The following is a 288,358-nucleotide window of genomic DNA, read 5'->3' as shown; positions in this document are numbered from 1 at the left end:
GTCATTTTTGGATTTAGTTCTAGAATATTTCCATTTAGCCGGAAAACTACTTGATATACTGCCAGACGCACTCTATACATACTAACCTCTGGCGATTCAATATCATTTGTACACTCGACGAAAAGGATCTAACAGAGATAGATCGTTGTCAGGAAGCCTTGGTTTGCACGCGATGAACTGGAGACATTAATGCGTACGATTTATCTGCGATCAAATATGCAAGGAGATAGAATTTGTAGCTATAGGTATACCATTCTTTACTAAGATATATAGCACTGAATAGGTTCGCAAGCATTCATTTTTCATGCAAAAAATGTCGCACTCTGTATTTGGACCCAGTGTCTAATTATGGAGGAATGCATTAATCGGCTACGTTTTCAACTCCCATTGTTTATTTTCGATTCTGTATCCATCAATGACACCTTCAAATATTTGGGTAGTGTAGACAGCCTGTATTTAGCGCGATAAACAGGGTAACGCTATATACATTTAACCTTTCGTAATAAACTCGTGGATAGGTCAAACACTCGAATATCAAATCTGATAATAGGCACATATTGCCGGATCAATAATATCGATTTTAGAAACACTATTATTTTTAACGTTGTTTATTAGAGTTATATCACAGAGGTTCACACTTCTGCGGTCGAAGCGGCCTTGGTGGGTTTTCATGTTTTCACTTCTGGGAGCGCCTTTGGCTGGTACGATATGTTACAATTCGTAGCGGCAATAATCCTTCAGAGACTAAAAGAAAAAGTTTGATTCACTCTAAACATTATGATCTCCGCCGCAGGGGCCCAGTGGTTATAGCGCTCGTCTGCTGATCCCAAGGACGCGGGTTCGAACGCGGCCGTGGCAGCCACATTTCGATGGAGGCGAAACACCCGTGCTGTCTACGATGTCAGCCCTAGGCGGTCGAAGTTTCCGGAGGCTACCGCTATAGCCTGAGTAGTTTTCGGACGTTAAGCAAAGCAAATAAATGCAAACATGACCAGTCAGAATGCGACCAGGGTGAGGAGGGTAATGCATAAATGCACGAGAGAAGTCATGTTTACTAGGTGTGCTCATTAAACAGGGTTGGGATTTCGAGCGAAAAGTGAGAAAGAACAGCTTAGTAGTTAACCCCCCCCCCCCTTTCCCCATTTTAATGATGATATTTGTTTCCTCAGTATAGAGGGGACCAATTGCATAGCTTAGGATGAAGAGCGGAACCGAAGGGGCGCTTTAAGAAAACTAATATTGCCCAGTCTAGCAGATGCAATAGTTGCTTATGATAGGCAGAGAAATATTTGAGGTGGTATAAGAATACATCTACCGGGGGCAGGTAGTGACTGCAGATGCGGACCACTAAATAAAAGGTCTAAATTCGTAAGCATAGACTCGAGGGCATGCAGTACTCTCAGGTTAAGAATCTTTCAAGCAGAAAGTATACACTAGATGATATGCATAGTAGTGTGCTGTGCGAGTAGTGTATGCCAGGGTGACGTAAAGAATTTTAATTCAATTGTGGACAGCGCAGTAAGCTACGGAAACCTTGAAATGAAAACAGTGAGTTAGGCTTGATTAATACGATAGCGTGCCTAGATGGCTAATGTACAAATTTTACATGTTAGTTATTTAGAAATGCTATCCTATTAGTCAGGCATAAATTTTGTAAGAACAGAACAGTGCTTTGATGAATGAGTAACTGAGCATATGTGTAGTAGGTGGGGCGACCCTTCTCGCAGTTCCCGGCAGCTGCGATTTGTCATTGCACGCAATCGCCACGGCAATGCGGAATCACGCTAAATTTTCAAAGAAGCGCACCGGCTGTGGTCGAGAATGTGGAAAGGGTTAGTCGAGCACCTCTACGGCTCAGAGAGGCAATGGCGAGTCTGCAGCAGTTGTAGACAACACACCCACGCAGAGTTACAAATTACCAGGGGTATACCAAGGCACTATGGCTTGTGTGGCCAGCCGGTGCCAAGGTTTCAATCTGGAAGGAGTCGCTCAATGCGGCGTTTTGCAGGAGAATCCAAGCATGTAACCTTTTCTGTTGACTGATTGGCAAACGCTCATTTCTGCTGCAACCCGCATCGTGAAACGTTTTTCGCTCAACGCTTGACAGAAGCAGGCCACAAACGGTAACGGCATGAGGCCGATGGTGAAGTGCCTGTGGTGACATAACGCGCGCAAAAATAATTTTGCGGAATGTAACCACTTCGTAAAGTCGGCACTACGATATATAGGCACCTCTGATATCTGTCTCTTGCGGTGTGTATTCGTAAGAGCACGAGACATGAACGAAACGAAGAGACCACAGGATGTAAAATGATGGAGCACAACAGCATTTACAGTCGCCACTTGCAGTCGCGCTCTAACAATATGAGTGACGAAGAGACGCCGACCGAATTACAGCAGTATTCGTGGAAGGGAGAAACTGTCGACAACATCGCGGTTGCAAAAACCGGCAAGTGACGACAGGTTCTTGCCAAAATCACGATAGCAATATTCTCACTATGCGCAAGCTAAAAATGAACAGAGGCCTCAAGACACCCTGTTCTCGCTCGATGGGCGTTCGATTTCTTTATCGCAGCTAGAGCGAGGAAGGTGTGAGCCTCGCAAGAAAAATAAAGAGCCCCGCGCGAAAGGAGAAAGACGCAGCGCCGGGAGAGGTGCCGTTGAACCCTCACAGGTGGCGCTTCCCGTCTCCCACGGGCCGTCTGCGTACTAATGATCACAAGCCGTCACCCGAGCTGCGCGGCAGACCAGTGATAATTTAATTTACCTGCACCCTTACGCAACAGCTCCTCCGCTTCTTGTTGTTCTCTTGGCTGGGATCATGGCTCTGCCCGATTGAAAAGGTCGTGACCAATTAAGGGACGTCGTGCGCGGCGCGAATCCGTTGCATGAACACCGGGAGCCAGCAGATGTTCCTTGCTGGGACGCTCCCCGTTCTCTCTTCCGTTCTTTTTTCTTTGCGCGCACAGGTGAGCAGCGCCGTCCCTCGCAGAGAGGCCCAGTGGCGCGTCCAAGACTGTCGTAAAGGCAGGCATGACTCATTCGGGTAGCGGCCCGCTGCTATACTTGCGCATGCGCCCTCTCCGCCTTTGGTTAGGTTGAGTGAGGGAAGGATCAGAGACGGGTTCATTAGCCTTTACCCGGCCGCCAGATACGACACACCATACAACTTATGCTATAGCTGCAGGGACTTGTAAAGGGCTACCGAAAAATGTTCGTTGTTTTTTCTGCCCGTAGCTTGACCAAGCACGAACGCTTCCGTACAATCCTTAGATACTTTTTTTGTTGTAGTACAGATTTACTCGTTGCTTTCGTTTTGGTGATTTTGGTACATCTGTTCCAGCTCACTTATTCTTCTAAGGGATAGTCCTTGATAATACATACACTCTTTTGTTTACTCCCTATGGTTTATTATATCTGTCGCAAACAAGGAACCAATGTGGACGTATGAAAATTCAGTGCAGAAGTATGCCACACTGAATTTACGCGTGAGCTATGGGCGTCGGTAAATAAATTTTGCCCGCAGAAATAGCGCAGTGGTTTCACGATGAGGAGGTGAGCGCGATGACCTGGGTTCGCTGTGAGTGCGGCGGCTGCGTTTTGATACGGGCGACATGCAAGGGACTCTGTGTGTTGTTCTCTCCCCCGACAGATTTCATGACTCCACCGTCAGTGAGATATATCGCGCCTCGCCTTTCCCGATAACCAATTTATAGCTGCTTGTTTATAGGACATGCAGTTGTGTGAAGCTATAAGGACATAACCATCACGTGAAATGTCTCTTTTCCGTCATCCTACTAGCATGAAAATAGAAAAAAAAAAAAAAAAAAAAAAACGTGACACACGGTTTGACTCCGGCAGCCAACGCAGTATCTTGCGGAAGCGATCGTATCTCGACAGTCCATGCACATTTAAGGACTTTCCGATCATGCTATAGGGCTGGGCCACATTTCGAGGCTAAATCTGTTTCGAAGACGGGGAAAGTTGGTATGGAACGCAGGTCAACTCAATATCGAAATCAATTTTTGAAGTCACCGAAGTCAATAAGGGTGTGGGCCACCCTAATTCCGGGGGTGGACGAAGTCCATTAGCTTAACCGTCTCCCACCTTTAACGCACCTTCATGGGAAAAAGCGATAGCGCTACGCGTAACATGCAAGCGCAGTGCAATATGCTTATTAAACGAATAGTCCACACGCGCCTCAGAGGCCATCACATGTCTCTATATGTATTCAGTGGTTTACAGGTTGGGTTTCGTCGAGTACAGCTCGACTTGGAGAGCAGAATTGAGGTTGCAATGGAGAAGAAAGGGGTCTCGGCACTGCTGGATATCGCCAAATAATATATGATAGTGTATGAACGATACTCTTGAACAAGCCATATCAATCAGTCCACCCTTTTACATTCATTCCTTCCACGAACTATTTCCGATTGGAATAACCTCACTAACAATGAAGTGCTGCAGCCATCACTGACGTTGTTCTCGCAACATATAACCTAGTTTCTTTTTATTGCTTTTGTTATTTCACTGCTGTGTTGTATATGTTTGGTTTTATTATTAATTGTTCAGAAGAGCTTCAACTTGCACTGTAATTATTGTTTATTTTTTTGCCTGTTTTGTTAAACTACATAGTTTGTATTCCCACCCTGCTAAAATCCCAACACTGGGATTGCAGTATCAATAAATAAATAAATAAATAAATTTATGCATGGTTACAGGAATTCTTAAGGAATAGAATTTTTTTATACTAGAGGTTCTTTTATTTCCCAACCGAATATCACCAAACTATAGAGGGGTGCCTCAGATGTCGGTTTCGTTTCCATTACTTTTTATCATATTAATGCTTGATATCCCTGTCCATATAAATGTGCATGTTTTATGAGGACGATAGTGCCTTTTTCGCTTCTCCGGGAATACTTTTGTTCGTCATAATAGTGCAAGCGTATCCAAATTCCTTTGATGTTTCGCCGAGTAAGGGAACCTTGAATTATCAATGTGAAGAAATCCTCCATACTCGTTTCCTCACCGCCATACCCTCTTTACCTTTCTTGCGAATTGCAGTTCACAGATCCCACAAATTGAGTATTTAAATATATTACGTGGGTGTATTATATCACTCAAAATTGGAGTGGCGATCTCCTATCAAAACCAAATTACCTGAAAGGTGGTCGTGCCCTTGGTCACCTGAATGGAATTACCAATAGCAAATTCTGTATGCACGGACGCACTCTTTTGTTCCTCTATAAAACTTATGCAATACCGATTCCGTAATTCTATTGCTTTCTTTTCTTTGTTAGTCCTAGAATACGAAAAGTACGGCCTTTGTTGCTTTATGAGAAGAGTGATTTACGGCTATGTTTGGTTTGCCAAAATAATTTGCAAATGCAGTCCACTATCTAGATGCCCGTGTAAGATTCAGTTTCTCACTGTACGAACGTTTGTACGAGCACTTGAGTCTTTGCCTGTAGTGGTTTCTCCCATTTTCATTACACACCAAGTTCTGTTTTTTGATAACATGCATTGGGCCGAGTACGAGCAACCACAATTTGTATTTACTCAGTCTTTCTTCTCTAAAACTTCAGTTTCGCTTAGGACAGAAAAAGGTTTCAGTAATACTCAGGCAGCTTCTGCACTGTTATTTGACCGTTCGTTGCAATCGAACGTAAAGCACCTGACTACTAATGTGATTGACGGCCTCCTTGTGTATTACCCTCTGACAGTACCCACGACATGTAGCTATTTTCACTGATGCCTCCCAAAGTAAGGGGGAAAAAAAGCAATATGTTTTATTCCCAGGTACTCGATTATAGTTTTTCTGTCAGGACCCACGCCAATATATACTGCTAAATTGCACGCAATTGGTTTGGCCCTTCAAAACGTCCCTTGTAATATTGCTCACGTAATCATATACTCTCTTACTACCTCTTAGTCTTTGCAGCGCTGGAGAGCTCGAGGACACATCTTTTTTGTGGCAATCCCTTATGTTTTGCCTTCCCTTGCATGTACAAGGAGTGCGTTTTCAGCGGGTTTCTGACCATTACGGTATTCCATTATAATGACACATTTCTTGGCAAACTCAACTCTCAATGGCCGTGTTGCCGATGCTGTACCTAACATTATTTTGCTGACTATGTCCTGTTTAGAAAGGTTCGTAATACCGCACCCTCTCAGCCATGAACCACTTCTTGCGACTGCGGACGTAGACCTTTCAAATTTCATTGGAAAATCCGGTATTGTAACTCAAGGAAATGTGAGGTTTCTGTGACTCTCTTGCCTTGCAGAAATGTTTGCCTAAATTTTTATCTATGTCGCTCTGGATTCACACCTTCGATTCTTTATGCGTATGCGATGACACGCAATTAAAAGAGCATTATATCTTCTCCTGTTGGAGGTATGCTCCTCAGAGAAGAAATTTCTCTTGCTCGCTTAGGACTGCCCTTTATAATGCCTGTCCTCTTCTTCTTTAGTGCTGCCATCAAAGCGTTTTCCTGGCTTTTTTTTTATTAATATTATCTCTACCACCGCAAAATTGTTTTCAAATTTGCCAGCACTAATTCCTAATTCATCAGTTATATATTATAGATCCCAAGTATGATATGTATTGAACTCTTCTACCTAAACTGAACACTGGTCTATCCCCCACTCTGGTTATGTGCCATATGCACAGAGGCGAGGAGAAGAAATAGCGGCACGAAAAGAGGAAGAAGAAAACACGCGGCATGATCGGATGCGGCTCTTTACTCCGTACTCCCTTCTCCAAAGAAATTCTTGGATTCGAATCTGCTCCGACGGCTTTTTCCTTCGTAAGCATGCAGAGTCTTCACACAAGGTTCGTGGTTAGGTATGACCGTGTTAAATCTTTCGTTACCGCGAGAAAAATGGCCGTTTTTCTGAAGTCTCGGAAGATATTAACGCGGTAGCGTTAAGGAGCTTGTGTCGCAGAAAAGCCGGTGTCGTCGGCGTCCAGTGAGCGATAAATCACGGCATGCACTTCATAAATAAACATGCACTTCATAAATAAAAAGCAAGTTCCAAGATGCGCTGGGTGGGAATCGAACCAGGGTCCCCGGAGTGTGAGACGGAGACGCTACCACTCAGCCACGAGCTTTTTTTTTTTTTTTTTTTTCAGTAACAAAAAACCTTTATTTACACATATATGTACAAGGCAGCAACTCAGCCAATAGCCGAGTGCATTGATTGCTTCTAGTGTCAACGTCGGCCATAGGAAACGTGAGGGGACATTAAGGACAATAAAAAATTATGTCGAGAGGTCTGGCAAGAAAGGGTCAGAAAAAGTGTAACATATAAGCCTACAATGAGCCACTAAAGGACAAAGGGGGAAACCAGAAAAGTAGAGAGAAATTTTCCCACAAAAAAAAAAAAAACGCCACTTGTGCAACGCTGCGTGAAGCATCAGCGGCACCCAAACCGTTCGTACTGGCGCGTCTTGAAGACCATCACAGCGCGGCAGCCTCGCTGTAGTTCCTCCTGCAGGTTTTCGTCGGTGCCAGAGGACTCCAGTGCACTCACTGTCCACTCTGTTTTGTCCAATAGGTGCCGCCACGCTGGTTTCGGCCAACGCACGCACTCCACCACATCCACGCGCGCACGCCAGAGGGCATGCAACGCAAGCACTATCACAATGTCTCGAAGTTCTGGTCGATCACAAGACGCGTCGAGACACAAGAGCCCTGGCCATGTGACTTCCAAATCAGTGGCGAAAAATCCCCTTACTTCGTCCCAGAAGATGTGCGCCGTGTTGCATTCCATAAATACATGTTGAGCGGTCTCCCGTCGGCCACACAGGAGACAGTTTGCGCCCCATGGTAGGAAGAAACCCCGCTCTTCCTGACGAGCTTTCACGGGCAAAACTCCTGTGTGGAAACGAAAGAAGAAATCCTTGGAGCCTGTTGGAACGGGCAGCTTCCTGACTCGCTTGAGGACATCATTCTTGCCCACCCCTATGGGTGGTTGTCGATATAATGGAGGTTGCAGAAATTGTGCCAGCAAGTCCCAGTAAAGCTTTCTCGGTTTTACTGCGAGCAGGTACTCCCACGAAAAAAGCCCTTGCAGCAGCGCCAGGGACTGCGCTATCTCCTTGTAGAAGGCTGTGGCTCTCATGCCGTTACCTATTGGCTTAGTTGTGGCCAACCGAGGGGCCAAGTGCGCCGAGCCTAGATACTCAGTGGCCGCGCGAAGAAAATTATCCTTTTGGCTTCGAAAGAAAATGAGCCTTGGGACTACAAGTTTAAGTTCTGCGTTCACTAAGCCCAGTCCGCCTCGCTCCATGGCCCAGAAGAGATTGCTTCGGCGCATGGGCTCTGCCGTAGAGCGCCAAACGAAGGCTGCCCATGATCTGTGTAGCCTACCCACGGAGCCCCTGTCGAGTGTGGTCACTCTGGCTGAGTATAGTACCGCCGGGTAGACCACCGCGTTGCATACATAGGCTCTCGTGAACATGGCTATGTGTCTCGGCCGCCATGGGTCTAGCTTCTTTTCAGCGGCAACTAGTTTGGGTTGCCATCTGTTCATGATCGCTTTGCTAATATCTAGATTAACACCTAGATATTCGTCAATTTTTTCGGTCCATTCTACTCCAAAGAGTTGGCGGGGCTTCCCTCTCCAGTCTCCCAACCAGGCGCCTTGCGATTTGTTTAAATTTAGTTCGGCTCCAGAAAATTGACAGAAGGAGTTTGCCAATCGAATCACCTCCCCCACTTGTTGTTGGGAGGTGCAAATGAAGGCTGCATCGTCCGCGTATGCGAGGACGCGCAGTTCTTGGCCGCCGAGATCTAGACCCTTGATGGTTTTAGATGCAAGAACCATGCGACATAGAGGTTCCAGATACAAGTTGAAGAGAACAGGCGACATCGAACACCCTTGTCGTACTGATCTATTCACCTGTATCGGCGCGCCTGGTATACCGTTAAGGACGATTGCAGTACTAATTTCAGCGTAACAAATTTTGAGCCAATCTATTATGTCGTCACCTACTTCGCACTGCTGAAGGAGAGAAAAGAGGAAAGCCCGGTCAACCTGATCAAACGCCTTCCTCAAATCGATCTGGAGAATTGCCAAGGGAAGGAGCCCTACATCCGCCGCCTCGCGGACCGTCCTCATGCGATGTAAGTTGGTATTTATGGAACGCCCTTTAAAGCCGCATGTTTGATGCTCTCCCACCACAGTGCTGAAGGCGGTCTCGAGTCGACGAGCGAGAGCTCTAGCCAGAATCTTATAGTCCGTGGAAAGAAGACTGATTGGCCTGAAATCGGCTACGTCGGGGGCTGATTCGGGGGAAGGTTTCTTAGGAATCAGGACTAAATTGCTGCGCCGCATAGAAGGCGGGAGAAGTTTTCGTTTCCTTATATCCTCGAACACCTCAGCTACACTCTAAAAAAAAAAGGTGTGATCTTAGTCTTTTTGGGGGGTAAACTGCTTGTCGCTGAGCTAACACCTTTTTGGGGTAAGGTTACGCTGTGTCTTGGAAGACTAAGTATTTATACCATTGAATGTAGTGTAACATTACGCTTCTGGTAGCATAAACTTGCACCTTCACAAGCAGTGTAACTGTATTCTACCTAGGCATAACGTTGCACCTTTCATAAAGGCCTATGTTTTAGTCTGTCGATGGCATAAGCATACCCTTGCATCAAAGGTGCAAGTTTGCACCTTGACAACATAAGCTTATCCTGTATGTACAGGTGCAAAGTTACCATTTTAGAGTATAAATTTATATTACTACAAAGAGCGCAAAGTTTTGCACCCTTATGGTGCAAGCTTATACCACCAGGAGAAGGATAACGTTGCCCTCCAAGCAGTTTAAAGTAATGCCATATTACATAGGGTATCTAAGCATCATCTTGTGGTATATATATGCTATCCACACAAGAGTACTATTACCAATCTTCATCGTAAACTTGGTCACTGGAAGCAGGAATAAAGCTAACCAATACATTTCAAGATTTTCTGGAAGGAAAGATTATGTTGAAACATTGCAATATCTTTGTGTCGTCTGGAGTGTGACAGTGAGCAATGTTTCAGGTGAGGTAGGCTGTGTCATGTTGTATTCAAGCCGTAAGTTATGTTGCAGAGTGAACAAAAAGAATTTACAGAACAATCGGTTAAGATAACATACCATGGTGTTTATTTTACCTCATTATACACCAAAGTTGCAGCAAGGGACTGGATAATCTTCTCCGCACAGTCAGAGCAGGGATGTACCACGTATTTGACCTGCATAGAAAAGAGAACTTGTAATCAGTTACTCACGAAGAAAGTCTCACAAAACATGCTTATGGAGTAATTAATTCACATATAAAAATAACACTGCACAAAGGGCAAGTAAAAAGGAAGACAGATGGAAATAGTGCACCAGTACAGGCTTCCAAGTGTTTATATAATGAGAATTGTGAAATCACACAATATATAGATCAATGAAAATTCTCCAAATCTGAGCTTTACCTGTGCCACTAACACACACATAGACAACTAGCACATTGCAATCTCAGAAAAAATTGACAATATGCTCAATAAGACACAATATACAATGAGACATATTCTTGTTAGGAGCAGGGTCAAGCCATAGGCATCACTGATGTTGGACTACCCAGAGGATTATTTAAAGAAATATGAATGAAAACATATTGATAAAATAGAAGCTAGCCTAATAAAGGCAAAAGATGTGATTTAAAAAACCCCTCCCTCTACTCGTTCATATGTGCAGTTCTCCTTTTTTTTATCATTAGCTTTTTATGTTAAACTTTGTTTTATCACCTTCACTTTCACCTTTGTTGTTTGCTGGTTTCCACTCCAACACCCAAACATTATAGTTTGCTTTCACACCTGACCATACCAGTGGTCTTGTTTCTAGTCACTATGGTCTCACCCTCCTAGAAAACACTGTCTCTGGTCCTTCATGACATTATCTTATGTTACCTATAGTGTTAATGTTTTCCTGAGACTACACTGTCTTTAGTCATCTGATCATCCATCACAAGTGACAACTGCAAATCTCTTCTTCTTCTTTTTTTTTTTTTTAGGGGGGGGGGGGGGTGGAGGAGGGATCGGGGGAGGTTCTTTTGTTCTTGCATTCGTTGTCATTTCTCATGAATATAACGAATGAAGCTTGTTCCTGCAGAGCTTGCTCCTGCAGGGGTATGTCTAAGGCCATTCTATTGTTTCTGCCTTTAGTGCAGTTTACATTCCTGGAAAAAGGCATGAATATACCACAGAGGCTATGCCTTATAAAATGCGGGATACCACTTCTGAAAGATGGAACATTTCATGCTAAAAGAGCAATGATAGCAAGGCACATCCAAAGCACCTTCTGCACATGTGCATTACTGCAGTGATGTCACAGATGCAGAATTATGTAAAGCATGACAATAAAATGCAACTTTTACATAAGTTCATTGCTAGTTTCACACCACACATCAGCTTATGCCGATGCCAAAAACTTCTCGAGACTGCCGTTTCACTTCAAAACTACATTATCTTGCTCAGGAGGCAAAAAACAATACACTTCAATACCCCTATAATTCCTTGAACAAACCACAAAGCTTGAGATTCTATGTATTGCTGTTTCATGTAATGCTCGCAGCACATGCAGCAGGAATAAAACTTCTCATAAACTGCAATTTGCCAGAACTGCCAACTGCTTATCTCTTTAGATGCCTAACTAATGAAATTGTAAATGCTGACCAATATTATACAAGAATGATTATTAAAAAGTGTTTACAACAAATTTCTCGAAGATTATGTTCTTTACCTTTACAGATTGCAAATCATAAACTATGAAGAGACACCCGTGCAGTCTCTGCCGGTGGGTTGTGCAGCAATGTGGACTTTGGGTACCTGGTACAGCTTCAGGATTAGACTTAATTATCTATTCTTTTTGTTTATAAGAGGCAATATGAAAACTGCAAAATTGAAGGCTATTAATGAGTGAGCCTAGGCCTAAAACCCTCCTAATCATCTATGTGGTCTAACATAATGAGCATCAAAAATATTCCTTTAAAAGCTTTGTAAGTTGGTTTTTTCACATTGCATAACTAAAAAAGGGTGTTGCTGACATTTCTTATTCAGATAATATAGACATATTTTGTGTTTTTGATGATGCAGAAGAAGCTAACATGATTCTGGCAACAATACCAAGTGCAGCAACATTTTTTACATGCAATGTGGGAAAGCAAGACAATAGTTTTCAAATACGCCTTTCCTTGTTCAGTATTTTGAACTACATTGCTCTTTCAGAAAATTTAAGAACTGGGCTCACCTATAATATTGGGGACCCTCATTTCTGGTATATAATACTGTCCCCTAAAATTAAAATGCAAAAGTTAAGTCAATTTTGGTTGATTAGCCATTCAACCATTATCCTCTACCACAGACATGTCCACTGTGCTGCACAATCCAGTTCTAATTGTACTGCAAATTTCATTTCATTCATTCTCCCTTTATAGGCCCATAGACATGACATAAGGGGTGGGGGCATATATATATATATATTTGTTAAATGGTAGTGGTGGAACACAAGGAAAATACGCTGAGTGCGAATGGCACAAAACAATATAAAGAACACAAAAGAAACAATAAAGCTGAAAGTGCTAAAATACCGTCCATTACATATCACCTGCAGTACTTCATTTTTAGTTTCATTCTATTGTGGACATACCTAGCAACATAAGAGCATGCGAGTTGTTGAAAATTACACCCATCAGAGAACATAACCTTACTGCTGAGAACCAAGTGCAAACAATTTAAATATTAGGTTTTGAAGAAAAAAAGAAAAGAGGCATACATTAACAGCTCACTCAATAAAAAGAAGTCAACATGTTCAGATCGATTACATACTGAAAAAATTCCTCCCTTGCTAACTTGCTCAATAGCACTGAATGGTTCCAAAATCAATGTAATGCCAGGGCTATTGCTCCTCAGCATCGAAAAATATGCTCTTTGATAGACATAAAGCAACAATGAACAGACCACAATGCCACAGCTATGTCGAAAAATACATACCACACAAATCTTGCCGTAAGTAGTCGTCCAGCGCTGAAGAAAGCAGGTTGATCTTTAGAAGCAGGAGTAACAGCACTTCTACACCGTATTCCTCCTACTGGCAGGTACGCTGCAGCAAAGGTATCATTCATAACATTAGCATGATACTTGTAACTAGTACATACATAACTATAGTACAAAAAATAATGGCACCACACATGCCACAACAATGACTCAAATATTTTGACAATGAGCTTAAAAGCTACAACTCCTGTTCCTAGATATATCTGTAACAATATCTGCCACCTCTTTACAGTCGAAATAACTGCTTAAATAAACTAGAATAGCAGATTTATGACAAACTGCTAGCACAATGACAATACACATTAACTTCAATGAGGGAATGTCTCAGTACCAGTGAATTGTAGTAATGAGTATAACACAATGTCTGACAACAGAAACTACAGAAGGAAAAGAATGTGTTGTTATTGGTCAGGCATAGCCTCCTTTCTATGGGTCAGGAGGCTGAAAAGTTCAGAATGGAAATAGCTGAGTAGAAACTATAGCAAATCCCCAAATGAAAAATATTAGTGATATAAAAATTTTCCTTAGCTCGCTAACGAAAATTAGCACATTTCATCAAAATAGCTGTTTGGGCCAGTTGGTTCATACTTACACCCTAAAAGACCAGCGAAAAAAAAGAAAACAGGTACAAAGGAACACAAAACGTATTTCAGTGCCCGTCCTGTCATTTTTTGTTCCTTTGTCCCCGTAATTATTATTTTTTTTTTGCGCTGGTCTTTTTATGTACCGATTACAAAAAGAAAGTCAGTCTTAAAGCAGAGAAGGGGTGACACATGGTTTGCTTCAATGCTGAAGACATCTGATCACCAGCTAACCCAGATTTTTCACTTGTTAAGTGATTTGATCGAGTCCAATATTTATTATCAGTTTTTAACATAAGTGATCAGCAAGTTAAATAACACCATTTACTCGCACACGCCCTCAAACACAATGAAACTCAATTGATAAGTCACTGTCTGGGCGTGCACCATATTGCACGGCATGAGCGAAAATGGCAACACGCAAGGAGACACACACATGGGACGCGACATAAATATTCTCCGACGAGAATCCCAAGCAGTATACATTGAGGCAGATGTCAGTGATAAGCAATATGTGCCACAAAAGTGCGCGTGTCAATTTAAACGACCCTTTCTGGACGGAAACAATGCTTTGGACTTACCAGCACGGATAGCAGAGACCAGTTTCAAATTCTTTGAAGAAACGACAGTCTACGTTCTTGCGCAGACGAGACGAAGGACTTGAGCCTGCAGCGAAAAAAAAAAAAGCGTGAGAAATGTCTTTCCTGCACATTGCGTCACTGCGACAGTATACATGTACACGAATCGGCTTGGTCCCACCTCTGGTCTCGACGCCGTCAGCTCAAAACTGCGGGGTTAAATCGGCGTTCTGAAAGCGTGACTTTAGGATATCAAGCGCGCTGCCTTCGAACGTACAAGTTGCTGGCAAAAGAACCGTAAACTTAACCCATCACCCTGCATGCTCTCCCGCATTTATGGCAACGTTCCCGTAAAGCAGCAACAACAGACGATCAAAATCGATTGTAGGCAGCGAGCAAAAATAATGCGGCATGCAAACACGTCAATGCGTATCACCGGGACTGCATTAGCGCTCGTCGACGCATACTTTCGACCGCGGGATATGCTTGTGAGCGTCGTAGACGACTAAAAATGCACCATTAACATCCCGCAAAAAGGTCGTGACCATCTAAAAATTTTGGGATGCGCCGCTCCTCCAGTCTGAACTGAGGGAGTGGTATGCTCAGGTTGGGATCCAAGACGTCGTGCTCAGAGGCCGTTTCACAGACAAACAAGCAGCGTCGTGGACGTAAGCAATAACAAAACATGTTCAGGCCAAGTTAAATAGCAGAGAAAAACACGTAAAACGAAATGTAAAACGTCACTTACATGCGCGGCTGAAATTTGGCGCCAAGGATCCGTTGGAACGCCACCACCGCGACGACCAGCCATCCGCCGTTTCATTCCGAAGTTCACACTTTCACGAAGTCGTTTCATAGTGAGGCATCGATGAGCGCACTCGATGAAATAATCGCTGAGAGCAACCGAACTTTTCTAAAAACACAGATGAGTACCAACGACAAAGAGCACGAACGCTGACTCGTGCGGCAATCGCCGTCGTCGTCTTCTCGGACTAGCAGAGTCGCAGGGAACGCAGGCAGGCTCAAGCAACTACGAACACGTGACGCTGCGTTGAGAATAAAAGCAACAAAACTAAAAAGCAACTGCTTCGCTTCTCGTCTCACCACCACTCCCCCCTCACCTCCCCTTTCTCCCTGTTTTGCAGCGTACACATTTGTCTGTCCGCCCTTGTTCTGAGTTCGGCCTTGCTCCCTCCACGGTCAAGCTCGCGTAGGAGTCAAAAGACGGGACGGGTGTCGGGGGGGGGGGGGGGGGTAGGGGGGTGAAGGGGGGAGGCACCGCTTTTTGTAAGAAGATAAGATGCTCCCAACTTTCGACGATTCCCCACCTCCTCCGGGGAAAAACGAGGGGTCCTTTTGTGGTAGCTCTTGAAAGGACATCGGACGGGAAGTAGGAACACAGCCGCACCCAGCTTGAAACCGGTTACCATCATAAAAAAAAAAAAGAAGAAACAAGCGGCAAACTTTTTTTTGCTTGAGCTGCAGGGACGAAATGGTGTAAAGTCATGCCAGAGAGACTAACGTCTTCCGTGCGGGTGATTGCGCAGGATATATTTAAGCCATGCGGTTTCAGATAGCATAAATCCCGAAGTTACCCTCCTTTTACACTCTTTTTTTTTAGAGTGTAGTATTGGGCTGAGTTCACTGCTAAAGCATTGGTAAAATTCGGCTGTTATGCCGTCCGGTCCGGGTGATTTATTCTTAGGGAGTTTTGCAATTACGCGCTCTATCTCGTCAGCAGTCAATGAGGAGTTTGTTGCCTCCCTAACCTCCTGAGGAACTTTGGGTAGTTCGCTCAGGACTTCGGATGGCACGGGATCCAGCGGTTTTCCGGCCTGGAAAAGCTTGCGATAGTATTCATCGAAGGCCTGCGCCACTTCGCCATGCCCTCGCGCAGCGGTGCCGCTGTTAATAACCTCCCTTATAGTAACCCGTGCAGCCTGCTCCCGTTCGAAGGCACAAAAGAGTTTTGATGGCTGCGCCTCGTACTGCACTCTTTCCTCCCGACTACGGACGAGTGCGCCCCAATAACGCCGTTCCAGTTCTGATCGAAGTTCCTCTTTAACCTTCCGAATGTCGAGTTCGATGCTTGAAAGCGGTACAAAAGCGCTTCTAGTGAATGCGGTGTTGCCTTAGAAACATGCCGTAGAACGTTATACTGCAGTGTATATCGGTAATTATGAGCATGTCACTTACAGAAGTCGCAGTTACACGAGTAGCGAAGTACGTTTCCGCTACATTTCTTCTGCGCTCTGCGCACATGCAGAGCCATCTTGCGGCAAACACAGAAGAACCCCTCCTCGCAATGTGCGGCGCTGCCCCGACACGTGGCGCGCCACTCTCCCCTGACGTTTCGCCGTGCACCCTCACAGGTTGTAGAATCAAGCGTCTTTCCTTTCTTTAGATCACTATCTTCGCTCACCCGCTTCTCCCCTTCGGGCCGCGCGGGTACCGGTGCGAGGATGCCCCAATACCCTTGCGTTTAGTAAGTTTTCTCGACGAGGTGCAATAACGCTATCGCGTTCCACTCTTGAAGGCGAAGCTTAAGCGTCCTCCAAATTTTTCTTTTTTCTTGCCAGTACAAATAATTTTCTCATTGCAGCATACAAAATTACACATAATGGATGCTCTTTCCAAAAACATAAATTGAAAAGCAAAAAATAATTAGGGAACCCACAAAAATCGTAGAATTGGCATTTTTTGCGGCTAGTTGATAAAAAGTTATATGTGGTTTAGCTCTGGTTAAACTTGGATGGAAGCGGAAGCTTCTTTGGCCTGCTACATTAGGGCCCTATATTATTAGGGACACTTCTGCTCAGCCTTTAAGGGTATAAAGCCTGTGTAAGCTACCAGCCCACATATAAAGCCCCGCTTTAACCAAGCTGTATGAACATGCATGCGTGTCGTAGGAGTAACGAGAATGCAAAGGGTTCTTTCAGACTGATTCTGATATCACCCTCCCATATGAAAGAAACGACTCGAGTTGGCAGCTCCTGCCCGAAGCATAGACGTAACGTGAGTTCAAAAGTCATGGCAGGCTGGTTCTAATGTCACCCTCCCACACGAAAAGAGAGATCCGAGTGTGCGCTCTTTCTGGCACTCACCGACACTGACGCTGAAGGCTCGAGTTGGCTACAGTAGTGAAGTTTCCGTTTCAGTAAGACAGAAAAGGCATACTATCTACAGATAAATTAACAAAGAAAATTTAGAATATACATATTGAAGATCAATGACCCAAGAACGCTATGTAAAAAAATAAAATATCTGTACAGCACCGTTCTTGAGCCACACAAACAGAAACAACAGGTGGAAAAACCCTCATTTCTCGTACCTTGCGGTGGAGAGTTCCTGGTTTTCGTGAGGGATCAAACCGAAACTGCTGCAAACTGGCTGTAAAGGCCGGCTATGCATGTTGGACACGCGGCGCACCTTCAAGAATGCGTTTCCGTGGAATAAACCCACCCGGACGTCAAAGCACACTAGAGAATATATCTGGCACCATTTTCGGGCAATTATCACCACTCAACACCGTCAAATAGCAAAGCCGGCAATCTGATTCGATATTTGACTTGCCGGATGTCTTTGGGTCACAAAGTTTGATGTTAATGCGGCATTATAATAATTGGCATTTTTTTTTTTCAAGAACGGCCGTAACTTCATGTTTTGCAACAACAAATGCACATTCGTTTTCAAAAAAGGTCTATTAAAAATCAAAGCTTCACCAGAGCGGGGAAATTGTAAGTGGTTTTATAGTGCCTGGACTAATCACTGGGTGCATCATGGAGCACGACAAACGATTCCAACAGGCCGAGATTTGGCTACTTAAAGCATCGATCACCGGTGATTGATTTCAATAGGCGTGGTAACGAAAGAGTTAAATAGTACGTTCACATTAGAAAAAGCAAAATACTGCTGCTATATATAGGCGCTACTAGTTAGCGGCATAATGCATAGACGCGCAGAAGCCTAAAAGGGAAAATTACAGCACGGCAGAATAATATTTTCCCTGAGCACAAGGACATTTCGTGACGAATCAGTCCCAGCGAGGCTTTCATTTTTCTTCTACGAAAGCTTATTCTGTTATCAGTGTTCCAGACGTTGCAATCGATGGACATATGGTGACAGCCAGCCGCCGTGATCACCAAAGAGGTTACCAATGACGTCGTACTTGGCTCAAGTGTATGAATTGCAAGCAAGCCCGCGCTCACAGCTGATGCGCACTTACCGATTTCTCGTGGAAGGGGCGTCGACCACCGCGCGCGTCATCCTGAAAATTCTTGCACGCAAGTTATAGAAGGAGAATAAAAACCAGCCAAGGGACGAGGACGAAAAAAGACGATGTACACACGGAAGCTGGAAGCTTTCTTCATCCTCGTCCCTTGGCTGGTTTTTATTCTCTGACTATGTACCAACTGACCCAGATTTCAACCCTCCTTCAAGTTATAGAACGCGCATGCGCTTCTCCAAGATTTCGAGTCGACGAAACCGCGTCCTTCATGGCCGCTTCTGTCCACATAGTAGTACTTTGTGAGCGCGCGCTCCTCGGAACACGCCACGATGATATATGTCCAAGATGTTAACCTTGGGAACCAACCTCTGCCGGTAGACGCTGTGGGCCGCACTGGTTGCCTTTGTCACAGTGCATATACCGACTGCAACCCTCCGCGAAAGAGAGGTTCTCCTTGCTGCACTGGCGCCGTAGGGGAAGCAGCGTCGTGCGCAGCATGCTCGTCGTATTCACATCAAGATCGAACCAAATCGCGGACACACAGATGGCCGTACTTATCCGCACCGAAATTGCGCGGCCATGCAAACGCCCACAAAAAAAACAAAGCAGTTGTACTACTTTAATAACGATGATTATGACAGTGTTTTAAACCCACCTGAACAAGACCACGGTCATTTTTCTGCAAGACATAGTGACGGCCACATGAATGCTAATGAACTGTTCCAGGTTTTTCAAAAGGCGCTGCAAAAGGTCATTCACAGGTATACCCCGCTGAGTGAAAGAGAAAATTCATTGCAAAAGCTCCTGGATGACACGCGAAATAATTCAGCTAAAACATCGTGTAAGAAGATTCTCACACAACGAGTCGAAGGTCGGACTCAGTAACTGGCGTCATTTCGTAGAGACCTAAAAAATAAAATTAATAGGCTATGAAACATTAAATTTTTGTAGCAAAAGATATACATTAGCCACATTCTCGCCATTTCGCCGTAGCTGTCCGGTGCCTGTCCGAAGAGCGAAGAAAGAAGACGTCATGGGAGGCGATAACTGAAAGCTGACATGGCCGAGCACTAACTGGACTTGGGGTTTCCTGATATTATGTTTAGTAGGAGGTGTCAACTTGGGCCTCTCCTTTGAAATGGGAAGATGATATCACAATCAGCCTGTCAAAACTGTTGCATTCATGTTATCCGTAGGCCACGCAGACACGTTCATACGGCTCGTATAAAGCCGGGCTTTACATTCTGGCTGATTGCTTACGCTATCGCGTCATCGCGAAGGTGGAAGTGAAAACAGAGTGAAAGAGGTGCCGCGGTGGAGGGCTTTTAACCACCGCGCGATACCGGCTTTCGCCTCATCGCACTTTAGAGGTCAAAAGTGCCCCCTATGACATAAATAAAGCTGAAACCAAGGACATATGTGCAAAAGTCAGATGTCTTTACTTTCAAGCCTAACCTAAGCGTAGCTCCAGGTTTTCACCACAATCTAAACCGCAGCTATTTATATAAGGCTGCAGAAAGTTCTGCTTAGTGATCAACGGAACTTCTGGACTCATTTAGAGCAAAAAAAGAACGTTGTAAACAAACTCACAACAAATAATCTCAAAATCAATCACACCTAACCAATAGTGGCGAAGTTTATTGAATATTTTATGCGGCACCATAAGGTAAAAAAAATACTTGGGCGCACTTCAGTGAGCTTAGGTGTAGAAATGCGAAATCATTGCGAGTTGCGTGTATAGTTTCGTTATGAGTTCTGCATTTCGTTGCTTAGGTATCGATTCTTAATTTCTATATTTTATGGCTAAATTCCAACGAAGCCAGACATTGGGGGTCAAAGAAACAAATTTTTCGATTTTGGGAGTAGCCCATCCAAATTTGAACGTCACTGTTGAGTTGGACATGCTCAAACTAGGTTAGACGTCGGTTTTGGTCAACATCGGAAAAAGTCAAATTTCGAAGGTCCAGGGTGGCTAAATTTTGAAGTTGGCCAACCTACATTTGCAATTCAGCCCTGAGTTGATCATTCTCAAATTAGGTTAGACACTAATATTTGGTCAAATTCGTACGAAGGGCAATTTCGGGGGTTCAGGGAGGCCAAATTTCGAAGGTACGGGGTCGCCTATGTTTCGAGGTGATCACTGGATTGGCTATGAACTCGGATTAGGTTAGAAAGTCATTGAGATCAAATTGTAATAATAATAATAATTGGTTCGCAGGATAGGAAAGGCACATGTATCTGTCACACTTGCTTTAGGTTATAAATCTTGGTCGATTCTGAGGAGGTCGAATTTTTCTGGCCAAAGGGTCAAATTTTGGGAGTAGCCCATCAAAATTTGGAGGCTACCATCATATTCCCCATGCTCTAATTAGATTGGATGTCAGATTTGGTAGTATTGTATTAATTGCCCATGCAATCGATTATTGACACTTCGTGCGGACAAGCTCTGATGACAGGCTTTGTCCACACACTGCCGACGCGTTCCGAAGATACGTCAGGGCGAGGAGGCTACTACACAAATAATTACGGACTCGCAAGAAGCATGCAGAAGGTATAGCAGCGGACGCATATCCACTGTGGCCGTCCGCACACACAAGGCAAGAAAAATCACCTTTTCGAGATGCTTCATAACGTGGACACCAGACCACGAGACTGACAAAGGTAACCAACGTGCCGAAGCCAATAGTCGAGCATACTCCAATCGGGAGGCGCACAATGACTGGGAACTCGACGCAGTCACTAGGAGCTATGGAGCCATCCTTGAACATCAACGAGCCTTAAGGAGGATCTATCCACCTCCCCACGAAGACCTCAATAGAGAGCAGTCGGTTGCCTGGAGACAGCTACAGACTAACACATACCCCAATCTGAGTCTACTCAGTAAAATCCACCCCACTGCATATGAAAATAAATGCCCACTATGCGGGGAACCCCGTACACTCTACCATGTTACATAGGCGTGCCAAAAAACACAGGTAGCGCCGATAAGCACCACACCAATACCGGAGCAGTGGGAGGCTGCGATGTCCTGCTCTACGCCTGATGACCAGCTCAAACGGATCGACAGAGGGCGCAAGACGGCAAAGGCCCCTGGGACCCTGGACTGAGGGCCCCACCCACGCCGGGAGAATTCCCTTTGTTAAAGTTTTTTATTCACGAGCCAAGAAATGATTTCGATTTAAAATGTAGATGTATATGAAAAGAAAAGCGCGGTATCTGTTGTACTTTGCCGTACACATCTCAGCCGTTCTTTAAGGGAAGGGAGGAAAATGAGAGAGAAAGAAAAAAGAGAGAGAGACGGAATAATTTTGGCCACATGTGGATGTTTAACGTGCACCGATTTCGTGCAGCACATGGATGCTTTTGCGTTTCGCTTTCATCGAATGAGGCCGCCGGCTTCGAATAGCGTAAGGGCCCTCAATTCAATTCAATTCAGACTCAATTCATACAGACTTCAATTCAGGCTTCAGCCGAGCAGTGTGGCAGATGCTGCGCCCTCCTTTCGCCAAAAATCACCTTAAGATATAAAAACTCGTGGAGCAAAAAATGGCTGCGCCTTTTCTCAACTGACCCTTGTTGTGCAAGCGAAACTTTGGTATGACCTGGCTGGTTAAGCTTCGGTTAAGCTGTGGTTAGGCCTGGCTAGAGATGGATTGTTGATTACATCTTTCGCTAGCCGTTAATCCAGGCGAAGCTCTCGCTCTTCATCGGTTTCGGCTGCTCGTTCAGCGCGTTTGCGCTCCCTGTCTATTGCTAACTCCTTCGCACGGTTTGCAACGTCGATGATCAGACTCGGACCTGCAAGTGGCTCTCGAGGACGTCGGCTTCGGCTGACTTGCTTCGTACATAACGAAACACTGGATAGGCAGCGCACAGAAACCGCATTTTATTAAGCGAGGGAAGACGCGGGGTCAAAACGATGGCTACGCCGCGCGGTTGCGTCAGCGTCTAGTAGGCCGAGCGCGCGGCTGCAACTCGATTTAATGGTACATACATCACGTGGCTACGAGGCTCCGCTCCTCCTGTTCAAGGTCATTTGCGCAGAGCTAGCAAAGCTATCGCTTTAAAAGGCGGTGTCAAAGCCACTACCGCGTCTATACTCCAATGCTTTTCTGCTGTTTCTCCTTTCCGCGGTGACAGTCCATTGATTTCGAATCAGTCTTTCTTTAGGGGCTTGATTTCACTATAAGCGTAGAAGGCATCCTCTCTTCCCGTCTAAGCCCGGATATAAAGACACCATCTGCTCCAGAAGATTTGTCCAATGCAGAAGGGTGCACAAAATTCTTTTTCTCCGTAAACGTGACGTCCAAGTCCATGAATCTGGACATGAGATCATTAAATTATTATCTATGATCAGCTGAGTCTAGAAATTCTTAGAAGCCTGGGTCATCAGGGTTTTTGGAGAGCAATGTGTACATGCGCCGTGTATATCGCTATATAAGAAGGAAGCGGACGTTCTGCGCAGAGCCGAGGGGCAGATCAAGTGAAGAAGGAAGGTGCGTGAACCTAACGTAATAATGCAGTTCTTAGTGCTACATTTTCCTTGTCTGTTGTTCCTTTCGTGTCGCTGTTTTCTTCCCTGCAGCTTTCACTCTTCTACTATTTTAACGATCCCCCTTGCTAAAGAAGGCAATAACATTTTTTTTTTTTTTTTGAAGCTCAACAATATGAACATGATTTGTGCCATGGGTTAATTATTTTTACCAGGTGAAATATAGGCTGTGGAACTGATGCTCGCGGTACGGTACCGACCCACTTTTGCTGGCAACGTACCTTCATTAATGTTTCGTTTTTCGCTGCTTGTAAAGCGCTCTTCTCGCTTATTTCCAAAGCGCCACTCCACTCCGCAAACATCACAACCATATTGAAAAATCACCCCTCGCAAAAAGATGACAAGAGCAAAGGAAAATATATTGTCACATGCATAGCACCAATCTTTGACCACAACACACGGGTGCCTTTCCTTTCACCTCCATAGAAACGCGGAGGCAAATGTGTCCGCGTGCTGTATACTATGGTATTTACATCGTTAGTCGGGGTGTGTGTTGAAGCGTGCACACTTCATTAATTCAAAACGCACTTGGCAGCACTGCATTACGGTAGCGCAAGACCGCAGTCACGTGGTATTTTTTATGTTTTGTGGGCTTTCTTTAAATGCTGAAAAAAAAAAAAAAACGATCGCTAAGGGGAGGGTAATAGAAAAAATTGGGTCGGTTGTATCTTATCGCCCTCTACATCTTACGGAAGTGTACTTGGCCCTAAATTGAAGAATAAGGATTTTGCATATTTCATCGTAGTTAGTTAGCTAAATGATCAGAATATAAATATAATCTGAGGAGCAATACATCACGACAGACAATATAGCTCATACGTCGTTGGTCTCAGCCAGCTACAAGCTTTGCTTATTTTTTTCTAATCTTTGGCTCCAGTTAAGTGAAACACCGTGTGTGTCTATATATAAACGTAAAGGAGATGACGCACGTTAGTAAAACAGTAAACTTTAATCCGACGTTTTGGCCGGGGTCCGGCCTTTGTCAAGGAATGTAGAAATTGTACATTCCTTGACAAAGGCCGGACCCCGGCCATAACTTCGGATTAAATGTTTACTGTTTTTCTACCTTGCGTCATCTCCTTTACGTTTATGCCCTACCGGACCCATTCGAACTTCAACCGCATATATATATATATATATATATATATATATATATATATATATATATATATATATATATATATATATATATATATATCTGTGTGTGTGTGTTGTTTTCATGATGAAAATCACACCGAAATAAATGAAAGTGAGGACCTGGTTTGTGTCTCTGCACTCGGAATGTGCCTAGGTCCAGCTTTAGTGCAACCTGAGAGTGAACACCTTGAGTGGACACCTCAGAGTGGAGCAACAAGTGAGCATCCATTGAAGCGTGAAATGCGCAAAACTCGTAAGAACTGATTCCTTGTGCAGGTTTTGTGCCTCCCCTAGGGTCCACGCAAAATATCAGCCACTGCAAAATCGATGTCATCGGTCTTACCGCGCCAGTGATGCCTCCATATCCCTACCATGTCACCCCCACCTCACTCCCCACTTTAACAAAGCCCGAAATAGAATATTTTGACTCAAGGAATACGTGCGTAAACTCCTGTCTTGCACGTGCCACTAGAATCGGCTAACAAAAGCACGCTGTGTACAGCAGCGAGTGGCGCGAGGACAATACACATGAATTCAAATAAAGCCGCGCTTTCTCCCCATCGCAGCAGTTTTTTTAGGGCTCACACTTTCCATTTCGCCCATCCCTGCGCATGCTCTGCTTTTTTCTTTATTGCGTTGCGGGCAGAAAGTTCGAGCGCTGAAACATAGATGGCGCTAGCCGTTGCGTTGTGTCGCCGATGGAGCAACGAGCTCCCGTCGAGGGAGAGCAGGAAGAGCGCGCTTTCCCACGAGACCGGCCGTGGCTCAGGTTAGAACTCTTTAATCTTTCTGCCGAGAAGCGGCACTGCACGCCCTTCGCTCGTATTCCCTCGTTTCGCCCATGGTCGTAATCGTAACAAGACGCCGTCACTACAGATCGCACATAGCGCGGCACGAGGTACCCACAACGGATGAATTGCACTAGTGTTCTAGAATTGAGAAGTGTTCCGTCTTCAGCGCACTGCAATGGGAGCGAAGCGGTCGCCGCAGTGATGAAGTGTAGGCGGCGCTGTCAGTCGCAGGAGCGCTAGGGAACCTGCATTTTGTGCCGCGGCGCTAGGCTTAGGGTGGTGACATCTCATGCCAGGGTTGCCTATCAAGCTTGGTGGTGGGCCGCCATGTTGGTCCCCAGCTTACGAATGGCCCGATTTGTTTATGTAGAATGAGACTGAGGTCAAAGAAGAATTTGGTCGCAATAGGTGATTAGGAACGTTACGTGCCTATTTTGGGAAAATAACAGCTTTGTAATTTAACCAAAATTACATTTCTTAGTTGGAAATATAAGTTCGCCGACGCACTTTTTTTTAATGCGCGGCGTTACTCAGCTGATGAGTATCGCGTACAGAATGTGTAGAGGGCGTCCGCAGTAGCTGTGTTTTATTTCAGCTGCAATGCCACAATTCCTGTATCAATGTAAATCTTATGTCGAGTGCACTAACGTTATTGTAGGTACTAACATTGAATAGTTGTTGAAGGAAACGCACGGGGCTTGTGTGGCTCGTGTCCCGCGTTGATTCCGTTGCATCGCCTTGCGTCTCCGTCGTACTATGATACGTTGTTCATGATTGATCAAGAAAGAAAATACGTGTCTGCAGAAGGCGCAACCACAGTACCAGTCCGTCTCGTCGGGCTTTCAATGCCCCCCCCCCCCCCCCCCCCCGGCCCCCCTCTTCCTGAAAGCTCTCTTTTTCTTTTTTTTCCTCATTCATTGCGCACTCTTTCTGCTGCCTGCCCCATTTGAGCCCTTCCTTTCTCGAGATACACTCCCTCCACACGGTGAGGGAATTACGCTATAGCCGTACAAGCAAGAAACCCACTCATCTTCTTTCAAGTCCGGTTGACGAGCTTGATCGCTTGGTTGACGAGGGAAGGCTCCAGGACGTCGAAGCTACTTTGAATGCCCTTCCTACAGATGATCATAAGTAGACGTCATTGGGCACAGTAATAGCAGTCTCATAGGTCATGTAGCAGCTGTGGCTCGAAAGTTCATGCACCAACCAAAATGCAGGACTTGTTCTGCGTATCTCATTTCGAGCAAGTCATGCGTGGAACAATAAGAAAAAAAAAGAACAAACTTCGACCATGGATGGTCTTCTTTATCCGTTTGCTGAGCTTAGCTCGTAAACTTGTTGGAAGAGTCTTTCAGATTTCCTTTTCTTTTTTTTTTTTTTTCAGTTCGAGGAAGATTAATGCAAATAGCATACATGCGTGAATTTGGGATGTTTTTATAAAGTGCAGCTTGGACGTCCTACCGATGACTGAGAAATGACGCTTCGCATAGTGGAGCTCTACGTCCTCATGCGATTCCATATTTATGTGAAAATCGTGTTTGAGGGCTCTATTTAATGACTACGCCTGTTCCTAGTGCGTTTCATAATTATCAGCTTAATTCATTGATGTTCTCGTAGTTCATGACATTTTCATATAGTTCTGTAGCGTTTTATGTATTGGTGTCCTATATGCTTCAACTATACAATTATATTCACTTAAGTAGCGAATTGTTTATTCTGCTGGTTTTTGGGATCGTCCGCTGTGTGGTTTCGTGCATTTATATTAGCTCTTGCTGACCTATATTTCGTTTTTTATACAGCTGTTTGTTCATATGTATCCGCCCACATTCAAATAAAGCATTCACCTGCCTCCCGCAAAATTTGTCTCCAAGCAGTCTTCGTATACTCTACATGTGAGGCAAACAAAGCACGCTAGCCTAGCCTAAAGCATCCTCCATTGTGTTTCTGCCCGCGCGAGCGTCGATGCAGGACTTCAGTCTAGCTCGCATAATCGGCGCATCCGATAAAAAAAAATAGAATTGATCACAAAATTACGCTTGCCATTCGTCCTTGGACCGCCCGTTAACGTTCGAGAAATAAAGTACCCAATATGTTCAGGAAATTTCTTACTGTTGCTTATCAGTTGATCAGCAACCTGTATCTTACAGTGGCTGTATGCGTCATGCCACATTTTCCCCGACGACGGCCGCTTTTATAGGGAACTAGTTCGTTTATTCATGCACATAATCGGTTTAATGCATTTAGTCAAGCGTGTGGGAGCTCAAATGACACAATTTATTGTGTCGCGCCTTCAGGGTCCGAAGAACTAGCGGTGACGGAGGCGGTTCACCCAGCTGTCTGCGCTAGAGGTGTGCATGGGCCGAAATTTTTGAGCCCGAGCCCGGCCCGTGCCCGATGCTCTGTCCGATCTTCTTGCAGATGAAGCATCGAATTTGAGTCTTTGGGTTTGGGGCGGCGTCCTTAGGTTTCGCTAAATTCTGCTCAACTCTATCTTTGAAAACCGTGAGGTTATTCTGTCGTTGAGCTTCAAGAAAGTGATCGGCGGCCTCAGCAATCTCGTCCACCATTTTGCAATGCTCTCGCAAGAAGAGTACTAAAACGAATGTGGCAGCTGTTTAAAAACTGCTCAGCCACTATCATGTTCGAAACCAATTCAAATGTGCGACCTTGTCCTCGCATCTCAACCCAGCGGTCAAAAAATCTCAACAGCCTTGTGGCGTACTGGGAAACTGTCTCCCCATTTTGCGGTTTGCTTCCACGAACACAGGCACATATGGAGCCCTGGACTGAGGGCTCCACTCAGGAAGGTAACGAAGTATAGAATAAATGTTTTCCCTCCTCCTCCTCCACGAAACTTCTTTCGGTAGCGCTCAGCCGTGAAACAGAATCTCCGAAGTAAGACAAGTTTCGCTACCTCGTAATTCACTGAGTCCTCAGAAGAGCGTCGTCCAATGACTCTGAGAGCTTCTCTGCCGAGGCCCAGGCTCAAAGCCGCGGCCCATTTAGCTTTCGGTCAGCCCTGGCTAATGGCGACGTGTTCAAAACGCTTCAAGTACGCGTCCAAATCGTCCCTTGTTTCATTAAACTGTGGAATCAATCCATGAGGACTAATTGGAAAAGCCGGAGCCGGTACAGTACCGTACTCAGCACCTCCAACACTAGAAACATTTTCTCCCAATTCCGCAAGTTGTACTCGTAGCTGCAAATTCTGGCTTTCTTGCTCCAAGCGCTGCTTCGCTCTTTCATGTTCTGCAGCTTTCGCTTCACGTTCTGCAGCTCTCTCTTCGCGTTCTGCAGCTCTGTCTTCCCTTGCGTTTTGCAATTTTTTCTCAACCCACTCGCGCAACTCGACTCCCTGCAAACCTAAACGTTCCCCTACCGCGAGCAACTCTGGTGCACTCATTTTTCTCCGATCGCTAGCCGCTGGAAACTGCTGCTTGGCCGGCCTGGTCCTGCCTTAGACGCCAAAATTGTGAGGTTCTTTCCTTCAGATCCGACTTGCCACCTTCTTCCGTGGCTTACTCATAGACAGCAATAAAAATACATAACCAGACCAACCAAGTTAACAGCGAATACTTTTATCTACACACATGGATGGGACGAGAGTATGACGAGCAAGTAAGACGAAGACTAAACACAAATTGTCAAGAGTCAACAGTCGTTGGGTTGGGGAAGTCGGTGTAGATGCTCCGGGTAGTCAAAGCTTTGCGGGGTCACTGAATTAGGGCCTCGGTAAGCCCAGCGGAAGGCTAGGCCACCGGACGGGGCCCAGTGGAGGCACGAGGCCTAGGGTTGCCGTTTCACGGCCGATGCGTCAGGTCTCCCCGACGTGCCTGAGGCCAGCACGGCGCCGAACGACCGTGCCAGTGATGAACTGCCGTTACAGCAGCGGCGATGAGCTGAAGCTGCAGTACTCCAAGGTCCAATTACCCGGGTCCGGAGGAGGACCAAGACAGGATACTGCAGACAGGCCCCAGGTCTGGATACCCAGGTCAGGCCTGGCAGAACATGCACTGCCCGAGCTCCGTGGACAACCGACCAGCTTCGCTGCTCGCCTGTTCTCCTCTTCTTTCCTCTTTCTCCAAACGTGGTTTTCCTTCTTCGTCTTTCCTCAGTTTCCCTCCACTCACATACAGGTTCTTCACATAGTCATAATCTGCACGAACAGTAAAATGGGCTCTATCCCAATCTTATTTTCACAGATATTTTCTTTCATGGGCTGTATTCCATATTCTGCTACCATTTCGATTGCTTCGTTACCTATTCTAAACTTCTGTTCCTTCCAAAGGCTGTTGAACCTTACTGTAATCTTCTGGATACTGATTCTAATGTCTACCTGTTCGGACTTCTCCTGTCTAATTCGCCAATAATTTTTTTTTTTTGTGCAAATCATTCCCTGAGTTACTTAGCAAGGCAATGCCATTAGCGAATCGCAGAAAGCTGAGGTATTCTCCATCTACCCTTATCCCTAACTGCTCCCATTCCAACTCTCTGAATACTTCATCTAAGCAAGCTGTGAATAATAATGACGAGGTCGTGCCTATTTCCTATATAACACGTTTCGGCATTGACATTTTATTACTTTATGCAGAACTATGGCTTCTCTGCAGCCACTATAGATATCATCCAGTACTTTCACATATGGCTCATCGACACCCTGCTTGCGCGAAGCCTGCATTACTGCTGAGGTTTCAACTAAGTGAAATGCTTGTAATCGATTAATGCTATGCATAGGGGCTCTCTATTTCTCGAGCATTTTTAGATCACCTGAGTTGATAGTGCGGATATGGTCGACTATGGAGAACCCTTTCGGAAATCCTGCTTGATGCTTTGGTTGTTTGATTTCCATGGTCGCCTGATTCTATTAGCGATTGCTTTAGTAAATACTGTGTACGTAACTGATAGCATAAGTTGACTAGTCTAATTTTTCCTCAGCACCCCCTTTCTTATCGATTAAGGTAATGTTAGCGTTCTTCCAAGCCTCCAGTACCATCGATGTCCAAGCATTGCGCATTCACAGTGGCCAGGTTTTAAGTCGAAAGCCTTAATAGGCTCATGACTGTCCGTCCGCGAGAAGTGCCACACTTCTTCGCGAGATTCCGCAGGATACTGCGAGAGTGTGACGACATCACCAGGTGACGTCATTGGCCATAAGCGGACCTGTCTTCATGACCGATGACATCACCAGGCGATTCGCGCATATACGAAGCTGACCCCACCGGGCGCCCGATCGAGGCGTCCATGCTGGCACTTTCATTAGGTGCTTCCTCGGATGCCACACCACACAGAATACAGAGGCAGATACAGTAAAGCAGGAATCAGCGTTGTTTCAAACAAAGGCTTTCGCATCATTGCACTTTAGTGGTCCAAGTGCCGCACACATTTTGAGCATAAATCTGTGGTTACCTCATTCTCCTCAGCTGCTGCCCCCTTTTCATAGCTTTCTTAAACTCGTCCTTAGAAGCGCTCTCTTTCACTTTTAAGGCGGAGTTTCAGCGCCTTCTTAATTTTTTTGAAGGTATGGATGACGCAAAGTGCACGATGTACAACCACGTGCGGGAAAAAAGTCCTAGTGGCGACGCCTAGAGGAGGCTACCACAAAAACTGGTCGCTTCTTCCTTGAGACTACAAGTACGATGACGCTAGCTGTCGCGCCTACACAACAAAATGGGGGACACTTAAGCTCCGCCGATAGGAATATGACCAAGACCCTTGCACGCACACACTCGCCCACGCACGCACGCACGCACAGAGACGACATTGTTTCACTTTATATTATTTATTTTTTTTTACATTTTTCTCTTACTGCCTTCCAGGCGATGACATCACCGCTAAGTTCTGACGCCGCTTTTGAAACTTGATGCGGCCAAGTGAGCTAGGATGCGGGGGCCCGGTTAGGCCCGTGGGAGCAGCCCATACGGGCCTCATGCGGTATTTGAAACTCGTGCCCGGAAGGCCTGGGCTACCGCTTTTGCCACGGTCGGTACGAATGTACCCATGTGGTCAGCCAAGGTTCAGCCTTCATAACCGAGTGTGGGCAGCATATCAAAATCACTAATGGGCCTTACATTTGTAGAGACGGGTGCCATCTCAGTGATCAACATTGATCAAAGTTATTTACGCGCTCTGTGTCAAATAATAATGTTGTTGGGACTGTAGGAACAAGGAAAAGTAAATGCACGAGTTTGCTACTGGCTCTGTAGTTGAGCCACATCCGCTGCCTCGGGCGGAGAGAGAAGAAATTAAAGAGAGAAAGAAATAGAAGAGGCAGAGAGAAAGATGCGCGTCGCAACAGCCGTCTTCCGCCACTGAAACAGCGGCGCGTGCAATGCCGGCTTGCAACAGGTACAACCAGGAGGTCACCGCCCTACCCAACAGGTAGGGCCAGGAGCAGCCACCGCCCACCCCCCATAATATAATGATAATGATGGTTATAATTGTTGTTTTGTTGCGACTATAAGGAGAAGGAAAAGAAAATGCTCTGGCCTGCGCTACTGGTTCTGTAGCTGAGCCACATCCGCTGCCTCGTGCGGACAGAGGAGAAAATAGAGAAAACAAAATGAAGACGAGGGAGAGAGATAGAGAGAAACACGCGCGTTGCAACAGCCGTCGTCCACCATTGAAGCGGTGGCGGTTGCAATGACGGCCTACAACAGGTAAAACGACCGGTGGCAGGAAGAGAAGGAAGCAAAACACAACCGTATGCTTAAAATTAGAATTGCCCATATAACCAAGCAGGCAGAAACATACGCGTGGTCTCCAGCAAAATCCAACTGGATATTCAGTGCGATTCCCTCCGAGGCACCCTCAGCACAAAGAGTATATGGAGCCTTATCAGGTGCCTCATTGAACCTAATAAAACCAAAGGCGAACAGAGCAGGAACTTGAAGAGGGCACTCAATGACTTCAAAGGCACGAACGAACAGCTCGCCGACAAATTAAAAGAGAGATGCTTATGTACGACGGTAGACGAAGATGAGGACTTTATATCATACACTGGAGAGAAAAACCTCAAATTAGATGCAGAATTCAACTCCGGGGACATTAAAACCGCGTTAATTGGTATGAGGCGAGGAACGACGCGGGGAGAAGACAGATAACGGTCGGCCTTCTGGCTAACCTAAATGATCAAACTTTACCAGATTTTACGACCTACATTAATGATTGCGGGACTCGGGAATGCTACCTAATGACTGGAAAACGTCCATACTGACGTTCATGCACCATCCCGGCAAAACGATTAGCACCGACAATTTAAGACCAATCTCTCTCACGTCCTGCGCCGGTTAGCTCATGGAGACGGTAGTGAGGCAAAGGCTGTCCGATTATTTGGAACAGCATGAGCTGCTGCCGCCCTCTATGTTCGGCTTCCGACCACATTTATCAGCGCAGGATGTACTGCTCCAAATCAATAGAGAAATCATTGATCCTCCTATCGGGAGTTCAGGAGACAGGGCTATTTGGCCCTGGATCTGAAGGGGGCCTTTGACAAAGTTAAACACAGTATAATTCTGAACAATTTAGACGCCACCAGTTGCGACGAGAAAACATTTAGCTACATAAAAACTTCTTAGAAAATCGGAAATCTTATATCAGATTGGGCAATGAAAAATTCGGACCCATCGATATGGGATCGCGAGGAACTCCTCAAGGAGCTGCTATCTCTCCAACACTTTTTAACGTTGCCCTCATAAGCCTCCCAGAGAGACTGAACGCTGTGGATGGCGTAAGCCACGCCATCTATGCGAACGACATTACCGTCTGGTCGTCCCGGGGCAACCTACGCAGATGGAGGAGGCCCTCCAAGAGACCGCCTCGGTAGTAAAAAAACTGCGCTCGGGAGTGTGACCTAGAGTGCGCTCCGAATAAATCAGAACTTTTGCATAGTGCAAAGCATGAAGGCCCAGGACAATACATACACGTTTACGTAAACGGGAATCTGATACCAGAGGTGAACACACTTGCGAAAAAATTTGAAGGATGATTGGCAGGATATCCGGCAAGCATGGTGGACTTTTTGAAAAAGAAACCGTTCTCCTGGTTCAGGCGTTCGTCGTTAGTTGCGTGGTGTGCGTGGCGCCCTACCTCAAGCTGAGGAAGAGCGGCCGTGGAACGCTCGACGTGAGGATTTGGGCGACAGTTAAAAAGGCTCTAAGATTCCCGGCCAGAGCATCTACGGTGCGCCTGCTCCAACTTGGGATCCATAATACAATAGGGGAGCTCATTGAGGCCCACAGAACAAGCCAAAATGCTAGGCTGTCGGTGACCAGCACCGGCAGGCAAGTCCTCCAAGACCTCAATCTCGGGCTTCTCCCCATCAAAGAAAACAGAGTGGACATCCCGGAAGGGTAGAAAAATACTTCCACGGTTAAGCCGCTCCCTAAAAATATGAATTGGGAGTATAATCACGGGAGGCGTGAAGCCAGTGCAAAATTTATACAAAATAACTATGGTAATAAGACAGGCACATATTACGTGGATGCAGCATGTCCCACTGAGGGTGGCATTGCACCATCAGGTGAACGGGCTCTCAGCAAAAACTAATGACGCGCTAATGTTGGAGGAAGTGGCGATTGCACTGGCCGCCACCCACTGCGACGCATCCTACATAATATCCGACTCGCAACAGGCCTGCGGAAATTACGTGTGGGGTAGGATAGCGCCACTCGCCAGCAGAACATTAGAGGCACATACGAAAAATTCAAATTCGGCTATTCGTAAAAAACAGGTTATATGGTTGCCCGGTCACCAGGGAGTAGAGGGGAACGAGACCGTTCACGCGGCTGCCCGAGCGTTCCTCCTCCGGGGTTCCGCTCAACCATACGAATCCCGCACATAACGTATGCAGGCATTGCAAACTATTTACGCCTCTGCAGGAGGGCACTTCCGCGACCCGCCAAAGGTCTCGACAGATCTGAGGAGTGTCACTTTAGACGACTCCAAACCGGGTGTTTCTAAATCCCGCCATACTAAAACACGTGGACCCGGCATTCACGGGTAAGTGCAAATTCTGCAGTCAGTATGCTGACCTATACCACATAGTGTGGGCCTGCCAGCAAAATACAAAAATAAAAGTTATAATACAGCCATCTAGGGATGGCTGGGAGGCGGCCCTGTCGAGCTGGGACCTGGAGGCCCAGCGTGCCCTGGTCCAGAGAGCTCGGGCAGCGGCGGCGGCCAATGGCGTCCGGGAATAGGGTCTGCCACTCAGCTCCACAACCATACTCACCTCCCTTGCCAAATCATTTCATTGTCAATAAATGTTTTCTCCTCCTCGTCGTCGGAAACGGCAGGGCCTAGAATTCCCAGCACCGTAGGGCCAGGATCAGCCACCCTACTCCTGTTGTTGCACGGCATAACTATACTTATACCTGTTATGTGAAACCTCCAGAAGAGACAATTACCGGTCCGTATAACATGAATTACATAAATGAAATGGCACCCTTAAATAAAGGATGGAGAAACTTCGGAGCCTTGAGTCCGGCTACTACTACCAATCTGAGTCCCACTGCGGCCTTCCATGGGCAGCACCATTTGGACTCGTATTCTACCGCACATAATCTGACTAGAGGGGAGAGGGTGAAGAGTGCCTGTTCCTGGCCCTGCGGGGTTGGGGCGGTGGGTCGGCGCCGGTTGCTGCAGGGGCTGGCCAACCACCAATTTTTCTGTTGTAGGCCGTCATTGCACTCGCCACCGCTTAGGTGGTGGACGACGGCTGTTGCGGCGCGCGTCTTTCTCTCCCTCTCTTTTTTTCTCTACTTTTCTATTCTGTCTACACGAGGCAGCGGAGGTGGCTCAGCTACAGAGCCAGTGGCAGGCCCGTGCATTTTCTTTTCCTTCTTCCTACAGCCACAACAACATAATCTGACTATATGTTATTTCCCCGCACCGCAAGTATCCCAAAAAAGCCCGTGTGGGCAGCGTAGGGCATGGGTCCCCGCATGGGTCACGGTTGGGCTTTTCAGTCAAGCCACGACCCATGCGGGACCTATTCGGATTTTGAGTGGGCAACCCCATTTGGGCTAGCCCATCTTCTGCTTTAGGCCCACATGTTAGGCTAACGTGCCCTGTAAGAGAAATATGTAGGTAGAAGCTAGTATGGGGGGACCCCTTTCCAGCCCTGCCACAGCCTGTGTGGAAACTATCGTTTTTATTGCGAAAGCAATATTACGCCCATGAATGGCCTTTCGTATAGAACAACACCGTGTTTACAAACAAAGGGGGCGCTCGCGGCGTCGCAGCCGACTGGGGGTGAAAAATAGGGTTAGCGCCCATAGGACTACATGTAACCGAAATATTTCTAAGCAGTTTTCTCATTTCACAGGGCACCTGTGATGTTGTTATTCGGTACGAAGCAACTATGAACATCCTAGAACAGATCACGAAAGTATGAAATCTCATTAATGAGGCGAAGTATTTTTAAAATACCGCGAAACGTATGGGGGTGCAAGTTGGGAGGGCGACCCGTAGAAATACATGTAAACATAACTTACCAGAACATTTTTCTCATTTCGAAGAGCATCAGAAGTGGTGGCCGGTCGTTAAACGTTGACCAGCGCTTTGAAGAAGAGTGTGATAAAGAATGGTGCGTCATTGCGGAGGCAGTCTACTTTTAAAACTCCCCAAATAACCTGTGTTATGAATCCAGACACCGCCAAAAGGCAAGCTGGGTATAGCGAATCGGGCAGTTTTGCTTAGTCTGATATGCTGCCGCATAGGGTAAATAAGCTTGATAACTCTGTCGCTCCAGTGATACGTGCTAGACAGAATTACATTTAAAAAGCAGTTGTCAAACGCCATACGACATTATGAACCGAACAAGATTCGCGCATTGCAGCAGACGACAGCGTATCTGGCGATACCCACCGCGGCCGCCTCCAGCTCCGGAGCGTCTGCTAACGGCAGCGCCGGTGGCGCATTGCCGTCTGCAACTGTGCGCGGTCAGTTTGTCGTGTTGCGAACTGTCCCGCAAGTCGTCAGACTTGCAGTACTTGCAAGGGAATGTAGTGTGTCATGCAACATGATGTCGGGGCGTGATACAAGACGTTCACCAAAAAATGAGAAGGGTTCAACGCTGCTGAACCGAGCAAATTGTTGCGGTAAGTTGTGTTTACATGTGTTTCTATGGGTCGTCCTCCCAACTCGCACCCGCATACGTTTCGCGGTGTTTTAGAAATACTTCGCCTCGTTAATTAGATTTCATACTTTCGTGATCTGTTCTAGGATGTTCATGGTTTCTCTGTACCAAATAACGACATCACAGATGACCCGTGAAATTAGAAAACTGCTTTGGAATATTTCGCTTCCATGTATTCCTATGGGCGCTAAGCCTATTTTTCACCCCCAGTCGGACCACGCTGGCGATAGAAGCACCACCGCATCGTGCTTACGTCACAGATCGGTGTTGGTCTATAATCTCGGACCGTGCCACGTTTGACCTTTAAGCGTCAACCGTGGTTGACCTATGACGTCATACCAGCTGCAAAAGATGGGCTACCAGGTCTAGTTTTCGGGCGATCTCGGATCGTGCCACGCCGGCCGGCGGTTCTCCCGCTAGAGGCGCTGCGCTTTCACTTTGAGTTGTGGCTGTAGGAAGAAGGATAAGAAAATGCACGGGCCTGCTACTGGCTCTGTAGCTGAGCCACCTCCGCTGCCTGATTGATTTATAGGAAGGCAAATGCGGGGTAACTGTCCCACTTGTTTGCTGTAGACAGCTCAACCGCACCGTAAGGAAAGGGAGGAAGGTGGGAGTGAAAGTGGAAGGAGAGAAAGAGGAGCCGTAGTGGAGGTCCACGGCTTATCGTGCGGACAGAAGAGAAAATAGAGAAGAAAGGAAAAAGAAGGGGGAGAGAAAAACGCGCGCCGCAACAGCTGTCATCCACCACAAAAGCAGTGGCGGATGCAATGACGGCCTACAACAGATAAAACTCGGTGGCTGGCTAGCCCCCGCCGCAAGCGGCTTTGACCTACCGTCCCAGCCCCGTAGGGTCAGGAACTGCCACCCTTCACCACCTTCCCCTTCTCTTCCTTCCACTTTGAGTGAAGGTATAAAAGAGGCGCGCTGCTCTTCGTTCGTTAGGCAGGACGGGTGGAGGGTGAAGGGTGGCTGTTCTTGGCCCTACGGGGCTGGGACGGTAGGTCAACGCCGCTTGCGGTGGTGGTGGTGGTAAGAACATTTATTTACACAAGGGCCAGGAGGTATGTTTTGATCGGGCCATAAGGAACCAGTCCTTACAAGCACTAGGTGGAGGTCCCTAGTTGGGGACCCCAGTGGCGGTTGCCGCCGCTCGGGCGCGTCCGACTAAGGCTTGTTGGGCCTGTAAGTCGTGGCAGCCGAGCAGGACCACCTCCCAGTTCTCCCGGGTTGGGTTGGGGATGGGGGAATAGTCGGGTTGGAGGGGCAGGCCCATACCATGTGATAGATGTCAGAAGACACCGCTCCACAGTGTGGGCAGCTGCCACTAAAGGAGGGGTCAAAATGTTTTAGGGCTGCCGGGCACAGCAATGTATTGGTGAAAAGGCGGAGAAGGAGCCGCTCATCCGCCTTTTTGAGACCTTTAGATGGGCTGGGGTAAAGGCGATGACAATTTTGATAGTACGTCGTGATATCTTTGAAGGTGCAGGCCGGATTAAAATTGGGTTCCTGATCGAGTAGGGAGGAGAAAACAGCCCGGTGAGAGAGCGCGCGGGCGGCTGCGTCTGTTGCCTCGTTTCCTGCCAAACCCTGATGAGCAGGGGCCCACATAAGGTAGCGGTGTGCGGGGTCCGTATCCCGTATGCAATTTAAGTAAATTTTATAGGCTAGTAAGGGAGTCCAGCCTTGTCTGACGTTCCGACATGCTCCTTGCGAGTCGGTAATTATGTATTTTGAGTCGGAATGAGAGGCCGCGAGAGCAATCGCCACCTCTTCTGCGTGTGTTGTACTGTAGGCGCTGAAGGTGAGACCGTTAACCGTTTTGCTGTTGTGAACTACAGCGGCCGTGTACCATCCCCCGTGGTGAGGGCCGGAGGCGTTCACGTAGTATACACCTGTTTTGTTGCCATAATGTCGGGCTAGGGTTTCCGCTCGTGCCAGGCGCCGACCATTATGATCTTCGTGTGACATATTCACTGGCAGAGGTCGCACGCAGAGGGCGCGTCTCCACAATTCTGGGATGCGAAACCTGTCTTCCATGAGTGTGGTGTGTTGGATATGGAGTCGAGCAATAAGGCGGCGACCCGACTCCGTTTGCAACAAACGCGTGTACTGATTTTTAAGGAGCGCCTCCCGGAGCTCCCGGAAAGTATTCACCACCCCAAGGGCCATAGAAAGGCTGTTTGAAGTAGTGATGGGGAGGTCCAGGGCACGCTTGACAATTTTGCGAAGGATAACCTCAAGGGCATCCTCCTCTTGTTTCCGTAGGTGGAGATAAGGTGTCGAATATAGAATCCGACTGGTCACGAAGGCGTTTGCCAGCCGCAAGGCATCCTTACTTCGCAACCCCCCGCGTTTGTTTGAAACCCGGCGGACCATGCGGCCCACCTGGTCCCCCACCTTACGGAGTTTGGCCAATGTAGTGTCTGACCGTCTGTGTTTGTGTATGTAGAGTCCGAGTACCCGTATCTCGTCAGCTTCGTGTATGCGACCACTGTCTAAAGAAAGAATGATTTGAGTTGTGCACTTTCGCGAGGGGTGGAGGTGCACAAATTTTGATTTTTGTGGGGAACACTGAAGACCACAGCGGCGGGCGTAGCGGTCTACTATCGTCGCCGCTGCTTGCAGGCTGGTTTCAATGTCCCCGATGCTGCCATGCGTGGCCCACAGTGTGATGTCATCGGCATACAGGGCGTGCTGCACACCAGTGACACCATCGAGCTGGGCAGGCAGGTGCATCATAGCCAAATTGAAGAGCAGCGGGGAAAGTACTGCGCCTTGGGGGGTTCCCCGCATGCCGAGTAGATAAGGACCATGCTCATTATCTTGGATGCGAATGTAGCATTGACGATCCGTGAGAAATTGCTTGATGTATTGGAATGTGTTGAGACCACAGTCGGTCTGGCTTAGGTGGGTGAGTATAATCTCGTGTGTTACATTATCAAATGCCGCTTTGAGATCTAAGGCGAGTACTACCCGGTCATTATGGGGGCATTCGAGTGGGTCAAGGACTTCCCGATTGAGTTGCAGGAGGACATGTTGAGCGGATCTGTGTTGGCTTCAAGAGAAAGCTTGCATGGCTCTCTGCAAATGTTTCTGTGTTTCGTTCGTGTTTGGGTTCGGTCGATGAGGGCTCGAAAGAGGCGCCATTAGTTGCGGCTAGACATTTGTCGCGCAGCCGTGTTGCATCTATCCACCCAGTTGGAGTCGGCGAGATGGGCCGCGTACTCAGCCGCTTTCTGGGTGAGCTCGGCAATTTGAGCTTTAAGCTTTCTGTTGTGTTTCTGGCGTCGCCAACGGCGGAGGAGGCTGCGACGGGCTTCCCAGAGGTGTAGGAGGTGGTTATCCACGTCCGTAACCGCCTCTGAGAGCTGGATCTGTGTTTCATGCGAGCGAAGGTGTGTCGGCAGCTGTTGAGACTATGCTGAGTAGCCCTGCTCGGAAATGGGTGTGTTATCAAGTGAGCCAAAATTTTGCCTGAATTTCGTCCAATCTGGGATACGGGCTTGTGTTGTGGGGCGTTTGAGCGAGCGTGTGTGTATTGTAATGTTAAGGATGCAGTGGTCACTACCGAGGGTTTCTTCGGTGTTGAGCCAGTCTGCGTGTCTTATGTTACGAGTGAAGGTTAAGTCCGGACACGTATCCCGTGTCACGGCGTTTCCTAACCATGTTGGGCAGACCGGGTCAATGTGGAGGGTGAGGCCCAACGTGGACGCAAGTTCCGCCAACTTACGTCCGCGGCACTCCTCCTTGCGATACCCCCACACCTGACTGGGAGCGTTAAAGTCGCCCACGATCAGGAGGGGATCGCGACTCGCTACTCTTAGCGCGCGGCTGAAGAGGTCCGCGAATGTTACTCGCTTGAGTTTGGGAGGGCAGTGCACGTTGAGTACATGCAATGGCGGGTCCCTGCGGCGGAGTGGTAGGATTGCCACCATTACATAGGAATAATCTAGTTGGAGATCGAAATCCACTAAGTTGGCTGTGCATGCTTTGTGTACGAGAAGACAAGACGCGGGATCCTGTTGGAACGTCGTGTAATTTGAAAGTGTGGCGCCCAGGCCTGGCTCCTGGAGGGCAACCACGGCTGGTACAGACTCGAATGTTTCAAGGTAGAGGCGGAAATTGGCCCGCTTGATGCGGTCCTTAAAGCCTCTACAGTTCCATTGTGTTATTAATGTTGAGATGGCCGAATTGGAGGTAGAAGAGCGCCTTTGACTAAAGTGTCTCGCCATGATTGAACATTTTTGGAGGGGAGGAGGAGGGAGTGGCTGCCCCAGACCCAGCTACCTGCGGCACCAAGGGGGTTGCGGCAGGAGCGGGGCAGCTGTCCTCATTGTCCGAATCAATGATCCGACGGTTGAATTTTGCAGGACGGGATACGTCCCTAATGGGCCCCGACCGACGGAGGAGGCGGGGCTTGTCCGAGATGTGTTTTAGACGACCGCGGGTATGGCAGTTATGACCTTGGTGGAGATCTGGTCCATAGCGGCCTCGATCATAGATTGCATTTTTGAGGATAAGCGCTCCTCCATCGCGGAGATCGCTGTCACGAGGACTGGCGACAGCTCCGCATCGCTCTCCATCGCGTCCGAGCTCTGCGGGCTCGGAGCGACGGACGCCAATTTTGATTGCGGTGGAGGCTAGCTTGCCACCGAACTATTAACTGTTGTAGGCCGTCATTGCACCCGCCACCGCTTAGGTGGTAGACGACGGCTGTTGCGGCGCTTGTCTTTCTCTCCCTCTTGTTTTTCTTTTCTTCTCTACTTTCTCTCTTCTGTCCGCACGAGGCAGCGGAGGTGGCTCAGCTACAGAGCCAGTGACAAGCCCGTGCATTTCTTTTTCCTTGTTCCTACAGCCACGACAACAACAACAACAACTCGTTAGACAGACGTCACGAAAGATTGCGCCAGGTCGGTGCAATGCTTTCGCAACCTACCAGGCTTAACCAAAGCTAAGCTCCAGCTAATTTTATGTGGTGGGCAGCCCATTTGGTGTAGCCCAGGGGCTTTCTGTAGCCCACATTTCCGTCGGACCATCCCTCGAGTACCCCTCAAGGTACCCACGTAGGCAATGCGCAGGAATACTCATTTTTAGCCGCGCCGCGGCGCGTGTGGGACCTATTAGGCTTCTGAGTGGGCAGCCCCATTTGCTTAACCCAGGCGTTTCATACATAAAGCCCAACTTTGCTTTGCATCTGCACTAAAATTCCATTACGGATAGCTTAGCGCAGCCAATGCGTGGACAGTGCTTCGCAATGTAACTCCAAGCTTCTTGTTGCGTGCAGTGCAGCAAAAACAAAAGCGAAAATTTCGGGGGCACTTCCTTACGTGCGGCAAGGCGAAAGCATTTGTCTCCTATTGGCGGTCTGGTTGTGCGGCTGTGTCCACATTTCTAATGCGTTGCGCTGTACACGAAATTCCACCAACGCCTGCCGTGTTCAGACATGTCCGGGCATGCAGTGGCGCCATCTACATTGAGTTGTTGTCACGTCCGACACTGCAATCATGACAACGATTAATTATGACTAACCATGAGGAACTATGAATATTAGTAACCATGACTATGACTGACTAAATATGAATAGGACAAATATAACCATATTTTCATGCCTAATTATCAGTTATTGATTTGATTACCATCGGTATCTGGATGGCTGAGAGATGCCAGGGACGTTTCTGATCTCATTTTCTAGTCGCACGTAGTATGAGCCAAGAACGGCTTTCGCCTTAAAACAGCGCGGCTTGGACAGTGTTCCACGGTGAAACACTGAGGCAGCCGGTGCATGAGAAGAGCACACTGAGAGAACGTAACCACGCACAAGCCGTTGTCCCTGTCTTCATGTTGTCGACGAGAAAGACTTCTTGTCAACCGAATCGTTGAACTCAAGACACGTTTGTATGGATTTTTTGCATCACCGACCGACTTCGCGTAGCTCGGCAGTAGCGCGTCCGTGATATGGCGGCTAGGTTGCGAAGGCTGCGGTGCCAGTGTACGTTGTGTCGCGCGAGGGCAACGACGTGTTGAAACCAGCGAGCTGATTTGCGAGCCCTTTATTTTTTCCTCTCTCTTCGTAATCCGCTGCTCTGAAGGGCATAAAAGCCCAGACACAATAAAATTCCGCATGTAGAGGCTGCGCATTATTTCGTTCTCGGAGGAGGTATTGCGTGCGGTGTTTGCTTCTTGCAGGATTTCGTCAGGGCTTCTGTTTTGTTCTTGTGTCCCTTTTCAAGGCGCCGTCGGAGTCGCCCACTCACCTCAATCCACTCCATCATCGAGAGGGAAGAAAAATACCCAGCAGCAAAGGGGTAGTACAGCGGCTCGGTAAAAACTCCGCGCACCAGCAGCAGCAAGAAGGGCAGCAGCCTCGTCTCTCCCGAGACGACTTATTTATAAAACAATCGCCTCTCGATTCTTCTGCCTCCTCAGCTCTGCTGCCTCGTGTGTTTGCTTTATTTCTCCCTTTCGGTTCTTTGCACTTGCTTGCGTGCGCTGTAGTTTCTTTGCTGCTTCTGCGACCCGCGAGCCCCTGCTTCGTTGTCAATATCTTTTTTTCCTTTTTGTTCCGTCGGAGCCGCTTTCTCTGCTTCTTTTTCGTCGGTCCTCCGAAGAGCAGCAAAAAAGCGGCGCGCGGAAGAGGGTGAGGGGCTAGTATTCCTTCTCCCACTCTTCATCTCCGCTCGTCTGCCTCTTTGCTTTTTGGGCCGGCGCAGCGCGCGTTGGCGCTCTTCGGCCGGCGCCCAGTCTCCCCGGAGAAGTCCGCTCCGCCGCAACGCTCGTCGCTGCTACCGTCGTCGCGCTCGGGCCGTGCTCACGTGTGCCGCTTCGGGGCTGCGAAGTTTGTGCGTGCGTCGTTCTTTTCGGCGGCTTCGATGGTGGATTCGTAACCCAACTGGGCCCGTGTGGGGGCTGCGGCAGCAGCTGCCCCCCTTCAACAAACACGCTGGGTGCTTTCCTGCTTGACGCTCGTCGCGGACGGCTGGTGAGCCTGCTTGTGCGCGCACATTTTTTCGGGAGACGAGAACACAGGACAGCCGCGTGCATGACGCCTGTTTCGCTTTCGTTGTCATAGAGAGTGCGGTTTTTGAACCGTCGATGGCTCGTGGCACTTCAATGTGACGACCCTGCGCTCTGAGCGTCGTGCGAAATTTCGTTGGATAACTTTGAACGGCGTCATAAGAGGTCGCTAAACGCTTCGAAACTTCTCAGAGAGGTTCTGTGCTCATGTATCTGTGCGTGTCGGTTGTCATTAAACCTGCTAGTGGACCAACAGCAGATCGACACCTGAACCGTATCGACAAGGAAGGCGCTAAGTTGGAAGGAGCAGAGGTTAGAGAAGCTGACAGAGTCTACGCCACGTTCCGCGGCTCGTGGGATACCTTTGTGTCCCATTTTAGAAGGCAGTACGTCAGTTCTACGCACCCGCATGCAGTGTATGGCTCTGGTTTTGGTTCATTTTAACTTTCTGTAATCCTTCAATAGTAGCAGTCACGGAATGGATATATATGTACCTTTTCCTGGTATGTATTTCTTTTCTGTTACAATGCCACCGTGTTGACCTCTTCGTTACCTGATCTTTTTCATTTGTCGAATCAATCTGAGGCATATATGTTGCTTTGTATTCATTCCTTCGATCCCTGCTTCGTCTGTTCTCCCTGTGGTCACATCTCGATGTGGGCGAAACGCAAAGGCGTCCGTGTGGTGTACGTCTCAGTTCACATTCAATATCCCCAGGTGGTGCAATTAATACAGAGCCCTCCACACGCCACCTCTTCCTTCTTCCTCTCCACCTTGCTCTCTTCGACTGCTGCAGCCAAGGACACGTATTGACGCCCAGCCTAAGCGGCCGCATTTCCCTCGAGGTGAACAGAGAGGCACCTGTGTGCAATGCAAAGTTTAACGTTTAAAGAACCGCAGGTGATCCAAATGCCCGGTGACTTCAGCAACAGCGTCTTTCACAGCTTCACTTGCTTTGAGGCCGAAACCACCTTCCTCCTTTTGCTCACGGCGCAGTTCATGTGTTCACCTACAACAGCCAAGTTGACAGGCTGGCACTCCGGTCCAGCAGCCGAGCATCCGTAACCACGAGCCACCGCGTGTTTGTCTGCCCGCCGTATAATCCTTTCGTTTAATTAGTTTAGCTCCAAATGTGATTTACAAATCACATAGACAATATATGTTCCTCCGCCCGTAGGAAGCTTTGTTTTCTCAAGTATCGTATGGCCAGCTGTACGGCCAGCATTGAGGTTGAAAGCATACAAATCTATAGTAAGGCCGAGCCTCGAATATGCTTGCATCGCATGGCACCCCTATACAACAGACGACGTCCAAAAACTCGAAAAAATACAACGCCTTGCGGCTCGCTTAATCTTCAATCGGTATAGGCGCCTCGACTCTCCGTCCGCTATGTTGCAGCTTGCAGAATTGGAACCACTGGTAGATAGAAGAAAGAAAGCGCGTCTCAGATTCTTGCAGTCACTATATTTCTCTCGACTAGGTATCCGACCCGAAAACTATATCGCCAAAGATTCCACCCAACCCTCACGCCATAAGCACAGCTTCTGTCTAGCTTCCATTTTTGCGCGCACCGACACATATAAATACTCTTTTTTCCACGAACAGTGTTTGAATGGAATGCGCTACCCCCAAGTTCTGAATTCTTTCACCCTCCTTGATTGATGTACTGTAGCTGTTTGGTGCTGTGCATTTTGTTATTTTGTCTCATTTCATCATGTACTTGCTGTGTTATTCGAAATTAATGCATAGATTGTATAAATGCTTGCTCTTGCTGGCCTTTTTGAGCTTGCTGATGTCTGATATACTGTCACTTATGTATCCTCCCTCTCCTGCTTGGACATGCGACATGTCCGCAGTATTTCATAAATAAATAAATAAAATAAAATTTGATAGCTAATTACGGTCGATTATCCGCATTATCATAAAGCTCTATTATGTTCATGTCCGAACTACTGTGGAACTCGTCTGTAGAGGCGTATCTGTCACAGTTTTTTAAATAAAAATCTGTACACGCTAGAAATCACATTATACACAAGAAGCGATATAGTATAATGTGGGAAGAATGACGGAATCGGTCATGTTTGGAGTAGCCATTCATTAACATCAACATTGAGCCCTTTTTTAATCGGTTATCAATGTTACATTTTCTACTTTCACACCGTGACATCCACCGACAGCGCGTGACGACGTCGGCGGGCACTGGCTTTCCGCTCCAACGAGGCTTAAAAAATGGCGGTAGGAGAATTTTCTCGCTCTGACTGCACCGCCTCAGACGAGTTGACACTTGGACAATGAAATTTGGAAAGCGATGAAGGAGAGAGAGAGAAGGTTTCAGGCTTAACGTCTCCAAACGGGTCAGGATTTGAGGGAAACGGTAGCGGAGAGTAGAAGCTTACCGGTATTGCTCAAGGGAAAAATATACGGTAGTTGCATCTTACCGGCACTCACCTATGGGGCTGAAACGTGCGGGCTAACAAAAAGGGTTCTACTTAAGTTGATGACAACACTGAGAGCTATAAAACGAGAAATGGTTGTAGTAACGTTAAGAGGTAGGAAGCGCGCAGTGTGGGTCAGATAAATAACTCGAGTTAGTGACATTCTAGTGGAAACCGAGAAGGACATGAAGTGCGAAGACAGGATAACCGGTGGTCGCTTAGGGTGGATTCCAAGGGAAGGAAAACGTAGCAGGGGGCGGCGAAGGTTAGGTGGCCTGATGAGGTTAAGAAGTTCGCAGAGGTCAAGTGGAGGCAGCTAGCACAGGACCGGATTTTAATTGGAGGAATATGGGAGAAGCCTTCGCCCTGCAGTGGGTATAGTCCGGCTGATGATGATGATCTAGTGGAGGGTTCCGGTTAATTACGACCACCTTGGGTTCTTAATGTGCACTATTGTCACGCAGTACACGGGCGCCTTGCAGTTCGCCTCTATCGAAGTGCGGTCACCATGCTACCGGGATCGACCACGGGTTCTCCAGCCAGCTCGGTAGTTTAGCGCCCTATCTACTGAACCCCTGTGGTGGGGAGCTAGCAGGCAGACATAAAGAGGGCGCCAGAGAGGATTTCTGCAGGGGTGTCATAACAGTTGTACAACATGATCGTTATGGGATCTCTGAATTACTCGCGTGAGGTCGCGCGGTTGTAACGTTACAATTCTTTTTACCATCAATATTTTTGTTCCGGAAAATCGGGTTTGCTTCGAGCTATAGCCGTAACACTATAGCGAGAATATGAACGACCCTGATTATTGGCTTCGACTGAGCCACGTACGGACAGAGGAGAGTTGAAAGTTCGCTGATGCCTAGACAATGCGGTGTATAGATAATAGTTTGCGATAGTACAATAAGCACGCTGGCATCGCCAGTCATGAACAGACTGCAGCACACACCCTTTAAACATTCATGTGCCTGTTGCAAAGAGTCCAACGCGCTTGACGTCACACCCGCTGGATAATGTAGATATGGTCACTTCATGATATACCGTCAGACAAGAACGTCAGCCCGCATTCAGTGTTAACCGGCTTATTATATTTACAATAAAACTTTCTGCTGAGTCGTGACCATGACTTACATGACTCTGAGTCATGAATGGTCATTTTACTGATCACACTACTCTGCTAAATGGGCTCTATACACAGCAATCACCTCAAATTATTCTGCCATGAAGAATGATAGAACGACATTATTGTCATGACCACGCGTCATGTGCCATGATTAGGCACTTACCTAATCATACCACGCGACCTTTAATCGCCACGCATCGGACCGTGGCTTCCATACACTGCAGTGACAACAAATTAACCTTACTTAGTCATGACCTGACAAGATAATCAAGTATCATGTACCCCGTGCCACGTGCCACGTGCCATGCGAGATGATATACTTTAATGCAACATCATGATTGCTACGACAATCGCAAAAACATGAATGCGACAGTGACACGCCTGAAGTTCGTCACGTTCCCTTTGTTTTTGCAAAAAGAGAATTATGAAAGAAAACGCTTACACGAGACATACGAATAGTCGCGAGCGTCAAAGGTGCGAGGAAAGCAATGCCTTCAGCAAGAGGTAGTCCTACATTGGCTAGGAGCCTTCGCCGAAATCGGCGAAAACCCTTAGACTCCGGGCCCCAGCCGATAGCGGCCAGGAACAACCTTCGAAACGCCCCGGTACTGTTGCTTGCTGCAGTGGCATTCGCCCCAATGTGGCATCAAACTTTTCCTGCGCTACTTTAACCGTACGACTCAGCAATAAATAGATTGTTAAATAGATACTGGGCACAGTGCAAGCCCCTACTCTGGAAAGTACAAGCATACAGGTAGAGTCAGAAGGGGAGGGTTATGAGCAGGAGACTTCAATTGGGACTGCGTTTCGTGCATGCCCTGATGCTAAAGCCGAGGATATGCAAAAGAACACACACACACACACACACACACACACACACACACACACACACACACACACACACACACACACACACACACACACACACACACACACACACACACACACACACACACACACACACACACACACACACACACACACACACACACACACACACAGATATATATATATATATATATATATATATATATATATATATATATATATATATATATATATATATATACATACCTACATATATACAGTCGCGTAGACAACACCTGGCAGTAGATTACTGGTTTTTACGCCTGAAATGGAAACTGTTTCTGCGATATGGAGCTTCGAAGACATCTTAGTGGCCAGGAAAACAATACTATCGGCTAGACCCATTTTGTTCGAATTAACAGTTTAATAGTGCGTTTGTTTCCTATCGGTGGGAAATTCATTAAACCTGGTAGGAACAATTCCGTGAATCAATCAGTTGCATTCATCCCCATTTTTCGCTGTAAAGCACTCGCGAACTGACAGTAAGAGCTCTTCGTGGGCTGCCTATTTTTCACACCTCCCGGCTACCATGCCCCCGCCACCCAGTGTAAGCAGCCCCGTATGATGCGTGGTCGCAGTCCAAATCCAAGCACGCACTGTGGGCCTCTGCGTCGGTGATAGAAATGGTAATGAAGACAAAAAAAAAATCAAAATTTCGGTGGCTTAATGCTCCGAGTTGGAATATGCACTGCTACAGAGACTCCGTACCGATGTTATCTGGATCAGTTTATGCCACCTGGCTTCTCTAACGTAAGCTGACACTGCGCGTCGTGCGCGCTCCTTTTGCGTTTTGCTTTCAAAGCGAGGCAACCGAAACGGTGCTACAAGTTTCGCGCCGGCTCTCTCTGACTCACGAAGCGTAGCTTAAAAGGAAAACATTTTTTTTTTTCACCACCAAGTAAGCTTTTGCTTCAATACCACTACCTGAATATGCTGTTCACGTATGGCTAGTGTACGCTACCGTGGGACATCGAAGAGGGTGGCTAGGGAGGGTACGCGAAGTGCCACGTACCACTGAACGCCTCACCAGATTCAAAGTGTGCCGCAGTGGAGGCGATAATGCTGAAAGAAGTGCGTCACACTGTGCGACGTACTCGTTTCACCTACAACCATAGACTCAGCGTCGAAAGGAAGCTCATTTCTGCCAATGATTGTTTCGTACGCACTGCAGCTGCTGACCTAGTGCGGCTGCAAAACAGTCGAGGAAAAAATACAGGGTTTACGTCACAAAATTATTGGTGCGGGGAGGGAAAGGAAGAAATATGATTTCTTCAATTTGTTACTTCACGTTCAATATTTCACAATAAATTTTGCCAAAGGCGACTCCAATTAGGGAGCACTAAACGCGCCTTGTATAACGGTACGAAGTGGCAAGGAATGCAGGTTGTTTCGCAGTTTAGGCATAACAAAATTACAAAGACGATAGTGTAACGTACTATACATTGACGTAGAAAGAGGTGCCCTCTTACGAACACCTGTGGGAAATGACATTTATTATACGCAGCCATCCTCGTGTGATTATGCGTGTGTTGGCGGATGCACTCCTCATGGGGATACAAATGTATGGGGTATTCTGAACGAATCGAAAGGCGTGAACATTATATGATAATATAATTTCAACGAAGAGTTTTTCTAATGTCTTATTCTCAATTCCCGTATAGGCAGAAGAAAGCACAAGCACTACCTAATCCTTACATGATAAAGGCTTTGAAGTGAACATGCTGGCAACATGAAAAACAAGATTTAAAAAAAAAAGTTGAGTAAACTCTCGGTGCACGCAGTAGATATCAGATGGTTAACAGAAGCTTGCAGTGTACGTCACTCGGACTGGGACGCAGTCACTACACGACCATGAATGCATTTCTTCTGTTCGCTTTTATTTTTCACCCATTTTTATGCCCAATTATCCGAATGAGTGGCCTTCTGTTTCTGTCACATTTCGGATATTCAGATGGTATGACTGGTCACTTATTATTCAACTGAGACGTGCCCTCTCTGTTTAGTTGGTTGACTGGAGAAATGGGAAAGCGTGTGAAATGACCCTTCGTTCCTGCTACACAAAGAATGGAGGCCCTCAGTTTAACAGCGCTCCTAGCGGTCATGGAGCGCGTTTCGAAGCTGAGCGCATTACCAGTAGACGTACAATAGTACTAGCCTTAGCGGAACAAAACGCAGGAAATTATGTGTTCACTCTCTGTTTATGGCGGTTCCACGAGCAAAAAAAAAAAAAAAAAGAAAGAAATTAGCGGTGACAAATGCTGATAAACCAAGATTGCCGGGCGATATAGCTCTGTTTGCTTGGTTTTGCTAATACCACGATCTCAGCTGACGTCATCACTTGCCTATCACGCGATCTCTTACGTTATTTAAAACAATTCAAGGTCAAAGGTCAAGTATTCAGTAATTCATGTTCTCATGCACCAGCTTATCATAGCATAACACCGTGGGCGCGACTTGTCGCTATAAGCAGGCTTACTCCCATTTCAACCTTGGTTTAGTTTCAAGGTCACCCAGGCGGAACTAAGAGGTCGCCGGGTTTGCACCTAGAGGACGCTTACTCTGAGGCTATGAGAAGTGGTGAGCGCTTTATGATAGTCGACTTGATGAACACCACGGATGGCTGCCACAGAATGGCCGTCGTTTATGAGACAGAGCGCGTCAACTACTGGGTGCAACCGTGCCCCAAGCCTTGGTTTAACTATGTTAGGCAAGCTTGCCTACAGCAAAGGGCATATTCACGTCATGTCGCGGGCTTTATTTTGTTGGGCAGCGCGTGGCTTCAGTGCAGTGCAGGCCGAGGCGTGCTTGTTAATTTTTTAGATAACCCGGCTGGTTGGTTAATAATCCAGCATGGCAGCTTTGGTTTGGGGTTCGCCATAGTGGAGAGCTGCGAAAATTTCGGATACCTGAGGTACTTCAAGGTGCACTAAAACTACAGAGACAGGACACGGGCGTCTTGCATTTCGCCTCCATGAAACGCGGCCGCCGTGACCGGGATTAAGGCCTCCTGGCTCAGTAGCCGAGTGGCCTATCCACTGAATCGCTGCAGCCGGGTATGGCTTATAAATGGCTACAGTGTCTTTATGCCACGGAATTGAACGTGCGGGCGGAATGACGAGGAGGCAGCGAAACTGGTCTAGGCTAGATTTGGCCACTAAAGCTGTCACTACCGAAACAATTAGCAGTAGTTGAACGCCGTTAAACCAGGTTTGGCAAGCGGCGTCTTTTTTGCTTGGCTTTGCGAATACCACGCGTTCAGCTGACGTCATCGCGCACCTATCACGCGATTTCCGACGTCATTGAGGATCAATCACCTTTCAAGATCAAAGGTCATTAAGCATGGTCAAGTGGTAAGTTAGCCATGTGGTCATGCATCTTCTTCCCATAGCTAAGACAATGTACAAGACATGTCTCTAGACTGGCTACGTCGCTGGGGGGCTTTGCCTCAGCTTGAATGTCAGCCGGCCGGAACTATAGGGGGTCCCCGTGTTTGTAACTGGAGAAGTAGAGCCGTCGCTCCAAACATTGTGAAAATGCTTACGCGAGTGTGTGTCGCAGGTGCGCGCCCTGTGCGACATGTCGATGGCCGAGCAGCAGGTGCGCGAGTACCTGAACCACTGCCCGCCGCCGCCGTCGACGGGCGCCGCCGCCGAGGCCAGCCAGCAGGGGCCGCCGGGAGCCGCGCCGCCTCCGTCGCAAGGTCCGTCGGCCGCCGTGCCGCCGCCGGGCTGCCCGGGACGAATCCTGTCCAGGAACGCCAACGGAACGAGTGAGTGCCGTCCGTCCGCCTCCTTTATACGCTATGGTTAGGCTATCTTCCCCCGCCGCCACTGCGAGCTGGGGAAAATCCAGGTTCGAATTTTGTGCATAATTTTGTGCGCGAAGATGACCACATTGCTGGGACCGCTGAGAGCGTAATGCGGAAAAAGATAAGAATCTACACTGGTCAAAGCAACAGTTACTAACCGTCGGTTGTTAACGCAACATATCAAAACGGAGCTATGAAAACGAATTTTCCAAGGGTGCAGAGCCTCCTACTCGCAAAGAATGCGTAAGCGTGCCAAATTTTGGAGCTGGTCCACCTAAATTTCTAAGTCGTAGCTGAGTTTTGCCATAGCCCGATTATGATGGACGCCTGTTTTGGTATAATTCGTACTAAGTCCTATTTCGGTGTTTCAGAGGGGCAAAATACTGCGGGTGGCCAATCTAAATTTGGAAGTCACCACTGAGTTTCTTTTGAGATCAGTCATGGTCAAATTCTGATGACACCAAATTTACGACGTCCAGGAGAGCCACATTTTGCGGATAGTCCACCCAAACTATTAAGATATAAATCCCAAGTCACAAGTCGAATGCAGTTTCCAATGATTCACGGCAGACTTCTGTTTCGAAATAAGTGAAAGATGATCCGAAGCTGTCTGCCGAAGCAGCTTGTATGGCAGGACAGAGATTATTTGCGTGTAGAGTGCAATAAAAGAAGAATATTTAAGTACAACAACGTAACATGTTTGCCTTGTAATTTAGCACACATATCATCATATTGCCAAATTGAAGGCAATTACTGATTCCAACTGATTCAAGTTGGTGACGTTTCTGAATCAAAATTGCGGTATGAAATACCGAACTAGAAAAACACTGTTTGGTAGCAGTCTTAGTTAACTTTGTCTCAATGCAAATTGCAAAAAAAAAAAAATGGTATATGTACGCGTGCTGCCGTCACGGTAATCAAGCAAATGTCATCCATGTCATGAGGAACGCAAACTCTATTTTTATTTACTTTAAGCGGCCCTATTTTATCTGTGGTTTGGATGGTAAAGCAACCCTGAAGAGTTTCCAAAGCTACGTTTTTTAACGTTCGATGCCACGAACAACAGTAATGCACCTGAAATAAAAAAAAAAAAAGTACTCAGCTCATCTTTGATTTGAGCAGCCTTCAACTTTGTATTTTGTACATGTTTCCTGATGCCATAGACAAACTTGGTTGAACAATTGTATTTATTGAGTCATCCTTCTGGTGCAGTCTGCAAAAATAAAAAAAAAAAACATACTGTCCGCTTTGCCGCGTAATCAAGTAGCACAAACTGCCTTAGAAAGGTTTGCCACTGAAGTACGTTGCACGGTTTTGGAAAGACATAACTGTACTCAATAATTTGAAACACATGGTGTACTTGCATAAGCACCAAAGCTGGCATAACAAGGCAGAGGGTTTTAAAGCGCAGTAAGACGATGTTACACGGTGTTCTGCAGCGACACAAACTGACATTGTTCTAGAAATAGAGAACACAGCAGAGGTAAACTTCTATGCTCCGAAACATCCCAGTTTGTCGGGCTGTAGGTAACCTGTGGTAAGCGGTCCAACTGCCAATTCTGGTGTTGACACTGTGACAAAAGACGCGTCCTACACTTGTGAGAATGGCTAATCGATAACGACCAAGTACTTTTTAATGCCACGTGCAGCCCAGCGCAGAGGTAGAATAGCTGAGTGAAATATAGTGCCTACAGGACCTCCAGCTAATAAACGAATAAAGTGTGGCATGTGCATATGTGACAACACGTGAGGCAAGAGGTACTCATATAATCTGTAACGGCTCGCAGGCATATTTCACTTGCGGCCTTACAGCCAAACAGGGAGCAAAAAATCACGGTCATTTTAAATGTCGCTCAACCCTTGATGGCCGGACCTGAACGAATATTTCAGTAAAAAAGATGCTACCTGGAACATAATTATTTAATGGTGCAATAGGTGTGCCTAGCCTGACAAACCCACACAAGAGAAGAATTCACTTTTGCTGTGTAGAAGCGCTCAAGAGTTCCTTCCCGTTCACCAGCACAAATGTCACGCTACTCGTTTCTGGGATATACAGTTCAGCACGTACAATGACTCCGCTTATCCTCACTGAAAGAACGTTCCTTCGTGACGTTGACATAAAGTGCTCGGCCATGGCTCGGCTGACGACCCAGGTTCGATTGCACTGCTTGACAATCCATTATTAATGGCTCTGACGTCATGGCTACGTCAGGGCCCTCTCAACCAGTCAGGCTGTTTCGTGACGTGACCCTAAGTAACCGACGGGGCAAATTTCCCTAGAGGGAGACCTCTAGCCGTATCGCATTAAAAAATAGTCTTTGTGTCCAATATATATATACATATATGGTGATTTTTTTTATTTATTATTATTATTATTATTATTATTTGCACGCTCCTTACCGGGCCTAAGCATCTCGACGCTTTCGGCGCACGTCCCTTGCAACGGTTTGCTTCGCTTTGGCACGAGTGCATCGTTTGCCGTTATTACACTTCACCATGCCGGCAAATTTGCGTTGAGATACTTGTTTTACAACGAAGGAGGGGCATTTATTTTCGTGCTCCCTGGGATTAAATCTCTCTTTTTTTTTTTTTTCCCTCGTCAACACTGCTCGAATCTCACAGCGACTTCTCGTGCATACCGAACAAAGGCAACAAATTGGCTCAACCTCTCGCGAAGGGCTCAATGGCATCTTGACAGTTGTTTACTTTCGCCTTTTTTTCTTTTTTTTTTTTTTTATACGTGGCACGGGCGGATGGAGGGGAGGGTAGGGGGGTCTGAGTGGCTGTTTTTGGGTTTACGCTCAGCTCTGGTGGTGGGGTAGCGAACGGCGTCGCCCGTCGCGCGAGCGCGCGTTTTATCGATGCCCGCCGAATTTCAGCGAGGCTATCAGAGCGTTAGCCGCTCGCGGCGTCCACGGAATAACAATGATGCGGAATAATTGACGCCCGCCGATTAGGCGCTTTTCGGCAGCGCATCGCCGGCTCCGTGCACGGGGCGCGCACGGCAGTGCCCGATGGCTTCCTTGCGTCTGGAGATGCATTTCCTCCATTGCGGGGATGATCCATCTGAGGCATCCCGCGGGAGCCGACTCGCGCGCCGACTGGCTACAGTTGCACTGTCAACGGGGTGCGTTGGCGCACCTGGAAGAACGCTGGAAAACTGAACAAGAAATTTTCTGGAGCGTCCTTCGTGGTGTCATACCATTTCGGTTCCTATTTAGTATCCATCTGCTAGTTAAGTTGGAAGCTAGTTTGCGATAGGGATTTGAGCCTATGATTCATGTACCTCCATTTGTATGCATTGAGACAGACACCGCACCTTCTTTTTCCCCGATAATGAAACCAATGTTAGACGTTTAGCCTCGCAGTGGTGGTTGAGTGGTTAAGACGCTCGACTACCTTATTGGAGTGCCCGCATTCGAACCCGGTTGCCGACCGCTGAGCTTCGGTGAAAGCAAAACGCGAGCCGTTCGCTTGCTGTGTAGTTGCACGTTAACGATCTAGACTCCAGGTGGTCTAAATTACTTCGGAGCCCTCCACTACGGCTCCTATTTCTCTCTTACCACTTTCTATCCCACCTTCCCCTCCTTCCTTACAGCTCGGTTCATGTGCCCGCAGAAAAAACAAAAACAAAAAACAACCGCTTATAGCTAGCTTGAAAGCAAAACCATGCCAAACGGTGCTTTCGCCCGGGATTATTTTTTTCTTATTTTTTTTCTGCTGCTCACTATACGTAAAGATTTGCTGCACCACCGAACCTATTAATGGGGCGATAACACGTTATTCCTGAAATCCGGGTGAGCTTGAGAAAATGAGTACACAGAAGGAGAAGATGCCTGAACGGTGATGCCCGTCATTATTGAGCTTATGCAAAGCAGCTGTTATATGGTTTTGCGACATATGATTTCTCATGTATGCTTTTGCGATTTGCAACCTTTTGATTGCTTCTGGTCATGATCTTTGGGACGTGATGGCGAGGTGACCTGAGCGGCTTTGGTGGCGAGGTGACCTGAGCCGTTCACGCTGGCGTCATGGCGTAGGGGGGTGATTTGCAGAAAACTGGCACCTTGAGCTTAGAAGTCGTCAGTGCAAAGTTTTCAAATTATTCTTCATCGGCAATGATGAAGTAGTGGAACCGATCATTGCTTAACCCGGGCTTCAACCAGGCTTCAAGGTAAGATCCGCAGTTCGCGTAAGACTGTGCAAGAAGATGCAGTGGGGGCTGTTTGCACACAGGACGTTTCGAGAATGCATCATAAATTAAAAAACAAAAAAAATTTGAACGGTGGTGTACTTCCTAGCAATATCACTAATGAACTATTAGTGAGCGTCGTTTGCTTGTCATCTCGCTCAGAAGCATATGCAAAAGTGCACATGCGCCTTTATTATAAATTAACGCGCCTTTGAGTCGGGCTAAACAAAATAGCTCTCTTGTTTTTAACTAGTCGACAGCCATTACTAAGACCCTTAACGATAATGACCCGTGGCCACGAGCCTCAGCTGGCGCGTGGTCCTCTTACTAAGCATGTCTTTTCATGGGAGCAGCATCGATCAGCACAGCAGTCCGTATGCTCGAACGCAGGCAATGCCACCCATCACCGGGTCCGTCTCTCTCAGCTTTCCTCTCTCCCTTGTATTTTTTTTTTTTTTTGGCGAATATGTGGCGCACATTACGTAGTGCAGGTTTACATCAGGCACCGACGACACAGGCACCGAGCTCGGAGTTTCGACGAAGGGAGGCGACAGAAGCACCTATGAGGCCGCTTTTGTACGGCGAAGATTCTGGTTTTCGAAGGGGAGGATAGCTATGCACAAGAATATTTTTCTTCTGGTCTGTACTGACAATAGTACCAACGGCAACAAAACAATTGCCATGAAAACGTGAAAGGACTGCATATATTACATACCTTGACTCACCAATTAAGCGCTCGTGTTCGCCCCGGCGAGAACATGTAGAGTGGGATGTCAGCTGCTTACCGCAGCCTCAAATACTGTCTCCGGGAGGAAGGTCCCGTAATCTGGCGGCCAAGTTCCGCCTGATGCAGAGGTCTGGAAGCCTAGAGTTGCTGCATCAGGCTTTCTGGAGTTGCCTGTTTGGGGAAGAAAGAGAGCCGACAACAACAGAAGCAAGAGAAAAAATAAATAGTTCAAGTTCCAATTAGTGCTCTCATTATCACGATTAGCATAATTACCTTTACCTGAAAGGTACCCTTATGGACGTTACAAAAGAGGGCAGTTGGCAGGCAGGTGTGTCTAGCGGCCACATATAAGCACAGCAAATGGAATGTATATTACAGAACAAAAACGAAAAATAACAAGATGGAAAAAGCTTTGGCAGCGCCAAGTAAGCAAAGGAAGTCAAATCAAATTATGAAACTGAATTAGGTTCATTTTGTCGTTCAGTAGGTCGTTCGATCAGTGTAATTATTTATCTGCCAGTCTATCTCTCTACCACTCAGTCTCAACCAACGAGCAGTTTTTTTTTTTTTTTTTTGTGCAAATTTGTGGTAGGGAGATATAAATTACAAGAGGTGCCAAAGCCAACGGCGAGTAGGAGATTTGCTATAGATAGCGACAACGTGTAATACTCGTATAAGTGTAATTTCAGAAGTAAAGCTTCATTTTTTATTTGCGTGTGCTCTGCTTTACTAACCAAGTCAGATAACGGTAGGCTGTAGTAAATTTCTTTGCCTGCTAATAGCCTCTAAATTCCTTTGTCGTCCGACAAGAGCAGAGGAGCAGCAGCCTACCAAATCAAACATAGGTGCGTGCAAAATAGGGCCTGGTTCTGAAATTCCTCCTATATCGAACCAAATTACAACGAGGGCTGGCATCCGTCAGAGGCCTGGTCATCGCCTACAGGGATGGCACACTGGATGCAAACGCAATGAGGGAACGGCTAGAGTGTCATAAAAATATCTCCACGCCAGGCAAAGACGAGCCCGAACTCTTCACCGGTGGAAGAGAGAGGTGTAAATTCTATTTCCGGCTTTTGTGCGGTTTTTTTCAGTGGCCAGATGTGCATTTCAGGAGTGGTCAAAAGGTGTGCAAGACTGGATCTGTCTTAGCACAAATCTAATCTCTGTGCTTACACTGTGATGTGCACCATCCTCTGTCATTGCTACAGAGTGTGATTCGTTCGCATGTCTCGATCTTCAATGCACTGCCAATTCAGAATGCGACAGTAAGACACTGACAAAGCCAAACACTCCAGCTTTCGAAAGAACGGCAAAGAAGACAAATGACACTAAACATGGTTTCGAGGCCATAGAGCATACTGCAAAATATGACTGGATTGTCCTGCCAAATCCAGCGTGAGCTTCAATTTAGAGACTTCGAGTATCGATTTCTTCAGGTCCGTTAAAAATCGAATGCGAGGGCAGCATTTTCCAAACTTCGGTGCCGATTCCCAACTGAGAGGAAGTGCCCGGGTTACCTCTGCTGGTCCACGTTTTTACCAGTGCGACGTACCGGTTTTGTCAATAGCTATCAAACTGCGTAACGAATGGTAATGACGTAGTGCACCCTTCACGTGCTTATGTGCGGTATATCAAGGTTTGTAGGAAAGCGGCAACCATCCGCCGGCATTCGCACGAAACACCACGTGCTACTTCCACATAGAGCCAACAAGGTTGCGGAGTAAAAATCACGGGAAACGTGTCTCCTCCTCGCAGTTTCTTGTCTAGAGCGATATCGTTCCTGCTGGTATTGAGAGCACGTTGACCACGGCTCTATTCTAAACTTTTTTTCACAATAAAATCAGTGTTGGACCTCTTTCAAATAAGTGCTCATGGTTCCCTGGCAGAAAAGCGAACATTTCTCATCACTGAATAACCGGAAATTCGCTTTTAAATATTTTACTTTTATTTTTCTTCGCACCACTCGATTCTCAGAACGTAGACTCCGTGATCATCGCCTGGACGTGAATGGCTGTATAATCCAGCCACCTAGTCTCCGAGATCCGAAGAAAAGAGAAGCCAAGTCGTGTCGATAAAAGCTGGAAGTTGCGAAATATTTAATCTTATTTTTTTTTTTTTCGAGTTGATGAAATCTCGGAGCAAAGCAGCCTCTTCGTCGCAATGGTGTAGCCTATCGTCACAGGCAAACTTAAATTTGTTATCAGTATCACTATGAGAGCAATATGTCGCCACGGTTACTGCACAAAGCAACCGCACTCTGTTGATAGGCCAAGTCACGGCGGGGCACACTGCGCGGTTGCCTAGCGCTTTGCTATAGCTTTGCACTGGCAGCTGCAGTCCAGCGACACTCCCTGCGGGCGGAAATCTTGTCCTGCTCCTGAAAGCTGCTTTAAGCCGTCAGCTGCTTCAGTGTAGACAAAGATGCGCAAACGCCCTGTCACATTCAAGTCGCAAAGGAGGCGACTAGCTGTCCTCCGCTTTGTTTCGCGCATCCATAGACCAAAAGCTGGAAAGCGATCCACGTATGCTGCGCAAAAAGGGAAGAAATTTGAGGTATACACTGGGCCGTCGTACGCATAAATTACATTTCTCCTCCAATACAAAATGCGCCTATCGAGCAGTAAGCGAAGAAAACGCATCGTACGTGAAGCCTGTCATTTCTCATTGCACATTTTTTGGTAGTGATTTTTTTTCTGTCTCCTGGCTCTAAGAAGGGAACAAAAAAACACGTGGGACTAAGCTGGGATGGTGCACTCACTTCGTTGGCCCCCTTCTTTTTCCTTTTAAGCATATTTACTTCATGCTATGCGGTATTTATCTCTGCGCGTATTTTATCTCTATTATTCTTTGTAACTTTCCTATCATCGTGCGCGCTAGAGCTCGTATATATCCTTTGCGACGGAAGCCTATAAGAAACTAGGAGAGCATAAAAATGGAAAAGAAAAAAAAACCTAATCTAAATTTATATGGCGGCCCAGCAGCCGCCATTTTTTGTTGCTTCATCCTCCGCGGCTACGTCTCTTGTGTTTTGCCAGTTCTCGTCTATCGCGTTCTTTCCTGGCCGTCTTCTCTTGCTTGTGTTTCGAGCGGGCCCAAACCGCCTTTATTTTTGTTCCCTCGCCGCCGACGGCCGACTGCTGTCTGGATAATCTTTCTTTCTTTTTTTTTTTTTTTGTTCTCTTCTCGCTTACTTTTTGGTTCCTCTATCTATCTGTCTGTCTTTTCTTTTCTGTGTGATATCGAACGGCACAAAATTGGTCTCTCGCCCCCACGGCGCGTTCGGGCGCATTTGTATTTACATTTCTCGTGCTCTTTTTGTTCCCGCGATTTACATTTGTTGATGCGTGTACCAGCAGCGCTGCTTCGGTTTGCTTTTGCTGGCGCACGACGACGCCGGGGCCCCTTTGCTTTCTTGCGCTTCTCGTCGACGATCAATGTCGTTTGCGGGCCTATCTGTATTTTTTCTCGCTCATTTTGATTCCCTTGCCGAGAGCGCCGCAGCCCTATTTTTTGCGCGGCCCTCGCATTTAGTTGCATTAACATTATTCCGTTTGTACTTGCGCGCTTTATCTTTTGCCTCCTTCCCCGCCTTCGCAGAAACCACTCTGTCTTCTGGTGTGTCTGCCTTCGGGTCGATGCTTTGCTTGTTCTTCGGACTCTTTTTTTTTTTGCCCCGCGTCTCTCCCACCGTTCCTTTTTTTGTTCTCTTCTTGCTTCGCTTGCTCTACTTTTCGGCCACGTTGTTTTATGAGTCGGGGCCGCTTTGCGTGTCCGCTTCGGAGCGGGTCAAACTGCGAGTGCCACATAAAGCGGACACGTTTTATTCATTTATTTACTTTACGATCACATTATTGCCGTCATCCTTTTATTTCCCCTCTTATTTTCTTTTAGCCCAATGTCGACATCCGGGGCGCCGCCGTGCCAAACAGGTTTCCACACAGCCACTCCGTCTCGGCTCTTCCCTTCCACACGTGTTCTCCCTTTATTTTATTCCTGCTCTGAACTGAGGCTGCTTTTACTCGTTCAGTTCTTGTCTTCCCACTTTCTATTCTTGTTCCGCGAGTCTTGTTCAGCTTGTTCTGAGCTTGCGTCGTTGTGGCGAGAGAGAAAGGTATAGGGTGATCGTTACTTTTTTTATCTTTTACTGTCTTTGGCAGAGCTGGTCGAGAACTATAATTTTTAGCTTTTTATAACGTAGCCTCGTTTTATGAGCGAGTCTCTTCAGCCGGACTTGATATTTCCCTTTTCTTTTTCCTGATTTACCGTTCCCACTTTATTGCTGTATCGTAAAATAATTCCTCGCGAGCTCTTGGATCCCTCTTGCGTTTTCCCTTTCCCATGCGTTAATCCGCGAGTTTTTGTCGAATTTCACCAAAATGGAGCCTTTGTTTTCGCCACCTTCACTAGATCGTCGCTCCCTTCGATGAACGTTCGTGTTGAGCTCTCTATGGCGGTATCCCTTCTGCCTCTTCCGTTCGACTTCTAATCACGGAAGAATGTCATCACTACGTTGTTTTCCTTTATACGTGTGCTGATTGCGGTGGGTCTATTCAACACAGTACTTTACTCTCCTGTGGGGGAATAAACACCATCGAAGAGTAGGCGAACACCATTCAGTCCTCCTTGGCAGGTCGGCGACATTTTCGTATTTAGTGATCTGTCAGAGGCGTTATATATATGAGTTGCTGTATTGCGCGGCGTGTTTCGGGCGACTGGCAAACCTATCGGCGGCATCGTCTGCACATGTTGCCGATTTGGCGTGTGTTCGGTCAATTTCTCCACATAACAGCTATCGTGGATCCCCGAGTGAGTGCATGTATGGTCGTGTCTTTTTTTCTCAGCTTGCACTAGCGCGGCACTGCATTCTGTCCCACTCGCCAGCAAAGCATCTAATGTTCGTTCTTCTTTCTTGTTAGTAGTACTTGCGTGCGGACTAGTTGGTTAGACTAATCGATGAATCTGAACACTTCTGGACCGCTCTCTCTCTCGTGTGTGCGTGTGTGTGTGTGTGTGTGTGTGTGTGTGTGTGTGTGTGTGTGTGTGTGTGTGTGTGTGTGTGTGTGTGTGTGTGTGTGTGTGTGTGTGTGTGTGTGTGTGTGTGTGTGTGTGTGTGTGTGTGTGTGTGTGTGTGTGTGTGTGTGTGTGTGTGTGTGTGTGTGTGTGTGTGTGTGTGTGTGTGTGTGTGTGTGTGTGTGCGTGAGACTATGGAGCGCCAGAAGTCTTCAGATTCTTTCTTCTTGTCGCCTTTTGGTCCTGCCGGCATGATTTCAACCTCGCTAGCTAATTTACCTGTCCAGTGCCCACTTTGTGGAGCGTCCACTACCTCCGTCCCATTATTATTGTGCTGTTGCTGGTATTGCTACTTCGTCCCTGCTTGGGGCTGCTCGCATCAGGTCTCAGGGTCAGAATCCGGCAGCCCCGGCCGCGTGCCGTTGACGGCGAAATGCCCGAAATATGGTATGCTGTTTGACGTCTGTGTTCGTCAAAGAACCGCGGGTGCATGATGGCAGCGCTTTTCCACACGGCTGCTCTGCTCATGCGAGCATATCTCCACGAGTGGAAAAAGAAACTTCCAGCTCCTCCTCCTCCTCCTCCTCCTCCTCCTTCCTTCCTTCCTTCCTTCCTTCCTTCCTTCCTTCCTTCCTTCCTTCCTTCCTTCCTTCCTTCCTTCCTTCCTTCCTTCCTTCCTTCCTTCCTTCCTTCCTTCCTTCCTTCCTTCCTTCCTTCCTTCCTTCCTTCCTTCCTTCCTTCCTTCCTTCCTTCCTTCCTTCCTTCCTTCCTTCCTTCCTTCCTTCCTTCCTTCCTTCCTTCCTTCCTTCCTTCCTTCCTTCCTTCCTTCCTTCCTTCCTTCCTTCCTTCCTTCCTTCCTTCCTTCCTTCCTTCCTTCCTTCCTTCCTTCCTTCCTTCCTTCCTTCCTTCCTTCCTTCCTTCCTTCCTTCCTTCCTTCCTTCCTTCCTTCCTTCCTTCCTTCCTTCCTTCCTTCCTTCCTTCCTTCCTTCCTTCCTTCCTTCCTTCCTCCTTCCTCTTCCTTCCTTCCTTCCTTCCTTCCTTCCTTCCTTCCTTCCTTCCTTCCTTCCTTCCTTCCTTCCTTCCTTCCTTCCTTCCTTCCTTCCTTCCTCTTCCTTCCTTCCTTCCTTCCTTCCTTCCTTCCTTCCTTCCTTCCTTCCTTCCTTCCTTCCTTCCTTCCTTCCTTCCTTCCTTCCTTCCTTCCTTCCTTCCTTCCTTCCTTCCTTCCTTCCTTCCTTCCTTCCTTTATTCATTCATAAATATTTATTTACAAAGATGAACTGATGCTTAAGGAGGAAATGAATACAACTGCCCTGCTGAATCCTACTGCATATGCACCCTTCATGTCAGCCAATAGGGCGCAGTGACAGATGGCAGCAGCTGTCAAGCATACGCTTGTTACTTTGCGGGCGTGTAGTTAGCGCCTCCTGAAACCGCATGCCGCCTGCATCTCCCACGTCTGCTTGTTTTCAACCATTTTCATCCACTCTCACATCCATTTTCGTCCACATCTCGTGAAATCATGGTCACTACCCGGTTTCAAACAGTGCTAAATTCTGTCCGTTCATCCGCGGCTGCATTTTCAGTCTTTCTCCTTTCACTCCCTCCATTCTCCCCGGTGACCACCTAGGGTGAGGCCTTTTGAAACCCGTTTTCTGGCATTGCTAGTAATCCCTCCCTTCGCCCCCACCTCCGTGTCACGCCGCTGGACATAACTTTCAAACGACTTCTTTTTCGAGCGTGCTCGATGCAGCTTCTCGCACTGGGTGCGCTGCGCGGCTGGGTGCTTTCTTCGGGCTTGATTCGGTGCGAAATTTAGCAAAGTGAGCACGGCAGTTAGCTGTTCACGACTAACATTTTTTCTTGCTTCTAATTGTCCCTTTAACCGCAAAGGCACTAATCCGTGGCTTACTACTAGTAGGACCGGAATCTTGCCTCTACGTATAGCTTGTCAGGCTGCTGCGTAGCAAAATTGCGGCGCAGCGACGAAGGCGAGGACGTAGATGCGAGGTTGGCAATCCTGTGGCGGGGCGTGAGACGTAGCGTGTCGTGAAACGTGATTTGTTCTCTTTGCTTATTGTACGGTTTAACGTCTCAAAGTGACTCAGGCTATGAGAGACGCCGTAGTGGAGGGCTCCGGAAATTTCGACCACCTGGAGTTCTTTAACGTGCACTGACACCACATTGGTGAGAAGTGCATGTCTCATTTTAAGCAACAGCACAAAGCTAGGCGACAAAAAAAAAAAGGAAAAACCTGTGTAGCATAGCTTTCATACTATAAAAGATTATTAACCAAAATTATCTGCACTTTGTCTATATACAAAAGAACTGCAGATTTGCTTTTTGTAGTCACCGGTAGATGTCGTAAAAGTATTGTTAGATCGATGATTGCAACAAGCCACCCGTTGCTCGCTCTCCTGAAATTATTCTATGTTTGCTCCTCCATTCGGACAATGTGTCGAACACAAACTGTTAGCCTAACCTGCTTCTGTTCCCGAGGAGCCACACTAATCTCGTCAAGAGTGCCCACTCTCCATCAGCTGGCTGACGTGTTTTGAACTTTGATCTGCTGACGACAGGGAATTCCCCCGACTATTTTGAAATCATCTGCGATAGGGCTACGTCCATCCCAAACATTCGTCGTTGGTGGATGGTGCTAGCCACAAGAAAACACCTCATCGTTACCTTCAAACCCCCCCTCCCTCCCTTTTCCAAGAAATATTTGTACCCTCGTGGAAGCTCTGCCCACATGGAGGAGGCATCATTACGAAGGCTACGCTTACTTTTTGCCCTCTCCTGCAGCATGCCAGCGATTCCAGCCCTGATTGCTGCGCATGCGGGGGGCAGTAAACTACGTGGGAGGTGTCCATTACTCAGTCAGAAGTGTAGAGGGGTCGCTTGCGTGGCATTCTATGTGGTTCTCTCTGCGTTGCCAGTGTGCCAATTCTTTTTAATTTGTTGAACAAACATTATCCTACGATGTAGAGACGAATTGCTTAAGAAAATCCAGCGGAATATGAACTATATCTGAAAGCTGACAGGTAGCCCCGGTATACCCACATCCGAAACGTTGACCGTGGTGCAAAACTTAGTCCCCTTGGTGAATTCAGGTGCTCCGCACAAATCGACGGACGTCTTAGTTCATGAGCAATGCAGTCAAAGAAACCCAGTGGGAGGTGCAGACGGAAATACAGATCGCCGTGTACCATCATTCTATGCAAAGCGTCATGGATTCTGTAAGCGACCACCTCAATTCAGATATATATAAACAAGCAGGCCCGCTGACAGTTGTAAAAAAAAAGGCCTTTCGCCGAAGTATTTTTCTTGAGTAATTTTTTTTGTTAGCATAAAAGCTGTCTGAAGTATCCGTGAAGAATGAAAAGCTGGTCTGAGTAAAAAAGAGAATTCGGTCATGCGTGTAACTAGATGCAGGGCGATGCATTATTTTAGAAAATTACACTCACGTTCTTCTTTCCTGTCTTCCTGAATGAAGCAACGTAAGAACTTTTCGTGTCTTGTGGATCTACTACAGCCAAGTGTGAAAATGTACAGAAAATATGTTTTAGCTGGAATGTTATTGAGTATAATGTAAAAAATTTTCTAAAACCACATAATTTTAGGATTTCTAGTGTCGCAAGAAAATGTGAAAAATTCTTAGATTGTTTCATTGATGGAGACACACACAAAAACAAACAAACAACCGAAATCAAATTTTCTGAAATTATATCTATCGCTGCTTCCCTGCTTTCACGCATGTTTTGTGAATTTGTTTCTCACACCAACTTTTGTTTCTTGGCGGGTACTTCAAATTGCGCTTACTTCAGGATTTTTTTTTTTTTTCGTGGAGCGACGAAAGACATTTGGTATAACTGCCAACACGACGATGCATTATTATTTTTTAATTCGTTTTTTTTTTTTTCAGAAGAGCTGGCTCCGCCAGTTTATGCTGTCCGGGACTTCATTGTGTCGAACTACTCTGTAGTAAAAAAAAAAAAAAAAACAACAAAAAAAAAAAACAAGGGAAACATGCTCATACATTATTACCATATTTTTTTGCTTTAAAACAAGTCCTGTTAGGCGGATGTTAGCACTATAAAGAGGTCGAAGCATCGCTAAATAATTTCTTGGTGAGGCTTCACCTGTAAGAAATGCAGGTCAAAAAAATTTCTGCACATTTAGTAACACGCTTACAGGACTGTGGCCGTGCATTTGACATCATGAGCCAAGCCCTATAAACTTTGGCGAAAAGGTTATCTGAATAAACTGTGCGGTACGTCCCACCACTTAAGGCTAGTCAGAAATAACCTTAACCTCAACTTCCTAAACAATCAGGTTGTATTGACGCAGAAACTGCGATTATATGTTGTCACGTGGTATTGATGACGAGGTCAGAGGCGCAAATATGTGTGTGTGAAATAACCTCAACCTCAACTTCCTAAACAATCAGGTTGTATTGACGCAGAAACTGCGATTATATGTTGTCACGTGGTATTGATGACGAGGTCAGAAGCGCAAATATATGTGTGTGTGTGTGTGTGTGCGTGTGTGTGTGTGCGTGTGTGTGTGTGTGTGTGTGTGTGTGTGTGTGTGTGTGTGTGTGTGTGTGTGTGTGTGTGTGTGTGTGTGTGTGTGTGTGTGTGTGTGTGTGTGTGTGTGTGTGTGTGTGTGTGTGTGTGTGTGTGTGTGTGTGTGTGTGTGTGTGTGTGTGTGTGTGTGTGTGTGTGTGTGTGTGTGTGTGTGTGTGGAAAAAGCTTGCAATGCAAGGATTTTCTCTAACCCAGCACTGTCCCTACAGTTTTTTTTTTTATATGTCATGAGGAAACCTTGCGGACGACGTCCTATTATGCTTAGGACAAATTTTAGTGGTTATCCGGAGTAACCAGGATCGAACCGGACCACGCCGGTGGCATTCAATGAAGGCGGAACGGAGAGGCGTCCGTGTGCTGTGCGATATTAGTGCACGTTACAAGATCCTCACGTGGTCGAAATTACTCCGTAGCCCTCAACTACTGCACCTATTTCTGGCTTTCAGAGCGCAGCTCTTTGGCGCCCGTTCCTGGGTTTCGCGGCGGCGTCGTCGGCCTCGTAACCAGTTCCGCCCCCCTTTCAGCCCTCCAGTTCGAGCCGGCGCTTCGGCAACCGGAGCCGCCTCGCAGAAATATCGGGGGGGGGGGGGGCGGGGGGGGGGGGGTTCACTCAGCGGCGAACGATGGGGGCAAGAGCGCGCGCAGCAACCGAAGAACACGAGGAAAGGAGAGGGGGGAGGGGGGGGGGGGTCACCGAAGGCAGCACTAGCAGCGACTGACTGATGCCGCTGACGCCGCTGGCGACTCAAGACAACGTGCTGCGTAGAACGCCGTCGCCGCCATGCAGAAAGAGAAGGAGTGCACTTTTTTTTTTAGTGCACTTTGGCCGCAGCCTACAGCGACAGAGCACGTGAAGCACCATCAAAGAAGTGCAGCTATGAGCTGCTGTGCGAGTTATATCACAGTCGGTTCCGGATCTATCGCACCCGGATATATTGAATTATTTTTTACATCGAACTCTCTGAGTAGCCTCTTGAAAATCCCCTGCAAAAGGAGTCGCGTCCGCATTAATCGAACTCCCGCTTAGCCGAATATTTGATATATCAAAATGCGAGACGCGCCTCAGCAAGCTGCGCTTCTCGTAATGGCACCCCAGCGATTATTTTTTGCGTGCGGAGCTGGGTCAGCTGCGCAACCTTGGGCCCTCCCTGGCAGCTCTAAAGCTGTGAAGTCACTTTATGAGTTAAACGCCGAGTCCGCTTAAAAGTGATCTTGTGTCTGGCACGCTTGTTTTCAACGAGACACTGTTGCCACGCGGGAAAGCAGAGCTCAATGCAATGGTTACCGTGTGGTGAAGCCAGTCCAGCTGACCGAAGGCTTGCGACGACGTCTGTTTTGCTGCTGGAGACGGAATAATCAACTGCAACCTGTTTGAACTACGGAAGTACACCTCGCATGGTGAGCGGTGGCATTTCCCAAAGCACCGTCAGCAGCAGATTTAATGAACCCCAACCACAACTGCGCATGCGCCACGTGGGGCTAGAGGTGCGAGCAGCTCCACTTTTGGGCGTTTGGCGCTCGGCGACGCTCGGATCGCTCAGTCGTGCGCGTATGTGCGCTGCACGGGCGGCCATGCCCGAGGTGAGCGATGGGCTGCCAGTGCACCGGCGTGCAGCACATCACAGCTGAAAGCGTGCCGCAAGCTTGGTTACATCGTATTGACGATTCTGTGTTACAGAGGAGCTCATGTGCTGGCATGTTCTATACATAGAATTATCAATATATCGAACCCTTTCGCTATCCATTTCGAGTTCAATATTTCCGGGATCGACTTTATACTGCCCTTCTCTCTCCCGCTATTCATTTAAACACGGTTCCGTGTAAGTTGCTACGTCTCCACGAGGGGACGTAAAGGACGTAGAGGTTCGCGACAACTTCAAAATATAACTCCTTGCAAAAATTAAGAATGTCAAACAAAATATCAAATTAGAATAGTTTACTGCAGTCCTAGTAAATCGGTATTGCGGCTATAAAAGTTGAGTTGAATTACCCTTCAGTGGAAGTAATTGTAATCAGTTATTTATTTTCTGTTACGTGTACAAAACTGATGCAAAATCATTCTTCAAGAATCATTTCCATTGCGTTAATCATTTCAATAAACGTGAGATGCATGCCCCACAGCTAAAACGAAGTTTATATGTCAAGTGAAACCGTGCTTAGCGTTAAAGTTAGTTAGTTAAATCGCATACAATTTAGACCTATATTTTATAAAAATAAAATTCTAGGAAGCTTGTTTCGTTCTTGTTGCTGAATGAACCCTAAACATTTCTTGAAACCTGTTAATGCACACCTCTCTCTCTCTCTCTCTCTCTTTTTAACATAAGAGACCTAAATATTGCACACGTTTGTAAAATAGTCACCACCATAGTTTTCAAGCTGTTATTTTTTGTGTCGAGAAAAAAGGATTGTGCGCACGCAAGTCGTACATCGCATCTTGTTCACATAAAAGCGGAAATTTCTAACAGCAAAAAGAAAAACGAAATTTGAATTCAAAAATTGAGCCTGTACTCTGTGCTCCAAGAGACTGGCATAGACAGTGGCGTCAGCTTTCCCTTCTGATCAGCGGTCTCAAACATGGTGCCCGCGGACGCTCGCTATGCGAGGGACGAAATTTTTCCAATAAGGCCTTAGCAATACCAGCTAAGCAATACCACGAGACCTCTACTTTCGATAATATTAAGAAACCGCACGACAGGCCCATATAAGCAGTGGCTGATTGCTATCCTGTGAATATAAAGAAACTATGACGTGTTGGCCAGTTCAAGGGTTCAAGTTCAAGCATATGTGGATGATATATCACTGTTAAAAATTTGCGAGGGGGCACTAGAGAAAAAATATGAATAGTGTGTTGTGTGTGTGTGTGTGGGTGGGGGGAGGGGGAACAAAGGCTAAAATCCCTCGCACCTTCTCCGCAGCTTCTGGGTAGTTCCTGTGTGCTGCAGCCGGACTGACTCGTCTCCTTATGTATCTACCGGACCTCTCCCGGCCGAACTGTGTTATCCGGCGACGCTTTTTGCTCTTTGTGTGCTCTCCAGATGGCGACACTGGCGTTCTCTTCCATCTCTCTACTTTTTTTCTTCGCTCGCCCTTCTTTTTCTTCTCCAGCGAGAGCCATTCTGGCGACTTTTCTCTTGGCTTGGCTGTGTGTCGCTCGTCTACTTGTGCCAGCCCTCCCCCTCCTCTCTTCGGGTAACGCTCCCCGCTGCAAGCGTAGAATGGAAATCGTAATTTTTTTCGGCGCGGTATTTCTTTTTGCCATAGATGATTTTTATTGCTCCGGGAGCTCCTACTTGTACATTCGTATCTCTTTCGGCCGGTCGATATTAGACGAAAAAAAAAAAAGACACCAAGAACAAAAATCTGTCGCATCGATTCGCAGCTATAGAGTGCACATTCAGCTCTCCACGAACGAAGCGAACAATAATAAAAGAGCAGCGGGCAAATATAAGCTCGTCGTGCGGGAGCGCCCCAAACACAGACAGAAAAGAAAGCAAACCTCTGAGCACAGAAAGAAAATGCAGCGACTTGCACCACCAGTTTCCGAGCAAGCAGAAATAAAATAGGCTCGACTGGCGGGGAATCTATCGCTTTTTTTCGCCCTTGCCTCACTTGGTTTACTTTCTCTTATTTTGGCGTGGAGCGCTCTCCGAATGTGCCCAACTTGCTGTTGTTACTGAAATTCTGATTTATCGTCTAAATTCTTTCATCCTATAGCTGGCTGTGTGTCTTTCTGTTTTATCTTACTCCCATGAAAGAATAACGGGGAGGCCCGGCTGTGAAAAAAATAAATAAATACAGAAGTGAAAAAGAATATGAGCGCTGGCAATAGGATAGACGGCTACACTTTTGGCGATGAAAAAAGACAAATGGTACGAAAACCTTCGGCTAGCTGGAAGCTAGAGGAGAACGACGGATTTTTTCGTCCTTTCTTTTGTAGTGAGTTATATTTATCGCGGAATGAAAACTACTAGAAGTGTCTGAAATACAAGAACGTCAAAACGAGCCTTTTTCCTCATGTCGATGGCTGGAATAATGAAGGAGGGCGAAGATAACGCCAAGGTTTCCGCACTGATAATGAGAGCATGGTTTAGTTACTGTTAGAGACGAGGATAGGAAAGAGGGAGAGGGGTGTACACGCAGATAGGTGCGTACAGGGCGTTGCAGGCAGCCTGACGTCGGCGCAACGCAACCTTGCGACGATCCTCGTTCTCAATGCACGCTCAAATTGCGTGAAAAGGTGAAGCAAGCTCAACAAAAAGCAGAAGCTATATGCGCTGGCGCGTGCGGCTGGCACCTCTTGTTCCTCATGACACGCCATATAACAGTTTGCATATTAAATGCATGCGTGGAAACGTAAGATTGTTCTTCAAGCCAAGCGCGTTCTTGACACCAGGGCTTTTTTATCCGACTTTTTTCAATACTTTCCATCGCAATAATTTCCGCCAACCCAACTGGAGCAAGCACTCCCGTATTGTTGCGACGCCTATGTGCTCTGAGAGAAACTATTTTAAAGCTGTATCATCCCAGGCATTCGATATTTAGGTCGAAGCCGTTTTTTTCGGTCGGTCGGTCGGTCGGTCGGTCGGTCGGTCGGTCGGTCGGTCGGTCGGTCGGTCGGTCGGTCGGTCGGTCGGTCGGTCGGTCGGTCGGTCGGTCGGTCGGTCGGTCGGTCGGTCGGTCGGTCGGTCGGTCGGTCGGTCGGTCGGTCGGTCGGTCGGTCGGTCGGTCGGTCGGTCGGTCGGTCGGTCGGTCGGTCGGTCGGTCGGTCGGTCGGTCGGTCGGTCGGTCGGTCGGTCGGTCGGTCGGTCGGTCGGTCGGTCGGTCGGTCGGTCGGTCGGTCGGTCGGTCGGTCGGTCGGTCGGTCGGTCGGTCGGTCGGTCGGTCGGTCGGTCGGTCGGTCGGTCGGTCGGTCGGTCGGTCGGTCGGTCGGTCGGTCGGTCGGTCGGTCGGTCGGTCGGTCGGTCGGTCGGTCGGTCGGTCGGTCGGTCGGTCGGTCGGTCGGTCGGTCGGTCGGTCGGTCGGTCGGTCGGTCGGTCGGTCGGTCGGTCGGTCGGTCGGTCGGTCGGTCGGTCGGTCGGTCGGTCGGTCGGTCGGTCGGTCGGTCGGTCGGTCGGTCGGTCGGTCGGTCGGTCGGTCGGTCGGTCGGTCGGTCGGTCGGTCGGTCGGTCGGTTCCTGCTTCTTTTTTTTTCCTCTGCAGTGCTATTGGCGGCTTGCTTTCTGAATTACTCAGAGATCGTCAGGGCTAAGAGTTGACGGAGAAGCCCTCAGTGATCAGCGATTCGCTGATGACATTGCTTTGCTAGGCTACTCAGTAGAGGAACTGCAAAGCATTATCGATGATCTCTGTAGGCAAAACGGTAGGTTTAAAAATTAACCTCACGTAAGCTAAAGAAATGTTCAACAGTCTCGGTGAGCCACAGCAGTTTACGATAGGTAACAAAACGCTGTGAGCGGTTTAAAACATAAAGGGTTTAACGTATTCTCCGGGCGACGCAGAGGACTATGTGGAGAAAAAGTATAATTGTAACGTTCAGAGAGGCGAAGCCTGCATATGGCTGAGTTCAGAGCGGTAATTGAGGTCCCATGACCTCTTTTTTGTTTTTGTTTTCACTGAAATCTTTATATCTGGTGGGAACTGTCTCGACACAAAGGAATGAGTCTTAGTTTTCCAAGATCCACTGTATTTTTTTCTAAAAAAAATTGCATATCACTAGAGGTGGAAAACGCCGTTTTGGCCTTTCAAAACGTTGCAGGATTGGAGCCCTCGTGCTTGTGTCCTAAATGTTTGTCGTCTAATATTTTAACTCAATCAACCTAGCCAACTTTTACTTTTATAAGAGCGTCTTGAAACCTTTTTGTTGTTGAAATTGTTCAGCAAAACAACAACAACAAGAGCAATAAAAACGAACGCATTGCTCGAAGAGCAACACAGTGAAAAAAAACTCAATTTCAAAGACTACATTCTCGCATGAGTATTTACGTTGTTTTCAGTAAAACTTATGTGTAATATGTAGGCTATGTTTTTAATTTCAGGAAAAAGTCGAAGTTCCGGACCGCTAGGTGTTTCCACAACACATCAAAATTGTTCGAAATTCAAAAAAAAAAAAGCAAAAATTAAAGAAGAAACATTATCTTCGATATTAATTAAAATCTCCCTCAACAATTCTCAGTACTTCAGAAGTATTGCAGTCTAAATAAGTGTTGCATTATATTGTTAATATTCAGCCATACGTTCTAGCACGATGCAATAATGTGTTGTCACTGAAGCAGTTTCTCTATTATTCAGGTCTTGTTCTTTATTGCAAAAAGATTTGCGGCTGTAGCAACGTCCGTTATTTCGCCATATTATTTCGAGATCTGTCAAAATAAAAGTATAAAAATTGGACTAAATTTATTCTAATTATTAAAAAGCTCTGCATTTTCAGTTTTAATGGAAATCCCCTAAGAATAACTTCAAGTTTATAAATATCAGGCTCTTGGCATTATGTAAAACGAAAATATAAAAATAAACATAAAACTGAACACATTTTTATTCTATAGAATATCTTAGGGCTTCCCCATAGGAGTAGGCTCAAAATTTCGATGTAATATTTGCTCAGTTTAGTTACATTTTATCTAATGCAATATATAAACCCTTCCCATTGTTTAGAAAGCCGTTTGAAAATTGAAGATATGGTAGGTTTATGGTGCGCGGACTGCGGACTGTTTCTGACGTGCTTCTAGATCGCGTCTCAGTACCTCAATAAACTCCCATCCTACGCAGACAGAAAGAGGCACACAGCACAACGCTGGACTGACAACTGAGTTTATTCCTAGGAGATTCACGCTCAGTTGTCAGTCCAGCGTCGTGCTGTGTGCCTCTTCCTGTCTGCGTCTTTCCGCTGGTTTCAATCTTTACCAATATGTCCAGCTCTCCACTCTACTATAATAATAATCGAAGTTCTTGTTTTTAAATTGGAATCGAAGTTGTTCCTTTTTTGAGGTTTTCAGCTTTTGGGCAGATTTGATGCATTATGGAGAGACCTCCTAGCGATCTAGAGCTGTATCCTTTTACCTGCAATTAAGAACATCTGCATAATAAAGGAAAAAAAGAAGGTTTAACGACAACGACGCAACGCGTCGTGCCAGAATGTAATGTTGAGAATGCACTTCTTTGCATCGCGTCGGTCTTGAAGCAATCTCTGGTAATATTTACTAAAACTATGGTAACAACAAAATGTTTCAAATAGATGTTAGATAGATTTAGTGACTAAAACTACTAGACGATTACATTTGATAGCAACTGGACCCTAAACATGCAAATGTTTCAAAACCGGAGGTTCCATCTTTACTGATAGACTTTTTTTTTTTCCTTGATAAAACGACGGTGCATCTTCCAAAACTAAGGTTCATTTCTTTGTGTCGAGACATTTGCCTGCCACATATAAAAATTACATTGAAAAAGAAAAATGTTCATGGGGCCTTGATTACCATTCTTTTCTAAAGCACGCACTCATGCATATATACTGAGTGAGGAGAACAGACGCGAGTTAGACATTCAAGTCCGTATACATTTAGAAAAAATGGGCAGGATCAAGACATGGAGTGCGAAGAGAAGATAACCGATGAACGCTTAACGAAACAAGCTGGATTCCAAGGGAAGGAAAGTGTAGAAGGTTGAGTCAAAGAGGTGGTCACATGAGATAGGACGACTGCGGGGTTGAAACGGATGCAGCTGGCACAGTATTGGTGTTAAGTGGAGACGTATAGAAGAAGCCTTTGCCCTGTAGTAGTTACAGTGTAATAATGATGACGACGATGTTGTCGATGATGATTAACATCCCTCAATTTTGAAGAGTTAAACTCATTCTTCCTTGCATATAGTTTTTTTTTTTTTTTTTCCTCGCGTTGATGTATTCATGAACGAACAAGACAAAGCAGCAGGTCTCCTATCTGTTGCCCCCAGGACATGTTTCAATGTAAAGGCTCAGAGCTAGCGAGGTACATACCGTAATCATTAGACAGCCGTAGCCCCGCCAAACAGTCGGCCTATTCGCAAAATTACTAGTTGTATAGGATAGTGCCGCGGATTCTGACGTAGAGTGTGGTTTGGACTTACTTGGTTCATGGTTTACAAGGAGGCAAGAACCGCAAACGAATGGCGATGACAAGAAGGACTACAGCACACACGCTTCCTTGTTTTGGTAAGACAGCGCGGAAGACGTGATTGTTCTAATTCCGGAACACTTCAGTAACCACTTTCGTCAAACCGATCGATTCACATTTTTCCAAGCATGCGTCTCAACGCCTGTGATGACCAGGTCGCTGCTGACCAATATCAAGGGCCAAAGAAGCAGTGACGAGAAAGAATGGCCCCAAAATACGACTTCACTCGTCCAAGCGGTACTATGCCGCAGACGCGCGCGCCGCGTTGGAAAACGTCGTTGTTTCCGGTGCAGCGCTGCTTCTGCGCCTGAGCTAGCGACCCCTGTGGGGAGCCTCGTTGACGAGGTAATAACCAAGTGCTCTCTCCAGCGGAGAGATGGCGCCACCACATCTAATCCGTCCATCCCCACGCATAGGCGTTTTCAGGGTTTCGCAAGCTTCCCTTTTTCGTTTAAAGAGAGGGATTTCTAAGTGAGGAGGGTAGGGTTTTGGAAGTAGGGGTCCCATTACCACAATGAATTTCTGAGACTTACTACGTAGAAAAATTGTGGTTTTGCATGGTTCCGCCTCTGAAGTTCCGCTGTGGGCGCAGGTAAATACGTCACGTTCTTGCCATTACAACCACATATACGACACATTTTACTGAAAGGATCTTCTCATGAGGCTGCGATCAATGACACCTCGGAACACATATGGAAATTTTCTTTTTTTCTGTTATTTGTGGCTATTGTGGGAAAATATTACTGTAATCCTTACGTGGCTGAAGTGTGCATAGCCGAATATTTATATTTCACTGTGGCCCCGACCCCTGACTTACATACCCATGCATGTGTTGGTTAACGGATCGACTCTCGACCGGCAGCTAGTGTATGTTGGGACTAGCAGATTTGTGCAACATCTCGAGCAGATTCGAATGCAACGGGTCCCGCAGTGATATCCACGAAGTCGAGCTGGAAATATCACTTACTTGGCTGTCCTCCGTGTGTAAAATTATCTCGCTGTGTGGGCAGACATATCTTCGACCGGACGGCGGAGAGCACGACTACTAGCGATTGGTGAACTAGTATAGCATATGATAACCAGAGCGCTCCAAGGACAGAATGCATAGAAGTACGGGCTAAAACCGGCCGGTTTGTCCCATAATGCAGTAGTACATTGCAGTTTTTTTTAATGCGAACGCTTTACTTCGCTATGTTCACAGATTTCTGTCCGCAGACCGCGTCTGCACATCGCGTCCGCAGATCGCTTCCGCAGACCGCGTCCGCAAAGTCGTGTCCGCAGCAGTTGTGAGTAATTGAGAAGTGGTAGAGGTTTATGAGTGGTGTCAATCGATAGAGGGTGACGTAATGTTGTGTCCGAAAAAATAATAGGGCAAATAAGTTAATTAGGTAATTAATTAGAATAACTGGTTCACAGGGAAGGAAAGGCGCATTATATGTCACACTTGTTCTGTGGACACCTGAACCGCCCCGTAAGAAAACGGAGGAAGGTTGGAGTGAAAGCGGAAAGAGAGAAAGGGGTGCCGTAGCGGATGTGACTTTAAGGATTTGACGTTACGCAACCGGAAGCAGAGCCGAAAAAGGGCATAGGAAGGGATTTGCGCGCAATTTGAAAGCACCAATGACTAAAATGGGTAGGTGGTAGTGGTAACAACTTCTATTGCCACAAAATGAAAGGAATTATTTCGGGCTGGGGCCAGTCCAGGGTGGCCTCCAGTCGGAGGCGACCTCTTGAGTTCGCGTGAGGAGGGCCAGTTGCGTAGTTTTTTCTTGGGCTGGCCAACAGCTTGTCCCATTCCTCCGCTGAGGGAGCTGGCAAGAGTGCCTTTGGAGGGGGATTGCTGGCGCATTCCCATAGCATATGGTCTTGAGTGGCCTGCGCCCCGTCACCGCAGTGCAGGATTGAATTCTCCATTCGTAATTAAAGATAATCGGTAGGGGCTAAGAATGGCCTTTGTTTGTAGGCGTGTGAGTGTCGTGGCTTGTGCCCGGTCCAGATCAGGTTGAGGGGAGGGTTACGTGCATCTTAGCTCGCGATAAAAGTTTGTTACCTCCGCGTATGTGCGCGGCGCCTCACCGGGCGCGTCCGTTCCCGATAGATCTCCCGTCTCCCGGTTGGTTAAGCTTCGGGCTAGACGGTCGACCTCTTCGTTTCCGGAGTTACCGGCGTGAGCCGGCACCCATACGAGATTGATGTTGTGATCGAGAGATCGGTTGCGCAGAATTCGCGTCGCGAGCGCGCTTACAGAATTTTTTGGCGAAATTTTGAACGGCGCTCTTTGCGTCGCTTAGGGGCAGAGGAAGTAGCTATGGCACTAATATGGGTAAAGAAGAAGTGAATTGATGTGACTTAGAGGATGTGACGTCACGCAACCGGAAGTAGAGCCGAAAAAGGACATAGGAAGGGATTGGCGCGCGATTTGAAAGTACCACAGATTAAAATGGGCAAACAAGAAGTGTATTAAGCAACTAGAAGCATACATGGTAGTAATTGAATTACAGTAATGGAATTACTGTAATTTAATTACTTTTCTCGGTAATATGTAATGTAATGAATTCTTTTTTCGTGTTGGTAATTTAGTAATGTAATGAATTACTTTTTGGGAGTAATTTCGCAGCAAAAGTAATTAATTCCTTTCGAAATTACTTTTACTAAAATGCGCCACTACTCCTTCAATAGACGACGAAGTAGAGTGCCGCGAAAGCAGGAACGGCGTGCGGCAAGCGAAGCCAGCGTAACGGATCGGCAAAGGGGGACAGAGTTTGTGCAGAACAGTGCGTCTGAGACCTTAACCATTCTCCAAGCAGCAGGATACAAGGCGTCAAGGGAATGCTGAGAGATGGTGCAAGAGGGCTGCAGCTGAGAACTAGTTTGGAGCGCGGCGTACCGGCACTCCCTGTTGCGTCGACTAGGGCACAGTGTATGGTGCCTGGTTACACTCAACACCAAGGGTCGAAGGAGGATTCGGGTTGGGGGAGATAGGTAGAAGGGTTCATGACGTGAGGCACCGTGGCTTGAGCATTACTGAGCAGTGAGCAGAGCACAAATGTACCGACATCGATTCTTGGGACTGCGGAAGCAATAAATAACCTAGCTTTTCGGGCGCTTCAAATGGCGGAGACAGCTCAGGGCCAGCAAGACGCTGTGTTCGTCGGTCATTTCAGGACCGTTTGACCATTTTTTATTTTTTTTTTTTTGCGGTAGTCTTGTTTTTATAATCGCACGTACTGTAGGAGAGAGAGAAGGAATAGCTCTCTGGGAGGGAATTTGGCGGGAAGACGAACGAATGTGGGTGCTTCGCGTCTGGAGAACAAGTTGTTTTGCTTATTAGCTTTGCTTAGTTTTTGCATGCATGGAAACTAGAAAGTAATTTAAAAGTAATTTAATTACTCAGTGGAAGTAATTGTAATGTAATTTCATTACTTTTTGGGAGCAGTAATGAGTAATGTAATTTAATTACTTTTCTGCGATTTTCAACAAAGTAATTAGTAATGTAATTTAATTCCTTTTCAAAAGTAATTTTGCCATGTATGACTAGAAGCAACCAGAAGCAACCAACAGCAGCATCCGGGCTTTCGCATTACTACAATGCAGACTCTGCAGTGCTCTTTGTTTTCGTGCCTTATGCCACCTAAACCTGTATTTCACGTTAATAGCCATCGTTCGGTAGGTGAAATGAAAACAGCGACAAGATAAGAGGAGGAATTTTAACGGTAAATTATTTACCTGTCGCAGGCGATATCACGCGGTGATCAATGTGTCTTGTGCATCATTCCAATGTAGAAGATCAGCGATTTAAATTAGTTGATGGGCTGTTTTAACAAATGCACTTAACCTTCTGCGAAGCTGGGGAAACGAATCGGAGATATAACAAAACTCAAAGTGAAAATATTCACTTAGGTGGGCGGATGAGGTTAAGAAGTTCGCAAGGGTCAAGTGAATGCAGTTAGCACAGGACCGGGTTAATTGGAGGAATATGGGAGAGGCCTTCGCCCTGCAGAGAGTATATAGTGAGGCTGATGATGATGATGACTATGTCGGCGAGACGTGGCGCACACTAACGCCGTCAAGTTGCACACCTGCCTGCTGTTTTCTAAATGTTGTCACCCGTTATAATTAGGGGGATTACTAACGATGCGCCATTAACGATGCGCACCCTCCCAGTCACCCTTAGAGTGAGTGGGGGTAGCTGTTCCGGTCGCAAAGGAGATGCCCTCGACCTGCGTGGCAAGCTCAGTAGGAATTCAACTACCTTGTAGTGACAGAAGGGGTTGGCCGTTTGGTGCCCAGCTATCGCCGGTTCAAGCCAGAGTAAGGTTCGGAGTCAGAGGTAACAAACAAAACAAACTTTATACACAGCAAGAGGCGATACAGAGGAATACACAAACACTAAAATTGCACAGACGAGAGGTTCACAGAAAAAACAAACGCTAAGCATGCAATTACAGAGGTATTCAATAACACAGAGGATTTACAACAGATCAAACACGAGAGAGTCACAAAAACAAACACCAAATTGTTCACCGGGCACTGTTGCAGTCCGACGCCTCGAGAGTCACGATGTGGCCGCCATGCAAGACGAGCGCCGCTCCCTCGCAGGTCCGTGGGCTTGCCAGCAGCAGGTGATCCCCGGGAGTCTAGCCGAGGCACTTGCGAACACGCCGCAATCGCTGACTGACTGACTGACACAAGCGGCGCGGCCTCAATAAATAGGGCGCGCCGCTTCTGTCTGTTAAGGCGCGCTAAAGCTAGCGCGCACACACACTTGGCTTCGCTGGTTGAAGCGCTCCCTTTTCCTCCCGTCGAGCCGCGCGTCGTCATTGGCTAGGACCCGTAGAAATTTCTGGAAGGTTCTGACGTATTCCAGATTGGTGAGTAACCTTCATCGCCGGGTGGTGAGAAAGAGGGCGACGGCGACGCGTACAAAGCTACGCGCTCTCTCGCGCGGGGAAGGAGGTTTTTCTCGAATCTTGTGGAAGTTATCATGCGACGACGCGCGGGCCTCGCGCCGCGCCAGCTTAATAAAAATGTGCGCCGATTTCGTGACAAATGTGAACCGGTCGTCCATAACAAATGTCTATGAATCACCTGAAGAGGAGCGATTCCAGAACTTTCACGCACAAACCAATCTGAAAATTCATCGGCAAGCACTCGGGCAGCTTCTCCTTGCGCGATGTAAGAGAGTGAAGGGGCTTCGAAGGCCGCGGTTTACCAGCATTACAAGGCTTCCGTTGACTCGCCAGCAGTCTCGCCATCAGTGAGAATACGCCATAGGCGTTTTGTTTCTCACTTTTGACCTTAACATTCACACTTTTAAGAATATATATGCTCCGTTTCTCAAGTAGCTCGCAGCACTATGTCAAACGTAAGGACGACCAATCCTCCTGTGCCGTATTCGCCGACAGGTACTCGGGAGCACGAACATGTATTGCCCGCCACCCTGATTGGCTTAGATCGCTTTTACCTTTTGCAGCGCTGCGAACAACTTGTGAAACGGAGCATTGCGTTTTCGCAATCACTACTACTTGCCCATACGAACTCGAGGCATTCATCGTTAGTCAGCTGTATATATGCGTACAGCGCAAATGGTTGTCCAAAGAGAGCAACGATGCTATGAAGGTATAGGAGTCGAACTCCTGTCTTTGCGTGCCCGGCGCAGGCGCTCTATACACCTATGCACTAGAGTCTAGACCAACGGTATACAACTACTTCTACTATCCGAATCGATGGCTCATATAAGAAGGAAGTGTATGCGAAGCACGCTTAATCGAATGTTTAGCGTTATTCAAGCAGTGTTTGGATTGTTTTACCACCCGTCAGCAGCCGTCTCTCATAAGCCTTTGATAATGTCAAAAACGATGTGTGTGCTCAAATAAATGTTATCGGGCCGTGTGCGCACGCCGCATGCATTGACCAATCGGCTTTCGCTGGTGGCACAGCCGTTGTTGTAGGTGTTCTGAACCTCGATCGCTCCCGGCTGTGTGTCAGGCAGCATACATACTTTTGAAAATAAATTAAACCATATTACTAATTACTTCCACAACTTCGCACAAATGTAATACAATTTCATTACTAATTACAGCTCGCAAAAAAGTAGTAAGTATATAACGACCATATAATTCAATTACCTCACAAGGTCATGCAATTATTTTTAAATTACCTCTTTGTTTTCAGTTTTCACACGCAACAATTTCAGGCGCATTAATTTATTTGCACAGGGCTTCTAAGTGGCCATGGAAAACTTTACCACGCATTGAGGAAGGGGCTGCCTTGACCATGCTGATTAGCTGCCCTTCTAGTGCAGATTCTGCATCAACGGGCTTTCATCTTTAGGAGCCACTCAATAATAGTCAAGTCGCGGACGTCTCTTTCATCTGGTGGTGAATTTGCACGCTCGATGCGTCATGCAGAGGCACACCTTGTGGGTTTTGAAAGATTCACACGCGTCAGCTCTAAGTGCAGCAGCAATTTCTTGATCACTGGGGTGACTCTCGAGTTAGCGCAACCCGCTACATTGGCCTTCCACTATCATACAAAAAGAAAACCCAGCAGTAATTCGTACGCTGAGTTTTGTGTGACGCCATTTAAGTTACACATCCTCAGCAGCTCTCTCCCTATGGAAACAGTAAAATAAACACCGCATTCCCCTTCAAAACGCATTGCGCGCATTCTTTGGCCTCCCCGCCAAGCTCCGGCGGCCCGCCTGCGGCGTTCTTATCATGCGGTTAAGTAAAAAGGCTCTTCTATCTTCTCAGATATTTCCTCACCCGTACCGAGAAGTCTAACCAGTCACTAATTTTTGAATATTTAACTTATTTACATATATATACAATTGCGGTACACATATTCCTCCCGGGCTGCTGCCTGTGAATACGGCACCTGTTCCATTTCTCCCCCGTTGTTTCTCAATCTTCCCACCGTAGTCTTTTCTCACAGTTCCTATAAAAACAACTAGCAGTTCACTTTCGCCGCTTCCAAACACGTTCCTTCTTCACTCAAGACACGGGAGAAATAAGGCTTCCTTCAGCTCGATAAAAGGCTGGTTCCGCTGGGGGCCGCTAACGGAGGATCAGGGGTCTCTTCCAAGAGGAGCGGACTTTCCTGCCGCTAGCGTGTCTTCTTTGCTGCCAGCCGCCCGTGCAGCGCCCGCTTGGCGACTCCCTTTCGCCAGTTCAAGCGGCTCGAACATATAACGAACATTAGCGAGCCTGACACCATGGAATGCACACTTCGCCATGAATGGAAGCTTCACTACTGCCGTTTTCGACTCGTCTAGAATAGTATTGAGGTCATAAATGCGCCATCTGCTCTTAACGTGACCAAGCACAGTGTTGCATCTTGTTACTTGAAGGTGCTTGGGACCGCGGCCGGTTTCGGAGCACATGCATGTGCTCATATCAGTACTTCTGCTGTTGCATTCGCCTAAGCTTAACTACAGCTTGCCGTGCCATCTTACTAGAACCTCTATCTAGCATAAAATAGACTAAGGCTTTACCGTGAAAGCAGCAGGGGCCAGGTAAGAGAAATGTTATTTCAGGACTAACTAATGACTTCCAGGATTTTATAGGCAATAAACGTATCATCAAAGATGGCAACACAGCGATGCACAATGATCTTTCCGCTCACTTGCATGCTGCTGTGGGATAAATGTTTATTTCTTTATATCTGCACATGAGGCTATCTCGACCCGCAGTTCTTTTCGCTGGTAAAATTGCGTCGTCGGGAACTAAGTGTTGTCGTTGATCCCAAAACGACCAAAAAGCGCATACAATGAAGAAGCATGGGTGGAAGCCAATTACGACCCGCAGAGCTCCACCTCCGCTGCCTGATTGATTTGTAACTGATTGATTTATTTATAGGAAGGGAAAGGCGCGGTAACTGTCTCACTTGTTTTTCTGCGGACACCGCACCCCGCCGTAAGGGAAGGGAAGAAGATGGGAGTGAAAGTGGAAAGAGAGAAGAAGGAGCCGTAGTGGAGGGCTACGGAGTAATTTCGACCACCTGGGGATCTTTAACGTGCGCTGACATCGCACAGCACACGGACGGCCCCTCCGCTGCCTCGTGCTGACAGAAGGGAAAATAGAGAAGAAAGAAAAGGAAGAGGGAGAAAAAGACGCGCGCCGCAAGAACAGCCGTCATCCACCACCGAAACGGCGGCGGGTGCAATGACGGCCTACAACAGATAAAAATTCTGTTTCAGGCTACTTGTTCTTGTGCCGTAAAATTTCGTAATTCGTAATTTTATAGTTCACGGTATTGATTCATGGTTCTGTCATCTTTCTTCATTGTGCACGAGCTCCGGCCGCTTCGCAATACTGTTCGCTGCGTGAAAATTGGTGAGTTATAAATCAGGGACCAGAGAATGGTCAGCCAACTTGGCCGCCGACATTTATATAGTCTTAATGGAAAACATTTCGTCAATGACATCACTGGAGACATATGCTATGCTCACCTTGTATTTGTCCCAGTTTACAATGCGAATCATTTTGCAATCACAGCGACTGAAGTCGGAAGCAAGCAGGAAAATTGGTTTCTGGTCCCCACATATGTGGTCAGGTGCTATTGACCATTTCACTCTGATACCAAGTGAATCAAAATCACGTCCATAGCTGTGGCTAAGGCTGGAGGGCGGAAGAAAGTGGGGCTTCCGTCGCTGGCAACACAGACGGCCAAATTGTCAATGATGGTCTAGAAGCTAGCGTCGCAAATATATTTTCCTGCAACGTCAGTCAGGGTGATGAACGTTGAATTCACCGTGCGTAGTTCGTGGGGCTGGGCAGCAGTTGCAAAGCTGCGGTAGAAACCAATGCAATGCTACCCTCTTCCACGAAGCCATATATACATGGGTTCGACTGAAAAACCTCGAGAACCGCGGCCTCTGTCACAGCAGTCGCTACTTCAATAACGTACGCGCAAAAATTGGTAGCGTTAAGGTTAACATATATATATATATAGAAGAAGAAATGGGCATGGGCAGGACATGTAGCGCGAAGAAAGGATAACCGATCGTCGCTTATTGTAACAAACTGGATTCCAAGGGAATTGGAAAGCGCAGCAGGGGGCGGCGGAAAGTTAGCGGATGAGTTTAAGAAGTTCGCAGGGATCAAGTGGATGCAGCTGGCACAGACCAGGTTAATTAGAGGAATATGGGAGAGACCGTCGCCCTGCAGTGGGCATAGTCAGGCTGATGATGATGATCATTAGTTAAATTCAAACCGTGTGGAAACTAAAATCATTAGCTGAAGGCTGACAAAACGCGTGCAAAGCTAAAGGACGTGTATCTAAGCATCGGAAAGCAACAAATAAAAGGCTTCGAGTGCGCAATGCAACAACATAATGCCTTACAGGAGGCGTCATTTGAAAAGCTGTTCAAACCACACATCTCAAGAAAGTCGAAAAGAAATTCAGTGGCGTGCGTACCAGTAAGTGAGCGTGTTTCAAATTCAAGGAAAAGATCACCGACCAAGCTGCAGCTGAATCATCTACGTTTAAACTACAATCTTTTTGGTCGGTGATCGTTTCTTTTTGACGGTGACCGTGTTCGACTGCGGTACTTCTTCAAACCAGTCGCCTGAAAATAGCAAACACATGTGCTCCAGTTCTAATTAACCCTACCTTAGAGGCTGCTTTGGAATGCTGCGTAGTTGAAACAAATGCACCAGGCCGATATAGGAAATGTCGGGAAGCGTGTTGTCCAGCGTCGGTATTGTAGGCAGGAGACTTCTCACATTGAAGACCTTATCCATCTCGCTTGCCTCTGCGTTCGTACTAAAATCAATCGTCGCAGCTGTATCTCTGATTTTTCAGCAACTGCCATGTCCATGTCAGCGAGGTTTACCGATAGTATGGAGTTCCACGCGTCATTACATAACCTTTGATTTTCATTTTCGAAAACCTAGGAGAAAGACTCATAGGACGATCGCTTCTGTATGTACGGTTTATTTAGAGATGCATGTTTGTAGGGGTGAATAGAGTGTTATTTATTCCTTGTCTTCTGTGACGCAGGGCATGACGTAATTTTTTTTCGGCACTTTGGCATTGCGCGTTATAGTGATGTCACACGTGATGTCACAGCATGTTGTCCTGCCAGGGTGACGTTGATTTACGCCATCGCCTGCATGGCGGAACCAGAAAACGTGCCGTTAACAGCTGTGACGCAAAACTCCGGCCTTTAAACCATACTTCCCTCATGAGGCAGGAAGCGATTCCAAAAACATAACGTGGCTTGGTATCAAATTGTGGCGCAACGATTCTTTGTGCAGGATTCAGGCGGTGTCATACCATTTCCCTTCCTATTTTTAGCATGAATCTATTAGTCAAGTTATAGGCTAGTTTTCGACAAGATTCTAACCGACGACTGTGTACATCCTTATTTGTATGTCCTTAGTTGCAAGCGTAGGTGCCCGGTGCCTAGCGAGAAGTGAGACATATGGTGCAGCTGCCCTTCCCCAAAAAACCACACCAACTCAATACGTTTGAAAATTTTCCAAACTCTCTGCCAGTCTGTCAATAAAAACCAATAAGAGAAAAATATTCGAGACGACGATTTCTCAAGTCTTCATTCATTTAAGCGGAGCTAAACCCTCGCTAATTTTTAGTAGTGATGTTATATGAGTTTAATAGGCTCCTTAATATCGCAGCATAAAGGTGAATATCAACAAGACTGTCTACTCGCATAATAAATATTTTGGTTCCATCAGTAGCAGACGAGTGGCAGTGGAAGTTACGCGTAGCGCCATCATTGTGTCACCCTTTAGTGAACACTCTAATGCACGCCGAGGAAAAACGGCTCATTTTATTTTCCTCTCAAGCTAGCGCGAGTCGGTACGAGACGTTGGGGGCATACTCTAGAGGAACTCAGAGCGGAGCTCGCAAAACGTGCTCCACCGGGCCGCTACTCGCGCGCCCCCAGGTGTGTGCGGTGGCGCCCGCGTCGCGTTCGCGGAGCTCCGCCGGCGTCGCCAGTCCGCGCCCGACCGCCGGGGGTGGCGCCAGCGTCGCGGAGGAGCGGCCGTTACGACGCGGGCGCCTTCAATGGGGCCCAGTGCCGCCGCTGTCGCCGTCGCCGTTCACGAGTGTTGTGCTGTTGTCCTCGCCCACCGCGCAGCAGCGCTGTTGTAGTCCGCCCGAGGAGCTGAATGCGCTTGCGTAGTTATGGTCACGCTCAGCTTCCGTGCCGCCCTGTCCGCCCGCAAGAGGCCCCAGGTGAGACACAACCGGCGGCGCCTTGGCAGCACGTGCTTTCCGGCCTCTCACTCGGGACAGGCGCACGACAGTCGGATAGCGTGCTTTGTTCCGTTATGTCACTTTACGTTGCGACATGTTGAGTTATGTTATTTCTTTTTGGTGCTGTACATGTCATAGCTGCATTTCGGCTATAATGGACAAAGAGGGGAAGCTCCGGAATAAATCCGTCTGGGGTGCCCAGAAATGAAATTCTGCAGCCACATGGCGGTCATCCTATGAATGACTGAAGTAGATTTGTGTTTTTTTTTTGTTGCTCTTATAATGTTTTCACGATATCAACACCTTTCACAATATTAAGGTGTTTTAATAGGCTGCTGCATCAGTACAGCCCAACTGACTATACGCCTTTTCTGGCCTATTACTGTCGATGCCAAACAGATCATTTAAGAATCCACATTACATTTGTTACAGCGGGCATTCGTTCTGACACCGTTTACCTAAAACCATTAGCCATTCGCGACAGTGACGATTTCTTCTGAATTGATGCCCGTGTGAGCGGAAAAGTTATTCGATCGAAGAGGAATAATCATTGTTCTCTTCTTCGCGTTCGCGCTCTCTGTGAAACGGCAAAGAGCAGTTGTTTCGTATCCATTGCTTGGAATGCTGTCACTCGTGAATGCAAAAACTGAAAATGAGATTGGTGGGGAAGGGGTGGTCGGGAGAGTTCCCGTGTCGTTTTGAAAGGCGTGCCGGTTTCTACACGCATAGCAGCAACGCTGTAGAGCTCTTCCCTAATTCGATCGAGACCATGTGCGGACTTGAGCGACACCTGTACCATAACTCCCTTGTAAAGCTATCCATAGTGAGAGAGGTCAGGTATGAAATTCATTTCACTCTTGCGAATACTGAGGACCATGTAAAACAGAAGTCAGCGGCCCCTTACGGTGCGTACAGCGTAACAAGTACATTTGATTATGACAGTTCGCAGACGATGAGCCTGCGTAGCACATCAATGTTTCTGTAGATGACGAATGACCAGCGAATGTACATCCAACGCTGATCGTTCAAGCAAAAGTTGGGCCATTTAGGAGCTGTTATGCAGTATCTAATTCAGGACAATTCAATAGAGTTGGAAGTTTATAGGACAATATAGATAGCTGACGATAAGTAGTGCCTATAGGGGTAGCACAGGTCCTTCGACCATGCCATTGGGAGCGCATTCCGAAGGAACGGATATGTTCTTTCGCGCACAGACCTCAAATGCACTGTACCGTTCCGTTTAGGTGATACCTCGTAAACCTTTTAACAACGTATAATGTGTTGTGTAAAGCTGCCAAGGTTGCAATATTTAATTCCTTGAAAAGAGGTTCAGTGTAGCTGCTGTATGATTTGTGGATCGCAAGGCGCACCGCTTTGTTTTGCAGTTCATGCAAGTTTTCTTTTTTTTTTTTTTCGTGCTACGCCACACCGCATGTCAGAAGCTTAGCTGTGAAAGAAACAAATAATTGTCACATAACAGCTTGGTGTTTTCGCAGGCAGAGCGATGCGGACGCACCTTACACAAAACCGCAACTGTTTTAGAAAGTGCACTAAAACGGTTTCATTATGCTCGTTCTATATATCACTTGTTGAAAAACTACACAAAAGCCTTTAACTGAGACATCAAACTATATCTGCAGGGTGAAGGTTTAAATGCAGGTCGCTGTCAATGATACGCTGTTCTCGCAGAAAGAGCACAGGGTCTGTTTTTGCAGTATTTATAGTTAAACACTTTGTATTTGTCCGTGTATGCAGCTTTTCTAATAACTAATTTTCTCCCCTAATTAGCAGCAATAAGTTAGTTTTAAAAATAGGCTACTACAATTGGCATATATCATAAATTCACCGGAATGTTCTTAACTTTCTTATAAATAACATACAAGTTAACTCACAGAGAGCCTTACATGTTACCCTACGCTGCGATTGCATGTAAACTATTTATTTATTCACAATACGTTAAAAGGCTCAGTAGGGCATTGAGTAAGAGGGACAAAGAGCGACCTATGTAGAATAAAAACTAGTTAATACAGATTGAATACGAAGCAAAAATGAACGAGAAACTGTCGTGCATGACAAAATTTAAGGCCCTTGCACATAGGTGCAAGGTGGCATGTATGCAAGATATGTGGATAATACGTAACAAAAAAGAAAGCTGTAATTATATTAGAAGCATCAGTAGTGGAAAACCTTGAGCAGTGCCTAAGGAACCAAAGCAGAATGCCATAACAACGAAGAAAGAAAAATGCACTGCAGATCAAAGGCAAAAGAGGTTACTCTACCGTAGCTGACCGTGGAATGTTTGGCGGTTTCAGATGTACACGATATTGTCAGGTAGATCATTCCAAAGTGTATGCGTTTTGTGTTGTAATTTTTATGTATGCGGCACGAAAGGAGCCAAGGGGCTTTCAAATTTAATGAAGATGGCCTGGTGACGTAAAGATATTAATTAAATAAGTATTAATGAGCGATGGAGCGACGAAAATCTAATGGCTCGAGGCGAATAGCAAGTTTGATCTTTGTTATGCTGTATAGTGGAAACTGTATACAGTTGCGCGTAATGAAAAGAGCAGCTATACCTTTGTATGTTTTGTATGCTGGTTAGGTATTTTCGATATGAGGACCATGCATAAGTGAGGCAAATTCTGGTTGCTGCCGTGCAAGTGTTAGATACGCCCGGTTTTTTGCGCTGTCAATTAGGAGATTAACGCAAGTTTCGACGAGGTTCCCTATCATCTGGAAGCTTTGGCACAAATAGCGTGGATGTGCACGACCGATTAAAGATTATACGCCATATGAATACCTATAAGTACTTCAGATAGGACCTATTTGTTATTACCATTTGTCAGCGATATTCAACATACAAAGACCGATGGTCCCGCGAATACTCACTATCGAAATATTTACAGTGGAAAAAAAAAATCCACAGCACCACTGAGAGGAAGAGATCATGCATGGTGCCGCGCGTACTTGGCGACGATTTCTCTCGTGTCTTGATCATCGAGCGCTAGAGAGGCACCTTCCTTGGCATATCTAGATAAAGTGTTCAGAGTAGTTCAAAGGTCCACTAGTTGAGCTGGCAACAGCGGCCGCCGCCGTCCGTATAAATAAGGCTTCCAAACATCCAGAGACACAACACAGGGCTTGCCTGCTTAAGCCGAAGTCGGATAGAGTTTTACTTTAAAGATCACGTCTGCCGACATCCGTGCCCTTGAAAGTTTAGCTAATTTACAACCCAAGCAACATAAACCGCTGGCCCAAAATCTGGACTGCGTTGCTGTTGACAATTTTTGGCCCTATACACAGGACGAACACACTCCATATTGAGCCGATCGTTTGTGCTGTGTGGAAAAATGACAGAAGCTACCGGTTCCGCTGTAAACTTGCATACTCAGTGTGAGTTCCGAAAGCCAACACTTCGGTGACAGGAAATCATTGGAATGATTCAATTGACGGCATCAAGAAAAATATGCTCACGTAGTAATTCACTCTTAGTCCAACTGGTTTCGCGTGTAAAGCAAGGCGGGAGCTTTTTTGGAGGTTGTGTCAAACTATAACTTTCGTTGACTTTTCGAGGCTGTGATCGCTTTTCTCCTCTTCTGTCACGCGTGAGCTAGCTATGGACAGTAAATTATACGACATGGTCGCACGGTGAGGTCCACTTTGTTGTTGGAGAGAGTGGTCTAGAGCGCCACTTTCTGAACTTGACTGCGCAGTATACTTGAGAACTTTTTAAAGCTGCACTAATTGGATAGATGTACCGGGTGGATAATAAGAGCATCCCTTTTGAAATCTGGTGGTGGCGTTTTTTACAATGCTGGGCTTTTTTTTCTCATGTCTTGAATGCTGTTATAACCCCCTCAGCTATTTCGTCATTTTATTTATTATATTTTTTTCAGCTTTCCGGCTGACGATATTCTGATCACATTTTGCTAACTTGCACCGCAGATTCATTCACCCGACCACTGGGGTCTCTAAACTCCGAGGCCTCAGGGTTAATGACTGCGCCTGCGACGATATCGGGATGTATACCATTGCATTCGAGTCTAAGATGCTCATTTGTTTCTACGGATTTATCACACATTGCGCATGTGTCATCTTCTAGGTTACATTTATTTTTATAGCTGCGTGTTCTTAGGCACCGAAAACTAGCTTCAAAAAGTGGGCATTGCCTGTGGGGATCAAATAAAGATTTCTTTCTGATCTGCCTTTTCCACTTTTAATATATTTCTACACTCTGTTTCTTTTCCATGAAATTTATCCAATTTCTTACCTTCGGTGTCTTTCAAATGCTGTTTAACGCTCTTAATTTCTCCCCCATTGTGTCATGCCTACTTACTAGTTAATTTCCTATCGTTCTTTTCCTCCATATTGAGTCAACGCTTTTTAGATATAGACATTTAATACTATTATCTCCATTTTCTTCAGGCGTATAATATTTTACTCTGAGCTTTAAACGCTTCGAAAGATGACCAGCCCATATCACTTCCTAGTTTGTGCTTTTGCCGTGGGCACCGAGTGCTAACCATCCAACAGCTTTCTGATTTATTTCTAATCTCGATTGTACCTCTGCATTTAGACACAAAACTACATTTCCGAAAGTAAGCCCGGGTACCATAATTTCTTTCAAAATACCCCTCAGAATCTGATACCTGTTGTTTCCACACAATGCATTATGCTTCATTATCCGGCATCTCTTCGCCCTTTTTTGATAACACACTGTTCTTGCTTTTGCTTGTATCCCAGTCCTTCGTTTATCTATACTCCAGATATTTATATTCTGCCACTCTTCATGGCCTTGTATTTTAACACCTGATCGGTTGAACCATTGAAAACTACGAGACCCGACTTAACTGCGCCAAAACGGAAGCCTAGAGTATCCCCTTCGTCCCCACAAGCATTAACTAGACTTTGCAGGTCTTCCTGGCTATCTGCTAACAGTACAATATCGGTAGCATTGAGTAAGCACGAAATGCTTCTACCATTTCTAAACCCGTTCTGATGATCTCCGAGTATCATATTACCATCTACCCATGACTGCATTTCTTTAAATTTCACTTCCTGCATTGCCAACCGGTATATAACAAATATTATCGTAATCGGCCCCGACAGGGTGGCGTAGTGGTATACGGCGCTCGACTACTATGCATGGCCAAAGATGCGGGATTGAATCCCTGCCTCGGTAGCCGCATTTTCGAAGCAGACGAAAAACAAGGCGCCTGTGTTCTGTGTGATATTAGGGCATGTTAAAGAGCATAAGATGGTCGAAATTTCTGGAGTCCTCCACTACGGCGTTTCTCATATTCTGAGTCGCTTTGGGACGTTAAACTCCACAAACCAAACCAAACCGCAATCGGTCTATAGGATTTAATTTGTAACTTATCTCCTTTCCCTTTATAAATCCAATTCATTCTACTTTAATTGCCGCCAGCTGTCAAGATTTTGCTTATTCGCTATGACGGTTTCCAAACCTTTTAACAGCACTCACTTGATTTTGAACCATGTGCATTATTCAGATTGACTAGAATTTAGTGGATCCTTGCATTAATGACTATTTTCATCCGCATTTTTCCAGTTCAGATTGGTAAATTATAAACTGCTTTCTATCTCGTTTTCCTATGCTGCATGTGTGGAGATTACCCTATCATCACTCCTAATTGACGCAATATAGTTTAAAGTGTCGTCTCTCTCTAAACATTTTCCCTCGGTGCCTAGAATTAGTTCCTGATTTCTCTTCTTTTTACCTAGCCAGATTATATGATTCCAGAATATCTTGATCCGCCTTTATTTGTATACTGGATATCAGCCAGCTAGAGATCAATAGAATGCTTTATTTTACTTCGGAGATGGGCCTGTACATTATTTTACTTCGGAGATGGGCCTGTACATTCAGTTTTTTTTTTTTTTTTTTTTTTTTTTTTTTTTACCATACGATTCTCATTTTTGTTCTATTTTCTCGTGAAATAGCTGCGCCTTCCTTGCTTGTCGTTTTTTTTTTTTTTTTTTGAAGCCACCTGTCATTTTTCGATGCCTTCCAAGAAATAATTCCCTTATTCCACCAGTTTCGTGGCTTCATCTTTCCTTATACCAGCGGTTTGTTACTTTTAATTCTCTTGCTTTCGTACTTATAAGGTATACCTAATCATAATCTCACCTTGCCCTGGAGCGTTTCTGTGCTGCTTTCTCTATATACAAGCTGCTATTAACGCTCGTTGTTTAATTATGTCTTTTAATCTTGCATTTCCGGCATTCCTCTCATGAATAGGGCCTACATCTTTAGACGTTTATAATCACTTCCCACACTTCAGTGCCCTTCTTCGCCCATTTCAATCGTTCTGAGCTTGCCATAAATTTAAAGTAAAATTATGAAATCGCGGCCGCTCTCGGTGCTAGGCTCAACTAATTGTGTCCACCGTCTACCATTTTCGAAAAACCTGCACTGCATGCGGAGCGCCTTCAATCTCTGCTCCAGAAAGCACAGGAGAGATGCACGTCGAATGTGCGCCACGCACACACGTGTAATGATTCACGTCGCTTAGCGGCCCGCAGAAGAGGAGCGCTTGTCGAACAGAGCGCGCTGTGAACGAAATTCATTGAACTGCGCAACCGAGAGAAGTCGCGTTTTCAAAATTTTAATAAGTGATACAGACGGCCGGCTGCAAATCTCCGACTTCATTCCATAGCCCTAATTATATAGTAATCATTTAAAAACAAATGGTTAGAATTCGGTTAATCACCTAATTAGTAGTGTGGTTCGCCATTTTTTCATGTCAGTCAATAACATGCGATTGCAACATTGATGAAGCGATCTCGATAACAAAAAAAAGCTGGACTTTTAAAATGTTCGTTAAACCTCGCTGAAACAGCCGTTTAAGCGTCACAACGCTTATTAATGTTGCGAGTAATCAGCCATACTGCATTTTATTTTGTGCCGGTGTTAAGCACGTTTGCGTACTCGTCATAGCATGATCCAGGTTTCGAAGTGATCTTATACTTAACCCTGGTGTCACGTCGTCGTAGGCGTAGTAGTCCGTGCGCACGACTCATTCAGCTTCTATATAGCATATATGCATATATGTACATGGCTTCCTATCGTAAACTGTTGCTCTCTTCCCAGGCTTTTGAAGGCTATACGTTAGGTTTCTAGATATTATATATTTAAATCGAACGTTCTGAATTGCATGTGTAAGCTATTGACAATGCCAGTGTGATCCTTCTTCCGAGTTACTTTTCTAGGCATTGTCACTCCCCTTATCTACCACTACCCTTTTCCACCACCATCACCAATCGAGGTCTTTAAACAGCAAACAGAAGGTAAATATTATTGGAGGGATCTTGTCTCCTTGTTTGACACCCTTGTTTATTGGGATTTTACCGTTGTGTTTATGAACTATTATCGATATCTTCCAGTGTATAATTGCTGATGTTTCGACTGTATCAAATGTATTCTCGTAATTTCAGGAGGCTATATGATGGAGTTGCTTATAATCTGCTCATGTCTCTATCAACTGTTGACAGTTGGGATATTGCGTATTGTCTAGAGCTGTTAGAAGCCTCCCTGTTTCCTTTTTTAGTTGCTTGAATTAATAAGGCTTTGAAGCTTTTATTAGTGATTACTTTAGTAAATACCTTGCAAGCAACAACTATAGCATCAACGGTCTGTAACTTTTATGGTCTTTTCCGTCCGGTTTCTTATGAACAAGGATCTCTCCCAAGATTCTGTTAATCTCGGGATCATCAAGCATTTCTTATAAGGAGTCATTTTGCGCGCAAACTATCCACAGTTCTTCGACATATAAGTCATTTAATCCTTACTAGGTGTTTTTCCCGTTTGCATTGCATGCTCCTAAGGAGTTATTTACGTACAGATTGTTAATATAACATCCTTATTGGTTCTTTACTCCGGTCTTTCGCTATAATTGCATGCCCGATTGGTCTGCATCACTGCCTCTCACATTGCCGTCCTGACTAATGGGTCATTGCGCAGATTTGTATGAAATTCCTTGGGTTTTTTGACTACCATATCTATAATGCAGATATCATAGTTAAAAAAAGCCAAGGAATTGCTCAGCAACTCAGGAAGGAACTGCTCATTACCTCTAAGGGTTAATGAGCACAGAGAGGTTCTCACTCGAGAGGTTCTCACTCAAGAGGTTCTCACTCACGGGTTCCCAGGAATCCAACTCGAGACTTTTACTACTTAATCGCTCCATTGTATCAATGATCTTTACAAAGTTGGTGCTCACCTTCGCATGTCTCGGTATGCTATCAACTTCAAGATATTGTGCTCAATCCGCTCCCCTTATGAGTGCAGCTTAATCTAGGAGGATGCGAACTTTGTGCACGTATACAGTTAGTTAAAAAAGTTCAACTTGAACGCAAATGTACAAAGGTATGATTCGTTTACGCACAAGTTCTTCTATCCCATTAAGTGTTCTTACTCTCCCAACAATCAGATCATTGCGGGGGTGTCTGGTTTTCGCTATTTGAGTATTCATTTAGACGCTGGTTTGCGTTTTATGCCGCAGATGGAGCAAAAAGCTGCGCGTGCTTGGCAAATGATAGTGACCCGCATATGCAGGATCATGCTACCGTATATGCTATGTTGGCTTGTCCCAGAGCCTGGTCCTATACCAAAACATCAGAATGATGCTTCCATTATATGGATTTAGACCTGTCGCATATAGAGATGGAAAAAATTCGAGGACAGTTTGGCGACTTAAGTGATGAAAGGCGAAAGCCTGAGTGCTGCATTCTGCGGCATGAATGACTAAATAATTATTTACACAAATGTTACGAATTCGTAATTATAATGAATGACTCATTAGTTAGTAATTATTTAGGATAGAGTAAATAATGATAATTAGCAATTAATAAAAAATAATTAATCATTAATTGATCATTGATTGGCATATGGCCGCATAAGGCACGCATTCGCACATACTGTGGTGGGGCTCTGTGATTGGCCCAGACCTCCATGACGTCATCCCCTCTCGACCAATCAGAGCCGCAGCACTTTTGCTGACGACAATGATGAGGTAATAAAGGCTTTCGCCTTAAAAGGTGTGTGGAATGGATCTCGCTTGGCTGAGGCCCAACACGTTATGGGAGAAAGAGAGAGGCATTCAGAGGAAATGCAAAGCAGTTAACCAAGAAACGTTCCGGTCGGCTATCTTGTACAGGGAAAAAGGAAATAAGGCGCAAAAAAGTTGTCGAAGTTTGACGTGACTAAAATTAGGATGGTAGATAACATTGACGTGGTTGCTATCTTCTCCCTGACAAAGGCGTACGCGTCCATGAGGAGGACCGTGACTTGCGTCGGACTGGTTTCCAGGAGAGACATAGATTATAAAATGCTCCTTTAGCCATGCACGCCGTATACGAACGTGTGCTTGCGTTGTACAGGTGCAGCTCTTTCTAATCGGAATCCATGGAGCTTGGAAGGCTGGATTCAGATATAGGGATTAGATATACTCCTATCTCAATGGCGGGCTTGGCAGAGCATCGCTGTTAAATTGGCAGACGCTCAAAGATCAGAGGTTCAGGTATACATTCAACTCCGAAGAGCCGGTTACACCTCCTAAAGCACACCATTGGACTCAAGTGAAATACTGCAGCATGGTGCTGCCAAATGTAATACATTCATGCAATGCAGACGTCCCACCATGATGCAATTACGGCTTCATCCCTCGAATGGGGATAAGGGTGTAAAAATTATTAGTGCGTGCACCTCTTCGCATACCTATCCAACAAATCATCTGTGAAGAATTCCATGTGTCGCGCGGTCTGTTTGCGTGCTTCCCGAGACGATTACAGAGCTTTGTTGCGCGCTTTGGGAGTCGACTACCCGCTTTTTGGACACTATAGAAGGCAAGTCGCGGGACCTTGGCTTTTTCTTCAAGTGTTCACATAGTGTGCACATAGGTACACATTGACTGCAATACATGCGCCCATACCATCTCTGACCAAGCTTCGGGTGCCTGGATGCGACAAAGCCGTGTGTTTCACGCGTCCTCGTATACAAACTAAGCTCCATTGGTCTAATGGTGTTTATTATGCCATGACACTATCAGATCCTACATTTCATCACAATGTTAACTCTCCTAGGCGAAACATATATTTGCCTCCATCGTTTTCATTGCTGTTTGATCATTATTTTCTTCTTGGTATTATTAATTTCGCTTTCACTGCTCGGTGAGCCCCATTTTAAAAGGTCTATGGCTTTGAGTCAGCCCCTCGCAATGCATACAAAACAAATAAAGCGATCATAGTCTGTTGACGCGACCAGTCGTCAAAAGTTGTCGCCAGTTGGAAGCTCTTCGTGGCGTCACTGTTCCTTTATTAATGCGAAAGAATTACTTCGCTATGTTCACAGATTTCTGTCCGTTCCTAAGCCTTTTTCTGAAGTATAGCCGAAAAAAGGCATAGGAAGGGATTGGCGCGCAATTTTAAAGTACCAAAGACTAAAATGGGTAAACAAGAAGTGAATTAAGCAACCAGAAGCAAACAACAGCAGCATCCGTGCTTTCGCATTACTCGAATGCAGAATCTGCGGTGCTCTTAATTTTTATTTATTTATTTATTTGCGATGGCGTCACGCTGTTCTAACGCATATGACCCGCGCATGCGTCCACATTCTGCTTCCAGCTGGTCACGCGCAGTTTCACCGCACTGCACCATGTGACTCTGCGGAGAAGCATTCTCAAAACGCGAAGGGGCCGTTTTGTGCAGAGGTATCAATACAACCGAGGAGGGGGGCTTTTAGGATTTTGAAGCTATCCTTCGACCTTCGCGGCAGTCTACGAACGCAAAGCAAAGAGCTTGACAAAACTAAAAATTATTGTCGGTTTTTTTTCATCTCAAATTCAGACAGCTGTCATGCGGGTAAAATTACGGCAACACAGACAGTTTTCGGCCTTTATTTCGATTCCACTCAATAATTCGAATTTGAGGCTAATTTGAACATGTTTTCTGCTTTATTGGAGGTCAAATTAAATAGAGCTTTCTTTGGGTGTGAGGCGAAAATGCGCTTAGTAGCATTTAACGCCATCAGCCTGGTCCAAAATGCTCCAAAAAGGTCTATAAATTGCCCCAACATGATCCTAAAATGGACTTTTGCTGCTCTTCAAGGCTTTTGCTGCTCCCGTGTCTGCTCTAAAAGGCTAGAGCCTGCTTCCACCCCTGAATGTTTTGGGAAATCATAGGCAGTGATTTTGGAAGTCATAGCTAAGGCAGCGTCTTTAACTCCGATGTTTTCGAACGAATTTGAAAAAGCAATGTACACGATGTTATCTCATTTCAATGGTAAAGGTAAACTTTGGTAACCTGAACAGTTTTTATCCTGATAAATCTGTAATTTTAGCGTTATTTTATATACTAACATGGTCTGAAAAATATAATTCAATATTTGCTTTCATGGAAATTTATATGGCATTAAAGTTAGTAAAGCATGGTGCACTTATGAAAAGGTTATTGGTATGGCATTCGCGAACGAGATCGACCGCTTCTGAAACTGCTCGCTGGTGCACAAAACATTATTGCTGGTCTCTCATTGGTGACGCTCCATATAATGAAGTACCGCATTAATTGTGATTTATTTAATCGAGGACGTCATTTTCTGCTTATATGAAATTGTTTGTGTGCTACAAATCACGTTTGCATGCACACGAACGTATGCAGGAAACATTGCATTGTTCGGTGGTGCTCATTCCTTTGTATTCTTGTTCTTTTCTTCGCAGTCGCGATGACGTCGCAACCCACCAATGAATCAGAGCTACAGTTGTACAGGGTCCTCCAGCGAGCCAACCTCCTCTCTTACTACGATACCTTCATTTGTCAAGGTGGGTCACAAACAAATTTCGTTCGGAGTTGGTCGTGTGCGGGCTGTCATGCTTTGTTTCGCTTTGGGTGAAATGGCCGACAACTGTGCGACGACAGTGCACTATGCCACTTCCCCAACATATTGCTGTGAATGAGTGAAAATTTGAGCTTTTTACGATGCTTTTTGTTCCAGGAATCTACCAAACGACGCTGTCGGGGGTTAAGAATAAGTTCTTTTGGTGTGCACAGTTTCTTACTCGCGAAATATTTCGTCTCTTTAAGTATACCAATTCGTTTCTCGATTTAAACGCTATGCCCTTAGAGACGCAAGCAATTATTTGGTTTTGTTAAATATTCATTAAATACCCCGCTTTGCCCCACTGCATGTCAGGAGCAATGATTATGAATCATTGAAGGACAAGGCTTCACTCTTGCAGTAGATTTGCCTTCTGGGCAGAAGAGTTTGTGGCTAGCGAAATATATATATATATATATATATATATATATAGACGAACAAGAATCATGTACCCTCAGTCTTGAGAAAGGCAGGGCTCCTGCCGAAACGTCGACTACAAATAAACTTGGAAACGGTATGAAGCAATTTTTCACTTGTATATATATATATATATATATATATATATATATATATATATATATATATATATATATATATATATATATATATATATATATATATATATATATATATATATATATATATATATACGCTGAAATCTCTGTCCAGCCCGTATGCAGCTCAAATTTATGTGAGTTGATGCGTTTTAATCGTGCGTAAACGACGCATCAAGGACGGCTCGCAACGGAGACAAAGTTTAAGCGCTGCACCGCCTCCCTGAGGTCTTAAATATTAAGCCAGGACAATGAGGAAAAAGAACGAAATGACAAAGCGAACCTTGTCACTCTCTCCTTCTAATGCAGTTGTGGCGGTTGTCTTGTCCAGAGACTGATGGAGAATTTAGCATGCATGCTGCATGAACTGTGTGCAAAACCGCTCATGCGTATATTTGCTCGAGAACGTATATCTCCACTTTACCCCTCAAAGTGCATCTTTGCTTTTATGTGTATGGTGTAAGTATTTTACCGTTTTCTTCTTCTAGCCTTTTTTGTTAACATTTTTCATAACGCTGTCTTTTAATGAACCCCTTGTTTTGCATTTCTCTCTCGCTACCTACCACTCGCGTCCCTTTAACCGACGTAACTAGCGTCGTGGACAAAGCTTTGTCAGTGTGAGCCGATTTGCCCTTACTCTCTTCCCCGTATATATAGCTTTATTTCGCGATAAATGTTTCAAAGTAAACCCTTACATTTAAGGGCAAATACATGTCAATATATACTTTTTAAAACCAAATGTATAATGCAACTTTAATTCAACATTTATCTTACATGTTAGTTACTGCGTCTTAGGAAAAATCATCGAACGAAAGCATGAGTGGGGTGATCCGGACAGCAGGAACCGTTACTAGTATTGTTCAGTGCACACTGACAACGAGATCCGATTTCTTTGAAGCCAGGTTATAATGCTTGAGATTGAATAGTCGCACACGCCACTTGATCAGCACAGCCTGTAGTTCGACAGACAGCCGAGAGGGCCTTGCATTGCAGTGAAGCTGCGTAACTGGTCTCCACACATGTGTTCGCGCTGTGTTCCGGAAGTCGAAAAATTGCGCTGTTCTGGGCAGCTGGATATATGAACGAAAAGAGTGTGCTCATTTCGGCGCAAAATTTGAAATATGTCATATTGACATTACCAGATCAGAGGTTATAACTACTTGTTTGTCCTAATTGTGTGTACAATCATTGAATTTAGGCAGAGGGTTCATTCTGGATATTTGCATGTACAGCCGCCCAACTATTTAGCAATATCAAGCGTTGAACTGCTTAATATAGTGTATAAGATGCTTTCCTCGTCTGCAGTGCTTGCTAATTCGTGGTACTTGTCAGGTTCAGTCCAAGTAATTTAAGATCCGTATCGTCTGGTGTGAAATAAAGCCAAATAAGGATCATACATCGCAATTCTTCCTGTGCAGCATCTTTTCTAAAATAAGTTGGCCAAAAATAAATTTGCCGCCACTTCTAGTTTAGAACGGTCGTTTACCCCAAATAAACAAAATTGGTGTGAACCACGTACTGCTGCGTATGTTGCGTGACCTGACTCCTAGTTGTGACAACGGATTGCGATATTCAATTAATTATGATTATTGAACCAAGTCTTCTATTTTAACAAGCTATTATCGAAAAGGGGCCATTAATTACCACGCCACGTGTTGAATTGCTGCACGAACGAGCAACCTGCAAAGCTGACAGAAGCGTTTAACGTGTTGCAGTTAGCGATGCAACACTTGATATTGATAAAAAAAAAAAAGTTAAAAGGGGGGCACGTCTTCCACGCATATGCTTCTCCTTCGCATGCACTGAGCTGTGAAATTGGTGCAGGAGGCGATGATGTGCAGCAGTTGTGCGAGGCGGGCGAAGAAGAGTTCCTCGAGATCATGGCCCTAGTGGGCATGGCCAGCAAACCTCTTCACGTTAGAAGGCTGCAGAAGGCGCTCCAGGAGTGGGTCAACAATCCAGGTAACACTCTTCGCTGCAGGTGCCTCTAGAAGAGCCTGATAAACGGCTGGTCGTGTCATGTTTGCCTGTGCACGAATGGGCAGACCATGCACAGGCGCTCTCCGTGCTTTTACTGACGGATCACGACCACGCGGAGAAAAAAAAAGGGTAGCCACGTCTGCAAGTAGAATCACAATACAAAAATATTTTAATCGCTGGCTACCCGAACATGCTGTTCCGCTCAAGTGTCAGTTACCGTACTTGGGGCCACCCAGCCGCCGTCTCCGTCGTCTGTAGCGCAAACGTTCAATAACAGAACGTGGCGTAGGGGGTTTTAACGTATACAATGAATGGATACCAAGACTCTAGGGCATTGCAGAGGGGAGTCGTTGTGTATCAAAGGTTCGTTTTCAAAAGCAGCAGCAACAAAAGAAAGGAAAACAAAAGTACACATGCATATACAAACAAGCGCAAACACACAAGGAGACAATTACTTCTAGGGGTGGAGCGGTGACGTAATCAAAATTCCAAAGAGAAAAAAGCAATATATGTCAGGAACAAGCATACAATCAGAAATAAACGTTAGTGTTTTTCAAAATGCAACATTACCTGGAATACCATCGATGACATGATGACGGTGATTGAACCATCTATATATATATACTATAATTTTACTTACATGGGATAAATTTGATGGAAAGATACTGGCCTGCAATGATAAAAAGGCGCTACAGGAACAAACTTGATTTCATGGCATTATGGGTGGTATTTAGAAAAGATGAAGCGGGGAGTGTGGTTCTGCGTGATCATCTGGATAAATAACGAGTGAATGCCGAAGCACATATGCGCTATATATTATACAGTCAACGTCAGTTCTACATGACAGGTCGAAAAAACCCAAACTGTCAAGCACTCATATATCAGTAGGCTTTCAAGACAAGCATTACTGTGATGAGCAAAAGTTGTATTTGATAGACGACAAGTGCCCACTATAGCTTTCTTGCACTCTTTCATATTTAGTTCCTTGTCGGCAGTGTAAAGCCAAACCAAAACGCAAGCGGCATCGTTATCCATAAATGCGTGTTAAATTACGGAGTCATCAGCAGAAAGATTAACTGAAGAAGATATGTTAAGCGGTCAGTCATATGCATGGTGACATTTTAATCGTTTACGAAGTAGTATTCTAAAAACTATGCGATACACTTAATTCTTTGTGGTTGCTGTAGTTTAGTGTTGCAGCAAGACTGGCATCATCTTCATTATAAAGCTTCATGATTAAACAAATATATAAATAGAATTAACTAATCAAAACTATAAATTTGGTACTAAAGGCCAATGTATTGCGAGATTGAAGCCATAAGCAACAAAAGTGAGCTCCGTATTTAATTCGTTTTTTATCGACAGTGGGTTTCACAATACTGAATATAAATATGCATATTTTAAAGTCGTTTAGTTCGCTCGCCTGTATCACAAAATAAAACAATGACGTCTCTCATGGTTATTTTGCACCAAACACGTACTTAGTTTGTGCATTTGATTATGTAGAGGAAGCACATTGCTTTGAAGATATATCAGCACGCTTAACGACGCAATATTTATATATATTTGCGCAATGCGTAAAATTCAATCCAGCGAGCTTACAAATGCTCATGTTTGACATTCCTTATTTAGAACTACCACTGCATATTAAAAAAAAAAAAAAAAAAAAAACTATATAAGCCGGGCTCACATTTAATGTTTACTGCCTTCGATTTCGCAATATGATATTCACTATTAAAACCGGTAATTAAAATGTTCCTCAAATAATTTTATTCGTGTAGTCATTATGCTGTATCAGCCTCAGATACATGGTGTATACTTCATAAAAATGCAAGCTTATGAAAGAAATCTCTCGGCAGATCACAAAGTGGTGAGGCCCAAGACCGCCGCTAGCTTGAAGCTCGCGAGCGAGGACAGACGGAGAAGGCCAGTTAATGTTGCTCGCTCATACGAACAGTGAAAGGTTTCCAGGAAAGCAGTTTAGCCGTGCAAGTACCTTTCAGTTAATGGCGCATCACATGCACTTAAATCTTTTTTGGCCCATAGCTGAAACTGGTTAGGGCCAATTACACATACATGAGAACAAACTCTGAGACAAGCTTGAAGGACACATTATGAAAGTTTTCGGGGCTATTGCGGACCCGCTAATCGACGTAGCTGAACGTAAGAACAATAGGTGACACAAAAAGAAACACATTAAGGAAGCAATTAACATGGTACTTGCCAGTGGCATCCCAATAATGTCGAAAAAAATTGCATATAGAATCTACGTAACTGAAGAAAAAGAATCACGTGAGATAGCTCGTGAACCGCTTGGACTTTTCGTCCAAGTAGACAGTGTCCGGCCTTGAAACTTATGATCACGGATGCAGTAATTTTAACGAAAATTTCTTACGAAAATAGGGCTGGGGTTCAACAGTGAAAAGTAAAAGATTGTATAGAAACGAAGAGAATAAACGACATGTTTCAGGACGGAGTAATAGCGACCCATATAGGTCGAAAGTTATCACGGCAATGTTTATTTCCAGATTCATACGCCGAAGAATTAACTTTCCAATCTTCCAATCATTGAAAATTGACCCTATCTGAAGAGGCTTGATAAGACGGCATATATATATCGTATAGCTTGTCACTCTTCCGTGCACCGGTTGCCCCAAGTATTCGTGCCATGCTGTTTGTATAACCATATAGTGCTTGACGTATAGCACACGCTTTGGTTGTGGTCGCCGCTCATTTGTTACTATGACTTTACTTTGCTGTGTAATTGTGAAAGGGCAAGATTATTTCAAGCATTTAGCCGCTTTTTGAAAAGTCGGGCATCTTGAAGTCTGTTCAACGTGTCGCCGAGACGTTTTGGTGTCTCTTCAGCAAAACATGAAACAAGTGTATACGGTATGATCAGCAGCTTCTACTTTTATTGACTCGCTTGACAACATTGGGGAGGTGCTCATACTTTCTGGTTGCCTTCTTGTAAAATTTGGTTCAGATGCTTGTTCCGCAAGGAAATAATTGGCTTCTGATCCGGCTAGACAGTGTCTTTTCGTGCGAAGGTAGCAGTGAATTTTTTAGCATGCAAGAACGATGGCTACTAATTCTTAGCTTCTGCAAGCTGGTAAATAGTAGCTATGAGGTGCTTCTTGTTGTTAGGCTTGTGTCATTCATAGAAGCTGGCTTCCACTGAAACCATCAAAGGCTGAGTTGAACTAAAATAACGAGGCACGGTTGCCGTAATCAACTTCCACTTGGTTATCATGGCGGTGTATGTGCGTTGCTGCGTCCACTGCCAGTGGCTATCTGTCTTTAGAAATATGCGAGATAAATTCTGCGGCTGCTACTTCTGCCCAATATGGAGCAGTCCTATATATGCGAAAGTTTGATTTCAAAGTATACGGCACATATATGGAAACCAAACATATTGTTACGGGGCGGCAAGCCGATGGACAGAGAGAACAGAGAAAAGATCACGAATTACCGTGAGATGATTTTTAAGTAATCGCGCCGGGCCTAGCGTGAGCGCTCCTGCCTGCACCACTGCCCGCTTCTTCCTCATCCGTAACGTTACCCGAGGCCACCGAGTGATCGTAAACAATGAAGTTTGTCGATGTCGATGAGATCCATGGCATGACGATGGGCGTGACTGGATGGTGAAGATTGAAGTCAGGGGTGGAAGCAGGCTTGAGCATTTTGGAGCAGCTCAGGGAGCAGGAATATGGGCTGTTTTGAAGAATCTTTGGAGCAATAAAACAAGAGTTTTGGAGCATATTATGTTTTAGAGCAGTGTTTACGATCGAATGCTTTCAATAAGTGCAATTTTCTGTTCCTGACATACACAAAATCATTTTGGTTTATTTTAGCTCAATGCTCTGCTAACTACGCATGCATCACTAACAAGACTGGATAAACAACCAATATATATATATATATATATATATATATATATATATATATATATATATATATATATATATATATATATATATATATATATATATATATATATATATATTGTTTCATAAAAGTCTTCCAGGATCCAGAAATATGTATAAGATGAGGTAGGGGCGCACAAACGAAAACAAAGGTTTATTTCCGACGTTTCGGCCGGGGCCCGGCCTCGGCCGAAACGTCGGAAATAAACCTTTGTTTTCGTTTGTGCGTGCGCCCCTACCTCATCTTATACATATATGTATATATATATATATATATATATATATATATATATATATATATATATATATATATATATATATATATATATATATATATATATATATATATATATATATATATATATTTATATATATATATATATATATATATATATATATATATATATATATATATATATATATATATATATATATATATATATATATATTATATATATATATATATATATATATATATATATATATATATATATATATATATATATATATATATATATATATATATATATATAACCCCAGCTGACATGAGAACTTGGAACAGCAGAAAACTGAATGCTTGCTTTCACATTTCATAACTGGAAATCTTACTGAGTCAAAGGGGGAACCTACCACTTTGAGTCGCTCAACCGGTTTAAAGTTAAGATCGATCAGCAGCATATTTTGCTTGTTTATATCCTTTTTTTTTTTGTCTATGCCTGTGCTGATAAATTTGAAGGCCCTGGTCAGTATAGTTCCTCCAAGGAGGGTAGGCAGCATTGGAAGGATAGCCTTTTTTTCCTCCTTCACATTCTTTACTTCACTGCCTCCCGGTTCCTCACATTATCTTTTGAGCTACTGGGGCTTCCTTAATTTCAACAAGTTCGCGATATAGACCCTTATGGGTGACCAACACTATTGCGAACATTTCTAGTGAGAGGCACCTTTGTGATGTTCCCTCATAACGCGTCAAGTATGCCTGTGTTGGCTTGACGACCTTGTTATTGACAAAGAGGCTGTACGATTAATTACCTACCTGGCTGCTTATTTTCACAGCAGAACCATTAGAAATATCTTATGTAGTTCTTGGCAGCAAGACAAATTCCCAATAGTTCGTAGTTCTTTACGGTACATGCTCACCACTTCTCTAATTTCGCTCACCACAAGTGATTTGAAAGACTGGGAGAAAATGATACGTCATGTGCACAGATCTTTTTTTTTTTTTCATAATTCCCTCCATTGTGTCCCGTTTTAACTTTACTTGCGAACAGATTGGGTCCTATTTTTTGTAGGCAGTACCATTAATGGACCACTATGCGATAAAAACTCGGCAAAATTTGATGGCAAAGCGCCGAGGTAAACAGCGTTTGGAGCAGTTTTGGAGCAATATCGCCTATAGGAGCAGGATGGGGCAAGGAAACCAGTTTGGAGCAGAATGGAGCAGCACTCCTACCCCTGTAAAAAGGAAGAAGGAAGAAGACAACGGCTTGCCGCCACGATTCCCCGATTAATCCATAGTCCAGGACGCTTTCGGCCCACAGGTCGCCAACATCCGATGACCGAGGCCCAGGCACGCACCACATGACATGCGAAAGGGTGATCTGCTTATGTATGGTGGCGTCTTGTGTCGTTGGGGTCTTTAGTCGGCATGTCGGGTCACTGGGGTCATATGATCAATTAGCTCTCTCGTTCTGTCTTGTGATCGTAGGGTCACTGGGGTCATATGATCAATTAGCTCTCTCGTTCTGTCTTGTGGTCGTATGGGTGGCCGTCTCGGGTCAGTCTCTCCTTCGTCGCGTCGTGTAGTCGGGGCGGTGGACGGGACGGTGGAACGGATAGGTCGCGTCAGGTCCGCCAGGCTGGGGACCAGCCATTCGTTGTAGACCTTCTGCCGACGGCGCAAGACACGAGGCGCTGAAGCTCCGGGCCAGGATGAGGAGTGATGATCAGCACCTCCAACTAATGTTGCCCTATGAAAATGTTGGCCCATGATCATGTGGGGATTGTTAATGAATAGCGGCGCGCCTAGCTCGAGCACTTCTGTCCGCACGCATCACTTCCCGCTTCTTCCTCGTCCGTAACAATATATCTGGAGGTTTTCCTTGTTGTAGCCTCGGCCAATGGTCGGAACTTTTGAAGGCCCCTCCCATGCTTTTCGAAGTTTTTGGTGTCACAAGGACGTCGTCAAAATAGGCTTTGGTGGTTATATTCTTCGTCTCACTGAACGAGAAATCATGTAGATGCTACAGCCGGGGATTAGAATGCGGCGTGGATCCGCTATGCTGCTCGGTCGTTTTCACATCTGCTTTTTCTGGTTTTGAATTGATTATATAATACTTAAAGCTTGGATACTTCAACGTATTTTATCTGCTTTTTTCTGTTTTCGCTCCTTTCCATGTCGCAATTACTTTGTTTAGTGTAGGGTCCAGTTCGCGAAAATTTTGCTCCGTCAAAGTGACGTTTCTTATTCCGGGCCAACGAAGAGCCTTTCTGCCCTTTCCGAAGGTCGGCGTTGTTCTTTAGACTTCCTTTCGGTGCAACACTTAGAAGATAGCGCACGCCTGTGTTGCCTCTTTTACATGGTTTGCGGACGACATCGAACTGCTCGAGGAGATTGGTATCTTAATCCGTGGCGCTGGTGGAGGGGGCGAGGGGGGGGGGGGGGAGGGTTTATGGCGGCAAGGTTGTTGTAATGGAGAAAGGAGAAGCCAACCCTAAGTTCACGATTCATAACACATCTAATAAAGAGGGGGTGGGGGGGGGGGGGAGTGGTGGCTGAATGCTTTTGCCTTCATCTAAGCACAGATGTGTTCTCATGTCTAGTACATACTGTGACTTTCTCGAAAGTGTGCATGGGTGATGGGAGACGCACTTTCCTCGTTTGTGGTCGTTTTTAGTCACTTGGAAAGCACAACACAGGTGGGCCTGTGTTCCAACGGAAAGGTTTTCTTGCTGCTTCTCTGGTGGCGCTAGGCGCGGAGACAGCTCACAACCGTGCAGTGATGACGCAGAATTCACATATCTTTTCACATATATCTCAACATATGCACATGCATGGCGGCCGCCACCGCGCTGACTGCCGACAGTGGTAGCGATACGGATATCTGCTTTATTATATAATTGTTGCGTATATTTTGGCTTCCGATGACACTTTTGTTTATATCTCTAGCGGCGAAGGTATTACAACCGCAGAAGCTAGAATTTTCCTGTGTTATTCATGTCACGAAAAAAGAGCCAGCAAGCCGAATATCCAGCGCATCTTCTAATTGCTGTTGCGGAGAGCGTATGATCGCTAAGGGGCCTACCACAAATGATTTATTCTTGTATCTAACGTTCACTTTGGAAGATCCGCAATGCAGTTTCTGCAAAAATAGAAAAAGCAATGTCATGGCTGGAATTGTGTTTTGGATTTATGGGGTTTGACGTCACAAAGCTGCTCAGGTTATGAGAGACGTCGTAGTGCAGAGCTCCGGGAATTTCGACTACCTGGGGTCCTTTAACGTTCGCTAACATCGCACAGCACACGGGCGCCTTGCTTTTCGCCTCCATCGAAAAGTTGCCGCCGAGGCCGGGATTCGATTCCGCATCAATGGGCACAGTAGTCGAGCGCCCTAACCACTGCATCACCAGGTCGTTTTTTTTTTCTTTATTTCCTGTTAACAGTGAAAATTGCAGTGGGGAAAGTCAAAGTATAATACCACGAAGAGCTCTAGCAAAAGCAAGGTTTCACAAAGTTTCAGAAACGCTTTAAGTTAGCCAGCCCGCTCAAAACTTGCATCAAATTCAGGTTTCTCACTATGGGCTTTATAGATGGCGATCAGGTTGTTGACACATTCAGTGAAATACTCCCTCGCGGAGCGAGCATCCACATCCGCGTGTCTCAGCCATTCTCGTTTTCCGTACACTGTGGAGGCAAATAAAGCAACATGAAGAAGTCGTATGGCACACCCCCCTGATTATGGAGAGGCAGGAACCGTATACCATTGGCAAGCCCTTTTTTAAAGTTCTCTACAGGATATCCCACAGAAAGGCTGCATCCCAGCAGTCAAGAAAAATATGGTCTGGGGGTTTCCGGCTTGTGGCAAATCAAACTGTCTATCGACCACGGGACAAAGACAGCTTTTTTCCTCAACCATGGTTTAACAGATAATGTAGACCGTACTGGCATCTTTAAGTCTTTTTAAGACATCCTCACCTTCCCCTCCACAGTGCAATGATTGGTACAACGACACTGGCATCATTACATCAAGTAGGTCCTTATACAGGTGCTTTTGTGTTACAACACTTAGGTATTCCATTGAGAATCTCACTTTTAAAGAGTTTAAGGGAAGCCACAACCTCGCGGAAGAAAACACTCAGTCTTCTAGAGGACCTTTTCTGCATACGGTTTTCCAAGTTTGACTGTGCACCACCACGTCGGGGCACCATGACTGGAATTGGTCATGCATCTTCAGCAAGTGGAAGTCGACGCTTGCAGTACACCAATTGACGTGCTTGCCCGTATAAGAACTGAGACTGTACGTGTTTGAAAAATTTTTTTGTCTTATGTGCTGTAAAACGGTTAAGAGAAATTAGATTGGATGGAGGTACTGCGAGATGATGGGGAACGTGGATGAAGCGGGGTTTGATTCGGCAGAGCAGGCGGAAGAAGACGATTGCCGGAGTTATTGCATGTTCAATGCTTGACTCTATACTCGCTCGTAGACAGACCAGACAAAAGTCTGCTACTACAGAAAGCAAGCAACTTAGGGAGTGGCTTGCTCAAACGGGGTGAAAATGGCCGACGTCATCATCTCAAAACGGCAACGGCGGACACAACAGTTCAGACGGGTCACGTGCGTGCACGTGGGAGCTGCACAGGTGAAGCGTATGGAGAAAAAGAAGGAAATGAAGGCTTGAGGAAGCGCTGCTATTCACAGTGGCATATAAAATGTATCAGGGCTTTAGTGACGAACAGAACAATGCAGATCCAAGAAAGGAGGCCGCAACCACCAGGAAGACAGGATAAAACCTTTAGAATGGCAGCAGTAGGCAGATGCAGGATTTTACAAGTACGAATATTCTCTAGCGTGATCCAAAGTTACTCACCTCTAATCTGTTATCTCGGGCATGGTCCGAAAGGTGACCCTTGTCGAGGTCTGACCGGCACTTCACGTGTACGATCGTATGCAGGCAGCACATCGTCGCATAGTTTCGTTTTCTGACCTTTGCTATCCTGCCGCAGTCGCGGTTATCGGCAATGTATCGGCGAGCGAAGGCTGCAGTTCCAATCGTCTTCTAATCTGATTTGCCTGTCGTACGTTGTTGTGCTTTTTTATAATGCGTTCGCCATTCAGGCGCAAATGTGCGTTCCCCTCCTTTCCGTTCGAGCGCGCGCTCCTACCTGTAGGCCAGAAATGCGCGCTCGCCTCAAGCTGTCCACTTTTGTGTGCCCAAGACATCTTTGTATGGAGGCCGTCGCTGGTGAACTGGTGCCAGCGTTTCCGCGTCGCACTTGTGAAGGAGGTTGCCGAACGCAAGCTTACTATTAGGCAGCAGTTTTGCTGTGATATTCCCCCCGGTTGTATTGCAGATACTACATGAAAAATTGCAAAAAAAAAAAGATCATCATTTTCGCGGAGTTTTCACTCGATGGCTGACCTTTTTTTTTATTCGTCAATAAAATTTACCACAGTACTAAACATTTTTTTTTATTCTGAACGTTATTTTGCACTCTTTCATTGATTTGTCCTCAGACTGTATATATCTTTGTTGCTTTTAACGCCTCATGAGTTTCCAACAGCTGTGGTCTTGCTTGGCTGGGTAACTTGATTGAATTTCTATTACTTTTCTGATCGCAGATAGTTGAAAAGCGCTGATCGAGTAAACGTAGTGATTTCCGTCCTAATCTTATGCTGCGGTTTTTGTAATGTTTCCATATAAAAAAGAAAGACTCTAAATACTATTTGCCGGCACACATATATCCTCAAAGCGAAATGTCCCCACTCTTGAATCGTGTGGAGGCGCACATCTGATAATTGGAACTTCTACTAATTCAGATAAAATTGTCTTCTCTGTTGAAATTTGAATTCATGAAACTCTGATGGATTTTGAAAGGGTCCTCTTTTTAATTATGTAGCATAAAACTTGCACTTGAAGATGCATCATGTTAGATTCTGTGGTAATAATGACAAACTTAATAACGTAGCACTCATTGCATCACACTGCAACGTTTCCAGCAGATGCTGTCACCCTATAGATATATGAAAACTAAAACCCTCGTGTTTCAAAGTGCTTTTCAATCAATGTTTTATGCTCCAACGTGCACCAGATTGGAAATTCAGGTGCTTCGAAAATTGTTGCAGATCGGACTTTGCCGGAAGCATAACTGATAAAGGAAAAGGAAATCGCAACGCCAGGAGATCCTTCAGACCAAACAGCATAACTTTGGTTGCATACAGTCTAGTAGCATCCGATGAAGTGAAATTTAAAGTACAACCTTGGTTAGAGGAGTGGAGAGTTGGGCTTGTTGGTTTACGACCAATCCAATTGCATGCAATATTACCCTCTAGCCAAGCAAACTACGCTGCTTGGTTAGAAGGTGATATTGCAATGGGAGAAAATTGAAACTGGTTCGGAAGAGGTACAACGCTGAGATGAGAGTTTGTCTTTGGTGACACGGAATGCAAATACGACGCAGAAAAAAAAAGAAAAAAACTCTATATACATTTTCTGGACGCAAGGACTGTTAACGAAGACACAAATCATAAGGTCCTGTGTGGCATCATCAGATGCGAAGGTTTTGGTCATGAGTTAGGCAGAATAAGTGAAGTAAGCATACCACAGGAATCAAGATGAAGTTTCACGCTAAATGAAAAGAAATGTCACAACAGTCGATGTGCAGAAAGAACTTAGCCGCCCATGATCATGATTTTTATGGTTTACACAGAAATAAAGCTACAGGGGAGAAATCCTGGTTTCAATCTTTCATAGTCATAGGCGCAATGGTTGTAGAAGGCTTTCAGGTTTAATTTATGGGGACGGTATACTTTAAAGAAAAGGATGAGCTATGAATTCGCGCATGATTTTTGACATATAGACATCGGAACTGTACGAGTGGTATTATACCGTTCGTACTGGCCCCTTTTATGACTTTCGTCTGGTGTGAATTGGGGGATCAGTTTGTGTATAGAACAGCGCGAAAAACACGACAGGGACGAACGAAGACAACAAGACGAGCGCTGACTTTCAACTGACAAGTTTATTGCATGCCTGCATCCATATATATGAACACGTTCACACAATAAACGAAACAAGAACAACTAAACAAACACCGAAAAGTGTAAGAATGCAATCGAACCATGTGTCATCCAGATTTTCACAACGCATCATTTTCTCGTGTTCATAAATCTTACTTCACGTTCCGATAAAGCTATAGACGGGCTGCTGATACAAGTTTCCATTATCCTGTTGATTTCTTTTGCTTCTAAAATCTCCCGTACTGTCTGGTCATTATGCCGATTGATTATTTTTGCTTCCTGTAGAAATGGCTGGCAAGCGTCGCTTTTACAGTCCCTGCAGTGTATGCCCATAGTTTCTTTTACCGTACCAAAAACATTATTGTGATGCTCCATTAGTCTTTCATTAATACAACGCCCCGTCTGTCCGATATAATGTTTTCCACAAGACAGTGGAACAGAGTATACAACCCCCTTCTGGCAACCCACATAAGGGTCTTTGTGTTTTATGGTACAGCCCTGACCTATGCCTCTCGTACTATTAACTTTTTTACACATTTTCCCTAATTTATCTGGAGCCGAAAGGACAACTTTTACACCTGCCCGATTTCCTATACGTTTGAGTCTATGCGAGAGGTTATGGATATACGGAATGACCACTATCTTTTCTTTCGTCCGCTGGTTCGTGGATAGGCTCTCCAGGCTCGCCTGAGAAGATTTTATACTTGATAAAATAGTCTCCGCTACCGATACCAACAGCTGCTTGGGATATCCTGCGTTTTGAAGCCGTCGAGTTTGATACATGAAGCTATCTTTAATAGAATGGATGCATGATTTCCTTAAAGCATTAATATAGCATGATTTCACAACGCTACGTTTCACTAATTTTGAATGTGAAGATTCGAAGGAAAGCAACGGCTTGCTGGCGCGTGGCTCATATGTCCAACACGTGTGATTAGGCTCAATTTTCAGTTTTAGATCTAGAAACCTGATAATATTGTCCTGCGGCCATTCACTCGTTAATTTTAGTGGATTCAAGACATCGCGAAATTTTCTTTCTATATCTGACTTAACGGTTGCGAAGTTATCACTATCATAGTCTAACAGGACTAAAAAATCATCTACATACCGAAAGCATCCTAAAACATTCGAGTCATCCAAAGTTCGTTTTAGCGTTCGATCTTTTTCCGCCAGTAATAGATTGCTTAACACAGGAGCTATGCATGACCCTATGCAAACCCCTTGTTTTTGCAGGTAGGTGTCACCGTCCCAAGTGGCGAAGGTAGACGTTAAATACACACGCAAAAGTTCTAACAAGTCTTGTGGAAAACATTATATCGGACAGACGGGGCGTTGTATTAATGAAAGACTAATGGAGCATCACAATAATGTTTTTGGTACGGTAAAATAAACTATGGGCATACACTGCAGGGACTGTAAAAGCGACGCTTGCCAGCCATTTCTACAGGAAGCAAAAATAATCAATCGGCATAATGACCAGACAGTACGGGAGATTTTAGAAGCAAAAGAAATCAACAGGATAAAGGAAACTTGTATCAGCAGCCCGTCTATAGCTTTATCGGAACGTGAAGTAAGATTTATGAACACGAGAAAATGATGCGTTGTGAAAATCTGGATGACACATGGTTCGATTGCATTCTTACACTTTTCGGTGTTTGTTTAGTTGTTCTTGTTTCGTTTATTGTGTGAACGTGTTCATATATATGGATGCAGGCATGCAATAAACTTGTCAGTTGAAAGTCAGCGCTCGTCTTGTTGTCTTCGTTCGTCCCTGTCGTGTTTTTCGCGCTGTTCTACACAATGAATTACCAACATGCCCAAGCTTCTGTTTTAACGGGATCAGTTTCTTCTTCAACAGGTGAGAACAACGGGCTCAAAATGTTACGCCCATGAATGAATGTAGGAGATTATCTGAAAGTTTTACAGACTGTTGTAATACATGTAGGAAATGAGACGCATTAGGTGTTTAACGGATGCGACAATCACTGTACTAGATCAGTACAAACCCTGGTTAGTGGAATACAAATTCCGCTGGGTTTGGGTAAACAAAGGACAGGTACACGTGCACGTGGGAAAGCAAAAAAGACAACTAACAGTATGTGAAAGGGCGAAGAGATAGCAAAGCGTAGAGCATTACGGGGGCACTCTATGTATATGGATTCCTGGGAGATATTTGGAGGGAAATAATAAATCCCCGGCCACTTTTAGGAATTATTTTCCGTGGCTAAATGCAGAAGCTAAGTCGGGGCTGGAGATAAATAGCAGAGGTCTTTGCAGTTTATAACAAGCTGCCCGAGGCAAAACCACAAACGAAGCAGCGCAGGAGGGCAATGACATCGTTGGCGCGTGGAATATGCAAAGGAAAATATTCCAGAAGGATATCTGAAGGGACTGGTCAATAAAAGGGGATCCCTTAACGTATTTATGTAATTGTATGGCATCAGCGTCAACTTGCGATTGCGCGCGGAAAATTCAAATGAAAATATTCTAGACGGATATCTGAGGATACTGGTCAATAACAGGTAGGTACTTAACGTATTGAAGTAATCGTACTGAACCAGCATCAATTTATACGATCGCAGAGAAGGACTATACCAACCACTGTGTACGCAGGAAACCCTGCAGGGCGGAGAAATAGAGTATTCATAGCCAGGTTAGAAACGCTTTATTAATGAAAGGGGAAAAAGGCCGAATATGTATACTTGTATTGAAATTGGGAAGGGCAATTTAGCAAAGAATGGTTCTATCGGCGCCTTACTCTGTAGCTTACTCTGAAGCAGAATAAATTAACTTAGAACGGTGAGTTACGAAAACGAATTTAACCAAGATTACTCACACAGTACGCGGAAATTACGCAGAAACAATTATACCCAGTTTTTCTTTTTTTTTTCTTTTTTTTAGAATGTGGCAGTATAGATGGAGTTGTCGATACCGGCGCAGTCAGTGAGGCTTTACAGTTTAGAGACAACAAAATAATGTGAACGAGTCTTAGATGCCAGGGAAAAACGGTTTGACGACTTGTGCCTCAAAAACAGGGCAGCGATAAAAGTGAAATTTGTATTTAAAAGAATGTGAGAAATATATAAATAATACCTTCAAGTTTGACGGACTGCTTACGTAAATTTGAAGCATATTGTCACCTTCGGCGACTTTAAAAAGAACGCACCCAACATCCATATCGTAGAACATGGCCGCATTTGGGAGGAAGCGAAGCGCACCAGGCGCCCGTGCGCTGTGCGACTTTAGTGCTCGTTCAAGTTTGCCAGGTTGTCGAAATCGCTCCGTGGTCATTCATTAAGGCTCCTGTTTCTTCTTTCATTCTCACTTTCCCTCATGAAGTTTGAACGTTCCATGACCTGTGATGAACCATGTAGCACAACGGACTAGAATTGAGTGCTTCTGATCGCGTTGTAATCATCCGTTTTATAGCGCGTTCTTTCTTTTTGCTCTTGTTAATCAAAGCTGTTGAGCTGGCCGCAAAGAATTGTGTGACAGTTACTGCGTCATTGGTTTCTTTAGTACCAGTTTCCAATATTTCAAAGAACATTCCCGATGGGTGCATTTGCGAATTTCACTAACTATTTAAAGGCTTTGCATATCGATTGCTCCAAGAGCCATTTCCTTCTTTCACGGCCTATAAAACCTCATGCATGCTATAAACTCTCCCGATAGGCTTGCTTCTTTGCTGATTGCAGGAACCCCGTGCACGTCGAACAGTCTCGTTTCTCTCGGTGGTATGAATGACAGAAACTGGAGGCAGAGAAGTAAATGTTCAGTTGCGTTTTAAAGCAGTCGCCGCGAAAGTGGCGCATAAGAGAATTAGACTTTTTATTAGTACTTTACATCCCCACTTTATAAATATACTTGTGTGGTCCCATAGCCTGGTAGACTAGTCCAACTGCTCCATGTACCCAAAACAATTCGGCAATCGGTTACAACGTAGTGGCAGAAGAAAGGCAAACAAATACCAATAAATTCATTACAACAACCGTTTTCAGCTAGTTTTTTTACACGTTTTCTAAAGATTAAGTTCTCGTGGCTAGTAACATACACTAACTCATTCATGACATGGACGATGGAAGCTCCTATAGAAAAGGCTTGTTTCGAAAACAGTAGGTCAAATTTGCGAGACCCGGCGATTGTTAATTTGTCGTGCTCTATAGAGCAGAACACCAGGTAGACGGATTTGCTAATCACAGTCGCTCGAGTTTTCACTCAAAACGTGCTGTTTTACCCTTTGCTCAGAAATTTTATTTATGTGTGCTACTGTATATATGATTACAAATTTGTATTTTACGCACAGAGTTGCGCCGCACCGACTCAGTGGTTGCGTTGCTGGACGGCTAAATCCGGGGCTGCACGTTTGAACCCGGCCGCGGAGGCTGTGCTTCCATGGAGACGACACACAAGACGCCAGTATTCATTGCAGTGTCAGTGCACGTTAAAAAGCCCTAAGCGGCAGAAATATGTCTGGATCCCCGCAATTAAGGCATCCCTCATTTCCCATGTGGCTCCACATACATTACCGTACGGTGCCGTGCCGTACCGCGCCATACTATATACGTTGTGGAGTGCATGTACAAAATGAGCCAAATTTTGCTCAGTTTGCTCATGTAAATGTCAGGAGGCTGTCTTTAGGTGTAATTTAATATGAAGCAAATTGCGCCAGTTGAATTTCACTCGAGATGCGTCCAGCAGTAGCTTACTTTGAAACTTACCAAGAAAAGTTCGAGGCAAACGTAATCAACTTTGAGAATACTGAGGTTGAGCATTACTTTGACAATTATTTGATGCATTGGTCGCACTGACTAAGGAAATCATGCAAAGCTTCGAGAATGCCCTGAGAGTTGCGGTATCAGGTAGGCACTTCGCCGCGGCTTAAAGCTGCTGATTCTATGGGATGAATGCATGTGTCTTGCAGGAGGGACGCATTCATTCCAGCTGGCCACACAGCCGCACGCGCCATGACGTCACCTTCCCCTCCTCCACTCCCAGGTTTCTCTGCTCTAGTGCGCTTGTTTGTGTCCTCTTGGTGCGATTTTTCGGAGGGTCACCTTCCTCTCTACCGCGGGACTGCACGAGCGTGACACACGCTCCGCCTTTTACGTGACGCCGCTAACGCCACCAGTCGCTTATTTTCTTTTTCTACCTTGTGACGCGCCCGAAACGGGGACGTTTCGGACGGGCTGGGGAAAGAAAAAAATCCACCAGCGGGAAAGCGTGCGGCCGTAGAGCAGCAGATGCAGCCAGCCTGTTTGGATTGTTTTAGGTTGTATCGCCACCCACCCCTTCTTTCCTTTTAATGCTAGGGTGAAAGAAAAAAAAAAGGAAAGGAGCGCCGGTTTCAACTCAGTGTCGCAAACGATAAGAAAAAAAAAAGATAGAAGAAAGCGCCTAAAGCAGCAAATAAGGGGAGTGGAGAGGTAAGCGATCACGTGACAGGCCAGGGAGCAAACCGGCTTCCTCACCTCCGCTCGCACCTTTCCCCCTTCCCCTCGCTTCCTTTTTTCCCGAGCCACAGCAGCAGCAGGGAGTAGGAACCGTCATTCGTCTTCTTAAAGCCTCTCTTTATCTCTTGCTTTTCCCTCGTTCTTGCCGGTCGTTCCTGCGTTTCCCCCACTTTTTTTTCCTTTTCTCTGTTTGTCTTACTTGTTTCAGCGCACTCTTTGTCGCCGGGTTCTGGCCTGCAAATCCTTTATCTGGCGACGGAAGGCGGGGCTTATTCCTCGGTAGTCCGCGTTTGCCGCCGGCTCAACTTTCCCTCCATTTATACTTGCCTCAACCCCCCCCCCCCCAGCTGCTGCTTTTGTAACCATTTTTTTCCCTTTAGATTCCGCTCGTAAACGGCCGCGACGCATTTTAAACTTGTTCTTTCTTTCCACCTTTGTTTAGTTGAGCCTTCTCTTGTGTTCCTAAAAACTTCCAGTGGCTCATGACGACGACCAGGATGGGCGGAGTTTACCCCCTGGGCGCCTATTTATTTTATTATTTCTTTTTTCAACCAGCGAAGGTAAAAATAAAAGCAAAGAGCCGCGAGGGGAGAGAGTGAAGCACCGCTGCGAAAGGCGCTGAGGAAGGAGGTTGAAACGGGCCTTTTCTGTCCGCCTTGAGAATATTCGATTGGATTTTGGCGCGTGCGACGTTTAATCTCTCTCCATCCTTGTCGTGCTTATTTTTCGTTCTTATATTTTTTTCCCGGCCTGGGGGTCTCATGCTTTTGTCGTCGGTGCGGGCACTAAGCCTCGTTCCTCTCTTCGCGCCATCTTTGCTTCTCTCCCTCGCCCAATCAGCGCTCGCCATCGTCGCGCTGTGGCCCAGCCTCGAGTCCAGCGTGTGTCCATTGTTCCTAGTTCGTGATGCGGAACGCGTCTGTGACGCGCACCATTCGCGAGCGATGATCGGCGCTGCCGAGGAACAGAGACAGTGCGCTCGCTGGCTCTATCATGCATACTGGCCGGCCTCTGCCAGAAGCGAGAGGGGGCTGATTCGCGGCTTATAAGTTCGCGCCTTCTTCGGGGCTGCCGTTTCCGTGACTTGAGCCGTGAAGGTGCTGGACCCTCCGGCGGCACACCGAAGGCCATTTATAAGTTACCTTCGTTGAAGAACACACTCGCATCGGCATTCGCGCTTCCTTTGAAAATTTACGAAAGTTCCAGATGCGTATATACGTAAGGCAGGTGCAGTGACCGCATATCCACAACATGCATACGAGAGAGTGACATATGCAAATTAATGTGAATAACCTTTGACAGCTATCCTCGGAGCATGAAAGGGAACTTATTAATATGCTCTACGATGAGCGGAAAATTATAAAGACTGCATCCAGCCTTTACTCATCATCCATGGGGGCGCTAACTTGGAGGTCACCATGGTTGAAAATAAATGGAGTGCAGCGCTGCGGGCTGCAGAAAGCAAATCGATAGGTATAAAAAAAAAGCGATAAAGGATGCCCTTTAGTTGAAACCAAGAGGTAGAAATGGTCGTGATGTGTTCAGATAACTGACGGTCTGTCGGGTAACGTCTCAAAGATAGGCGAAGGCAGCATGTGAGAGACGACAGGTCAACGCATGAGGTTGAGAATTTCGTGTCAGTCAGGGTGCGGCATCTACACACGACGGGGCAAATGGGAGTTCATTGGAAGAGATCTTTACCCGGGTGCATTATTCGGATCACGTTGAACGTTACTGTGCTTCTCTGTTCTTCTTCCTCGTCTCATGCGAGCGACAAACACCGACAGCCTGCTCCTAAAATGCACAGGCCAATTTGTGTGACTCTACGAAAGCGACTCTATACAAAGCTGTGTCTCGCGAGTGCCGAAACATTTATGGGTCTTCGAAGGCTCGGACATACATTAAATGCCAGTGGACTCCATTGAAGCAGCCGCGACGGCCATAATACGCAGGCCATGGTTATCTCCAGCTTATTCCACATGATACGTTACACGAATTCCGCAGACGTTGAGTCCAATCCACGTTTAGCGGGAAAGAGCAAGCACATCAGAAATGAGCGCAGAATATTATAGCGTGTTCGCAGAGCTTCCTTTTCTCTCGAATAAATTCGTGCCTGGTTAATATGACTCCCGTAATACATACGGCTCGATATATGGACAGCATGATCTGCAAACGTTTTCAGTGTATTTGCGATTTGTTAATACGGAAACTCACCGCTCAGACAACTTGGGAAATGCTCAGAGCCCGTTGGAGCCCACGCATCTTTGTCGCGTCGATATAGACACTGATGAGAGCAAGTCCTTTACCTTGACACTCATGTTTATTTTCTGCACTTTCAAGACCTTTTGCTTTGTGAGGTTTTATGCTTTACAGTGCGAAGTCTCTGAGACGATGCTCTTTATCATTTCTACGTTGCACGAATCACTGTGAAGACAACTTTTTCTGCAGCTAGTGCAATGTGGAAAGCTGAAGACAGTCGCTTTCATTAGAGTGAGTATTATATCATGTGTGTAACAAGTTCTTGTAAAAGTTAACTCAGTTATCAATGATACGCAATTAAGCTATCACATTCCACTAGACACGTCAAGCTGCACTACATTATTTTCCATAATAATGGCTTCTCAGGTAAGGACTTTGTTCGTCTTTAAAAAACCTAATTTCAACTTCACTGACATCGCTTGCGCGATTCTTTATCGCGGTCGAGTGACTTTATGGGGAGTTTTGTTCGGGAACCAAAGTGTCCATATTACGAGACATGACTGTAATCAACTCGACCTGCATTAATTAGAGTTGATGTACACGAGTCATTAGTGACCTGCTGTATTTTCACAAGCAGTGAACATAGCGTGTCCTTTCCTTTTTTAAATGTGTTTAAACGAAAGTATACGGATGCCGCTGTCTCTGTGCTTCCTTCCTTCGATTCCTTGCGATTAATGTCTTGGGAAACAGCGCTTCGCCAATCACCAAGTCATCTTTTGTCCTTCGAATAATCGCAGATAGCCGCTACTAATGCAGTGGCAATGAGCCACAGAAAGACAAGAAATGAAGGCAAAGACAGTTGCCCAAAACGAGATAGCGCATTGTCCGTCGAGTAACTGTTGACTTTCATGAAGGTTTATTGTTCTATTTGTGAAGCAGCCGCTTCCTTGCGTCAACGGCCATGGGACAGCACGAGATATGCCAATTTACAGCAAACGATGATCTAAGGAGGCAAGGCACAACGCGAAGGCTTTGTGATAATCCGAGGTCTCGGCGCGACGTAACGCAATCAACCTGTGATAACATGCGCAAGATTTGAAGATTTCTTTCAGAATCCAATAGAAGCTATTGTTAGCCAATAGCTGTTGTTAGCCAGTCATTAAGACACGGAGTCAGAAAGGTCGAGATCTAAACTGGTTGGTGCCCTTATCTAAGAAAAAATGAATAAACAATCACAATTATAAGGCGGATTACTTCGTTACACAGTTCACAGTTCATTCAGTTCATGTCAGGAAAGTTCGATGAATTTGAGCAGAAAATAAGAAGACAGGACACAGAAATAAAGGCGCTCAGAGAGCGGGTGGCAAAATTGGAAGAGAAGGACTCAGTTCGCGCTACAGTACAAGTTTATTTATTTATTTATTTATTTATTTATTTATTTATTTATTTATTTATTTATTTATTTATTTATTTATTTATTTATTTATTTATTTATTTATTCGTACTGCAGCCCCTGCTGCGGCTATTGCAGGAGTGGGGTTAAGAGGAATGCATACTACAATGGCAAGGTACGTAAACAAACTTAGCGTGTTAACACTCTCAGTGGATAAGATGTGGTAGAGACGTTGCGAAATGTAAAAGAAAATGAAGCAACACAGAATAAACAAAGCAATTATTAAAACAATCATGTGGCATCAGGCTGTTAAAAATGAGCGCAATGAAAGAGATCGCGTTGTGGCAGGAATTGAGTTCCAGTGTTCAATTGTCCGGGAGAAAAAGCTGTGTTTGAAATTATCAGTACGGGCGAAGTATGGTTTTAGATTTATAGCTATGATGAGTCGATGACTCCTGGTGGGTCGGGGAATATCTGGGGTGAGGTACACATTTGGTGCTACTCGATAAACTGAATTAACGATGCAACCTTGTGCAACAAATTAATGACCTAGAATTTCGCAGTAGGCGGCTTAATCTAGAAGTACATGGTGTCCCTGTTGTCACTGTCGAAAACCTGTTATCATGTCTGAATCAGATTTCCGACACGCTTCACGTCCCTTAGCTCACTGACGTTGACGTCGCATCAGCTCACCGCCTGCCAACCAGGGAAGGTAAAATCCTCGAAATTATTATCCGGTTTACCAAGCAGCAGACAAAGGACGCATGGCTTCAGAAAAAGAGCGCGCTGAAAGACAGTGAACCAAAAGTTTTCATTCAGGAAAACCTAACTCGCTACCACAGACAACTTCATCGGGACGCGAAGGATAAGGCTATGCTTTTGTCTGGTACGTCAACGGAAAAGTTCTGGCTCGAAAGACCAGCGGTGCAGTTGCCGTCGTTATTAAGACCAAAGCTGACCTTGGTCGCCTGTAACTGACGCTTTGTTCGTTCTAATTTGTTGAGAAAAAAAAAAAAAAAACACGATGGACGATACTCGCTATTATTTGCCCAGTGATGTGGATAAGTGGTGCCAGATTTTCCGGCGACCTCTTAAAAATGTATTCACCTGAATACTAAGTCTGTGAAAAACAAAGTATTCTGCCTAGAAGAATTTTTTGCTAATTTTTTCTTTGAATTCTCTGCAATAATGTTAACCGAGACGTGGAGCGCAAGTGACTGTGATGTTTTCAGGTTAAATAATTATACGATATATTATGAAAACAGACATGTTCGCGGCGGCGGTGTTGCATTACGGCTTCAAGACGACGTTGAAGGCGAATTACTTGAAGCATACACTTTAATTACCCCAGATTATGAAATTATTTCAGTTTCTGCACGAAGTGCTGTGTTCTCTGTATGTTATCGCCCTCCTAACTGTAATATTGCATTATTTTTACAGTTTTATGACATGTTCCTGGATTTTGTTGTTCAGTATTACAATAAGAAAACCTTAATAGCTTGTGGTGACTTTATATTGACATGAGTAATACCAACCCATCTGCTAGATATCTTAATATGACTGTTATGTCTAATGGCTTTGTTAACCTGATCAATACACCAACGTCACAAGCGAAGGCCATTCAGTTCTCGATTTAATTATTACTAGCTATATGCAGCTGAATGCCTTTTCTGGTGTTTTATCTTGCCGTGTTAGTGATCATCTTCCTGTGTTTGCTTGCATTGAGAAGGCTAGTACAATAGGAAGTAAGTCCGCATCAATCACATACCAAGCTATTACAGAATCATCGTTCAAATCCTTCAGTGATGCGCTCATGAAAGTAGATTGGAGTAAGACAGCTGAACTTCATGATGCAAAGTTTGCCTATAATACGTTTGCCGATTGCTTTAAACAGATATGTCACGACTGCTTTCCTCTTCTAACACGTGCGAAAAGTCGCAGAATCCGCAAGCCATGGGTAACGGCTTCGAAATTTATTTATTTATTTATTTATACAATACTGCAGTCCTTTGGAGGCCCAAGCAAGGACATGTATTTGCCAACTATCATCATCATCATCATCATCATAATCAGCCTGATTATACCCACTGCAGGGCGAAGGCCTCTCCCATATTTCTCCACTTAACCCGATGCTGTGCTAGCTGCATCCACTTGACCCCTGATAACTTCTTAATCTCATCCACCCACCTAACTTTCTGCCGCCCCCTGCTACGCTTTCCTTCCCTTGGAATCCATTTTGTTACCCTAAGCGACCATCGGTTATCCTCTCTTCGCACTACATGTCCTGCCCATGTCCATTTCCTCTTCTTAATTTCTACTAGAATGTCGGTAACTTGAGTTATTTCTCTGACCCACTCTGCACGCTTGCCAACTATGCCCCTAAATAAATGCCGCTATCATCATCATCATCATCATCATCATAAGCCTGACTATACCCACTGCAGGGCGAAGGCCTCTCCCATATTTCTCCACTTAACCCGGTTCTGTGCTAGCTGCATCCACTTGACCCCTTGACCCTTGACACCGCTATGACCGGTGGAATTTCTGTGGAGGCCTTTCATTCAATTTTGAGCGCTATTTTCAGCGGAAGGAAACAGCACAAATGGCTATGCTATAAATTAATGGGAGCTATATAATGGTTGCTTCATTTTGTCATAAACCACCTATGTATGTATATATATATAGCTATGTACAACTGCATTCCGAAACATGTGTGTCGTTTTTCTACCGTGTGTCATCTCGTTTACGTTTATGCCTTACCGGAATCATTCGAACTTCTACCCCCTCCCGATATATACATAACAGAGCACTCTGTAGCGCCGGCACCCCTCGTACACTCGCACGTATACGCCTATATTCACACCATACAGGCCGGCGCAGAGTGGATGGGTGACTATTTCCTACCGATAATAAATAGCTAGAGGAGCACAGTATACGGCAGTTTAGGCGGATCATACGTGCATATCTTCACATTGTCAGCACGCAGTTCAGCACTTGAGACAGCGCTCAAGACGACCCAACTCTCCCGTAACCGCGGTGACCCGAGAGGGCGTGCTCACGCCACGCGGAACCCAGCGAAGAGCACGTACGCTCGGTCGGTGTGTTCATCTCTCCACGCCTCCGTTACGACCGCGCGGATACCGCGAAGAGCACATTCGCTCGGTTGGTCTGTTGTCCGTCTATTCACACCACCGTTACGACGGCGCGGAGACTTCGTGCCCCGCGAACCCCGCCTGAGTTATGTCTCCCCTCGAACTTCGGAGAAAACGCGAGGACCCGACGCCTCGGGGAGAAGGCATTCGGAGCCGAGACGAGACGAAGCACGGACGCGCACGAAGGCGCACCACATCCAGCCAGGCGACCCTCTGCAGATCAACCGAATCTCTTTTTAAGAATTAAGTATTAATAAACAGTTTGATTTTAACTCCTCATCTGGCCTTACTGCTATCAACATGTGCCAAGTAAGTGCTATTAGACTGCAGTTGCGTGCAGACACAAGGGAGAGATTGAAACAATAGGTGCATCAAAGCAACTGCCTCTCTCCAAGGTATTCATGCATGGGGCCACAGATACGCGCAACGTCCCTGGTCGTCTGATCGGGGTTCTAACTGGCAACTATAAAGCGTACGCATACACCAATGAAGAGAAGTTTATTGCAACTCCAAAAACTGAGAGTACATGGTCATATACACACTGTCCAACACTATATCAAACAATGATATACAAGCTGCAGGTCCGTCCTGCACAACGACCATTGCAGTAATGCCAAGCTAGAAAGCACACAACATGCACGTATTAAGACTTCAACCCCCCCTTCCCCCCCCCCCCTCTAATAGAAAGGGAGAAATTAAAGAGAACTAAAGAATCTGCATTGGAGTAAGGCGAAAGCACGGACCGTGCTGTTAGTTGCTTGTGAAGTTGTGGTTGCTTCTGTAATTGCCTAATTCACTTCTTGTTTGCCCATTTTAGTCTCCTTCAAATAGCGCGCCAATTCCTTCCTATGCCCTTTTTCGGCTCTACTTCTGGTTGCGTAACTTCACATCGTCTATACGTCACATTCATTCACTTCTTGTTTATCCATTTTAGTTTTGGTACTTTCAAATTCCGCGCCAATCACTTCCTATGCCCTTTTTCGGCTTTACTTCCGGTTGCGTGACGTCACATCCTTGACGTCACCCGAATTGAATGACAACTATTTTAGTCTGTTGCTTTCAAATTGCGCTGATCCCTTTCTAGCCCTTTTTTGGTTCGACTTCAGGTTTCGTGACGTCAGTTTAATTGACTGATTTAATTAACTATTTAGTATTTCATACATCTCGACGTCACTATTATTGACTGACTTAAATATTTTAGTATTTGATACATTCTAATGTGGCGCCAAGCCATTGGCTCACGGTAGAAAAGCGGAATTATGAAGAGCGTTTCACGATCCGATCATGTTTTTTACATTGTTGGGAAGGGGTGTATTTCTGGGATGCATTACAACGAACCATAAAGAAGGATTTTCCTCTAGACTCTCAAGGCATTCGATATTTAAGCATAGAGAATCAGGATGGAGTTCCGTTTGACGTAATTATGCTTATGGAACTCCACTGTGTATGGCGCTCCAGAATGGCAGGCTATCAATGGACGTAGAACCGGAAGAGCCGAAAAAGGGCATAGGAAGGGATTGGCGCGCAATTTGAAAGCACTGAAGACTAAAATGGGTAAACAGGAAGTGAATTAATTTGACGTCAAGTATGTGACGTCACGTAACCGGAAGTAGAGCCGAAAAAGGGCTTAGGGAGGGATTGGCATGCAATTTGAAAGTACCAAATACTCAAATGGGTAAACAAGAAGAGAATTGATGTGACGTAGAGGATGTGACGTCACGCAGCTGGAAGCCTGGGCTGAAAAAGGGCATAAGAAAGGATTGGCGCACAATTCGAAAGTACCAAAGACTAAAATGAGTGAACAAAAGGCGAATTAAGTAACTAGAAGCAACCAGAAGCAACCCAAAGCATGCAGCATCCGTGCTTGCGCACTAATCCAATGATGATTCTGCAGTGCTCTTTAATTGTTTTTTTTTTTCAGGGGGTCTTGCTTGCTTTTATTTGTCCCTTACCTTTTCTTTATTCTCCTTGCTTCCTTCACTTGGTTATCTCTCCCACCAACTCGCTTATGTCCCTCGTGGGTTAACTATATATGCCGTATAGTGTCACCAGCTAAGGCGCCAAGAGTTATACCGAAAACATATAAATCGATTCAGTTCACAGCGCTGTGCTTTTCAGCTCTCACTCAGAGGGTCCTTTGTTTATTTTGTGAACTTTTGCGTTGCTTTGAGAATTCTGCAGTTCGCATAACCGTAAGCAAACTGTTGGAATTGGTACGGGAATAAAGGATGAACAACATGATGTTTTCAAATGTATGTACGCGTTTCACCTAAAAAAAAAATAAATAAGATGTACAGAAGGATACATTTTGTGCGATCAATCGATCGCTTTCACACACGTTGCTTGCAGTAGCGATCAAAAATTTCATAAATTCTCATCGTATTCTTTCTTTTGGGCGGCCGCTATCATTGCGCCCGATTTATTTTATTTTCCGTAGTCGTTCACATTTTAGGAACACAGTTACAATGCGACGATGGATTTCAGGAAAGATCATTTTACCACAGTCGGCCAGGGCCTCGATTTCACGTGGGTGCCATCAGGCAGTCCGTTGTCCACGGCATGGCATTAGAATCCATATCATCCCTTTCTTACATTCAATGATCGTATATGCTTCCATATGCTGAATCCTAAATTCTGTATATCGTTGAAGCATTTTTACGCCGACCATATTGCGTAAATCGGGAGAGGGAAATAAAAGAATATAAAGGCAGGGAGGATAACCAGGCAAAGTCATGCAGTTTGCTATCTCCTGCGCGGAGAAGTGGACGCACTAAAATAAGGAGATGAATATGAAATCTGAAATTCACATGTCCGTAGCCCAGTACTATGATGATGCACGGTGTGTAGCATGCTGTCAGACTCTCGAAGAACGGATGTAATTCTGTCCTGGTGGATGTTGTCATATACGCTGAATGACTTGGTAGTATACCAGCCTCCTCAGGAACGTGCCATTACGTTTTAAAGGTACCAAATCGTTGGACCCAGCATCAGTAAGATGCTTGGAGCGGAGACGAATTACGCGGAGCTTGTAATGGAGAGCAAAAGGCATTGGGCTTGGCATTCTCGCTATCTTGTTCGTAACGATTGAAGAGTTCTGTGAGCTTTGCTAGCTGCTCGTCAGCATGCGTTGACGAACCTCAAGAGCGTGCAGTGTTGGAAGCGCTAGCCAAGCGTCGGCACACGACGAGTTCTGGCAGTTCTCCTCTGTAGAGCATGTACAGGTCGCATTCGGATGTGGTAGCACGGTAAGATAGCGAGGACTCACCATACCGCGGAAAGACCGCCTTTCTTAAATTTCCAGTATTCTTGCCGTAAGAACGCCTGCATCGCGGTGTGTGGCATATCATTCGCTTTACGACGGCACAATCGCCTTCAGAGCGCGGATATTCATTAGACGAGGCGCCATATTGGGCCCATTAGAGATGACCTACCTGAGAACTTGTGCATTACGGGACCGCGAAGTTCGGCAGAGAGAGAGCACACACTGGCGTTGTTGCAGAGGGTCCACATAGAGCAGTTTTTTGCATTTGTGGTATTGAGCATAAATAGCCACACTGCATGACGAAAATGGCCTGCATTCAATCGTGACGGTAGGTTGTCGCCTTTGACCTCGGACACATTGAGATCTGCGAAGACTGGAAATCGGGAGAATTATGTTGTGTCTTTTTCTTCAGCATCACGAGACTCTTTCGGGATAGCCCCGTCGATGCGTTGGGAGTAATGTTGTGTGCACCAACTATAATGCCACGACACATGGTGACAATGTCAAAGGGCAGAAACGAAGAGACTGGCGTTACATTTAAATTAACTTGCGCGCTCAAAAGAACTGGGCAATACGGTGGCTGCGATAATAGCAAACGTACATATGAACGACCGCTTCATTCGGCACGGCTCAGTTTACAGTCGGACGCAGAAACGTCTATAGGTAAAGCAACCAATGGATACTGCAAAAGTCTGAAGCAATACAGAAACGGTTGTGCTTGGCTGCAATGATTCGATTCGAGACTAATCGAGACACGTCTCGCGCTACAAAGACAGGGATAAAACCATAAGAAACCTGCACTGTATAGGTGGCGTTACAATTGTCCCGCAGCGTCCCTAAAAAAATGCTCCTGTTAGCCGCTTGGTTCGCGATAAACGACCGAGCATATTCAGCAGCATTATAGATACCCGTGTGACAGATAAAGTCCTTGTACGGGCGCTCTCGATGTAGCCCAGTTATCTGACAGGCGGCATGCAAAGCTTCGACAGAGCGTGCAATCTGATCGCTGTAAGCTCATGCAGGTGGCGTGAAAACGCCCTACGAAACCACCTCAAAATTGCTTGCTTTTTTCGCTAGGATATGGGTTACGGCGCGGCGATTGATCCAGCAAACTTCATTGCAGGTTGCCTATAAAACCGCGTTTCACCACGAACACATAAAGAGCGCCATATCGTTCCGTATACGCTGCAATCACGGTGATAAGGCCGCGTGGCGGCAGCTGTTGAAAACAAGAAATTAAGATTTGAAAGCTTCGCTATGTATGCACCAATATCCTTCAGAACACTATTTCGCTTCACCAGCTGCTCTACAAAACATATGTGCATGTGTATGCGCGCTCTGAACCGTGACGCAGTTCTTGGCTGCAGACAATAACGGACAACTTCTTGGATAAGAAACTGCACGCGTCCTGGACGGACGGCGTTATGCGCTTTTAGTCGGCTGTGGACTATGGTCGCCAAGATGGCATGATGCATGCAGAGTGCGGTTTAAATGCATGATGACCAGGGGAAGGGAAGAAAAGGTTCTGCGAGTTGACTGAGCTCCCAACTTCCCTGATGCATCGGCTGAGGGGCAGAAAGAAGGAATGCAAAACATGTTGCACAATAATTATGTAGTGGACGCTTCCGGCCTATCTAGCAGTGCATGCCCATACTTTCCCACACACAAGTTTAAACAATAGCTAATGAGAAGTGAAGCGAGAAGTGATTCCCCGTGACAATTTTGAAGTGAAAACCGGGAAGGATACACATTGCGCATTCTTCGTTCACATCCTGCGGCGAACGTTTCGCGCTGTTTACTTGTCGGAATTCTTGCCGCACATCTGTCACGGCCCCTTTCGAAGAGAAGAGTGCGGGCATTAGCATCCAGAGAGAGGAGGGCATGCATATCACTCGAATGGAAACTCGGAAGCGCAAAAGCACGGTGACTTGCGAAAGGTTTTCTGCATGACGGACGATCGTTCGGAGTGTAATAAATAAGCGCTCGCGCTGAACGGCGACGTATACGTTCTCTGTAAACATATAGGGGCGTTTTATTTTTATTTTTGCAGTGATAATCTGCACGTGACCAAACTTTTTTCCCGGTTTTGTCAGATAAGCAAAGCGTTCAAATTAATGCTACGGCAGCGTCAAGTAAACATATCCACCTTGTGCCCACATGCGTGTAGCGTAGAGAATCCATTGTAGCACCTACGCAGGATTTCCATACGGACTGTGCGAAAATGCGCGGGAATCAGATCGTTATTGATGAACTTCATTTCTTATGTATACTATACCAGATGCTCTAGCTGTACATATATCAGAAAGCGTATACACAGGCTCTGGTTTTCCATCGGTCACAAATTGCCACATACCAGGACTCCCTCGACATGCTGCCGAGGCCGACCATGTCGCTTGTGACAAAGTGCTCAGAGCCAAATGCATCCTGCGAATGTAGCACGCGTGAGTGTCAAGTGCAGGACACGAGCTATGCATGGATGCACCCAGAGCGAACCCGTCTTTCGAGCAAACTTTATTTTCTTTTCGGCGGTAAATTTCGGCGACCCATTTGTCTTGCGGCTTTTCATTCCCGTGAGGATATCTACAGACACTCGGTTCTTTTTTGCAGGCTGCATGGTCGTGCGCCCGATGGCAAGACCCGCACTTTTGCCCGAGCCAAAACAAAGAGACAGCGCGCGGCTGCGGGAGACGCCGGAGAAAAATTTCCCCGCTTACGAAACGTCCTTTTGTCTTGCGAGCCCAATTTCAAGAAAGAAGATACACGAACGACGCGTCGCTTTTAAAGCACACGCAAAAACTGCCTTGAAACCATGCTGGAAAGACACTACCCAGGAAATGAAAGAAAAAAAAAAAAGGAAATAAGTAAGACGGAAGGCTCCTTCAAACATCCTTCTCCCCCTTGCGGCATGTACTCTTGCGCATGCGTAAACTGAGGTGCCCTCCCTGCTCATGCGCGCGCTTAAAGATGCCGCTGTTTTTGGTCTTTATTTCGTATCCATCTTTTTACTTTATTATTGTTTCTTTTTTTTAAGCGCCATCCTGGCAGGGCTCTTGTTCGCGTTGTTTCTCCCTTCATTCACATTTTGCTTTTTCTTTGCTGCCTCTCCCCTTAGCCGTTTACTTTGCTGAAGCGCTCTCGGGCGCCGCGTCTCGCCCCTTGAGCTCCTTTTTCCCTGTATTTTATTGATTTGCGCGCGCATCTGCTGCTGTTGCTGCCGCCGCCACCGTCCGGCCTGGTCGATTCCCTCGCTCTTTTCCTCCTCTCCGCTCGGCGCGACGCCCCTTCCTCCTCTGCAGTCGTTCGTTTGATTTTTTTTTTTTTCCTTTTATTTCCCTGCTCCTGGTTTCGAAAAGCGGAGGGAGGGACACCGGGTCGCATAAAAAGCACCAAAGCCTGTGAGCCTCAAACAGCAAAATGCCTTAGGAATAAAAAAAGAGAGAGAGACAGAGAAAAGGGCGCCGCAAAAATGAGGGAAGAGGGAGCAGGCGTCAGCCAATCCGCGGCGACATTCTTCGCCCGCGACGGAGGAGGGGCCTATCGCGACCCGTCGTTTTTAAACACACTATTTTTGCCCCTGAACGGTATCAAATAAAGCAAACAGGAACAGCCAGCCACGCTCAGCGCTCTCTTTTTTTTTTTTTAAGTTCCTCCTGTCAATTTTTTTTTTCCCTCTTCGACCTGCTACAGTGAAGGCAGCGAAGTAATAAAACACGGGAGTGCGAGACATTTCGAGACTCCCACATGATCACATTAATCCGTTACATGATGGTCATTCCGTGGCGAACTGACCAGAGTCTGCGCTTGACCCCCTCCAATTTCGGGCGTAAAATTTGCGGCCTTCTTACCTAACCATCATTAGTAACTTTCCTTAGCGTCTTCTTGGGATATAAGTTCCAGTTATGTGACAATGTTTTGGATCTTTAGACGGAGGCAAATAAATGTCTCATCAAAACTTTCGAATAAAAGTTACTTTAGTGCACCAAACATTTTACAAATAGCGGGTAAGAAATTTGGGGAAATAAATACGAATTTTAATTCATTATTCAGCCCGAGAAGCACGATTTTGATGTTCTTTAAGAACCTCTACTCAATATTCATGACCCGTATAACTCACTCACTTTAAGTCATCAAAAATTCTAAGCCTGACTTCACTAAAATACATTAAAAAAAAAAATAAAATAAAAAAGCCGAAATGATGATGGGAACCGTCGGAAAGTAGATTACTTCAATTGAAAACGACGCTAAACGATTGTAAAAACTAAAACAACGAAATCTGGACGTTTCAATACTGTGAGTGAGTGAGTGAAAAAACTTTATTGAGGTCTTTTGGTTAGTCTCGGAGAGTCTTCCTGCAGCCGCTTCTTCGCCACCGTTGGAGACTCCTTAGCACGGGTGGTTCCCTCATTCTAGGGCTCCACTGGTCCTGGCTACCTCGCATGCGTGCTGCACCAATGCCCTTTGGGCGGTGAGCTCGCAGCTGGTTAGCAGGCCCTCCCATTGCTCCGCACTCGGGTTAGTTTGTTTGTGGAAAGTGTAGTTGTGCTTACATTCCCATGTGACGTGGTATAGGGTCGGACTGTCTCCGCACCAGGGGCAGCTATCTCTATACTGTGTGGGAAACATTTTGTTTAGAATGTATAAGTTGTGGAAGGTGCCAGTCTGCAGTCTTCTCCAGCTGGTCGCTTCTTCTTGTGTGAGTCGCTTGTGGGGCGGAGGGTATTTTAACCTGCTGCCTCTGTAGTGATTTAAAATATCTGCGTACGTCGGGTCCACCATCACGGGGTCCTCGAGGTCTTCTGTCAGCAAGGCTCGGTGCGTGATTTCGCGAACCAGGCTGTCTGCCCTCATGTTGCCCTCTATGTTGGTGTGCGCCGGTGCCCAGAAAACTACTTGTGTTGCTTTATAGCCCGAGGCTCCTGCGCCGAGGAGAATGCGTAGGGCCTCCCTGCAGATCCTTCCTTGTTGGAACCTTCTGCAGGCTGTCTTGGAGTCTGTTATTATAACCTGTGATTCGTTTCTTCGATAGCCCTCGGCCGCTGCGAGTGCCACAGCGATCTCCTCTCCGTCTACTACCGATCTTCCTCTCGCGGATGCGCAGCTGATCGTGTTGCCTGAGCAGTCAACCACCGCTGCTGCTATCCTCGTGTTGGTGCTGTATCTGTCTCTCGGGTATAGCCCTGCGTCTGTATATACTGTATATGCCTTTTTAGCTAGGTGGTTCTCCACGTATTCTGCTCTTGCCTGTCTTCTGGTCGCGTGTAGGTTGGGATCCATATTTCGTGGTATCGGGCGAATTCTGAGGGTTCGCCGGATTTCGTCTGGAATGTTTTCGTTTGGGTCTGGCGTGTTTTCCGCCTGGTAGCCTAGTCTTCTCAGTAGTCTTCTGCCTGTTTCCGTGAGTTCTAGCCTTTCTAGCTGTGCTTCCAGTTGGGCCGTCGCCAGCTCCTCAAAGGTGTTGTGAACTCCCAGTTCTAGTAGCTTGTTGTTTGGGGTGTTTCTTGGTAGGTTTAGGGCCGTTTTGTAGGCTTTCCTTATCAGAGCTTCGGCCTGTTCTTTTTCTTTCAATCAAGAAAGAAAAAGAACAGGCCGAAGCTCTGATAAGGAAAGCCTACAAAACGGCCCTAAACCTACCAAGAAACACCCCAAACAACAAGCTACTAAAACTGGGAGTTCACAACACCTTTGAGGAGCTGGCGACGGCGGATAGCTTAGCCGGGTGGTAGGGAAGGGAGTATGTCACCCTGCTGACTACCAGGCTTCTGACAGGTTTAAGGGTGTCGTCTTCCTTCATGCCATGCCTTCTATTGGAGACTCTTTTAATCATTCTGCTGACTTGTTCGGTTGATTTTTGCAGTAGGCTGATCGTGTGGCTGCACTTTCCGCTACTCTGCAACATGCCTAATATCCTTATGACGTTTTTTTCCGGTATGTTTTGGCCTGCGAGCTTGATTTCCAGGTTCGCCTTCTTAGTTTTCTTCGCGACCCTGAGTAGCTCCGACTTGTCTGTTGAACACGCTAGGCCTCTTGCCCTTACGTATTCTTCTACGCATGTTGCGGCTCTCTGTAGGCTTTCCTGCTTCTCTTCTAGCGTGCCCCGGTTGGTCCATACCGTGATGTCGTCCGCATACATGGCATGCTGTATGTCTTCGATTTCTTCCAGTCTTTTGGCCAAGCCAATCATGGCTAGGTTAAAGAGCACGGGCGAGATCACCGACCCCTGTGGGGTTCCCTTGTGGGGGGTGCTGAAAGGCTGACTTCTCACCTCCCCCAGCCCTATGGTGGCTGTTCTGCCTGCTAGAAAGGCTCTTACATAGTTATGAGTTCTTTCCCCGCAGTTTATATTTTGGAGTCCCTCCATTATGGCCGGGTGGCTGACGTTGTCAAAGGCCCCTTTGATGGGCCATGACCACGTTTTCCCCTGTTTTTGGGATGTTGGTTAGGATTTCCTCCTTGAGTTGTAGGAGAACGTCCTGCGTAGATAGCTTAGACCTGAATCCAAACATGCTGTGTGGATAGATTTGCTCTCGTTCCATCCACCGCTGGATTCTTTTCGTAATTATTCTTTCATACAGCTTTCCCAAGCATGAGGTAAGGGAGATTGGCCGCAGATTCTCGATTTGCAATTTTTTGCCCGTTTTGGGAATCATTACAACCTCTGCATGTTTCCATTCGGCCGGGATTGTGCCCTCGGCCCAGAGTTGGTTGAGGTAGTTTGTCAGCTGGTTTACTGCCCCCTCGCTGGGGTTGCGTATGAGGGAGTTTCGTATCTTATCTCCCCCGGCTGCCGTGTTTTTAGTGAGGGCCCCCATCGCCTCGTGCACTTCTGCCAGCGTGATCGGCCTGTCCATCTCAGGATTCTCTTTGCCCTGATAACTTCCTTTGTATTCTTCTGGGCTTTCTTTCCCGTAACATTTGGCCTTTAGGTCCTCAATCATTTGGTCCTCGGTTCCTTCGTACTGGTGGATTAGTCTTTGTATTGTCTTGTTGCTTTCGGTCCTCGTTTTTCCCGGATCCATCATGGCTTTCAGGATACGCCATGTCTTAGCCGTGCTCAGTGTGCCGTTTAGCGAGTTGCTGAATTCCTGCCAGTTTTGCCTTGCTAGTTGTGTGGCGTATTCTTCTGCCTTGGCTGTGATTTCTGCAATCTTTTTCTTTAGCTTTCTGTTTAGCTTTTGTTTCCGCCATCGCTTGGTGAGACTGCGCCTTGCCTAAGTGCAATGAACGGATTCGTTTAAGAATAGCTTACGTCGCTTAAAAACGACAAAAAACTAGACTCAACGTTTCACAATTCAAACAACTAAACCTGAATTTGACCATACTGCAAAACCAGGTCACGTGTGTGTAGGCAGCGTTATTGTTGAAAACTGGCTTATTTAACTTGCAACTTTACGAGAAACGACAAAGAAAAAAAAAACGCTTAATATATATGCCACGTTTTCTGCTGTAAATATTGTACAAAGATGCTTCTGGTAAGAATTTATAATCTGTCCCGATTAATAGCTGGAGCTGCGTTTTGCTTATCCATATTTATCGGAGTCTTTTTGGTCTGATTCCGAAAAAAAAAAAAAAGTGCATGTTGAGCGCCGCTTTACCGGTCATGGGTGCAAAGTAGTGCACCTCCACAGCATGCACAACATAACCCCAACCCTGGCCAAAGCTTGAGTCTTCCGTGCACCCACAAGTATATTGCGGCAGCCATCTCCTATCAGGTTGTGTCCCCGGAAGCCGGCGCTACTTTGTTTCCTGGTGAATATATGATCGAAGCTATCCACTGAGCAGAGCCGCAAGATCTGTCAAATGCGTTAGAAAAATGTAAATATAATATGGATACGCACGCATCGAAAAAGGAAGTGAATACATTTTTACGCGCAATGCGAGGAAGAAAAGCAGCTGGTGAAGACCACGTAGCTGCCGATCTGTAGGAAGACGATAATCACATTAAAAAAGCCATGCCACCCTGTTATACAGTACTGCACCATGTCCAGCGTATACCAAATATTAAAAAAAAAATAAAAAACGATAGTATTGTCTTAATCAGAGTTAAACTATTCGGGCGAAGGCTTGGGGAATCGATGGGCTTCCCTATACAGCAGGTGGTTCTTGCTGTTTCTTCTGCCTTCGCTCGTACCGAGTGGTGTTGGTGACCACCGCCGCGTCCGTGGCTCAGCGACACATTGCGGCGCGGAGATGAGGACTTCCCTTCTCGACTGTACACATTTATTTACACTTTTTACATCAACGTATTTACAATAATGTCGTCGGGTGCGACATCAAAACATTGAGGGCTAACTGCAACTGGGTTCACGATCGGAGGTCAGAGGCTAGCAGAATCAGGCCTTGGCCTTCTGCTACACTTTAGGCCGGAGTCCCTTGAAACCTCAGTCAGCCTGGTCTCCCTCCTCGAATAACCCGTCTGCCCTCGACTCTCGTCCGAGCCCAACTGTCTCCACGCTCGCTTCCTCGCGTTCCCCAAAATTCCGAGTTTAGTCCGTTGACCAATCAACGACTAGTCACTCTGTGGCCAATAACATGCAGTGCTTCAAAATAGACTGGCCAATCATTGTGCCACATATACCCCTCTCCTACGCATGTCAAATAAAACACACACAACGAAAGCACTCAGCAGCGAGTGGTTGCGCACGCAAACACATGCATCTGCGATTTACACCCTCTCCAAAATCCTCCCACGCAAGAGGCGCCAAGCAGTCGCAAAGACAAACGGCGTCGACGGTTACACTTCCGAAAATACACACATAAAAGCACACACGCGCAAACCTCAGGCCCACACATTCCGATCCCTGCCCTTGGTCGGTTGCGCGCGGGCGGCGGGTTCAAAGGGACGTACAGGCGTCTTCCCGTGAAGGCATATATATCAACAGCGGCTCCCTCTGCAGCGCGTTCTCCCCAGGCCCGTGTTACGCCGCGTTTCGGGATTTATGGCCTCCGCGCCCTCTCCACTCGAGCGGCGAGACACAGCAGTTAGCGCCGAACCCACAACCACTGCGCTTACCTGTGTCTTCTACTTGCACTGCTCTGCCTCCCTCGCGGCACGGGACGGACAGAGCCGGCAGCGTCGCCTGCTGCCGTGTGTTCTGGGCTCACTGCCGAAAAGCAGCCGCCTGCGCGACCGTCCTAAATCAGCCATCGACAAGCTGCCCCTTGACCTTGGTCGCCCCTTCGGAATCTCGCTTCTGTGCGAAGCCCGCGAACTCAACTATCAGTAACCTTAGTTTAAACACCTGCAGTAGGGCGGATTGATGAGCTGACTTCCCGTTTTTCAGGAGCTATATTTTCTAAGGTACTTATACATAGCAGCCACCGGATAATTGAGTAAACAAAAGGACCATGCATGCTGGCTTTCGTGAAGCCTGGTAATAGTCAATCTGGTAATACAGAACGGCGCAAAATATGAGCATGTTCATAAATATAGCATTTATTGATTACTACAAACCAATTTCACCAACTCGAAAGCTCGAAGGTAGCTCGCATTAGGCACTCGCGAAACCAGAGTGTGGAAGAGGTAATGTAAAGTATACTGGAATGCATCTGTATACAGTGGCTGCACACACTCTGTAGTCATCCACTCAGAGGGTAATCAAATCCCAACCAAGAAGAGTATCAGGCTGAGAGAAATTATCTGATCACACTGGTTATAGAAAACGTGATAGCGTTTGTTAGTATCGATTGGCAAACGCAATGACAATTCGTTGGAAGCGACGCGAAGTTTGTTTCTCTTTCAACCAAAAAGAGAGGCGAAACAAAAGCCGGTTTTCCTGACGCGACCTCGGAGCCTGAAGAAGTGACATAGGTGTAAACACATGCAAGAAATAAAAAAAAGTATTAATGTTATTATGCAAAAACAAGTGAATCACCATCGGATTCGGAGCACAATACACTGAAATACTGGAAAATGATCTAGTGCGTATACAGAGTAGTGTGCTAAATGATTATCAGAAAGGTAAAAATGACAGTAAAGGATTGTAATTTTTAATATATAAATTATGGTTGGTATCAACGAGTGCCTCCTGCCTCCGTTTTCTTTTTTTTTTTTTTTTCGTATAGTTATTGATAGAGCTCTTAATTCAGTTTTGGAACTCTCTACATCAAGATTGACTGGCACCTTATACTAAAACCTGTATATTTCCTGTAAATTGTGCCTGCTTTTCAGAAGTACTTTCTTCGTTTTGAAAGAAAGGATACTTATTTTGAGAGTATATTTGGGTTAGTCATACGAACGTTTTTTGTATGAACACCAAAAGTAAGCAAAAGTAGTAAATCTGCTTAGATTCTAGCAACTTACGTCTGTTAAATAGGACCGTAGAGTTGCCAAATTGAATAGTATTCCATAATATTCTTCTATTTCCTGCAGAAATCATTTCAAAGGCAGTGCAGTTTTTCATTGTTACCACTTCTCATGCTTCCTTTGACATAACAGATCCAAGAGTAGCAAATAATATGTGTTTCTACTGGACAGGTGTTCATGGTGCAATCTTTCAGAGGCCGGCAAAAGATTTACTTTGATTTTGTGTGAGTTCGGAAACGAGAATGTTACAGGAAATTGTTCTGTCACGCCAAAGACATTTTTGATTAGAAAGATATACTCGCGTTTCGACATTTCATTAAACTAGATTGAGGTACAAATGCACTGATTGGTCTAAAGATCATGGAGAAGTTTTGACGAAATGAAAACTTTGTTTATTAATTTGTAGTGAAACTTGAAGTTTCTTGACATAACTTATGAAAAGCTCACAGTTATTTTACACTCTAACACGATGCGAGCAGTAAAAATATTTTTGTGAGACGTGGACGTCAATAAATGAAGGGAACCTGGTATTTTGAATAAGTCGTTAAATAGATACAAACAACAACGGTTCCTATATTAACTTCTTCACTAAGCACTGTGGCTACAAGATATTATTTACCTCCAGATATTGTTATTTATTATTTACCAAGATAGTTTTACCTACACGGAAGCCTGACCATAAGGGTGGCATGGGTAAATAGTTTTCAGAATAAAACTATATTGCACACAGTTGAAGGCTTTGCGGTTTACAGAAGATTTGACAAACGGAGTTTTGATGTCTGTTCTGAATATTTCTTTTTTAATGATAATAGGCCATGTTTTTCGAACTTCATTTTCATAAGTCTGCATTATGAAACATCCATGATGTTTTTGAAAGGTACTAACAATGCAGAAAAAATAAAAATCGTCCGATAATGAGACATTTTAGGTTTCCCGTTAGCTACTTTTATGTATCAGAATAACACGGGCTATATTACCTCATTTGGAAATATATCGGTCATCACCATAAAATATAATAACGTAACTGAGTTCTTCGCATACACCTTATATTTGACGCCAGTTTATCCAAGGAATAAAAAAAAAAAAAAACTGGTGCACCAAAGCTGGATGAAACCATGCAGGGACATATTGTCACGTGGCACTCCGTCACGTGGCACTCATCAGAGCATTCTGATATTATTACATTGGGGCTAATTAAAATAGAGACGAACTTTACGGCAAAGAGAGTTACCTTAATTTGTAGGGGGCTCAGAAATAACCGGCCCCCCATTAGAGTGTTTTGTAGTGATATCTGTAACGAAGACGCGGTCATTTAGCTAAACCTAGGAAACAAACCGTTTTCTCTTCACTTTATTTCAAGGACTTCATACAGACATGTTATTCACGTTTCGGCCGGAGCCCCGCTTATGTCAAGTCCAAATATGCAAATATTCTTGCCTTCATTTCCTGCGGATATGGTGTTCTCTATGTTTATAACTGAAATGGCTACCCATGCCTAGGTTTTGGTACTGATGCTATGAAGTCAGACAAAAAAAAAAAAAAAAAGCAATCAGATTGCCACACTCAGCATTTATTGGCGGGGTGCTTGTGCTGCCAATTTCTACATATTCAGCCACACCACCAGGATGGACTTTTCAAAGAAAAGCAGCTGGCGGGTTTCTGAAAACATGATAAAGTCCACAGTGTCTAGACCATCGACGCAAAATTCAAGACTTCGTGCGAACACAGGCGCGTGACAAGTCACGCAGGCGCTTGTTAAGACGCATGCGCCAATGTGGGTTAGGCAGGGTCTTCACCGCATGGCGAAAAGTACTGTGGTGAAGCGCACTTGAGGGTATCTTTCTCACGTTTAGTTCGAAAGCATTCGTGCAACCGTCAGAGCCGAGAAAAACAAAAGCAATAAAGAAAGGGGTAGCTTATGTCGCGCTTGTTGTCACGGAAACTGTGAAGAAGGCCGTTGTCTCGCCAGCGAATCTGGGAGTGGGATGGCGGCATGTACAACAGATATTCCTGTAGCAGGGCTTTTCCCTCCCTACAATTGCTTTTGGTAAGCCATTTGCTAGTAAGGCATCACTAACAGACCACCATGAGCCGCCATGTTACCTCTCTTTATAATAAAAATTGCGACGGAACCGTTATTTTTGCTGCCATCAAAGTGTAGTCATACCATTTCGTTTCTTATTTAGCATCCATGTGCAAACTCTGTGCCCGTCTGCAAATACTAAGTCGTCTAGCAAAACCATGCCAAACAGTGTTTTCGTACTTCTTAATCGGTTTAAGGACAATTAAAGTACGAATATATTTTTTTTTTATGTTACACACCTCCATTATGAGCTAGTCATGCACTGGTAAGTCGGCTCACCGTGCTTCTATGGGAAAATACCCGAAAGCAGATGGGTGAAGAAGCTGGTGCACTTTGTCGAGCAGTGCGAACGCATAGCTGAATGGCTTCCGGAAGACGACCTCGATATTGTTTCACTGAGAACGAAGCACGGTTCTTCCATGGTTATAAAATCCAAGTTGGCGACGCTGTAGCAGGACATTGTTCAGCACTGGAGATAGCAGCGCGGTGTTGAATTATATAGTGTTTGCTTTTTTCGTTCCGGCGATTGATGCATACGTCTGCCACATGTGAGCCTCACATGCTTTTCAGAATTAAAGTCCTTCTGCTCAGCAGTGCAAGGTACTACTATGCACGCCATACACTATGTGCCGTTGCGGCAAATAACATAGACGGTGACATTTCCATCGGAAGTGTTGAAACACGACGCAGGAAATTTCCTAGGCTGCGCCGTGCCAAATTCCAGAACTAAGGAAGAAAGAGGAAATACGAATCCTCAATCATCGTCAAAATATTTTCTTTTATTCATCAAAAAATGGACTGTTCCACTTTGAACGAGTTATTCGCTTTCAGTATGCAATGCCTTGAAGTTTACATAATCGTGTTGGGGCGCAGACACCCACCAATTATTGGTATTCGCCTTTCCTCATTTGGCAACGTGTAGGAAAACTCGTGCGCTTTAAAGATCCCCGGGTGTTCGAAATTACTCCTAAATTACGGCACCTCTTCTCTGTTTCCACTTTCACTCCCATCTTCCTCCCTTTCCTTACGGCGCAGAGTGTTAACGGATAAGTGCGACAGAGACTGGAATTTCCCTTTCTTATAAACCAATTCCAATTTTTGGAGTAAACGGTTTTTTATCAATCTCACACGCACAAAACAAAAACGATTATACATTGGAACTTGCGACTGCTGTGCAAGCAGCATAAGTAGTGGTAGTGTATATGGATGCTTTGTTTAGAAAACCTGACAGGAAGGTTCAATTCCCTGAAAAGCGACGAGCTATTCAGGGAGGTGTTGAGGCATTTAGTGCACCGTCCCGCGGAAAGTATGGTTGTGGATAATGCACGAATTTTACGAGAGGGCGACAAATATCAGTTATTTCAGCACCAAAGGAGACGATCAAAATCTTTTTTTATGTTTTGTATAAGCATATTTTGCACTATTGTGGAGGCGTGCGACCGCTGTCAAGAAGGCATCAACGAGTGGCGTATTCTGTGCAAGAGCCAAACAAAACCGACATACAGCCGCCGGTTTATTGCAGTCTGATAAATACAAAGACGATGAAGTCACTCTTCGCGAGTTTTCTATAACTGGCATAAGGCATGGAGTATGAAACCACATGCAGTACAAAAAAAAAAAAAAAAAAGTTGACATGAATTCAAGAACTGCATTATTTGTCATAATTTCGCGACATTAAAGGAGTCAAACGTGTATAAGCTGCAGGCGAATTATGCTAAGAATTTTTGCTTGAGCATTGAGAACAACGACGTAATCGACGAATAAAATTTACACTTCTCTGCACTGCAAACAGAACTTTGCGGAGAAGCATGGTTATGCCCTCACGGACGATAGCATTTCTAGTTGTTACGGACGATCATAACGTTCGGTGCGTCATCTGATGGCGCGATGCATTGCATCAACTATTTGCTTTCAGTGAGGTTGTGTCGCTTCCTTCAGAACAAGCGTTATATGCTTGAAATATGCTTGTGCCGTCCATGATGTCACTATGCTCCTCCTACGGGGTGCTGTGCTCTGCGGAGAAGCCTGAAAGCCGCCGTGATTTTAATCAGGGCTGTAGGCGTTACCGAAAAAAAAAAAAAAAAAGTAACTGAACACGCTTCTCGTTACGCTAAAAGAAAGGAATACATTACCACCCTACGTTAGCTGCAAAATAATAATAATAATAATAATAGTAAACGCTTTACCGCTACCGTTACCGAAAAAGCACCACAGGTTACTTTGTCTTTACTCCATGGCCATAATTTTTAACCAGTGCGTCTTCTCTGACAGAGTCTTCACAGCCAGAACTCACGATAACAGTTTTATAAAGCTCATATTTCACATAAAACTTCTAGCCCGAAGAACGATTTTCCTTGAAGTCCTGATTTTACGAGAATACCTTTCATAAAAGTACAGGAGCTTAGCAATGTTATAGTGGCCTAAAGTTGTCTGTAGAGTTACATGTGATATATTCTAACTCTGTAGCGCATGGCGAATCCGCTTTCTGATTAAGACATTAAACAGCAAATCAAACTTCATCAATAGCTCTAACATCACAAAAAAAAAAAACATCACCGACCTCTAAGCAAATTTACAGTAATTCTGAAAAAGTTACAGTAATTCTAACAAAAGAGACGCGCAAATTTGGTATAAATAAAGAAATATTGAAATGACATATTTATGTAAATATATATTTGCGCTCATCATTTTTTTTTTTACTTTAACCTCTATAACTGCAACAAAAATTGTCAGTGTTCTGTGAAGGTGTTCAGGTCTGCTTCGCAAGCTCAGGAATCCAATAACTAAAAACGTATAGCAGCAAAATGCAAAACACATATTGAAATCAAAGTTGATGAACATCATTTGAGTACTGCAGCGACAACTTTGTAATAAGCACAATTTTCTCTTACATTGCAACTACAGGCAGGTGTGTCAATGCGTATTTGTGCAAGTGTGTCGTGTTCTATGGGCATTCTGCCTTTTTTGTTTTAGGGGGGAGGGGGGGGGGGGCGTTGTCAAGAGCAAGTGTTTTCTGGCATGCATGCGAGCTGCAACAAGGGTCTTTGAGAGCACCTTCACGTTTTGTTTATTTGCAATATTCATTTACGTTCTCTGCACTTTTTTTTTTTTCAACGGCCGGAGTGGGGTAGGGGGCTGGGAGGCGGGTCGATACGAATGAAAAGTCACGGACGTGGTACCTCGCGTTACCAAAAAATGTTAGTGTAACTACGTTACCCGTTACAGTTCCGAATGATAACGAGCACATTACGAACTTACCGAGAAATGTAACGCGTTACCGGTAACGTCGTTTTACTTCGATGCTCGCTTAGTCACTAACGGCTTAATTTATGCGTCTATTACCTCACGCGCACTCATTAGCAGTGGCTACTACACTCAGTCAAATGCCACTTGACACAGTTGCAGTAGTGAATAAAAGTATCTATAGTGAAAAAGTTTATTTCTGAACTCAAGACGTTTTAAAAAGAAACTGGTAATTTGCAACTTCTGGATGTTATTTGATGCAATGATGGATTTTGCATCAGGCATAAGTTGTTCACGGGTTGTAATAGTCTCTTGAGTTCCTATTTCATTCGCCTTTCATGGGCGGTTCCTACTGAGCTCATTTTCCATCTGATATCGATTATTAATAACTTCTGTCACTATCAAATGACAGATTATGCGGGTAAATATATATATATATATATATATATATATATATATATATATATATATATATATATATATATATATATATATTAGCACTTTGAGCACTTTGTTTTTAGAGTCATCAGGACTGCTAAATAGAGGCAGCTATCCACGACGACCTTAAGTCCAGGTTGAAACGCCACCAGCATATATATATATTCTTTTTTTCGAGTAACGCATTGAGCGGCTTTCCAAGATTTGAAGGCATGTAATTCAGGCGAAGTTTGTTTTCCGAGTCTCAACGGGATAGCCCAGGTCGACAAAACAATCTGTCGGAAAAGACATCGTTCGCGTAAGCCGAGAAAACTCTTGATTTTTTGTTATCAATTTTTTACGAAGATTTTCCTCTCGTATCATGACTCAAAGTGGTCCCATATTGACTCTCAAACGCAATGGGCTATGTGCTGAACCAAATGAATGGAGCAAATTTCGAAATATGAAAACTTGTGTAAAGTTGTGTGTGAAAACAGGACGATATAGGCAAATGGAGACCTGTTGGGGATATTTGACGTATGGAAAATAGTCATTTTTCTAAATCAAGCCAGAGTTCCTAAATGGATGTGCAAATGATAGGATCCATTCCTTACTTTGCTCCAAACGTACATTATATTCACCTGGTTATCAACTTCCCACGCTAAAACTCGGAGACGGAGTCCGTCTCTGCCCAAATCCTCACCCAAAGAACAATAAATAGGAAAATTCAGTTGATTTGGACACCCGCTCACGCTGCCGTCCCTGGTAACGAGACGGCTCACGAGCTAGCCCGAGTTCTCTACTTCCTGGTAGCCGTCGAGCCCCCCGAACACTGGGCATAATTACGCACTGCAAAACTACGGGGAAATCATCGACCATTATAAATTGGGACGTAGACTGGTACCCCCGCCAGATGTTAGACTTAATAATAGAGAAGCTGTCGCATGGAGGCGGCTACAAACTAATACGTTCATGAACCCGGTCTGGGCGTTTCACGCGCTACCAGACTTTAGGGACAATGATCTCTGCAAACACTGTGGGGCGAGAGGGACCCTCGACCACATAATTTGGGAGTGCCCACAATCTCCAGGGATAGGGCAAAATATTACAAGTAGAGAAGCCTGGGATACCCTGCTGCGAAGCGCGGACCCTGCGATCCAGCACCGCACCGTCCATCTGGCGGAAGAGGCCGCAAGAAGCCAAGGGCTACCTGCCAGCCTCTAATCCGCGGGCGCACGACTCCCCGTTTCCGATGGAATTAAAAGTTGTACAACCAACCAACCAACCCTGCTGTAACGTTGAGCGTTACAGCAGGGGCCTGACTCTCATATATGGAGTTGGTCTCAAATTGAAAGCGCAATGGGTGACGAGGTTTATGATTTAATTGCTGGAAAGCATACGGTTCCGTATAGCTACACAAGGATATTGAAGCACACTTGTATTGAAGCAGAAGAGCAGGCTTGATCTTATTCAGGGGCCAGTCCGCTCTGTTGCGTTTATTTGAAACAAAAATTGCTGCTAAGGCTTTCTGCGCCGTCTAAGGGAGAAAAAGGCAGTCAGCGCCATGGAGAATATTTACCAGCTCCTGCAAGAATTGGGAAACGTAGACTAAGCTTTGATTGACAACTCTCCATACCTCATCGTTGTCAAGGAATGAAAAAGAAAGAACTGGCATCCAAAATGCTGATGGTGCTAAGTTCTTGGGAAAAGTTTTGTTCAAACTGATGTCTAATATAGTAAGTAATAAGATGCACGGTGTCGCCGATAGTTTCTCCAGTGTGGAATGTATAGTTCCTGACTTAATTTGTCCTTGGCACATATTGTGGGTCAGTGTAGCTGTAACGTTTGTTGGACATTTTGCAAAAACTGTTACATTGGTTGTACATCGAGCTCGTGTGCGATTTAGAGCGATAAAAGAATTGAGGTATAACGTTGTGGGGATTTAAGCATGGCTTGAACCTATAGGGATAAAGCGAGAGCTAATGGTGTTGCAGCGATACCCTCTTTAACACCAGAAAACCACCATGGCGCAAAGAAGACAGCACAAGAAAGAATAGGACACCACAGGTTCGCATGTGATGTCCTTATTCCTTAACACCGTTGTTCTTTAACACCAGCTTTCAATCCATGGTGTTTTAGGCTTTAAGGGAAGGAAGGAGCCTTATACTTTTTTAGTGGACGCCACGGAATCGTGGACAGCTACACTTGACCAGGTCAGGGTCATGTTTTCATATTTTCTCTTGTATATTGTATATTGGTCTATAAGAAAAATAAACAACAAGTGAGACAGTTACCGCGTCTTTCCCTTCCTATAATTCAATCAATCAATCAATCAATCAATCAATCAATCAATCAACCAATCAATCAATCAATCAATCGGTTTATAAGAAAGGAAAGGCGCTGCATCTGCCAGACTTTGAGAGAAGGAAGATGGGAGTAGAAGCGGAGCCAACGAGGTCCCGTAGTGGAATGCTTTGGCCACCTCATGGCCTTAAACGTGCTCGAACATCGCCCAACACAGGCCTGCCTCTCCATTAATAAATAATAATTGGTTCACAGGAAAGGAAAGGCGCAGCATATGTCACAATTGTTCTGTGAACACCTGAACCACGCCGTATGGGAAGGGAGGAAAGTGGGAGTGGAAGGAGGCAAAGAGGAGCCGTAGTAGAGGGGTATACCTAGTAATTTCCATCACCTGGGGCTCTTTAACGTGCGCTGGCATCTCACAGCACACGAACGCCTATTCGTTTCGCCTCCATCGAAACTCAGCCGTCGGCAGTCGGGATCGAACCCGGCTACTCCGGCACAGTAGTCGGGCGTCTTACCAATGCACCACCGCGGCCTCCTGCCTCTCCGTTTAAGTTGGGTTTTAGAGAAACGAGGGTGCAGCATACATTTGTGTGTACACCACGAAATCGTGGACACCCACAAGTTCACTTGAAGCGGAAATTTAGTGTCGCACGAAGAACTGCTATAGTATACCTAGAAAGGGAAGACGCAGTATCTGTCAGGGCCTCTTGAAGGTGAAAACCTTCGGGACGCTGACGGCCCGAAAAGCGGACGTGGTGAAGCTTTCATTTCCAAACTAAAATGTTATGTCTGTTTATTCACTATAGTACGTGCTACTGTATACATTTCCGCGCTTCACCCAATTAAGCCGTAAGAACACGTTTGCATGAACTGGGAAGTAACATGTGTAACTCGGTGATTTATAAGCGTCCCGGTTCCCGTCTCAAATGAGCTATACCGTGTCGGCGCCATTCATTTCCAGCAGCCACTAGTGAAGGCGACAGACACAAGCGGGAGGTATAAACACCGTTGGTGAATCGGATGCATGCAATTCGCTGTCATCTTTCTAACTGTATCCTATGTTTGAGAGCCACACTGTTTCACCACTTTTCTGTTACCGTCACTTGCTAACTCAAAGATCGCAGAGGTGTTAGCGTTCTGCCCAAGAGGAGCGGTACGCTCTGCTATTGGTCCCCCTAGTCACCGGGCCACCCTCTTTTGATATAACTATCGTGTACATCTCTCGCTGAGTCTTGCCACAGCCAACAGTCATGCTGGTTTTTGTCCTCAAGTGCGGCAACAGGGCCCGCGTGTTCTGCAAGCATTGTGCACTTCGATGACTGAATCCTAGATCGCCTGTCGTGGCCTACGTGGAGGCGTCATTTGGCCGGCAGCCGTCGACCGAAGCGTTGCGCCACGCTGCCTGTGGCAATATCGGGCACCTTCTGCTGCGGTCACGAATCGCTCGCGGCGGCTGACCTCATTAGGAGCCCGGCGAGCCGCTAAATGCGGCGGACGCGCGCCACGCCCCGCTCGTCACCGGAGGCGCCAGATGCGCCCAAGCTGTATACGCGCAGCCTCGTCTGAGGTCTGCTGGTCACAGCATCCTACCGTCCCCGTTACGCGATGCTCTGCTTAAGGAAAAAATATGAAAAACATTTTCCGAGATCACTGCAGAATCTGCACTAGAGAAATGCATAAGCCTGAGCTTTGCTGTGTTGTCCGCGAGATGTGTCGGCGGGATTCCGCGACAGATAACGCCGGTGAACATTGATGCGTTCAACGGAACGCTGGTTGTATTCAACGAGGGGCGCGTGATGTACCGTGAGCAGCAGCAACGCTCAGACTTTCGCATTTGTCCTCTGCAGATTCTGCAGTGTTCTCAGAATTTTTAAGACGGCAGTTGGTTGACATACCTCTCTAACACACTCTCTAACCATTCCCACGCATTTGTGCACGCAAATCATGCCATTTCTCGCTGAATCACGTTCAAGCATTTCAATTTCCCGCCACCGGAACTCAAGTACCACGTGACTTAATACGTCACCAGAAGCCGAGCACCACGTGCCTTCCTTTGCACGTCGACGTTGCCCTTCCCTTGCTATTACGAAGTCTGATTGACTTAATTGGCTCTAATTAGTTACTTAATTAACCCACATGCACGAAATGTTTCCCCAGCGAGATTTTTTTATGCTCTATAGATAGAGCATAAATAATGGTTTCATTAGAATGAAACCATTATTTTTCTTATAACTAGGCTTCCTTCGATCGTAATCGAGATGACAAATTCTGGTGACTCGAAAATGTCGACATAGCCATTTAATGCTTACGCGTTAATAAGGACAGCGCACCGAGGCAGCGCAGAGATGGTATGGCTCCTATAGGGTCTCACTATGTGTGCCATCGGGTCAAGAAACGTAACACGGAGGGAAGGCTACAAAAGAGAGGTTAGAAAAGTAGGCTCTTTAAAGAGCAACTCCAGAGCTTTTTTGACACCCGCATATCCTAATAAAAATTTTACTGTAGGTTTTCCTCTCCGCCCTAGGGCATTCTACCATATTTGGGCTCTGTGCGATAATTAATTCGCGCACAACTCGATTCTAAAATGCGCTGTTGTCGTGGCCACAGTTCAGATGATTTCTGCTGCCAATGTTTATTCTGAGGACGGCGCGAAAGGGACGAAGACAAAGAAGGAACACGAAAACAACAGGACAGGCGCCAATTCGTGTTCCTGTTTCGTGTTCCTTCTTTGTCTTCGTCCCTTTCGCGCCGTCCTCAGAATAAACATCATCTATGAATCGACTAGCCCAAACCAAAGTTGTTCTGCTGCCAACGCTGCATTTGTGACGTCACACATTATACACGTGTTAGTGCCAGCTCCACGCGTGTCATGAAATATTTAGGCCTTTGTTAGGCTATCTCAGACATTTTATGTTCTGCGTCATGTTTTGCAAACTATTTCCAGCATCCAACGCACATGCAAGTGTTTTGCCAATATTATGTGCATGCGTCACCGTTTTGTCAACTGGAACGTCGTTTCTGACCGTAAAACCAGTTTCGATTTCTATTTGCTGTGCTTTCATTTTAAAAACAATTCTATTATTAATTTCAAAAAGCTGTTTTCTCTGTCACAGTCAGAACACACCAAGGAAGTAAAGCAATTAATACTTAAAATGATGAAAAAACCACCGGAGTTGTCTTTTGACGTGACAGCATTACAATCAGCATTCCCAGAAAGTCCCGGTGGCTTCCCTGCTTCTGGGACAAGTGTTCCTGATAGGTTCAGTGGTGTGTTGCGTCTGTCAAAAAAATATCTGATTTGTTCAGAGAGGTCACGTGATCTCGAGAAGTCACGCGGCCCGCGGACAAGTAAGCGTTCAGCCAGGAAACCTTACCTTGGGAAGTCAATCTTTCCCCCAATCAGTGAATTTCGTTCGGCAGGCATCCTGGCAGGTAGCATGGTGGAGAGCCGATTGTTCGGTGTGATGTGTTATGTCACAAGGCCAGGTCACGTGCGCGGGTCGGGAGGTATACATATGCTGACAAAGAGTTCGCATTATCGTGGCGATATTTACAGGGTCACATGATCAGCCAAACAGAAATAAGTGCATCTCAAGAAAGGAGAACACGAGTGCAGTCGAGCCGCTTCCCCTTGACTGGGCCGGTAGCCGGGCTGCGTCGGTCGTTCGTTGTGATAGTTTATTTTCTTAGTTGGCTTATGCTTCCGCTCATACCGCGGAGGTGACAGCAGCCGCGAGTTTACATTACAGCAACACTTGGTTAAAAATAAGACCCCTAACAAGCACTACTAAGCAGCCCTCTCAACTTGCAATATACTACATTTATTGCTACTACTTATTGCAGTACCATTGCAGTAAACAATGGTGGGATAAAGCAGGGCAGCGTCTGACATTGTTTGCCAGTTACACTTGTTCGTCACCTACCCGCTTTCAAAATTAACCTGGATTCCACTTTTCCAAGGTGTTGACTCCACTTTACCTGAGCATGAGAACGACTTATGACAAGTCCCAATAGGTGATCTGGAGCGCGCTCCACATCCACGGAGGAGCAAGATATGTCTGTAGGGAGATTAAAGCTCTCAAAGCTCAAACCTGAATCCATCTCTTCCATTGAAACAATGTTTCATTTTCTAGAGCAAAAGGACTATCAGGATGGGCGATCTCAATTCATCATCAATGAGGGTGCTAGCAAGCGTTGAACCCTTACATATTTGTTATATATACACGTCGAGTCATTGTGTATTCGACTATCCAATGGTGCCGCGCATGCGCAGGAAATCGTTATTTTTGGTTGTTTAAGGCTGCCGCCGCTGGTACAGGTTTGTGAGATGAGTGAGAGGCCGTCTTGCGTTGACGTATACACGCTGCTGGTGAAGGTGGGCTCCTTAGGGTTTAATTTCTGAAACCTACACATAGGCTTTCCAGAGACGCCTGGTGGGTCGCTGCTTTATGGGTTCTTACTCCGCACAGGATTTTGCCCCCAGCGAAGTGCGACCCACGGAGCTATAGAGTATTGTAATTACTTCCGTAGTGTCCAACTATATAGAGTATGTGCATTCGTCGGAAGGCGTGCACCCTATACTGCCAGTCGCGCTTTGTCGACGCAGTAATCACCCTGCAGATGATGATATTATCTCCTGACGCATCTGGGGCAGGTTTCAAGGGTTTCGGAATCCTTTTCTAAATGGGAAGCTTCAGTGTGCCGTATAAACTGAAGTCCTAACGACATGGCTAAGGCGTCATCGAGCAATGTGCTGACTTTACACGCATATAGAGACAAGTTATAAATTGCAGCCTTTGTAAATTTTTAATTGTCTCTTCGGGGCTTATTTTGACCGCCGTGCTTTCGCGGCGTTTTTCATTTTGTCAGAATTAATTTCGACAGTCGTAGAGGCCAGCGATGGGTCAACATGCACCGAAAGCTGCGCCTGCAGCATTTGGTGCAGTGACATAATGTATACACGAAGCAATTGTCAATCGGGAATGTGTCACCGTATACCACACTGAGACATCGTTGCTCTCCTCTCTCCCCAGCCATGTTCCAGACGCCGCTGGTGCCCTCTTTGGGTCCTCCGCCCCCGGGCCACCACCCTCCCCCTCCTGGCCAGGGGGCCCCACACCTGCAGCAGCAGCAGCCACCGCCGGGCGGCGCGCACGGCGTGCCCCAGCTGGCGCGCCCCATGGGTCTGGCGCCCCCGGCGCTGCGGCCCCCGGTCAGCGCCTCGCCAGGCCTCAAGGAGCCGCCGCGGATGCACCACGCGCCGCCCCCGCCACCACCGCCGGTCTCCGCGCCACAGCCACCCTTCGGCCAGGTACGCAAGTCTGACTAGAGTTAGGAAATTTTCCTACTTTTAGAATGAGATGAATCGATCAGCTGTTGTAGCGTCTTTGCGCTGTGTCCATGTAGCGACTTTAGATCGTTTCAGAGCAACAATGAGTATTGCCTTTCGAAGAAGGCGTTTCGTCCAAAGTGAAAACTAACAGCAGGAAGACGCATGCCATATGTGCGAATTTCGAGAACAGAACGTTCACCCCGCGCAATGAAATAATGAACAACACGGTATCTATATCATGGTATTTCAGTTGCTCCCTCCTCTCTCTGAGTCGCTTTAAGTCGGCACCTTTAAGAGAGTGGTCGCTGCGTTCACCAAAGAAATACGGCACAGTTTGCTATAACGAAATTAATGAGACAACGTTCTTTAAACGGCCATAACACGGTGATTGGGGAAAATGCAGCGCTTTCGAAGGCAAGGACCGTAACGGAGTGGAGAGCAGGTGGGCTATGTGCTTCATGTTTGAAGCGGTTCCTTTTCTATCCTAAGAAACGAACTCGTCCTGCATACATCTATATAAATATTGTGACACCCAGAAATGGAGACAAGAGAAGATGAGATCGACAAAGAAGCGGCTCGTGCTGGGACTCGCAAGTGGGCACAGGTGGGTCTTCGACGTTCGTCCTGCGTAAATTGAAACCTCCGCTCGTAACATCTTGGTGGAGGTGCTGGGTAGACGTTCACCAGAAACTCCTAAGACGGACTGCCAGCTTGAACCGCGCCGAAGTCGCCATCTTGCTGGCCTGCCGCCATCTGATCCTACGATGTCGGTTAACAGCGACGCTCCGAGGTTCGTGCCTATCAGCTCATGGCAACATTACCGGGAGCCGCGTTCGTTCACTGGCTCATCCAGCGACGACATGGATGAGTGGCTCACTCACTACGCGTAGTTAGTGGGTGAGCCGTTACAATAAGCGGGACTCTTCCGCCTGGCTATAACTAACGTAGTCTTCACGCTCAGCGACACAGCCCTAACGTGCATGGTACGACAACCACGAGGACACTTTCACCACCTGGGACCGCTTTGTAGAAGGGCTAAAAACGTGCCAGAGATTCCTACGCGAAGAAGAAGCGAGCTGAACAAGCGCTAACTCAAAGAGTTCAGCTTCCTAGGAAAACGTGTACCAAATACACCGAGGAAGTCTTGAAGCTGTGTAAGCTTGTCGATGCTCGCATGACTGAAGATGACAAAGTTGCCCATCTGCTTAAAGGGTTTGCCGTAGATATTTGTAATTTCCTTATGAAAAGGTTACATGGGTCGACATATTGCTTCTTTTTACTTATGTCGGCAATATAGAAGTATGTGACTACACTCGCAGTTTCGTTTTCTAGGGTGGGCTACATGTTTCGAAAAACGCAATAAAATAATAATAATAATAATAAAAAAAACAGGATTGTGAAACTCCGTTCCCCGACAGCGGCCGCCATGCTGAAATGCTCGCGTGACTTCACGAGAGCATAGACGGCATGCACATCGTCTTTAGTTCAGGCATACGTGTAAGGGCATTTATTCCTTCTTTTTTTTTTCGTGGACGGTCAAGTAGTCTTCACCTCTGTGGCAGCACTTGAACATGTTACGGCGCAAACAATGCTAAAATTAATACATATGTTCTAGTCTATAGTAAAGGCGTTGTCACATTGGGGCTCAGCCTTGAATGCCCTAACTGATCTACCCACAAATCTGTCGCATTGTATACAGGCGACGGCGTCGGCACGACGAACGTTGCCGATCACCAGAGTTTGAAGTTTCCGATACGGGCGGCATCGTCGAAACCGATCAGCGAGCGGTCATCTGATCTGCGCATTTCGGACGCCGAGCGAAAACTTCATGCCTGTCCTTTAGCTGTTCTTTTCTGTGCCTTACCGGTGTCACGAAAAAATCGGAACAAGTGCTACGCTTTATACGTTCACATTTTAACACTCATCAGCAGTGAACTTTCCATATATATCAGTCGACTCCGTCCTGTTATGCGATGAGTGAACACCTAGCCGGTCAGTTTCATCGATAGAGGGCAGCGCATTCGCTAGTTTTATAGGTCGCATGTTGCCATCGAGTGTAGCTCTAGCAACAGTCATCTCAAATTGACGACTGAGCTTACATCTCAACGACGCGTGCACATTGAGCGCGAAGCGCCGATATGCAGCTATGTCTGTCGAATAATGTTGAAGGCAGCCGGCAGCAGTCGACGTGGACAACAAATTTGGCGTTTTTTTTTTATGCAAATAATGACTGTGCGAGCACCTGGAACAAACAGTTTAAAGTTAAATGATGGTCGCATCGGAGAGAACCGATATAATTAGCAGCAAGGCGCGATGTCAATAACCCGCGGAAGTCCCATGGCAGGAGAAAGCACTCTCGGTGGACATTGCACCGCTATTGCATAGTGTCAAAACAAATGACTGGAAATGGAACAAAAGAGAACATTTGGATCATGGGAGCTGAGCTTGCGTTTTATGCCAGGAAACGAGTAGCATATGCCGTAATTTGTGTGCGTAAACAATGTAAACAAACACGTTAAGGCGCAATCGTTGTCCACAAATCAGTGCATTCCTGGGGGAAATTTCGAGTAGCACAGGAAATGGTTAATGGCGTACTATTAGCTTTGAGCAGTAATAAAGCGAATATATAGAACACACGTATGGCATGAGGTGAGCAGAGAGAACTGTCGAATGAGACAACTTCCTCTTCGTTGATTCTTGGGAAGCTACAAGTGTGCACGTATGTTAGTCGAGCATGCATTCTCTCGAATGGTGAAGCCATTTTGCAAAACCAAGGCCGGTTTGGAGCGGGGGTAGCGACGCATTCTTTTGTGCACTCTAGACAGACCCCGTTAAAACGCGCTGAATTCGCCGACCAACAGACGTCGCCATTTCGCTACACCAGCCGCCCGCACGCGACTGTAGCCGGCTTCCCTTGCATGCTCTACACGTTTTCTTTATTTGCTGTTGCTTGTTAAGCAAATGACTCGTGTATATAGTTGAATTGTGAAAGCAATGGTGGAAGCTTCTTTTATCAGGTTCTACATTATTGGGGACACTTAAGCTCATCCTTTAAGGTCATGACGCGAGAGCGTATAATATGCTACGAGCTCACATATAAAGTCACACTTCAACCAAGCCGTGTGGACGTGCTTGCGTGCCGTAGGGATAACGAAAATGCAAACGGTTTTGGCATGCTGATTCTGATATCACCCTCCCATATATGAAAGGAGCGACCCGAGTTGGCAGCTCCTGCCCGTGGCACAGGAGTAACGTGAATTCAAATGTCATGGTAGGCTGATTTTTTTTTTTTTTTTGAGGAGACCGTAGCTACGCCTTTTCACGGCGTAGCTGCCTCTTTACGACGTAGCCGTGGCCACTCGAGGTCTCGCTTTGGCTGTCGTTATTGCTTTCGCAATAAAAGCTTTCAACAGCTAACGAGGTGACAACGTGTGGAATAAGGGAGATTACATTTGTTATCTTTGGTTTAGTTCGTAACGTTTAATTCCCAACGCGCTGGGGTGGGGTGGGGTTCTTTACCGTGCACTGACATTGCATAGCACAGGGCGCCTTGTTTTTCGTCTCCATCGAAATGGCACTGCCGCGGCCAGGAACGAAAAAATAAGGTACAAGCACTCGAGATCAGCCGTCGAGCGCCCTAATCACTGAACCACCGCGGCGGGTCGCTAATTGCATTTGTGTGAAATACGCCCGCAGCAAATTTACTAAAAACAGCTTTGGTTTATGTTTATTATTGCGAAACTGAAATAAACAACAACCAAAGATTCCGATTGAAAGGATCCCAATAAATACACTTTGAAAGCAAGTGGGTGCATTTAGCATTATTATTAATTGGCCATCTGGTCCACATGTGAATCATGTGCTGTGCTAGCTCATGTCCCTCGTATCCACATGTATGTGCGGAGGACGGCGAATGTCCTCGCGGGCATTATACATAAATGAGTGAACCGGGGCGGAGGGTAATAAGCATTTAAACAGTACTTTAAATTGTGGAGAGGTGGATATTACAGCGATGAAGGGACGACGGTGGTGGCAGTCAGCCTTAGTTCTCCCAATGAAAGAATCTTTATACTTATTAATACAGGTAATCAGAAGTTCTGTCAGCTTCATGAAACCCAGCTCGCATTCTGTTCAGCTTAAAGCCCACTGAGATATTCACTCGACATCGCGCCTGCTATGCGCTGCTGTGTTAATTCATTTTGGCTCGGAATCTTTGAGTCCCTGCTTGTAGCAAGCATCTGAAGTTTTTGCATGCACCTTGAAACTGCACGACCCACTCGGCTGAATCCAATGAAACAAGCGAACGTGGTGAACGGAGGCTGCCGTATAGTGACCCTCACGGTGGGGAGAACGACCTGTCGACATCCGCGATTGGCCGTTGAACTCCTGTTCCACGTGACGGACACCGCCAGAGAAGCCCCCAAGTCTGGCCCCTATTCTTCTTCGCCTGCCCTCTTTTTTTCTTGCGACGCTCTCTCGTCATCGTGTGACCACGGCTATGCGATGGCAGTTTCGAAAGAAGACGGAGCCGCCAAAGAGGCCGACATGCCCCCAGTTTCTTTTTCCTTCACGTGTATCTATGAGTCGGGCGCACTTGTGTGACGTGGACAATCGCAATCGCCAGGCCACCCCACAATGGGCCCGCTTGTCCGTGGGGACCGCTTAAGATGTCGCGCACAATAGCTGCTCCCGCGACCCCGCCGCCATTGTCATCAGCGTTCCCAAAGGGTTGCCCCCGCGCACCCGAGGGCATCGCCAGGTCTCCTTTTTGTTTTTTTCTTCTTCTACTATCAGCCGCTTGCATCTTACCTGCCGGGACAGGTAATTCTGTTTGTCTGTTTACAGTCGAAGACTCTCCGTGTGTGCACAGCTCCCGTATCAATGCCCCGCTGTGGACCTCCGCCACTCTCTAAGCGCTCCTTTTTTTCCGCTTTCGTCATCGTCTTGTCTTTGGCGCGAGGGAAAAAATTCGCCCGAAACAAGCGCATTCAAAAACTGTCTATGCTAATTCTCTTCCTTCTGTGTTTTCGCTTTGAGCTTCCCTTTCCCCGTGCGGGGCGCTTATCCGGCGCCCTTTATTCGCGCCCTCTCCCCGAGCCGGTGTCACCCTTTGTGGGGCTCGCTGCAGTACATAATCTCCGCCGGCACACAATGGTGCCCGCGATTCTTGACCTCCGGGCGCTGGTCGTCGCTTTGTTTACCTGTTGCCGGGTGAGAAGGGTGCAGCGCTCCTTCATCGCTGCTTCCTTCGTAGTCGTAAAGGGTCAATCCGAGGATCGCGGCGTTTTTTTTCTCTCTTTATCTTTCTCTTTTAGCGACTTTTTTTTTTTTTCATTTACCATCCTCTCACTCCTCCGAGCCCTTCCTTTTCAAGACACGGAGGCCTGCATCCGAAAACACTGCTGAGCGTTTGCTTTCGCAGTGAGCGACCACTCGCCTCCGCCTCGAGCTCGGTGTGGGAACCCCGTTATAGGCTGACCGAGTTCACTGACATCCATCTTCCGAGGGCGCAACGGCGTTCCTTAGCCGTGCGCTGAGCCTACGGGAGCGTGTTTTTTTTAGTTCTTTGTGTGTGTTTTTTTTCGCGCCTCCTCCTTGTAGTCTCCAGCGGTCGCCCCGGAAGGCCTTTGTTTTGCTTGTGCCCAAGTAGACCGTTTCGCGCTGAGCGGGAGGAGGATGCTATCGGCTTCTCGTCGGGTGTGTATCGTGCGTGGAGCGCACCCGGTCGAGCTGTTTCGTTGCTTGACAAGCACGTTTTTTGCATGTTTGTTTCCCCTACGACGGTGCGCCCTTCTTACTTCTCTCACTTTTTTTTTTTTTCGAAGCCGCCTCGAACTAACCACGAGTGCCCACATGTGCCCACCGGTCGCTAGTTCGGGACGGTTTGTTCAACCAGCTCGTATTGTCCACAAAAAAGAGAACAAAAGGAATGTGGCCATTGGAAACGGCCACCTTCTTCTGTTGGTGGGTATATATACTGGACTCGTTCATTTTTTCTTCGCTTTTGTTGCGCGTATGAAATACCTAATGCGTCAGCTAGCTCACATTTCTTGCCTTCTGCTAAGAGAACTGCTAGGCGGGGTCTTAGCTGTGGTTTTTGCTCTGCCTTTTCAGGATCAGTGCAGGCGTTGAGCGAATGAATGTCTGTCATACGAACACATTGTGAAATACGCACGTTTAGGTGGTACCGCCATTCTCCATCACCTATGTAATGAAGTGCAGTGCTTGGTAAACGGATTTCGTTTCCAAATTTGTTGCTCTCACCAACCATCATCTAGTAAGACATTAATTGATCTATCGTTCGGTCTCTCAAAAGTAATTGAGAGTAGGATTGTAAGTGTGTGTGTCTAAAGACAGTCATCACAAAATCGTGTGTTTATTCAGCACATAAGAGTGTTTATTTCACACTTAAATGCACTTACTTAAAAGGTGCGCCTATCCAAGGCTGATCGCTCAGGCCTATAGCAGATTGGAGAGGTGGGTCAAGCCTAGATCGAATGAGTCCACTGATACCGTATACCTGCACACAACGGCGCATGGTCATAAATTTTGGCGAGCGCTATCTATACGCCCCCGTAGTCTTTTCTTCCAGTTATCCAGTGGACTGATGAAGGCCTTTCATATATACGTACGAATAAGGGAAATTGTATCAGTCAGTGCTCGCAACGGTTGAATTCGGATTTTTACCCGTCCATCTCGGAATTCAGCGATAAGCATATGCTTCTTTTCTTCCAGTTATCCAGTGGACTGATGAAGGCCTTTCATATATACGCACGAATAAGGGAAATTGTATCAGTCAGTGCTCGCAACGGTTGAATTCGGATTTTTACCCGTCCATCTCGGAATTCAGCGATAAGCATATGCTTCTTACACATTTGATTTACATTTTATTCTTCTGTCAATTGCTGCTTGTTTAGTTTAGTATGTATCCTATTGTATCTTGTTCGTGTTTCGAACAAAGTCTCAGTTGCTAGTTAGCGCTGGTTATTCTTCGTTTTCTTTTACCCGTTTGTCTTTTGGCTTGCTTTTTCATCTATGCGGTAAAGCGAAAGTGAAGGCGTTTGGCGCCTTGAGATCATTTGTATCACGACCAAGCAGAACACCACTATTTTTTGTGAAAAAGCTGATATTTACTGACGCATAAATAACTAGGAAAAGCTTAGTAGAACTGGACCAATCGCAAGCAGAGTGCGCGCGGATTATGGAGGGCAACTTTCTATATGCATGTCGACGCTTTTGTAAGAACGTTACTTCTCTGTCTTGCCCAGTTGCTTACGGAAAAGTGGGCAAACGAGAAAGCTTTAGGCGGCAGCGCCGTATACATATATAGCTGGCTGAAGACAATGCCCCTATGAAGGTCCTACTCAGTGGCTGGTCTGCTATGCTTTGCACTTGAATACATGCATGCCTTAGAATCAAGGAGCAGTGCGCGTTTCATATCCGCCATATTGATAATACTCGCACCGAGAAGCTTGTCAGCCTCGTGACCAGAGCGCTCATGGTCAGCTATATGACAGCAGGCAGCTGAACCGCTTCTCATAAATGCTGGCTGACAGAGACAGCTGGATTAAGCGCACAAATAGCAGCGTTAATCCGGATCGACAAACGGTTCAATCGATGCATGACTGAGCCGGCTTAAGCATTTCCACTGAAACACTTCACAGGAGTGGCTGGACGTCTACATGGAAATGTATCCCAGACTTTTCCATATCGCTTCTGCATCCTCTCCGTGCGGTACCACATGATACGCGCATGGGTAGTCAGTCGCCTGAATTTACACTTTTTCATAGGCGTCTAACGCTGAATTCGGGACGGTATATGCCACTCAGCATACGCGGTTTTGTGTAAATCGCCACGAGGGGCGTTTCCCTATGGGGATGGGCTGCGCATGACCTCCCCGGGGCCGCGACCGGCGAAGCACGTATTTTCACTCAAGGGGCGCGGCTGCTCGTTTGGCGTAAAGGCAAGAAGACGCTTTTCTCCGCTTGCAGGGACGCGCATTAGGCGCGATGCTGTTCTTCTGGCAGCGCCATAAAACTAATTGTGGCAATTAAAAAGCTCCTCCGCATCTGCGCTGGGATTGCGCTAAGTGCGAAATGCGGACCGACAAAACCGCCGAGGTGTAATTGCCGCCTTAACGCCACCAGATTCGGGGCCAGCGAGTTTGAGAAGCGCACGCCAACAACCCCGAGGAGGAGAAGAAGGTTGAGAAATCGGGCGCAGCATCACGCTCGGCGGCCAGCAGCGCGCAACACTCGGAGTGCGGCCAGCCGTTCAAATTGGTGGCGGCTGCAGTCGCCCCGGGGGCTCCGGCATGGCGCGCGGACCCGCTGTCCGCTGCAGCGATGCAGGCGCTGGCCGTGTACTCGCCCAGTGCGCTCCTCCTGTGGAGCATTCGCCAATCTGGCGGCGGGCGCTCATGAGCGGCAAAACACCTGTAACGATGATCTGAGCCTTAACTCTGAGTGGAGATTGTCTACTCATACTGTTGCTGGCACCTCAAGAGCAACACTTAATTAGTCTGATTGGGAAATTACTTCTGCCACTGTAGAATATGCCGCATCCAAACGACAGATGCTCTATTTTCTGAGATTCTATAACCTAAATAGGGCTGGGGTAGCAGAAGAGAGAGAAAAAAAAGAAAGATGACTACGCAGTGAAAGAGCACTGAACATGGCTTGAGGGGGAGCCTCGGTTTTCAAGCCGAGACATCGTTTCGACAAGGGTATTTGAGCCTCAATTCTCAAGCAGAGCCAACGTTTCGACTTCGTCTTCGTCTGGGCCCAGTCGAAGACAAGTTCCCTATAGTCGAAACGTTGGCTCGGTTTGCGAACTGAGGCTTCCCCTCAGCCCTTCTTCGATGCTCTTTCGTATCTATACACAGGGTTGGAAATTTACCTACAGGTGTTGCTATGTTCAGCCAAGTTGCGCCAAGAAAGTTTTATTGCGAAAGCATTGATAGCACCTATACAAATAATGCTGGCGGCATGTGACGGAGGATGGTACGAAAAATCACGAGAGCATTCCTCTGACAGGTATAACGGTTGGCCGGCGAAATAAATTGCAGAATCGGAGGTGGCACGTCGGTCTGTCCGGTCCTTCTCACCAGCATGCTGCTAACAGGGGCAGTTGGGTAGTTGGCATGAGAAGGAAATGATTGGTCGGCTATTTGTGTGATGTCATTGGACCACGTGTCATGGCCGAATCTGCATCCACCTTGGGCAGTACATTTGATATGGGTGTCGAACCCACAAGGCCCCTGTATGATACATGCTATACTTCATTGCAGGAACGTTAAATGGGGCTTTATATTTATGTCCCTGCTGACAAATCGGAAAGAATCCATAGCGGTCTTCCTCACGAGCACATGTGTGAGAGGTGGCAAGTGACATGGCCTGATAGTAATTGGTGCTGGCCGCGACTGCAGTATCCATGACAAAAAATTGGCGGCGTCCGGTGCACGAAATTTTGAATTACTTCACTACGGCGCTGTACGCGTTGTCCCAATCAATGAAAAAGGAACATGAATAACCTTATAACGCACCGTGAGGTGTCGAGCGCATGCAAGCCTTACGCATCATGAATCACTCATAATTGTGAAGCATATTCATTCTGATGCATTTGCTTTCTCACACGCGAGAACGGTTGGAATTCCTCTGCCGATTTTTGTTTCCTTTTTTTTTTTTTTTTGTAGACGCCGCCGCCATTCAGTTTTTGAGCTGCGGTTTTGATGTGGTGGTCATGTACACGCTGAGTTAGGTGGGCAGCTGCTGTGCCTGAGATGAATTGTTTCTTGCACCGTCCGATGAAAGGGCAGCGTCCTGTCGAATGATAATCACAGAATCTTTTTGCATCATGACATCTGCAACTCGAACCCAACTAGAGGGAAAGTTTCGAGTCCAGTCTTATCGGCAATAAAAGCGTAATCCGCTCATAGGTGAACATAAATAGGCGCAAATAAGCACAGGAGAGATGTTTGCTGAACGCAAAATAAAAAAAAAAGTTAGTAGACAGGTCTTCAGCGTGTCTTCGGTGTCCTCGCAATGAATTGAAATTGGTTAAATATTTTTCGTACTGGGGGGACATCTCTTGCACGATGTTGTCGGCTTGAAAAACTCAAGTCGATGCCGGTGTTCTGGGCAATGGTAGGGCTTAGGTTGGAAGCCCCAGGCTCCCAGTGATATTACTATTTACCTAATTATGAAGCCCCAGGTTTAGTGTAGCCATTATTATAGTGGCTATGATGAACTTTCCCAAGCTGTAATAGTGGCATTTAAGCCAATGCCAGGCTCAACAGGTAATTTCTAACACATCACCCCTGTCCAGGACGTTTTGACGCCGTCTCTCTCGTAATTTAAGCTGCGGAACGCCACAGGGCCGGGATTGACACTTTCTAGGCGCCTACCATGCAGATGAGGCACCGTAACCGCCTATACAGCGTATAGCTGTATCAATCCCACCCAAAGGACAATGAAATGTCAGGTGGCGTGGAGTATGGTTGAATACTCCTCCATATTTTAGGCGAATCCATCGACTGCAGTGTTGTTCGTTGCAGGACAAAGCCGAAAAATATGCGTTGCTCATTACTGAGGAACTTATTGAATGAAACCAATTTTGTGCTGCATGTCCCATGCTCTTTGGCAGTACACCCGAATTTGCACAATATAGGCGTGTCAGCCGTAAGCGTTTTTCAGGACATCCCTGGATAAGTTCGCTACTCTTTCCATATCCGATAAAGTCCTCTTAAGTATTTTGTCTTGTGTGTGCATGGAATCGTGTTATACGCATTTGGTTGTACAGCTGCGTCCGTGCTATAGATAGCGGCACAGGCGCTTCTCTAGGCATGATATGAACGCCCGCTACTATATGGAGTTGTAGCGGACGACACTCCTCGTTATTTGTTTTGTATATATATTTTCACAAACTTTTGAGCGTTAAACTACTGCTTTCAATTTTACCCTTTTTTATACATGTCCTACTGAATATTGGCACCAGGCTACCTTTAAACCTTGATTTTGCACATTCGTTCTCTGCGTAAAAACATTAACATCGTTACCCCTGCATAAACTCACCCTATAAATCTTGGAAAAAAAATCACTGTGGCTCTACATGGTCCTCTTGATGGAAAGTGCGATATTCTAGTTATATGCGCTCAGTTTGTTGTTTAAAATTATCGAGCCGTCAAGAAGAGTAATAAATTTTGGCACATTCCTTTTCCTTATTTCGCATTCTAAATCAGCCGACCGAACGGCGCTATGGCGCATTCATATGGCGCTCAGTGCCCCCAGAGGCGGCACCAGTGATCGCGCATGCGTGCGGGCAGGTAAAAATGACGAAGGGCAGCAGCTTGCCGGAGGCGTGTCTTCTTGGCTTTCGCTGTACACCTCGCGGACCAAGTGAATTGCCGGCGCATATCACGTCCTGGGGGCACCCCGCCTACCGGGCGACCAGCGCTGGCGTCGGACCAGTGGACACGAGACACTGGGCCGAAATAGCAGCAGCAGCGGAAGCTATGGTGGATAAAACAAACTTCCGAGACCCAATCGCTGTAATCGCGGGGCAATTATCATCGTCTCTTAATTTATGCCTTGCATGGAGCTCGCATCGCGAAATTCAGCTCGCGGCCAGGTGTCCCGAGAGTGGGATGTGGGGAGGGAGAAAGAGAAAAATGTGCCCTAGGGGAGGGCTTGGGAGTAACGAAAATATAGCTGAACGATTGCCAGCATAGTGCCCGTCGCCCCGCATTGTCCGTGCATGGTGATCATGCTGTGGGTTCACGTGCACGAGTTAAAATTGATTAGAGCGCCAAGGGCTGCACAACCTGAAAAACCCGGAAACGCAAGCCAGTTGCCTACGAACCCTTGGAACCGACGCTGAAGACGAGGCGCGAACCAATAACAAACAGACACCACTTTTCGGTAAATTTTCATGACGTTGTTTCGAGTTAATATCGACATAGCGACCCCCCCCCCCCCCCCCCCCTCCTTAGTTTTTCGCTTTTTTCTTTTTCCAGCACAGGTGAGCGATGAGTGCCAGCGATTCGTTGATGGCCTCTGGATGCGCCCTCAAGCAGAGAAGAGTTGTTTTATTGAAAAGTGTATCGAATTGTAGTTCCACTCGTGTACACACCGGGATATGTGAAGCATTTCTATGAGACACTGCCAGGAAGCTTCGTACGATCACGCTCAAATCAGCTGATACGCGTCTATGCTTTCTGAGATGAGAAGCGACCGGCTTTATCTCGCATACCTCAGCCGCGTGCACGTATACTTCCACATTGCTCCATATTGTTCAAGTTGCTTGCGGCGCCTTCTCTACATAGGATGCTCCTTGTCAGCTCAAAATTGAGCACAGCCGAGTGCATGCACGCTGTGGGCGTTCGGCCCTTCTACGACTGCCCATCTCTGTCACCGCGCGCCGCCCTCGACGTCAGTTTTACTGCAGGCGCAAGCCAGCCAAATAGAGAGCTCACTGCAGCACCACGTTAATCGCCTCGTCCATTGTCTCTGGCGCTATCACAACTAATTCAACTGCGGGACCACATCAGCGCGACTCGGCTGCCTGCATAAATGGCGAAGTCGGTTCTAAATGACGAAAACAAACACGCACGAAAGAACAAGTTGATAGGCGTAAGACCTCAGTGACCGATGCATGTGTGTGCACTCCAGACTTAACGTGGTTGACCAATAATAGCCTATATATACGTCCACAAAAGGCTTCTTTCACAGCCTTTCAATTAACCCTGTCTTGTGCCAGCTGCACTTACCTAATTTTCTCAAACATCCTATATTTATCCGCTAACCTAACCTCTTTCCGTCCCCGGCTACGACTACCTTCCCTTAGAACAGTCTGTCACCCTAATAGGAAACACGGGTTATCTGCCTCCGCATTAAGCATGACCGGCCTATGTTCATCACTTCTTAGACCAGGATATAATCACAACACGTTTGTTTCCTGACCCTCTTTACTCTTCTCTTGGTATATTTTTCATTGTCGTTATCGTCAGTTTAATGAGTTGAACCGATTCCAATTTGTTTGGAGCCCGTTTCTGCCTTTGCTTGAGCACGGGCTTGGCTTAGATCTAACGTGCGTGTTTCCTTTTCCTGATTACAAATTTGTATATCGAAAACTGTGAGATGCCTGTAGGTGCTGTCTGCGCTGGTAGATTCTACATCAAGGCTGGATCCGAACGGGAAATGCCGGGGGTTCTGATCCCACTGGCAACACGTGGTTGTTTTTTCTTCTGCTTTATAATCAATTACCTTCGCTATTACGCTATTATTCCGCATTGGTCAACACAGAAGAAACCTCCTATGCTTTCCTTGCTATCTGCAACTGTTGGCTCCCTTTGTGTTTCATAACAAGCGTCTCGCTTTTCGTGTGGCTTCTCGCTAAATACCCTCGGAAACCATTTCTTTCTCACGTTCTCGACTAAGTGTTTTTCTTTTTTAGATTTTGGTCAATTTTGAATGACATATATCGGCTTTGACGTCCCAAAGCTACACATGAGAGACGCTGATTAATTTTGACCACTTACCTTCATGACATATCGTGTACGCATTTCGCCTTCGCAGCCGCCGCCTGATTCGAGAGTGAATTCCCTAGCCACAGCGGCGGGTGAAAAGTTAGGATGGCATGACTGCTGCTTTCAAGAAAGCAAAAAAAAAAAAAAAGAAAAATTATGACAGCAGCATCTTTCGCGACTTTGCGCACGCGAAGGGTGCGGCAGCTGCTGCTTTTATTTATTTTTCTTTTTTCGCTTTTCTTTGCTTTGTGTGTCCATCTCGAGCCAGTGCCAAAGCAGTGGGGATACCCGTCTCGCGACGAATGCATGCGCTCATACCGGTTTCTTCGCTGAGGCATGCGCTCCCTTTCGGGGCACCTGCGTCAATGAAGTCGGTCCTGGATAGCGCGGTGAATCGCGCGGTGAATCGCGCGATCGTAACCGTCGTAATGGCATACGCGGCCCTGATTGTCAGCCGTTTTGAGCCCTCATTCATCACCGCAGTGTCGGCTGACGCGCGTTTTCTTACCGACTGCACTTGTACGGTAAACAACGAGCGTATACGGCTCTCAGAGAGTGGACAGGCGCACAATTGGCCGTATATGCGTACGAGTCCTTTCTTAAGGGACCCCCCCTTTTTTTTTCTTCTCTACCGGGGCAGGAATAGTAAAAAAGGAGAAAGAAAGGGAAGTATAACGAAGGGGAAGAATGAAAAAATCGTCTTCAGCAGCTAGGAGACCGGAGTTTGCCCTCCTTGAGTGACTGGGAAAGGGGCGAAGAAAAACGGCTGTTTGTCTGCCCTGATCGATTCCGTACGCCCTGTCAGCGCGACACTGAAAAGTGGCCCGTCGCGGGCGAGGTAAGCCCTCCGGGGTTTTTTGTTCGTCCGTTGCGTCCCGGTGTCGAAGCCTCGAAAAAACGCTTGACGTCCCCGGACGCTAGGAGGAGGTGGTGCGAACAGGCAACTGTGCCCGCTAGAGCCGCTGGCTCACTTCTGCCGCTCGTCCTTGCATGCGACTGCTAAGCACATCGCCGCGGAGACTGCAGTACAGAGTACTCTATCTGACACGACCTGATCGCGCCTGTATGTGCTCTGTGCTCTCCCGAAGAGTAAATTTCATTGTCTCTGCAGCCTCATATCGCACGCCATGAGACCCACCTGTCATTGTCGGCCGCATTTCTAAGTGATGGAAAGAGGCCTGTTCCAATGTTCACAGATTAGCCGAACCTCTCTGAAAGGAATTTTGCACGATGCAATTAGCGATGCAACACTTGATATTGGTAGACAAACAGAAGGATGTACTCAAATAGGCTTCGCCTTGACTATCATGCCCCTTCTGCATCGTCTATGAAATGTTCTGAATAAATGTACACCGGCTGAAAATCTTCCTGGCCACGCACGCTGTCAAGTTTGCCGAACGACGCGCGCCACAGTCAGCCCTCTCCACAGTGCATATGTGTAACAAGGGGCGCGAGAACTGAATAAATTGAAATCTCGGCCGGACGGTGTATATTAACAACATTATCAGGAAGGGAAACTGCAGATGAGGCTTCATTAGGCGCGTCCTGAAGCAGGCTTCCAATAACACAAAACTGTGGCAGCGTACAAGATGCTTCTACTACCCATACCTGATTATGTATATGAAATATGAATCATGGGACAAATCGCTCTAAATTTTAACACTTCTTTAGGTCTAAAAGGGCGCTCGAGTATCCCAGGGCTAACACCTACGCGAAAAACAAAAAGCGAAACAAAGTGGTTAAAAGTGTTCCAGTTGACCATACCCTGGCTTATGTGAAATGAAAGAGGGGTATATAAGGAAAAGCGTAAGAAGGAAGTGTGCACTTAAAAGTCAAAAACCACTGCAGCAGTCTTCTGCGCACTCTGAGGGTTGTCGCTCGCAGTGGCCTCGACAGAACGCACCACCCGTTTTTCGGCGTCAAACACAATGCCTTCACAAGGCGAAAGATGTTCCACTGTGAAGCAGTGCTGCTTAGCACGCAGGTTGTTATCACTTGGACAGCGTTACACCTTTAGGGCTGTAAACATATTTCGGATACCACAAACAGTCTACCTTAAGCTTGAGCTCGGAGATATGCTTTGTTTCCCCCGATACCGATGACTGAATCAATGGCAAAGCGAAATTTCCCCTGCTTTCTGCGCCCTAAATGGTTTACTCCACGGAGAGTTGTTCACGTGGTTCCAGGCCATTTTGTTCTAAGCGTGGTGTGATTTTTTCATCGTAGGCAAACCTGGCCGAGTGGACGCCCCGGTCGACGCCGTCCAGCCAGGAACCCCTCAACGCGCCTCCGGTGAGCAGCTTTACTCACGGCTTTGTTAACAGTGTTGCGGCTTGCTTCGTTGCCGACCCACGTATACATATATGCCGTCAAGAAGGAGCTATACATACGCACCAAACACGGAATAATCAAATTAGTACCAGAAAATCACAATACTTTATTTACATTAACCGGATCTTTGTAATACAGACAATTATTTTTTTCTGGTCGAATAATATTTGAATGTTAAATGTTAACGTTTACTATGGCACTGTAATTGCGCCGTAAACGTAATTTGTTCTTGAAGTAACTTCAGCTCTTTCGGTTAGCAATGGATTGTTTGTTGTGCCAAGAAACTGGCGAAACATTTTCTTGGGCCACATTTGATTTTAGAAGCCCTCGCACAAAAAAGGGAGCAACGTGGGCTGGTTGAGCATATAGTGAGTTGGTTCGTCAGCGTATAGCGAAAAGTGAGCAATCTATAGAAATCAATACATCTTCAGTAGGTCAGTCATTAACCCCGTATTTGCGGGGAAAAAATTCCGGCTGTTCCCCAAGGCAAAAGGCATGTCGCATGACCAAGTGGTTACCCCGTACCTGCAGCAAGGCACAACGAGACGAATGCAGCGATAAATGAGAAAAGAATGCGGCAAAGATTCGCACAGACACTTTATTCCGTTTTCCTAATAAACTGTACCACTGCGATCACTTCGACTATACATTTTTTTTTTTCTTTTTCGCTTGTGTGGAATCGAGCTGACATCCTTCACAATGGAAACTACGTGTTCCCCACGCTGTTGTCAACAGTTATAGGGAGGGCAAGCCAACGCAGTTGATATCTGCTTTCCATAGCTATATTTCTTAAGCGATAATTTGCCATCCGTGCAAAAGGTTCTATGTAAATTCAGCACTGAGCACGCGTGACTAACAGGCATTTTTGAAGGGCGAGTATATAGTTTTCTTATTCTCGTCACTGTCTCTGGAATTGCGCGCCTTATTTCATGGTGCGTGTATGGTGATACTGTGCTTTGTTCCCTACGTAGAGTGGCCGAGTGGTGCTGTAATGATTTCAGTGTGATTGCTTACCTTGCATTGCACAAAGCCATCTTCTTTGCTGCAATCAGTCGCACAGAATGCAAGCGTACGGGAAGCATTTTACCGGAGCAAACTGATATTCTTGTATGAGCAACAGAACATAAGGCGCAGTTAGCTGCTCCGGAAGAACAGTGTGCGGAGAAAAATAGCGGGCTATCAATGCGATTGGTGAGGAATGCTTTCGCATACGGGCTCCGATCATGAGTGTTTTGGGCTGACGAACTCAATTCATTCACGACAATGGCAATTTATGAGTGAATGAGTGAGTGAGAAGACTTTATTTACACCGACATGGACCTCGGGGCAGGGTCTCAGCCAGGGATTAGGGTCTCCTTGCCGGCTCTCCTGCGCCGTGGCCGCAGAGAAGGTCTTGGAGTAAGCCTCCTCCGCCAGGCGTATAGGACGATCTTTTGTTCACCCACATTTGCGTTGCGGATGTAGGACTCCAGGTAATTTGATCAAGGGGATTAGTTTCGTTAGCCCCCGGAGAAACGGGGCATTGCCAGATTAGGTGATTTTGACTCAGAGGTACATTGCAGAGATTGCAAGCCTCTGGGTCCCCTGTCAACTCATTATGCAGAGTAACATGAGGAAAGAAATGATTGGCCTTAATTTTACGCCAGGTCTTGCATTCTGAGGGTATTAGGGACCTATCTGGTGGTGGGTAGATCCTTCTGTTTAGTCTGGGAGTCTCAGAGAACTCCTTGTAGGTGATGAGGGGGTCTTTGTCTCCGGGTAGCGGGGTCTCTATGGCCGCTCGGGTGTATACATCTCGAGCGAGGCGATGGGCAGCCTCATTGCCTGGTAGACCCTCGTGAGCTGGAACCCAGATGACTGAAACCTCCCGGTTTAGCGGGTGCTTTCTCAGTAGAATGGCCGCCTGCTTGGAAATTAGGCCTTTGCCGAAGTTCCTAACAGCCGCCTTATTATCTGGTAGGATAGTTCTGGCTTTAGTGCCTGTACATGCTACTGCTATCGCAGCCTCTTCAGCTAATAAAGCGTTACGCGTATTAATAGATCCAATTACTTTCTGGGAGTGGTTGCCATCTACCACTGCTATGACCGCGGCCCCTTCTAGCCCGCAGGCAGCATCGAAATAGGCTGATTCCTCAGGAGGGTCGTTTATTAGTTTGCTTTGAATAAATTTTGCTCTATGCCGTCTTCGTTCCTTGTCATGAATCGGGTGCATATTCTTAGAGATAGGTGCAATTTTGAATAGTTTCCGCGTCTCAAGCTCCAGGAGTTCAGCGGCATAGGGTGGCTCACCTGACTGAAGCTGTAGTTTTTGCAGTATTTTTCGGCCGACTACAGTGGAGTTGAGCCGCCAAATCTGGGCCTCCCTGACCGCTTTAGCAATCTCTTCCCAGGTATTATGCATTCTCATACCTATAGATGCTCCTCTGTCGACGAGTTGGGGGGGATGCCTAAAGCCCTTTTGAATGACGTTCTGATCATTTTCTCTAACTTCTCTACTTCACCATGAGTGATATTGAGAAAGGGGGTGGCATAAGCTATCCTGCTGATTACAAAGGCACGAAGCAGTTTTATTAGGCAGTATTCTCTGAGGCCTTTGTTCCTGAGAGAGACTCGCCTGAATATCCCCGTTACCTGGTCGACATACGTCTGCAGCTTTTTCAGGATGTGGTGTTTTTCCTATTCTGCTGGCCACTAATCTGCGGAGACTTCAATGCGGAATGGGGATGGGCTATCATGGCAATTTATGTTATTTTCCTGCTATCGCAGTTTAAATCTCCCGCTGTTTCGTCTTTCTCCATGCTCATCAGATGGCGCTTCCTTGAGGCGGAATGTCCCTTGTCCAAAGTAAAATAAAACAGTGCACTGATCGCTGGATGGCTAACATACACGATGCCTCTAGAGGCGGAGCAAGAAAATTCTGGAACCATATGAGCTGGCTAGGGAAGAAGAATCAATTAAAGCAAGATCGGATTCAAGATAACGAGGGAAATTGTTTAAAGGGAGACAACGCAGTGAACTACATTACATCAGTTATAGTCGAGTCATTTAAGAGCGACGACAGGGTAATCTCCGCAAATCAGGAAACAACACAAGGTAGCAGAATACAAAGCACCTTAGAACTGACCAATCTAAACTGGAAAAAGGCAGAAAAAAATATTCCCAAAAACACATCTACAGGAATAGATGGAATTCCGATCAAGCTGATTAATGAACTCGGTCCAAAAAGTAAGGAAACGTTGTTAAAAGCTCTGGAAACAGTCATAGCGAATAAGCAAATTCCGGAGAGCTGGCGGCAGAGTAAAATGAATTTGATTTATACAGGTAAAGGAGAAAGGATGCACATAAAATCCTACAGGCCGATTACCATAACATTTGTTATGCACAGGTTGGCCATGCAGGCGGTGAAATTAAAGGTGTAATCATGGGTAGAAAGTAACAAGATACTCGGAGAACTTCAGAACGGCTTTAGAAATGATAGGCGCTTAGATGATAGCCTGTTCGGGCTTACCCAATGCATCGAAATATCTAGAGTGGAAAATAGACCTTTGTATTTGGCCTTTCTGGACATAAATGGGGCGTACGACAACGTAAGCAGGGAACTCCTGTGAAACATATTAAAAGAAGAAGGTATCGGTTATGAGATAATAGAGTTCCTACAGGAAATATACTGGGATAACAAAGTAGAAATTACGTGGGAAGGGATAAGAAGTACGGAAGATGTCAAAGTATGCAAAGGATTAAGACAAGGCAGTCCTGTATCACCGGTGCTGTTCATGCTTTATATGATAAACCTGGAACGGAGGTTACAAGACAGTGACCTAGGTTTTAACCTGTCATATAGATTAGGTGGAAAGGCTGTAGAGCAGCGCCTCCCCGGTTTGATGTATGCAGACGATATTGTGCTGCTAGCTGAGAGTCTGGAAGAATTGCAAACTCTGGTTAAGTATTGCGGAGACGAAGGGGACGCTCTAGGCTTCAGTTTCAGCGCAGTTAAGTTGGGTCTGATGATTTTCAACGGCTCAACTGATCAGGGTCTTAAAATACAAGGCCATGAAATACCTAGAGTAGCAGAATATAAATATCCGGGGATATGGGCAAACGAAGGATTGGCATACATTGGAAAGCATGAGCAATCACTTAAGGCCAAAGGGCGAAGGAATGCCGGGATAATGAAGCATAATGCATTGTGGGGATACAATAGGTATGAGGTTTTGAGGGGTATTTGGAAAGGAATTATGGTGCCCGGACTTACTTTCGGAAATGCGGTTTTGTGCCTAAAATCAGAGGCACAGTCGACATTAGAAATAAATCAGAGAGCCGTCGGACGATTAGCACTAGGTGCCCACGGCAAAACCACAAATGAGGCGGTACAGGGAGATATGGGCTGGGCATCTTTCGAAGTACGGGAAGCTCAGAGTAAAATATTATATGAGGAACGCCTGAGGAATTGGATAGTAACAGATGGGCAGCTAAAGTATTTAAATACCTATACCTAAAAAGCGTTGACTCACAATGGAGCAAAAGAACTAGGAAACTAACCAGTAAGTATGCTGGTCACAAGGACGGAGATATAAAGAGCGTTAAGCAACAGGTGAAAAACACAGAATGTAAAAATTGGATAAATTCGATGGAAAAGAAACGGAGTGTGGAATTAAACCGAAAGTGGAAAAAGCAGATCCGGAAGGAAGCTTCCTTTGATAACTCAAGAGGCAGTGCCCTACTTTTTGAAGCTAGATCAGGGTGCCTTAGAACACGCAGCTACAAAAAGAAATTTAACAATGGAGATGACGCATGTGCTGTATGTGGTAACTCCAGTGAAACAATTGCCCATATTATACTCGAATGTAATGGTATCCACCCGGAAGTCGATGCAGGCGCAGTCACTGTTCCTGGAGCTCTGGGGTTTAGAGACACCAGTGGCCGGGTGAATAAACCGGCGGTGGAAGCTAGCAAAAAAACGACTGGAAGATTGGTTTCTTAAAAGCAGAGAAGTGACATAATGTTAGTAACGTAGAAACAAGAATTTTATGAATAGAATGGTGGTATAGTTAACTAATCTAAAACAATTATTAAGATATAGGGAGGAAAATGAGCATGACAGCTACTGCTACTACCCCGTCTCAAAGGGGACGCTCCTATATTCCATCCTACCATCCATCCATGGATAATTAAAGAAAACTCCGAGCAACGTTGAAAAAAACAAAAACAAAAAATAGCACTAAAAGTAAACTGCGGAGTGCAGAATAAACAAAAATAACTAACCGCTTCCTAACAATCTGCTATCCTACGCCGCGTGTGTATGACTCCGCTGAATAGCAAACGAAATCGGTTTTTGATATTTGACTGCTTCGAATAAACCAGGGGCATTGAAATTCGTTACCTTATAATTTGGTGTTAAGGTTAGCTTTTTATTTAGGTAACCTGAAAAGGTTGAGGGTCGCCGGAGAAGGGGTAGGCAGCGAACGCGATGATTAGATGGCATCCTTGAGGCACTGCAGATGAAGTTATGTGATGTTAGGAAGATAGTGAGAGACCGGAAAGCGTGGCGTGACATGGTCCATAGGGTCACGAAGAGTCGGACACGACTGAACGACTGAACTGACTGAACCTGAAAAGTACTAACGGCGGATAACTTTCTGTTGTGGAGGAGTGCGTGGTGGTTAAGAATGATATCTTCAAACCGGTTTCGCTGAGGCTCGCACTATCAGACGGCGTCGCCATGCCGATGGTCATCGCTGGCATCGGCGCGCGACGGCTTGCGCAGTACCAGGTTCGCTGTCAGTTCCCCGACGTGTATTGGAAGGGATCCGTAAAGCTTTGTCAAGTTGTTAAACACTTTCACATACACATTCTGTTGATCACTTCAATTGAAATGTGTTCGATTGAAATGCCAGGGGGATCGCATGGAGTCTGCAGCGGCATTTTCCATCTTCGGGATATAACACTGCCTGTTCGGTGTTGCAACTATAGGTATCCAACCGTGCAATAGCTCGGTAGCAAAAGTAGCCGGCTGCGTATTGCACGCAGCACGACTTGCTGCGTGACCACCACGCCCATCAAATTTGTTAATAGTTAGCTGCCTCTGACTCAAGACACATGTGGAAGAGAGCGCATTGCCCTAATTCAGAACCTTTCGTGCCCGCGAAACCTGTCGACCGAAGCTTTCAGCGGCGCTCTTCAAACAGTAAAGTGACGCCTCTCAGCTTCTCAATTTGGCTGACAGAAGGTCGAGCAAATACTGTTAACCACTCGCTGCATAAGCGGCAAACCCAGCGAAAATGTTTTGCAAATTTAGTGTCGGCAATGTAGCTCTGCTAGATATGTACATAACCCGTGGAACCTAGGTTCGCAACAATGCGATGTGCAGCGTTGATACAGTTGTGACACGCCACTTGCAAGTCGACAGAGGTGACAGTTCGCGCTACAAAAAGAACACACACGTCGCAATTTACTCACCTCTTAAAACGGCACGCGGCCACTGACGCCTTCACAAACGTGTGGTTCTTGGCTTCGTTCGCTTGCCAAAAAATTGAAACGCCTTCGTGGATTAGTACGTTTTAATTTCTTAACCTGTCGCGAAACTTAATATCGCACTTCACAATTCAGGCTCCGATGTCGGGGAATTCAACGCGAAGAAGGGGTCTTGTAGCACGCCGCACACCGCGACGAAGTTACTCGACTCGTACGAGCCGATGTCTTCACAAACTCGAACCTTTTGTCGGGACCTTCGTTTTTCTTGTTCCAAACAGTCCACGGGTGTATACACTCACTCACACGAGTTTCGTTGGTGCACACAGAAAGTTCTGACAAGACGAGACAGGCACACCCCATGGATCACAACAAGTTGAATATACTGCGGCTGGTTGCACCACCTGCATACACGACCACAGTAGCGCGCAGTGACGAATAAGGAAGGACACACAACAAGGCTCCTGCCTATACCAACTGAAATTTATTTAGAAGAAATATATCTTTTAAATGTCGCTTTTGAAATGGCTTCAAAATCATGTTTTAATAACTAGCTCTTATTCGCTTACTCATGTCGCTGTTCTGCAAGTCAAGCAGTTACACAGGCGCGGCTACACGCCATTCAAAAAAACTTCTCTTAAACGCGAATTATTTTTCATGAAAAGTTCTAGTGGTCCAGCTAACGCATGGCTGTCCAGCTCTTCTTATCTGATACGCTCCTGGGAGCCATCCGGTCATTATATATCGCGGTCTTCATAGCGCCACAAATGTGAGCACGCTTCGCTTGAATTACAATTGGAGGTTCGGTGAGGTTCTTTGCTTGCAGAAAATAGACATTTAAAACTACTTTTTTTTTTTTTTCGTGAAAACTTAAGTTGGTTTAGTGAGCGCCTGTTGGGTGCCCTTGCTTGTTCATTGTTACTGTGGGCTGCTCCGTACCAGGCTGCTCCGTACCAATAAACACATTTAAAGGCAACCTGCTTTTCCGTTTTCCTCCTGCTCGTATACGCACGGCTATAATTCTATATCAATATTTGAAGTAGCACTTACTTACATAGGATTTATGGATGTGGAAGAGTGCGAGAAGGTGTGCAACTTTGTACGTTAACACTAAAGCGAGAGCGTACGGTGAACTTTTATCTACTCTATTTTCAGCAAGTAGCGTCTCAAATTAACACACTCAGTTTTGCCTCGCACCATTGCACAAGATTCTTATTGCCGATGTCAAGAATATCAAATTCACTCCAAATTGCTCACTGACCAACTATATACCACTCCACATTCACGAATTCCCTTTAGAAGGCAGTTGAGTGACCTTGTTTTTTTTTTGTTGTTTTTTTTTTTGCATCGTTTGTTTGTTTCTTGCACTTTGTTACGGACTATCTGATTAGCAGCACGAGGTTGTAGCAGGCGACGTATTTATAGCGAGAACCTATCCTGAAAATGTGAAAGAAAAACAATTCCGCTATATAGTATTGTACCGCGGTAGCAGCTCCTCCGCAACGCCACCCACTGGGATCAGTTGGTGCGCTCCCGTTGTCACAGGTCGCGAGTGGTTTCAGCAAATCACATTTTCTAGCTTGACGTCCCCCAGCTATTGCATGTCTGTAAACACTCGTGCTGGCATGAGTGTTTGGCATCAACCAGAGAGCCGCTGAAAATCGCATCATAGTGACACACAACGTGGGGAAACCACGGGGTCTCGATGAGCAGTGACTTAATTTTTTACTTGGTTGCCTTCGCGACAGTGTGACAGGTCTTTTACGAACAGTGGCGGCGCTCTTCATTTTGTGATATGTGGCAGGAAAAGCGCACAGGCACCAGTTTGTGGGGTTTAACGTCCCAAAGCGACTCAGGCTATGAGAGACGTCGTAGTGGAGGGCTCCGGAAATTCGACCACCTGGGGCTCTTTAACGTGCACTGACATCGCACAGCACACGGGCGCCTAGCTTTTCACCTGCATCGAAAAGCGGCCGCCGCTGCCAGGATTCGATCCCGCATCCTTCGGCACAGCAATCGAATGCCCTGACCACTGCACCACTGCACCACTGCGTCTGGCGGGGTCAGTCGAAACTGTCAGTTATACATGCTCACCTTCCAAACGTGGTCGCCTTATCCTCAATACTCATGGCTACTTTGAGGCTGCCCGACGGTCGCGATTGCCTTAGAGATTTTGATATCTTGCTGCTCTCGTTGACATAGTATAGTTACTGCCTCTTTGAGGCCGTAGTCGCTGCTGGTTGTGCTGGCCATTTCAGGTTGTCTGTCTAGATAGGACAAACCTTGCAATTGCTGTTTGAAAGGCTGGAAAGCCTTGAGCCTGTTCGACTAGTGAAAGCTGACCTCAGGATATCCTTCTTGGGCATAACGTTGTATTTCGCGCTTCACACTGAAGACTTCGCGTTCGACTCTTTGCCATAAAAGACGAATTAGCTCAAAATTTCAAAATGTTGTCTTTTTCCGAAAATAATTACTCCTTAAGAGTGCTAGTCCAAGAAAGACTTCAAATTTTCATAACTAGAAAAAACCCCAAACTTTTTTTTTTTAGCATTAATGATTTTGTATTTGGGGCTGAAAGCATCACCTGCATTGTACAAAAATTCCGTAATGCCTTTTTTTTTTCAGTTCAAAGGTGGTCAAATGTCTAAGGTTACTTCATGGCAGAACTGCTTTTTCAAGGCCCTCAGAAATGGCTGCTTGCAGTGCAGTACTATGGCAGTACGCGTTCTTTCACGTACTTTGCCGCGAGGAAGAAGCGTCAGCCATGATAATCGCCGTGTTCGCTAGCACTCTATCACTCTCGGTGCTACGAGGGTCTGCTGATAGGTTTTGAGCCTTACTCAGAAAGTTAATGAGCTGTAAAGCTACCACGTTAGTTGACATATAGGACTACCATACAATTACGACATATTTTTCCTGTAGCTTCGTATGCCTGCAATTAAGATTCTCCCTAGCGCTGATCGGACCACTCATTCGTAACATTAGTTACCTCCAAAAGAATTCCAAACTTTTGCCCTCTAATGCGATTTTTTTTGGGGGGGAGGGGGGGGGTGTATTCGGGAACTGATGATATTGGGGGAACCAGATTGGGCTAATAGGGCGGATGGGGCATCTGAAAACCTTGGGAGGCCACATTTACAAGGCTGGCCCCTGCAGTGTGTGTTATGATGCATTGTCAAGCAACACGATAACACCTTTGGAGAGCTTTCCGCAACATTTTTCATTAATATTTTGCCTCAGCTTTGCCAGTAACAAACAGTAATATGCTGCATTGATAACTGAAGCTCTTGGGAGGTAGACTACGAGTATGTATCCCTTCATATGCCCGAGAATGTCTGCCATTTGCTTCTGTGCTCATATTTGGGCACGAAACCCCTTAGCCGAATGAATACGCGCATGCCTAAGTTCCTGATACTACTCCTATAAAATCAGCTACTGTATACTGTTTCCGCATGCCTCCTCTGCTGTTCGGTTGTTAGATGTATGCGAATCCCCTTGGCTGTATGCTTTCTCATTCCTGTATGCTTTTATGGACAATGGCGCCAACTAGTCTCGCTTCATATATTCCCAGATAGGTTGCATACATTTGGCTGATATTCGGCTGTCCTTCTTGTTCGTGTCATGAACGACTTTCCCATTTGCAGGCAAGGAGACAGGCCGTCCAATTGGTTGCTCACTTTCAATACCGAAATGACCTGTTTTAAGGTTTACAACCAAACGTTGGACTGGGGCATATTAGGGGTCGCTGTCACCTAAACGTTGTGGCATTTCATCGCGGATCTCCTTTGCACTCTTCCTTTATATGTTCTCTATATATATAGCAAGAAACGAAAAGACAATTAAAAACAGAGATATGTGGTTTTTGCGCTATGGAATACAGCAACACAGATAAATACAGCTCGCAGTTTACAGCTTCCTAGCTCAATTTCCTCGGGATATACGGTTGAATACTTATCGCCACTCTATCTTTAAATATTAGAATATCCCCGTAATGTTCGCCAATGGGTGCAGTAGATAGTGCTGGCCGCCTAATCTATCAATGCCGACGCTAGTCGGTGCAGGCATCCACCCGTCCCGTATTAGTTGCTTTAAACGTATACGATCCGGTTACAAGTGTATAAGATGTTGCATTTGTGCGCCAGAGTCAGCCATGGGATGAGCTACATTTAATGACTGGCGACGCAGCAGGGCCAGTCAGTCACAGGCACTGAAGACAATCAACGGATCGCACCGAGCCGTGTTACATGATCAAAGACAGGCTCCGCGCAAAGCGTGGCGTCAACAGCTCTCGATTTATCACATGCGTTTGCAAAGAGTGAGAAATTCGGTGCTTGCACAAATTATTGAGCAGGCTGTGAAAGCGGCTGCCTTTCGGCAACCGCTTGACTCGGCGACTACAACTTGTCCGGACGGCAGCCTTCGCTGTGGATGTGTCTGATTCCTGTGCATAGCCCTGCTGGTACCTTTGTTCTCTTTCCCGCGCCCAGCGCGGTGGCCATTCGAGAGGCCAGCCGCAATGCTCTGTTTGCGACGCTTGCGCCGCTGGTTCTCGCGGTCGGCGGCTCAGGCAAAAGAAACAAGCAGCGCGTGCAGCCCGACCTGGGCTCATCTTTCTTGCATGACTCCTTTTTACTCGACGCACTTTCGAATTTGTGTATCGCTCTCTCCGTTTGCTTGACCGCCGAGTAATTTTGATGGCGCGCTTTTCGAAGCGCATACGTTTGTGGAGGCCATTTCTTGGCTCACTTCTTTCCGCGCAGCCCCGATTCTTCTTTTCTTTCATGGCGTGCTTGCTGTCGGGCGTTCCCTGTGGCTCTCCTTTTTTTTCTTTATTTTTTTATCTGAAATATTTGCGTTTTTTTTTTCTTCTTCTTCGGGCCAGCTTCTTCCCCTTCAATCCCCTTGATTGGGGCGTCCGCTGCTTTTGCCATGTCGACTTCCGTGCTCGCTTTGTTTGCTGCTTCGGCGCGGCGAGCCGCATTCGCTCCTCCCCTCCTTACCCCTTTCTTTTCCTCTTTTTCCCGGCCGTGTTTAACGTGGCGTTCGATTCCACCTCTTTCGCCTCTTGTTTCCTTTTTCTTTACTTTCCCCGACGCACGCCGCTTCCTCCGCGCGTGCATTTTTGGTGATCCTTTGTCTTTGATCTTCTTTTTTTGCATTAATTTTCTCGCGCTGGCTGCGCCGCGAACAAGAGACGCGAGGGCTTGGAAAATCATCGAGGCCGTAAAAGAGAAGTTGCAACCTTTGCTTGAACGCGGCGCGGTGTCTTCTGGCTCTAGCTGCTTTCTTGCTTTGCGCGCACACTTCTTGCGTTCCCTTTTTTTATTCTTTTTTTTTTTCGAGAGCTTGGACTCTTGTCCGGTGATTTCAAATTTGTGTCCCTTCTTCCCTTTACTTTTGCGTTTCTCCCCAAGTTTCGGCTTCTTTTGCTCCTGTTTTCCTCCTGGCTCGTTGTTTGGCAGGGGGGATCCATTTCATTAAGCGAGAGTTGAGAGGCAGTCAAAGAACGCGCGCAGGCGCAGCTGTCGAGACGCACGAGTAAAAGTAATCTCTCTCTCTCTCCCTCTCTTTAAAAAGCACTCATAAGAAAAATAACTAGCGAGCAGGAGAGAGGGTACAATTAAATCCAGAAGAACGCAGCGGTCTGCCCGAGGCAGCAGAAGCCATGCGAAGTAATGCTAAAAGCGAAATGAGAACAAGAAGAGCAGGTTATCACGGTGGCGAACTTGCAGAAATACTCGATAATGAGAGGCGTTGTCTTCTTATTAACAAAGGACGCATGGTGTCGCACTTATTTCTAGCTGTAAAAAGTAATAAACCAAGACGACGAACAAAATTTTTGTTTGGAGTGACAGAAGCGAGTTGGTTTGGTTGCTTTCATTTTATACAAGGCTGCATTTTTCTGTATTAAGACACTGCAAAGAGCACCTACGCAGCAGGCACTCGCGTATACCGGCGCCAAGCCTGCGATTGGGGAGGCCATTCAGTGCGGTCGTGCCTCCGCGCCGCAGTTGACTCATGCGCACAGTGGCCTGCGTAGTCACTTGCAAAGTCCACAGAGGCTCATTACTTTCACAACACCGGTTATGAGGGCGCATACGACCTGCAGCTATTTCTTGGTCTCCATGAACACTGAAAGATTTCCAGCATTAGTAGTCATGCCATCTTTGGCGTTACTTAAGGAGACTTCGTGGTGACCTTCCAAGAAAGATTTCGAGCAAGGCACTAATCCCGCCACTAATATTCCACCTGAAGACGGCCGCATGAATGAATTTCGCAGTTAATAACAGTTTTCCACCCCTGATACCCGGGGTCGTGTAGGGACCACCTCAGGTTAGGGGCATAACTATCCTCGGAGTTGCAGCGGCAAGAATTGCGTATCGTATGCATTGGTGGATCAGCTGCCACCTTTATAAATCATGCTCTTATGAGGACGGCACGCCCCAGCTGCTGGAAGAGAGTTGAAAAAAGCTTGGCTCATTGGAGTGGCTATTGCCGTGTCGCATAAGGGGGTGCTATTACGCTCTGAAAGGCAGTAACATTGCAATCAACTTACACCATAGTCGTGCGAATGATTTGTACCAGATGTCGTCACTTGCAACTTGCCAGCTTTACGCTGACACCCTATACAGTTTCCATTGGGGAGAGATGCCGTATATTGAGGAAAGCATGGGTTTTGGGTTATATTTCTCTTTATTTTTATTTTTACCTACCCTGACCTTTCTCTCTCGCTCACCTCTTTGATTTCCGCTGCCGCTTCCTCACTATCTCTTTATTTCCGCCGCTCAGTTCAGGTGCTTCACCGGGGCTGGTAAACATCTTTTCTTTCCGTTGAATATGTAATAAAATAACCACATACTACTATATTATTTCTTGGCACTCATCTGGCTCCCCACACAGTGGGGCCTCTCCTGAAAAAGTGAGTGGTGGAGTTTTCTCTTGTGCTGCCATGTCTTGTGTGACTGGCTCACATGTTGAAAGTGGCTGTTCCGCGAGTCTTAATTTGCAGTACCCCATTTGAGAAATCATATGTATCCTTTCTGTGCAGCGTTAGTTGTCTTGTAAAGCAGCTGAAAACACGAAGGCGTCAAAGAGTGCTCTGGGTTTATAAGTTCTTGGCTCAGAGGTGGATTTAAGGGGTAAGGGGAGGTGTGAAGAGGGAGAAATGATGGGGCCGTTAGTTCTCCCTCTCCCCAAAGGATTCATTTAGATTGCAAAATCATTCTAGAATTCATTCTGTTTCTTAAGAAGTACAAAATATACGTGATTTAGACGGAACTGCCCCTCCAGGAGTGGCCTGTAAATCTGCCCTCTCCCCGCCCCGCCGACGCAGTTGTCAGGGAACTCGACTGCTGTATCCAAAAGTGCAGGATCGAATCCTGGTCGCGGCTGCTGCTTTTCGATGGTGGCGAAAAGGAAGGCGCCCGTCTGCTGTGCTATGTCAGTGCATGTAAAGAGCTCCAGCAGGTGGTCGGAACTTCCGGAGCCCTCCGCTACGGCGTCTCTGATTGCTCGAGTGCAGATAGAGGCCAACATTTCTTAAGCTCTAAGCAGCTTCTAAATTTCTCCAATTAGCCCTGTAACTTTTCCAACATCTGAAGCTCAAATTGGCAGACCCCCCTCTCCCTATGCGTTCGCAGGCTGACCCAGCATTCCTATTGAACCGCGGTTATGAGGCCAGTGCGTATAGCCATAAGCGGCTATAACGTAGTGGAATCCCCGATTGCTTTTTCCTTGCGATAAGAGAGCGTGTCCGTCGAGGCACTGTGCACTTACGTGCTAGCGAGAAGAACATATGCGGCTTCACTTATTGGACAGCCCCTTTTGGCGTTCGGGCTCTTCTTAGTCAAGATGGCATTCCTGCATACTTTGCAGTCGGAGCGCCATGATCTTTACCGCTTCACCTCTGATTATCGAATGGCTAACGGCTAGGGTGCCGGTGGCTTGGTACCTGTTCGCAGTTGTCAACGCCACATTGGCAGGAACGTGGGCTCAAGTTTAGTTGTGCGCAGGGCTCTGCGTACGCAACGTGCTTGCGTGTACGCTGTAAGTAAGCGCGAGACGCAAGCATGCTGCCGTCTTCGCGGCGCTTGCGTACACAGCGTACACAACGTTGCCGCTCCTTTGCACCTACTTGAGAGAAAGGACTGAGTGGCCGCTGTCCACATATATGCTTGATTGTTCGTTCTTCTTCGTTGCGTTCGCTTTTAATTGTCGCACTACCAACCATATATGTAAGCATTTGGGTTGCAACCAGATGTCGTTATTCGAAGTTACTCGAAAATTTTAGCTGTTAGCGTTATATGTGCAGTGTGTACGTTGTCCATATAGCAACCAAACTGATCGAAGCACGCACAGATATCGAAGCCGGTAGAATGTTCGGTAACAGGGGAACAGGAACAAAATACATGTTTTCCTATTATAGGAATTTGCAGAACTCAACTGGGAAGAGGCGGCGATTGAAGATAATGGCGGATACCCGAGCAATATCCGATTTAGCGATGACATCGCCTTCGCCGAATCGAGAAGTGGTCGATGACGTTGGCAGAGTGGTCAGAACTACGGGTATTAGATATTAATGTGCCGACAACAAAATTAATATTCACTATAGCCGCCGAAAGGAATTGCCGTTTACGATAGGCAGCAAATAATTTGAACTTGGGACAGTAGACTTGGACCACGAGAATAAACTAGCTTAGGTAATAAGAATGGAGGTGCAGTGGGTTCGATAGGAACCCTCAGGTGATGCATGAATGAATGCGTGATGATGATGATAATAATGATCTGCTTTATTGGCGGAAAAGCAGCTTTTGCCGAATGTCTCCATTGCATAAGATGTCTTTTAATCAAGGTCAGGCCATAGACCCATTTTCCATTATATTTGGCCAAGGGCAGCCGAGCATCTGACCCCGGGAAAGATTGTATCCATCTGTCCCTGGTAGGTACTTCAGACACAGAATCTTTCGCATGCCAGGTGGCTGCTCATACCACTATATATAAGGCCACCTCAGCGTCGTGATGGGTGTAAATTTGTGTGATAGAGAGCAACATATCAGAATAAGAGTGGGTGAGGGAATAAGCGCGCGTCAATTATCTCCTAGTTGAAGTCAACTTTAAGAAACTGGCATTGGTCCATTTCAGAGCATTTAACACGAATACAAAATAACTGAGTGTCCCTTAAGTGGTAACGGAGTGGATTCGCATCGTGGGAAAGCATACAGGAGGTGGTACAGGGTCAGGTGAGCGGAAGAGATTAGGAAACGCGGAGATGAACAAGCTTGCGGGAAATAAGGCAGATGGAGCCAGCACAATGCATAGTTAATCGGGGGGTATAAAGTCAGATTGTGTTGAAGGTTGTGACACATGCATTGTCTTACTCTTGGACAAAATCAATTCGACTATTGGCCGCTGTCACAAATATTAATATAAAAAGTTCCTCGCCTGAGCGTTAAAGAGCGTTTACTTTGTAGACAAAGTACACTACGTGCGCCTTGGACGCTGCGCTTGCCAGAGTTGGCTAAACCTTTGAGTAGGTGTGAGGCAGCGCATGGTAACAGGCGCCCGCTGCACTTCTTTGAAAGCTTTTTTTGCAGGCGCAGAACTAAAACTTTTTTTTTTTAATTGAAAGGCGCAAGGTAGGGTGAAACACGAAGAGGGCGATAGGACCAAGCGCCACTTTCCATGCTATCTCTCTTATTTTCTGTTTGTATTGGTGCCTATCAAATATAGGGTGAGCCATGACAAACTACAGTACAACAGCAAGTTCTCTTAAACCGATTCGCATATACCTACCTAATTTTGTGTAGGTGCCGGCGGCCCACGAAAACGTTCAGGTCCTAACCAACCAGACTGTGTTGGCTGCTACGTCTTCTATTATTTTTGTCGGTTGCCTCCATTGCAGATGCCCGCGCAAGCAGTTTTGCTGTCTTGGTACATGTGATGTTGATGGAATAGTTAATATCTGTCTGCTCTGCGGCCTGCACTCGAAGATAGAACGCGGCTATTCGATTGTGAAATAGACATTACATACTCCGAGGAAAAGAAAGCTCTTCGTCGGTGTGCGAAAATTGAAAACCATCTTAAGAGCAAGCATTAATATTGCAATATTTTTACGACTGCCGAGGCCGCAGGGACAGGAGATCGGTCATTAAACCAATGTCCATCGACGCTGTGATTTATCGCATAGCTTATCGTGAGCTCAATTGTTGCGGTGACGGCGCAGGGACTTCTGGGCTCCGGCGGGGAGGCGTCGGAATCGGCCGGGCGGCCCCTGACGCCGCCGACACCCGTGCTGGTCGAGGCCCAGATCCGACGGCTGGCAGAGTCGGCGGAGCTCCTCGTACGCTCGCTCCCTCCGCACGCCTTCGTCGACCCCAGACCGCACGGCCGAAGGATGTGTAAGGACCTAGAGGTAGGTGTGCACGTGGCCTTCTTGCCCGAGCACTGGAACGTTAAACGTTTCAGTGAGGAATTATTATTATTATTATTCAGTGAGGAACGCGCATTCGGTGCTCAAAGCGCAAAGCTTTATGGCGACGAAGCCCAGGCACATGCTCCCAAGCCATAGCCTGAGTGCGTGGGTGAAAGCCGACAGGGTCATGGGAAGACGAGCTACAGTTGTGCTTCATGGCCGAACTTGACTAGACAAAAGCTTTTAGACGGCGTATATGCGAGCGGACACCAAGGAGAGCATCAAGAAAATCGCTACTATGAGCTCCTTATATTTTCATTGCTTTCCTAAGATTTCTGTGCTTCCCCAGAGGCATTTTTCGTAGTTTCGATATATGAAAGGGTTGAAACATTTAACGTGCTTTTCCATGGAAATATGCTAGGTCCAGGCTCAAGGCGTTTGCTTCCATGACTTAGCCAGTTCATCTCACCTCCTCTCTTCATTGTTCCAATCTGCCGTCTTTTTCCAGCCTCGAGATGTTTAGGAATGAATCATATTCCCTGATTACGCGGCCAAAAGTATTGGAGATCCATCTTCACGATCTCACCTTCTAGCGGATAGCCAGCTAGGCAACCAGAGGCTGAATGGGGGCTTGTTTCACTGACAATCCTCTTATGGTGACACTAACACAAGTTGCCCTCTCACTTCCGGGGAACAAAGCGGGAAAAGCCAGAGTTGCATTCCTGCAGGATGGGCTGATATTTTCCACACTGCAAACATTGTTTTCGAGATTGAAAATCTCTAACTTGATCGCGTATGAATAGCTATAGATTTATTCACTTGGTAGATTCCGTACGTTTTGAAAAGTCACATTCAATGCCGCTTGTTGGCGTTTAATCTATGCGACTGCATGTCTCCATCAGTTAAACGCAGCGAAAATAATGTGTTACTACTGATTTCAATAGAAGCCGCCGGCCAGCAGCCTCCGCAAGTTCTGCTCTTATGTTTGTACTGGCGAGAAATAACTTTTGTATACTTTCTATTAGGGGGCAGGGGGGGGGGGGAAGTACTGGTGAATTGCTGTTCATTATCTGAATGCGAGTCTGGAACACTTGTGATCTAGGCGGAGCTTTCCGGGGGCTCTATTGGGCCAGCAGCGGAACAACTCATTCGGCGTTCTTTACGCTTTCTAGCATGCGTCGCCTGCTGTGTGACGGGAGACTACACACTTTCGGTTTCCAATGTTTTATGACGTTTCTGCAGCTACGGAACAATCAGCGCTCGTGTTGCTGTGCTTGTTCAGCCGTCGTTTTTTTTTTTTTTTTTTTTTTCGCGCTGATTTAATATGTACTCGATAGGTCTGCAACGTTCGTTGCAGTCGAGACACTCAGAAGCCACCTTTCGCCTCAATGTTCTTTCTCCGATACTGCACCTTTTCCCTTTTCGTAAGCAGGGCGGCATCATTTACTGGTCGGCCGCGCTAACTCTCGCTTTTTGAGGGCACATTGAGGTGCAGCCCGAGCTCTGTCACTTCTGGGTCTTCTTTTCCTTTCTCCCCAGCTGATGGCGCTTCCTATTGGAGGTCAGGGTGCAGAAAATGGAATTGCGTGTTCTTGGTCCGTTTTAATGTGTCGGCATATCCTGGAGGAGGCGTCTCCTGTCCGTCAGCCTCGTGTTGACACGGGCAGCTTTTCTTGCTCGTCAGCGGCCCCGCGGGACCTGGAGGGGCTCGAAAGCTGAGCGTGCTGACGCGTTGTTTGCTGCCTCGGGCAAGCCTTCGAGTCGCACACAGCGCATCGCGTCGCGTGCGGATGTCGTTTGGTTCTCGTAATTCCGCAGCGTATATTTCCTCTCGTGTGTGACAGGCTAACAACAAAGTAAACTCTATGTCCAACTTACGGGGAGGGTCGCACTCCCTGAGGGGCTCGCCTTCTTTGAGTTGGACATGTACACAACTTTGCACTAGCTCCTGAAAAGCATCATTGGCTCGAGTACCCGCCCGGCGAAAAAAGAACATCATGGTTACCGCGGCTGCATAGCCCGAGATTCACTGACAGCTGCATGTTGGCCGCTGTGAACTTATTATGTTGTTTGTTTATTAGTACGAAAGCATTCATACGATCGTTAGAGCCGAGCAACAAGCTTGCTTCTGCCTGACTCAAGATTGGCTCGTCAGATCATGATGCAACTCTCTGTGTCCTGGCACGGGCAATTTAAGCAGTGCTTTCTCTCTGTATTATCGGTCTATAACCATGGTTAAACACTACGAATAATGTTTTTCCTGAACCACGACTTCGCATGGTGGTCAGGCCTAACTAAAACTGTTGTGCTTTGCATATGCCAAGCTCGGACCAACAAAAAAAGTAAATAAATGAACAGTAAGAACGGAGCCGAGTCGAACCCACAAATTTCTCGAGGAATGCGAGTGCGGAAAGCCGTAATCGCCGCATCCGATGACCCCGCGCGCAGACTGCAACACATTCTCGCACTCTAATTCATTGCACTTCGTCGTCTCTATCAACGTCCATCTGTAAGCAAGACCTCGCACACGTCCTACTCTGTTGAACAGCTGTAAAACTGTGCATTTCAGATCGTAAGCGCTACTGCTTCCATTATTCAAGGTCATTCATCTGTACAACCTAGCTCCTGCGCATGCGCCAGTTTCATCTGCGCATTGTCACATTATGGTGCGGCAGACCAACGGCACTCGCAGAAGGCCGGGGGGGGGGGGGGGGGGGGATATCGTGCTAGAAAAACTGGCCACCCTGCATACGCAGTGCCTGGTGTCATCGACGGTACCGGAACCATGGAAGAATGCAAACATTATCCTCATTCACAAGAAAGGGGACTCTAAGGACCTTAAAAATTACAGACCAATCAGCTTACTGTCTGTTACGTATAAGGTATTTAATAAGGTAATCGCTAATAGAATCAGGACAACCTTAGACTGCAATCAAGCAAAGGATCAAGCAGGATTTCGGAAACAGTACTCTACTATCGATCATATCCATACCATCAATCAGGGGATAGAAAAATGCTCGGAATATAACCACCCCTGATACATAGCATTCATTGATTACGAAAAAGCATTTCACTCAGTTGAAACCTCGGCGGTGATGCAGGCATTGCGAAATCAGGGAGTAGACGAGCCGTACGTGAAAGTGCTGGAAGATATATATAGTGGCTGCACAGCAACCATAGTTCTGCATAAAGAAAGTAACAAAATTCCCATAAAGAAAGGTGTTAGGCAAGGAGGCACAATCTCCCCAGTACTATTCACAGCTTGTTTAGAGGAAGTATTCAGAGACTTGGAATGGGAGCAGTTAGCTGGATAAGGGTAGATGGAGAATACGTCAGTAATCTGCGATTTGCTGATGACATTGCCTTGCTAAGCAACTCGGGGGATGAACTGCAAATAATGATTGATGACCTAGACAGAAAAAGTAGAAAGGTAGGCTTGAAAATCAATATGCAGAAGACTAAGGTAATGTTCAATAGCCTCGGGAAGGAACAGCAGTTTACATTAGGTAGCGAAATACTGGAAGTAGTAGGCGAATATGTCTACTTAGGACAGGTAGTAACCGCAGATCCGGACCACGAAAAGGAAATAACAAGAAGAATAAGATTGGGATGGAGCGCATTTGGCAAGCACTCGCAGATTATGACTAGCGCAGCTTACCGGTATCGCTCAAGAGGAAAGTATACAACAGTTGCATCTTGCCTGTACTCACCTATGGGGCTGAAACGTGGAGGCTAACCAAGAGAGTTCTACTTAAGTTGAGGACAACCCAGAGGGCTATGGAACGAAAAATGGTAGGGGTAACATTAAGAGATAGAAAGCGTGCAGAGTGGGTCAGAGAAATAACTCAAGTTACTGACATTCTAGTGGAAATCAAGAAGAAGAAATGGGCATGGGCAGGACATGTAGGGCGAAGAGAGGATAACGGATGGTCGCTTAGGGTAACAAACTGGATTCCAAGGGGAAGGAAAGCGTAGCAGGGGGCGGCAGAAAGTTAGGTGGGCGGATGAGGTTAAGAAGTTCGCAGGGGTCAAGTGGATGCAGCTAGCACAGAACCGGGTTAGTTGGAGATATATGGGAGAGGCCTTCGCCCTGCAGTGCGTATAGTCAGGCTAATGATAAAAATAAAATGAAAGACCAAAAGTAAAGAAAAACAGCTGCGCCGCGCTTTCGCTCTGTCGGCCTGTCGCCAGTGGATCCGCGAATGACGTCAGCCTCACAGTCACGTGGCCGCCAGCTGCGCCGTGCGCTCCTCCTCCACCACGCCGCTGATTTAATCCGATGCTTCCGCCGCCATAGGACAGCTGCTTCCAGAGGATATGCGGGGAAGCTGGCTTACTGCGGCTCGCTTCCTCAGTCTAGCCATGGATGATGTGGTGCCTGGGCCGTTGATGCCTACTCTGTCGCAAGCGTCAGGCTCAATCCTGCTGATGTATATACTCATGAGCGAGACCTGCCTCGCTAGCCACAGGGAACGAGGTTGTGCGAGGTTTACCGTCGAGACACCAAAACAACGAAAAAGCTGACTGGCCCGTGCTCTGAACGCTTACCAGCAGCTATATTACGCTCGTTAACTATAGGCTGAGACCCGCCAGAGTTTTTATTCATGTCTTCTTTTTATTGCTACTTTCTTTCAGATGTATTGTTTCTATAAGGGTTGTTGCTCTGCCGACCACCTGACTAATTAACCTGGCTGTAGGCGAGAAAGCGAATCCACAGAACCTCTCCTCCGTTGATGAAAGCAGGCAACACTTTGTGGAGACATAAATAACGGCTTAGCCAGGAGACCATGCAGAGCCGGCAATGGAGCCCCTCACCAAAAAATGGATTTACTTGGCCATCATCTTTAATGTGAGACGAGATATTCGGCAAACTAGATTGCAAGGGAAGGAAAGCGCTACAGTACAAGGGGCGGTAGGCAGAATATTAAGCGGCATGATGAAATCAGGGATTTTTCGGGAATCAGAAGGATGCGTCTGGAACGAGCAGGTTCGGGTTAATTCTTGAATGCAGTGGGTGCAGTCAGTCTGATGAAGATTTCTAAAACTGGTATTATGCTGCAGATATTTTATTCTTGAGCTCTCATTGGCTCTGAAACGCATGCTTTAGGCACACTTTTGCCCACGTGTTGTACAGTACGATTGTGCTTTAACTCCCTGTTTCTAGCATACTTTAATTCCACGTCCTTCTTAGCTCCAAACTGTTCGCAATAATATATGCATCCAGTTAGAACGCAGTGTTCCCTCTTTGGTTTGCGTCACCGAAATGAAGGTCGGAGATCGCAGTGCCGGCCACGTTATACTCGGATAAATATCATGCGACACCTTTCCATATTTTCAAGAGTGATGCATGGCTTTTCTAATAAGATGTCAATTTTTAAATCAGATTTTCAAGTTCTTTAGAGACTTCAGCGGTTTCTGCCTTCATGCTAAGTATATTAATTTGGTTTCTCCGGCTTTTGTTTTCTTGGTCATCCACTTTAGTCATAAAGATTGAAAAGCCGTTTTTAGCGTTGTTATCGTCAATCTCGATTCTACCATTTCTGTATTTAGGTTGATTATTGCGCTCATCTAAGGAGGACCTAAACCATGCATTTTCTCGAGAACACCAGCAATACCAGCCTCAATTTATTCTTGTTTATCTCAGAACGCTAAAGATAGAAACTGCGAGGTTGCTCTTTCCATGCATTAGATATGTTTCAGCAACATCTCGCGATCCGTTGGGCATGGATTGCCCTAAACCTCACTGCACACCATTATCCTGTTTAAATGAAGTAATACAGGAATACAAATAGCCCACCTCCAGTAGACATGGCCGCAACAGTAAAAAGCGGTTATCTCAATTTGTGCAGGCAAGTAGGATTAGCATGGAGAAAGTGAAACAGACTATCAGCATGCTTCCTGACTTGTCGCTACCGTGCGCTGGTGAACATCACTGGGTTGAAGCCTTTCACATCCTCCGGCGTGTTCGTGGGATCTAATGTCACCATCAATGACGCAAGTACAGCTGCTATCACGGATCACATGTAGATTTGAAAAACGCACTGGTTTTGCACGTGTGGGTCCATACAAGCCGAGTTATAGATTTAAGATAATCTGTAGTCATCGTTGTAGCTCCACGGTCTAACAGCGGTTATTGCACTACACAGCGAAAACCTGCCAAACGTAGTGAAGCGAGAATCTTGGTTGTGCCTGTTAGAATGCACAATGATAAGAGGCAGCACGAACACACAAGGACAAAACAGCGCCAGTCTTGTCTTGTGTCTTGTTCTTGTCTGTTCGCGCTGCCTCCGATCTGTATGTAGTGAAACGGACTTATCGGCATATTTCCTGATGTTTTGGTGCCGTACACACGGCAGCGCGAACAGACAAGAACAAGACGCAAGACTGGCGCTGTTTTGTCCTTGTGTGTTCCCGCTGCCTCTTATCATTGTGCATTCTGACCAACAGGCACAATCAACTTAATGCTTGGTTCATTTTTCATGCTTTAATTACTTCCTAACTGTCCTGCGTCCCCTAAGGGTTTTTTAATAGTTGGTTGCTTTTTCATGTTTTAATCCAGTTATGTGTCTGCGCACTTTTTGTCCGTTGTTTCGTGACAGACTGCGCATTAAAGAAGTTCATCTGCCTGGAAGGGTATTAATCACTGTGGCGTGAAGCCCAACCGGTATCGTGTAATGCACGCATGTATTAGCGGGAACCAGCCACGCGTCGGTCTGCAACTTGCTACTCCGGCAATACAGTCTCGAACAATCGCCGACCGTGAAAAAAAATTACTTAAGCAACAAACAAAAACAAACGAAAAAGCTTGATCTAACAAAGCCGCTAGTCGTAGACAGGTATACGGGAGAAGTTCAGCGAAGCTTTTTGAGGGCTGCAGCCATGCAAGACGGACACTGCCTTCCTTTCAACATCATTCCTTTCCCGGCAACAGCGGCATATGCTCGTCAGCTCTCAGTAACATGCATGAATGCACGCAGGCCAACTGCAGTGGGAATCGTTTCCACTCGTACACACCTCGCATAGGTTTATTTGAGCATGGCGTGTAACGATTCACAAAGTGCTTGCACCTTTCACAAAAGACTGCACTGGCAAAATAAAAATAATTGCACTAATAAATACTTTGGTTTGGCTTACTTTACGGGCCATAGGAAAATTCAATCATCTGGGCTTCTTTAACGCGCACTGACATTGCACAGCATACAGGCGCCTTGCTTCTCGCCTCCATCGAAAAGCGGCCGCCGTGGTCGGGATTCGATCCCGCATCCTTATTGGAAACAACATTTGAGCGCCCTATAACCACTGCACCACCGCGGCGATGTTCACTAATAAATAATCAACTTGTTATCTGTATAGGACTTCAGGCGACACTGTGTCGACTAAACGCATTATAGCTGCAGGCCCTCATTTCCAGTGTCACTAGCCTTCCTGATCCGAGGGTCTGCTATATACATCGTGCGTTCGAATTCTGTTTCACTTGGAAATCAATGGAGACCAGACGGATAGTTGACATCTCTGTAATATATTGTAGCCTACTGTATAGTCGCTTACTTCGATGCTTTCTCCATTGCGTAAGGTTGAAGTACTACACACGCAAGAGAGAGATGCCACCTCGCTCGCAGTGTGATCATTTCCGCCCGCAGCCGCTCAGCGGCACCAGTGTCTATAGAACCTACGAATTCTTAGGCACTTGTCTTTAGCAGCTTACGGGTCCCCCTTCCCCCTTCTTTAAAAAAAAAAAAAGATAATCTGTCGAAGAGAGGTGAGCGCCGCCACAACGTCAGTATAGCGTCGCGACATGCAGTAGTATACTTGTATAAATGAAGGAATGAACGTTATTAAGGTTGTCGTGCAGGAAGCGTTGAGACAGGCGGGGGCCTCAGATAAAAGCAGATCTAGTCATCTTGACTGGCCCTCGGTCCAGGCGATAATCCCTCCCCGGCCTTCCTCTTGGTTCCGGTGGAGCGGTCTCCGCTCCTCCTCCACACAGGGTGGTGCGCAACGCAGCTGAGACGCTGCGGGTGAAGCAGTGTGTGCAGAGTGGACCAAGCGAGCGAGATGCGCGCCAAGAGAGCGCTTTGCAGCAGCCGCCATTGGCTGGGGGCTCTGCTCTAATTTTATTGATGATCGAGGCTGCGGTGACTGCGGGAACAGCGGCTGCTTTTAATACGGGCCCGCTCATCTGGCTGCCAAGCAGAGGCCCCAAAGAGGGCTAAAAAATTCGAGCGCAGGGAGAGAGAGAAGAACGTGATAAATGGTGGCTCGCTCCGCTTGATGAATGACGACCCGGACGCTCTTTTGATTTCTTTAATCGTGTTTGGTCGCCGCTTTACGGCGTCGCGACGAGGCTGTTTGCGAGCATGGCTGTGCATGCCACTGACTCATGCGGACATGCTGCTCTTTGTGACCACTGCGTATCCGTCATTTGCTCACGCTGGCGTCACTACCGTGATTGATGCGTTTTCTTCTTCTGGTGTGCTCCGACTTGTAGACCGGAGGAAGGGATTTGTGCTCCCAACGATTATAACCACGCGGCTGTTAGATCGAAAGATGTGTGCATCGCCGTCAAGTGTGTCGCGGCGGAAAGAAAAAAAAAAAAAAAAAACGCCTGGGGAAAACGTGTCTTGGCAGGGAAAAGAAATGAACGTTGGGAAGCTGTGAATATTTTCACAGTATCGATAGTTTTGATGTAGGCAGTACATGTCCGAGCGTGCGCTCGATTTTTGGTTTTGAAGCAAGCAAGAGGAGAGTAATGGGGCACCATGGGCTGCTATACAGCGGATTCTTTTACTTTTTACTTTTAATTACGTTTAATTCACAAATCAAAGAACAGTGTCGAAAAATGTGAATCTCTTCGCCTATTGTGAATGCGGCCTAAAGTGCAGTACTGTGCAGCGCTAGACATGCCCTACAGCGCAATTTTAACCCCTATTTTTTAAACTTAGCCTGTTAAGTATATGGCGCAGTTCCGTTTTCTTTGTCCGTATAGTGAACTACTATACTATGCCTGTGGTGGCCGTTCGCGTTACCTTCATGTGGGCTAGAAACTCAAAAATGTTTAGGTGTGCTTTTTCCCCTACTTGAATGAATCACGAAGGTGAAGAGCTAGAGAAAAATGTCAATTTTCGCTTCGCATAAAGGAAATATTAGAGCCGAATCCGGAACTGCGTAGCTCAAAACCCAATTAAATACGAATCGGAATACGAATCCGAATAGAAGCGAGTCGGATACGCATAGAATGTTTCTAGCATAGCACAAAATGAATAACACGAAAATACATGTACGCCCTAGCTTGTGCGGCGCTGTAGGTTATGATATAGTTATCACCACACCTGTCAACAGCCGCAACTCACATCTGCTTTCTGTGGTGCGGAAAGCGAAATTTTTTATATATCGCCGGAATGTATACACGTATCTGAAGATGACCGCTTGCTGCAGGACTGCGCGTAAATTGCCTTTGCATATAACTAGATGAGAGGACTGTGAGCTGCATTTGTATCATGTGTTCCGAGAGTCGGCCGTCAGGGAAATGCAGGGTTTACTGAACCTGTCTTAACCTTACCGCATTGCCCAGTCTTGGAGGTCACGTGCGTTCAAACGCTGCTACACGAATGGACCACGGCTCTGAAGCCTCCGTCGTACACGTTCCGGGTGCGGCAGCATTCTGTGCAGCATCGAAGTGCGCCCTACATATTTTTGAAACGGCTGTCGTCTTGGAGCTCGCCTTGCTTTATGCGAATTACGCGCTAATTTTCAAAAGCTAGTCGAAAAGTTCACCACGTTTATTTTGTTCTAAATACTTTGAACATGCTCTATGTCACTCGTTCAGCGTGCCTGATGGGAAGGTATTTGATTTTGCTCTAGAAAATCAGGAATACTTTAAAGATATATATAGTCCTGCTTCTTTTCCCACGGGCAGGTAAATCCTCTTTTCTGAAGAAGTAGACAGCGCTGGCACCCAAACAGCCAAGTGATTAGCGCTGGCGTACTTCCGTCCTGACGGTGTCGTCCATCGTATACGCTGCGTACTGTACCACTCTCTAGGATTCCCATCTCAAGCGCCTCCCTCCCCTCTCCTCCCCCCACCCTCGCTATTTAGACATCTATATGGGTATAATAATCGTCATCACCCTATAACTACCACCACAGGAAGAGACATAAATGCCTGTGTACAGCCGTTAACATGATTGAAAATAAACTGTACCGCAAAATGTTCAGCAACACGCGGAGACCTGAGGTACAGGCAATTCGAGAAAGATGCCCTGCAGGCGGCGAAACACAAAGAAAGAGCAGTACTCCATGCATATGGCGCTAGCTGTCGCGATATATGTCATTCCTGCCAATATACAGAATGTCTCCGCGAGAGGGCATTGACTCACAACAAGTGACTGCTCCAGTAGGAAAAATACGTTCAAGAGGATATTTTTGTACTTGCGTTGCCATGAACCCATCGCAGATTGCCGTCTGGGGCAGCCATCCTTTGACTGATCTCGGAAGACCGCGGTTGCCAAATTAACCCGCCTCACTTCTGTGTAGAGAGTGACAGTCGGTTGTACATAAAGGCGTTACCAACGCGGTTTCCCCCACGGCTCGCCGCCGCAATCACACGACAATAAAGAAATATGTAGACAGAAAATTTTTGGAGCACGCATAGTTTTGTTCTTTTTGATAATGCGTAGGGAATGTGTGCTTGGATCACAATGTGGTATAATATTCGTCTGGGACCTAACGTAAAGTCATCCAGAGTTGCGTTAGTTTCAGCAGCTAAAAGATGGCGGCGCACGGCGAGAAAATTTAGTCAATCGGGTATAATGGGGATGTAAATTGTAATGTATAATCGCTTGTTCTTCGTTGGTTGACAAAACTGCTTTTGTAGCAGGCTGGCTTGGATAAAAACTGCCAAGTAGAGGCAAGTTCTGTGCGAACGAAGGCTACCCCAGGTGCGCCTGAGGCTGCCAATACGTCAGTGCAAAACAATGTCTAAATCGATGCTTTTTTGCCATCTGCCTTCTGAAGGTATTGTATAGGTACCCTAAGCAAAAACGTGCATTAAGAAAATATATTGTCTTGACAACTTCTTTAGAAAAAACGCTAAAAAGCCCCTTGACCAGTGGGTGCGAACTGTAAAGGCAAACGGACAATTATTTATGTGGTAAGTATACACTGCAACCACGGGGAAGTGATGGTTTGCCGTTTTAAAACAGAAAAACCTTGAAACATTATGGTGGACAAACAAGTGCTGAAGAACAGTTGCACGAGACTCCAGCGGGAGAAAAAAAAAATTGTCTCGACGCATCGGTTCGCCACAAAAATTTTGCAAAAACACTGCACCGTCCGTACATTTCTCTTTGTGCACTGCAGCACTTGCATTACGCACATGCGTCTTCGAAATGATGAAGAAATTGTAAACATGTGTTCGTGCAAATGCATACAGGTCCTTAGCCCAACCGAGCCTGTGTTTGTCGCCTGACAGACGAGATTTCAGAATCCTGGGGCCCACTAATACGACACTGATGCAAGGACACTCCGACGGTATCGGACTCCCGCTTGATGTCTCCAAAAGGTTTTGGCTTTCTACTCTGGTGTATACTGACCCTCAATTTATCAAGAATAAGAGAGGCGCTCGAGCTCTGACGAACTCCTCAGTCACATGCTTAAATACCATAACGCACTTCTTTTATCAGGACAGAAAAAAAAAAAAAAGAACATCGTCAGCATGAGCTAAAATCTAAATTTCATATTGAAAGAGTTAAAAGCTATGAATTGATGTTTTTGTTTATTCATTAAGCGTTCAAGATATGAAGCGAATATCGAAGCTGATATTGGGCAGCAATGCATGTCGAAAATGTGATTAACTCCAATAGAGTTGGTGGGAATAGATTAACAATCAATCATGTATTGGACGCTTTATAACATAGTTGTTTACCTTTAAGCAAGACAAATACGTTCACTCTGCTAAACTGAAAACAGAAATTCAAATCGCACCTTGTCAAGAGCTTTTGCCAAAGTAATCACTCTTACAACTATCGCATGCATAAGGATATCGGACGATGCTTGCAGGCAATTTTCAATCATTCTGAACTTTGCGCTTTTCGGAATCAGTATGGTATGACCAGTAAAGAACGGAAGAGGTTAAATCTCATGCCATAAGGAGCACTAAAAACTTCGTCCAGCTGATAGTGAGATGGCATAAAAGCCTTGTGCGACTTCCTCATACCAATGACTATAGCCACGCATGACGTTACAGCAACAGTTAATTAAAATTGAGATCACCAATTACACACTGCTGTAAGCAGCCTTCACAAGTATAACTATACAGCTTACGTCTCCTACTTACCCCTACAGATTTACACTACTAATAATGAGCACCTAATCAGAACTACCAATTAGCGACATGTACGTATGGCAATGTTATTATGGATACTTAATCGCCACCTAAGTTTCTGTCGTTTTTCTTTAGACGTGGTCGGTATTCATTGAGAGCTGAGATCATGTACAGGGTCGATGTACAGGGTCGTCAACTTAGCTACAAAAAGGTCACCTCTTTCAACGCGCCATTGCGTCCTACCCGGCCTCGCAATAAAGCTTAAGTGGCAGGCCATGCGAAGACCCACCTCTGGTTACCTCTGTGCTTGTATTACTTTTCTTCGATACGCGCTTGCATTGGACGTAATGTTGCTTTGAATGCAGTGAGCGTGTTATAGGTAGAAGTGGACGACCCCATACGTGTGCACGCCAACTTCCATTTCCCGTAAGTGATCCGTTCAGCTCGTGAGGAAGTAGACATGCGAAATGCAGTATATTTATTTTGCTTATCAAATGAACGGCGGCGCAACAAGGACAATAGCAAGAAAGGGACCACCACAAGTGGTCTCCTATATTTACCAAGTGGCGCACAACTTGAAGAAGGTTGCCGGTCTGTACGACGTACAGTCATGAGCACTATGAGCAAGAACAAACATTTTACATAAAAACTGCGAACAGTCTCGGTATTTGTCTATGAAATTTCATGGCGACCTACGGATTTAATGCAATATGTTCTTGTCAAACAAAATTATAAAGTAATAAATAAACGAATGCTCAAACTTTGTTATAGCTCATATTGCTCATGACTGTATACTGTCGTTTTCTCCGCGCCCAAAATAGCTGAGCGAATTATATAGGTTCTCGGATCGGCCAGAAGAAGAAAGCCCTGTGCGAAAAGAGGCACGGCAAGCATTCCATTTCCTGTGCCGTCGGACGGTTCTACTAAATCCCATTGGCATGTGGAGCGAAAGAAATCGTTGCTAAACGGAGGAGGGTCGAATTTGCCTGCCCATTGTAAAGATTGCAGGTGTGCGCCAACGCTTAACAGAATAAGGATTCTGAGCAGGAGTCGCGATCATGTGGCACGTGAAATTCTTGAAACTTTTATGATCAAGAAGAAGGGAAGCACTTGCGTTAGCGACTCATATCCCTCCGTAGAAATGAAGTTTCCTTTTTTGATATATTTTTTTTTGTGACGTTATGTACTGCGCGACTTTTCAGCCATGCTTTTCTAGAGGCCGTCTGGTGTTTGTTTAGGAGGGTTGTTAATTTAGTTATTGGTTTTGTCTTTTTTTCTTCCTTTTTTTTTTTTAGATTTCTGACTGCTTCTGCTACGAGTGTATTTTTTTCTTTTTATATTTTTCTGTTTGAGGTTTCGGACCGTTATTGCTTTTCATGTTTGACACTGCGGTTGCTACGATTGTTTCACATTGCTTTTGCTAAGAGATTGCCTGTTTTTCGTTTCTAAATTCTTTTATCAGAATCAGTTAGTTTATCTGCAGTGGTTAAAGATTTCTTGTCTGTTATCCTGATGTTGCCGCTTGTTTTGGACGTGTTGGGTTCGGAGCCATAATAGCGACGAGTCTCTTGCTATATGCCACTTTTCCGGTTCATAAATAGTTGGTAGTGTGCGAATGTGGTGTCTTTCTTGTTATTGTCCTTGTTGCGCCGCCGCTCATTTCATCATGCACTATCTCGCCCCTCAGGCTGTTGTATTCTTTTGCTTACTGTTTTCCTCAGTAACTTTCTCAAAAGCGACAACGCAATTTTTCTGCCCAGCGTTTTCGAGATGTTCAAGATAGGAGGCGTGTCAAGATGTTCTGCTAAGTCTGTGCTGAAAAAAAAAATGCAATGCTTTCTATTATAGGACGACAATAGAACGTGTCACACATTTTATAATCTGCCTGCCCACAGGAAGCGCTTTCATACGCTGCTCGTTTCCGCCTTGGCAGTCATGAAATACGGCGTTTCACTGTTGATACTCTTACGCGGACTAAAGAAAGACGTTATGTTCAACCTACATTCACTTTTGGTAACCTTGAAAAAGTGTCAACGCACTCGAGAGCGAGTGTATTGCTCCGAGAGAATAAGTTAGGGCCCGCCTTATAGCTAATGCTGATCCTTCAAGCATGCTCCCGTAGCAGGTCAAGCGCCGTTGGTCTTCTGCGGCGCGCACGGAGAAGCCACATGCATGGGCCGGCGGCTGCCTTCCGTTACGTGGGCGCTTGTCGGTCGTTTCCGCGTGCCTCGCTCTTTCCTCCTCGCCACCGCTGCCCGCGTGAGAGCGCGCCCCGGTGTTTTCCCGCCGCGCCCAGAGATCGGGACCTCCAACCCTTTCGCCCCGCCGCGCATTCCTTTTGTTCCTTGGCGCCCTCACCTATTTACCCTTTGTTAGGCCCCTGCGCCCTTTTTTTCGTTTGCCCGCTTTCATCGGTCGCGCGTCTTTAAAAACCAGCTATGCTATGCTGGTTCTCAGCGCGGTGTTGTTTTTTCACCGCCGCCGGCTGATGGTTGCAGCTGGGATCCTTGAGAAGACTCGCGCGCCGCCACTGGAGGGGGTTGTACCGCTCTCTTCTTTTCACGCGGAGCACTCAAGCGTGCACGAGAAGAAAAAATAAACGAACGCGATGCAGAAGAGAAAAAATAAATAAAATAAAGGCGGGAGAAATGCGTGCGTTATGCAGAGAGAACCGATGCCCCGAAACAAACAGTCGGCGGACAGCGGAGCAGGCGGGAGCAAAGGTGTGCCGCCAGAACGCGAGGAAAAACAGGCGGGAGCCCCAGCTGAGCTGAGCTTCCCCCTTCTTTCGCGGAGAGAAGAACAGCAACGGAAAAAGAATGCGCAACAGCGGCAGTGCCCGTTTGCGGTTGCGCCCGTGGTTCCGCGTTGCTTCGCTTTCCATCGGCGTGGCATCGGCCGACGCGGAAGCGCGCCCAGTGCTCGACGCCTGCCATAACTGCTGCTAATGCTTCCCTCATGGGCCTATAAATGATGCGCTGTTGTTTCCAAACTATGCGAGTCCTACTGACATTCGCGTGGCGAAAGCGGGGTGAACCGTTCGAAAGAAGGGGAGCCAATAACGGTCTCTGGCTGTGCCCGGAAAAGGTGGCAAAAGTAATAAACGAAAGCAGGTACGGAGAATAGGTACGGGCATCGTTCCCATGTGTGGGCGTCTTGGGTGTCCGCACACAGAGGGCTGAGACGGTGGTGGCACGCTCTTACCGGTGACCATTATTACAGACCAGGGTTATGCCTTATCTCTTCTTCTGGTCATGATGTCCGCTATGGGCTAGAAACTGGGATTTTGAGAAAAAGGCGGCGAGGCGCCATCGCTTTGCGCAGAAAGGCACGCTTCATTCCGAAACACTGCTCGAAACCTGAAGCCTGCCAGCTTGCAACGGGGGTGGGGGTGAAAAGTGGCAGTTCCTGGCCCTACGGGGCTGGGACGGTAGGTCAACGCCGCTTGCGGCGGGGGCTAGCCAACCACCGATTTTTATCTGTTGTAGGCCGTCACTGCACCCGCCACCGCTTAGGTGGTGGACGACGGCTGTTGTTACGGCGAGCGTCTTCTCTCTCTCTCTTCTTTTTCCTTTCTTCTCTATTTTCTCTTCTGTCCGCACTAGGCAGCGAAAGTGGCTCAGCTACAGAGCCAGTAGCAGGCCAGTGCATTTTCTTTTCCTTCTTCCTACAGCCACAACAACAACAACTTGCAACGCGCTGCGAATTCCCAGGCTGCTGCATTTTCGTCTATATTCGCACATTGAGAAGCCATTGTACCAGACGGCGACTTTTCTGGGCGCTAACAAACCGCAGAGAAACTACGTCGAAGATTCAGGGCCACTGATAAGCTTCATCGTTAGCTCGGACGAAGCCATGGCTATATCGGGCATGGCTTCGTCCTGAGGCAGCTCACGGTGATGGGATAGGCGCATAGTGATAACCATCGCTGTGTAACTCCCAACTCCAGTGCGAGTGTCCGCTGAAAACTCCGTAAACTGCTCTTTCTATTACGTCCGCTTTCTCAGAGCGATTACTCAAGCGGAACGCCGTTATAAAGAACCGCGGGGCCAAGTCATGAAAAGTGGTCTCGACAGAAAGGCAAGAAGCTCGCTGCGAGCCAGTATTCGCCCTTAGGCAGTATACTGCCGTCACCACAAAGAGCGCGATAGCTTTTGCAGGAGGAGATATGGCATTGTTTGTTCATGAATCGTCCCTTTTTTGTTTTTTGTAGAATGTGTGTGGCATTACTAAACTATCATTCTTGACGTAAGATGCTCGGACTAAGCAGCGAGACGCTTTGCACTGCGGTGATCTCATGCAGACTGGTGGAACATTGTGCAGTGCCCCTATATTTTTTTCTGGCGCAGCCTCCGTTTTCCTCATCATCCAGTGTGCTATTCTTACGACAGTAGAGATGGTTAGCGCATACACTAACGCTATATATAACTTTAATGTGACAGTGGACGTAATGAATGCACCACCTCCCTTACGATCCATTCTACAACGAGGCGAAATGCATTTTTAAAACTGTATCTATCGCCCATCACGTGGCGAAATGTTAGATATCGGAGTCTTTCGCAGCGTTGTAATGAGGTAAGCGTTCTACTGGGAAATATTCTAGGAATTCCTCTGGGATTAAATGTGCATATAATGAAATATATGCATGTCGTTACACCGATGTATAAACCCTGTCTGTAAAGAATGGTTTCCATCGTATTGCACGTAGTATTCTGTATACTTTAAAAAATTTATATAAATTGCCGCATTAATTTGTTCCTTTATATAACAGATTGTGACAAAGCTCAACACTTATCTTCTTCCTTGTCGTTTATAGTTGCAGACGGATATCGCGATTGGCCATGGAGGCCGCATTCTGCCTTGAGCGTGCCAGAATCCAAGATGAATCTCGAGAACTCGGCTAAATTACACTCTTTTGCGGAAGCTAGGTCAGCCATATCGAAGGATAACACTACTAGTTACCGTTAAAAGTAGCGATTGGAACTGGAAGTGACTGTTTATTAGGCTGGAGCCGGGTGACTATACCGCTTGAGAGCAAAAGCGTAGATTTTAGAGCGTTGTGCTCCACTGCAACGATTCATGAAGGTCAAATGACTCCGCGATTTGACCTCCGACGAATGAATGCGGTGACTATAGTCACGTACGCCGTCGCCATTACAGGAGTGCGGGCTCGTCACCATGTGTACAAAATATCGATCTGCAGCAAAATTGCGCTACGTCGAACACGATGGTGACTGCAAATTTAGCTTGGGTCACCCCCAAGTTTTGCTCAGGCAACCTCCTGATTTGACTTCGGACAATCCTCGCCAAATTCGATTTCCAACGTCATTCGACTATGGCGAACACAATGGTTACCTCCCAATTTGGCTCGGGTCGCCCCCAAAATTTAACCTCAATAGATGCGGACAAGAATCGAAGTCCAGCCTAATTTCGCTATAGTGAACACGATAGTGACCTCCAAATTTGGCCAGGGTCACCCCCATATTTGACGTCGGCCGATTTGAATTAAAATCGTACCACATTGGGTCTTAAATAAATGATTGACGCGAACATGCAAACGCGTCTTGCCGCATGGCAACTCAAAGTGGCCACTCGATATTCGTGTTCGTCCTCATCGAAGCAGCACTGATGCTTTTATACGCGTTATTGTTTCCTTGTTCACGAAATCGCCGTTTTTGGAGATTTAAGGTCTCTTTCGCGGCAAGCTTTTTATAGGGGTCATATCTTGTATCCGTTATCGCTTCAAGAAGGGGCTCTCGATTAGCTCACCTTTACAGAAAGTGACCTCGCTGAAGCTCGTCCCTTTGACCTTATATCGCTCTTCTGCAGCCCAGGCCTTGTCTTTCGCCTTTCATTTTTCCTTCGCGGAAAACTTGCGATTTAATGTCTCCTTATGTTTCTATCGATTCTGGACCGCGCGACGTGTGCGATACCGTGCTGCCTCCATTTGGCCCAGGGTGCACTCGACAAAGACAAATGCGCCAGGCCAGGTTCAGAGCAGGAAGTAAAAACAGAACGAAACAAAGCTGAGAAACACCACCGGCAGGATGAAAGGCATGTGAATTGCATTCCCTTCTTTCAGACGGCTTCCATTTGGGCCAGGTCTTTTAATTAGAATGCGAATGCAGGAAGTGCTACACAAAAATACCGGGCTGTAGCGATGCCGAAGCTAATGGAGAATGGAAAAAATAATCGGAAGGGAGGCAAGAAAGAAAGCGACAGACGGAGGAACCCTTTCTGGAGCACTCCTTGTGCATCGCCCCTCATCACGTTTGAAAATCAACCGAAGCTGCCGCGCGAGGGGGACGAAAAGAAGAAAGTGCAAGAAAGCTCTCACGATGTAATAAAGAACAGGCTTCTATGCATGAGCCCATTTACTTTGACAGGAAAGCAGAAGGAACAACCAAAGCGAAAAAAAAAAAATGAGTGGGAGGAAACGTGGTTAACTATGGCGCGACTAAAAAGAATACAGAACTCATCTGTTCCTAGGCGGCGCAGATTATTTACATATACATAAAAAATGAGTCTGAGCGCTCGCTCGAAGGTGGTGTGCCTTGTTTTGTCCTTGTCAGTTTTTTTGTTTGTTTGTTTCTCCCGGAGCGTGTCGTGGCAGAAAAATAACAGCAGCCGTGGGCTCACTGTGCCACGAGGCGGGATGAGACTCGCGACGTCCGAGAGAATCGATAGCGCCATGGGGTGGGGAGAATGGAGGAGAGGAGGAAACCTAGCTCAGCTCGAGAGCGGTAAGAGGTGGTGAGTGGAGAGGAGGGAGGGGGGGGGGGGTGGATGACCCACGACGGAGGGGCGTTCAGGTCGTGTTCCTTGCACCATCCGCTCACTGAGAGCCTTGCCTCAGTACTATAAGGTGGAGGGCTATACATATAATCGTATACTTCAATAACACGATGTAAACTCCGCTTGAAGACGGTTATATAATAACTGTAGGAGATGGCGGATGACATGCACCAGCTGCTATTTGGCTCTCATTATTCGTCGACGCGCTGAACGCAGTTTACAACGTGTCGAACGACTGTGGCTTCTGCATGGTCTTCGTACGAAAACTGATTGTTTCGAAAGTATAACTTGCACCAGAAGGTGTCTTGTTGTCCTTCAGACCTTTTATGGCAGAAGCCGACGTTTTAGAACACTCTGAGTTCCTCCTGCACGCATGACAGCCGGTAGCCCGGTGTGTATCCTCAGGTAGGCAAGCGTATATAAGCGCTGTGAAGTAAATTGAGAAAAGGGGGAAGGGGGCTTCTGCTACTTGTGCCAAAAAGCCGTCGCTGTGCCCAAGAATTTTCTGGGGAAAACGTGGCATTGTTCGAACCCCCTGCAACTCCCTCCCCTCCCCCCCCTCCCCCCCCGAAAAAAAGAGGAAATAGATATACGCACGTGGTTTTAGTGACGCAACATTAATTTTGTTTCTGCTGCATTCAGGGTGATGGCACATATACCATTTTGCTTCCAATTTAGCAACCATGTGCTAGTCAAGGTTGAGGCTAGTTTGCGATAGGGATTCGAACCGAAGACATATACTATCGGGGACAAAAATATTTGGACCGCACTTCATGCGATTTTGAGCTAGAAGTATACTATGTAAACGAATTATGTCCTTATTTCTCCTGCACACATAAAATAACTAAAGTCCAACATTCACATCGACAAGTATGATCCGAGGCTACTGCCCGATACGAAAGTTATGCGGTTTGGTCGTAGTTTGCGTGGTCCACAGACGTTTGTCCCCAATCGTACCTTCAATTGTATACCCGTGAATTGAAACTCGCCAATTTAGCCAATCAACGCTCGCATGATAGGTTTTCCGGTCGTAGGCATGACGTCATATGTTGGCCGAAACGGTAGTTTCGATTTTCGCCTTTTTGTTGTTTTAAAATGCTTCTAATTGGTATCTTCAAAAATATTACCGTGTTTTGTAACGCACGCAGAGGGGACTGTAAGGCATGCGATGTGAAATGGAAGTCAAAATACTAAAAAAAGAAAAACGAACGTAAAAACCAGTTGACTTCTCAACTGCACAATATGGAATCACTCGGGATTAGTAAGTAGATCCGATAGTAATGAGTTGTTCAATATATATATAAAAAAAGATGTCTCAGTCAGGCCCAAGATAGCATGCGATTAATACCACTGCATAAGAAGAATCGGGAGAAAATTGATGCCAGTATGCCTCAACAGAAAGCATATACCGGCCAAGTGGGGATTGTTTCGCTGTTTGTAGATTAGTATAATTTAATTCTTGAGACATACCTCGGTGTGGTTTAACTAAATCTAGAAATTATTTCACGTTAAGGAGAACTGTTATACTTCTGAGCTGAAAGCCGTTAACGCAAAAACTGATTCCCCTTTAAGAATTTTTTTAATCGACAATGTATCTCTAAACTTCGAACGTCGAAAATGCGCATTTCAAATGTCGTTAAGTCGGTTTTCACGCTTCGCAAAAAAAAAAAAAAAAAAAAAAAGCTTACGCATTTTTTTTGTTCTGTCTCAAGCACAGGCAACGTTCGTTTATATTATGTTGTAAGCGAAGCTAACATGATTGCAGGGCGAAGAGACGCCCTTTTATAAATGTGCCATGAGTGAAAGCGAGCGCAATCAGCGTTCAGATCTATATTTTTCACGCTAGTTGTTACTTTCAACCACATTGTCAATCAAGAAATCAAACAGGACGCTGACCTTTAATGTCGACGGCCTTCCATTCAAAACCTAAAATTAAAAAAAAAAATAAGGGACATTTAGGCTTCGCTCTAGTGGTATGTGACGCCACCAATGTTGCTAGATTACCATTTGACGTTGGACGCGCGTTGGCTCTCTGCTGCTGCTCCTCTTTCGGATCCTTGTTCGCGCACGTGTATTTTGCTACAAGCTGAATCATTGTTAAGATGAAAGTCTCATATGGCTCACGAAGAGCAAAAACCCGTACCCGGAAGTTGCATGCAGAACGTGTCGCCAAATGTCACTGTCTCAGAAGGTCACGGTCTCAAAATGCCACGTGATGCTACAAGGAGTACATGTATATAGTCTCACCAGTCACATAGTATATAGAGCAATGCTAAACCATTAAGCCTAACCTCTGTCGAAAGACGTTGTGACAAGTTTTGTAATCATGACTGCAGTCATGTGATATCACGATATATCATTAGACACAAAAGATAAAGATGATGGAAAATGGCGTATGTAGTGTCGAATGAGTTGCATATAACTTCATACCAAATGTGACCACATGACTATGCCATGGCAAGATATGCCGCCTGGATAAAGATGCAAAGAACTTCCAATTAAGTGATTGAGTAACACTTGTAAAAAGAGATTACGTCACAATTGAGTCGCGCGACGAAGAAGTGTCGCGTGGTTCGGGATAACTTTAAAACAGTTATGTCATCATACCATAGTCACGTGGCAGAGAAGTGTCGCTTGATTCAGGTTGACTTGCAAAAAAGTGAGGCCGTCTCACCGCCATAGTGGTGCACCGAAGTCACGTGACGAAGCCTAGCGTGATTCAGGATCAGGCGGCATTGCTTGCGTTGTCAAACCGTAAAAGAGTTAACATAATTTGGACGCTTAAGTTTTGTTATAAGAATGGAAACGATAGCCAATCTAACACTGCCTGCTTTAGGTCGGTGTAGGCACGCGGTAACATGGAGGACACTGCCAAGCGTCAGCTCTTGCATTGGTTCCTTGTGTTTGCATTGTACAAAGGCGCCGCTCGGCACTGAGGTATTCGCACAGTGCAAGGTGAATAGCGCAGACAAAGGCCATCGGAGTGACATGCGCAACAGGCTCTAACAGCTGCCGCGTCGAGGTTGGAACGGCCAGGCCCAGGATGACAAAGGGAAGGGCATGCACCCACTAGGACGGGGTCGGTTGCGCGTCTTTTCGGCAACAATAACGCGCTCGCTGAGGAGAAATTCACCGACGTGGCACAGTTTGGGAGAACCGGCGGGGCATCGGAGCGCACGGAGCCAAAAAATACGGCAAGGATGTTTCGAAACACCACCACCAATTTGTCATTGACAACCGTAGCATTGACATCACTATATAGGCGCGATGTCGAAGCGTATGCGACACGGGGCGAAAGGAAAGAATGCATTATTTTTGTTTGTTTCTTTGGTTGTTTGTGTGTTTTTACCTCTGACTGTGGAAGGGGGGGGGGGGCGCATACAGTTGTACTTCACTGGTATACCCCATTAAAATCGCTTTTCGTCGTAGTGTTACTGCTGTCTACTAAGCAAAGTCGATGTTTCAGACAACAGGAGTAAAATAGCTTCATGTGTACGGGCTTAACTATATATCAGTGTTCAGTTCGGGAATAAATACATATATATATATAGTCGCTTGATAAGTTGAACTCAATATTTTTCGGGACAGTTATATATCCGGACCTCTTTTGCAAGCAACTCTAATATTTCGCTTCGCAAAAGATTGAGTCACAGCTCGGTATGGGATATACTTGGTATTATGGATGGAATTATGGGGATAATCAAATCTTCAGCCTCTCAAAATTCCTTGCCGAGGCATGACAGCGCCTTGCGCATTTTTTTACAGTGTCTCCGCAGCGACTGATTCATAGCTTGAACTTTAACGTTTTTGAAAATGCATCGCTGCTAATCCTAAATTTTGTCAAGTGTGCAAAACTTCTCGCACACAGTGAAATTTATTGCCATTATAAAAAAAAAAAGACACATTATGCTACTAATTCACAGACATCACAAACATTAGAAATCCCTTTTATTCCTCCGTTTCAGGAAATCTTTTAGTCATTGGCGCACTGCTATCAGATTCACCGACATTGGCCGCAAGAACCATTCGCCTTGTACGCTCAGCAAACTCAATACACTCAGAGCTGTACACGTGACATTTACTTTTCTGTGCGGCGAGATTTCCTGTATACAGTGGTGGTGTATTCATTTTTTGGGGAACAGTTGTGCCTGGTTGTCTAGCCAGAGTCTACGGAAACCCGCCGGGCAGTACGCTGTCAGTACCTACATTTAAACAGCTTAATCATCGTGTCAAGTAAGATGAAATGAACCCGGCTGTGTCGCAATTCATTCAAAAGTACTGCAGATCAGAGCACGAACGTGTACCTTGCATCTGCGTGGGTTTGACACTAAATCTGCCTGTCTGACACTCGTGTAAGATACGTATACAGTGTTGAAAAGGTGGTAAGAAAAACCAAGCTGTCATTACGCATGTGGTACACAACAAAAATACTTGGCCCATGAGCGCGGTATAACGTAAAAGTATGCAAAACGACGCCAGTAAATCTAAAGGACAGGCAGTTGCGTGCCTTGCTTTCCTAAAACCCGTGCTTCATTTCCGCAGCATGGGTAAAGTCCATTTTTTTCCTGCAATATAGGAACACTATAAACAATAAATCGTTAAAGGTATGTTTTCTTCGCCAACAAATTCGCCGTAAATTTAGAAGCAGACATATACCGCGTGCGTTTCTGAGAGCGCCGCTGGCTGCCGATCCATGCACATGCACTATCTGAGCGACGGTGGCGTCACCTCCGTCTATCTCTTGGCGAATAGCAGCTCTATCTCTTCAGTGCTTAACTATGTTGCAGCAATGTGGAGGCTGACTTTTAGGGAGCAGCATAAATTCAGGACAGCGCAGCGATCTATGAAAATAGAATCGATAGATGTAACTTTCGGAGACCAGAAGCGTACAGAGTGGGTGCAGAGCAAACGCAAGTTATAATCGCATTCTAGTCGAAATCAATAAAACGAAATGGGCAGAGCGCGTATTGTGAAGGCAAGATAGCCGATGGTCCCTAAGGGTGACTGAGTGGATACCAAGAGAAGGCAAGCATAGCAGTGGGCGGCAATAAACTTAGGTTGGAGGATGAGACCGACATTCTAGTAGAAATTAAGAAGAAATGGACATGGGCAGGACATGTAGTGCCAAGAGAGGATAACCGATGGTCGCTGAGGGTAACAAACTGGATTCCAAGGGAAGAAAAGCGTAGCAGGGGGCGGCAGAAAGTTAGGTGGGCGGATGAGATTAAGAAGTTCGCAGGGGTCAAGTGGATGCAGCTAGCACAGAACCGGGTTAAGTGGAGAAATATGGGAGAGGCCTTCGCCCTGCAGTGGGTATAATCAGGCTGATGATGATGATGATGATGATGATGATGATGAGATTAAGAAGGATGTGAGGGTCAGTTGGATGCAACATAGTGCTAATCGGAGGCAAATGACAGTGGGTTTTATTCAGCACTGAGCCTGATCAGGATGATGATGATGATAATGATATTTGTGAGTGCGACAGTGTCGTTAGAATATTTGTTTTTGGGCCTTTAAAAATTTCCTTGGCCGCGAGTACCAGACTGATGATGATGATGATAAGGTCGTTGTTTTTTGTGTTTTTCTTTCTGGTTTTTAAAGATTTCAACTACAGCCGCGAGTACCATGCATGCTCAATGTTCTTAGATATAGACGTTGCATGCACTGAAGTCCCATGCACTGTCCATTTTTCGGAAGCTCTACTTTATATCCTGTTCAGCCTAATCGTTTTATGGCGCCGACTACAAAGCCTGCAATGACCTGCTTCTCTCCTGCTCTCTTCGCGCTTTTCCCGAGCGCATGCGCACGCTCTTCTTTCCGTTTGTGGCGCAGTCATTTGTTTCTTCTGCTGTGCTCGGAGTCGGCCCATTGACTCTTTATTTTATTTTTCGTTTTGCATCCCTCGGCGTCCGGCAGAAGGGTTCCACCCCGGCGAGGTCGCGAAGCCCAGTTAATGAGTCGCCGTCCCTTCGCAAGGCTGGCCTAAAATTTGTGGCCTAAACTGTTCTGGCGCGAATACCCTCTGCTGAAAACAGGGCCGCAAAGTCGTTAAGCATCTCGTATACGGGTCGCTTCAGCCCGCTCTGCCTTTTACTGCTTGACATGGATGCATCAAGCAGCTGCAGCGTGTTCTGTGTGCGCTGTGCCTAATTTATTCCACCCCTGCTCTCAGCGCAATACTCGATGGCGATTGCCGCTGTACTGTATAATAGCACGTATTGAGCTCGGCATCAATTATTTGTGGCACACAAATATTTAGGACGCAAATATACATATAACCTATGTCGTTCCTTATAGATTGGCACCGCCAGTAATTCTTTAGATCTTTAGATGCTCTATCTGATGCATTCTTTTTAACTCATTCGTTCGAACGTCATCGTGCGGACAAGCTCGTGATGACACGAAACCACAATGCTTGCGCATTAATAATATTAAATGGGGCAGAAGGAGGGAAGGGCTTAGTATAATAATAATAATAATAATAATAATAATAATAATAATAATAATAATAATAATAATAATAATAATAATAATAATAATAATAATAATAATAATAATAATAATAATAATTGGTTCACATGAAAGGAAAGGCACCGTATCTGTCACACGTGTAGCTGTGAAAAAAAAAAACTGATTCATTTATAGGAAGGGAAAGACACGGTAACTGTCTCATTTGATTTCTGTGGACACCGCAACCGCGCCGTAAGGGAAGGGAGGAAGATGGGAGTGAAAGTGGAAAGAGAGAAAGAGGAGCCGTAGTGGAGGGCTACGGAGTAATTTCGACCACCTGGGGATCTTTAACGTGCGGCCGTGGCACAGCACACGATGCCTCTTCGTTTCGCCTCCATCGAAACGCAACCGCCGAGGTCGGGTTCGAATCCGGGTGCTCCGGCACAGTAGTCGGGCGTCTTACCACTGCACCACCCCGGCGGGGCTGTAGCTGTGAACACCTCAACCACGCCGTAAGGAAAGGGAGGAAGGTGGTAGTGAAGGTGGATAGAGAGAAAGGGAGCCGTAGTGATGGACTACGGAGTAATTTCGACCACCTGGGGATCTTAACATGCGCTTACATCGCACAGCACACGGACGGCACTTCGTTTCGCCTCCATCGAAACGCAGCCACCGCGTTTCGATAGAGGCGAAACACTTGTTGTGGACTGATTTATTTATAGGAAGGGAAAGGCGCGGTAACTGTCTCACTTGATTTCTGTGGACACCGCAACCGCGCCGTAAGGGAAGGGAGAAAGGTGGGAGTGAAAGTGGAAAGGGAGAAAGAGGAGCCGTAGTGGAGGGCTACGGAGTAATTTCGACCACCTGGGGATCTTTAACGTGCGCTGACATCGCACAGCACACGACGCCTCTTCGTTTCGCCTCCATCGAAACGCAGCCGCCGAGGTCGGGTTCGAACCCGGGTACTCCGGCACAGCAGTCTGGCGTCTTACCACTGCACCACCCCGGCGGGGCAAACACTTGTTTCTGTGGGCATCTGAACCGCACCGTAAGGGAAGGGGGAAGTTGGGAGCGCGAGGAGCTGTAGTGGAGGGCTACGAAGTAATTTCGACCACCTGGGGGTCTTTAACGTGCACTGACATTGCAAAGCACACTGACACCTTTCCTTTTCGCCTCCATCGAAACGCAACCGCCGGCGGTCGGGATCGAACCCTGGGGGTACCGCGGGTACTCCGGCACAGAAGCTGGGGATCTTAACCAGTGCACTATCGTGACTCCTTTGATTTCGCAAAAGCGAAATTCGGAAATAACTTGAATGCCAATCTAAACACCGCCCCCCTTCCCCCCCCCCCCCCCCCATTTTTTTTTTTTTTGCAAGAAAGCGCGTACACAAGACATTGTGCGTTTGCTCGTTCAGCGGCGAAGGGGGGGGGGGGGGGGGGTTGCTTCTAGTCCTACGGGGATGGGACTGGTAGGTCATTGCCGCTTGCGGCAAGGGCTAGCCTACCACCATATTTTGAAGCGAAAAGCTTCACTAGGCTCGTCAACACCGGATCTGGAGTGCGTGTGATCACTTTTAGCCGCAGCTGCGCATGCGCGAACTGGCCGAGGGACGTAACTAGGAGAGGCGCAGATGTTTGAAGCGAAAAGCTTTACTATGAGGGTCAGAGCCGAGTTTCGCGTATGCCGTATCCGTGACGTCACAGCCAAGGCCAAATGCGCAGTCCCCTCACCAAGCTCTGCCAGCGCTGAGTAACGCTTAAAACATGTGCGACTTCTCCTCATTAAAAACAAAAATTAGTATCCATCCAGAAATCGAACCTTCATCGCTTGGCTCCCCAGCCGAGCGCTTTACCGCTGTGCCACGTCGCGGGTCGTGAAGAACTTTAGGTTCTTGAATGGGGGTTGGGGGGAATTAAGGAACGTGAAGAATTGCGGTGCACAGCCCTGAAACTGTCTCCTGAGAGAAATTAGGGACCACCGCAACGGGGCTGTGCAGAGAAGGGGTAAGTGGAGAAAGGTGATAAATAGTGGAGCAGGAGGGAACGCGAGTCGTAAAGCGCTGCTCACAATTCCTCCTGCGTACCGTGAGGATGATAGCAGGATTCCGAGCGTGACAGATACTGCATGCGATTGGCGCGCAATTGGAAAGTACCAAAGACCAAATATAGTTACTCGCTCAAATAGGGTGACGTCAAGGATGTGACGTCACCCATCTGCCGTCAGCTATGAGGACCAAGCGGTAACGAATGCGCTCCAACGCCGCCGGGCGGCGCTTCTTGCCTTCCGCGAGTGACAGATGCTGCGCCTTTCCTTTCCTGTAAACGAATTATAGAAAGCCGCTGAACGTCGCGCTCGACATGTAAGCCAAGGGAACTTTAGCTGCTGACGAACGGCGCAAAAGGCTGGAGAAATTTTCTTCTGATTCCGATGTAGTCACACCCTTTCTCTCTTTCCACTTTCACTCCCCCTTCCTCCCTTCCCTTACGGCGCGGTTCAGGTGTCCACAGAGCAAGTGTGACAGATACTGCGCCTTTCCCTTCCTGTGAACCAACCAACCAACCAACTGCTTTTCGCTACATATATCCAGGCATGTATCCAGGCTAAGCCATGTTTAATTTTTTATCTGTTGTAGGCCGTCATTGCCCACGCTACCGTTTCGGTGGTGGACGAAGGCTGTTGCGACGCGCGTCTTTCTCTTTCTCTTCTTTTTCTCTCTTCTCTATCTTCTTTTATGTCCGCACGAGGCAGCGGAGGTGGCTCAGATACTGAGCCAGTTGCAGACTCGTGCATTTTCTTTTCCCTCTTCCTTCAGTCGCTACAACAACAGCGGCGAGCCGAGCCTGCGAGGCGTTGGCCGAGCCGTCGGAGTCCCGCGAATTTTAACGCGAAAGCGTTACTTCGCTGTGTTCACAGATTTCTGTCCGCAGACTGTGTCCGTAGACCGCGTCCGCAAAATCGTGTCCGCAGCAGTTGCGGGTAATTGAGAAGTGGTAGAGGGTAATGAGTGGTGTCAATCGATAGAGGCTGACGTAATGTTGCTCCAAGAAAAAATAATTAGGCCAATAAGTTAATTAGGTAACTGGTTCACAGGAAAGGAAAGGCGCAGTATCTACCACACTTGTTTGTGGACACCTGAACCGCGCCGTAAGGGAAGGGAGGATGGCGGGAGGAAAGAGAGAAACGGGTGCCATAGTGGATATGACATCAAGGATGTGACGTTATGCAACCGGAAGTAGAGCCGAAAAAAAAAAAGATTATAGGAAGAGACTGGGCCCCGCCGGGGTGGTGCAGTGGTAAGACGCCCGACTACTGTGCCGGAGTTCCCGGGTTCGAACCCGACCGCGGCGGCTGCGTTTCGATGGAGGCGAAACGAAGTGGCGTCCGTGTGCTGTGCGATGTCAGCGCACGTTAAAGATCCCCAGGTGGTCGAAATTACTCCGTAGCCCTCCACTACGGCTCCTCTTTCTCTCTTTCCACTTTCATTCCCACCTTCCTCCCTTCCCTTACGGCGCGGTTCGGGTGTCCACAGAGCAAGTGTGACAGTTACTGCGCCTTTCCCTTCCTGTGAACCAATTTAACTTTATTTTAAGGAAGAGACTGGCGCGCAATTTGAAAGTACCAAAGACTAAAATGGGCAAACAAGAAGTGAATTAAGCTACTAGAAGCAATATGAAGCAACCAACAGCAGTCCGTGCTTTCGCATTACTCCAATATAGTTACTGCTGTGCTCTTTGGTGGGAGGTGGTAAAGGCTGGCTGATCCTGGCCCTGATGGTGACCGCCGCTTGCGGCGGGGGCTAGCCTGCCACCGATTTTTATCTGTTGTAAGCCGTCATTGCACCCGCCACTGCTTCGGTGGCGGACGACGGCTGTTGTTGCGGCGCGCGTCTTTCTCTCCCTCTTCTTTTTCTTTCTTCTCTATTTTTTCTTCTGTCCGCACGAGGCAGCTGAGGTAGTTCAGCTACAGAGCCAGTAGCAGGCCCGTGCATTTTCTTTTCCTTCTTCATACAACCACGACAACAACAACTCTTTAGGGAGGGAGGAGAGGTGGTGAAGGGTGGCTGTTCCTGGCCCTACAGGGCTGGGACGGTAGGTCAACGCCGCTTGCGGCGGGGTCTAGCCTGCCACCAAATATTATCTGTTGTAGGCCATCATTACACCCGCCACCGCTGTGGTGGTGGACTACGGCTGTTGCGGCGCGCGTCTTTCTCTACCCTCTTCTTTTTCTTTCTTTCTACTTTATTCTATCCGCACGAGGCAGCGGAGGTGGCTACGATACAGAGCCAGTAGTAAGCCCATGCATTTTCTTTTCCTTGCTCCTACAGCCACAACAACAGCGCTCTTTAATTTTTTTTTTTCTAGAGCACCTTAACCAAGGTGGTGCGGCGTGTTGCTGCGTTTAGGCACTGCGCGGTAGTTGGCGGCACACAATGCCAAAAGCTGGCCGAAAGCGACCTGAATAATTTCATCAGCGTGTTCTCACGTGGAGCTGCAATGACAGCCATTCGGCTGGCACGGCAGGTTTCGAAGGCATCGCCTTGCTTTTTTATGTCAACTTTTTGGCGTCGTGCGGGATAGTAACGGAGTTCGGATGATTTTAGAGAGGCCCGGCCGCTGACAATGTGAACTTTAAGCGAACTGTAAGCACATATACCCGAAGGCATCTGTCAAGTCTGTCGAATAAAATGTTATTTCTTGCGCTCATATAACATAATTGGTTCACAGGAAGGCAAAGGCGCTGTATCTGTCACACTTTCTCTTTGGACACTTGAACCGCGCCGTAAGGTAAGGAAGGTATGGTGGGAGTGAAAGTGGAAAGAGAGAAATTAGAGCCGTAGCGGAGAGCTACGAAGTGATTTCGACCACATGGGGATATTTAACGTGCGCTGACATCGCACAGCACACGGACGCCTCTTTGTTTCGCCTCCATCGAAACGCAGCCGCTGAGGTCGGGTTCGAGCCCGGGTACTCCGGCACAGTAGTCAGGCGTCTTACCACTGCGCCACCCGGCGGGACAATGGTGCAGTGGTACGATCTCAGTGCTGTTGTTGTTCTTGTGCCTGTAGGAAGAAGGAAAAGAAATGCACGGGCCTGCTACTGGCTCTGTAGCTGAGCCACCTCCGCTGCCTCGTGCAGACAGAAGAGAAAATAGAGAAGCAAAGAGGGAGAGAAAGACGCGCATCGCAACAGCCGTCGTCCACCACCACCGAAGCGGTGGCGGGTGCAATGACGGCCTACCAGAGATAAAACTTCGGTTGCAGGCTAGCCCCCGCCGCAAGCGGAGGTGAATTACCTGTCCCAGCCCCATCAGGGAAGTACCAGAGCACGTTAAAGATCCCCAGGTGGCCGAAATTACTCCGGAGCCCTCCACTACAGCACCTTTTTCTGTCTTTCCACTTTCACTCCCACCTTCCTGCCTTTCCTTCCGGCGCGGTTCAGGTGTCCACAGGCAAGTGTCACAGATACTGCGCCTTTCCTTTCCCGTGAACCAATTATTATTATTATTATTATTATTATTATTATTATTATTATTATTATTGCACTGACGTTTTGCCGGTCTTGTTGCTGTTTTATTGAATTGCTGTTAATTTTTCCCCACTGCTTCTGAACGCTGCAGCGCTCGACCGTAAACTAAATTAGTACACAATGAACAGAAAATAAGTAAATATAGTTTGGTACGCAGAAAAAGAAGGGCCGAAGGCAGTTTAATAGAAACGTCTTTTTTTTTTTCTGCCCGATTCTCGATGTCTTGATAGTAAATGTTGCATCACCGGCCATAGAGAGGAATTGACCACTATGTTTAGAAAGCGAAGACCGCAGTTTGAGAGAGCGGATGTAAGAAATCACAGCAGCAAAGAAAAAAAAAAATCGGTGAACAGCGCCAGTGGGCATATCGATCCCTCCCCGCGTGGATCGCGCTGACAGAGTGTGCTCGCAGACGAAACCGGATGCGGCCGAGTGACGGAAGACAAGGCGCAGTTTCTTCTTGTCTGTTAAGCGTATTTCCTGCCCCGTTCGTATTTTCTTTCGACTACGCTCGAGAGAGTTCATTAGCGCGAACCGTTAGCGGAGGGCTTCTCCGAGGCGGCAGCAACACTGAAGCGGTGATGCAAAAAAGCAGAAGCCGCTGAAATCGCCGCGAAAGCGTGACAGGCTCCACCGGCGCGACACGGTCCGGAAAAAAAATCGAGCTAAGAAGAAGAGCGTGGTGGCAGTGGGGGGCTTCGGTTGGCGCTGCATCATTTGCATCGGGAAAGCTCCGGCAGCTGGCGCTGGTAGGCCGGCCAACGATCGACACGCCCATGTGCGCCGCTCCTGCTCGGGCCGCCCACCGGAGACTAGCGGCTCGCGGCGCCTTCGGGAGCGCGTTCGGTTTGGCCACTGGAGCATGCCTGCTCGGGGCGATCCTGGACATCGCGGGCGCATATCTCACCCGGAAAGCTGCATCTCTTTGTAGACGGTGATGATAAGCGCCGTTTTAGTAGGAGTAGAGGCGCTTTCTTTGTGAGGAAGAGAAGGGGAAAATGAAAGCCGTCGAGAGGAGATGTGAGCGTGGAACGAATTGGAGGACAGATGTACCACTGTCAAGGGCGATCGCTTCTGCTTCGGCACGATAACTTTGAGGTGTGCACCTAGAAGGGATAGAGTTTTGCTCCATGCATGGAAGCAACGCGGGGTGAAGAGAGACGCTTGCTGACGCAGGCTTTGCTCGAGCGGGACTGCAAGGGCTGACCCGCGAAAGTTCGCTTTGCGTAGTTCGCTTTAGGTTCGACACCCTGCCATCCTCTGCGGCGCCACAATGGGGCGAAAATCTTTTCATGCTTTAAATGCGGTCTAAGCCGCGCTAAGCTTAGATTACTGAAATTGTATGTTTTATTCCTTTTCTTTTTTGTTTTTTTTGTTTCTTTTTGTACTGGGCCACAATGGGTTTCAGCCGCACGAGGCGGTTGTCCGATGGTGGAAGTATTCACTAGGACGTACACTTCCTTTCCAGTCTTCGAACCTTTAATATTTTTTAAGTTGGTCTTTGGGGAAATGAAGGTACAGTATATCTCACTTCTGAGTGTGCACCGATACTTAAAAAGAACGGCATACACTCGAATGGGCATGATAGTAGGTTCGAACCCTTTTCGCAAATTAGCCGCCTAAGCACTTGACTGAGGTGGGTGCTCAATGGAAGGTGAAATGTTGTGACATCATCCCGAAAGCTGCACACAGAATGGCTGCGCGTTACAAGTTGATACAAAATATCGTGCGTTATTTCGCGTTGCAACTGCAACGCCAACGCCGGCTTTTCCGGGGCCCTTAACGTTTCGCATAAAAAAAAAAAAACATGTACAGAGTGTTTAAATATAAGTTTGACGTAGCCATCCGACTCTTCCGTGAAGATACAGCGGGCGTCGATTTAAGCCACTAAAGTCACGTCTAGTGTATGTCCGCATTCCTCTTGATACGCGCACAGGAAGCTCGGCCTTCGTGACTTTCGATGGAGTGCTAAGATACTGAACGGTTCACCCATCTGTTGTAGTTGCATTCCCACAATGAGGTCTTCGCCTGGGGTTGTGTGCAATGAGCACCGCTGTCGCGCGCACAGGTTGCGTGCAAGCGAAGGCATGCGACGCGATTTACACATACGCACATTCATGAGTTGCTTTAGATTCGTAACTGTCACCTCGATCTGGTCGTAATGTAAGAGCTACTCGTAGCAATTATAGCATGCCACTCGTAGCATTTGGGCTTCCTTCGATCCTACAGTGACCTCCAGAGATCGAGCATGGTGCATATAACACGCGTCTCGTACGTCGGGCTCTGAGAACATCACGTGAACCTTAATGCGTTTTAATTAAGTCGTATGAAATGCTGTGCAACATGCACACAGAGGAAACAGGATGATTTTCATTAAATCCTTCCTTTAAATTGTATACCTCACGGTCATGGCAAAATGCATGCCGAATCTGCTAGCGGATATATACGTTGGTAGAGTGGCGGCGACCGGAAGGCCGCGGTGAACTTGTCTAGACGAAGACGCGTGGCACCGCAATGCATGAGTGCACAGCTGGAATGCCAGATGCGCGAATGATCCGCTCCCGCACGAACAGCGACGTTTTTAGGGCATTTATGAAAGGACTAGGCAAGTGCTCAGTCTGCGGCTTTGCCATCCCATTAAATTTCGCGTAGATGCAGTTTATACACCTGCAGGTTTAAGATTAGCGTGAGCCGATCGAACTGTCTGCATAAGCCCGGCTGCATAAGCCGGGTCGGCTTATGCAGCCGATCGTCACACACTAGCGGAAGACATATTCGGCTCCGGGTTTCTGTGCACGTTACAAAGAGTACATATATGTAGCATGGAAATAACCGGGAGAAATGGGGAGTTCAATACTGCTGCTAAGGTACTTGTGTGTGCCATGCAGTACACAACAGAAAAGAAGGATGTTTCTCAGGCAAGCACGTAAAAGCACGAACTGTGACAAACAGTGACTAACAGTGTATTATTGGCACACTCGAATTACACCAATCGTCTCACTTCGGGTAGGGTTTAGACATGGAAAAAATAGTGGCTGAAGATAACCACCATGCGACTCATACTTACGCAATTGTGTCGAACTAGATTTGAAACAGAATGCCTAGTTGGCAATACATAGTTAAAAATAAAAATAAAATAGCGTGAAACACGCAGATTAAAGAAGAGAATAACACACCACACGCACTACAGTGGATTTTCCCCGCTACAATCATGCAGTATCGATGTTGTGCATCGAAACACATGCAGCGTCATATCCATGGTACCGAACCTATATAAGCGAAAACCGATACGCAGAACTTTTAAAAACTACGTATAAAGGGAAATGTGTACCGGGTCCGTCAACGTATATTTAGCATCAAAACACGGTTCTTGGGTCCGTCCGACGTGCGTCAACGCCCAGATTAATTTTGGCACAACGAAAACGTCTCTGAATGTTCCGAAAGTGTATAAAAAACTCGAAATCATTGAAAAATAGAAATACTTCTTTTTTGCCACTAGCTTTTACAATATCTAAGCACGGTTTAGAAATGAAGGTACATTTTCTTACGTAGTAGGTAGAGCGCTATGCATACGTGCCATTTTCGCAGCTTGTGTTAAAAAAATGGCCGAGGTATTAACCCTGCTAAGCCTAGTTAGGCGAAGCGAAATCGTGGTTTTGCTTGTTTTGCTTGGGTTAGTCTTAGATTAAGACATGGGCAGATATGATTTCGCAACGAATAAATTGTCGAGACTACGGAGTTGAGGATGCCTTCACCTATACGAGAGGGAAGACGTAATGGTGTATCTGCCGTCAAAGGTCAATTGATGACGCACCATTGGATACACCTTGGTTACGCTATCACTGTAACATTCGACTCGTTGAAGGTCAAGTGGCCTGTCAGGCTTACATTGAAGTATGTGAGGCGTTCGTTTCAAAATATTGGGATAAAACGTTATACTTATGTAGCTTAGCGAGAGCCGAAAGCTGAGGCAAGTTTAGCTGAATAAGTGGACACAACGCGATATAATCTTCTACTTTCCGTTCCAATATGGCCTATTTCCGTGCGGGATATTGAATCAAGCGAAGCATGCGTTATTAAAATCAATTACGGCTGGTTGGACCGATAAAGGTGGTTGGGATGGTAGACTTGACGATCCCGACAACAGGTGAAACCACATGTGATATCGGCGAAGTATTTATATAGGATTTGGCAAGAACGAAATAAATCCAGTTCAGTTGTTGGTGTCTCAGCACTGAACCACATTCAGAAATAAAGTTAGTTTGCCATACATGGCTACACTACTGTTGCACAGTCTGGTAATAGATGAATGATACAAAAAATAAACCAGAATATGCTTTGAAAAAGTGCGGAAGTATGGCATATCGTTTACAAAAAAAAAAAAAAAAAACAATCTTTTTTTTTTTTTTTTTTTTTTTTTTAAGCTGTGTTTAATGGGAAGACATGAAAAGTGCACGGCTGGCTGGGACTTCGATGAAAAGTTATCTATTTCCGGGAATAATTTTGATAACAATGTACAGATTAGCATCCGCGGAAGCACAGTTGTATCAAGCAGCAAAAAAATAAAAAAAATAAAAATAAATAAATAAAATAAAATAAACTGAATAGCTTTCGCAGAAACTTTGCATAGTTAGAGTTTTCCTTTTGTAGTGAACTCTGCGAATATATTATGAAGACGAGGATGAACTAGGCGAGGATATCTCAAAGACGAGGAGAAGAACGACGAAGTGCCGCTGCGCTGCTCGAGCTCGCTTGTGGAAGGCCTAGACTGGCTGTGCTCTTGTGTGGTTCTCTGTGGTTCTTGGAGAGGGCTATTATCCCTGCTAAAGGACAGTAAACACCCCCTTTCACTTGGTGGAGGTGCTGGGTTTCTGGCCAGAAGCATCTGGCACGCGTCATCGTCGATTCCTTGTAAAATATGACCAATCTTGGCCTGTTCTGTCATTGAAGCGTCCACGCGCTTGCACAGGTCTACAACATCTTCAATATAACTCGTAAAATTTTCGCCGGGTAGCTGTGCACGGCGGCGCAAGCGTTGCTCAGCGCGCAGCTTGCGCACTGCAGGCCTGCCGAAGATATCGGAAAAAGTAGTCTTGAAAGCAGACCACGAGGAGATATCAGCCTCGTGGTTGCGGAACCACAGGTTGGCTACGTCCGTCAGGTAGAATATCACGTTATTTAATTTGAGACCGTCGTCCCATTTGTTGTGCGTACTGACCCGCTCATATGATGACAGCCAATCTTCCACGTCGTGGTCGCCGGTTCCGCTGAAGATAGGAGGATCACGCTGGCGCAAAGCTCCAGCGCAGAACACGGCGGATGAGGGGCCGGTTGGACTGGGGGTGGTAGCGTCGGTCATTGCTTGTGTCGGGAGTGTGCGGCTTCGAAGCTCCAGGACGGCAGTAAATCCTGACCTCCACCGAGTACCACGGCCCCTACCGCATTGTCCGCCAAACCTCCCCTGTGAATTACATCGTGGAGCCACTCACTCCCTCTTCGGACATGCGTCATCGTGGCCGCGAAACTGTGCACGTGAGCCGCCTCAAAACTTACTACGATCCGCTCCTCTTGCCCTCACCCTAAGTCGCCAGGATGGCTCCTCTTCGCTCCGGGGGAAATTGTAGTGAACTCTGCGAATATATTATGAAGACGAGGATGAACTAGGCGAGGATATCTCAAAGACGAGGAGAAGAACGACGAAGTGCCGCTGCGCTGCTCGAGCTCGCTTGTGGAAGGCCTAGACTGGCTGTGCTCTTGTGTGGTTCTCTGTGGTTCTTGGAGAGGGCTATTATCCCTGCTAAAGGACAGTAAACACCCCCTTTCACTTTAACTATACGAAGCCTCCGAGAAAGCTGTATATTTTTCTTTCGTAGCCGCTGAACAGCACTTTAAAACACGCAACGGGACTCTAGAAGTGGTAAGGGAAGACGTCTTAGGCAGATTTACAGAATTTACAAAATCAGACCACGAAAGGAAATAACTAGGAGAATATGATTGGACGATGTGCATTTGGCGAGTACAGATCATGACTGACCATTATCGCTCTAAATGAAAGTACACAACAGTTGCATCTTTCCGCTACTCACTATAAGGGCTGAAACGTGATCAAGGGGTCTGACTGAAAGGGTTCTGCATAAGTTGAGGACAATACAGAGAGCTGTGTAAAGAAAATGGAAGGTGTAATATTAAGAAGCAGAAACCATGCAGAGCGGGTCGGGGAACAAGAGCAAGGTAATGAATCAGTTTAGTTGAAGTCAAGAAGAAATGAACATTGATAGGATATATGCCATGCGAGCGTGATATTCTCGGTCGCTTATAGGTAACAAATTGAATTCCAAGAGAAGGATAGCCAGGAGGCGGCAGAAAGTTAGGTGGGCGGATATTAGATTAGGAAGTGTGCGGGTGTTAAATGGACACAGCTATATAGCACAGAACCGGGCTAATTGGATGGATATGGCAGGCCTTTGCCCTGCAGTGGGCTGATGTTGCTGATGTTGTCAATGATGATAAATTTACGTCTGGTACGAATGTGTGGAACAAAGGGTCCACAAGCTTGAGCTAAGGGATGAGAGGTCTAGAGCTGCAGCAGCGAAAAGGTGAAACAGAGATGCAGTTCATGCTGTAGAAATTCGACAGTAATACCTAAAAATAAAATGGAAATAAGCATGCATTGTACAGATTTATCGCAGAGGTGCGTAGATGCTTGAGAAAATCAGTAATTTATCACTTAAGAGTGTAACACGAAAAGCAAGCATGAAAAGCAGAGACGCACATCAAAAGCGCTATATAAAAAACTAACAAATTTTCCGCGTCACTATGGGCCGTTTGTGGTGAAACTGTGCGTGGTGCTCGCGTGGTGTGGAAATTTTTTGTCTGATAGTAGAGAGATTTAGCTTACCGTGATCCGCGATCCGCCACCGTGGCTCTCTACCGCGCGTGGGCGGGGCGGGGCGGTCAAGCTGATTGGTCCCGACGCGGCAGGTCTGTGTGCCGACATCCAGTATGTGGCGCCATCTGTCGACGTCAAGGGGGTTCTGGGCATGCGCAGTGGAACGCGCGGTGACGGATCCCAGTAGCGGATCGCGGATCACGGTAAGCTAAAACTCTCTAGTAACTTTTTCGACGGTACTCACCTGTTCGGCCGCGCATGATTAAACCCGTAATCGACAACGCTTAGATCATGGAACCATATAGCTTTCGAAAAGTTACGGTTGCGCCATCCGAGAAAGCATGGTCAAAACAGTCGTGCACCTTGCAGCGCTCACCTCATGCATTTCGCTTTCCCTCGTTGGGGCTTTCTTCTTCAGAAAACAAAGAGGTCACTGCCGCTCTTTGATACGAACGCGACAATAGTGGTCTTTAACGGGTGTCAGCAATGGAACCCGCGGTTGAGGCGGAAATCACCACTGCTGCGCGCTACCAGTGCCCGCTACCAATGCCTGAATCCCCGCTTAACAATACAGATCACATGTATACGCCACATGACAAGCGTTATTTATAACAACATAAAAAAAATACAAGGGTTCAACGCTGCTGAACCAAATATTGAGCGAAAGCTGCGGGTGACCGAGCGTTCTTCTTCTTCTCATTTTCTTCTTTCTCAGCCCACATATAAAGCCCCGCTTTAACCAAGCCGCATGAACATGCCTTAGTGGCCTATATATATATAGGGGTAACGTGAATGCCAGGGTCCTAGCAGGCTGATTCTGACATACCCGTCCCATGTGAAACGAGAGACCCAAGTTGGCAGCTCCTGCCAACTTGGGGTCGTCTACGGGGGTCGTGTAAAGATCAATGGTGGTCACCGCCGTCCTACGCTGAAGGCTCAAACTGCGAGCAGTATTGCTTTCGCAGTAAAATAAATGACTCCAAATCTTTGCCTTTGTTGCGTGAATTGTGGAACTGAGCGAAAGTCAGCGAAACAATTTTTTTTTCAATTTCCTTATTCTGTAACCTTTTCCCTGCTTCCTCAACCCTTTCCTTTAGGAGGTAGAGAGGCCAGAATTTCGGATGTGTGTTTTTTCTGTAGCACAGAGGGCACTATAAAGCGTACATAAGACACGACTTGGAATGCACCTAAGGCAGCTAAATTTATGAGAAAACATTCTTTTCAGTTTTGGTTTCGGTTTTAACTGCTCAATGAATGCTGCGATGTCACAGGAGAGTTCTTATCACGTGAGTCATGGGAAAGCTCTCAGACACAATTAAGGCGTTAAATTTTAGCGATTAGAGCTAATGGGAACGATTGCATAATCATTGTTGCGAATTAAAAGGAAAACATCGGCGATCATAGATACGTGTTTATACGCCTCACGTGACCTCAACTGATCTGGCAGGCCGCAGCCGCCGATCGAATCCATGGAACCGAAAAGGAAATTGCACAAGAAAAAAAGAGTCAGTTAAAACTTGTTTGTTATTGTTTGCACAATCTACATGGATGCTCATTATCTAATGTCATGAGCATCATTCCAAAACAGAACAGTCAATCAAAATTTCATGACTATATATACTCCTTTGACGGTGTGGGGGCCGCTCCTTCCGGCCACGTGTAGCGCTCGAGAAGCGTTTTGGAGCGCCTGGTGGTGTCTTTCAGCGGCCTGTCCTTGCCGATGACGTCAAGTCGCAGCATGAAATGCTCGGCGAGGGACGTGCGCAGGTATCGGTGACGTGACCACGGCTGAGACTCACACGAAAAGGACGAAGGTAACCCGAGCTACGTGCAGAGGGTGACCACGTGTCGCCGTGGCCGCTGCGTTGCGTTCTGTAAAAGAATGTTGCGTACTATGTCACTGGGAGTGGGATGAAGATCAAAACCCACGGCTTGGGATAGAAAAGATAATTACCTCAATATCAGCAGTATTATAAAAACAAATGGCTGCTATTTCACCGAATACATTATATGGAGTAGGAAGAGGAAAGGCAGGGAGGTTAACTGGAAGAACGTCACTATTTGCCACTCAAGCAGTCATATCAATGGGGAGCCCGTGTCCACTGAAGAATTAAGCTTGCCAGTTCCTGAAACGATGAAAACCTATTATTTAAAATACATACTCACGTACCTAATCAAGATGATTCTCATAACCGCATCTACGGCGCCTGACAGTTTGTTCCTCAAAAAAAAAAAAAAAAATCATCCTGTGTGTTTCTATCATTCTACCTTGAGAAATTTTTGTAATCGTGCGCTGGCAGCCCCAGCGGTACCCGATTCATTAGCGAAACGCCAAGTACCGTGGGTGCTTTGGAATAGATATCCACGAATGCTGGTGAGAAGTGGGCATGCTAAGGGAAAGTTGAATAGCGTTTGCAACTTTGCCAGCCTTGTACGCCCACTTCGGCGTGTCCTCGGCGGCTGCCCAAACAGGCTTGCGCTTTTGGGCAGCCGCGTGTGCTCTGGCAGTCTTAAGAACTACGAACAATGCTTGCACGGAGGTGAGATTAGCCCAAGAACAAAACTGCTGGAAGAATGGCAAGATGAAGAACGTGAAATAGGCTTGAAAAAAAGGCCGCTTGCTGGGCTCGATGTGATCGCAATCTCCACTTTTCCCGCATTGTGCGGTAGCAACCCATTTGCATAAAAGCGCCGTCTCTGAGAAGCGTCGTCGTGTGCCTCTGTAAGCCGCACGCGGGGCCTAATCCCACCCGACGAGTTCAGCTGCATCTCGAAGGTGTCGCCGCCGCGGGACCGTTCATCTTGCGCCCTAATCCGGCCCGCTTCTTCCCCACTCGCGATAGGGTTCGCTGGGGCGCAGCAAAACGCAAGAGAATTATTCCATTATTCTCAACTTTAGCTCGTTCCTCTGGCCCTCCTGAAAGGCTGCTTTTCTCTCGTTTCATAAAAAAAAAAAATAAAATCCACTCCTTTGCAAGAACAACAACATGGAAGCGGCCGCTGAAGGCGCGCGGACCTATAGATGCGGATCAATAACTTGCCTGCTAGATTTCTGCTTAGTTTTTTGTCGCATGGTGCTTTTATTTTTTCCGGGGCAGCAGCGGTAGCCTACAGGGAGAGGCAGCGAAGCAAGCCTGCTTTTGTCTGAGAACTAACCACACGATATATACGGAGCAGAAACGAGTTCCGATGAACCCACCTTCTTGCTCGTATAGCGCTATAGGCAGACAGGAAATCCGCAAAACAAGCTATAGCCGCTTGTCTTGAGGAAAAACTTGGGCATTAAGGCGTAGTGTTTAGGTTCTCGGGACGGTTTGCCGGCACTGAGGGAAGAAAAGGTTGATGCATGCTGTTAAGCGATTCAGTCGAATGGCGGGACTTTCTCCCGTCCTTCTTAGCCGGGAGGCGCTCAAATATTTCTCCTTTTTTTGTGAGCAAAAATCCCCCCCCCCCTTTTTTTTTTATTACCTGGGTGCAACAGTGGCCTAAGCCTTGCAGGGGCGATGACCGTACATCCGGTGCACGAGATACACTCCCCCCCTCCCCCCCTCTCCTTTCCAATCTCATCTTCATTGCTCTGAATCTGTGACCCTTTGAACTGTCATTAGGAGTTAAAAGCAACTGAATTCCGGTGGCAGCGGCTAGGCCTGCGATCCTCGATGGATCTGGCCCTTCAATTCTTCATATCTCCTATCATAACTCCTCATGCCAAATTATTTCGCGAAATTTTTTCGCCCACCTTGGAATGCCTCTTCCGAATTTTGGGCCACTGAAGCGCGCCGTGACTGCCTCACGCGCTTGTTTTGGTCACGGGAACCTTTCCGTCCAGAGACGGCTTCGATATGCACTCCAGCGGGAGCTATGCATTGGTGTCGTTCCGTTCGCATTATCAGAAAGACGCCAGCGAGCGGTGTGGCAATCCCCGGCGTAGCCCTAGCTGCGCTCTCCCGTTGTCTTCTAATGAATCGTAAGCGCGCTCCCTCCTTCCGTATCCCGCCACTTTACTTGCACCTTTTTTTCCCCCTTTCTTTTCAGCGGTGCCCCTTACCCATATTTCTTTTTTTAAACTCCGATGAGGCTGCCTCCCGAAAGGTCGCCTGCGTGCGTGCATTTTATTCTTTCTGCCCTCTCCCCGGCCGGGTCGCTGCCCCGGTGGGGCCCTTCCAGTTCAGCTGTGGCATGGTTGTTGTTGTTGTTCGGTGCCTGCAGGGGGGGTGCTGCTGCTTTTTGCGAACGCCGCTCGAGTTTTTGATGCAGTCCGTGCTCACTGCCGGGGACGAGCCGCCATGTCGGTGGTTTGTTGTTGTTCTCCTCTGCGCGTGACTCACGTCCCTTTCTTTGTGAGCCTTCCACCCTCTCTGTCCAGACTGGCGTTGTGCTTGTCAGTAGTGAGTATTGCAGCTGCTTGCTCAGCGCCATGCTTCCGACGCTGTTGTCTATCACCGCGCGGCGTTTCCGCACGGTGTTGCGCGCGGCCGACTTCCACCCTGCGCAAAAGCTTGATCCCATCGTTATATACACGGGCCAATAGCGTGCAATACAATTAGTATATATTACTGATTAATTTGGTGAGGAATCACACAAGTATAATTGTTTACACGTGTGACTAATTATATGCTTACAAAAAATATTGACACCATATTGCAATTCTTTTTGACAACATCTACAGTTATTTGCTATTTTTCAAGCTGGTTCTCGTTCTTCTGGGACATACAAATACGTGCAGCGATCTCAGCCCCGACAAGCACTCAATGTTCACTATTTCTTTTATTTTTCTGCTACCGCAGGGGGAAGTAAGCTTCCGTGTTGACATTGAACATTTTTTTTTTCTTTTTCTGCCGACACGAAGAGCAAGCAGGTGATTATTGATATAACTAATTTCGAAGTATACTCTATCATCTTTACTGCAAGAAAAGTGACCACGGCAATTCGTGTGATTTACCGCGTAAATCGATCAAAGCATTTTTATTTGTTGCTTAGAGGTCAGTTCCATTTTTGATATGTTAAAACTTGGCACCGACTGGATGGTGCTGGTGTTTTGTTTGTCGTGTTCCGCCTTTGTAATCTGTACCCTGTATCGCTCCTATCTTGGTCCTGACCGGACTGATAGTATCTCTAATAAATAAATAAATAAATAAATAAATAAATAAATAAATAAATAAATAAATAAATAAATAAATAAATAAATAAATAAATAAATAAATTTAAGCGATCAAGTTTACGGCCATGTTTGTTTTCAACTCACCTTTGTGGAGGGACAGTGCTTTGCGCCGTCGGGGACTGTATAATATGTGCTTCTCTTAGAGAGGAACTCTTAGACTATGTTTTCTCTCTTCGCACTGTGCCATGGAAGCTGGCGCAGCCTGCCACGGCATCTGAAGCTTACGTGCAGCTCGACGCAAGGCACACAGTACGGCGTCTAGATCGTTCTCACAACACAAGCGCGAGGATAAGCGTACGCGCCTTTTTTCATGACACAGTGGTTAGGCTGCCGGCAAAAGCACGGCTAGGTACCCCTTCCTAAAAAATACTTTTCTGTGTCATGCGAAGCTCATTGAATTCAAATATTTTTGGGTTCACATGACTGTATTGCGAGTAAAGTGCCGGAAGAAGGCAAGAAAAGATCCACATACTGATTGTTTCTGCAAAAGCCTTCACAGTTCCTAAAATTAAGAGCTAGAAATTGGAAATATATATTTGGAAGAAGAAACTCTCAGAGCGGAAGCAGTTGTCAGTAAAGTTAGCTAAATAACTAATATGTACCCACGGCGCAGCTTTTAAATAAACGATTTGACTGTTTATCATCACCGGGGAGTTTGAAGCGTCGAACAAGACACACAGCCCATATGCTCCATAGACTTTTGTCAGTAAGGCATAGCGACTATTAAAGATTTTGCCGTACAGTGTTATCGAGTTTTTGTTTGTAGCTTGCCTATAGAAATATTTAAGGCTGCCTATCCGTAGCCTATAAATTTTCTATAATACACCAGAAGAAATAAAAGCTGTTATAGACTTATACCCTATTGACTCTTTATAGACGGGAGGAAATGGATAAATATATACTCCAAGGTTGCGGGATGGAATGCCGGCCGTGGCAGCCACTTTTCAATGGAGGCTACAAGCAAGGCGCCCGTGTGCTGTGCGATTCATTAAAGAAACCCAGGGGTTCGAAATGTCTGGAGCCCTCCTCTACGGCGTCTCTTATAGCCTGAATCGCCGTGGGACGTTAAACCCCACAAACCAAACCAAATCTAAAACAGAGAAATCCGGCAACTTGCTTTTTTTCTGCGCAAAAGCAAAAGTGAGTGCATCGGCAGAGCAAGAAACACGGTGGAAACGCGGCAGTCAGCCGACGACAAGTTGCAGTGATACGACGTCTGGCTCGAACTGCACACGCGATTGTGCTTCGTTAAGAACACTGTATTGCATCGCCGCTTGCTACAAGGAAAATGACAGTCGTTGTGAACTGCTTGGTCGTTACGTTTTCAGAAGCGCTGAGCGAAGGAAAGTTCATGACACTTAAACAGGCAGAGACAAATCAAATCTTTCTGCAATTCTGCATTGGGATCATGCGTATGCGATAGTAAACATGAATCACTGCGTGAAATTCACCTAGCTCAGTAATAGCGTGCAACTGCACACAGAGTTTTAGTGCTGCTTTCAGGCTGCCGAACGAAGGTCCAACGAAACAAACTAACTATGCTATGAGATCATAATGATCGAAAACTGTTTTATAATAGAACGTCGTCCGGTCGCTGTCATTCCGGTTTCAGAACCTACCATAAACTACAAAGCAGCTAATATATTGCAGCTTTTGTTAGCGCCACATGATCTCATACAGACATGGCAGATAATTACAGAAATTACTGTAGTTTACATTTTTTTTCTCGGTGATTTGTAATGTAAAGGATTACTTTTCTGGTCTGGTAATCTAGTAATGTAATCAATTACCTTAGGACAATAATTTCGCAGAAAAGGTAATGAATTCCTTTCAAAATTACTTCTTGTAATTTAGTAATTACTTTAAGTGTTGGGGAATCATGGTGTCACACATGGTGGACCAGATTTACTTAATTTTGGTATGCATGAAAACTGGAAGTAAATTAATAGGAATTGCATTACTCTGCAAAATAATTGTAATGTAATGTTATTACATTTCAAGTGCAGTAATTAGTAAGTTATGATAAAATTTTGTGGTTTTCAGCAAAGAAATAAATAATTAGAGGTCAGTTGCTTCTCAAAAGTAATTTTATCATGTATGGTCCATTACTATCACGTGATGTCGGAACCTTCGTCCGGCAACCTGTTACTGAAACTGAAATTGCGGCAGGGCAAAATGTAAGTAATTTGCTGATCGTAGGCGAATTTCACACGGTCATACATGTTTACTACTACCTTGCGCATAAGTCTCAAGCCCAAATGGAGTAAAAAGAATTGATGTCTGTACTCTTTTAGGCCTCGCTAATAATTGAGCACTTGGCGGCAAGAGCGATCAAAATTTGCCACCGCGGATTCCTCTCATTCATACTTGCTGGTCACCGCACCGCCAGCTCTGCTGCAAGTGCGGAACTCCGCACCCACACGGAGGAATTTCGTGCGAGACGGAGTATTGTTCTGCCACGTGACTTGGCAGCCTGCGGGCTGGATTTGAATGGCGCTTTAAAATTGATGATGAGCGGCTTCGGGGCTTTACTGCAATTTAGTTCTCACACATATATCGCGGCTAGATTTCTGATGAGCAGCGCGACAAGCTTCGCACTCGCGGACTTCTTAACGGCGTTCAGCGCGCATGCTGCCAGGAATGAGCTCCACCAACATTGAATTCCTGCAGCATCAAGTCAAACGCATAACCCTCCCTGCCGTCCTATTGGCCGATCGGAAGCCAGCAAATTTTGCCGGCGGCTCTAATCTGGCCTTGAGCGATCAAGCTTTCCGCCGGGGATTTCGGCTGACGGTCTCCGGAGGCGGCGGACTTTTGTCCCTCCAGTGCCGAATGAGCCATCGACCGAATGCTCCACAGCGAAGGAGCTATGTATGTTTTCTGTGCATCTTGCGATTACCTATGCCTTTAACGTTTTTTATGGTTAGCTATAAACTTTTTTATCATTCACCTTAAGATGGCTTTGTCCAGCTGTCAGGTCGTGATTTTCCATAGCCGTTCTATATATTTATTCAGCTCATAGCAGACATGTTTATGGTCGGCTATAGATTTTGGTGCCACCATCAGTGGTTTTATTCTAAAGACTAGTTGTAGCTTTCCTTGGAATTTCCTTAGTCCTCTATTACGCAACTACACATTCGAGATGAAAAAAACAAAACAAAAAACAAACAACTATATGTGATGTGCTAACCAGTTCTTATTCCTATAGCTGAATGGGTTGCTTAACGGGACAGGTTACAGCTTTATAAGCTTTTTGTTTTCTTTGCACTCTTTTTAGCTCGTCATAGACATTGCTGTAGTGTGCTAAATACTGTTCTATTCATAACTATATAGTATACTGCGAGCCATAGGGTTTTCTATTGCCCACCCTTTCACTTCGTATATGCCCAACAGAGAGGCGTAGCTTCCAACTGTTTCTTATATATACGGCACGTTTCCCTGTCGACAGCAGGCTATATATAGGCTTTTCTGTATAGACATCTGTCTTTACTGGCTTGCTTACGGACCGCTCACCCATGCACGCAGGAACCTCATTATACGTGTGCCTTCAGTTAGCTTTCCGATCCCTTAATACCTTCAAATTTGGAAAGTGGTCACCGCTGTCGGCCTGAGGTTTTGACCCCAGACCGTATAGCATGGCGTATATCTTGGCAGCACGTGCTGAGCATGTCCGAGGACGACCCGCGTCGGATGGACGAGATCCGCAAGTACGCCGCCATCTACGGACGCTTCGACTGCAAGCGCAAGCCCGAGAAGCCGCTCACTCTGCACGAGGTGTCGGTGAACGAGGCCGCGGCGCAGATCTGCAAGCACATTCCGGCGCTGCTGACGCGCCGGGACGAACTGTTTCCGCTGGCCCGCCAGGCTGTGCGAGACAGCGGCTACCCCTTCTCCAAGGGACAGTCCAGGTGAGTGTCCCTTCGTTGCACTCTGAGCCAGCTATATTATAGAACCGCCATCTGATGCCTCGCTATTTGGGAATATGTGCAGCGGCCGAGACCATCATTACCGAGGAAATGCAGATTGCAAAAAGAAAGGTGCTTTTCTTTTGGAGGACACGTGTAAGCACGATTGTGCGGCGAACACAGCGAGTGGTGTTAGAGACACGCGGATTATATTTTGACTATGTGCGGGTTTTAAGTACATTCTGCCCTGCCATGGAAATTGTCTAATAAACGCTATCGACGTCAAGGATTTCGCCACTAATGAGTTCTTCTTCCAAGGGGTGTAATAGGTGTAAATTTGAGGAGTGTTACTAGAATAATGAAATGTATCTGATAGACCTGTAAGCCTCGCCGCCGCGGCGACTGAGTGGTTATATAGAGCACTCGTTTACTGAGAGACCCAGGTTTTACTCCGACCGTTGAGGCCGCGTTTTGATGCAGGCTGAACTCAGTGCGTTCATGTGCTGTGCGATGTCACTGCAGATCGAAATACCTCGCCATGCGGAGACTCCCACTATCGTGCATAGCCTGAGTCGTTCTGAGGTGCTAAAACATATCACAGAGGCAAATCAAACCTGTCGCTGCCTGCGTCACCGGTGCACGTGTTGCTGGTCTGGATGATTAAACATGTGGTCTCTGACTGCGTGATTGAACATGCATGTACAACGCGTCTGAGCGGCTTAAATTAGGAGAAAGACGGCGGGTGTACCCTTGTCACACGAAATATTGGTTCTGAAATGACACATTTAGACAGGGAATCAGGTGCAGAATCGGGAAAAGATTTAAATCAGCCCCATCAGGATGGAGCTGATGGAGCGGATGGAGGATGGAAACATTTTCACCTTTCCTGCAATGTTGCCGAAGTAAAATGCCAGTAGTTGTTTAGCGCCTGTACTGTGGTGTGTTCTTTATTCTCACCTGTTCCAGCGATGTTTCAATCACGATCCATCGCCTTCTCACCCAGCATTACAACTGTAGAAAGTTTCTACACCTTTGCGTTATGGGTGACAACTGACCTTCAAATTTCACTTCTGCATATATGGCGGGCATATGGGGAGGTATCGGATAGAACTTGAGGTTACGAGAAATCAAGTATATATTGTACTGTTTCGTAGAGGTTTAGCGGTCAGACGAGAAATAGATGCAGTGTTCCATGTCAGTAGGCATATAGCTGGTAACGGAAATGAGTTCTGCAGCGTTAATGGGAGAGTGACAGGCAGTGTAATTAAGGTTAATAAGCGGTATTTTTAAGGCTGTACATGCATATATGTTTTTAGCTCTAAATATGCATAAGATAGCCAAAGCAGCCGATGAGTTCTACACTGACCTATACAGTAGCCGGAGTAATCGGGATAACAGTGGGAGCGGCAGTAGGGAAGAGCAATCGGTAGACGCGTTCTATGCGCCAGTAACGAAGAACGGGTTAATAAAGGTTTAGAAGCTTCAAAAAAAAAAAAAAAAAGAAGGGAGGGCAGCTGGGGAAGGTCATGTAACTACAGATTTGCTGAAGACTGGTGGGGATAGCTTGCTACGAAAACATGGGCACACTGCATACGCAGAGCCTTGCGACCTCGATGGCCCCGCAGTTTGGAAGAACGCTAACATTGTCTTAATCCGCATGAGAGGTACTCGGGACAAAGACGTTAAGGACTCGAAAAATCGCAGACCGATCAGCTTACTTTCCGTTACATATAAGATATTAACTAAGGTAATCGCAGATAGGATCAGGACTATACCATAGAACTCATTCAACCAAATGATGAGGCTGGCTTTCGTAAATATTTCAATAGGTCTTATCCATAATTTCAACCAAGAAGAGAGAAATGCTCGAAATATAAGCAAACCACCCTGTACAAAGCATTCATCGATTACAAAAATATTTGACACAATAGTTTTTTTTTTTTTTTTTTTATGAAGTGCTCGAATTCCAATAAGGAAGATGGAAACAAGATCCCTTCACATTACTTACCGCTTACTAAGAGGAAATATTCGCAGTCTGGGAACAGTTACTGATAAGGGTTAATTGAGAGTACCGCGGCATTATCAGATTAGTTGATGACGTTGCCTTGCTGCAAGTAACTCAGGGAACGAATTGCAAAGGAGGATTGATGACGTGGGCAGAATATAAGCAGAAAGGTAGGCCTAAAATAAAAAAAAAAGAAGGTAATGCCTAGGGAATGGATAGCTGTTCAGAATAGCAAAACACTGGATAGGAGGATATGCATACTTAGGACAGATGGTAGCCACAGACCATGAAAGGAAAGTAACTGAGATAATCAGATTGGGCCCATTCGGCAAATACTGCCAGATCATGAATGACAGGCCACCAGCGTTTTTCAAAAGAATAAAACAGCTGTACATTATACCGGTACTCGTATACGGGGCATAAATATTTGAACTTAACTTGAGGACGCCGAGGGAAGCAGAAAATGGTATAGATGTAACCGCGTGACGTTATGAGAGACAGGAAGTGTGCTGTGTGGGAATGAACGCGCTTTAATGACATTATAGTCGACATCAAGAAGAAATGGTCATGAGCATGCAAGACAGGAGGACCGATGGTCGCTAAGCAGGATCGATTGGGTTCTAAGGAAAGGCGAACGTAGCAGGGGGCGGAAGAAAATTAGATGGGCGGAGGGGGCTAGGAATAAGTTTTCAGGGATCACTTCGATGTAGCTTACGACACGATTGGGTTAATTTGAGGAATATGGGAGAGGCCTTTGCCTATACAGCGGGGTAGTGAGGCTGCAGTGGTGGTGGTTATGATGATGGTGATGATGTATGGCAATTGACACTTTGTCCTTGTTGCAATACATGCACTAGAGAAGGCCGTTTTTATTAGGTTGTAATGTATTTTTGTGAGCAAAAGTGAAGAATTGCGGAATCTTTTGCGTCCTGTAATGAGATTGTAAGTGCTCACTGGCATCCACTCGAGCGCAGGCATATGGGTACAAATGAAGCTACAGAGCTTTCGCAGAATCCGGTAGTTGAGAAAAAGTCGCCCTGTTTCTGGGCTCGGAACAGAGACAACCGCTTTCTCAGAGAAATCGCTCTATACAACTGAGCTATCTAGAATGGCTAGAAATCAGAGGGTACAACGGCAGGGAATATGTCGATAACTCAAAGTCAGAATGGCGTTTAATGTATTGAGAGAATCCCGCAAGGTGGAGTCGATTTGTGATAAACCAGAAATTACTCCTTAGAGTTCGCTCGAACACAGATGTCCTGGTATGATGACGCTCATAAAACATCAGAGCTATATTGCGCGCAATGTGCCGCGTATTAATAGGGCCTACATATTATTTCAGTCCACAGTAGATGGGCTGTATCGCACTTTGCCTGGTTGGAAATTCGACCACCGCCGCCGGAATCGAATCCCACCACCCCGGGCTGTGCCGACGAACGCCCGGCAGCCTCCTTGGCGGTTACCCGCGCTATGCGGCAGGGTGAACTCCTGAAGGTGCCCAAGGTCTCGGGGTCCCCTCCTTGCTGCTGACATGTGTCCGACGGGATGTTCTGCGCTTCACGCGCCACTGGGGTCCGGGGCTAGGAATTAATTACCCGCGCCAGATGTGTTCACCTCAAGGCCGACTAGCCGCGTGTACTGTGCCTGCGTCATCAATTCTGCTGAGGGGCGCTGTAGTTTCCTTGCAGCAAAGGATATGCATGCGCTCAACTCCCTTTACGAAAAAAGAGGCTTAGGAGTAGCAGGCTGACGAGGAGCAGCCTTCTTGGCGCCCTGTTGGCACAGTTGTTCCCACAGACGCACACATGAGGCTGATTTTTTTTTTTTGCACGTTCGTCGTCTCTTTGTTAACTGACTTCGATATATTTTTCACATTTGTCATCACCTGACCAAAAAGAGCGTAGCTGTTGTGACTGTACTCTGCTGGAAAGCGCTGACCGTTCTGGTTGTTCATTGATACCACCTTATTTTCTCGCCCTGGTTCATTAAGCGGACAAAAATAGTGGTGATAAAAACGTATCAGATGCCACTCAGAACACCGCAAGTGTGGTAGAGCCGACGATGGGAGCATGTACAGTGCATCGAAAAACGGAAGCTATACTCAGGAAAGGCTCTCAAGATTCGCGCCTTCTGTGAGGACGAAACGTTGAGCACGATATTCGTGCTTTCCTCCTTCACGAGCGGACTTCTTCCGTGCAGTATAAAAGCGCGGCAGTGAACACTTTTAGTTGGGCCTACATACGATGTACACAATTGTGCACGCTGAACTCGCAGCGTTGCGTATGCTGCAAAGTTGCGTAAACACGACACGTTTAGTTTGCCGCGCCGGAGCGTCCTTCATGTGGATTATGCAGTGTTCCTGCATGCCTATGGGCCGACACGAGTCCGAAAGCATATACAGAAACACTATGGGTGTAAACACTGTACCACGATCTAGTGACAAGAAATCAAAGCGCATCAGGGCTATAGGACCTCGCCCTCACCCCGCTGTCTCTTATTGAAAATCCCTCTTTCAAATTTGACAAGTTGAAAAGCCACATGCGCGACTGCAGCGCAATCAGGGAATAAGTCATTGTTGAAAGGTTGCGCGAAGTGTCGATGTCATCGAGCAATGTAGCAGAGGCATGCGTTGGCGCACTCCGCACCTATTTCTTGCTTGTTCACTGGGCCCTCGTTTCATTTATTTTTAATAAACTTCTGGCATTGCTGCGCATGGTAATTAAAAACAACAACAACGACAACAAAAACAATAAGATAAGATTGCAGCAATCAGTCCGTGTAATATGAACCTAAAAAAATATGGCTGGGCCCACTGCGCACATACCATCATGGTACAAAAATGGTGAATCGGCAAGTCTGTACAAAAGTTGCGTGCTCTGGGCGAACTAAGAGCGTCTACTACAATCTAATGACATTTTCAGAGGGACTCCGTGGGCTGCGGCATCACGCGCGGTGAGTGGAAGGATTTGGTTGTATTCCTACGGCCAATCTTCTGCGAAAGAGCGGTGTAATCACGTGTGTGCTTCGGAACAGCAGAAGGAGGTCAGACTGAGGTGCGGCCCTCATCGCTCACCCCTAGCGAAAGCAACGACGATGCCGAACAGCCTCTCAAGGCCGCACGGTCCGCCGTTGCGAGTCCTGGGGCGCGCTCCGCAGCTGGTGTCGTGTATGGGGCGCGGCAACGGGTTGCTCGGGGAAAGGCGTACGGCTGCTGTAGCGGGCTGCGGTGGGAGTGTGCCGCCACGTCTATCCGCGTAATCTGCAATGAAACTAGTCGGGGGGCGCGATTGTAAGCGGCTGTAATGAACCATTGGTCGCAGTAAGACATGCAACGTTTCAGAACGAAGAAAAAGAAATTAGAAACCTAGGAAAATGCATAAGCGACCGAGTGTAAGAGGTAAAACAACAACAACAACAACAACAAAAATACAGCGGTTTAGCCTTGCTAAGCATCCATGGATATACATGATGCAGAAGCACTATTTAGCGCTCGTTTAGCTATGCTTTGCCGCGTTTTGTCATGTTTAGATACTGAAAGAAGCCATCAGTGTACGAAGACAACGAAAGCGTAGATGATATTTATTTCCAGCTTTTTTTTTAAATTGCTGCTGTTGCAATCAATTAGCACCGTAATCATTTTATCTATGGAATATATAATCAATCAAATAATATATAGAAGAAAAAGCAAGAAAAGCCGCTGATGGTATCCGAGCCCACTACTCCGAATATTGTGCTCAGCGAGCTAAATATTTAAACAGATGCTTTAGGCTTTTATTAAAATGAAGAGGGCCTAACTAGGGTCATTAGTGCAAGTTTGCCAGAGGAAGAGAACTACGCGAGAAGCGCAGTGCGAAATACTGCCTACTGACCACGTGAAGACACCGGTTGCCAAGGTTTCAAGAAAGGTCCAACGCAATCGCCAGATAACCTTATCTGTTTTTCCTCGGCTTGGGTTCGAAGGGGGCTTCACAACCATCCCGTCGAAATGTAAGAATACGGATAGTAATGATCATACCTGAAATCAGAACAAGTATTTCAATGTAACATATCTGGGTGCATAATATGGCAGCTTTCAAAGTTGTCTCCTTGTTTTACTAGTACATAAGTATTTTATATATATATATGTAGTATATCATCAGCCTGACTATACCGACTGCAGGGCGAAGGCCTCTCCTATATTCCTCCGTATAACCCGGTCCTGTACAAGCGGTCCTGACACCTCCAAACTTAATCTTATCCGTCCACCTAACTTTCTGCCGCCCCCTGCAGAGCTTTCCTTCCCTTAGAATCCAGTTTGTTACCCTAAGCTACCAATCGGTTATCCTCTCTTCGCACTACATGTCCTGCCCATGCCCATTTCTTCTTCTTGATTTCCACTAGAATGTCAGTAACCTGAGTTATTTCTCTTCCAGTGTTTCCCTATACCTAACGTAAACTGCTGTTCCTTCCCGAGGCTATTCAGCATTACCTTAGTCTTCTGCATATTGATTTTCAAGCCTACCTTTCTGCTTTTCCTGTCTACGTCCCCAATCGTTCTTTTCAGTTCATCCCCTGAGTTACTTAGCAAGGCATTGTCAGCAGCGACTCGAAGATTACTTAGGTATTATCAATTGGCCCTTTCCTAACTTCTCCCCAAGTCTCTGAATACTTTCTCTAAGCAAACTGTGAATAGAACTGGGGAGATCGTGTCTCTTTGCCTAACACATTTTTTTTTTGTAGGAATTTTGTTACTTTCTTTATGTAACTATGCATGCTGAGTAGCCATAATATACATCTTTCAGCACTTTCAAGTACGGCTCGTCTACCCCCTTATTTCGCAATGCCTGCATCACCGCCGAAGTTTCTACTGAGTCAAATGCTTTTTCGTAACCAATAAATGCTATGTATAAGGGCTGGTTATATTCCGACATTTTTCTATCACCTCGTTGATGGTATGGATATGATCGATAGTAGAGTATGCTTTCCAAAAGAAGTACTTTGCTTAGGGCTAGTTGGTTCATGGTTGAAGTGTATTATGAAGACGGCGCGAAAGGGACGAGGACAAGGAAGGAACACCAAAATAACAGGACAGGCGCCAACTTTCGACTGATGTTTATTCGCGCAAGCCCTTTCATCTTATGCAGCACCCAAACCGTATCACAAAGTCCTATCACAAAGTCATCCACGTGGAGCACTCAGATCACCGGCAGTATTGGTCACAGACAAGATAAAACTTCACAGTATAGTAGGCCAGTAAACAAAAAAATAAATAGCAATTCATCACAGTAAAGCACGCCGTCCAAAAATATATAAAAGCAACCTGTTCGAAAGAGTCCTAAGATTATCGGAGTGCAAAAACACACAAAATAAACATATCAACCACAATTTAAAATCAACCACACAATGCAGATAGGCTCGTGCCCAAGACAAACACGGCACGTGTTTGTAATCTTCCCTTCGACCGCAGTAACGAGAACAGGTGACAATGATTACCAGAAAGACCAACAGAAACGTCGAAAAAAAATGCACATGAAGGCTTGAACAGGTGACAAAGGAAACAAAAATGACCAACAGAAACTCGGAAAGAACGTGCAAAAGAAGTTTAAAAGGTAAGGAATCAACTCATCGTCAACGTAAAACGAAAACAACCGAAAACACCTATCAAGAATAAATAAAACCCAAGTATAAAATCTACAGGAATTCTTCAAGAAAAGCCACCTCAGAGTCGCTGATTGATATGGACGGCTTCATCATCATCAGCCTGATTATACCCACTTTAGGGCGAAGGCCTCTCTCATATTTCTCCACTTAATCCGGTTCCGTGCTAGCTGCATCCACTTGACCTCTGCGAACTTTTAAATCTCATCCGCCCACCTAACTTTCTGCCGCCCCCTGCTACTCTTTCCTTCCCTTGGAATCGAGTTTGTTACCCTCAGCGACCATCGGTTATCCTCTCTTCGCACTACATGTCCTGCCCATGTCCATTTCTTCTTCTTAATTTCCACTAGAATGTCGGTAACTTGAGTTATTTCTCTGACCCACTCTGCACGCTTTCTATCTCTTAATGTTACCCCTACCATTTTTCGTTCCATAGCCCTCTGGGTTGTCCTCAACTTAAGTAGAACTCTCTTGGTTAGCCTCCACGTTTCAGCCCCATAGGTGAGTACAGGCAAGATGCAACTGTTGTATACTTTCCTCTTGGGCGATACCGGTAAGCTGCTAGTCATAATCTGCGAGTGCTTGCCAAATGCGCTCCATCCTAATCTTATTCTTCTTGTTATTTCCTTTTCATGGTCCGGATCTGCGGTTACTACCTGTCCTAAGCAGACATATTCGCCTACTACTTCCAGTATTTGGCTACCTAATGTAAACTGCTGTTCCTTCCCGAGGCTGTTGAACATTACCTTAGTCTTCTGCGTATTGATTTTCAAGCCTACCTTTCTACTTTTCCTGTCTAGGTCATGAATCATTATTTGCAGTTCATCCCCCGAGTTGCTTAGCAAGGCAATGTCATCAGCAAATCGCAGATTACTGAGGTATTCTCCATCTATCCTTATCCCTAACTGCTCCCATTCCAAGTCTCAGAATACTTCCTCTAAACAAGCTGTGAATAGTACTGGGGAGATTGTGTCTCCTTGCCTAACACCTTTTTTTATGGGAATTTTGTTACTTTCTTTATGCAGAACTATGGTTGCTGTGCAGCCACTATATATATCTTCCAGCACTTTCACGTACGGCTCGTCTACCCCCTGATTTCGCAATGCCTGCATCACCGCCGAGGTTTCAACTGAGTCAAATGCTTTTTCGTAATCAATGAATGCTATGTATAAGGGCTGGTTATATTCCGAGCATTTTTCTATCACCTGATTGATAGTATGGATATGATCGATAGTAGAGTATACCGTTTCCGAAACCCTGCTTGATCCTTTGCTTGATTGCAGTCAAAGGTTGTCCTGATTCTATTAGCGATTACCTTAGTAAATACCTTATACGTAACAGACAGTAAGCTGATTGGTCTGTAATTTTTAAGGTCCTTAGAGTCCCATTTCTTGTGAATGAGGATAATGTTTGCATTCTTCCATGGTCCGGTACCGTCGATGACACCAGGCACTGCGTATACAGGGTGGCCAGTTTTTCTAGCACGATATCCCCCCCGTCCTTCAGCAAATCTGTAGTTATCTTATCCTCTCCAGCTGATTTCCCCCTTTTCATAGTTTCTAGTGCTTTCTTGACCTCGTCCTTCGTCACTGGTGGAACGTCTGACTGTGGCTTGCTAACGCACAAACTTCCTACTTTCTTGATGAAATGAGTTCTTCAAACGTCGTACAGCAACTAGAGTCTTTGCCTCCCCTAGAATACAATGGGTTCTCTATCGACATTGAAGAATTGTATTGTTCCGTTCCTCATCAAGGACTCCTAAGTGCGGTCAGAGAAAAGATCATGGACACAGGTGTTCAGTTTCAAAATTCCGCTGGGATTAGCAGCGAGAGCTTTGTAGCTTTGCTAGAATTCTACTTGAACTCAACCGCCATTTCGTTTGAAGGTGATTTCTTTGTTCAAAAAAGAGGTGCCTGTATTGGCTCTTCTGTGGCACCTGTTCTTTGTGACATTTTCTTGTCAGCTGTTGGAAATGAAATCAAAAGTCAACTCCATGACCCGAATATTGTTTCTGTTTTCAGATATGTCGATGATTTTTTTATTATTCTTAAGGGGGCACCTGAGTTTGATTTAGCTGAGAGAGTGACTAGGACGTTGGCCGTTTTCCGCAATCACAGCCAAGGCCTCAGATTTACATGGGAGGAACCAGTTAACAACGAACTGCAGTTCTTAGACCTAAGTCTAACGATCATATTTGTTGGACGTACAATCCCAGATCAAAGAAAGGATTGCTACCTTTTGACAGTGCCCACTCGAAGCTCGTCAAAAGAGCTATAATTACGAATTCCCTTCAGAGCGCTTTAGGAAAATCTTGCCGTCACATGATGTCGGTTAGCTTTGGCGCCCAAGTAAAAAGGCTGGAAGAAGCAGGCTACCCGCCCCCATTAATATTGGCTGTTTCTGAAATGTTGCTTCAGAAAGTGAAGAGACAAAATGTTGAAAGAAACCCGGAAGTACGAAGGAAGCCTATGCCAGCTATTCCTCACATCCATAAAGTATCCCATGGCATCAAAAAAGTTGCAAATACATTTCAGGTTCAAGTTGTGTTTTCTGCGCCTTCAAAACTTTCTAAGCTTTGCTCAATGAATAAGCCTGATAAACGACCGGTTTGCGCTATTAAACATCAAAATAAGTTCACCAAATGTAAGTCAAAAGTTGTGTATCAGATTCCTTTGAGCTGTGGTTTGGTCTACATAGGGCAAACCAGTCGTTGTTTCAATGAGCGTGCCAGTGAACATATGCGGAATGTTCGCAATCAGCATGGAAGATTCCTAGCAGACCACTGCAAAGCCTACCAAGGGTGTCGTCCGGAACTAGAAAAGACGATTTTTTTGAAATCTGGTAGAGATAAAGTAGAGCGAGAAGTAGTAGAGGCTTATTTCATCAAGAAAGTAGGAAGTTTGTGCGTTAGCAAGCCGTCCATATCAATCAGCGACTCTGAGGTGGCTTTTCTTGAAGGATTCCTGTAGATTTTATACTTGGGTTTTATTTATTCTTGATAGGTGTTTTCGGTTGTTTTCGTTTTACGTTGACGATGAGTTGATTCATTAGCTTTTAAACTTCTTTTGCACGTTCTTTCCGAGTTTCCGTTGGTCATTTTTGTTTCCTTTCTCACCTGTTAAAGCCTTCATGTGCATTTTTTTTCGGCGTTTCTGTTGGTCTTTCTGGTAATCATTGTCACCTGTTCTCGTTATTGCGGTCGAAGGGAAGATTACAAACACGTGCCGTGTTTGTCTTGGCCACGAGCGCATCTGCATTGTGTGGTTGATATGTTTATTTTGTGTGTTTTTGCACTCCGATAATCTTAGGACTCTTTCGAACAGGTTGCTTTTATATATTTTTGGACGGCGTGCTTTACTGTGATGAATTGCTATTTATTTTTTTGTTTACTGGCCTACTATACTGTGAAGTTTTATCTTGTCTGTGACCAATACTGCCGGTGATCTGAGTGCTCCACGTGGATGACTTTGTGATAGGACTTTGTGATACGGTTTGGGTGCTGCATAAGATGAAAGGGCTTGCGCGAATAAACATCAGTCGAAAGTTGGCGCCTGTCCTGTTATTTTGGTGTTCCTTCCTTGTCCTCGTCCCTTTCGCGCCGTCATCATAATACACTTCAACCTTTCCAAAAACCTGCTTGATCTTTTGCTTGGTTGCAGTCTAAATTTGCCCTGATTCTATTAGCTATTATTTTGGTAAATACCTTATACGTAGCAGACAGCAAGCTAATTGTTCTGTAATTTTTCAAGTCCTTAGCGTCCCCTTTCTTATGAATTAAGATAATGTTTGCGTTCTCCCATGATTTCGGTACCGTCGATGACACCACGCACTGCGTATGCAGGGTGGCTAGAATTCCTAGTATGACATTTTCCCCTCGTACTTCAAAAAACCTACAGTCACCTGATCCTCTCCAGCCGCTTTCCCCCTTTTCATAGTTTCTAACGCTTTCTTAACCTCGTCATTCGTCATAGGCAAAATGTCTGACTCCTTTAACCTAATGCCAATCTCATTATTGTCCTGACTACTTTGGCTACTGTGGAGATCAGTATAGAACTCCTCAGCTCTTTGACTATCTTGTCCATATCTGTGATGACGTTGCGCCGGCCTTGTCCCTTGGCGCATACATCTGATTTTTTGCTCTGCCCAATTTTTTCTTCATCGCTTTAAGGCTTCCTCCGTTCTTTAGAGCATGCTCAATTTTCTCAATGTTATATTTCTTTAAATCGGCTACATTGCGCTCATTTATTAGCTTTATATCTCTGCATATTCAATCTGGTCTTTTGGATTGTAAACTTTCATGTCTTGGCGTTTCTTAATGAAATCTTTCGTCTCCTTAGAGAGCTTAAAGGTATCTTATATAAATATATTCTACCCCCTACTTGTATAGCGCACTCAGTAATGTTATCTGAAATTATTGTTCATTGCTTTGGGCTAATGTCGTCATCCTCCGTTAGAGCTGAATATCTGTTCTGTAGCGACATCCTGAACTCTTCTGCCCTGCCCCTCACCGCTAATTCTTTTCTGGACGTCTTTCTTACTAATCTGTTTCGTTCCCTCTTTAGATTTAGACTAATTGGAGACTTTACCATACCATATGGTCACTGCATCGCACTTTCCTGATTACCTCTACATCCTGCATAATGGCGGAGTGAGCACACAGTATGAAGTCAATTGCAGCCTTAGACTCCCCATTAGAACTTTTCCATATATATATCCTTCCTTTTTCAAAGAAAGATTTTAAAATCTTCTCTCCATCCTATGAACATGACCTTACGGCGCTGAGCTTGGGCGAAACGCACACTGCTGTGACGAATCGTACCTGATGCGGGGCTTCACGCAGGCATGCATGCTGTTTGCTCGCTTTGCAGTTCTGCTCTTGTAGTCCCCGTAAAATTCATTACCGATCAGAACGTTACGTTTGGATTACCTCTGTGTGCGAGACATGTTTTTGGGGATCAGCGCAGCGCCGCGTTACATAGTCGTGAATGAATGAATGAATGAATGAATGAATGAACGAATGAATGAATGAATGAATGAATGAATGAATGAATGAATGAATGAATGAATGAAAAACTTTATTTAGACAAAGGAAATTCTCTAGTCGTGAGTGGGCCGCCCTTTGGACGCGGAAATTATTTTCTCAGTCTATACAGCATGCGTTTAGGCCACGCTATCGCGTTCTGAAGGAACGTGGCTGCCACTGCACATCGTAGCCAGAACGATAGCCTCACTTGCAGTACCTTTGTACCTTGACAACGTTAATGTTATAGAAGTGCAACTCAAGCTCCCTCATACCTTGCACAGCCAACTTTGACGCCTTTGTGCACACTCGCAGGAAGAGGAAGGAAATAATTTTCTTAATTCATTTGCGCTGCGCCTTGTGCGTCTATGCATGCATGTGCAAGTGTATACCGCCCATGGGCAGTTTGGAGGGCAAAGCGTTGTCTGAAACAGTCGCCGTCGTAGCCTGGGCGGACGAGGTTTTTTAACGCGACAATGGTAAAGGCACTACATGGTCTTCAGAAAACCCGGCGTTATCAGCGTAGTGAGCAAAATCTCTTTTGTAGGTGGCCGGTGACATGCCTGTACAATGATTGGTCAGCGTGTTATGTGACGTCATAAGGTTAAGGGTTTGGGGCGAGTTGATCAGTCAAAACGTAAATGCAGCCCTTCAAGACTTGGACAAAGATTGGGGTGCTCTCGACTCGGTGTTTGTCCTTGTCTCCAAGCGCTGCATGTTATATCAGGTGACGTCACTTTTCCATTCGCATGGCCGATTCGACAGATGCTGTCAACGCGGGCATCTGTTTTATGATCAGAGTATGAGTTGAAAAGTGAACCCACAAGGACATCCTCAGTCAAACACACTAACCTCTGGTAACGTAGGCAGTTTCGTGGGGCTTGATTAAAGCGAAGCTTTATGCCTAAATGTCAGATGTTCTTGGAGACGACTGTATGCTAATGAGTACGTGTGAGGTATGTAAATTAGAAATGCAAACTTAAGAATTCGTGGTTAAGCGAGATGTGAAGTACATTTCCGCGCACGATGAGGGAAGCCGCAGGTAGGAGCCATTTACGCTATGGCGTAATCACTTTAAAGGGGGAGCTTAAGTGACTGCCATAACTCAGTTTTTTTCGACCGTTCTTTCTGCACTTCTTTCAACTCTTATTTTTTTTTCTGCAAACCGCTATGAAGGTGGCGCTGTTCGAATGTATAAGACGTTTATTTCATATTCTGTATCCGGTCTAAGCACCACGAACAGCAGCAACGTTATCAAATTTTGAATACCTTAGTCGTTTAATAACTTAGAGAACTGTCACGCTGCTCCAAAATATCACGAATTTTAACCTGGTCAGTGGCCACAAACCTGTTCGCGGTATACCAGAGGAGGCCAACTTTCTTCAAACCCTCGACTATGTAGCAACTTCCCTACAAAAAAATCTTTGTGATGGCTCTTCGAACTGCGTTGGCTCCGGCAGCCGTGTACATTTCGTGCACGAGTCAATAAAATGCGTGGTGCCAGCAGGGAGCTTTAGAAGGGGATAGGATAATAGCTAGGCGCGAGTGCGCATGCGCTGAATCCTGCCCTGACAGGGCGAATGCGCGCCTTTCCTTTTATGGACATATGCGCACTCGTCTCCTACTATTCCCCTAGCTATATACCCTTATGCAACCGATAGTAGTGTTACCAATGTGTGTGTGCCGTAACAGCAGCGCGGTGCTCGGGTGTGAACGGCGTTAACCAGGCTTGGCAGTGCTGACGACTCGTGCAGGAGCCAGTGCTACGGCGGGGCCAAGCCGCCGTTCGACGACGAGCCGCCTGCGGGGAAACGCGCCCGCCTCGAGCCGCCGCCCTTGGAGAAGGCGCACATTGAGGAGGAGAAGAAGAAGAGGCAGGTGAGTGATGTAGCTGGTGCTGCCGCTGGGCACAGCGCGATGCTTGACCTCAGTTTAAGTATCCCAATATTATCATTTGGCGCAGCCATCCTTGGCCACAGTCACAGGTCGGCTTTTACCTCCATGCAAAATTCTTTTACTGGAATCAAATCTTTTGCCTCACAAAATTTGTGAATATTACTTATTCTACAAATCCCAGTTCAATCTCCCGTGTGCGTTATGACTTTTCCTTGTTTTTTCTTTCTTTGTTTTTCTATTTTTCTTTTAAGCGAAAGCTCTATTACGCTACGCTACCTCAGGCAGCCGTCGCAGACCTTGAAGTTCTCACCTTCAAGTGATCTTGACAAATACGGCGCCTTTTCTTTCTTATAGACCAATTTAGAATGGAAGCGAAAGCTTCACTAGGCTAGTACCCAGAAATGTGGCGCAACAAACACAATCGCATGCGAAGAAACACAACACATGCGCACACTACCAGCTGTATAATGGATCTGAACACACATTTCCTCTTCACCACTCCTCCTCTTCTACACCCAAGTACATCTTCTCATCATCCTCTTCTTTGCCAAATAGATAGTAGCACTTTCTTCCCCGCAGAACATAAACATGTTTATGTTCTGCGGGAGCCCTCCACTACGGCACACCTTTATCACTTTCCGCTTTCGCTCTCACCTTCCTCCCTTCCCCCACGGCGCGGGTCAGGTGTACACAAAACAAATGTGATAGATACTGCACCAATGAAAAAAATACACAAGAAAAAATATGTAAATATGATTTTGACCTGGTTAGGCGCAGGTGCCCACAATTTCATGGCGTCCACTCAAATGTATAAGGCTACTTCCTTTTCTCAAATCCTAATTTAAAGAGAAATTATGAAAAAAAGAAAAAAAAAACATGGATTGAAAACCGGGTGTAAAAGCGGCTATCGCTGCAACACACAGCTTTCGCTCTGTCACTAGGTTCAATCAATGCTTAAACTTCACGATTTTTATTTCATTTACTTCTCATTTTCGCTTCTTTTCCTCTACCCCTCCAATCATTTTCTTTTCAGACGTGTAAGTGTACATCTGAATCTTTCTCTGCTGCCCAATTCTTGGCTGAATCCCCTTCGTGGGTATGTGCACTATGTTATTTCGTAAACATAACAGAGGTCTATAAGGGCGGATGGCTGTGCAGGAGCGGCTGGAGGGCATCTGCGAGCAGCTGCGGCTGCTGGGCCGCCAGCAGGAGGAGCTCAAGGCTCGGCTGCAGGCGTCGCGAGACCTGCCGCCCAACGTGGGAGCCGTGCCGCAGCTCCAGTCCCAGCTGGAGCACATCTCCACGCAGCAGATGCAGCTCATCAACGAGCAGAGCGAGCTCTCAAAGCAGCTGAGACGCATTGACAAGTACGTCACTCTCTCCGTCGCTGTTGCTCACGCCACTAAGTTGGTCTTTCCTAATAAAACCAATACTCGCAGGCTTTGAGCTTACAAGCTGTTGCATTAACAGTATCTTGCTAATTGATTAACATCGAATCGATCAGATAAAGTCAATAAAGAAAACATGCTCTGCAAAGTTTTTTACCAGCAAGTATTAACTGTTATTTGAAAGATTGCCTGGCGTTGAATCGATAGAAATTGAATATTTGCGCTACGCGTCGGTTTGCTTTTGCCTAAAGCAACTGAAGGGGTGCAGGAGGGCGTAGAATTCATCCTTTTTGTAGCAAATCGTGTCACCGGCGTTGTTACTCACTTGAAGGAACCGCTTTTGGACGTTTTGTCCAAATGGGCCAGCACAGAGCAAAGTGCAGGACGCAAGCATCTCCTCCCATCGATGTCCAGTTGTTTTTTCTTACCCCAACTTGGCCCGTTTTAGCCTTCACAGTTTCTGCTACCACCTGCTTCGTGTGCCTTAATTGCGGAACGATATTCCTTTCTATCCCTTCGGAATGAATATCCAGCCCTCTAGGCCTATTTCGCATCATTTACGTATTTGATCAGTAATGTCATCATTTCGCTTTTGATCTCCTGCTGATCGTGCTCGGTTACAGTACGTGTCTTAACGTAAACCTTATTCACTTTCCCGCAGTTGACTGCGTCCTCCAGGATTTAGTTTCCTCTTCATTCAAATTAACTCTGCTTACAGTGGTTACCAGTTAAGGACAAGAGAGCAATATTGTCATTTGCACTGAAAATTCACGTAATGCATTGTTGGGTACTTAATGTTGTTGGATCAATGCAACACGCTAGGCATAAAATACTAAAGTGTGATAATGTTCAGCATTATCACACACGCGAGAATAAACAAGAAGAATGATTTATACAACCAGTTCATAAAGTCTAAGGATATTAATATACTCAAAGAATTTAAGACATACCGTAATAAATTAGGCAGTGATCTGAAGAAGGCAAAGCGTTCCTATATGAATAACTTATTCAACTCTGCTGTAGGAAATACGGATGTATTGTGGAAAAGGCTTAATTCTGTGCTAAAGCGAAACGTCGGCACTGAAACAATTGAAAAAATGGTAATCAATGGCTCTGAGTTGTCCGGGAAGCAGCTTGCTGATGCGTTTAACAAATATCTGATGAACGCTGTAGAGAGCAATGTGGTATTTAATGATCTTCAGAATTTCTATAGAAATGGGACCTCCATTTTTCTTGATCCTGTCACAAACGAGGAAGTGATAAAATTAGTTAGAAGCATAAACAACAGCACTAGTAAAGATATTGACGGGTTCACTGTTGTACCAATAAAGCATGTTATTGATGTTCTTGCGCCTTGCCTTACGCACATTTTTAACCTGCCTTTCTCAGGCCGTATTTACGTCCAAGATGCAAGTGGCACGAATAACTATGCTGTTTAAGAAAGGCGAGCGAAACGATATGGGGAATTACCGCCCCATATCAATACTCCCTGTGCTTTCTAAAGCTTTCGAGAAGGTTATTCTAAATCGATTAGTTCAGTTTGAACAGAAACATCACCTTCTAGTCGACTGTCAGTTTGGTTTCCGGAAAGGTCTTAGCACAGAATTTGCGCTGCTTGCCAAAAGGAGTTTATATTATCTCAACTCGAAGACAGCAGACTGGTCTTGGGCCTTTTCGTTGATTTCACTAAAGCGTTCGACTCCATAAATCATCATCTACTAATAAGAAAATTGGAGCATTATGGCATTCGTGGACAAGCAGCATCTCTCATAGAATCTTATCTATGTAATAGAATCCAAATTGTAGGAATTAATGGCCATTTCTCCAACCCTTTACAAGTTTGCTGTGGAGTACCACAAGGAAGCATTTTGGGGCCTTTTTTGTTTAATTTATATATAAACGACATAGTGAATAGCTGTCCCGCAGCTAACTTTATTATATATGCCGATGACACCAGTGTATTTCTAACTGGACGATTGGCCGATGAACTCATTGATAATGCAAATTTCACACTTGCTGCGTTAGAAGAATGGTCGCGCATGAACATGCTTAAAATAAACACAACGAAAACAAAAGCAGTTCTGTCTCGCCCTAGAAACAAGAGCATAATAATAACGAAAACAATATCAATGCAGACCACACCAGTAGAAATCGTACCGACATTCAAGACGTTAGGTGTAATCTTTAATGAAACCCTTTCATGGAATGCGCATGTAGATTTCCTTACAAGTAAACTTGCGCAGGTAGTGGGGCTGGCTTATCGAAATAATTTTCTGCCACGTAATATTATGACGCTAATATATAACTCCCTATTTTCATCGCGGCTTAACTACTGTGGCTTAGTTTAGGGTTCAACCACTAAAGAAAACACGCAAAACGTTTATGTGTTACAAAATCAGTTTCTTCGGATTATTGAAAATGTCCCACGTTATTTTCATACTCATGATCTCTTTAAAAAATGCAATATTATGCCAGTTACTAAAGCTTACGACTATCGACTATGTAAGTCACTTAAACGAGATTTCATAAATAATGCTAGATTTCTGCAGTCACTAGCTGAACTGAAAGCAAACGAGAGAGCGTACGCTACACTCAAAAATGAACAATGGAAGGTACACACATACAGAACTAACTATGGTCTCCAAACATTACACAACATACTGCCACGAACATTAAACGATCTGGATAGAAAACACATTAAACTTGAATCAATCACTTATAAAGAGCTTAGAAAACATTTTTTGTCCGTCTAGAGGTGTGCATTATTATTTTCCTATGCTAGAAGTCTGCACTAGTGTTGTATTAGTTATTATTTTTTTTCTCTCATTCCATCCCCCCCCCCCCCCTCCCCCATTCTGTGAAGAATGTTGTCTGTTGCAACGTTATGTTAATTTTAGTGTGTATACTTTGTGATTGTATATTTTCTGCACTGCCGATGTGAAGCTGTCATTGTTATTGTTTTGGGGGCCTGCGGCCTTGTCAAGTTGTCATTACGACAACTTTTTCTGCTGTGCTCCCTCATCCTATGTACACATTGGGTGTAAATAAAACATTATTATTATTATTATTATTATTATTATACAAAAGTGCGAAATAATAACCTTTGGATAAGTTTATTTTCGGCTTCGGTTGGTTTCGGTTGATTTAAGTTGACCAAAACATCTTTTTTTTCGAGACTGACTTCATGGTTTACAGACAAAGATCAACATTTAGGAAATTCTCCAAAGCTTAATATCAGTGTTTCTAACTCTCTGTAATGTAACTTTTAAGACTCTGCATACCGGCATATAATTACGAAACTATGATTGAAAAGACGAACACATTCTTGCACTTTGGATGGCGTCGCTGTGTGTGATCGGTAGGATTATTGGAAGCCGAAGTTTAGTTCGACGGATGATTATACGATGTAAAAATGAACGGTCGTATTGCGAATGTCAGCAATGAAGAGTTGGATGCTGTCAGACTTTAGCTAAAAAGAGCCTTAATTCCTAAAATAAAGGGGGCATCAGAGCGCACAGCAAGTACGTCACAGGTTCGATTAGGTAGGTGGCTATTTGTCAAGGGATGAGAATATTATTCGGCAATGCGATAAAATTGGTTGCGTTACGTTTGCCTTCGTTTAAACCACCTGAATGTCAATGAACTGAAACATAATGAACCGCGCAAGTAGCCAGTGACGTTTTAGGCTCTGTGCACACAACAAGGTACATTGCAGATTCGATCGCAGGCCTTTGTGAGAACATCCTGCACCTTGTTGTGATTTTATTGTGCGAGTTGAGTTGTTTATTCTTATATTAAAAGGAGCAAATGGAATTGCTTCTAGCTTGGTAGCACGTCCTTCATTACTTCCACAGGGACATGATTTTGCCGCCAGCAGTAAAATCATTTTTGATTTGAAATTTTAAAATATCAGCATCGCAATTGCACTGGGTTCACTTGACAAATCCTGTTAAAGTTACAGTTTGCTGCTGCTTTGTCAATTTGTGCAAATGCTTGTGCATGCCTATACAAATACCCACTGGTTGTTTATTTACTCGCGTGTTCAATGCTCTCAAGGCCCCAAATGGTGTTAAAGAGAGGAGGTGGATGCAATGTAAAAAGAAAAACACACAGGAAAGCACTAACTGCATGTTTGTTAGCAGTAATAATGGGGTTCCTAGAAAAGGATGCCAAACTTCGATGATGGCAAAACGAGCGAAGATATTTCGGAGTTTCAAGACGTCACCCCAATTGTTAAATCTGGTAGCTCGTTCATACCGGTCTAGCCAGTCGTGTTTCTTGTCCTGTGTTGCCGTCGAAAATGGGTGGCTGTCGGAGCTGCTGGATGACGACTGGTACTGTATATTGGGATATTACTAATGTTGATGACATTTTCCGGGGTCGAACGGGGTCCGACAGCAGATTGAGTTCGGGTTGGAGCCCTTGAAGTCAGCGGCTAGTTCGGTGGCCTGTAGGCTGGTGCCCCAGGGCGCAGGAACGGGGCTGTGGTGGCTAGAAAGGGTGGACCAGAACGCCTCTACCAGATGTCACCTGGTGGTAACAAGGCCGTTGGCACCAAAAGAGAAGACAGGCGGAATTGCACTGAAATCAACTCTTTATTGGGCTAACGTGCTCCCGCAAAATAACTGAACGACTCGGCGGAGACGACTAGCAACAAACGTGCTCTCTAGACGTCGAACTGAGAATAACCTTCGCACCCATCAACACTCAATTTGAAAGCGGCGAAGAAACATCTAGAGGAATCCGCAAACTGTGCACGACTACCATAACCTGGAACATTGTAGAGAGACATGCAAGCGGCTGAATCTTTGAGATAGCTCTCGGCGCATCTCGCGCGGCAAAGAAATGATAATGCTTCGTCTCGGGAGCATGAACAAACAAAGGATACAGAATCGATTCGTGTGCTGGAATCACAGCGATAATGTGGCATAGCGGTGGCTGTCTAAAAAGAATAAATAAAGATTTGAATGGTTCGCGGCAATTGTTAGAGGCACGAAGGCGACGTGCGAATTATAGACGTACTCTTGTCTAGACAACACAAAATACATACAGCTGATTTGTTTTTAAACCATTTACAAACTTGTATTTTACGAACTACGAGAGATACGTCCGTAGACTACACTGAGGAAACTAACATTTCGTACCACAACCGCGCTAAACTTAAAAATAATTATTTACAGTCTGCGTGTTCATGTCGCGCTATTTCCTCGATGTGCTCCATATACACCAAGAAAACCATTTTCTTGAAGGCCTTTTTCAGAAAGCACGTTCTTGGCGTTCAAAAACACAGGTGTATACACTTGACTGTCTAACTGAAATATTGTCGACATGAATTGCTTATATACTTAAAAGTACACATGTGCCAGCACTTTATTGGAGCAACTAACATGAAAAGCAGTACAGTCTGAAAAGCCAATCGGAATTGAAAGCATGGATGCCAAAGAATTGTCAAGGTCTCGAGTACGTGCTGAAAAAAATTTTGCCAGAGCAAAAAAATAAACAAATTTTGTGCAACAATTTTTGAGCAGAATTGAAAGCACTTCCGTGGACTGTAGCTCATGAGTACCACAACACACGGAACACGAGGTGGAGCTGCAACTTCTGCTTGCTACGAAATCAAGACTGGAGACGCCTTTCGTGAGGAACGCTTGCTGCCGGCAGCGTGCGATTCTGGTACACAGGTGATAATCGCTTAAGCAGTGCACTCGGATGAGGAGGCTTTCACCCGTACGCTGCTCCTTCCGGGCACCACACGTCGCGGGTGATTGCAACAGCCCCGTAATTATCACGTAATTAACGTCGAAAGCAATGCAGACAATGAGTGGCTGTGCCGCGCAGTGCATGCCGAGAACCGGCTTCGACCGGCTCGAACTGGCTTGACTGGCGTAGCAGTGTTTCTGACGGAGGCAAGTCAATGATCGCAGGTCGAGCGCCAGTCTAGCCTTTCAGGATAATGCAGGCACATTTGGGTGCGAATTCAGGTCAGCTTATTTAAACTCTCTATACCTGGCATGCTTGAAGGCTTCCGGAATAAAACCTAAAGCATAGTCGGCTGAGTAACACCGAGAAACCACTGCTACGCTTATCGCGCATGTGGCATGGATACCAGCAGCTGAGTTCCGCCATGCATGAGCGTATACAACCATATGTGAGCTTTAGGAACACGTGAAGCGGAGGAGGTACGGGAGTGGAATTTAAATACTGGGCATGAGGCTTAGTTGCTAAGCATGATCCAGAATGTTAGCAACAATGAACGGTGCGTCTACAAATTAATATAACGAAGCCTAGAGCAATGTTCAGCAGGCCTGGAAGGAAGCAACGTAGTGGCAAAGGGATATGCAGGTATTTGGGACAGGCAGTGGTAGCAGGTTCCAACCACTAGAGCGAAATATATCTGGAAAAGTAAGCATCGGCACAAGCTAGTTCTGCACACACTCTCAGGCCACTATTCGCAGCTTACCACTATCCTTTTACCACCTTCTCTCAAGAGGAATGCATATAACAGTGCCATCCTTACTGACTCTAACCTATTGCGCAGAGACGTGGAGGCTGAGAAATAAAAAAATTGTGATCGATATTAATGCTCAGCGAGCTACGCAAAGAAAATTGATGGGGCATAACTTTAGAGACCGGGTGCGAAGTGAGCGAGTGAGAGAAGAAATGTGAGTTCATGATATCCTATTTGAAATCGAGAAGCAGAAATGGGCAGGACGGATTTAGTGGTGCAATTACTTCACACGACAATAGCCGATGGCCCCATAAAGTAACGGAATGTACTTCAAGGGAAGGCAGGGGGCGGCAGGAAGGTGGCTGGATGAGATCATGATGTCCGCCTAGATAAGATGACTGCAAATGGCACAGCACAGGGTTAATTTAAAAGGGTACAGAAGAAGCTTTCTTCCTGCAGTGGTGTCGCGATTATGTGCTGTCCAAGCAGGCGGATTTCTTGAATCGTCCGGCTTTTGGCTTGCAAGGAAGTGTTGCCGAAAGAGAGGTGGCAATGCATGCGATCAAGAAGCAGCAGAAGGCGTTGGCTTTAGATTGGGAATTTCGCTCAGTACGATTTCATTCAACTTTTTGCACAAGAAAAGGGAGATCTGGAAGGAAATTTTGGAAGATATTTTTGTTTGATTACGATCACGTGTTTATGTTTATCGGTATAGATATGTAAAAACATCTGAGAATGGAGAACCTGAATGACACGAAAAGCCGGAAAAAGACTACGTTCTCATATACAAGTAAGTAGCAGTGAAAGTTTCAAGTTCGTGGCGCAGAAATTTCAGCCCTAAGAATTGCAAATCACGCCAATTTATAAATGTGAAATGCCGGGAAGCACATACAGTGAGATTTAACGTGCGTATATTTGACGTTTCATAATTTGAACCACACTGTCCATTGAGGAAATTTAAAAATGGGACTTATCTTTGCCCTTGACGGCTCTAAAGTTTTAAATATAATTCTGCCACTTGAAAAAAAAAAAAGTTGAATTATTAGAGGTGGTTAATTCATCATTTGATCAACAATTCCGTCGCGTGAATAATGAACGATTTGCTGTATGACCAATCTCCACAGACCTCTCGGACGTATCTATCGTAGTTCGTAAAATTCGAGTTTGTAAATGGTTAAAAAAAATTAGCTGTATGCATTTTGTGTTGTCTAGACAAGAGTACTGGTATGCCAAGACATAGGCGGGCTATTTAAACATAAAAACGCAGACAGATTGATTTCTTATTGACAGAAGAGATAGCCGAGGCAGTAGCCGTCGTTAATATATGTATAGATTGCGAGACAACGAATGAGCGCTGGTTGACTCGAGGAAATAACTTTAGAACGAGAAGACAGAGAAGCCTTGTTAATGCCGAGAGTCATGGCTCGTTGCGTTCTCTCCACGCGTGTGTCGGGCTTTGTACCGATTATAGCGAGGCGCGCGGCTGCTTTCGGGTCATACGAACTGCGGTGTGCTGGGTCTACTTCGTGCAATAAGCTGATCGCGCCCACGTGGTGTTCACAATTTAGTCACAGAATTACGAGCCGTTCATTTGCATCGCACTGTCATCTTTGCTCGAATTACGCAAACAACCCCGCGATTTAGTGCTCTCTCGGCGATTAATGGCCGTAGAAAAAAACAAACAAAACCCAAGTGATTACAGCAGAGGCACAGGCTCAAGCTTACATCAAATCTGACCATTCTCTGCCGGAATGATCAAAATTAAAAGTCTGGCCGTCTCTCGTGTTACGTTCGCCGTGTGCGGAGGAGACTGAGCTATATTTCACACGCAGCAGAAAAAAACAACAACAATAAAAACCCCTGCTCAGCAGCAGTATGTGCGGCGTTTTGTTACGCGCATTGCGTTGGCTCATGTCCGCCACGCGAGGCAAGTTGCGCGCGTTGGTCGGCGCACTTCGAACGACACAATGAGAGCGCACAAATTAAACTAATTAATTGCGCGCTACGGTGACCGACTCAATTTTCTTTTGCACGTGCGCGTGTTTAAAAAAAAAAGCAGCAGCATAAAGCCGTGCTGCAACCCCAAGAACAGGGGACGGGGTGGGCTAGGATTAATTGGATGGGGGCAGCAAAAAGTAAAGGGAAAGATGTCTCGGGCAAGACCGCGGTTCTGGGCGTCACGTGGATGCCGCACTGTTGTTTAGGCTCTCCTTTTTAGCTAGCGTGAATATTTGCGCCAGACCTGCTAACTACCAGAGAGAAGACCCGTCGCTGAAAATGAAAAATGAAGACCTCTCTCAAAGTCCATTAGCAAAGGAAGGGAGATAATTAGGAAGCATAAAAAACAGAGAACCGAAGCCCACACCCTCGCGTTTTATTCTTCCGTTTTTTTGTGCTCTCATTTTAACAATTTACTGCGTCAAGCGCGTCGTTGCTGCTGCGTGCACCATCTCCTTCCTGCTCAGGCATCCAGAAAAACTGAAGCGCGAGAGCATGTACGTGACTCGCGTGAGATAGTGGCGGAAACCAAGTTTCGCGGCCAGTGACGCGTGCACCGTGCGTGCAAGCAAGCCTTGTACTGCATTGTCCCGGCGTCCAGTCCTATTCCAGAGTGCAAGCCACCAAGATTTTCCGCACCCGGAAATTTTGGACAAACTATTGCAGATAGTTTTTGAATGTAATTTCCTTTTTTTTCTCATATGTTGTAAAATAGCGCCGTAACAACAAATGTAACCACATGTCCTCTTTTCGCAGGCTTGCAATTTTTTGCTTCTTTGCGAAAAGGAATCTCATTGTTTTTCTTTTTTTTTTTTATGCCAGGCTTGCAAAATTGCCTAGTGCAAGAAGGCCGCCTATACTGTACGATGTCAGTGCACAAGGCAGTAAAGATGCCGGTTGCGAATTTTGGGGAGCTGCAGAACCTGACGTTTTTTTCCCCCCTGATCTTACGACGAGTCCTCGCGTAGTACTTTGCGTGCAACGCGTACGCTGTTTACAAGGTAGCATTGCATCGTTCGCGCTCTGTGCCCGTGGTAATGAAATCGCCAGCTCAACGGTTGTCGACTGCCATCCGCCGCAGAAAGGGTCGCAGGAGAGGAGGACCGCCGTGAGGAATCGCTTGCGCTGACCTCTGCAGGACCGTGCTGAAAAGGGCCCTGAAATCAGAGCGGCACAAGGGGGTAAATAATGGTGCACATTTGCATAGGCGCGCTCCTTATCTGGGCGGACCCCTCCCCGCCGTCGCGTGAATATTCATGGTCGCGTCTCGGGCGCGTCCGGTGACGGCTGCGCCGCAGCGGCACGCCAAGCGTCTTCCATGCACTGACCGTGCTCGAGACGAGGCCTACGTTCGCCGGCGCGCATACTGTGCCTAGACTTGAGCGCTTGGCGTGCACCACCCCGCTCCCCCTTTCAATGACTATATGGAGATGTCATTCTCATTTGAAATAACGTGATTTTATCAAGAAGAGACTTCATTTTCTCCAAATGGAATCGAATACAAATTCAATAACTTTTTTTTTGCGAACATCCATGGGGATTGTGCATATTTCTATATGTAGGGCTATTGACGTGAGAGGGGAAGAGCTAGAAATTGCAGTGCAGTACGGTGCTATACCCTTTGGGATTTAGCTGTCAAAATGCACAACGACGACTTCCACCACTAGGAGGTGCGTCTCACAAGGTCAGTATGTAAAAGTAAACTTGATGATCGCCATATCATACGCAATAGGAAATTACCATTTAGTGAGACCACATGCAATAAACTAACGCTCCACTGTTCAGTAGATGAGAGGGGTGAGGATCATGCATGAGAGCATTTTGGCGGGCTAGTTGGTGCGTGAAGAGTGGGCATAAAAACAATGCGAAGACAAAAACGTGACGACACGGCGTGTTGTCACACAACGACCTTGTCAAACAAGAACGTGTAACGTCCTTTTTTCAGTGCTGTTTGTATTCCCATTCATTGGCCGTGCATGGACGTTGGTCTCCGGGCAAATCTTGAGTGACATGTAGTGTTATATAAAAGCGCCGCTGCACGAACGAACTGTTTCGCGGCGCTAACTTTCATCCAGCGCAGATCGATTGCACCAGCGTGCTGTTGCTCGTCATGGAGCGCCTTATTCTTGAAACAATCTTCAGACAAAACTACGCTGTGCTTTGTTTAAAATTCGTGATAATTAATAAAAACTGTTCAAGAATTCATAAATTCGATTCTTTCCGAATTTCATTGAATGCGCGCGCTCTTTGATACGTTTAGCGAACCGAATAAGAAGATATTCAATTCGTTATCCTAAAATTTTGAATCATCTCATGCCCCTATATTTCACGGCTCGTCTACTCATTATTATAGTGTATACCAAAATACTCTCGAAGGGTCCCCGCTGATCGTTTTGTCACAGCGTCGTTACCGTTAGAGAAGACACTGTCTGTTGTGAGCGCAAAATGAAATGAACATTTTGGGGTGGGGTGGGAGGGCAGCCTTAGTGCGCTCGCCAACAATTCTGCAAGAGGACGCGTATAATTTCTTGCCTCCTGCTAGGTATTGTTCAAAATTATTTCCTGCCTAATTTGTTTACATTGTGACCTCAGAGAAGCGCACACAGCCTTCCTCGCATAGCTTGAGAAGACACACGCGTAGACAAAAGCAGAGTCTTCTACGAGACAACAGTGTAATAGGTGGCCTCATTCTTGTACGTTATTGACGATCTGATGCCGTCAGCTTACTGGCTCCGTTTAGCAGCACCGAAATATTGATTGGCCGCCGATTGTCGCGCAAAGTTAGAATCTCTCACTTTGAATCAGCAGCAGCTGCTAGAGTGGCAAATAGCCCTTCATTAGAGGGGGAACCGAATCCAGCTAAGTAATTTACGCCAACGACGTTATTAAAGCAGAGTTCCGTATGAGAGAGTAGAGAACGAATAAGTAAAGAACATTATTGAGAGAGGGCCGATTGAAATCTTCTTCCGTTTTTTTTTTTTTCGGGAAATACTGTCGATGCCGCATTTCGTGCTTTTTTTATCATCGTCATAAGAAGTTAGCAAGTGCGATGGAACCGAAAGATAGCCAGTGCAGATAGTGTGTGTGAGAAACAGTTTCCAACGCAACGGCGATGTACCCCCTTGTTGGCGTTCTTATCGTGGTCCATTCACGCAATGGCGAGCGGAAGGAAAAAAAAATGGGGAGCAAGACTAGTCGGCCGAAGTCCTGGATCGCTCATTTATCAAACTGCGATGCCCGAAAGCCCAAAGCGGGGCCTTCTTTTACGGCGTGTCGATTGCCCAGTACACACTCCCGGGCAGCCTTATAGTTGCCAACTAAAATTAGCGTCGCAACCGAGTTGCCAACGGAGACAAAGCGATCACGCGCGGATGGGCGGCCATTAGTCACCCGCCTGTTTGCATGTTGTTGTCCGAGACGCGTCAGAGCCGCAAGGAACGCAAATTGGATTGAACGCGGTGAGCTGTCATCGGCATGCATCCCTGACATGACAAGCGCTTGGGAAGAAATTAGCGAACATGCTCGGTTCTTTCTCCTGCGCCACAACAAAAGACAGACGTAATATGTGCGTAAATCGTCCAAGAGCTAGTTAAAGCACGCGCCAGCCTTTCTACCGTGGCTGTCGGAGTTTGTATGACTGTGGAGCTTAACAAAATTTTGGGATCCACGACTAAGGCTGTGTGGCGACCCTCCGTGCAGACGTCAGTGAGCGGCCCTCTCCCGAAGAAGGGTGTATCGCAAAAGGGGAAAGTTGTACTCCCTCGTGTCCGCGTCTACTCGCGGCGGATTTTTCCGTGCAAGCGGCATACACACAGCTTGGGAACAGATCTTGCTGTTCGATTGGTCAACTTTTCCTGTCGTGAGAGCGCATGACGGTGCACTTACCGGAGTTGCGCTGCGTTGGTGCTGGAAGCAATTTTTGGAAAACTGTAGCGTAATTCCCGCTCCTCCCGGGAATTACGCTACAGTGGTAAGAAGCCCGACAACGGTGCCGGAGTTTCCGGGTTCGATCCCGACCGCCGGCGGCTGCGTTTCGATGGAGGCGAAACGGAGTGGCGTCCGTGTGCTGTGTGATGTCAGCGTTGTTGTTGTTGTTGTTGTGGCTGTAGGAAGAAGGAAAAGAAAATGCACGGGCCTGCTACTGGCTCTGTAGCTGAGCCACCTCCGCTGCCTCGTGCAGACAGAAGAGAATATAGAGAAGAAAGAAAAGGAAGAGGAAAAGAAAGGCGCGCGCCGCAACAACAGTCGTCGTCCACCACCAGCGGTGGCGTGTGCAATGACGGCCTACAACAGATAAAAATTCGGTGTCAGGCCAGCCCCAGCCGCAAGCGGCGGTGACTCGCCTGTACCAGCCGCGATGTCAGCGCACGTTAAAGATCTCCAGGTGGTCGAAATTTCTCCGTAGCCCTTCACTACGGCTCCTCTTTCTCTTTCCAATTTCACTCCCACCTTCCTCCTTTCCATTGCGGTGCGTTTCAGGTGTCCACAGAAGTAGTGTGACGGATACTGCTCCTTCCTTTTCTTGTGAACCAATTATTTATAATTCCCGCTCCTTGGCGAGCAGGAAGCCAGGCAGTGCTTTGAAGGTCCCTTGGGCGTCGAACAAACAACCAGTTTGCAGCGAAGAAACGCACTCACTAACCAACTCAAAGAAGGCAGAATCGAGCCTTCAGTGCCCATGCGGTTCCATAGTTGACAAAATAGAGTGCAGCAGCGCGACACGTGATCTGATGTCGCTTCCAGCTGGAGAGCTATCCTTGTATGCGCCAACTATTCCGTGGGGCGCGTATCTTAATTCCATTAAGCAGGCGCAACTGGGTATTCGCGCTAGTTGACCACGGTGCTGGAACTTTGATCGCGTATGCACAAATTACCGTACCCCGATAACAAAGAATGCCCGTGGGCTCTGGAAGGTCAGTTCTTCTCATCCTTGATTTGCCCGGAAACGGACTTTCTGCGCATCCGCTTCCGGTGACGAACGAAACAGCGCAAGAAACTTTAACGAATGCTAATAATGAGGTGCACACAACATGCTGTTTATATAGCATTCACAATGTTTTGGACGGCAAAGATTGAATAGGCAGCACCTCCTGTATATATGCAAAATAAGGGAGGCGATGGAACAGGCAACTGCAAGGGTTTAAAAACAGTCGAGTGATTGCAGCACATTTTACACTGCGTCCAAAATGTTAAGATGCCGCGTTCACATATAGTTGTAGGAGGGTGCTTATGGGAACACTGAGGATGTATGTGTTGGCTCGTGCTTTGGGTTCTTTGCACTAAATTTCTAAACATGCAGTTTGGCTGTTCCGATATCATGCTTGCAGAGAGGTCACGGTGGTTGCCTCGCCGAGTCCCAGATGAGCGTCCCAGTGCAAAAACCGCCGTTTCCGATCAAACCAAGTGTTCGCACGGCTTTCCGCGCACAAGCTCCCCGGCCACACTCCTCCTGCTACAAGGCGTGCCAAAAGTGCGCAGAACATGGCTTACGTATCTAAACTAGTGAAACGAGACATGTGTAATTTGTCGAATGCGTATGCGCGCTTCAGTGCCAGGTTCATAATATCCTCCAAAATTCTCAACAACTACGAGCATTGGTGTTCTTCGAAGGTACCAAGCTCCGGAGGAAAGTTTCCCGTCCGACCACGCGCGGGCCACTCAGCGAAGTGTGGAGATTGAAGGAGCGTAGCGAATCATTGCCGCGGCATGTCATGATCACGACGTCCCGCATAGAGCTCCATGAGCAGTGTTGAGGGAGAAGGGGCAAAAAAAAACAAAAAAACGAAGCTTCAGAGAGGGACGTGCAGCCGCGGCTCCCCGTCACTGACACGGGCTGTCAATCAACGGGCTCAATGGCCCGCTGGATATTTCGCTTCGCTACTTCAGTCCCCGCGCCTTTCCGAAGACATGTGATGGGTGCGCCGCCGAGAGCGATGCTGCCACTTTTTATCGCCAGACATCAACCCTTTCTTCCTTCTTATATTCTTAGTTTTTTTAGCACGTATCTCGCCGCCAGTTTTTTTTTTAATTATTATTCTAGGTATTGTACACGTATGCCTTAACTGTAGTGCTGAACAACGGCTCCCTGCCTTGGCTTGGGTCGAGAACAAAGCTGCCAGGGAGCATTGTCGGCTGTCTGCTTTTGCCCAGGACCCTGCCTGGAGTCGCGGAGGCCACTTGGGTGTCGCCTCGAATCGCACAGCGCAAAAGTTTCCCATAACTTGTCGGGGGAACGACAAAGCAGTGTTCCTGTCACCTTGCCACAGTTGATTGTGTCCTCTGATCAAGTCCATGTATAGATGCTTAGGTGGCAGCACTCGAGAAAGTCTGAAGTCGAAAAATTTAGAAATTTTGAAATATGAACCGAATCGGCGATATGGGACGATGTAGCATTTTTGTTTTCCAACACGGATTTAGTTTTTGACATTCTATACGTTTTGCTTCGCAACACACTGTGAGACGCGTTTACAGCGGCTGTGCTTTAAAATGCTGATAAATCTATTTAGGGGTCGGTGTAACTGGTTTTGAAATAGAGTGAAAAAAAAAAACAAAACAAAAAAACAAAACGCACGCTTTGGCGGTCCAAGTCGATATGCTCACCGTACTAGTCATAGTAAAAAAAAAAAAAATAGCAAATTTTTCTAAAAGCCTCACGATTCTGAACTGATCTGGTTCCTGCTTCCAAGCCGACAACGTGCAGTCCGGTCCGCAGCTTCATACGAATGGACATGGGGGAGGGGGGAGAAAGATTTCGTCAGAACATTTTTCACTGTGTTACATTCACATGGCAAGTATGGCTGAATGCGAATCTGTGTTCTCCCCTCAGGTACTGCAGCACCGCAGCAGCGAAGGGCCAGTACGGTCGACTTTCCTCCTGTTCGGAGCAAGACAAAGTGGACACCGATGACACGGGTAAGCGCACATGCATCTGCGTAGGCTGCGCGTGGCCCAGCGTCACGGAAAACGGGGATGGAAGAAGCAGGGAGACGAAAGAGTAGTACTGAACTGCTAGCTGGACTTCAGACACGAATGATTTGTTCTCGAAATGGCCATTTCACGTTTCACTCGAAGTGCAACAGACAGCTCAGTTATAATCCGAAGTCGGGCGGAATATCACCCGGCGAACAGTGAAAACTGCTAAAAACGGCATATTCTAGGCAACGGCAGAACGGGGTGCACAGTGAAAGCAAACCGAACAAGGGATGAGGGTGAGCCTCAGTCTGCTAGCCAACGTTTGCAACAAGTGGATTTATCAAAACGTTGACTAGAGAACAGGGGTTTATCCTCAACCTTTCGTTGGTTTACTTTAACTATGTCCTAGACGATAGAAACGAGACACCACATGTACTGAATTTATTTCACAGGGTTCAAGTTGCCCGAATAAACTGTTTGAGGGCCACGGGAGCAGTGTTGCGTGTTTTATACCGATTGCCATAATATAGTTGCGTGCGCTTGCTCACTGCAAGTACAGAATGCGAACTGTGTGTGCGAATCTTTCGGAATATTTAATGTGAATACTTAAGGCGCGTGGCTTCTTTCGTCTAGTTCGTGCGACTTTAGCCCCAAATTAAACAAACACGGATGTCCTCCTTGAATTTTTGCATTGGGTTGGACAGGTCAGCTGCCCTTGTGGCGTTTTCATTCTCGACCAATCAGCGCAAAGTGATCAGGTCATGAGGTCACGTCACCTGATCACTTAGCGCTGGTCGGTCGCAGGGCTCTGGGACGTCATGAGACGGCTTGACTTCATCAGACTGTGCACCAATCGGATTACTTCGCGGCGAAGCTGGTAGGCGGTCGGCCTTTGGCAGATGACATGACCGAAATTTGAATGGTCTTGCAAGGGTGGAAGAACGGGCTAGTTGGTAATTCATCTTGGAAATCAAACTAGCGCACTTCAAAACAAAGACACAGGAAGAGAACGACAACACAGCATTTGAATGGTCGGCGGGTAAACACGCGTGACATGGCTGAGTTGTGAGATACTTTGGCAGATGATGGCTGAAAGGTGAAATGCAATTGCAAACAATGAATGATAGCCGAGGTGTGAGCCGTCATGAGATCAAGTAACGTCGTCATGTTAGGCGCCGAGAGCGGCGGCGTATATGTCTGATCCACAGTGTCTGATCTTGTCAGTGTTACAAAAACAAAACAAAAACGAGGCGGTTTAGTTCGGGACTATTCAGGTTTTATCGCGCGCTAGCATGGTTAGCTTTAGTTTTGTGTGACTTATATTGGCTTGACTCATTTTGACTTAACGTGTGCTTGATTTGTGCTGCTTTATTAACATACTGCCTAGTGTATGCTGGCGAAGGTGCAAGAAGCAATTTTAGAAAGCCTCGATTTAGCCAAGCCATACAAATGTGCCTGCATATGTAGCTTGTCTGACCCGAGATTCATGGTAGCTCTTTCGCTGAAAGGAATGATGGTCAAGTGGAATCGATCCACTGCCTTTTTGGTCGCGACTCGGGTGCGCTACCTCTATACTGCTATGAAGCGTTCATTCAGTGCAATTGCTTAAAGGCATTATGCCAATACCTCATACCGTATACAGGAGCCACTTGTTTACATCGCAGGGTAGAACAAGAGAAATAAGATGCCTGTACAAAGTATCCAACAGTGCACTAAACAAGTGTTGAGGGGGAGCCTCAGCTCGCTAGCCGAGTCAGCATTTCGACAAGGAGTATTGTTTTCGTCTGGACCCCCTTGTCGAAACGTTTGCTCGGTTTGCGAACTGAGGATCACCCTCAACATTTGTTTAGTGATCTCTCATATGTTTACGTTAGAGCAACTTTGTTAAAATTAAGGTCTCTAATTGACACTAGTAAGCAGCTTTTCTAATTTTTACTACTGCTTAGCTTAGCTAATTAGCACCACAACTTGGCACTACTAACAAGTCGTATTAATTGTGACCATTAATTAGTATATAAGTGCATTGTTTAGGAGCATTTTCATAATGTATATATGGCAATGATTGCGCATTAAATTTTGAAGGAGTATAGACACCAAAGTTCGATTGCATGTTTTCTTCACGCTATTTACGCGTAAGCGATTATTGCATGTTCATCGATCACCCCGTGGTGTTCGCTTACGACCGCTAATTTATAACTGCATTTTTCATCTCTCTTACTTGTGTTTCAATAGACGAGCGACAAACATGACGCCAAAGTGGCATTTAGGTCACGCGAGGATTGAAAAAGGACTGCGATTTCATCGCCTCATTGCCGTTAAGATTGACTAATCTATAGCGAGAGGGGGAATTAGAACGCGTGGCGAAACAGCGAATAAATCGCATTTTTTTTTCATATTTTATTTCACCTTTATAGCACCTTGTCGTCATAGGCATGAATCGACTCTTGAAATTGAAACAGGGTAATAGTATCTTTTGCTGGGCTAGTTGGTGGGGCATTGTGTTTAACCAAAGGATATACAGCGCTAAATTTTTGACGAACCACACAGAAAGACGAATGGGACAGGCGATGACTCCAACTACGTTTATTGAAAGATACAAGTGCACATATATAGCGCGAATAGTCTTTCTGTGTGGCTCGTCAAAAATTTAGCGCTGTATATCCTTTGGTTTAGATTGGTCTTTCCAGTTGTGATGTATGGATGCGAGAGTTGGACTGTGAAGAAGGCTGACCGCTGAAGAATTGACACGTTTGAATTGTGGTGCTGGCGTAGACTCTTGAGAGTTCCTTGGACTGCCAGAAGATCAAATCAGTCGATGTTGTCGACCATAAACCCTGACTGCTCATTGGAGGGTCAAATTCTAAAGTTAAAGCTCAGGTACTTTCGTCATTTGATCAGAAGAGAGGAGTCGCTGGGGAAAGATTTGATGTTGGGAAAGGTTGAGTGTCACCGGAGAAGGGGTAGGCAGCGAACGCGATGGTTAGATGGCATACTCGAGGCGCTGCAGATGAAGTTATGTGATGTTAGAAAGATAGTGAGAGACCGGAAAGCGTGGCGTGATATTGTCCATAGGGTCACGAAGAGTCGGACACGACTGAACGACTGAACTGAACTGAACTGAATCCTTTGGTTAAACACAATGAAACAGGTGAGAGAAGAAATTCGAATATAAATGACTTTGCTACAGTAGACAGACACCACGTGGTAATCCGTGTGTAGCCATGAATGACGCATCATTGCAAAGAATAAAACGCGCAACCAAAATTGTATGTCTGCACTCCTGTAAGGATAAGTCAGTGTCCCAGCGCTGTTGGCTCTGTATGCAACTTGGCGGAATCTACACTGACGGCACTGTTTGATTGTCGCAGTTTGTTCATCACACACGTGACTGATAAAGAATTGCTGTGAAAAAGATACTTGCCGCACACTCACAGCGCAATTTGCAGTGCCAGGATTGGCTTGTGCAGGAAGCAACTGCTACGCACCGCTGGCTTCATGTATGGCCTTACGTATATGGGACTGATAATAATGGAGTACTACGGTGCACTAAGGTCAGGGTGCGGATTGCTGGTCTTGGTGTGCTGGTTTTAATTCTATCAGTGTGACAAAAAGAAGGCTGTGGTTTAGGGAAATGATCGTTCAATATATCCGACATCATAAAGAACTCTACAATCTGCCTTTCGCTTTTCCCTTAAACTGCAGGAATAATATAGTTATGACCCCCTTGAAAGCATGAATGCGCACTGCTTAAAAAAAAAAAAAACTTACGTCTGGGTATCTTCCTAAAATAACGGTGAATATGCAGTCAATTCATAATTATAACGCTTCGTTTTTAATTTTTTACATTTACGGGGCGCGTTTGTAGGTGTGTGAAGTAGAAACATGATAGACGTTTCTCTGAGCGGGAGGCATTCTAACGTTTGCGCATGATGCGATTATCTGGGAGCACATTATTTCTACTAGAAACCAGAACATTTGCCGTGTGGTCGTTCCACCTAACATTCCGTTATTTTCCCGCCTGTTTAAAGATGTGGGTATAACATTTTTCTACTGCGCACGCCGACTGATGGATGTCCTGTGTGGTGGCGTTTACTTGCAGACTCGCAGTTCTCGGCGTACAGCAACAACTCCTCGCCCACGCTGAGCCATGAGGCGCATGACTCGCCGTCGCAAGACTCAAATCAGTCCGGCAATCCGGCCTCTTCGCAGCAGCAGCAGCCGCAGCAACCGCCGCAGCCCAGTGCCGCAGACGTGTTCAACATGAAGATGGCCAACGTCAAGAAGACATCAGCGCAGATCACCAAGCAGCTGGTACAAGAGACGCTCATGGACGAAGGTGCGTGGACGCAGTGCTGATAGCATCGTACAGCACATGGGTGCCTTGCGTCCGTGTACTGTGCGACGCCAGTGTACGTTAAGAAATTCACGCGGTCGAAATTACACGAGTGGTCCACTGCAGTCTCCCTTATAGCCGATGTCGCTTCGGGACATTGAACTAATATACCATACCATACCATAGCATACCCGTACCATGCCGTATCGTACCGTACAATACCATACCATATCATATCATACCATACCATGTCATACGATACCATACCATACCTGCCATACCGTACCGTACCGTAGCGTACCATACCGTACCATACCATACCATATTATACCATACCATACCATACCATACCATACCATACCATACCATACCATACCATACCATACCATACCATACCATACCGTACCATTCCATATCATACCATACCATACTATACCATACCACACCATACCATACCATATTATGTCATATCCATGTATCACGCCGGACCATACTTAACAGTGCTGCTAGTACTTATCTGGTGAACTTTCCTGAAGGTGCGCGTGTGCGGAAGCTTCGCTTTTACCTATCGTTATCATCTTCCCAACTGCATCCGATGCAGAATGAAGGCACCTTCTTTCCACACCCTAATAACATAATTTTTTGTTCCTTCCTTGCACCCCTTTGCTGAAATATTCGGGATGACTGGCTCACGTCAAGCTGCGGCAATATGGAGTTAGTAATCGACTTAAAAAGTACAACAAATTATTAGCTTTTATTTTTCATGGTGCTGTCCCTACAGTTTTGGTGCGATGTCTTTATTTTGTGCATAAAATGTATTTGAGGCTAGAGAATAGTCTCATATACTGTGCACGTTCAATATGGCTTCTGTGTCAGGTGGAGTGGGATTTCGGTTAAAATCGAAAAAAAAAATATCCAAAATATGCGCCAAATTCAGTTTCTGGTATTCAGTTTTTGCCAAAAAGTTTATTATTAGTAGTATACAAGGCATAGCTAGTTAGCTCTTGAGAATGAGTTACACTAAGAGTAGAAGTGAGAATTAAATTAGCCGCGGACATGATGAGGTATGGTATTTTTGGATAAGCAAATAAGTAGTCTGGCTACCGTGACAGTTGAGCGGCACAGATTTCAACGTGATGCCTCGACTTCTGGCTGAAACCAGGGCCGATAAGACAAGGATGACGTGTCAGCCTAAGTAAACTTCCATTTGTGTTTTTGTCTGCCGGGCACTTTGTTTAACTTCGGCTGTGGGGATCATAGCTATTCTTGGGCAAGCGCAGCTTGTAAGACTGTCATTTGCACAACGACCGAGGTCCATAAAAGAATTCCTGTCAGCCTTGTCAGATGGAACAGAGCAAATCTAGCAAAAAATTGTTTTTTAAACTGTCACCTTGGCGGTCTTTTTAAAGGGCCACTGTCCAGGGAAGGCCCTTTTAAGAAAAAGAGCCCAGTGTTTCGATCAGGTACCGGAGATAGTCTGTGCAAAATTCTACAGCGACACGCGCGCCGCAAAGCACCGAAAATACAATTCAAAGCTCCCTCATGCTCTCCTTTGAGAAGCCAGCTTCACCGCTTCCTGCGCTGGCCCGACGGGCCCCGATAATGACGTACGTACCGGGAACGACGTCCATTGGTCCGTCTCGCTGACTGACGGGAGAAGGATGGGTGTCTACCGCTCGCAGCGCGCTTTTCCCTCGCCACGGCCAGACTGAATCCAGAGGCGCGCGCTCCCTCGACCGTTTTTTTTTTCGCGCTCGCGGAGAGCCACGCCCCACCTCCCGCCAAACGCGGAGGAGGAAGGGGAATTTGTATTGCGGAGGCTAGACGACCTCGGGCAGGAGAGTGAAAAACCTTTGCGAGGGAACGGAAGGAGAGAGGCGGGATAGAATCGGGTGATTGCGGTGGCTGTAACTGCGTTATTAGTTACTCTTTTCAAAAACATTTTGCGGCCTTGCGTTCCAGGGGCGAAGTCTCACAGTCACCGGGGAAGAAATATTTTCGACCGGAGGGTGGACAGTGGGCCTTTAAAAGCAATGTCTGCAAATATCGGCATTTAATTTTGCCAAGGAAATCAGCGTCTTCATCGGTCATGATGAATAATGCAGTAATGAAACCACTAATGGTCAGGTGAAAAAATCTAACACAATCAATGCCTACTTTCAGCCCATGTATTTATTGTACTTGGACGAAGTTCCATCTCTTGAGCTTCCTGACGCAGCAAATAGGAGAGGTGAAATGACAATTAGTGAAGATTGAGTGCTGAATCTAATACTGAAATTCGAAACAAAAATTGACTGAGCCTGATGGTATTCCAGCACATTTCTTACTGGCTATTCATTGTGGACTGCTCGCTTTAACCATCATCTTCCGTGAGTCGCTAAACTCTCCTACTTCACCATTGCCTTGGAAGCTAGCGAAGGGGTTTTCATTGTTCAAATGGGGCAAGAAGCAGCTTTTAATAAATAACAAACCTATGCTATTAACGCTGTAATAATACAATATGTTGGAACATATGATCCGCATTGATACAATATATTTTCTGGAACGAACGTCTCCTCTCATTTTCAGGACGAATTTGAAAAGGTTTCAGCGCTTTATCACAACTAACTGAATTTGCGCATGAACTTATGTGCACCTTTGATATTGGATCCCAGGTGAACTAGGTTTTTATAATGCTTTCGACATTTTAATACATTGTAATCTCCTATTCAAATAATTTGCCATTTTAAATATCTGGGCTTGATTAGTTAGGTTGCTAGTATTCTTATTAATTTGTAGTGTTTTCTACTCATGTAAATCCCTTTATCTATTTATGTGTTGTCTATACCCTTTATGTAGTACGCAAGGTTTGTGGGCCTTAATGTATTAAAGTAAAGGGAAGAGTTAATTTTCTATGATTCAGTCAAATCCTGTCTTGCTGATGTATTATTTTGCATTGCTCTTTGTCGGTCCTTGACCATTTATTAAACCTAATATACATTAATGACACGACTACTTCACCCTATTTCATCACTAATACGCTTCTATGCAGGTGACTGTGTATTATATTAGGTAATTGACACATTAAAAGATCACTTGCATCTAAACGTTTCATTTATTGGCTTTTTAGCTGGTCTACCTGGCAAATGAAAATATATTTTACTAAAACTCTAACATCACTACTAACATCAGTGCTTTGAAGGATTTACTATTGCACAGGACTTTTGAATGTAAGTATCTCGGCGTTATATTTACAACTAAAATGTCCTGAGTAAAGCATATTAGCAAGGGTGGAAGAACGGGCTAGTTGGTAAATCTAAAGCATATTAGTTTCATTTGTACTAAAACACTAGAACGCTTGGGACTTGGGAGAACATTACTGCTGCTCCGAAAGAGACTAATCGATTAATGTACAAATCCATAATTAATCCTGCAAATGAATTGTCATCGCCACTCTGAAAATCTCATAAAAATTGTGAAAGTGACCTTATTGAGTGACTGGGTATGAAAACAGCGCACAAAAAAGGACTACACAACACAGCGCTATCAACTGAGGTTTATTGACAGACAGAAGGAACCTATAGTCACACAAAAATCAAACAGCAAGGTGCTGGCTATCAGTCTGATGAAAGGTAAGAAAGGGACATTTTAGCTCTGAATAAGCGTATGTGATAAATGTTTACAACTGACATCTGTCACCCCCAAAAATGAGGGAAAACTGGCACCTCAGAATGAGCGTCAAGCGTGACGAAAGAGATGGAAACAGATCCAGGAAATCACGGATGAAAGCGGTCGTCGAGGAAGGCAAGTTCAGTGTTATAGACTGTGTGCTGACACATTCATCTCCGATCTTACATATGCACAGGGCTTGATTATCTCGCGCGTGCGTTTTCCTGTGTAACTTTTTATGACGCTGCACTTGTCTAAGGCTGGAAAGCTTCCGCGGCATGCTGCATTATTGCTCTCAGTTCCAGTCCAGATATTCCGGAAGTCCAGAACGAAGCGATTCTTGTTTTTCTTAGAGAACTCAACTTTCCTCTTGTGTGGTATGTTGACCTTGCGGAAAAGTTGACCTGGGCGCGTAGACGAGAGCTGGCTTCATGTTCGCAGGACCTTTCGATGACGCTCTTCGTGACAGCCTTGACGATGGCCTGTTTTACCAGCTTCGAATGTGATGAAATGTGTGGAATAAGCTGCTTTCATGAGCATGGCTCATACCAAACGTGCTCTAGGGATAGAAATATAGTATGAGGTCAAGGAAACTGATTTGGCTTTCATTTGGTAGTTATTTGATTAACTTCACTCAGACCACGTGTGCTGGCGGTATGAGCCACGCTTATGAAAACCGTTTTGTCCATTCACCTCGTTACATTCGAAGCTGGTAAAACGGGACATTGCCAGGACTGTCACTAAGAGTGTCTTCCAAGTGTCCTGCGAGCATGAAGTCAGCTCTAGTCTATGCTCCCAGGCACAGATGCTAGAAGCAGGCTCCACCAGGCTCCACGATAGTAGACCAACCGGTGCGGTTTGATTTTGGTGTGCTTAAGTTACGTCTGTCCGCCAATAAACCTCAGTTGCTAGTGTTGTGTTGTGTCGTTACGTCCTTGTTTTTGCGCTGTTTTCATCCCCATTCTTCACACACCAACTAGCCCACCAAAATGCGCATCCAAAGAAAACCATGGTTTATACACCAATGTTACGATCGCCATTTTTCACCTTAATGTTCCTCTTCCTGCTTGAATAGCTGTCTTGTGTAAAAAGCTAAATATATATGTGAGAATTATGTGAGCGACGGGGGTTGCATTGCGACCTGAGGTAATTGCTTCCCTTTTTGTTCGTCTCCCTTGTATTCAATCCTTGTGACTATCTCGACACGTCATGACTACCTACACCCTACTGTTACGATGTGACTGCCCTAGTTACCCCATCCGACAACTCCAACCTTGTCAAAAAAGGTTTACTGAAACTTACCCATTCGGATGCCCCACTTGTACGAAAGGTAGAGACCGGGTTCGATTGGCCACCTGAGCCTGCAGGTGTCTGCCCTGTTTCCTTTGTAAAAAGCAAAGAGCTCGGTCTTACGATAGCATGAGCGGCACCCCACACCTGCTTATCCACTGCTTCTGTGCGCAGGTCTTCGTGTCATCAAAGAGCTGGCGTCGCAGATCAAGTCCGAGGAGTCGAGCGGCCCCAACAGCCACTGCAGCGCCACGGATCTTTCATCTCCGCCAGCACCCCCGCCACCACGCCCTCGCGGAAGACCTCCCAGGCTGGACCGGGGCGATTACGTGGGCACGTCCCGGATGGTCCAGGGGGCTCCTCCGCCGCAGCATCCATCTCTGCAGAACGGCCACGACCGGCCGGGAAGCAACGGACTCGACCTCCACCACGGGGTTCAGCAGCACCCGAATGGCCTGGCGCCGCCTCCGATGGACGATGCGGCCGACGCAGAGAACAGCCTCAACGCGCTGCTCGCACTGTCACAGAAGAGTCTCATGAAGCAGGAACCCACCTCCCCCGCTGGCGCCAGCGTCAAGATGGACTGAGCAGCCGCGCGGCCGTTGTGTAGGGGTCGCGAAGATATGGAGCCGCTGCTCGCGACAGCAGGCTCCTCCGAAAAGATTCTGAGTGCACACCAACAGCGCTAGTAGCATGGGTACTCGCTGTCACTCTCGCGAACCAGGACTGAGCAACTATACCGTCTCGGTTGAGTGTGCGCAGTTCTTTGCGGAAGAGCCTTACATCGCGATCGCAGGCCGTTTCACTTTTTCATACAGCGTCTATCGCCGCTTTGCTACAGGCGAGTGTGGGAAAGAGCGCCCCTAGTGTGTGGTCCGTGCGGCTTAGTGGTGTGTGTGTGCCCGTCCGAGGGACAATGGCCCCGAAGACACACGAGCGCAGATCTTGATCGCCAGGACGACACATCCTGGGAAGGCAGCCGTCTCCGACCTGGAAGAGACGCATGACAGTGCCTGCTGGAACAGGCGGATATGAGAGTCTTGTCGTCCATACCAGTTTCGCCGGGGCAAGCACTACAAAAGGGTTCGTGCAGACTGATCGATAAGCCATCGGCGATGCGCTTTGGACGGAGGTCGCCTGTTTCGAAGTTGGTGAATGACAGTAGCTACTGTTTTCCCTGTGAGCCCTGCACTGTAGTGCCAGAATGTTGTTCCTCGACGACCCTAGAGCCAGCCCTCTGCAGACGTGTGAATTTGAAATGGTGGCGCCGGGGTCAGCGATTGGGCCTGCGACAGATTTGGTCTGCTCGAGCGAACGAGGCCTCCACCGCACTTTGAGGCGGTTCTAGTTGGCATCGTGAAAACCTGTGCCTCCATTTCCGGCCCCTTAGCAACGCGCATACGCGGCGGTAGAGCGCCTTTCTAGGTGCCTCGGGGACAGAGCTGATGGACGCTGGCTGGGGGCCGCAAATGGCTCGCGCAGTCTACTCGGCGCTTCGGTGCTGTCGGCTGCGATGCTCCATATGTGAAGCTTGGCGCACTCTAGACGATCGTCTTCGGCGCAGAAGCTAATGTCACTTGCGCGGCTGGGCAATCATGGTCTCCACTCGTTGTTACTGGGCACAGCGGCTACCTTTGCGGCCAGGAAACAGTTCTACCCGCTAATACCAGCTAGAATGGTTCTAGACGTAGCCTGAATAGAGCTTTGCAACCGGCAGCACCGAGCAGCCCGTTTCTGTCGCGGCGCCCTTCCATTTTGCTAGTCGGCGCTGCTCCTGGCGGTGCCAGTCACGCGAAACGCGCCCATGGTCCGCCTAGTCTCACGCGTCGCGATAGCCTTTTACCGCACAGATTGCAGTAGTGAGTGTATTGCGGTGTGTCCTTTCCGTTCGGCGAGCCGATCCCTTCCGCTCCGGCGGTAAAATGCATCGTCATAGCATGCTGGCTCCTGACTGAGCTAGAGGGCGAATCCTAACGCAGGAGTGCGGTTTTCTGATATTTGTACCCTGCACTCACATCACACGGACGCATAATTATGAAAATATTTATTGTTTTCCATCAGCCGGCCTTGTCCCAAACTTCAACGGGAAATAAGGCTTTGCCACTTTCCCGGTTGGACACTGACTACCCCGAGGGAGCCTTCGAATAAAGAGGCGTTTTGGTGTCATCGGTCCTCTTCTTAATCCGGGGCCGTATTCTGCAATGATCCATTTCGTTTGGCCGTGACGTAAATACGGGGAAAGCAACAACAGATAACGCATACTGCTAATCGCAGACGCACCCAGTCTAGTCGCGGCGATGTTGCTATCCAGCACTTGTGCCGCCACATTCAGGCCTGGAATGCTATTTTCCCAATGTCGCGTATTGCGCAATGACCACTTCGGCCACGTTGATGATATTTTACGCTGTCACTACCGCAGCTTCCGCAGGCTAGAAACAATTGTATGCACACCCATTTGGCTCGTGCAAAATATTTTGTTGTCCCATCGTGGGATATTGTCAATGCGACCGAAGTGGACTTCTCGGAAAAGACAGCTTCTGAAGAACACCATCCTTGCTCAGTCATACGCGCCAGGCTGCCCGAGTTGTCGCACAACTGACGCCCAGTTTTCCCAAGACTGTGTTAGCGGTGTTAAAGCATGCTACGCGCGTCGTCTAGTTCCGTCACCCTGGGCTGTGGGCGCCAGTTGGCAAGACGTAGTCGATACGCGTTTATTTTAACATGGTCGCATGGCCATATTTCTATAAAGACGCCATATGGCAGGTGGAGTAGCCATAAATGGAATGGAAAAGAAATGGATCGTTATAGAAACCGGCCCCTGGTCGCTGAAGCACGTGGAAGCCTAAATCTAATAGGGTATGAAATGAGACTGGACTTGTGCCATAGGGCAGCCAGCGCTAGCTTGGGCCGAATAGTTTGCTTCGGAGGGTCGAGATTAAATTAAAGTTCATGGAAGCGCCACAAACGGAAAGTTGCCTTTGGCCCGTCAGTCCATTGCTAAAGATCGGAGCCAGTGTGCTTGGCAAGTCAAGGTACGACCACTTATGCTATCAAACGTGCGTGAAAATATTTTCTGTTGTTTACAATTATGGCGTACATGACCGAAACTGAGGCCATAAGGCACACAAAGGATATGAATTATTGGCGTTTTCTATGCCTTCGTTGTTCAAGCGCTTGGAGCTGGAGCAGCGGCGTTGACGTTAAATCCCTTTCAGGGCAACAGTCACATGTCTGTTCAAGGATTGTGGATGCGTCCGTGAATCGTATTGTTGGTGAATGTTATTTCATGCTTCCTCATAAAAGTGTTTTATGGGCTCGCTTGACAGTTCTCAAAGAGATCTATCTGCACATTCAGGTCTGCAGTTTCCATTCCTTTCTTCTATTACCAAGCCATTGTTTACGTTCCTTCCATGAGCAGCTATTTCTTTCTCGACAGGCGTTGCGTTGAGCAAGACGTTACCACTAAAGTGCGTGGTGTGGAGACCGACACGTTACGACTCGTGCAGTATTGGCATTTGGTATGTTTAGTACTAATAGGAGATAAGCAAAGAACGTCGCGACTTTTAGCCTGCCGACTTGTTCTCTCCGTGTGGCAGCATTGCCGTTAAAAATGCGGAGGGGACGTACTTTGTGAGCTCACTGTGGTGTTGGTGCTGTGCTTGTAGTGGCTACTTGAAAGACAGGCCCCTGGACACTTCTAAAGTTTGATTTCGCAATAAGCAGCTTCTGATCGTGACACTGAGTCCATCATGCTGATCTGATCGTCTTTGCTTTGTTGCAAGAGGCGTGGGAACCTGTACGTGACGCACAGGCCATGGTGTCAGTCAGCCTTGGAAAGAACGTTGACTTTTGATTAGATTTGCTTTGATGGAGACAAGATTCTTTATGCGGAAATCCAGATTCTCGGTTGGATAGGCATGACATGGCAGATAGTCCTCACTAGTGTCATGATGACTGCATGCCTTGGTCAGAGGTGGAAACAGAAACCCAGCACGAAACCTTTGTAGTTCCCGCCGGTTTTATGTTCGGCAAGCAGTAAATATGCGTTACTTTACCGAGATCCAAATTGAATAGGCAGTGGCAAAACACTTTTCAAACGAGGTTTCCGACCGCCAGAATAGGGCGGTGGTCGATGTCGGTGGTAGCACCTTTAGGACCTTGCCTTGATACTTATTATAACTGGCTTTCTCCTAATTTGAAGCATATCTTATCGATAGTAACGGGAAAAATTAAAGGAAAGTAATTTAAACAAAATTTCTTGAAAAGACAATGTATAGGCTCAAGGCACTAGCCTGGGGACTGCCGGTTTTATGCAAAAGGAGTTCGTATTTAGGGAATCATTACCAGGACATGCTAAAGTGGCCTTTGGTAATAAACCTAAAATGCCTTCATCTACAAGCCATGGTTGGGGGATAATGCAGTGGCAACTGAATATCTTGGACCATCTCTAATCGTTTAATCCACCGTCACCCCTGTTTTGACGTGTGTTCGGATTTTTTTTTTTGTTTGTTTGTGATCACGCTGTGAGTTCTTGTTATCCTGTGGCAGGGCCTCTTATCGGAACTTCCAGGCCTAGTCAGAGGAAAAAAATTGCCTTGAATTTGGTATCGTAACCTTCATGTACTAATGCCTTTTTCTGAAGAGAATATACGAAAAGAGTGGTAAATTGTAATCTTGCCGGAAATTCGGCATGAAATGGAACTGCCTAACAATTTCAAAACGGCTTCCAACATGCGCATTCTATCCTTCTGGCCAGAATCTTCTTACTTTCGTAATGTGCGAACATAAGCGGTCTGTCAGAATTCATATTTTGCACTACTAAAAGCCAATTTCAGAAAAAAAAAACATATAAAGAAAAAGGGGCTGATCATATATGTTATATTCCTCATTCCAAAGGAAGGCACAATCTCGGCTATTAAGAACGTCATCAGAAAGGGAGACCCAGTTGCTACCGGTGCACGTGGCAGCGCTGATGTCCTGATGCCGAGCAATCGCTAAAGTAGGGGTTAAAGTTTGGTGATTATGACTGCGAGGGAAAGCGGGTCAGCACCGAAACAGAGGTAGAAAATCAGCGTGCAGGCTGTTAATTATTCCTTAAAATCAAGCACAGCAGTACGACTATTTGACGTGGTTCAGGGATAATGATGAGTTCTTCAATATGGAACGGTGGTTATAACCGCTAACGATAAAAGCCCATGCAGTATTTAATACTCAGTATAGTATACTCTGTTTAGTCTGAAAAATGCTACTTATGTCAGGTGAATGGAAGATATTACATTCTAAGCATCGAAGAGCTTTTGGAGCTTTGACTTTGCAGGTTGCGAACTGAAATTCGGCGTGTGTACAAAGTATTGAGCTAACTGGTCGGTACTGCGTTGCACCAACTGAAATAGAGCGGCGAATTGTTTTAATAAAACTGATTTCGATGTAGAGTTTTACTTTCGCTGTGAAATTACCCCGTAAAAGCAATTCATTTGGTTGCTATATTGCTAGAGCAGGAACATTACTAAACACGTTAGAAATTACCTGTATATATACTCAAATTTCTACAATTATATAGTTGCAATTTAGTTACTTCCATCAATGACAGCTTACGACAACACTCTTTCGGGCGAGTCTCGCGTCCCTAATCTGCGATGCCTGCATAAGTAAGGGACCTCGTCATTAGCATCTATTATTTAGTGGAAGGCTGACTGCTACAATGCAAGACACAAACTATTACCTCAGGCACAAAGCGACACAGGTGCAATCCAGCTCGTGCCCAGTAAAGCCTTAAAAACCGCCTGCACTCACTTTTCTCGTTTGAGAAAACTAACCCTCCTGCAGAGCATTAAATGAGATATTTGGTTCTGATATATTTCGCGAAAAACTGTGCCACTGATTCTGCTTTTTAGTCTCGGAATTTTGAGCACAAGACATATCAAAATCAGGTGATTCAGTCAGAGCGAGTATGCAAAATATAAAATATTAGCGTTGCACCATTTAACATAGACCCAGGACACTGCGCACTGCTATTTTTACCCGTTCACATGTATTGCAACTGTCGATTATGTGTGAGCAGAGGTGTTTCTCATCTAATGAGCCCCCTGCAGATTTTCTCCTGTAGTCTAAAAGATTTTCGAAGGTACAGTGATGCATCCAATGCATTGCTGAAGCTTCTAATTTGGCATGATTTGTTTGATGTTTGCTTCGGAGCTCATCGTCTATAAACTTTGCATTGACTTGCAACGTTGTAGAGCGATGCATTACTACAGATACGACTAGATTCACTGAAAAGTTTTTCGGTTACGTCTTCCTCCACACGCTAAAGATGTGGAACGAATACTCCTGGGGCTGCGTAAGCTCGGCATTATAAGTGATATTTTGAAGCATTAACGTCGTAAGTTGGACAGGTCTTAAAGCTCTCCTGCGGTTATTTTCCCCGTAGAACGGGAAAAATAACCGCAGCTTATTCAAGAATAATTTTGTGCTTCTATGCATATCCTCCAGAAAACCCACTATCGTCGTATAAATGCCACCTTTAGCAAATTTCTTGAAAATTACTTACTTATTGTGCCGGTAACAATAGGCTGCAGCAGCGTTCTGGTCTCCATGCCCGGAGATGCGAGGAATATGAAAGTGGTGCTCTGAAATCTTTTCTAGCGACTATAGAGGCGACTGCTTCGGCAGTCTCCACGAGCTCGTATCAGTGAACCTCAAACTACCATTCCGGTTCAGCTATGTTTCTAAAAGTACTCTTTAACAACATTATAATTTTTTCACTGCCACTTTTTACTCCAAAATTTTGTGTCCCCAAAATTCATACGCCCTTGTATTACAGCTTTCATAGGAGCACTGAAATTTCTACGGCGGAGTTAAATTGTTCATGATAGAAATGTGGCTTCACCGAGAAACCATGTTATTATCTGTTTATGCGTTTTTGCCACCACAAGGATTAAAAGTTACAGACAGGTTACAGGATTAAGTTACAGGTTACAGGGCATAGTAACAGGACAAAGTGAGACGAATCCTTTTTTTGTCGACATGGTCAGTGCGGCAGGTTGCAGACGAGGCATGAAGCGTTAAATCATTGCTCGATAGCTGCATTATTGTATTCGTTGGATATCAAAAGCGGAACGGAATGTTTCTCTACGCAGGTCAGGTTTCCGCCTTAGTCTAGGAGCGAATTAATGAATTGTATACTTTAAATTTCCACTGGTCATAATGAAACTGCGTTTGTCCAAGAAAAAGTGGGAAAATCTTAAACATGTCACTCCTCCCGAGGTTCATGCGTGGGCACACTGGCTGCAACGTTTCGATACGTCGTGTTCAGCTGTTGGAAGAGCTTGTTACTTTCATAAAATCGCGAAAAACATGCAAATGGTGAGGAAACAGCTGTAGTTATAAGTTTTTATTCTCTTGGATTTAATTTTCCAAAAACTTATGCAGCTACGATGTTATTTATTTTTATCTATAATCGTCGACTCTGCTTCAGATTAAATAATCAGTATTGTATTGTGCTCAGATTCCAGACGTTTTAAACGGAAGAGAGCGGGTAAACAACTATTGAACGCTTTCAGGCAACAAAATTTAGCTGAAAATTTAGCCAAAGAAAAGAAATCACAACTGAACAATGTGTAGCATCAAAAGGAGTTAGTTATACAGTGGTGTCAAAGATAATTCGTGCAAACATAACTAATGAAACAGCTTCACTGAAGATCCGCCATTTTCAATACGTGATGGGTCAATACGTGAATGATCGTACAGCATAAATAAATGTGCAGAAAATATGTGCAGCGAATTTGCTTTGAAAAAGCATGAATTCCCTGAAGCTGAAAATTTTGGCGGCCAAGCTATTCCGTAGCATTGTATTGGCAAATATTTGGCGAAGAAAACGACCACAATGCGAGACACGAGCACGCACAGACAACGGCGCAGACATCGGATTTTGCTGCCAGACAGCGAGGAAAATTATCCTAGGCAACACAAACCGATGACGCAATATTGGTACTCTGTTGTCAATGTGCACTGCCAACACACGCCAATATTGGGCTGATGGTATCGTGGTTCATGGGTATGCAGTATATATACAGCGCAACGAAATCCGTCTGCGTGTGCGTACATTAGCTTCGGTTTTACTCGACTTCATTGTCTAATTTTTATTCTTCTACAGCGAGTAACTTCCTTTCACCTTCATCGGCGATAAGTAAAAGCTAGCTAACAGTCCCATACAGATGAGATCGGCCCCGCGTTTCTTAAATGGCCTACAAAGAACCAGTAAGCAGCTGCAGCATGCACAGCGCTTCCGTTAAAGCGGGAGAGAAGGAAACCGCGGACTGCTCTAAATTCGCAGCGTACGCTGAAGGTCGGATCCCTCGCACTCGGCTCTGCGCTTCGCGTTGGCGCCGACCCAGGGTTTCGGCCGCAGAGATGGCCCGTCGCTCATCGGCGCTGAATGGCGCGGGTCGAGGCCGGCAGCGGGCGCACCCGTTGACGCGCTCAATGAGATTTCTGCGTCCGTGAGCGCCACTCAGTGGTTCCGGCAAACAGTGCGGCCCGGATTCCTCAACCCACGCCGTGTGGGCGACGACGACGCGGAAGCAGTGATGCTCAAAGCACTGCTGCTTCTGCCCTGTCCACTTCCTAGGACACCCCTCGATCTCCATCGTGCCATTCGTGTGCGACATGTTCTCCTGTATTATCACCGCTATCATTATTATTGTTTTGTATAAACTTCCAACAATTCTAAGATCACTGAACTAAAACAGTGTCATCAGTGCGAAAACTTGCACGTGATCCATCTAAACACGCCATAAACCATTGCCTGCTTGTAGAGAGGGCAGAATTTGTAGAAATGGCTCCTTTGCTTTCGCCTAAAAACAACCAAGTGTGAGCGCATAATATATGTGGTCTTAGAACGTTTAGCAATCTGCGGTCAAAAAAATTTTATTTCCGATTTTTTTTTTTTTTTTTTTTTTTTTACGGGCCCAGCCCTTTGGCCCGCAGAAAGGGTACGCCGCAATGGTGTTAAACTGGGCTAGCTAACTTTTCTGAAAACGAGCGAGGGTTAGCGTTTATTGAAACCAAGGCCAGTTGCTGTCGTTGACACTTTTGAGCGAGGATACCATTTTAGAGAATTACTCGTGAACATCTAAAAAAGGGCGTAGAGCAATCAGCGAGTGTTTCCTTTTCTGCCATCCGGTTTGTGGCTCCTGCTGCTTTCTCTTGAAAAACTCGTAAACAGTGAAACGTTTCGCTGCGGATGAGTGAAGCCTTATTTAGAAATTTTGGCTTGAATGCCTCCCACCTCTGACGAAGAAGGGCGCCAACAGCTCTGCATGCCTCGTGCCATGTCGTGCTTTGTGTCGAGTGCAATAGATCATTACAGTTTCCTTCACAGGGATAACTTGACACTTGGTTCAGTATGTAGGACTACTGTCGGGACTCCTTAATGACAAAGTATTACAGGCTTCGTTCCTTCTAATGATTGAAAAAGAAAACTTTCTAACTCCATTTCGAAATTGTTAGAACTACTCTGACTTATCAGAGGAACGTGTGAAAAAGTTTTCTGCGCTGGTAGCAAGACTCATAAAACGAAGACTGAGTTCCTCAGAGAATGTTTCGCAACTGAAAGAAAAAACATTCGGTAATACTGTAGAAGTGCTCGCTTAAAATATTCCGATAAGCTTGTATTTAAGCAAGCCGAAGCAAACCGATTAAGGGTTGAGGGATGGTGCCAGTCCGCTATCCAACGTTTCGACAAGAATACTTGCCATCGTCTGGGCAGCACGATTACCAGTGACAGCGTGAATTAGAATAATAACAAAAGGGAATGGAACGGAGGCACATAAGCAAAGGATTCAAAGAAAGCCGCCTTGGAGATGGGTGTGTCTGAACTGGAAGCCTTGACCTGAAAATAAAATTCAAAAAGCTGAAGTGGAAAGTACAGTGCGAGGTACATGGTGAATAAGCACAACAAGCTGGTTCGATATTGCCATTCGTTTGTGGGAGAGGGTTGCTAGACCGGGGCTGCATTTCAACCCTTGTTCGGTTTCCTTTGACTTTGTGTTGCCGTCTTCTTCACGTCGTTCTGGCCTAGATCATTCGAGAGGTCACTGAAGGATTGTTTTTGCTCCCCCTAGCGTTTCTCCTACTAGGCCAAATTAATCCGGAAAATTGTTAGAATTGTATCACCAACTAAAAATTCTACACTATTCAAAAAGACAAAAAGACCCGGGATCAAAATCGGCTCTAGAATAAGCAAGCCTTGCTTGTAATGGGAACTGCACATGCGAGGAGAACACGTCCTCATTGATAATGGATTCCTTCCACTCGAGCGCAGTTAGAACTGCGGTTTGGTATTCACACGGGTTTCTGCACGGGAAGTCTGCAATATTTCCAATAAGAATCTTTCTTTTCGCCAGCAAACATGCGTCGCATGACAGCCGCTGTCACTGCTGGTGGTCACTCAGGTTTTGTTAATCATTCCTAAGGTCTGCAGGCTCGACGAGGGCTCTCCTTAATCAATATCCAGTTGGATGACTGTTCAATGGCAAGGTAGTGGCACGCCCAGCTTAGCGCATGTTGTACGCTTCTGTTACTTTAGCAGCTCACGTCGTAAGTTGTGTGGTTGTGACTGTACGCATAAAACATTTGGTTGCATTTGTGAACGTGCTTGTTTAACGTCAGCTTTACGATACTATATGTTGCGCAACTCGTGGAAGGGAGCATGCAGGTGGGGATGTGACTGTGCTTAGTAAATACTTAGCTGACTTTCATGCTTTCGTTCATATTACTTTTTCACTTCAAAAATTACTTATGCGACAACCGTTCGCGACTGTTAAGGTTGGTCGATGCCCAATACTAGCGCAAATTTTGTCGATATGCATGAATATGAAAGACGTTGCAGGTCCCGTTTGCCCGAACTTGGAAGATGTTCGCCAAGAGGCATGATATGGTCGAAACCGGCACATAAGCGTGGACAATGTTGAGGAATAGAAGAGTTGGCGCCGTTAAGTTGACAAGGATGAAACTTTCCTGCCGCATAGTTTATATTCAACTGCGGAAGTTGCGCTATATATGTCCACGGCGCAGGTGACTTCGATCTCGCCAGGCCGATTGTCGGCAGCGTATCAACACCGGCTGTAAGCTTCGCCCTCTTGCTGTGAGCGTGTAGAGAAATACTCCACTGCTGCTGCCTACCAGCAGGTCGCTACCTTCATCGCGTGTCCGTCTGCTGCTGCGGTGCTTGCGATTGGCTTTATTTGCTGCGTTTGCTTGTCGCCTTGTGAATGCCACAACCGCTGCCCTCTCTGTTCTTTGATCCCCCTCAGCGAAATATCGTATCTCATGTAAGCATAGTCAAACCTGCTCTTGTATCGCGTGTACATAACACGAAAACAAGTGTGTCCCGTGGAAAGCAAAAATGTAAAAGACATCCCTCTTTTGTTCCACACGCACATGACGTCTGGTCAAATAAAGGTCCATTTGTGGAGTACGACTTTGTTCATTTTTTTTCTCACGTTGCTGCTTTGCCATTCCACAAACAACAGCACTCTGCAAAAACAGCGCGGCGATGGCCAAGTGGTTTGGATACTCTGGTTCCATAAATCGTTCTGAGCAGCTCGAACACTTTTCAAAACTTCTCCCGTACAACGGAAACTGTGATCCGCATCTTCCTAAAATGGTGGGAACATAATTATGCTAGAATTTAGCTAAAGAAGCGTATATATTTTACTTTCTATATGGAACCTCTTTTCAGATACGTTTTAGGCGAAATAGCATCTGCTATTTTTCAGTGGATGGCTCTTCCGATGAATTCTCTTGGTGGCGGTGTTTTCTAGCCGAGGTTACTCCCGCAGTGCATGAAATATTATTTCAGGTGCCTTGTACGCGGATGTGCAGAACTTTGGTATTATGTTGGATGAGCAGAATGCACACAAGAAATGATAGGCAGAAATGTTGATACGATACAAAAAATCGTGAGATTTTGTCACATTCTGAGTCTCACGCCTTCTAAGGTTTGCATGGAACTTATTCAGGGGATGAATGCCGTTAAAGACTGACAACGTAATCCAAGAGATTATTGTAGCGTGCTGGACTATAGCAGAACTAGCGAAACCTTGAAAACTGTGGTAGGGCCCCAGGACGTCCGATAGGTAGTCAGCTTCTCCAGCTACGAATTAATGCATGATCGTCACAATGCAGTGGGGCCCAGCTAGAATGGTGAGGTCAGCGAAAGGGTCGACATGGGTGGTACAGTGTGGCCATAAGAGCGAATAACGGAAGCGCAGTCATTTGCTTCGCCTTAACGCGACTTCACTCAGACCATGTGCCACAACGTGAATACGGTTCGAACATTGCAATGAGCGAGCTGTCGCGACGCAGGAGCAGCTGGGTAGACACATCACTAATGCGGAAAATAACTTCCTATGGGCCTAAGCATCTGCGCAGTAATTTTTCAGAACTTCTGCGGCGCTAAAGAGGTGGCCAAACCAACATATGTCGCCTTGCGCATAATTGATCGTCCGCGTTATACTGCTCGGCGTCAGTCTCCCGTTGGCGGAGAATGCTGGACAGTGCCAATTGCCGCGCTTCCTGAGAACGGTGACCAAAGATGTCAAAGGCAGTATCAAAGCAATGTTCGATGCAAAATATAGTGTCTACAGGAGTATTCACGTCACGACCGAAGCCAGGTGAGTAGTGTCCTGGAGGGCAGTGCTGTACGCGAACGTGACGTGCGAAAGTGCAATGTTCGATGCTCGATACATCAAGATAAATTCAAAACATTTCGAATAAAGCGTATTTTCCCATTATTTCTGCGTCCATTTGCGTCTAGAATATGACTGTGCGAAGCTGTGAGGCCAGATGCAGCGCCCGCTACGCAGCGGTGCGACGGTTTCTTTTCGGAGCACCTCGCCTGGGAGCAGTCAGCGAGCACCGCCCCTTGGCACGTGCCGGGGTTCGATGGGGGCCAGTGCGCGGGCAAGCTCTGTTCCTCACCGCGCGGTATCCCGTTCACCTATGCAAGGCCCCCCATATTCTTCCGCTCTTAGAGACCGACAGTTTCTACAAAGATTGATATAGATATTACTCGCGGTCGTCCACGAAAATGTCGATAATAAGGCACTTGATTGAAATCGGAAAGGAGCTGAACTATTCAGAAATAGTTAACGAGCCTCTCTCAGCTTTATTGATGCACCACCACGCTGACATGGCAGACTAAAAAAGGCGCTCTCCAAGCTAAAACAACCTATTCTTGAAAATTGCTGAAAATAATAGGTGAAACATCCGTACAAGGTCTATTGTAATTGCCAATCATGAACAATATCCTTCAGGGAAAGGTTGAGGATAGTAGAAAAGCAATAACATCGATTGCGGAGAAATATGGTGAAGTACCGCTCGCAATGACAAGACAGAACGCTGACATAAAAGCTATCTGTAACAGAGTTGTGCTGTGGCTTTATATACTGGTCTAGAAGTCAAAGGGATAAAAGATGACATAGTAACAGCTAAAGCTTGCCGCCAACGAGCAGGCGTTAAAATTAACCCTTCCAAATGATATTTTAAAAAGCACCTATTCCAACTATAGCCCTGTTCATACGTCCTGGTTTAAGTGGGGCTTTATATTCAGCGCCCCCTTCCCGTTTTTCCTGCTCCCAACTCAGGCCAAAGTGCCAACTTCGTTCAATACACGTTTTTATCGTCATCATATGGGGGGGGGGGGGGGGGTATCCTACGCTATTAATACCCTTAAGGCAGGAGAAAATAGTCACCCATAATTTTTTTCCTTCAGCATTGGGTTCACCTGCGCCGCTGCGAGGCGCCAGGAAGTGGTTACTATATTCATGTAAAATGTTCCTTTATTTCATCTCAACGCATTGTCTTTTCGTGATAATGAACATTCTACAAGTGTTATTGAGTGGATTGCGCTTCTGCGTCACTGCTGTTACGAAACACAAACTTCAATCTCCGACACTTGTGATTATTTCATTTAAGCGCTTACAAATCACTTCTAAACCGACTAAATAGAAGAGGATGTGGAGTGTGTGTGTGTGTGTGTGTGTGTGTGTGTGTGTGTGTGTGTGTGTGTGTGTGTGTGTGTGTGTGTGTGTGTGTGTGTGTGTGTGTGTGTGTGTGTGTGTGTGTGTGTGTGTGTGTGTGTGTGTGTGTGTGTGTGTGTGTGTGTGTGTGTGTGTGTGTGTGTGTGCGTGCGCGCGCGCGCGGGATGAGGGGCAAGATATGATCCCTAAGGCTTGACGAACTTATATTGCCAGCACCCCTGATTTCGAAGTACTATCAGCATGTAGTGGAAACATTTTATGGTCTTCGGTTTGCCATCATCCATGCAGCGGCCCTAGTGAAAAATCCCGTATCAAACCAAACCGGATTAAACGGTCCTATATTATCCGGTATAAATCTCATACTGGTGTGACCAGTCTCGTATGAAGTTTAAACTGGTTTATATCAAACTTTAACCGGACAGTACCAGCTCGTATGGAGAGTATACCGCACAGACCATGCCCGGTATGGATTTTATCCGGACAGACCGGTCCGGTATAGGGCTAATACCTTACATACCATTACCGGTGGGCGTCTTAAACAGGACTGCCGGTCCGCAATGGATCTGAAACCGGCCTGTCCGATCCGCTATGGAGATCATATACTGGACAGACCATGTCCGGTTTACCTCGAATTAGGCGAACCCGTCACGTCATATGTGAAACTGATATCGGACAAAATATTTCTGCTTCTAAACTCAAGCCGGGCCGATCGATGAAGCCCAACAAGAATGGCCATGCTGGATCATGCCGGCGCGCTAAATACGCATGAAAACATGCACAATATACATTACAGTTCTTGTATATGTGAGGTACTCGTTGATTCACAAGAAACTCGAATATATAGTCATCGAAGTGTACGCTAGGAAGCACATACGCGCATCGCATCGCGTTTGAGCGTGCAATAGTCACTGCAGCCCGTCCGGTCTTGAGGTTTACGTCCATATCTGCAACTGAAGAACAGCATTCAACAGGAAAGTACAAGGAAGAACGTAGCGCTTCGCTGGTGAGGACAAACATATGCTCAAGCACAACCGAAACACATCGCTGAACATCAATGCATGCACAGATAGCCGAATACCAGGTGAGGCTTCCTTGAGTGCTTACATATACAAACCGCTTAGTAGGAAGTGTATCATTTAGCGTCTCTGCTCCGCCGGCAACATAAGAAGCTAAAATATACAATGTGACAAGCATTATTGCGCCGGAAATCTCAGTTTGTATATAAAATTACATGCGTTCGAAAACAATGAGAAAACACTTCGCTCTAATAAACTAGGATGTTCTGAGATTTGCATGCAAGAAAGCGATGTAATATTAGAATTCCAGACATTGGTGACATCTCATGATAGCCAGGATAAAAACTTCGGCGTGTTTAAAGGGAGATTGGTGAGTTATGAGCACAGCTTCGACACCCAAGAAAAATACACAGTGCTAAACAGTTCACCAGGTGAGAAGAAATATAACTTCGCGGACCAGTTGCGGTCGTGGGTCATTCACCGTGGATGTTAAGTTAGTGATCTATAATCCACGTATCAGCTGCTGTTGTTGCGATTGAAGGAAGAAGGAAAAGAAAATTCACGGGCCTGCTACTGGCTCTGCAGCTGAGCCCCCTCCGCTACCTAGTGCAGACCGAAGAAAGTAGAGAAGAAAGAAAAAGAAGAGGGAGAGAAATGCTCGCGTCGCAACAGCCGTCGTCCACCAACGATGCGGTGGCGGGTGCAATGACGGCTTACAACAGACAAAAATTCGGTGGCAGGCTAGCCCCCGCCGCAACTGGCGTTGACCTACCAGTCGAAGCTGCGTAGGGCCAGGAACAGCAGCTTCCAACATGTTATTTTATGCGAAGCATATTAACGTAGGTTTCGGGCGTTCGCGCGACGCCCGGCGGTGGCCACCATTGACCCTGAAGTGGGGTCACGTGACATGACGTCACGTGATGACGTCACACCGGCTGCAGATGGGGCCTCATATCGCGCCGGCAGTCGCCTCCCGGCGGTGGCCACCATTGACCTTGAAGTGAGATCACATGATGTGACGTCACGTGATGACGTCACACCGGCTGCAGGTGGGGCCTCATATCGCGCCGTCGGACGTCGCCCGGCGGAGGCCTCCACGCTTCGGTTCGCGCCGTCGCGCGCAAAGCGGCGGCGGCGCCACCATCGCTGCATCACGTGATATGTTACGTCACGCCAGGGATGAAGTCCGCGAAAGCATCCACTGGTTTGTGGAAATCCAGAAAAGAGCTAATCGCTGTCTGAAACAAACAAACGGAGCGAATAGGACAAGGACAAGAAGGAACGGAAATCAACAAGAATGGCGTCAACTACCGACTAAGGTTTATTGAACCACACGCTGAATTAATACGCAGCACTCAGCCGTGTCACCGAAACTAAATACAGGGGCAGCACTCAACGAAAAATTTAAGCATACATATTAAAGGCGAACCAGGCAACCGGCAGGAAAAACACCCCAGTAAAACAAACACGTCACTTTATGAAACAAAAACGCACCTGACGTGAAAGCTCCCTCACGAAGAACTAGCGCACGTGTCAGAAGTCACGGCATACAATGTTCCTTAAATTTACTGAGCTTTCCTGAGGAAGCAAGCAAGTAACAACGGAAAGCTTGAATGGGCAACAAGAACTTGGAAAAAATGTGCACATAAACTACATTCGTTATATAACAAAACAAGAAACAAAGAAAAATAAAGTGACCAACAAGGAGTGGAACAAAGGAGCAAACGAACTTTAAACACATCGAGAGACACTCTCGGTGTCAAAGTGAAAGAAAAGCTTGAATAAAATTAAAAAAAAAAAATCGAGAAAGCGGCAAAATCACGCGAGAATCGCGACTGTAACAGCTAAAGGAACCCTTCGAGGAGAGCCATCTCAGTGTGACGGATCGAGATGGACGACTTGCTGAAGCACAAGTTTCTTGTATATATATATATATATATATATATATATATATATATATATATATATATATATATATATATATATACATATATAAACTTGAAGTAGGTGACACACGGTGAAAATACAACACTTTAATCCGACGTTTCGGCCGGGGTCCGGCCTTTGTCAAGGAATGTAGCAGAGGCCGGACCCCGGCCGAAACGTCGGATTAAAGTGTTGTTTTTTCACCGTGTGTCACCTACTTCAAGTTTATGACCTACCGGACCCATTCGAGCTTCAACCCCCTCCCTATATATATATATATATATATATATATATATATATATATATATATATATATGGTTGGTTGGTTTGTGGGGCTTAACGTCCCAAAGCGACTGAGGCTATGAGGGACGTTGTAGTGGAGGACTCCAGACATTTCGACCACTTGGGGCCTTTAACTTGCACTGACATCGCACAGCACACGGGTGCCACAGCACAGTGTCTTAGAGCATCTTAGAGCGTCTTAAAGTAATGAGAAGAGCCCTTGGCCTTAAAATGGTTCACATTATTTCTGCGCTGATTATTATTTGCCTACTTCTAACCAACATATATAGCGTATTGCTTAACTACGCCAGTTTCCCACCAGAAACGAAAAAAAGCTCACATTATTTTGCAGAGAGGTGGCCTAAACTAAACGTCAACCTGAGTAATTATAGACCAGAATCACTTATTCATCTTTAAATTTGGTAGAAAAAATAATATACGCTAGATAGTTTGATTTTTTTTTCAAAGATTTCAAGTAATCACACCGCTTAACTTATGATTCATGCTAAAATGCTATACAGAATTTGCACTTCTGCATCACAAAGAAACAGTTGTCACCAAACTAGAAGACGGGAATCAACGTTAGGAATATCTTCTAATAATTCAAGCGCAATAACGACGACACACAGATATTGAGACGACAGGACATGCGTTCCTTGCAAAAATTTATTGAAGCTGCTGAACAGCGGCTTGTGTAGCCATTAGAGAACGAGGGGGGGGGGGGGGGGGGGGGAAGGGAGCAAAAGGTAAGGGATGCGCGCGCTATCACAAAGAAGGCACAA

General features: G+C 46.1%; 1 protein-coding gene and 1 long non-coding RNA gene across 2 annotated transcripts; one reads left to right on the top strand and one right to left on the bottom strand.

Annotated features, from left to right (window-relative positions):
- Positions 1–12,757: 12,757 nt before the first annotated feature.
- LOC146187112 (uncharacterized) lies at positions 12,758–15,370 on the bottom strand. Its single transcript, XR_014707905.1, has 3 exons — positions 14,988–15,370; positions 14,243–14,327; positions 12,758–13,126 (listed from the first exon to the last, which is right to left on the bottom strand). It is a non-coding gene; the product is annotated as an uncharacterized LOC146187112 (long non-coding RNA).
- A 35,713-nt stretch (positions 15,371–51,083) lies between these two features.
- Positions 51,084–274,768, top strand: nab (NGFI-A-binding protein homolog). The gene is made up of 12 exons (XM_084608183.1): positions 51,084–51,292; positions 96,951–97,052; positions 99,487–99,624; positions 149,649–149,926; positions 165,699–165,764; positions 182,494–182,682; positions 229,485–229,738; positions 244,134–244,275; positions 245,452–245,660; positions 260,954–261,039; positions 265,139–265,375; positions 270,485–274,768. The coding sequence occupies exons 1-12, from the start codon at positions 51,100–51,102 to the stop codon at positions 270,895–270,897; spliced, it is 2,307 nt and encodes a 768-aa protein (XP_084464309.1). The 5' UTR covers positions 51,084–51,099; the 3' UTR covers positions 270,898–274,768.
- The last annotated feature ends 13,590 nt before the right edge of the window (positions 274,769–288,358 follow it).

Source organism: Amblyomma maculatum, chromosome 6, assembly GCF_055883805.1.
Source record: "Amblyomma maculatum isolate TAMU_Amacu chromosome 6, ASM5588380v1, whole genome shotgun sequence".
In the NCBI taxonomy this organism is placed as follows: Eukaryota; Metazoa; Arthropoda; class Arachnida; order Ixodida; family Ixodidae; genus Amblyomma; species Amblyomma maculatum.
This window is presented reverse-complemented; position numbering and strand designations above follow the sequence as displayed.

Coding starts and splice junctions, on each gene's coding strand:
- nab (XM_084608183.1), top strand. CDS start 51,100: ATGTCGATGGCCGAGCAGCAGGTGCGCGAGTACCTGAACCACTGCCCG. Junction 229,739..244,133: donor TTCTCCAAGGGACAGTCCAG/GTGAGTGTCCCT, acceptor CAGGCTTGGCAG/TGCTGACGACTCGTGCAGGA. Junction 245,661..260,953: donor CAGCTGAGACGCATTGACAA/GTACGTCACTCT, acceptor TTCTCCCCTCAG/GTACTGCAGCACCGCAGCAG.